This window comes from Pipistrellus hanaki, assembly GCF_964339955.1.
Source record: "Pipistrellus hanaki genome assembly, chromosome: 4".
NCBI classification, from domain to species: domain Eukaryota; kingdom Metazoa; phylum Chordata; class Mammalia; order Chiroptera; family Vespertilionidae; genus Pipistrellus; species Pipistrellus hanaki.
The window spans coordinates 99,914,263-100,158,055 of NC_140506.1; the positions used below are offsets into that span (position 1 = coordinate 99,914,263).

General features: G+C 48.4%; 2 protein-coding genes and 1 pseudogene across 6 annotated transcripts; 2 read left to right on the forward strand and 1 right to left on the reverse strand.

Moving 5' to 3' along the window:
• Nucleotides 1-71,423: 71,423 nt before the first annotated feature.
• On the forward strand, nucleotides 71,424-75,312 carry LOC311622056 (ubiquitin carboxyl-terminal hydrolase isozyme L1-like; annotated as a pseudogene). Its single transcript has one exon. The product of its transcript is annotated as a ubiquitin carboxyl-terminal hydrolase isozyme L1-like (transcript).
• An 18,313-nt stretch (nucleotides 75,313-93,625) lies between these two features.
• Nucleotides 93,626-166,789, reverse strand: USP31 (ubiquitin specific peptidase 31). Of its 3 annotated transcripts, XM_084882700.1 has the most exons (16): nucleotides 166,106-166,789; nucleotides 134,335-134,472; nucleotides 132,878-132,966; nucleotides 132,696-132,788; nucleotides 132,079-132,214; nucleotides 129,782-129,926; nucleotides 120,744-120,921; nucleotides 118,195-118,306; nucleotides 117,615-117,709; nucleotides 114,822-114,899; nucleotides 114,157-114,286; nucleotides 109,896-110,015; nucleotides 106,962-107,187; nucleotides 105,277-105,435; nucleotides 103,475-103,627; nucleotides 93,626-100,619 (listed from the first exon to the last, which is right to left on the reverse strand). In XM_084882700.1, exons 1-16 carry the CDS (start codon nucleotides 166,676-166,678, stop codon nucleotides 99,076-99,078), a joined length of 3,969 nt encoding a protein of 1,322 aa, XP_084738826.1. In that variant the 5' UTR covers nucleotides 166,679-166,789; the 3' UTR covers nucleotides 93,626-99,075. The 3 variants fall into 3 exon arrangements, with proteins under 3 accessions (XP_084738826.1, XP_084738827.1, XP_084738828.1); XM_084882701.1 differs by lacking the exons at nucleotides 117,615-117,709; nucleotides 118,195-118,306; XM_084882702.1 differs by lacking the exons at nucleotides 129,782-129,926; nucleotides 132,079-132,214; nucleotides 132,696-132,788; nucleotides 132,878-132,966; nucleotides 134,335-134,472 and having other exon boundaries at nucleotides 166,106-166,735.
• Nucleotides 166,790-166,800: 11 nt separating this feature from the next.
• Nucleotides 166,801-222,559, forward strand: SCNN1G (sodium channel epithelial 1 subunit gamma). Of its 2 annotated transcripts, none has more exons than XM_084882732.1 (13): nucleotides 166,801-166,933; nucleotides 198,930-199,287; nucleotides 201,221-201,530; nucleotides 203,215-203,405; nucleotides 205,287-205,390; nucleotides 207,837-208,000; nucleotides 216,041-216,139; nucleotides 217,663-217,780; nucleotides 218,292-218,370; nucleotides 218,529-218,586; nucleotides 218,778-218,839; nucleotides 220,723-220,798; nucleotides 221,075-222,559. In XM_084882732.1, exons 2-13 carry the CDS (start codon nucleotides 198,971-198,973, stop codon nucleotides 221,453-221,455), a joined length of 1,959 nt encoding a protein of 652 aa, XP_084738858.1. In that variant the 5' UTR covers nucleotides 166,801-166,933; nucleotides 198,930-198,970; the 3' UTR covers nucleotides 221,456-222,559. The 2 variants fall into 2 exon arrangements, with proteins under 2 accessions (XP_084738858.1, XP_084738857.1); XM_084882731.1 differs by lacking the exon at nucleotides 166,801-166,933 and adding an exon at nucleotides 194,989-195,071.
• The last annotated feature ends 21,234 nt before the right edge of the window (nucleotides 222,560-243,793 follow it).

Sequence of the window (243,793 nt, forward strand, 5' to 3'; positions counted from 1 at the left end):
CACCAGGTTAGGAAAGATTTCTACCATTATTTCTTCAAACAGGTTCTCTATCCCTTATTCAGTTTCTTCAACTTCTGGGACTTCTATGATGTGGCTATCATTACACTTCATGTTGTCCCATAGCTCCCTTAAACTGTCCTTTTTTTATTGTTTTATCTTTTTGGTTCCTGATTGAGTCATTTTTTTCTACTTTGTCTTCTAATTTGCTGATCCTATCCTAAGACTCCTTTAATCTGCTTTTTATTCCTTCCAATGTATTCTTTATTGCTGCTATCATTCTTCATTTCTGACTGGTCATTTTTCATAGCTTCTATATATTTTCTCATGCTGTTGAGCATCCTCGTCTGAGATTTCTTATCTGATAAATTTTGTATCTCCATTTCATTTGGCTCTTCTTCTTTCATTTGAGGCTTGTTTTTTATCTCCTCATTTTTGCTGTCTGTTTGAGTTTGTTTCTGTGTATTATGGTAGATCTGCTATGACTTCCAGTCTTTTTTGGAGGACCTCTGATGCAGGACAATGTTAGATGCTGTTTGTAACTGGCCCTGGTACCCTGATTGGCACTATCAGCAATCTGCAGCTTATGGATCACTCTGCTGAGGCATTTGGACAGGACCAAGGTGAGCACCAAGATCTGCTTTTCCTAGCCCAGGGTCCAAAGGCAGATCAGACAAAGACTCAAAGCACCTGGAGATCTGCCTCTATAGACAAGCTGATTATTATTCTCAGTCTCTTAATGAGCTTTATGCTGGATCCTGTAACAAGACATAAACTCCACAGGGTGGGATGAGAGGCTTGCCAACACTATGGGCCAATTGCTTCCCCACCCCCAACCCCTGGCAAAACCTGTCTGATGGTTAAGGTCTGCCTAAGAAAGTCCTTGGAAGTATGGGAGAATGCCTTAACACATGAATTCCAGTGACTATTCTCTGAGTTCTATCCTAAGAGCCCCCTACCCTGGATTCTCCTTACACAGCATTAGTCTACTCTGCTGGAGCCCAAGGTGAGTGTCTGCACTAAATTTTGTGTGTTGGTCCTTTAAGAGGGTGCCTGCATTTGTAGCCATCTCTTCCTGGCAGACAGCAACCCTGCTGCTTTTCACAACCAGATGTTATGTGACACCTTTCTCAGTTCTGGTGCTCTGGGCTGGAGAGCCTAGCTTGGGATTTAGACCCCTAAGTTCTTAATGGAAACCCTTCACAGCTGATACATCCCTCCAGAATTTCAGCTGCTGCTCATGGGAGGTCGGCCAGCCCTCTCGCACCTCCACATGAGCAGTCTCTATGCAGTCTCCACTCTCCATCCTTGGTTTTCAGGGTTCTCTCCAACCAGTCTTATGTTGATTATTCAGGAAGGATTTTAGTTTTAATTCCAGTTTGGTCTTGGTAGAATGTCACTGAAGCTTCTGCTCAATTCACCACTATCTTGGAATCCTCTCTCACTCAGTTCTTAGCCCACCAAAAATAAATATAGAGTGGATATGAATTTCTTTTCAAAAGTTAAGAATGGTCAGATCTCAGCTCACACTTCAGACTTCCCTAAAATCTCTCAAAAAAAGCAGCATCAGCCTTGGCATCCCCTGTACCTCTTGTTAAGTGTCCCCAGACTAAACACTAGTGGCAGAGGCTTTGGTTCACAGCTTGGCCCCTCCAGGGCACCCCCAAGCCCAGCATAAGTAGCAAGAAGCTACTTATTAATCTTTATTGATTTCTCTGTAGCTCAATCCAAGTGGCCCTGAGCAGAACACAGGCTGTGGCTCACCTTGCCCTCACCTTGCTCATGGGGGGACCAGAGCCAAGACACTCAGTGGACAGGTTCAGACCACATCAAAACAATACCTAACCACAGTGACACATGTAAGGCACAGACTCAGTAGGCACCAGAGCTCCCAGAAGTAAATCCTGCTCTATAGGGTAGGCCCCTACACAGCTGATCCTTTATGGTTGTCAGTGGTCTCAGCCAGCCCTTGCAGCCAATCATGTTGGAGATAAATCCCTCCCATTAACATGCCAACAGCAATCAAGTTTCAAGTACAACAGGAGGGTGTACAGAGTCCACATGGGGTGAGGGGCACAAATGGAGTGCCCAGCTTGGGTGATAGGGGAAGCTGTGCCACTGGATCCTACAGACCACCAAGTACATTAGGCCACTCCACCAAGCCCAGGGGACATAGCAACTCTTCTTAAAACATAGAGAAAAACACAAGAAGGCTGCCAAAGTGAGGAGACAAAGAAACATGTCCAAATGAAAAAAAAGAACAAAACTCCAGTAAAAGAACTAAACAAAATAGAGATAAGCAAACTACTAGAGGTAAAAAAAAAAAATCTATTTATATGGATGCTCAATGAACTTAGGGGAAGAGTAATTGAACTTAGAGAGAACTTACACAGCATAAAAAAAGGACATGAAAACAAAACCATAAAAAGAATCTGTCAGAAATGAAGAATATACTAACTAAAACTAATAATGTATAGCTGATCAATAGTATAGTAGATGAAACAGAGAAACAAATTAGTGATTTACAGTATAAAGAAGCAGAAAATACCCAATCAGAAAAGCAAAAATGAAAAAAGAATACAAAACAATAAAGACAGTGTAAGGAGCCTCTGGGACAACTTCAAGTGTACCAACATCTGCATTATGAGAGTGCCAGAGGGAAAAGAGAGAGCAAGAAATTGAAAACCTATTTGAAAAAAATAATAACAGGAAACTTCCCTAACCTGGTGAGGGAAACAGATATATAAGTCCAGGAAGCACAGAATCCCAAATAAAATTACCCCAAAGAGGCCCACATCAAAACACATTGTAATTAAAATGCCAAGTGTTAAGACAAAGAGTGAATCTTAAAAGCAGCAAGAGAAAAGCAGCTAGTTACCTATAAGGGAGTTCCCATAAGACTGTCATCTGATTTTTCAACAGAAACTTTGCAAGACAGAGACATTAACAATAAAAATTCAAAGTGGTGAATAGCAAGAGCCTACAATCAAGATTAAACTACCCAGCAATGCTATCATTTAGAATCAAAGGACAGATAAAAAGCTTCCCAGACAAGAAAAAGCTAAAAGAGCCCATCACCACCAAATCAGTATTACATGAAATGTTTGGGTGTCTTCTTTAAGAAGAGGGTGAGGTTTGAGAGATTAAATATGAAAAACAAAATGGCAATAAATACATATTTACCAACAATTGAATCTAAACAAAAAAGAAGAGAACAGAAACAGACTAATAGATACAGAGAACATTATGATGGTTGCCAGATGGGAGGAGGTTTGGGAAGATCAAGGTGAAGGGATTAAGAAGTACAAATTGGTTGTTACTGCAATTGAAAAATATATAAATTATTTAAATTTTTTAAAAGGTCCATCTCTTTATTTTCCATAAGAAACCTAATTTTCCCTTCTGAGCCTCCTGGTGCTAGCAGGAACCTCCACCTTGGTTACTCAGGGCCTCCCACCAATCAACCCAAGCTACATTGTGAAGGGTCTTACACAGCCAAGGCCTGGGGCCCAGGAGCTTCAGTCATCAGCTTCCCCTGAGAGTTCTGCCTTCCCACCTGGGTACTGTCTTCAGCTCTGAGTTCCCTCTGCTGCTTCCACCTCTGTGCACCACGGGGCTACAGGGCTATGTGGCCAGGCTGGGAACACCGTCCCTACAGTCTGTCTAAGGGCACACCATGTACCCATTTCCCCTGGGTGGTTCTGCATTCCCACTGTTCCGAGGACCCACTAGCCTCTGTCCTTCTCCCCAACCCTGGGGGTATGTCTTTTCCTGAGTTTGAGAGAAGCACCTCCCTCTCCTTCTTCTTCTTCTTTTTTTTTTTTTCTTTTAATATATTTTATTGATTTCTTACAGAGAGGAAGGGAGAGAGATAGAGAGCTAGAAACATCGATGAGAGAGAAACATCGACCAGTTGCCTCTTGCACACCCCCTACCGGGGATGTGCCTGCAACCAATGTACATGCCCTTGACCGGAATCGAACCTGGGACCTTTTAGTCCGCAGACCGACGCTCTACCGCTGAGCCAAACCGGTTTCGGCCTCCCTCTCCTTCTTGAGTCTTCCAACCCACTCTGATCCTCTCACAAACCTAGCCTCAATATCTTTGGGTTTTTAGCAACAAGAGAAATCTCAGGGAATACTTCTGTCTTCATCCCTGACAATTCCTCCCCTGAGGCAATCCAACCTGCCACCTGCCTGCCCTGAGAAAAAAAAAGGAGAAAGTGCAAATTAACATTTCATAACACTATCAGAACACCAGCCTTTAAGAAAGTCTGCCTACGTGGTAAACCCTGTCCTTACAGGAGCACACCTATACACTCAGAGAGCTGATGGTCTGTTGAACCAGACCTTGAATACTCACTTGCCTACCTGCTTCTTGCTGGATCAGCCGTCCATGTTGGAGTGTATGAGGGAGGAGAAAGGTGGAAGAGTTTTCGGAACAGGATAGGGCTGGGCAGGATCCCTCATGGGCTGACCTCATCCTGTAGTTCCCACAAAACTCTCTCTTGAATTTCAGTGACCCTCTGAAGGATAAAATCACCGTCCTGTGGGTACCTATGATGTGACAATGTGAGGCCAGAGCCAATCTTGGCATCCATTCAGTCACTCCACAAAGTCAGTGGTTGCCTGCTCTGCACCAGCGCCTGGGAGTGTTTCAAGTATTCATTCATTCCCCAATCTTCACTGATCTTCTCAAATGCTTGTTCTGTGCCAGGCACTGTTCCAGGCTCTAGGGACACAACAGCAGAGGGGAGATAGCCATGAAAGCTATAAAGTGGAAATAATACGTTATAGGGAAAGACATAAAGATAAACAAGTAAGCAAATAAAGTAATGACAGAAAATGTGATGGAGAATGATGGGGTCTCTGTTTTACATAGGCTGGCCAGGGAAGGTCCCCTAATGAGGCTACCTTGAGTGGAGATAAGAATGACAGGATGATGGAAGAACAGCGTGCACTGAGAGGGAGAAGCAGCGGGGTAGTGCTGGGTGTGCTGGTGTGGCCGAGCATGAGTCGCAAGGACAAGAGGGCTGGAGCTGAAGCCAAAAGACAGGAAAGGGCCAGACCCATGGAGCCACTAATGACAGCAGGAATTCTAACTGTGTTCCAAGTGCCATGAGGAGCCCTTGGAGAGTTTTAATCAGGCAAGCACATGAGTCATATCAAAATGATCTTTCAGGCTCAAGTGTGCAGAATGGATCATTCTAGATAGATGAGTATTCATGCTCCCTAGTTGCCTGCTTGGGAGGGAAGTGATAATAAATGGAATCCTCATCCAACATCCCATTGACACCAGCCTGTGATGGGATGCTTACTTCCAAGATGGTCCAACACACCTTCCCTCAAATTAGACCACCAATTTACACTATACACAAGAATAAACTCAAAATGCAAGTTGTGAAACCTTAGAAATTCTAGAAGAAAATATGGGCAGTAAAATCTGACATTTATCTTAGCAATATGTGTACTGATACATCTCCTGGGGCAAAGGGAATAAATAAACAAATGGGACTACATCAAACTATAAAGCTTCTGCACAGCAAAAGAAACCATCAATAAAATGAAAAAGGAACTCACTGAATGGGAGACATATTTTTTCCAATGATGCATCTGATAAGGAGTTAATTTCCATATATATAAAGAATTTATATAACTCAACACCAAGAAGACAAATAACCCATCTTGTCCAGTGTGGCTCACTTGGTTTGGCATCAAAAGGTTGCCAGTTCAATTCCTGGTCAAGTCACATGCCCGGGTTGTGGGCTGGATCCCCAATTGGGGGAAAGGAGGCTGCAGGAGGTAGCTGAACTGTTTCACTCTCACATTGATGTTTCCCAATCTGCCTACCTCTCTCTCTCTCTCTCTCTCTCTCTCTCTCTCTCTCTCTCTCTCTTTCTCCTCTCTCAATAATAATAATAATAATAATAATAATTATTATTATAATTTAAAAAAAGAAGACAGACAACCCATTTTAAAAATAGGCAAGGGACTCAAATAGACACTTCTCCAAAGAGGACAGATGGCCAATAGACATATGAAAAAAAAATGCTCAACGTCACTGATCATCAGAGAGATGCAGATTAAAACCACAATGAGATATCACCTCATGCCTGTCAGAATTTATCATCAATGAATCAACACATGGAGAGAATCCAAGATGGCAGCATAGGAAACACCTAACTGCAGCCTCACACAACAATTTCAATAAAATACAACTAAAATACAAAATGGACATTGCCCAGAACTACAGGAAAGTCAACTGACTGGAATTTCTACAACGAGAAGGAAAGAGAAAACCAGAAGGAAAATCAGAGGAGCTGTAAAGCCTAAGGTACAGAGACACGTTGCACACACGCGCACGTGGAGAGGACGGAGCTGGAGAGGAGGGGGAGGCTGAGTGCCTGGCTGGCATTCCCTAGCAGAAAGGAGATAAAAGCTCTGGACTGTGCTGAACCCCAGATCCAACAGCACTGAACCCCAGTTCTGGGCATAACCTAGTGGGAAGGAGACAAAAGCTCCAGACCGCTCTGAACCCCACTTCCAACCCCACTTCCAACTGAACTGAACCCCAGTTCCAGGCTCATTGGGGGAGAGCCTAGACTGTTTGGTAGCATGCGAAACTCGAGGGCACCTTACTCTCAGAGGTGCTTGCAACAAGTACTGAAGGACCCTGAGGAATACTGAAACTCAGGAGCCTCATAGGGCGTGGCTGACAGAAGCCAAGGCTGTAGGCTCCACCCTGAAACTCCGCCCCATCCAAGCTGAACACAGAGACTTTTAAGGCTACCAATTCAGGGAAGCTGTGAAAATGCTGAGATAATGAAACAGATTACAAACGAAACAAATGGAGGACAAAAAACGACTGGATATAGAGTTCAAAACCATGCTTACAAGGTTTTTCAAGAATTTCCTAGAAAAGGCTGATAAAATAAATGAGACCTATGAGGAAATGAAAAGGGATCAACTAGAAATAATAAGGGATCAACAAGAAATAAAGAATACATTGTCTGAAATAAAAAATATTATACAGCCGAAACCGTTTTGGCTCAGCGGTAGAGCGTCGATCTGCGGACTGAAAGGTCCCGGGTTCGATTCCGATCAAGGGCATGTACATTGGTTGTGGGCACATCCCTGGTGGGGGGTGTGCAGGAGGCGGCTGGTCGATGTTTCTCTCTCATCAATGTTTCGAGCTCTCTATCTCTCTCCCTTCCTCTCTGTAAAAAATCAATAAAATATATTTAAAAAAATATATTATACAGAGTCCTAAAAACAGAATGGAAGATCGCAAGAATCAAGTCAAAGATTTGGAACATAAAGAGCCAGAAGATACTCCTCCGCAGAAGCAAGAAGACAAGAGAATCCAAAAAGTTGAAGATGATGTAAAAAACCTCTGGGACAACTTCAAGCAAACCAACATCAGAATTATGGGGGTCCCAGAAGAACAGAGAGAGCAAGATACCGAAAACATACTGAAAGAAATAGTGACAGAAAACTTCCTCCACCTGGTGAAAGAATTAGACCTACAAGTCCAGGAAGCTCACAGAACCCCAAACAAAAGGAATCCAAAGAGGACCACACCAAGACACATCATAATTAAAATTCCAAGAGCAAAAGACAAAGAGAGAATATTAAAAGCAGCAAGAGAAAAGCAGGTAGTTACCTATAAAGGAGAACCCATACGATTGTCAGCTGATTTCTCAACAGAAACCATACAGGCCAGACGGGAATGGCAAGAAATATTCAAGGTGATGAATAGCAGGAACCTACAGCCAAAAATAATCTACCCAGCAAAGCTATCACTCAGAATCAAAGGCCAGATAAAGAGCTTCACTAATAATAAAAAAAAAAGCTAAAGGAGTCCATCACCACCAAACCAGAATTATAAGAATTGCTGAAGGGGGTTCTTTTGGAAGAGAAAGAAAATAAAGATAAAAATTATGAACAAATACATAACCATCAACAAGTGAATTTAAAAACCAAGGGAATTAAAAAACCTGATGAACAATATTAACTGGTGAATATAATAGAATCAGAGGTATGGAAGGGGAGTGGACTGACAGTTCTTGGGGAAAAGGGGAGTGGGATGTGTGGATAGAGACTGAACACAAACTGTGCATCTATGGATGAGGACAATGAAGGGTGGGGAAAGGGCAGAGGGTGGGGTGGGAACCTGGTGGAGGGGAGCAATGGAGGGAGAAAAAAATATGAGGAACATTTGTAATAATATGAACAATAAAGATTTATTTTAAAAAATAAAAATATGAACGATAATATGGCAATAAATACATATCTATCAATACTTAAATTTAAAAATCAAAATAGAATCTAATGAACAAAATAAACTGATGAATAAAATAGAAAAAATAAATAAATAAATCAACACATGACAAGTGCTGGTGAGGATGTGGAGATAAGGGAACCTTGTGCACTGCTGGTGGGAATGTAGACTGGTACAGCCATTATGGAAAATAGTATGGAGTGTCCTCAAAAAACTAAATATGGAACTGCCATTTGATCCCACCTCTGGAAATATATCGTAAGAAACCTGAAACACTAATTTGTTCATTGCAACATTATTTTCAATAGCCAAGATCTGGAAACAGCCTAAGTACCCATCAGTAGGTTAGTGGATAAAAAAGCTGTGACTCATTTACACAATGGAATACTACTCAGCCATAAAAAAAGAAAAATAAAAAGAAAGAAAGAAAGAAAGAAATCTTACCTTTTGTGACTGCATGGATAACCTTGAAATTTTTTTTAAGGGATTTATTTTATTTTATTATTTTTAAAAATATATTTTATTGATTTTTTACAGAGAGGAAGGGAGAGGGATAGAGAGCTAGAAACATTGATGAGAGAGAAACATTGACCAGCTGCCTCTTGCACACCCCCTACTGGGGATGTGCCCACAACCAAGGTACATGTCCTTGACCGGAATCGAACTCAGGACCTTCCAGTCTGCAGGCTGATGCTCTACCCACTGAGCCAAACCGATTCCGGCTAGCCTTGAGATTATTATGCTAAGTTAAGTAAACCAGTCAGAGAAAGACAAATATCATATGCTCTCATTTATATGTGGAATATAAAAAACAAAATAGAAATGGAGGCATGGATAAATAGAACAGATAGACTGCTATCAGAGGGAAGGGGGTTAGGGGACTGGATGAAAGAAGGTGAAGGGATATATATATGTGTGTATATATGTGTGAATATATATGTGTGTGTATATATATATATATATATATATATCCTACATAATAAAGGCATAATATGCAAATTAACCATCACTCCACCACACCTACAAGTCACGCCCACCAGCCATGCTCACCAGCCCATCAGAGCGAGTACTATGCAAATAAACCCAACCAAGAGGGCTACAGCCATAGAGAGCAGGAGGGAGGCTTGGGTTTCCCAGGCAACAGAAGCAGCCAAATTTTCCACCTGCCCTAGCCATCCTAGGCCTCCACTCAAGGCTACAAAGTTTTGATTGTAGAAGGTAAACAAATCCAAACAGAAATGGCGGCAGCCACGGAGCAAGCAGAGGCTACAAAGTTTCAATTGTAGAAGGTAAATAAATTCCAGATACCAGGGGGTGTGGCTGGCCTGCAAACCACCACAGGCCCCTCGCCCAGGCTGCCCCATGCCCCAAGGGAACTCCCACCCTGATCCAGGACACCCTTCAGAGCAAACTAGCTGGCCCCCACCCATGCACCAGGCCTCTATCCTATCTAATAAAAGCATAATGTGAAGATTGACCATCACTCCAACACACAAGATGACTGCCCCCATGTGGTCAAAGATCCTGCCCCAAAGTGGACACAAGATGGCCACTACAAGATGGCCAGCAGGGGAGGGCAGATGGGAGGGACCAGGCCTGCAAGGGAGGGCAGTTGGGGGTGATCAACCCTGCAGGGGAGGGCAGGTAGGGGTGACCAGGCCAGCAGAGGAAGAAAGTTGTGGGCAAACAGGCTGGCAGGAGAGCAGTTAGACATCAATCAGGCTGTCAGGGGAGTGGTTATGGGGTGATCAGGCTGGCAGGCAGAAGTGGTTAGGGGCAATCAGCAAGGCAGGCAGGCGAGCAGTTGAGAGCCAGCAGTCCTGGATTGGGAGAGGGAGTGTGGGAGGGGCACAAGCATTTAGCCACAGCAGGCTGGGAGTGAACTGAATAAACCAAACCCATAAGAACACATCAACTTGAGGAAGCTACGTTAGCAATTCCACTTTGCAGGCGAGGAGACTGAGGCCATTTCCCCAGAGTCACAGTCAGTATGAGGAAAGCTTGTTGAGTCCAGGGCTGATCTGGCAATCACTCTCTTATCGAGACGGCCACCAAACTAGACACCAGGCCGGGAGGCGGTCAGTGGGGGCTGCGTGGGCCACAGCCTCACTTCAGACCCTGGACCCACTCCATGGCTGCCAGCCCCACCGATACACTCCCCGCAGCTCCGGGCCTCCTGGGAGCAAGGCTGCAGCCCCTGGAGGACCATGCGGCTGGTCTGGGTGGCCCCGCCTGCCCGCCAGCAGTGCAGGCCTGTTGGCCTGACACACTCCCCCCTCCGCCCACCCTCGGCAGGGCCCCAGCAGCGCAAGGGAGAGCTCTCTATGCCCGTTGCTCTCTGCAGCTGCTCTGCCCAGAGCTGCCATTGACCTGGTGCTCAGAGGTCACAGGAGGGCCTGCTGCCTGCCCGCCCCTCCGCCACGGAGCCTTTTGGCCACTGCAAGATCCATTTCTAAAGGGCCATTTGGTGAGTCACAGCGCTGCTTTCACAGGGGGGAGGGGCGGGGGCAGGGGTGGGGGCGGGTAAGCAGTGGCAGCCAAGGTCCCGCCAGCCCTGGAGCCCCGTTTCCAGCCCCGTCAGGCTGTAAACCCCAGAACCTCTACTCCCTCCTCACCTTCCCAGTCATTCCAGGAGCCAGCTGCTCCTGGCCCCGCTGTGCAGATGGGAGCAAGATGCCTCCATCCTCTCTGAGCCTGTTCACAAAGACCACCTGCAGCTCACCCTGACCGCCTCGGGGCACCTTTGTGGGGGGCGGGGGCGGCTCCGATGATCTTCACGCCATTTCTCCGGCTGAGGGGCAGCTAAGCAGGCGACTTCCTCAAATGAATTTGAAGCCGGTAAGCGGCAAAGCCCGCCCTGTAATCGGGACACACACGTGGAAGTTGCGGGAACACGCACATGCGCCAGCTCGGCTGCTTCCTTCCCGGGCCGGCGGCCCCTCCAGCCTCCCGCCCCTGGCCGCCGGGTCAGCCACCGCCGCCTGCAGGCATACTTGCTCACTGCTTCTTTGGGGCCCTTGACTTCATTCATTCACTCACTCACTCACTCACTCACTCACTCACTCACAAACGTGGTGCCTGCTGCAGACACCATGACCTCTGGTCTGTGCCAGGAGCAGGGAACGGGGCTGGGCACTGGCACCTTGGTGCGTGGAGGAGACAGACCTTCCCGGGCAGAAGAGGGAGGCAGCGGAGGGCGCGGGTCTGGGGGAGGAGGGTCCTCCCGCTCCAGGGGAGGGACAGGGGGGAGGGTCCTCCCGCTCCAGGGGAGGGACGGGGGGGGGGAGGGTCCTCCCGCTCCAGGGGAGGGACAGAGGGAGGAGGGTCCTCCCGCTCCAGGGGAGGGACAGAGGGAGGAGGGTCCTTCTGCTCCAGGGGAGGGACAGGGGCGGAGACAGGCAGCGGGCCCTCAGGCACAGCCGGCGCCGGGGATGGCGCTGGCTTCCGTGCTTTCCTCCCGCCCCGCCCTGGGGGTTTGGGGGGCCCTTCAGGAGGAGCGCCGCCTCTCCATGGAGTCCGACAGCTGGGCAGCTCCACCACTGTCCCCTCTGGAGCTGTCAGTACCCCCAGGCCCCTCTGCAGTAAGCACGCCGAGGGTCCCCACTGCACAGACCACCCTTCCCCCGCGCCGCCTCCCCCTCTGCACGGCGGCTGTTCTTCAAAAAGCGCCTTCTGCTCACCTACCTTGCGTCCTCGCTCTGGGGCGTGGGCTAAGCCCGGCAAGGCGACGCCCTGTGCACTTGCCCCGCCAGTTGTGCCCCTGCGTGTGCCTGATCCATTAGTTTCTCACGCCACCGAGAGACGGGAGCCCTCCGCGGCACACCGCCACTCCCTCTGCCCCCGGGGAGGCACCCCTGGACAGTGGTGGGATGAATGAATGTTCCAACACTTCAATGACTTTGTGCCCGCTTGTCTGGAAATCTTTTCTGCAAATTTTTATAATTTACTAGTAAATATGTCTGGTAGCAATGTGTCAGTGTGTCTCACAATCCCCGAATACCTTTATGAATTAAGTATCTTGAAAAATACGAGAGAGTGGAATTCAATACAATCCTGAACCTCCTCCTTCCTGTCACAATGCCAGTGCTTTCTCAGACAGCAGAGGACGGGCTGCATACTGATCTGGTTGGGCTCAGGCACCCACAGTGCAAACAAAAACTCCAGACACAAGTAATCAAAAGGGATGAGCTTGGTAAATCCTGTACAAAATGCTGCAGGTCTGAACATATTTATTGGGAGAAACATACACATTAAAAAAAGGTTATGCATCAGAAGGGAGAGAAAAAAGACACAAGAATTAAAATGGTACACATTTAGAAAATGTTTCAAAAACTTAAATGAAGTAAAAACTCCCTTAGGCAAATGGAAGAAAATACCCTGGTTGTGTATGCACACGGCAGCAGGATGAGCTGCACCAGACAGACAGCTGCTATCGTCAGCAGGGTCAGCTTTCATGATGATAATGACCTTCAAAGCTCATGCTTAACATGCAAGGGTTCCTTCTCACTCACCCCGCACTCCAGCGCAGGATGCCTGAGGCTCTCTCCACGCGCCTTCACACCAGTGTCCTGAGCTCTGTCTAGTCTCTCCTACCGGTCCTCGATGTCCTGACCCCCATATAATATCAGGGGCGCCCGTCGAGGCCAAGACCCCAGGGATCACGTGGCCCTCTAGGTTCCTGACACCAAGTAACAGTGAGCCGACACCGGAGGTTGTGCTGTGAACTTAGCAGGGTCAGCCCAAACTCAGACACATCAACACACATCAACACACACACACACACACACACACACACACACACGCGCTAGTATTGGGGGTTGACTAGCTGAAAGCCCAAAGGTCTCCACTGTCCTCCGGGCCAGGCCATTAGCAGAGTGGTGATTACTGGTCAGTCAGAGTCCCAGAAACCTCGGCACCCAGGGTCCATGTCTTGCAAGGAGGACTGCTGACCCAGCTGGGGACAGCACAGCGGGGATAATGAACGGCCACCAACCAGGCCCCCAAGTGGTCGGCATGGCTCACGTGCAGGAGGGCAAGGAGCAAGTGTCTCTGTCCTTAGTGTCACTCCTACCCTCCTCACAGAGTCTCCTTTCAGCTGCACGTGGTAGAGTAGCTGGTGGTCTCCGAGCTCCGCCCTCGAGGTCCACACCAGAACAGGTGGTTGCGTCCTCAGAGATGTGTAGCCATCGGTATCGCCTGACCCTGTGAGTTGCTTCCTTTTGCTGGGAGCCCCGGATGTGGCTGCCGGCCCAGACTTCTGTGTGTTCAGATCATCGGATTCAAATACAAGTCGGACTTGGTCGTGCCAGCTGCTCTGCACAGCCAGGATCAGGCTGACGCACAGCCTCCGTGTGGAGTATTACTGTGATGGAGTAATGAACCCGGACAACCAAGGAGTCCGGGCTGCCTGTCATACTTGAGCCAATGAAGCAGGGACAGGGTTGAGTCACATGAGCGTTCACTCTGATCCTGCCTGCGGTACAGGAGAGCAGCAGGTCATCCACAGACATCTGCTCTGCCCCCGCCAGAAGCCGGCTGCTTATGTTGGGCAGACAGACAAGACTGTGTGGGGCAGTAGGAATTGCAGGCAGGGAAAGTGGGCATGGGATAGTCATTCCAGGCCGTAAGTCATGCAGGCTGGGGGCGTCACAGAGACGCACCCCAGGACCAGATTACAGGTAATGGGGGTGGGGTGTGAAGAGCAAGTGCCTCCAGGACTAGGCACCACGAGGTTTAAGTCTTTCCAAAGTGACAGGCAGTTCTGGGAAGGAGGACGGACTGCATTCCAATGTGAGCCCCCATGTCCCCTAGGCTCACGTTCGATTGATGGGAGCAAACCCCTCTGTGGTGCCTGCAGTCCTCAGGGCAGCGATGTCTCACTTTCCAAAAGGAGGCGTCACAGAACAGTGTCCCTCAGGCAAACTGGGTCTAGATAAATGGCCCAATCGCCCTCCTTCCCCCAGCCTGTAAGCGCCTTCTGTCCTTTAGATCGCAGGGTGTTGTATAAGGTGCGTGACACCCCTGAGGGGCTGGTCCCCTGGGGTCTGCATGGTCCCCACAGCGACCTTGGTGTCTGGGAAGAAGGAGCACTTGGAGCACAGTGATTTCATCTCAGCGGGAAGTTGTGTCTGGATCATCTCACACTACCGGACCTTTCCTCACTCCTTACGCAAGGTGCATGCAGCCCAAACGCCTCACACACCAGCGGCGCCAGCACTACTGAAGTGGAGTTTTCTCTTACAAAAACAAGAAGCCTTGAGACAAGGTCCAGGACTGCTCTGGCAACTCCGTGCTTATCGCGGACCCAGAACCCTTCTATCCTGATGTCCCACTGTCCTTAGTCCGCCCCTATGCAGAGGCGGCTGCCTGTGCATAGCCACTGTGTCCATACCATACGCTAATGCAGAAGGACAGAGGAAGGAGGACGTGCCCCTGTCCTCTAAGGACCCTTCCTAGGAACTACACGTTCCCCTGCCGTTTCACTGACCATGCTTCCCTGTGGGAGAGAACGGAAGGTGGTCTTTCATTCCAAGCGGCAGTGAGCCCCAAGGATACCAGGAGCGGAATGGGCCTCTGGCACTCTCTGCCGCACAGCTCTTGCCTTCCTGCTGCATTCCTCCGCGTTGGCATCTCTACCTTCTCCCACCCCCCACCATTGCCCATGGGTGCTGCCCTCACCTGCTGGTCGGCCTTCAGGCCACGACTTCTGGCTCCTGGGGACTGGCTTCTTCCCTCCTCCTTCACCTCCAGATCATCTCCCCGCTTCCTGCTCTCCTCGCTCAGAGGTGATGTTGCGCCACATCCAGCAAAAGATATGATTTGCTTGGCTCATCAAGGGTTGCTCTTATGGTTTTTAAATTAATGCATTTCTAACATTTACATCAAACTAAAAGGTTTCTGCACAACAAAAGAAGTGAAGAGGCAACCTACATACAGAGTGGAGGAAATGTTTGCAAACCACCCATCAGATAAGGGGTTAATATCCCAAATGTGTAAGGGTCTCCTACAACTCATTAGCAAAAAGATTAAAAACTGGCAGGTGACCTGGACAGACACTTTTCTAAAGAAGACATACACCTAGCCAACATGTGCATGAAAAGGTGCTCAGCATCACTCATCATCAAAGAAAAACAAATCGAAGCCACAATAGATATCACCTCACACCTGTTGGAGTGGCTAGCCTCAAAAGAAGAACGTGTGTGCTGGTGACGATGTGGAGAAAAGGACCCTCATGCACTGAGAGCAGAAATGTAAATTGGTGCGACCACTATGGCAAATAGTACGGAGGTCCCTCAAACATCTGATATAGAACTATCATATGACCCACCAACCCCCCTTCTGGAATATATCCTAAGGAAATGAAGTCACCATCTGGACGAGATACCTGTGCCTCTATGTTCACTGCAGCGTTACTCATAACAGCCAAGACTAGGAAATAAGCTAAATATCTGTCCACAGATGAATGGGTTTAAAGAATGTGCACAGTGGAATATTAGTCAGCCATAAAAAGGAAGAAATCCTATCATTTGCAAAATGAATCTTGAGGGCATTGTGCCAAGTGAAATAAGTCAGAGAAGACAAATATTGCATGATGTCACTGACATGTGGAATCTGAAACAAAATACAAACTTACAGAAGCAGAGAGCAAAATGTGACCAGGGTGCGGGAAGTGGGAAGGTATGGTCACAGGGCACAAACTCCAAAGCTACCGGTAAGCCCTCGGAGCCTGAGGCTCAACATGGCAGCTATTGTCGACAAGACTGTATTATATACTTTGAGAGAAGGTCTTAAATCTTCTCACCACACACTGAGACAATTGTAATTATGCAGTTGATGAGTGTGCTAACTAACCTTATTGTGATAATCATTTTGTAATATATACGTGTATTAAATACTCGCGTTGTGCACCTTAAACTCACACAAAGTTATATGTGAACTAGAGGCCCAGTACATGAAATTCATGCACAGGTAGGGTCCCTAGGCCTTGCCAGAAATCAGGGCCAATCAGGGCCTTCCAGCTGATGCCCAGGGCTTTCCTTCCCCCCTGCCTACTGCTGGTAACAGCAGCACAGGTCTTCCCTCATTCTGCACCGCCCCCTGGTGTTCAGCATGCATTAAGGAGAGTGATTGAACTCCCAGTCTCCCAGTCGAACTCCCAAGGGGATACTTTGCATATTAGCTATATATATATATATATATATATATATATATATATATATATATACACACACACACACACATACACACACACACACACACACACACACACACACATACTAGAGGCTGCACAAAATTCATGCAGGGGAGGTGTCTCTCAGCTCAACCTGCACCATCTCACAATCCAGGACCCCTCGGGTAGGGTCTCTAGGCTTGGACAGCGATCAGGGCCTCTCGGGGCTTTCCTTCCCCAGCTACTGGCAGCCACCCCGCCTCAACCCCCTTCCCCACTGCTGGCCGTCTGTGCACACTGCCCCCCCCCCCCCACCGCTGGTCCCCTCCCTCCGTGGGCGTCAGGGCGTCAGGGGTGGGATGCAATCACTCGGCTGGCCTGGCCTCCCTCTGCGGGTGATCGCTGGCTGGCCCACATACCCGCCATAGCACTGCTGGCCAGTGCCTGGGCCTCCCTCGCAGGGTGATCGCTGGCCCCACACCCGCCACAGCACTGCTGGCCAGAGCCTGGGCCTCCCTCGCAGGGTGATCGCTGGCCCCACACCCGCCACAGCACTGCTGGCCAGAGCCTGGGCCTCCCTCTGCGGGCAATTGTGGGGCAATAACAGGGCCCCGACCAATAGCATCGCACCCACTTTGCCTGGCCTGGCGCCAGTGCATTCACAGCGCGCTCATCCGGAAGGTCGTCCAGATGGTCATTCTGCGGTTGGCTCACTCCGTCCATTTGCATGTTATGCTTTTATTATCATAGATCTTTTATTATCTCAATGAAACTGGGGGAAATATTAGAAATCAGGCTCCTTCACATGGGAACCCATCTTCCTGGCTGCTCTCACAAGCCTGGTGGATCCGGCCCAGGCAGCTGAGCTGAGCTGAGCAGTCCTCCCCGGAGGTGACGTGCCAGCTCCCTACACGTCAGTGCTGGTTTCCAGCATCTGTGCCCCTCCTGCTCCCAGAGCCGTTTCCATGTGGCCTGGATTCTGCTGGGTTCCATGCTGTGGGCCTGGGGGAGTTACTTACTCTCCACACTCTAACTCATCTGGGTGTTTGTTTGTTTTTATTTGAGTGAGAGAGAAACATCAATGTGAGAAAGAAACAGCGATCAGCTGTTTCCCGCACGTGCCCGACCGGGACTGAACCCGCAAACTGGGATTGTGCCCCAACTGGGAATGGAACCTGCACCTCGGAGTGCCAGGACAACGGTCCCACCGACCGAGCCACACTCGCAAAAAGCATTAGAAGGCACAATAACATCACAAACCCTGACGGGGGTGAGGGGGCGTCCACTGAGAACACAACATCACTCCTATTCTCCCCGAATGCGTAATGGAACATTTTGATTTAATCATGAGAAAACATCAGGTGGAAAGACAGAGTGACTGACCAGTGCTCATCAAAAGTGTCAAGATTATGAAAGACAGGGGCCTGGACGAAATTCCAGGCACAGCCACTAAACGCGGTGGGTCCTGGGCAGGCAAAGGGCCGTAGGGCCACGCTGTGGATGGTGGGGTCTGTGGTTCCTTAGCAGAACTGTCCCAGGGTTAACTTCCTGGTTTTGAGAATGGGACTATGGTAATGTGAGGTGCGAACATCAGGGGAAGCTGAGTGAAAGGATACAGGACTCCCCACACCGTTTCCCAACTTTTCTGTGAACCTAATTTTATTTTAAAATGAGAAGTTATAAAAATATTTATCTCATGGGGCATGGTGTGGTCAAAAGAGGTCACATGGTCCAGAAAGTGCAGCTGTTGTCCTGTCCAGCACAGGGGCTGCCTCCTGAAGCTCGAAGGAAGGGCTTAACTATGGTTCCGCCAGAGAAAAAGAAAACTTTCTTTAAATGCACAGTGTGCTCCCAAGGCGCTGTGAAAAGGGTGCCAGGATCCTCGCCTGAGACAGGCCAGCCAGATGGAAAGGGCTTCTGGTTCACACCCCTGAGCACCCCTGCTGCTCTCGCCCCCGGGCTTCCAGCGGGACTCCCCACCCCCCAGTGCCCACCCACCCACCCGCTTCCAGAGGGACTCCCCACCCCCCAGCACCCACCCACCCGCTTCCAGAGGGACTCCCCACCCCCCAGAGCCCACCCACCCGCTTCCAGAGGGACCCCACCCCCCAGCACCCACCCACCCACCTGCTTCCAGAGGGACTCCCCACCCCCCAGCACCCACCCACCCACCTGCTTCCAGAGGGACTCCCCACCCCCCAGCACCCACCCACCCGCTTCCAGAGGGACTCCCCACCCCCCAGCGCCCACCCACCCACCCGCTTCCAGAGGGACTCCCCACCCCCCAGCACCCACCCACCCACCCGCTTCCAGAGAGACTCCCCACCCCCCAGCACCCACCCACCCGCTTCCAGAGGGACTCCCCACCCCCCAGCGCCCACCCACCCACCCGCTTCCAGAGGGACTCCCCACCCCCCAGCACCCACCCACCCACCCGCTTCCAGAGGGACTCCCCACCCCCAGCACCCACCCACCCGCTTCCAGAGGGACTCCCCACCCCCCAGCACCCACCCACCCGCTTCCACCCCCGCCTCCCCACCCCCCAGCACCCACCCACCCACCCTCTTCCAGAGGGACTCCTCACTCCCCCAGCGCCCGCCCACCCACCTGCCTCCAGCCTCCTGGCGTGTGCTGCCCAGCCAGGGCTGCCTCTGCGGGTTTCTGCTCCCACACTTGGATTTCATTAGCCAGTCTAATGGGACTAGCCCAGCGTGGCAATGAATCAGGCTTCTCCCAGCTCCGAGCCTGCTCACTGCTTCTCCCTGAGAGAGAGCAGCCCTCAGCCCTCTCTCCTAGGGCAGGGAGCCCTGCCTACAAGCTTTCCCAGCTCCGAGTCCCCAGGCTCTGCGCACCCAGTTACTTGGGGGGGTAGGGGAGGCGGGGGTGCTGTGGGAGTGGGTGGTGACACGGCCCCTCTGGATTTGAAAATCCTGTGAATTTTCAAAACGGGCTAGAGATCTGGATTTTTAAATAAAATCGCCCAGTTTTTAAGTGCTGGCAACCAATTCAATGTCTAAACAAATGGGCTTCACCTGGGCTGTGGGGTGTCTAGGGCCTGAAAGGATTTCAGGCCATCCCAGGCCTTTCTCTCCCCCTGCCCTGCCTCCTCCATGGCGGCAGAGCCTCCCAAGCATGTCCTGGCCGGGCGGTGCAGGGGGACAGGCAGTGAGGGCCCATCGTCCCTGCCTCTGAGGTGACGGGAGGACCGGCAGGTCATCCTCCCACATCTGGTTCACTGGCGATTCCTTCCAACTGATACCGAATTTTTGACTGGAACCCGGATTCTTTGTCCACCGGAATTGAAGAATGAGTCCACGGACAGAAAGTGGTACAGCAAAGGTGGAGACTTATTGAAGAACAAGTACAGACTCCAACATGAGGAGAGGAAAAGAGCCCCACAGAATGGACTCCCACGTAGGGAGGGAGAAGAGTGCCACTGGGTTCCCTTTCCCTATGGATTATAGAGGCTGCAGGTCCTGGTGCCTGATATCCCTCTGATTGGTCACTGTTCCCTTACACTGGTTACTATAGTAACTCCTGGGCTCAAAGGTTAAACCTCACATGGGATTTGTGAGGTTCTCCCCCCTCCTCCCTTATTGTTTTCCTGTTCCCTTCGGGCTTTCTTCCTCTCCTGAATGAAGGGCTTCCTTCTCTTTATTCTGTAAATGTGACCTTTCTTGGCCACTTCCAGTTCCCTTGTCTAATGGAAAGACACCCGTTGCTGCCTCCTTGTCTTATGGAGATGTAACTGCCAGGCTTCCTTGTGTTGTGGAGATGTACCTTCTCCCAGTCTGTGTGTTTTCCATGGACCCCAACTCTAAAGAGCCTGCCGATGTCCCCCCAAATTCCTGCTCCACAGCCATCCCAGCACCACCCTTGGGGAGGAATTCTGAGCACATGCTCAGTAGCAGCAATGCTGTGATGGCCGCCTCTGACGCAGGTAGGTGGGAGGGTTGAGGTTGGGGACTGCCACCCACCAGCCCTGGCTCCCAGTTGGAGGAGGGAAGCCAGCAGTGCCTGTGTCAGGGGAGCAGCTAAAGCCATTTTCCCAGTGGTCCCTGCGAGGGGGACCATGGGTGTGTTCTTTTCTTTGAGGGCATTTCATCCATGTGATTATTTCACTAAACTTGTTCCACCCACTGGACTTGAGCCACATGGGAATAAGAAATGAGTCTGGTTTGACTCCCTGTAATGTCTTTGGTGCCCAGCAGAGGCCCTGGCACATAGTAGTTGTTTAGTGACCACTAAATGAATGGAGGAGGCACTGTGTCCTTCCCGTCAATTCCTCCTACCCTTGGTCCAGGCAGAACCTCTGCAGATCTCCATCCATGTGACATGTGTAGCAACCATAAATCGGGAACTTTATTACTGTTAGCTCTCTGTAAATAGAAATCCTTGGTAATCTGTGAACCTACTGTTTCACCTTCAGAGAGCCAACTTCCAAATACCTATAGCAAAACATCTATACTAATAAAAGTCTAATATGCTAATTAGACCAGATAGACCAGATGTCTTCTGGACGTCCATCTGGAAAAAGCCACAGTGGCAGGGGCTGAGACAGAGGCAGTTGGGGCCAGCAGGCCAGCAGGGGAAAGCAGTAATGGTGATGTGAAAGAAAAAAAGCCACATGCTAACCTGACAAGCTCAGGGAAGGCCTGCGTGGCAGTCTTGCAAACCTAGAGACCTAAGATAACCACAAAAGATGGTTTGAAAATTAAATATCTAACAGGTTATAGTAGGTAGTCATGTCCCAGATATTTTCCCAGACAAAGATCAACTTTGATCTTTTTACTGAGCCCATTTGCCTTTTTGCCTCTAAGATAACATATCTGTGAGATGTCTGGGTAACTTGTAACTTCCCTTTTTCCGGAGCCCCTGGGGAACAACCAAATGTGGTGGGCGCCAGGACTGATGCCTCAAATTCCTTCTTTATCATGTTAATTGTTCCTGCACTCACCTGAGTACACGTCCATCATTTTACTTTTTATCCAATCCCAGGAGTTTCCCACCACTTTGCTTTCTCCCGCCTCCTTACTCCATCACCAATGAATTTCATGTAACCCACCTATGTCTCTCCTTTGATTTCGGTGTATAAATAGAGAAATGTAACTCTCCATTCTTTGGAGCATTATCTCAATCCGTTGAGGTTTTGCTTCCCGGCAATTGTCGACAGTTTTGGCTCAAATAAACTCATTAAAAAAATTCTTTACAGGTTTCAATGGTTTTTTTCATTAACAGTGATCAGGCTGGCAGAGGAGAGCAGTTAAGGGCAATCAGGTCAACAGGGGAGAGCAGTTAGGGGCATCAAGCAGGCAGAGGCAGTTAGGGGCAATCAGGCAGGCAGGGAAGCAGTTAGGGGCATCAGGTAGGTAGGCAAGTGGTTAGGGGCAATCAGGCAGACCAGGAAAGTGGTTAGGGGTGATCAGGCAGGCGGGCAGGTGACCAGTTAGGAGCCAGTGATCCTGGATTGTGAGAAGGATGTCCAACTGCTGGTTTAGGCCCAGTCACTGCAGGATTGGCCTAAATTGACAGTTGACATTCCCTGAGGGGTCCCAGATTACAGAGAGTACAGGCCAGGCTGAGGGACCCTCCAACCCCCTGTGCACAAATTTTGTGCACCAGGCCTCTAGTCCTATATAATAAAAGGCTAATATGCAAATTGTCCCCTCGGGAGTACCACTGGGAGACTGGGAGTTCAATCACTCTCTATGATGTGCACTGACCACCAAGGGGTGTCAGGGAACATGGCAGGTGACCAATGGCAGCAGAGTGCTGAGGGAGCAAGGGAAGGAGGGAGGGGGGGGGAGAGACAGGGAATCTGATTACCAACCAGGCCGAGGGACCCTACTTATGCATGAATTTTGTGCACTGGGCCTCTAATTAGGTATAAAAGTGAGGAACTCTGTAAATATTCTTTCAATATTTTTATCTGTGTGTCTGTGTATTTCAAAATCTTATCTTTCATATAACCACATATTATAACTATCTTCCTGGAATAATAAATATGTTTCTGTAAACTTATTTTAAACAACCACATTGAATTTCATTGTATGAATGTACCATATTTCTTATTGATGAGCATTAAGATTGTTTCAAATTTTTTATATTATACATTAATTGATGGTAAACATTCTTGTCCAGAAAAGCTTGCCCATAGCTCTGATTATTTTATTTATATTGTAAATTTATTTATTTATATTTTTGATGATAAACTACCTGGTCAAATAGTATGCTAATTTTGACATACAAATTACATTACCTAAATATTGTGCCAAGTTTTCACATATTGTGGCATTTCCCACCCCCTAGTTCACAGTGAATTTAAAGCTATATTATGGGGCAAGACACCTAAACAGTCATCTGAGGTATCAATGGAAGCATTGCATGTCACTGAACATTGTATTCACCAAAATTCCTCTCAAATGAGGTTCTTATGCAGTTGAAGAAATATGCTGAGACATTCATAAAGGAGAAGTGGGGCCCCACACGAGGCTTACTTGAGGAACAAATAGATGTTCTCTGAGGAGAGTGGGTCCACATAATGACTGGATGTTATTTTGCTTAATGGAGCATGCAAGTTCAAGGTCAGAGCTGAATTGTTTCAGCATAGCTAAAGAGGCTGAAGACTACTGTCAATGGTGCTTCTTTTCCACTCCTTCTCACACAGCACTCAGCCACTCTGATTTTTAACTCCTGAGCACGCAAATGTTTAATGAATGTCGGTTTTAATCATGTTGAGTACTTTGCATTAACTGGAAGGATAAACTGGTAACTGATAAAAGCAAGCTGAAGAACAATATATTTTGTATTTTCCACTTTTTTAAAGGGAACCTATATAAACACTTATATGTTTCCATATGTTTATATAAGCAAAAGAAAATATGGAATATACAACCTTTTAATGATGCCTATTAGGAATATTAGTTTGTAGAGGGGAAGATCAGATTGTTTATTATAGTTTAAACTCGTGCAGAATGGGCCTTCCTTACCCTGGCTGCCGGCACAGCCTTTGCTTCGGCCTGGAGCTGCCTTTCTGCCTTCCCTTTGCCCAGAGCCGCCTTTCTGGTTTCCCACACTGCCCAGAGGCCTGGAGCAGCTGGGTCAGTGTGAAATGCCCCCAGCCGCTGGCTACCTGTGTATGCAAATTAGCCCAACATCTTTGTTGGGTTAATTTGCATACCCAGTCCTGATTGGCTGGTGGGCGTCACAAAGGTACGGTCAATTTGCATATTTTATTAGTGTAGATGCTTAAATTACATCAATTGTTTGAATTGTTTCAACAAGCACATACAACTTACCTAATTTAAGTATTTAGTTTTTTAAATTCGATTTGAAGAAGCACCAAGTGGTAGCATGCTCAGAAGAGGCCACCACTCAGACCATCTCTGACTAATACTACCCTTGAAAACCTTTGCTTAAAAACTTGGCAGTATAAATACTGATGGTCTGGAAATATAACCGGCATCCTTTTGCCCTTGACCATATAGGATTATATTTAGTATTTTTATTCTGATTTAATGCAGATGTTGTTTCAAAATAGAAATTCTTATAGAAAGGAATCTGCCAGCAGATGGCCTTTGGAACCAGACTGCAGCTCCTCCCTGGGTCTCCAGCTGATGGCTTGGAGTTTGAACTTGCACCTCCACAAACGAACCAATTCATTGAAAGAAATATCTCCTTCTCTTTCCCCCTCTCTCCCACCCTCCCTCTCTCCTTCCCTCACATCCCACCCCCACTCTTCCCTGCTCCTCTCACCCTGTCCAGTACAGGGACTGAAAGATGAGTGAGGCAGGTCTTTAGGGGTAACAGTCTCAGGAATTGGGGTGAGCCTGGGCTGGCTGGGGGCAGAGGAGCAAATCAGATTTCCACTCCCCTTGGGAGGAAATGCATGGTAGGGAGTCCCCATGGCTCTACAAGCGGCCATGGGAAGAAATGTTGAACCTAGCACCCATCACCCCCACCCCAACCTCAAGGGTGAGAAGTCAGCAGAGATACAGCAACAGGGCCCCCAGGGGGCAATAGTGAAGGGACCACTGGACAAGCAGGGCTGGGAGGCCTGGAGCTCAGGGACTCCCTGGCATCCTCTGCAGGATGTAATTTTGATGAAGAGACAAACAAGGGGCCGAAACCGGTTTGGCTCAATGGATAGAGCGTCGGCTTTGGGACTGAAGGGTCCCGGGTTTGATTCCGGTCAAGGGCATGTACCTTGGTTGCGGGCATATCCCCAGTAGGGGGTGTGCAAGAGGCAGCTGATCAATGACTCTCTCTCATCGATGTTTCTAACTCTCTATCTCTCTCCCTTCCTCTCTGTACAAAATCAATAAAATATATTTTTTTTAAAATTGATGTTGCCTTTCATTTCCATTCTCTTTTAAATGATTTCTATCCACAGTTGAGCTTTTAGGAAAGAGTTGTTATAGTTTCAATAGATGAATAAATAAATAAATAAATAAATAAATAAATGTTTCAGAGATTATTTTTGATTAGAAATAGTTTTATTGTATGAGAAAATCACCCAGAATTCTACCATCTTTCCAATCATTGGTGCATATGGTTACTTCCTGGTTTTCCTTTCAAAAAATCATATTACCTATTTTATCTTAAAAGCCACTTTCCTGCCTAGATATTGTGTGTGTGATTATCGGGACCTCTTGCTACTCTTCAGGGCTGTGTACTTTGGGGGCCATAGCTCATGTGAACATGAGAGTGTTTGATAGGCACAGGTCAGATTGTGTCGGGGTCTCTCTCCTCCCTCGGGTGAGACAAACAGAGGACCTGCCACACGTACGAGTTTATCTTCTGAAACAGCCGCCTGTCAGCTTGAAGACACCAGAAAGAAGGCACCTCGTGCCTCCCACCCGGGACCTGCCTCATCCCAAAACTGACCCCAGTTCCATCCTAAACCAACCGGGCAAGTCACACCACGTCCTCGGAGCCTGCTTTTCCCATCTGTCCATGGCCCTGGCCGGCAAGGCGGCGGGAGCTGTGGACAAGCCGGCACACGGAGCACTTGGCGCAGAGCCGAGCCGGCCCCTCCTCCCCAGACTCACAGCAGCAGTCCAGGCCCTGCTCCTCTGCAGCTTCCTGTGGCCCCGCCTCTCTGTCCTTGAAGCCCGAGGTGCCCGGGAGAGGAAGCCAGTGCCTGTGCGTCCCGGCTGTTTGCTGTGCCAGGAAGCGCCCGGACTCATGACCGCTGCCAGGGCTGCAGCGGCAATCACTGTCCGCTCCCTATAACTGGCTCCGTGGCAATGCCCCTTCAGGAAGGCATGTCTGTGTCCAAGCGATCCCAGTCCTCCCCGGGCACCGGACTGCTAATGAGGCCACGGCCCTGCCCACCACTCCTGGGAGCTCTCAGCGCCTGTGCCCCCTGAGCTAGCCCGGCTCACAGGCCCCGCCCCGGGGCCTCTCCAGGAAAAGACCTGCTTCTCTCCAGAAGGCCGCCTGTAGAGGGCCTCCGGGGCAGCCTCCCTCTCTGCTCTTCTCCCCTCAGCTCCTGCTCCCCAGACTCCACTCTGGTCCCAGGCAGCATCGATTAGGAAACCAGCAGAGACTTCCGGCCACCTCCCTCTGCCTTTCCTCTGGGAGCCGCAGCGCTGCCTGGAGGCACCTGGCTTCATGGCTAACGTCTGCAATTAGGACAGCGTGCACAGCGCAATTTCAGCCCACAAATTAGGGTGCAAGAAACTGAGCTTTCTGGATGACTCTATAGCTGACCTTTACTGGTCTCCCCAGCCTCGTTTCCGATGGGTTTCTGGATGGGTGGGACTCCTTACTCTGGGGGCAGAGGGCCAAGGGCCAGAGGGTCTGGTCCTTAGTCAGTGCCACTGCCCGTGCTGGCACCTTCCCACACCGGGGCCTCCTGTCTCACTGTCCTCCGCTGTCCGTGCCCATTCTCCTGGGATCTGCCCGTTCTCCTGGCAGTCACCTGCTTGGTCATCCCGCTGTTCCCAAACCCTTCTCCCCAAACAGCGCCCACTCACATGCTTGCCTGCTGTCCTGGTCCTCCTCTGAGCGCTAGAAGCCATTGACTCCATGGCCGAGGAGGGACAGCGAATCCCTGGTTAAAACCTGAAATAATGATCCTCCCACGTGATCCCAAGTGAAAGCGGCAGGTGGTTAGGCGTGGCCAAGGGCCACCAGGAAGACCTCACCATTTGGGAAGCATCTGTAAGTGTCGTTTTGGACACAACCTGCTCCTGGAGGGAACGAGATGGGTTGGTGCCTGTCCTAGGAGAGCCTGTGAGGAAGGTAAACCAACCACTGCCTCAGACCCAAACAGCAGCTCTGCTCTGCTCTACGGGGTCTGGACTGGGACACACTGCCATTGCCCGGCGCTGCCGCAGAGGTTCTGAATTCAATTTCCCTCCGCCTCACGGTGGCGCTTGGCGAGGGCACGCCTCACAGACCTCCGCTGGCCACTGTGTCTGCACAAGGACTGCTGCACCAGGGCTGAGCACCGGGAGGGATGCGCTCCAGGGCAATGTGGGCGCCATGTCCAGGCGTTCTTGCCTCTGGGTGAGGACGGGGCCGTCGCTTTGGCAGCAGATCTCCCCATATGGGAGCTAGGGGCACACCAACATCGCTGCCGATGGGCAGGACTCCCGCGCCTGCTCCGTGGACGTGGTGCCCGAGGGGTCCAAAGAAGCAAGCCTTTCGCAGCAGTCTAAGCACACAGAAGCTCTCTCATTAGACGCACACAGTACGCGACACTCGGCTTCCTCAGACACCAATACAGCCGCCCGATCCAGATACAGCTGAGCCTCGCCGTCAGGCCACGGGTCATCCCAACACTCAGCCGCGTGGCTGCCTTGGGAGGCCTGTCATGTCACCCTTGGGGCCTGGGTGGTGGACTCACTGGCTTGTCTGTCTTTAGTCCTCACACTGTGATATGGTCACCCCCACCCCCAGCCCCAGGAGCAGATCCAGGCGCAGGCAATAAGAAGTGAGGCACGGGAGGCCCAATTGGGTGCATCGGTGGGGATTACACCCTCTGTGGGCTCCCAGAGCTGAGTTCCCGCCATAGTCCTCATTTGCATTTGATTCAAAATGAGATAACAAAAGACTAAAAATACAGCCTGAGGCATAGTAGGTGCTCAGTTACGGCTGGCTGGGCAAAAATGTTAGGCAGTATCAGATAGTGGCATGAACTTTAGAGTCAATTCCTTTTGTTCTCAGCCCAGCTCTGATGTTCGCATGCTATGTGACCTTGACCTAATTACTCGGCTCAGTTTCTCTGCTTTGACGGGGATAAGAATAGTCACGGCAGCCACTGGATTGTTGTGGACAGCACTACCTTACAGGAAGAATGTGTTAGCTAATTTTATTTAGCTGACAATGATGGTATGCTGATGACAATGACCTTGGGAACCTTTGAGCCCCACTTGTCCTGCAAAACGCTAGCCCTCTTCCCAGATGCTGGGGAGACAGTTCCCTAATTGGCGGGGTCGGCCTCTGAGGTGCACTGAAGATGGGCACAATGCCTTTGGCACACACCCCTGCCAGGAGGAGTGGGCTCCAGGCCCCTGCTCTTGACTGTGGGATGCTCGTAGTGACGTGCCCGACCCTCCGGGCACTGCCGGCAGGGTCCTTCACCCAGGGCTCTCAGCAGGGGCTCCCGGACTGAACCACCGGGCTAAAGCATGGGGAATGCTGACGGCTCCGGTCTCCAACCGCTCCAGCACACCCTGAGACTCCTCACGTGTGTCAGCTTCTGTGGTCATTACTCGCAGGGAGAGTGGTGACGATATATTCTTTTGTGCCCGCTGCACTTGTGCGGAACACTCTCTGCATAGCAGGCCCATTTTGAGACTTTTTAAAATATAAACTCACTTAATGCTTAAACACTAAATTATACGATCGACTTTTATCCTCATTTTACAGGTGAGGAAACTAAGGCACACGGAGGTTAAGGAACTGTTCTTAGGTTGAACAATTAAGAGGTGAGGCTGAAATTTCAACCTAAGTAAATGTGCACATAACGGTGCCCGTTAGTCAGCGTGTGCTATGCCGCAAACCACCCAGAAACAGCCAGCCTGGCACACACGGACTGTTTCTCCAATTGTGTGAGTCAGCGGCCGGCTGGCGGCTGGTCCTCCTGGTCTGGGCCAGTCAGCTGATCACCGTGCTCCAGGCTCCGCACAGAGGTCCTGCACGGACAAGGAAACACAGAGGGAGGCGCCCAGTGAGAAAGAGCCTGGGGGTTTCTGCTTGTATGATGTTTGCCAATGTCCTATTGGCCAGAGCAAGTTACAGGGCCAGTGCAGAGTCCGTGTGGGACCCCAGGTCCTGGCCTTTGGGAGGGAAATAATTAAAGCCGATGTTTACAACCTCCACAATAGTCTTAGACCTGAACCACTCACTAACCTGCCTCTCAGGCTTCCAGTGGAGCCCAGAGCAAGAACAGCCAAGAAACCTGACAGCCCACGTCATCCCCGCTGTCCCAGTGCCCCACCCAATCGCAGCCCACCGGGGTGCAGAGAGAGCTGACTGCGTGTCCGGCGAAGGAAGAGGAAGTGGACTGACTGTGAGCCCGGGAGTCTGAGTTCAGTGACCTGAGCGGCTGTGGGGCCTGGGCGGCTCCCCTCACCCCCCGGGCCTCAGGGATGTGCTGTATTCCGTTCAGCAGCCCCATAGCTCAGTGACCGTTTATGCTGCTCCCTCTCTGCCGGGTGCAGGGTTGGACAGCGCAGACACTGTGAGAACAGGCCTCCCTCACCCTGAGCATTTAGCACAATGAAACCCAATAACCTCAGCAATGAGCATGTCACTGCAGACGGAGGCACGTGCTCAGGGGACAAAAGCCCGGTTCTCTGAACAATTAGCTTCAAGACATATGGTGTAGCCCAAGCATGTCAAACTCATTTATATGAGGCTGCAAGTTTGCCATGCTTGGTGCAGCCCACTGGGGGCCTGAGGGGATGAAAGAAGGTGTCCTTCCATGGAGGACAGCGGGGGCAGCTACCTGGAGGGCCAGGGAAATGACCTGGGATCAGTGACTGGGAGACAGCTGCCCACAGGTCCCTGCACGCCCTGAGGCAGAGGTCCTGACGCCTGTGTCAGGGCCAGCTTTCCAGGCACTCCCACTGCCACAGCCTGAAGACAGGCGCGGCCTCTCGGGGGCAGTAGGCAAGAGGGTCACCGCCCAGTATAAAGCGCCCAGGCTCCTCTCCTGTAACACAGCCACCGCGTACAGAGCCCCCTGGCCCAGCTCGCCCAGTGGGAAAGGGGCTCAGAAAACCAGAGACAAGACGGGGCTCTGGGCTCGGCTGCCAGGAGCAGGAAGCAGTGTGCCGAGCCGGTGCCGGGTCTGCTGCCAGCATCGGTGAGCTGCTAACGGGTCAGCCAGGCTTGGACCCTCCTCCCTTCTTGGACTGTGGCCTTTCCCACAATCATCCTAAGAGCTGAGGGCCTCCTTCCCAAATCTGACTCAAACTGACGCCGGAGGATGGAGCAGAAAGGAGGGACAGGGTGGCCACAGAGCACCAGGCAAAGAGCCGCCTGGCGAAGGCGTGGGGTTGACGGAGAGCACGTGTTAGCAAGGGGGTGCAGAGGGCTGGAGGAGGACGTGGAGAGAGGGAAGCGCAGGCCTGGACAGCTCCCAGTCACTGTCCCAGCCAAGGGAGCCAGGATAGCTGAAGGGCATGAGGGGCAGGCTGGACTCACAGCCCCTTCAGGGAGCTTCTGAGCCCTCTGTCTTAGCCTCCAGAGGCTGTCTCACCACTGCGCTCCCCTCTGGCTCCTGTGCCTGTGTGTACCCCAGCATTCCCCAGAAAATAGCTGGGGTTGCAGCACAGGTTGGCATAGCAACCAATGAGATGACTGTTCCCACCGGCTCTGACGGTCGGGCTAGCCCTACGTGTGTTCGGACAGGCACAGGGCACTGGGTGGGGAAGCGGCGAAGTCAGCCTCCTCTGGCTGAGGGCTGGACAGTTCCAGGAGGTAGTTTCTTCGGGGAGACAGTTCCCTAACAGTCCTTCTGGGCCTGACAATCACTGCTGGTCTGATCCAGCCGGAGAGGCGAGGCAGCCTCAGCCCTGGAGCCCCCAATGGAGGTGAGAAAGGTCACGCCTGGGCTGGGGGGGCTGAGCCCTCTTGTGAGTGCCCAGGAGGTGCTGGGCCTGAGCCGCCGCAGCCGGACGCCACCCACCAGCGCATGACTGCCTCACGCTCATTCACGCTGCGCCTGTTCCGTCAGAGGGACCAGCTCCTCGGGGCGCCATGAGGATGAAGTGAGGGTACATCTGTGGTGGTTAGGTGGTGTGGCGTACTGGATGGGCTCAGCAAGTGAGAGCGTGTGCTCCACGCCTGTCACCCACAGACTCCATCTCCCCGGCAGGCTGTGCGCAGCCCCAAACACCAAAGTCACCAGGCACTTATTCAGAGAAACTTCGTCTCCTGGGAAAACCTGCCACACAGAGTGCAGGAGCTCACGGCCAGCTCTGCCGATGGCTCGCAGTACTTACAAATGGTCCTTCCCAGCTCCATGCAGCCCGGCCCCTCCCACAATTATCCCTGGGGGCCGGGCTCTTCCAGGGGGAGGCCCCTGCCACGCCTCGGGACAGGAGCAAAAGGAACCTTCGCTTTAAGCCACTCAGTGCTGAGGCCTCCTTCCTCAGGGCCCGGCAGCTGACATCGGACACACACACGGCCCCCTGGGCCAGGGACAGCTGTTCGCTGGTTCACACGGGTCCCCGCTCAGAGTCCCCGCCCGCCCGCCCGCCCCCTCGCCCCCTCCCCGCCTCTCCTGGTGGTAAGAGCCACCTGGGGACGAGGCTGGGAACTGAGGTGCACAGCGGCCAGCTGCGAGTGACCTACAACGCGGCCAGTTCCTGCGGCGGCCGGGGAGTGAGCAGCAGCCCACAGCCGGGGCCGGCGGCCAGGACTCCGTCAATCGCTTCCCTAATGCTGGCCCCTTCCGGTTCAGGACCTAGCAGGAAGCCACATGCGTCTCCCGGCCCGGCCAGGAGGCCCAGGCCCTGCCCACGGCTCCCACCCGCACACCTGGCTCCTCCTTTCGTCACGGCACCGCGGCCCACGCCCACAGGCCCCGTCTCTGCCCAGCACAGCGCCCAGCAGCTCTGCACCAGCAGCCTTTGCCGCTCACTGGCGGCCTTCAGTTATTTCTGTGGAATTCATAGAGGTAATGGGAACCGGATTCTCACCCTGGGGAAGTTGGAGAACACCATGCGGGTCCCCGGGCGCAGCACCACCCCCTGGAGCCTGTTGGAAGCGCAGCACTCGGCTCGCCCCAAAGGGCCGGAGTCAGACCCGCGGAGTGCGCACACCACGTGTGAAAGGCGTGGCCGGGAGCGTGGATCCTGGGCAGCTGGGCCGCCCTGGGGGCGCAGAATGCAGAGTCCGTCCGTACGTACCCAGCGGACTGGGGGGCTTGGGCACCACTGGTCCTGAAGGCGCCTGGGGGATCCTCGCTCTAACGGTGCTCAGAACGAGGACCAAACGTGAGTGCATGTCAGTCATCGGGAGAGCTCGCCGGTGCCAGAGCCCGGAGACCTGGGTGTGGTGAGAATGACGGGGGGTGGGTGGGGGGGAGGGGGCGTGCCGAGTGTTGTGGGGTCAAACCCTGGGTTCAAAATAAGACCACCGGAGGCTGATGACTTATTAAAAAAAGCAGGCAAAGATTTACTGAAATATCTGGCCAGGACAGCCGCAAGAGCACCACACGCAGGCGGATTCCACAGGACCGCACTGCTTCAGGGGCAGGTAGTTCTTTTTAAAGGTTCTGGGAAGGAAAACCCCTATTTTGCAACAAACTGTTGTTTGGAATTTTCTGCTGTTCTTCCTAGACAAAATGTTGCTGTCTGACCTTATAGGCCAGAGACCAGATATGCCCACAATCTCAATAGCATGCCAGCTGCGCTTTTTCAATTGGATAGAACTGGATTGTTTTCAAGGCCAGCATCAAGATAACCACTAAGTGCACATAGGGCTGGCTCTTTAAAAATAATTTTAAAAAAGGAAGTTCTGCCTGTAACCTTGCTTAGAATTTGAATTCATCCTCCCTAAGCCCATCCTGCGATAAACAAAGCAAGTCTCTCCAAACTCTCCCCCTGCACCGTCCGACGCTCGGGAACTCTGCAACAGTTCAAACCACAGGAATTTTCCTTTGTTCTAAATTCTAAATCCTAAAGACTATATTCTAAAACCTGGGGTCAGCCCGCAGGGGCGTTCCCAGTCACATCCTGCTGGACACTGGAAGGTGGCCCTATCTTGCAGAAGCAGAACTCAGTGGTTAATCTCCAAAGGTTACGGTCCCAGGCACGGGAAAATTGCCTTAGCAGGTTTAAAATTCAAACAGCAGTTTTTACCAAAGTATGGTTGCCACTATATTTCACTGAGAAGCCCTGCGAGCGCGGACCGGGGAAGCCACCCATGCAGCTCTCTCCCCTGCCCGGCCGCCTCGCCGCCCACAGCGCCGCCGCCAGCACCGAAGCGCGAGGAGCCAAGAGCATCAGGGGCGGATCCCGGGCAGGGCGCGCGCCTGTGTGCATGAGCACGTGTTCTAATACGCACGGGGACTAGCTTTAAAGCTTTGAATCCATTGCCAGCGTTTTTTTATTGATTTCAGAGAGGAATAGAAAAGAGAGAGAAACATCAATGATGAGAGGGAATCATTGATCGGCTGCCTCCTGCAGGTCCCACCCTGGGGATTGAGCCCACAACTCAGGGAATTGAACTGTGACCTCCTTGTTCATAGGTCAATGCTTAACCACTGAGCCACATCAGCTGGGCCATCACCATCATTTTTAAAAGGAGATTTTACATAGAAATCTAGATTTCTGGATCCTCCTGGAAAATCAGGACCCCTCTCAACGTAAGCACCTTGCAGAATAAGCAGTCTCTGCTTTTGACCTTGGGCTGTCACGTTCTCAGAGGTACCACACCTATGATTTATGTAACCTCTCTAAGCCCCAGTGAACTCTCCTACACAGTGAGGGTAACAATGCCTAATCTAGAGGGCTGTTTGAGGGCTGAGGTAAATAGAGTTTATAAATCAGTATCCTGGCCCCTGGGGAGGGGGAAGGGCCCCGCAGGGAGCACTGAGTACTGCTAACAGTCTCTCCATGTCTGTGTTGGTGCGAGAGCCCCGCACTGTCCGGCATCACAGTGCTCATGATTCCCTGCCTTCCAACCTCAAACAAGAGAGAGCCCCCTATTGAATGAACAGCTTTAGGCAAAGCTCTTAACTTGCTAAGCTCATGTTTTCATCTGTGAAATTGGATCATAGTAGCATGCACTCCTCAGAGCTGTGGGAAGTTTAAATGACTGTAATGCGCCCGTCACAGCTCCCAGCTCCCAATACACTCAGGTTTTGACTCCTCGAAGCAGGGTCGCCACCCAGTGGTATAGGACAGTAACTGCAGGCTCTACAGGCCATAAGAGAAAAGAATGGCCAAAATACGGCTGCATGGGAGGACTCAGACATCACATTTGACAGTGGGAAGCGAATTCAGAAAGAGGTCTGGCCACTCAGTGAGCTTAGGAATTTCCACAGGTCCATTTCTGGACCAGTCTGTGCCATCGCCATGACAACCCTGGCTTGCCGTGGTGTCTCCTCTTGACGGTGGCCAGTTGGACTCTGGACTGAGCTGCTTGGTCCAGGCGTGGCCCCTGGGGATGTGGCTGTTGCTGGCCCACGGGCTCGGTGAGTTGTCCAGTGTGTCCCCACTGTTTGGCTGTTGGCTGCTGTGCATGGTTGGGTCCTGCTTTGGCCAGGACCACGCTCTCTCCCTCGGCAGCGGCCCCGCTGCCCTGGAGACCTTCGGAACCCCAGGTTTGAGCACCGGGGGAAGGCTGGGTGTGTGGCGCGGCTTGGTGCGGGGCCCTCTCTGTGGGCGCGTTTCACATGCCACTGCACCGGGAGGACCTGCGAGCCCAGGCTGCCTGAGGGAGCCACAGCCCAGGCAGGGACCCGGAGGGACCCGGGTCTGGTGGCGCTGCGCGGAGGCTGCGTCTCATTGGGCGTTGTGTCCACATATTTATCCGAGGACAACCCCCCGTACTGCCCCAGTAGAAACCTTTCTGGTAAGTACCCAGGCTGGCAGGGGCTCCCAGCCCTGACCAGACTGCTCTCCCGGCTGCCCCTCACCTGGAGCCACGGGGAGACTTGAGACAGTTTATTAAAAACGAATCGCCCTTTGACTACCTCAGCAGATGGTGTCTCAGGAATGGCCAGGCGTGCAATTCCCAGGCGGGAGTCAGTCTGGCCACAAAGCTTCTTCCACCCCACGAGGGCATTAGCAGCCCTGAAATCAGTAAACAGCTGCCAGCCCCAAGCAAGGGCCACAGCCCCGGCCAGGTCCGCCAGTGGCACAGGAGCGGAGGGGAGCGCAGTGGTTCGAGCACATTCCCCCCTCCTTTGTGGGCACCTGTGCACAGGAGGTGCCTCATTCTCTCTGTCTCTGTCTCTGTGTGTCCGTCCCTCACTCCGCATCTCTCTGTCTCTCTGTCTCTCACATACTGGTGAGCATGTGCGATGAAAATGGTGTCTGAGACAGTCAGCCAAGGAGAGAATGTTGCATGAGCAAGAAACTAGACCCAAATCTGGGCCAAAGTTCAGGAAGTATATTAAGTTATCATTGAGAGGCAGTAACAACAGGATATAATTGTCTATTTGCCAGGGGAAAAATCCTTCTCAAAGTAGAGAAATCAACCCATATGTTTAACTTTGTCTTTGTAAAAAAAAATTTTAATAAAATAAAACCTCTTACAGAAATATACAGAGACGGGCAAAAGATTTCATTTATAAAAAATAAATATCTGCACCAAATATGTTCATTATATATTGTTAAGAAAAGAAATGAAATAAAACAACATAGAACTTGCATTTCTAATAAATCAATAGATTCAATATCCTGGGGAAAAATCTCTAACACAAAACACATAGAAAATTTTTAAAAATAAATATATGAGCTAACATGCAAATAACAGAAATTGCCAGATGCGAAAAAATGAAGTGAGGCCTGACACTCAGTGTGGAAAAGGGGCATTGAGGCTTCATGGGCTTGGGGACATTTGCCTATCTCAGTGACCAGAGGTTCTTGAAGTATATTACAGATTTTAACAGGTGCGCGGGGACAAATGGCCTCAGTCCTAGACCTACCCATGGTGGGAAAGGACTATACCGTGGTGAAAACTTCGACTAGAGAATAATTCACCCACTGGCAATGAGGTAAGCCTAAGGACTCCATTGTACCCCGTCTGGAATCTGAAAGGAAAACAGTGTTTCCCTGAGAATTCATACCAAGGAATTATTCTCAAGTACATTTGGGGTTTAAATTCTGCTCCCCACATGGTCTGGAAAACCCAAGACAAAAATTAGTAGAGTGATACCAGAGTGCCCAGGAGAAGAGAATGTCAATTCTCTCTAGAGAATTCTCTCCAGCCTCCTAGGAATCCACAGAAAGCACCTCACTAAACATTAGCTCACTAACCAAAACTAAAAAAAATCTGAATAAATAAGCCACCATGAATGAAAATAAGCAAAAAAAAAGCACACTAAACAACAGAATTAGACCCCCATGAATTTCATAACATAGAATTGTCAAATTCAGAATACAAAAATATGTATTGTTTAAAAATAAAAAATAAAATATGATTCAGAAAGAGCCTGAATCAAATAAAATATGATTCAGAAAGAGCAAGAATGAAGAATAAACAAATATCACTTTAGAAAATAAAAAAAGAACTTAAGCAAAAAACTCAATGAACAGAAGATTAAAACGTAGAATGAGAAAATGATGACATAGAAAAGAGATCTGTGAGGAAAGGCAGTTTGGGTTCCCACCACAGACACCATCCGGACCCCCACTCAGTGAGGCAAAAGCCAGCAGGACACCACGCACCTGCAGCTGACACTGCGAGGCCAGCTCCACGGGGGAAGGGAGCACAGCTCAGAGCAGGGACCATCAAGGTGTGAGACTCAAAGCAGTCCCACCTCTGGGCTCAGGAGCCCCAGAACATTGGACTACTCGGGGCTTCAGCCTCTCACACCTCAATCAGGGGGTCCGGGCCCAGAAAGGGACAGTGACTCACAGTCACCTGCACTAGAGGAGCTCCCAGGAGTTCCAGGACAGACAGGACAAGGACCCGATTCAACAACATCACAGAGAAATCCAGCAAGCCACACAAAGAGCAAACCCGAAACACCTGTAAACAGCTGGCACGACAACATTGGGGTTGAACCACGCTGGCAGCAAGTCAGAGGGGAGATCCTCCCCACAAACAGGACATCAGCAATCAAGCCCCATTACCACGGGAGAGCCCAAACAATACACAAGGGGCTCCTAAAGCATCCAGCTCAGGAAATCAAAGAGACTGCACCACTGGACCCTCAAGACACTGTCTACATAAGGCCATCCCACAAAGACTGGGAGGGATAGCAGTTCTATCTAATATATAGAAACAAATATAGAGAGACAGCTAAAATAGGGAGACAAAGAAACAATCCCAAAATGAGGGAAAAGAATGAATCTTAAAAAAATAATTAAATGAGATGGAGCAAGCAACCTATTAGATATACTAAGGAACTTAGTGCAAATTACAACAGCATGAAAAGGGAAATAGAGACCATGAACTAGAACAGACAGAAATGAAGAATGATATATCTGACATCAAGACCACACTGGAAGGTATTAAAAGTAGACTGGATGAAACAGAGAATTGAATCAGCAATTTGGAAGACAAGGTAGAGATAAATACCCAATTAGAGCAGAAAATAGAAAAAATAATAAAAAAGCAGTAATACCAGTAATTACAGGAATACCAGAAGGGAAAGAGTGTGAACAAGAAACAGAACCTGTTTAAAGAAAATATGATGGAAAACTTTCCCAACCTGGTGAAGGAAAATGTCACATAAGTTCAGGAGGCACAGAGAGTCCCCAGTCAAGAGGAACCCAAAGAGACGCACACCTAGACATATCATAATCAAATGGAAATGGTTAAAGACAAAGAAAGAATCTTAAAGGCAGCAAGAGAGACAGAGAATTACCTACAAAGGAGGTCCCATTAGAATATCAGCTGACTTCTCAATAGGAACACTTCAGGCCAGAAGGGAGTGGCATGAATTAATCAAAGTAAGGGCCTAAATCGAAGACTACTGTATCCAACAATGCTATCATCTAAAATTGAAGATGAAATAAAAAGCTTTTCAGATAAAAAAAAAAAAATGTTAAAGGAGTATATTACCACCAAGCCAGCAATGCAAGAAATGTTAAAGGGACTACTTCAAAAAGAAGAAAAGGAGAGAGAGAGAATCATAGCCATAAAGTAAATAAAAATGGTGATAAATAAATACCTATCAATAATAACCTTAAATATAAATGGATTAAATACTCCAGTCGAAAGACATAGGATGATTGAATGGGTAAGAAAACATGACCCATATATGTGCTGTCTATAAGAGACCTACCTCAGTCAGAACAAAAGACACACAAACTGAGAGTGAAGGAATGGAAAAATATATTCCATGCAAATGGAAAGGGAAAAAAGCTGGGGTAGCAATACTCATATCAGAAAAAAAAGAAATAGACTTGAAAACAAAGGCCATACAAGAGACAAAGAAACCACTTCATAATGCTAAATGAAATGATTCAACAAGAAAATATATCCCTTCTAAACATAAATGCACTCAATATAGGAGCAACCAAATACATTTAAAAAAAAAACAAACAACACAACTTTTAATGGATTTTAAGGGAGAGATTGACAACAATAGTCAGAGTATGGAATTTCAACACCCCACTGATATCACTGGATATATTTTCTAGACAAAAAAAATATATAACAAGGAAACAGAGGCCTTATATGACACTAGATCAGATGAGTCTAACCAATACTTACAGAATATTTTACCACAAAGCATCAGAATATACATTCTTCTCACGTGCATTTCAAAGGTAGACAACATGTTAGGACACAAAATTCGAGAAGATTGATATAATTCCAAACATCTTCTCTGGTTACAATGGCATAAAGTTAGAAATCAACAATTAACAAAATACTCAAAAATACTCAAATATATGAAGGCTAAATAGCATGTTACCAAACAATTAATGGGTTACCAATGAGATCAAGCAAGAAATTTAAAAATTCCTGGAAACAAATGATAATGAACACACAACTACTCAAAACCTATGTGACATGGCAAAAGCTGTCCTGAAAAGGAAGTTCATAGCACTGCAGGCCTACCTCAAGAAACAAGAAAAAGGACTAATAAACTACATAATCCTAAACTAAATGAATTATAAAGAGAACAGCAAGAAAAGCCAAGAGGAAGTAGAAGGAAGGAAATAATAAAGATGAAAGTGGAATTAAATGACATAAAGACTAAAAACATAGTACAAATGATCAATGAATCCAAGAGCTGGTTCTTTGAAAAGATAAACAAGATTGATGATCCTCTTGCCAAACTCACCAAGAAGCAAAGAGAGAGGATCCAAATAAATAAAATCAGAAATGAAAGAGGAAATATAACTATGGACACTGCAGAAATACAAAGGATTATAAGCAAATACAATGAACAATTATATGCCAACAAACAGACAATTTGGGTGAAATGGGCAAATTCCTAAAAACATACAATCTTCCAGAACTCAATCAGGAAGAATCAGAAAATCTGACCAGGCCAATAACAATTGATGAAATTGAAGCAGTAATTTTAAAACTTCCAGCAATAAAATTCCTAGACTGGATGGGTTTACAGATGAATTCTTTCAAACATTCAAAGAAGAATGAATCACTATCCTCCTCAAGCTATTCCAAAAAATTCAAGGGAAGAAACACTTTCAAGATATTTTTATGAAGTAGTATTATCCTAATTCCAAAACCAGATAAAGACACTACAAAGAAAGAGAATTGTAGACCACTATCCCTGATGAACACAAATGCTAAAATCCTCAACAAAGTATTAGTAAATTGGATCCAGCAATATATTAAAAGATCATACATCATGATCAAGTGGGATTAATCCGGAAATGCAAGGCTGGTACAATATACACAAATCAATAAATGTGATATATCACATAAACAAATTGAAAGATAAAAAAAACACAGATGATCATATCAATAAATACAGAAAAAGCATTCAACAAAATCAAGCACCCTTTTTTTGATAAAAACTCTCAGTAAAGTGGGAATAGAAGGGTCATACCTCAACATAATAAAGGCCATATATGACAAACCTACAGCAAACATAATACTCAATGTGCAAAAACTAAGTGTTTCCCTTAAGAACAGGAATAAAACAAGGATGTCCACCTTTACCACTCTTGTTTAACATAGTATTGGAAGTGCTAACCACAGCAATCAGACAAGAAGAGATAAAAGACATTCAAATTGGAAAGGAGGAAATAAAACCGTCATTATTCACAGGTGACATGATATTTTACATAGACAACCTTAAAGACTTCTCTAGGAAACTACTATACTTAATAAATGAATTTGGCAACATAGCAATATACAAAAGCAACATCCACAATTGGTGGCATTTTTATACACCAATAATAAACTCTCAGAAAAATAAACTTAAATAGACAATTCCATTACCTTTGCAACAACAACAAAAAGATACCTAGGAATAAACTTAACCAAATAGGTAAAAGACTTATACTTGGAAAACTATAGGACATCGTATACAGGAAAATACAAACAAATGGAAGCAAACAAATACCATGTTCATGGATTGAAAGAATTAACATAATTAAAATGTCTATACTACCCAAAGTAATCTGTAGATTCAACACAATCCCTATTAACATATCAATGGCATACTTCACAAAGCTAAAACAAATGCTCCAAAAATGTATACGGAACATAAAAGATCCTGAATAGCTGCAGCAATCTTGAGAAAGAAGAATAAAGTAGGAGGGATCACAAAACCAGATATCAAACTATACTACAAAGCCATTCTTAACAAAAAGCTTAGTACTGGCATAAGAACAGACCTATAGACTAATGAGTCAGAGTATAGACCCCAGAAATTGACCCACACCATAATGGTCAAATAATATTTGACAAAGAAGGCAAGAACATAGAATATAGTAAAGACAGTCTCTTCAACAAATGGTGCTGGGAAAACTGGACAGACACATACAAAAAGACGAAACTAGACCAACAACTTACACCATATATAAGAATAAACTCAAGGTGGATAAAAGACTTAAATGTAAGGCATGAAACCATAAAAATCTTACAAGAGAATATAGGCAGTAAAATCTTAGATATCTCATGTAGCAATATGTTTATGGATACATCTCCTAAGGCAATGGTTGGCAAACCAAGGCTCATGAGCCACGTGCAACTCTTTGACCCCTTGAGTGTGGCTCTTCCACAAAATACCACGGCCTGGGTGAATCTATTTTAAAGAAGTGGCATTAGAAGAAGTTTAAGTTTTAAAAATTTGGCTCTCAAAAGAAATTTCAATCGTTGTTGTTGAATGGAGAAGAGACCACCCAAGAGGCAGAGACCCCTACCCGGGAAACAACTCCAACTAGCCAATTGCAGAGTCAAATAACAAACTTTATTGCAGATTCGAATCTGGGCTGCCGCCGCGGCAACGGCGCGGGCCAGGAGCAGCAGCAGCCGTTACAAAGCAGCCTCCTTTTAAGTACTCTTCAAACAAGCACATTCCAAACAAGGGGGGGTGGTGGTCCACGGGGCTGAAGCTGACTGGTTTCTATATTGCTTAACCTTGTGGTTGCATGTATCGGCCAGATGGCCTAATCTCCCTTCTTGGTTTGTTCTGCTATCTTAGCCTTGACTAACCCAGACTGTTGATTTGGCCTTCAGCCTTGACTAACCCAGACTGTTGATTTGGCCTTCAGGTCCAGGAGGGGGAGGGAGTAGCAACTTTCTACCCTCCAGGCAAGGTCAGTTATTTTCCATTCCTCAGTTGTACTGTTGATATTTGGTTCTGTTGACTAATGAGTTTGCTGACCACTATCCTAAGGCAAAGGAAACTAAGGAGAAAATTAAAAAATTGGACTACATCAAAATAAAAAGCTTCTGCAGAGAAAAAAAAGAAAACACATCAAAATGAAAAGGAAGCCCACTGAATGAGAGAACATATTTGCCAATGATACATCTGATAAGATGTTAATATCTAAAATATATCAAGTACTCATACAACTCAACCAAAGGAAGATAATCCAATTAAAAAATGGGCAGAACACCTGAATAGACATTTCACCAATGGCCAAGAAGCATATGAAAAAATGCTCAAAGTCACTAACCATCAGAGAAATGCAAATTAAAATAATGAAATATCACCTCAGACCTGTCAGAATGGCTATCATCAAAAAAATAACAAGTGCTGGTGAGGATGTGGAGAAAAGGGAACACTAGTTCACTAGTTCAACTGGTAGGAATGCAGACTGGTGCAGCCACTATGGAAAGCAGTATGGAGTTTCCTCAAAAAATTAAAAATGGAACTTCTGTTTTACCCAGCGATCCCACTTCTGGGAATATATCCTAAAATCCCAAAAACACCAATCAGAAAGAATATATGCACCCCTATGTTCATAGCAGCATTATTTACAGTAGCTAACATTTGGAAACAGCCCAACTGCCCATCAATAGATGAATGGATTAAAAAGCTGTGGGACATTTACACTATGGAATACTGCGCAGCTATAAAAAAGAAGGATCTCTTACCCTTCGGGACAGCACAGATGAACTTGGAAAATATTATGCTAAGTGAAATAAGCCAAACTGAGAAAGAGAAGTATCACATGATCTTACTTATTTGTGGAATTTAATGACAAAGTGAATTGACCAACAAAATAAGACCTGAAGCATGGAGGCATGGAACGGACTGACACACCTCGGTGTGGGGTTGGGGGGATAAGAAGAGATAAACCAAAGAACACATATACTTACTAGTATATGCATATCCCATGGATACAGGCAATAGAGTAGTGAAGAACTGGGGGGAAGGGGGGGAGTGGAGTAGTGGTTTGGAGGGAGGAGAGAAAGGGGGAGAAAATGGGAGATATCTGTAATACTATAAACAATAAAAATATATTCATTAAAAAAGGAAAATTGATCTGAAAAACCACCCAGAATACTGCACAGAGAAATAAAAGGATGAATAGTTGAGAAACTTATTCTAGAACATACTATAATTATATTTTCAGAAGGAACAGGAGCTGTGAGGTGATATAAGCAAGATGGTGGATAGGAAGTCCCAGCCCCCACAGAAATATGGATTCTGACAACCATACATGGACAGGAATATCTCTCTGGGAACCCAGGAGTCCAGTGGAGAGATTCCAGCACCCTATTCAAGCAACAACAACAACAAAAATCCCAAAACAGATGTATTAAAGAGGAAACGAGGGAGAGTTTCTCTTTACCTGCACCATCCCTTCCCTGGGACAGCACAGCTTGGTGCCAGGACAAGCCCCTGCCCAGCAACTTCCCCCATGGTGGAGAGTGAGAGCAGAGCAGTGCCTGCTTTCCCCAGCCTTTGCCTCCCCGACCCAGTACCTCCTGGGGAAAATAAAGAGGCCATTGCAAAATGGAGAAAAGGCACAACCCTTGAAAAGAAGGAAGTAGAAGAATGAGGAAAAGAAGTCCTTGAAGAAATGATTGAAAATTATTTATTTGTTTATTTATTTATTTATTTATTTATTTATTTAAATAAGTATTTTTATTTAATAAGCATGCATATGCAAAAAAAAAAAATTTTTAATCCACACCACAGTGAAACTGAATAATATTCAAACTAGCCTCCCTACTCCCCACCAGAAAGAAAGACCTTAAAAACATCCAAAAGAATCGAAATTTGAGTAGCAGACTAATCAATGGCAGCAATGGAACCTTGTAGACAATAGAATGAGATCTCAATGGACTGAAAGAAAATAACTTCAACTTAGAATTGTATACCTAGCTAAACTATCATTCTCACATAAGAGCTAAACAATGCTATTAAGACCAATAAAATAGCCGGGACCAGTTTGGCTCAATGGATAGAGCATCGGCTTGGGGACTGAAGGGTCCCGGGTTCGATTCCGGTCAAGGGCATGTACCTTGGTGGCGGGCATATCCCCAGTGGGGGGTGTGCTAGTGGCAGCTGATCGATGACTCTCTCTCATGGATGTTTCTAACTCTCTATCTCTCTCCCTTCCTCTCTGTACAAAATCAATAAAATATATTTAAAAAAAAAAAAAGACCAATAAAATAAAATGATGTCTTCACCAAGGAATTAATAAAGGAAGTATTTCATGAAAAAGAAAAAAACAGTGAATCTAAGAAGAAAGGTCTAAAATGCACAAAGAAATATACACACAAGCAGGTCTATGGATTTGGTGGCACTACATAAGTGTGGTCAGAATCATAACAGCATAAGGCATCTCAACGGTGTCCTAAAGCAAGATGGTCAGGTGGTCCTTTGAAGATGCTAAAATGTGCAGAGGCTCCTGCTCTGAAACATACCTGTCCAGAAAATCTTTTGCAGCCAGAACTTTAGAAAAACTTTTCTGATGGATGCTCCACAGTTACTCCACTGCCTCAGGGTACTATTTGCTCAGAATGAATTCAATCCACAATTTATCCTTCCTCATAGTTATAGAGCTATTTATTTTCCAGATAATCCTTCAAATCCATATGCCAGCTTTCTACCCAACTCATGAAAATTCTAGATAAAACAGCCTGATGCATCATGTAAGTAACAAGTGTATTAAAGGCAATTATATTAACACAACATTTCCTTTGCCAAGAGAAAAATGAGACTGTTGGAAGCTTCTGGTAGTTTTTCTCACTACTCTTTGATTCCATGGATAGGATTTTCTAAAATCTAGGAATTTCAGCTAAATCTTCAGGCATTAAGTATCTAAAATATCTGTATCTTCATTTCACTATAAAATAAAAATTAAAAACATTAAAAAACAGAAAATAAGAGTAGTTGGGGGCAAGTCAAATCTTCATTTTTTTATCCAAGTCCCCTAATTAGACCTTGGTAGCCTGATCAATTGCTTCTCCATAAATCGCAACCATACCGTTCTTCCACAGCAGATAGGAAGGCAAGCACATGGTCATATGCTGAGAGCGTGGTTTTATTATCCTGAAGGTTTATGTACGTGGACCTCATGAGACAAGTAACTCTGGTACTTAACTGCAATCATAAAAATGTAGATCGATATCTGTCTTATAAAAAGTACAGTTATTGTCTTTGGTACACAGTCCTCAAATTTGTTTGATCAATACTAAATACCAAGTTAACGCTGTTGGGTATCTGTGTAAATTTTGCTGCTAACCTGACCCCACAGGCTCATTGGAAGACAGAGTTGTCTATATCAAATGTCCTGTGGCAGCATGACTGAGGTTCCTGACCCAGGCAGAAATGACAGTCCATCAGGTTCATGACGGCAAGAAACAGCGTGTAAACACTGTCGCTGCACAGTGTCGGGGACTGGGATACAAAACCAAAGGAATACCCAAAGCGGCTCTGCACCACGCTGACATGTGAAGCCATCCTGTAACTAGACTTCTGCCAAAGGGCGTGGACTTTGGAAGTAGCATGAAGACACTCGTGTCAAAAAGCATTGGTTATATTTAATGCAACATATAAAGGTAACTGTGCTAACTTTAAAATCATACTGATCTCTACTAAGGAAAAAAATCTCATTTTTTGGAAGAAGAAAAGTCAAACTCAAAGGAAAATAAAAGGAAGAAAATAACTGGAGCTCTCAAACCTCATTTCTCTCCTGGTGCTTGATATTTGTTTCATCTCTGAAAATGTGCTTGCCCCTTTTTGCCATATGCAAACTCCTATCCATCTCTTAAGACCCAAATCAGGCACAAGTTCTGTGAAATACTTCTAACTCCTCCATACTTACACTGTGCCTTTCGTACTAGAATATTTCAGTTTTTACCATTTTTTAAAATAAATCTTTATTGTTCAGATTATTACAAATGTGTTCCTCTTTCTACCCTCCCCCCCCCCCCCCGCTCCATTGCTCCCCTCCACCAGGTTCCCAACCCACCCTCTGTCCTTTCCCCATCCCCCATTGTCCTCATACATTGGTGCACAGTTTTTGTTCAGTCTCTTCCCGCACCCCCCTCTCCCCGTTTCCCCAAGAATTGTCAGTCCACTCCCCTTCTATACCTCTGATTCTATTATATTCACCAGTTAATATTGTTCATCAGATTTTTTAATTCCCTTGGTTTTTAGATTCACTTGTTGATAGTTACATATTTGTTGTTCATAATTTTTATCTATATCTTCTTCCTCTTCCTAAATAACCCCCTTCAGCAATTCATATAATTCTGGTTTAGCGGTGATGAGCACCGTTAGCTTTTTTTTTATTTGTGAAGCTCTTTATCTATCCTTCGGTTCTGAGTGATAGCTTTGCTGGGTAGAGTATTTTTGGCTGTAGGTTCTTGCTATTCATCCCTTGAATATTTCTTGCCATTCCTGTCTGGCCTGCATGGTTTCTGTTGAGAAATCAGCTGACAATCGTATGGGTGCTCCTTAATAGGTAACTACCTGCTTTTCTCTTGCTGCTTTTAATATTCTCTCTTTGTCTTTTGCTCTTGGAATTTTAATTATGATGTGTCTTGGATTCCTTTTGTTTGGGGCTCTGCGGGCTTCCTGGACTTGTAAGTCTATTTCTTTCCCCTTGTAAGTCTATTTCTTTTCTGTCACTATTTCTTCCAGTATTCTTTCGGTATCTTGCTCTCTCTCTTCTTCTGGAATCCCCATAATTCTGATGTTAATTCTGATGCTTTAAATTGTTCCAGAGGTTTCTTACACTATCTTCAACTTTCTGGATTCTCTTATCTTCTCGCTTCTGCAGAGGAGTGTCCTCTGGCTCTTTGTGTTCTAAATCTTTGACTTGATTTTTGCGATCTTCCAGTCTGCTTTTAGGACTTTGTATAATATTTCTTATTTCAGACAATGTTTTCTTCATTTCTAGTTGATCCCTTATTATTTCTAGTTGCTCCTTTTTCATATCCTCATAAGTCTCATTTATTTTATCCGCCTTTTTTAGGATATTGTTGAATAACCTTATAACTGTAGTTTTTAACTCAATGTCCAATCTTTTCTTTTCCTCCATCTCCTTCCTTTGTGTCCTTCCTCTTGTCTGCATTTTAGTTGTTTCCCTGATTTGATGGAATAGCTTTGTGTGCTAGGTGTTCTGGTAGAGCCCAGTAGCACAGCCTTCCCAGTTACCTGCTGGTGGACAGTCTTGGTGTAGCCCTTTGTGGGCTGTGTGTGCAGTCTTGTTGTTAAGCCTTGCTTATTGTTGGTATCACTGGAAAGCATTGATCTCCAAGCCAATTGGCTGTGAGGATCAGCAGTGTCTCAGCTAGGAGGGCTTCTGTACTCCGCTTGGATAGGGCAGGGTCTCAGGGTGGCGCAGACAATCTTTGGTTCCCTGTCAGTCTTGCCTTAGAAAAGTCCTGTTCCCGGAGAGTTTCAGAAGATTGGTTGCAGGCTCGTGCACCTCTTTGGTAAAGGCGCAGACAAGCTTTGGATTCCGGCCAGTCCCTCCTTAGAGAAAGCCAGCCCCTGGGAGAGCTTCTGTGCTCAGCCACAGATGGGGCGGAGTCTCGGGTTGGTACAGACAAACTTTGTTTTCCCATCAGCTCCTCCCCAAGTCCCGCAGTAATGGCCTCTGGCTTCACACACCTCCGAGAGATCTCTGCCCACTGCCTGACAGTCTGGGCTCTCCCTGTCTGGGGCTGTCTATCGGAGCAATAGGCTGATTCTGTTTTCCTCTCGAACAAGAATGCCAGCCAAGCATTAGCTGTCCTCCCTCTCCCGGCGCCGGGAGAAAGCTAGCGCCTTTTCGTGCACACAGTTTTCCGTACCTTCACAGTTCCTGAGGTTCAGCGTACCTTCTCTCTCCTTCCCAGATGGCAGAGCCTCCTCTCATCTAGCCGTTCAGCACTTCAGGGCAATGCCTCCCCTATTTTCCAGTTCTAAATTCAAATTTGTTGTGGTAGGTTGCATTCAGGTGTCTACCCTATGCCGCCATCTTGGTTTCTCCCTTTACCATTGTTTTTATACATATTTCTCCATCAGTAGACTGTGAACTTGCTAAGGACAAGAACTGGTTTGGTTTTTATCTTTGTATCTCCAACCCCAGCAACAGCATCTGGCATACAGTATTATTCACCACATTTATTATTCACCACAGAAGTCCGCGGCTGTGTGAATGCTGGCTGCAGCAGCTCACAGCCTCTCCCCCTCCTCCCCACCCCCCGAAGGCACTGCCCTCTACCTTCCATACCTCTCCAGGGGACAGCCTTAGGCGATGACTGGCTGGGGTGGGGTTAAGGAGCCTTGTCTTAACAAGGACGTGTCTGAGGAGCCATCCCAATTCCCCTGGATCAGCCCAGGTCTCTCCTGCAACTCCATCGTGGTTCAAGTCCTCCCTCCACCCACTCCTCTCCTCTAGCCTCTCCCTGGCGCCGCACCCAGCACCACACCCCAATCTCCTACATGCACATCTCTGCTCAGTCTGCTGCCTTGAAACTCAACCTATGAGCAGTTACAAAGGGCAAATGAACGTATTCAAACTGGAACATCTGGACATTTATTCAACCAATGTTTATTGAGTGCTTATGCTGACTGGGCATTGTCCAGGGCGTGGGGCTGTGAGAGCTGGCAAGATAGGTCTGGGCACTGTTCTCAGTGCGGAGTGCCAAGAGGAAAGGAAGTGTGTCAGCTAGCAATACGATGGCAGGTGAAAGGGACAGGCTGCGTGGGCCTCCCAAACGTGGAGGCTACTGCCCGGGCAGAGGGGGAAGAGGCAAGGCCCTGGGGTAGGAATGAGCTGGGGGGAGCAGAATGCAGACTGAGGGGACAGAATGGGAGTGGGCATGGGGGAAGGTGGGGTGCAGATCACGTGCAGCCTTGAAGATGAGTCCCTTGAATTTAACGCTAAGGAAGACGAAGAGGCGTTGGGTTTAACGCTGTGGGAAGATGTCCTAGTTGCTGGGCAGGAAGGACAGAGGTAGGAAGTCCCATCACAATGCGGTAGGAAGCAATGGTGGCCTGGGCTGAGGAGGTGGCAGATGAGCCAGAATTGGAGACTCTGGGCAAATACTAAAGCCAGACCGCAGGATGAGCTGGTGTCCTGCTGGGTGTGGGCGAGAAAAGTGGAGGCCAGGATGACACTCCATCTGGGGCTTCAGCAACAAATGGGCAGGGGTGCCAGGGACTAGAAGAGAAGACCAATGAGCAGGCACTACTCGGACAGACGCCAGATGGAACGCATTTGGCTGCGGAAACAGTGAAGCCGCCGAGACAGGGAAGTTGGGCACGAGCCTGAGAACCTGCTGCGAGGCTGGTGCATGCAGTTGGCCATGTGGAAGCTGTGGGCTGGGATGGAGGGCGGGAGGAGTCACCGACAGGTCAAGGAACGCGGACACAAAGTCAGGGTTGGAGAGGATGGTCACCGAGTCGGTGTTGGGCATTTCAGGTCGGAGGTGACTGAGTGGCCTGCTGCAAAGTACGGTTGGCAATTAAAAGCTCTTGCCCGGCCGGCGTGGCTCAGTGGCTGATGACCTATCAACCAGGAGGTCATGATTCGATTCCCGACCAGGGCTCAATCCCCAGTGTGGGTGTGCAGGAGGCAGCCAATCAATGATTCTCTCTGGTCATTGATGTTCCTATCTCTCTCTCCCTCTTCCTTCCTCTCTGAAGTCAGTATATATATATATATATATATATATATATATATATATATATATATATATATATATATATATATATAATTTATTTTAAAGCTCATACCTGGCGTTCCAGAGAGGCGCGGCCCAGGCCTGGCACTGAGGCTGTGGGTGCCCTCACCGGTCCACCCGCTCATAGGCAGAGCCTCCTGCACCTCCAGAGTCTGAGTCCCGTGGCTGAGAGCAGTCCTCGGGGACCAGGCCCTCCCACCCAGCCTCACCTCTTCTGCTTTACTCTTTCCCTCCCACACGCCGAGGCTGGGGGTCAGCACAGGTGTTCTATGGCAGACGCCCCCACAGCTGGAGAGTTCATCAGTGACACCCCAGCCCGGAGATTCTGGCTCGGAGGTGTGAGGTGGGGCCCCAGAATCTGCTTCTGACAAGCCCCAGCCGCTGCCTCGGGCTGCGGGCCACGCTGAGGCGCCCTGCCTCAAGGCATCTTGGGGTGCAGTGCTGACTCCTGCAGGCAGGCCTCTGGAGCTGGACACGATAATAAAATATCAGCCAATATTGACAAGCGCTCGCTATGGGCTGCTCACTGCCCAATGTTTCCTGTGTGCTATCTCCTTCATCCTGAAGCAACGGTCTGACCACTCGCCCCGTGAATTCTCAGAGGGGCTGAGGATCTTGCCAAGGTCACGGGCTCTGGCAGCCTGAGGTTCGACGCTGGCTGGCCTCCCTCTGTCTGCAGCCCTGACCATGCTCACTGCCTGCTGGTGGCGCGTGCCCGGAGCCCGATGTGGGAGGCCTGCGGCCTCAGGGTGGCCCCAAGGCCCGACGGCTCTCCCCCCACTGGCACAGCGCCACTTTAGCCATAGTCCTCCAGGGGCAGCAGGAGTCCTGCTTTGCTCATGAAGGAAGTGTAAAAGGAACTGGAAGCAGCTGCAGTCACACCTCACAGTGAAGACAACGTCACAGCCACACCCCGAATGTGGCCTACGCTCCAGGGAGAGTCTGGCACTCCGTGTGATTCCTCACGCGTGACCCTGCCGGGAAAGGAGAGCCACGCATTCAGGAGTGCAACCTCAACCCCTCGGCTTGGGGCGAGGGGCAGGAAAGCAGTAGAAACCCTCACCTGTTGCACCTGGGCCTCTGCCTGCCTGGTACCCATCCCAGCTCACCAGCCCTCGGTCCTTCTAAAGCGGAGTGGGGCAGCCACTCCGGTACCAGCACCCCGGAAGGCTCAGGGCCAAGGTGCCCAGTGCCAGCAGGACATGCCCCCCACCCCCCAACCACTGCTACCTATGGGCCCCAACGCCATCGGGCCAGACTCGGAGCCCGGACTTCATCAGAGCTGCTGAGAGCAAGATGCCTGCCTCTTGGCCTGGAGGCTGCGTGGACTGGCCAGAGCGGACCAGGCCCAGGAGCCGGAGCCATACAGCTCCCATCCACCGGGGTGCGGGGAGGGACATGCCTTCCTAGCCACGCGCGCAGCCAGCAAACGCCGCTGCCACAGAGGAGACAGGGGGTAGCTCAGCCTCCTGTGAACGGTGGTTCTGAGGTTCTGGGTCCACCCAAACCTGAAGCCAAACAGATGCATGAGTCAGTGCCCTCTTTCTGTTGAAACCAATTTGAGTTAAATTTCTGTCCCTCGCAAATGAAAGACTACAAACAATGCCCCGTGTCCCTTTTCCTCCTTCCAGTCTGCCCTCACACAGAAGCCAGCACGATGTTCAGCAAGCGGACGGTACATCTCCAGAACTGCTGCGGTCACAGCCGATTTGTAGAGCCCGTGTGACGGGCACCGGGAGCTCTGGGGCCGATGTAGCCTGAGGCTCCCCAACAGCCTCGCCGAGGCGACACGTTCCTGGCCCAGCCCTGCGGGGAGCGGTATATTTAGCCTTGCTGTCTCCCCTCATTTGAGGAGCTTCAGCACCCAGGAGCGTTTGCAGACATTGTCTTTATTAAGGTGGGGAGAGAGGGAGCTGTGTCAGTCTCAGTGACCCAGATCAGAGGCAGTGACCTTGCTAGGCTGTGAAGGTCACTGTGAGTCTGTGCGTCTCACAGTAACGGGGGGGGGGGGGGGGGGCACCAGAAATACGGGGTCACCCTGTTTCCTGACTGGTTCGTCCATTTATTCTGTGAATGTGCAGGAGCCAGGCTCAGGGAACCCAGGAGTGAACAGACAGCGCCTTCCCTTCACAGAGCTGGTTTCCGTGAACTTACAGAGGACAAAGCGACACGGAAATTAACGGGCAAATCCAGACCCTGAGGGCCGTGAGGAAAAAACACAAAGACCTGGTCAGGGAGGCCCGATCGGGGGAGAGGGGGAAGGGAGGGCCTCGCGTGGGGCTCTGAGTGAGATGCCGCTAAAGCCAGGCGGGGAAGGAAGCCGGCCTGAGGACACGGGAGTGTTTCCCGGATAAGGGCTGGCACTGCCAGAGCCGAGAGGCGAGGAGGAGCTCGGCCCGCGGCCGCGCGTGGGGCGCGGAGACCGCAGTGGACGATGCGGTAGAGACGGGAGCAGGGGCCATCGTGCTGGGCCCGTGTAGCCATGGAAATGAGGACTTGTAAAGGAGTGACAGCTCTGATTTCTGTGTTTGTGCTCTGGCTGCTGAGGACGAAATGCTTGGGCAGTGGCAGGACAGAAACAAGGAAGGCCGGCGCTGTGCCCGGAGTCTGGGCCGGAGACGGTGTGCCAGGCCCACGGCGGGCGCAGGCTCCGGGATGGCCGGCCTGGGGCTCCTGCGGCAGAGGACACGGTGGTGAATTGTAAGTGAGGAGAGAGTTAAAACCAACTCCCAGGCTTGGGGCTCAGTGAGGCACCGAACCTCAACTGACCAGGCCGGGGAGTGTAGGGCTCCATTTTGGAAAAATTGCATCTGTGATGTCGGCTGGTGAATACCGAAGTGAGGCAGAGAGAAGGGCAGAGGAAGGAGGCTAGGGCGAGGTGGGAACATCTGAAATACTGTCCGAGAGAAATCAACAGCTTAAGGAGGCCTGTGAGGAGGCTTCTGGGAGCACATGCACCTGCCGGAGAGGTGTGGCCGTGGCTGGGGAGGTGTGGCTGTGGCTGGACAGGTGTGGCCGTGGCTGGGGAGGTGTGGCTGTGGCTGGACAGGTGTGGCCGTGGCTGGGGAGGTCTGGCCGTGGCTGGAGAGGTGTGGATGTGGCTGGAGAGGTGTGGCCGTGGCTGGGGAGGTGTGGCTGTGTCTGGACAGGTGTGGCCGTGGCTGGGGAGGTGTGGCCGTGGCTGGAGAGGTGTGGCCGTGGCATGGAGTGAAGCAGGCAGCGGGCGTGTGCCTTTCTCCTGGAGCAGTCATTTGCCCAGGGACACGCTGGTGGTTTGGTCCAACCAACACTGAGATTTTCCTGGGTGAGTAGATGAAGGGGCGTGAGGGACATCTGATGACAGGGTGTGGTGGGTAATCTGCGCTGGGGAAGACAGATTGGGAGGACGCTGAAGGGGCTGGATGAAAACCTAGTTAGCTCCGTGGACTGAGCTGCTCTGCCCAGCGTGGCAGCTCCGGCCACGTGTGGCTACCGAGCACGGGGGACGTGGCTGGTCTGAGATGTGCTATAAGCATAAGGATTTCAAAGACAGTGTGAAAAAAAACATAAAATATCTCATTGATGGCTTCTACATTCATTACAATAATAAAATTTTGGACCCATTAGGTTAAATAAGTATATTACTAAAGTTAATTTTAGGCGGAGCTTAAAGATGGCGACCGAACAGATGGACTTGTTCTGACCCCGGTCCCAAAACAGATAGAAACAACATCTGAGTCGCTCAGGGAATGTTGATTAGCAGCTAAGGGGCAGCGGATCACTCTAGGAAGGTAAGGAAGTGTCCACTGGACAGGTTTTCCTGACCAAGCGGCCAGCACTCCCGACTTCTCCCGGAGCTCTGGGCTCGGCGCAAAGGCGGCGCCACCCTACCAGGAAGGGAGCAGCTTCTCTGAGGCCTGGAGAACCCACAGCCGAGGAGTCCATCGAGCACCTGTGGCGCCCCGATCGGAGCAAGCCCGTGGATTCAAGGAAGCTCTTCAACCACCCACAGAAAGGTCAGAGTTTGAGTGGCTAGGCTGAGAGCTCAGGCTGCGGTAGCCCCATTGCTCCCGCGAGGCCCCGCCCCCAGTGCGGCCCTGAGCGCTGAGGCCCCAGAGCGCCGCGAGGCCCCGCCCCCAGTACGGCCTGGAAAGCCGCGGCCCCGCCTATATTGTAGCCCAGGAGAGCTGCGAGGGCCCGCCCCCAGAGAGAAAGAAGGCCAGAGCAACCAAAGACTGGGAGGTCAAACCGGTAACACTGACACCTAAGGGCTGAAGTACAAACTGCCTTTTTTTTTTTTTTTTTTTTTTTTTTTCTTTTTTCTTTTTCTTTTTCTTTTAATTAATCAAAAATAAATGGACACAAATAACTAAGATATAGCCTACCTAAAATTAAGGACTACCTTACAAAACTGAGGTGCAGTGGAATGCTGGGAACTGCAAGACTCTCTGGTCCAAGAACCAGGCATACCAAATACAATAACAGAGGAAGTGATTGAACATTACTGGACAATTTTATGCTAATTTTACTATTCTTTATTTTATTTTCATTTTTTACATTTTTTATTTAATTTTCATTTTTTACATCTTTTACTTCAGAAACGATTTTTTTTCTTTTTTCCTTACTTGATTTTACCTTTTCAATTATTACATTTTTCAATCTCTATCATCACTATTACTACTGCTATTTTGCAATTTTTTTTTCTTTTCCTCTCCAGTACCATTTTACTTCGTCTTTATTTTACATTGGGAGTAACCTTCATTCTATTTTAATCTCTACTATAGCATCATTCAACCCTATCTCAATTCGACCTTTACCCCATCACTCTCTTACTAAACTTTAACCTTTTAGTCTCCAGTTTATCCTATCCCTTTCCGGCTTTAGTTTTTCCTCTATTCTTTCTGTATACCCCCTGCTAAAGCTCTCACTATACTCATAGACCTAAGTTCCAACCCCTGATACAAGTGTATAAATACCACTCTCTGCACTATATTAACTAGTTAAAAAAAAAAACAAAAAAAAAAAAACGGTTCTACTTTCTATCCTTTTCTCATTGTTTGAGTGAAGGTTGATTATTGTGAATATTTATGCTTTTCGGTGAAATTGTTATGCTTATTCCTGTGTTGTTATTGTTGCTTTGTATTTTTTTTTAAATCCAATGTTTTTTGTTTGTTTCTTTGACTTCTGTATATCATAACCTTACTTAATAATAGTGGATATTGTATTGTAGTTTGTATTAATCTCCAAGTATTGTTACTGGCATTGGCTGGGCTCAGTGGTTGATCTATGGCAATTTTCTCCACATATATATAGTTTGTTTCCCATTTTTTTAGTTTGCTTCTTTTCTCTCTCTCTCTCTCTCTCTCTCTCCCTCTCTCTCTCTCTCTCCCTCTCTCTTCTTTTTCTCCCTGTTTTCCAACTTCATTTTGTCATTACTTTATTTCTTCTTTGACTTTTTTCTTTATTTTATTTTTACCTTCCTTCCTTCCTTCTCTCCTATACCCTAATTTGCCTATCGCTAGGGGTTACCTTTATTAGAGGTTATTAATATTGTAAATACATTCCTGTTAAGTGCCTCTCATGTTGTACCTGGTAGTGTTGTATTTTGCACCTATAAATTAACGCAAGAGAAAGAACACCACATAACCAGACATCCTGAAAAGAGATACCATGGGAAGACAAAGAAACACCCCACAAATGAAAGAAAAGCAGGCATCACCAGAAAAGGAAGTAAACGAGCCAGAGGCAAGCAGCCTACCAGAGCAAGAGTTCAGAATAATGATTATAGGTTGGCTAAAAAGAATGGAAGAGAAATTTGACAATAACCAAGAAGAAATGAGGAAGAACCATCAGGAATTGAGGAAGAACCAAGAAGAAATGAAAAATGACATCGCTACCATGAAGAACTCAATAGAAAGCATCAAGAGTAGACTAGATGAAGCGGAGGACCGCATCAGTGAGCTAGAAGACAAGATGGAAAAAAATACCCAATTAGAGCAGCTTCTAGAAAAAAAGATTAAAAAGCAGGAGGAGAGCCTACGGGAGCTTTGGGACATTACAAAACAAAATAATATTCGAATAATAGGGGTTCCAGAAGGAAAGGAAACTGAGGTAGACGTGGAAAAAGTATTTCAAGAAATAATGACAGAAAACTTTCCTGAGATAGAGAAGAAAAAACCCACACAAATCCAAGATGCTCGCAGAGTCCCAAGCAAAATGAATCCCAGAAGACAGACGCCAAGGCACATTATAATTAAAGTGGCAAACAACAACGACAAAGTAAGAATCTTAAAAGCAGCCAGAGAGAGACAGAAAGTTACTTACAAAGGAACCCCCATCAGACTAGCAACTGATTTCTCAACAGAAACATATCAGGCCAGAAGAGAATGGGATGAAATATACAAAGTCATGCAAAGGAAGGGTTTGAATCCAAGAATACTGTACCCAGCAAGACTATCAATCAAAATTGAAGGGGAAATCAGGAGCTTCACAGACAAAAAAAGACTGAAGGAATTTATCTCCACCAAACCAGCAATGCAAGAAATGCTAAAGGGTCTACTGTAAAAATAAAGAAATAGGAATTGAAGAAGGAACATGGGTATAGAATAAAAATGCCATCAAATGAGTACCTATCAATAATAACCTTAAATGTAAATGGATTAAATGCTCCAATCAAAAGACATAGGGTGTCAGATTGGATAAGAAAACAAGACCCTTACATCTGTTGCCTACAAGAAACCCACCTCAGAAAAAAAGATGCACACAGACTGAGGGTGAAGGGATGGAAAAAAGTTTTCCAGGCAAATGGAAAGGAAAGAAAAGCTGGGGTAGCAATACTTATATCTGACAAATTAGATCTCAGAGTGAAGGACATAACAAGAGATAATGAAGGCCACTTCATAATACTAAAGGGAACAATCCAACAAGAAGAAATAACCCTGGTAAATATATATGCACCCAATACAGGAGCACCCAAATACATAAAAAAACTGCTGGAGGACATTAAGGGAGAGATTAATAGCAATACAATCATAGTAGGAGATTTTAATACCCCACTGTCACCCTTCGACAAATCATCTAAACAAAAAATCAGCAAAGAAATATCAATCCTAAACGACTCACTAGACCAGATGGAATTAATTGACATCTTTAGAACATTCCACCCCAAAGCCACAGAATATACATTCTTCTCAAGTGCACATGGGACATTCTCAAAGATAGACCACATTTTGGGACATAGGCAAAGTCTCTTCAAATTCAAGAAGATAGAAATCATATCAAGCATCTTCTCAGATCATAGTGGCATAAAACTGGAAATTAATTACAATAAAAATAATCCAAAGAAATCAAACACATGGAGACTAAACAACATGCTATTAAACAAGGACTGGGTTACCAGAGAAATCAAGGAAGAAATTAAAAACATCCTGGCAACAAATGACAATGAAAACACAACAATCCAAAATCTATGGGACACAGCAAAAGCAGTTTTGAGAGGGAAGTTCATATCCTTACAAGCCTATTGCAAAAAACTAGAAAAAATGGTAACAGATGAACTAACTCTACAACTCAAAGAGTTAGAAAAAGAGCAACAAGAAAAGCCCAGTGTAAGCAGAAGGAAGGAAATAACAAAAATCAGAGCACAGATAAATGACATAGAGACCAAAGAAACAATACATAAGATCAACAAAACCAAGAGCTGGTTCTTCGAAAGGATAAACAAGATTGATGGACCTCTAGCCAGGCTAACCAAGAAACAAAGAGAGAGGACCCAAATAAACAAAATCAGAAATGAAAGAGGTGAAATAACAACAGACCCCACCGAAATACAACAGATTGTTACAAAATACTACGAACAACTCTACTCCAACAAACTAAACAACAAGGAGGAAATGGACATATTCCTAGAAAAATACAAACTGCCAAAACTCAATCAGGAAGACTCTAAAAATCTCAATAGACCAGTGACGTGGGAAGAAATTGAAACAGTCATCAAAAAGCTTCCAGCAAACAAAAGCCCAGGGCCAGATGGCTTCACAGGAGAGTTTTACCAAACATTCAAGGAAGAACTAAAACCTATCCTCCTCAGACTATTCCAAAAAATCCAAGAGGAAGTAACACTTCCAAACTCCTTCTATGAAGCCAGCATCACCCTAATACCAAAACCAGATAAAGACAACTCAATGAAAGAGAATTACAGGCCAATATCCCTCATGAACATAGATGCCAAAATCCTCAACAAAATTCTAGCAAATCGACTCCAGAAGAACATCACAAAGATCGTACACCATGACCAAGTAGGATTTATTCCAGGAATGCAAGGATGGTACAATATCCACAAATCAATAAACGTGATACATCACATAAACAAATTGAAAGATAAAAATCATATAGTCATATCAATTGACGCAGAAAAAGCATTTGACAAAATCCAACACCCTTTCCTGTTAAAAACTCTTAAAAAGGTGGGAGTACAAGGATCATACCTCAACATAATAAAAGCTATATATGATAAACCCACAGCCAACATTATACTCAATGGGCAAAAACTAAAACCATTCCCTCTAAGAACAGGAACAAGACAGGGATGCCCACTCTCGCCACTCCTGTTTGACATAGTACTGGAAGTACTAGCCATTGCAATTAGACAAGAGGAGGAAATAAAAGGCATCCGAATTGGAAAAGAAGAAGTAAAGTTATCCTTATTTGCAGATGACATGATATTGTACATAAAAAACCCAAAAGACTCCATTAAAAAACTAATTGACTTAATAAATGAATTTGGCAACGTAGCAGGATATAAAATTAATGCCAAGAAATCCATGGCATTTCTATACACCAACAGTGAAACTACAGAAACAGAGGCTAAAAAAGCAATTCCATTCACCATCGCACCAAAAAAATTAAGATACCTAGGAATAAATTTAACTAAAGAAATAAAGGACCTATTTGCGGAAAACTACACGACACTGAAAAAAGAGATAGAGGAAGATGTAAGGAGATGGAAGAACATACCATGTTCATGGATTGGTAGAATCAACATCATCAAAATGTCCATACTTCCTAAAGCAATCTATAGGTTCAATGCACTCCCCATTAAAATACCAACGACATATTTCACTGACCTAGAAAGAACTCTCCAAAAGTTCATTTGGAACAATAAAAGACCCCGAATAGCCACAGCAATTCTGAGAAAGAAGAGTAAAGTAGGAGGGATCTCAATACCAGACTTCAAACTATATTACAAAGCCACTGTTCTCAAAACAGCCTGGTACTGGCACAAGAACAGACAAATAGATCAATGGAATAGAATTGAGAACCCAGATATCAACCCAAATCACTATGCTCAATTAATATTTGACAAAGGAGGCATGAATATACAATGGAGTCAAGACAGTCTCTTCAATAAATGGTGTTGGGAAAATTGGACAGACACATGCAAAAGTATGAAACTAGATCACCAACTTACACCATTCACAAAGATAAACTCAAAATGGATACAGGACTTAAACATCAGACGGGAAACCATAAAAATACTAGAAGCATCCACAGGTAGCAAAATCTCAGACGTATGCCAAAATAACTTCTTCACTGATACTGCCCCTAGGGCAATGGAAGCTAAAGAGAAAATAAACAAATGGGACTACTTCAAAATAAAAAGCTTTTTTACAGCAAAAGAAACCATCAATAAAACAACAAGAAAGCCCACGGTGTGGGAGATCATATTTGCAAATATTACCACTGATAAAGGTTTAATCTCCAACATTTAAAGACAGCTTATACAACTAAATAAAAGGAAGATGAATGATCCAATTAAAAAATGGGCAATGGACCTAAACAGAATATTTTCAAAAGAAGACAGAAGGAAGGCCAAAAGGCACATGAAAACATGCTCAAAGTCACTAATTATCCGAGAGGTGCAAATCAAAACAACAATGCGGTACCATCTCACACCTGTCAGAATGGCCAACATCAACAAATCAACAAACGACAAGTGTTGGCGAGGTTGCGGAGAAAAAGGAACCCTCGTGCACTGCTGGTGGGAATGCAGACTGGTGCAACCACTGTGGAGAACAGTGTGGAGTTTCCTCAAAAAACTGAAAATGGAACTCCCATTTGACCCAGTAATCCCACTTCTAGGAATATATCCCAAGAAACTAGAAACACCAATCAGAAAGGATATATGCACCCCTATGTTCATAGCAGCACAATCTACAACAGCCAGAATTTGGAAACAGCCTAGGTGCCCGTCAGCAGATGATTGGATCCAAAAACTATGGTACATCTACACAATGGAATACTATGCTGCCATAAAGAAGAAGGAATTCTCATCATTTGCAGCAACCTGGATGGAATTGGAGAGCATCATGCTGAGTGAAATAAGCCAATCAATGAAAGAGAAACACCACATGACCTCACACATCGGTGGATGATAAAGATCTTTATAAACTGATGAACCAAGAGACAGATATAGAGAAAGTAAAGCAACAGGCAGACTGTCAAATTACAGTGGGGAGGGTAGGGATATCAGGGGGAGATAATAGATCAACCGAAGGACTTGTATAAATGCATATAAGTACAACCAATGGACATAAAACTATGGGGAGGGAGGGGATGTGTGGGAGGGAGGGAGGGGGGCAATAAAAAAAAACACAAGAAAATATGTAAAAATAAATAAATAAATAAATAATAAAAAAATAATAATAAAAAAAAATAAAAAAAAATAAAAAAGAAAATAAAGTTAATTTTAACTCCTTATATTACATTTCTTTCGGTGACCAGCAGACAATTGTGGACGACGGAAGTGCTGGCACTGCGATCATTGGACGGGGCGGGCGGGAGGGCTCGCCGGCTGCGGGTGCGAGTGGAGGCGGCGCAGCCGGAGAAGGAGCCTTGAGACCGGAGGCTCCACATTCAGACTTCAGGCCACACGGTCACCGCCAACAGCAAAGTCCTGGGGAGTGTGAGGGGGGCCTGGTGTGTGTGCAGAGGGCGAGGGGCGGGGAAACCAAGGGTCGGGTGAGTTACCTGTACACACGCTGGCCCCATGGAGAATGCTGGGAGCGGGTGGGAACGAAGGAGGCAACACTAGTTAGGTATGGAGGCTGGTGATGGGGGGAGGGGGAGGGAGGGGGAAGGAGGGGAGAGCGGGGGAGAGGCCGTGCGGAGCAGCAGCTGGTTCTGTAATTTAAGGACTTCCCGCGAATGACCTGGGGAATGAAAGGGAAAGTCTTTTTGGAAATGGCAAGGGGAGCCCTGGGGTGAGAGAGAAAAGTGAACCATAAACTTGGGGAGGCTCACAGAAGCCTAGGGGAGCCTCTGGGTTTAGCTAAAGTAAGAAAGGGAAGGAATGTTTGGAGAAGCGGCTGAGACCGGCTGTCCGCTCCGCTAGCAGAATTCCGGAGGACGCGGAGGAAATGTCTGGGAGGGCGGGGAGGCGCGGGTCCCGCCGGGATGGAGAAAGCACTGGGTGATGACAGGTGCCCAGAGCGCCTGGGCTTCCGGGCCAGGGCCGCCATCGGCTCCAGGAAGCAAGTGGGAGATCAGCTGACATCACCGTTCTGAACACTTAGCATTACGGTTTGGAAGCCAAGTGACCGTCTTCAGGCACCTGCCATCCTCATTGGCCTGGGAGATGTTTTAAAGCAACCCTGATGCGGAATGATAGAAAAGAATGTCAGCATAATGAGAGAGACCAGGCCTGGTTGGAACTCAGTGCTGTTGCTTGTGAAGAGGCTTTGGCACGGGCTTTTGATTGAACTGGATCAAAGAGGAGAGATATTGGCGACAATGAGCGGACTGTCTGCAGTGGCCGGCGGCGACGTGGATGAGGGTGCTGGGGGCGAACGTGCTGCCCAGGAGCGCGGGCTCCGCAGAGACTGCGTGCCGTGCTAATGGCCCGTGCGGAGGAGGGCACGCCGACAGGCAGCAGGAGGAATCGCTCTGACTGGTTAGTGAGCCCCTGAGCGGGGAGCTTGCACGGGGTGTTACTGTCATCTTGGCACACGTCTGTGAGGTCATTTTTATAATGAGCTTATATTACCTTTGTAAACAGGAAAGATACGTATTGTACATTTTAAAACTACAAATTCTGGAACAAAAATATACTTATATACTTAGCCTTTCCGAAGGATCTGAGGCTTGTGCAGGGTTGGCAACATTTACAGATAGTAAGCATTTGGGGTTCTGTGGGCCACAGTCTCTGTGGGCAGCTGCACAGCTGTGCCATCGGAGCACAAAAACCGCCAGAGACACCTGAGGCTCAGCCAGCAGCCTGCATGCCAGCACCGTCACTCACAGCGACAGCAGCCCCCGGCCTGCCCACGGGCATCGTTTGCCAACCCCGGAACACTGCTCAGCAGAGTGAAACTCCAGCCAGTGGAAGAGAAGCAGAAGACAGGCCTTCTCTGGTCTTCACCCTGTAAGAGTAATTTACCGTAATTCTGGGTGCAATGTGCACCATATGTTAAAATGTGTAAAGAGAAAGACAATAAAAAGCCAGGCAGAGAAAGGAAGCAGCTTCAGACAACCTGGACTGGCAGGTGCAGAGACTCCCGTCAGAGCGCCCTGAGGTCAAGGTGAAGGGGAAAGCCTGAGCACTTTCAGACCTCCCCCAGCAGGTAAGAGAAGCACTCTATCCTAGCAGGAGAAACGGCCTTTCCCCCCTTCTGGAGCCTGAAGAACCTTTTCCAGTTGGTCTTTATTTAGGTGGGGCAACCAGCTCATCTCACTTTCTCCTGACTTCACGCGTTTCACACTGAAAGTCTCCTGTCTCAGGAAACCACTCTGTTCCAGACTTAAAACTGAACGTCCTGCATCCCAAGAACCTCCTAGTTCTGGGCAAACTGGAATGAAGGGCCCCCTGATTACTTAGGGGTGCTGGGCAAGTGATTCAGGAGGTGAAGTCTCAGTGGAGGTGTTTACAAAAAGCACTCCGCTCATTGGACACACGTCCCTTTCTTGTATCAGCAAAAGTAATGGCCAACACATCGTTTGTGCAGCACCTGAATATTTATTGAACGCCTACCATGTAGTACACCCTGAAGACACAAAGGTAAACAAATACTGACCTCGCCTGCCCAGAGTCAGGCAGTTGGTGCCAGGAAATAAACAGTGGCCTGAGATGGCGAGACCAGGAAGAGGAAGGGAAAACACTGGATTCTGGAGGAGCGATGGCTGAGTTGAACCAGGTGCTTCTAACATGCATGGTGGAGAGGGCAACCTGATTGTCCCCAAGGTCACGGTGGAAGAGGAGGAAGCAGGGGAGCCCTCAGGAGGAGACACAGGTGCCCTCCACTGATATCTTAAAGTCAATTCTGACACAGAGCTCCAGGATAGGACCCCGAGACGCAGAGGCCACTTGCAATCTCAGAATTTTCCTCAGTTAAGATGGTGATGGAGGGAGGGCAGCTCTACTGAAGGTCACAAACGGAAGCCTGTGGCCTGGTCCTGGCCATAAACACCTGCACATATGTCACCTCTTCAGAGGTCCTTACATTTTTGAAAATTTCTTAAATTGTAAAACTCTGATATGGTTCATAAAATCATCTGAATTAATTAAAAGTCAGAAGATCTGATGATTTGTCCCAATGGTACCATCACTGGTGACTCGTGTAGCAGGTCCCCATGGCCAGTGTGCTAGGACCCTCCCTCTCCTTGTTACCCCCTGACACTGAAGCCACTCCAGCCACCATTCCCATCACGTCTGCCCTATTAAGTTGCTCACATATAGACTACCTCACTTACGTTAATCTCCTGCTCGGACAGCATTCTACTCAAGTTAGTGACTCTGAGACCAAGCTAATGAGCTAAGACTTGCAGCATCTTGGGGATCCATGGGACTCAAAGAGAACTCGGGATTTGTGGCAGAAGTGGTGCTCATGAGACCAGGCTGAACATCTTTAAGCTGTAACCTCACAAGGTGATGATAACACTTCACCTCACCCCTACGTCAATCTACACCCTTCCTGTCATTCTAGCCCGAGTCTCTCTTACTGACCCCCATACTTCTCCTTGAAGAACCCCGTCACCTTTAACATGTGCTACCCCACCAGGCCTCATCTCCACAAGGGCACAGACTGTCTCTGCTCTGTCCTCTGCTGATCTATCCTAGAGCTACAGGCTCTCAATATATACGGCTGGATGGGCAAATAAAATGTCCATCCTTCAACCAAGATTAATCATGCTTCTAGTTCTTAATTCTACCCACTCCGAGCATCCTTGAACCCTTTACCATAGTGTGGGGGCAGTGCCTTTCCCCAAACCCAACAAAAGGATTACTTTTCTACCCTCTGAGGAAAAATGATGGTTAGACATTCTAAGATTCAAGGGACTATCGATGCGGCAGGCTGGATGCTACGAGAGCGCCAGTGATCCCAAGCTTGCAACAAGAATGCAAAATCATATCACCTGATGCAGAAAAAGAGACTTTACGATGTAATTAAGGTTCCTTTTCAGTTGACTGAGTTCATTTGTTTTAAAAACTATTAACTGGTGAGCCTGGTATAATCCTATGAGCCCTTTAAGAGTTGCGCATTGTCTCAAGCTGGTCGGGTAAATCAGAGTTATTCCAAGGATGAGAAAGCTTCAGTGTGGCATTTCTGGCTCTGACTGTGAAGGGCTTTGAGAGTGGAGTGGCCAACAGCCAGGCAGGGAATGGGGACTTGGGTCCTACAACCACAAGGAACTGAACTCTGCCAAAACCCGTAATGCGTCTAGAAGTGATTTCTTCTCCAGATGAGAGCCCAGCCCAGCTGGCGCCTGTTTTAGCACCGGGGGACCTGAAACAGAGAACCCAGCTGAGCCCACCCTGACCGCTGAGCCAGAGCTGTGAGGTGATAAACGGGTGCTGTTTAGCCACCAAGTCTGTGGTCATTGGGCACACAACAATAGAAAACCAACCCCACAGTTACCACCAGCAGCTCTGTGGATAGGTAAGGAGACACGGAGGACTGAGAGACCCCGAGAGCAAGGAGAAGACTCAGCCAGGGTGTGCTTGCTCCAGAGCTGCTGCTGCTCATGGTGGGGCCCCCTTCCCCAAGGATGACTGAGGATTCCCTTTGGAGCCCTCTCCCCGCGACATAGCCCGAGCCCATTGCAGAGCAGCCCCAGGAGGAGGACTGGGAGAAGGGCCTGGGAGCAGACGTCGTTAGAGGGGAGGGTACCCCAGCGGGGAGGGGGCCCCTGAGATCGGTGACAAGTCAGGAAGGAGCCTGGATGCCAGCTAACTCCCAGGGGCTCTGCTCACAGAGCTTAACACTCCACACAGGAGCTACATAACCTGAATGCCCCCGGGCCTCCCCGCCGTGGGGCACAAATGAGGCCACATCAGCATTATTTCTCATAATTTGCTTGCTCAGGCCCCTTCCTCTGGACAATATCGGTTAGGTTGCAGAATAAGTTGCTGAAACAGAAAGACTTAAATACACAGCAGTTCAAGCAGAATCATTTATGTCTCTCTCATGTGACCATCCATGTGACTCTTAGTATGGGAGCCCTCAAAGCAGGGCCAGAGACAGGGTTTGGGTGACAGTCATTATTTGACAGGTGATTTCAGGAAGAGTGGAGAAGCAGGAGAGAAATAGGGGAAGCGGAAAAGATAACACTGTGTGCTGTTGACTGGTTGCTGCTGGGGGTCACAGGGACGCAGGCCCCCTTGGACAATAGGAGTGACTGTCCTTCTGAAGAGCAGAGCCTGGGACCCAGGTCCTGGAAGGCTTGCCTCCCCTGCCTGCCCGAGCTGAGGCGGAAAGCACAGAGAGGGCAGGTGCTTGAGGTGGGACACTGCCCACATGATGAGAAGTGCCCACCATGCTGCTGCTGAAATCGAACGAGGGCCCAGGGATGTGGCCTGGACATGCCATCTGTCTTCTCTGGAAATGAACTCTCAGCATGCTCCCATCAGAGTGACCTTGCCCTCATGCAACCCACGCATGCACATGAACCAGAACCCTGGGCCTGGGCCCCATCTCAGCAGAGACACAGCCCTGACCACTCACACAAGTTATCCATCCATTCACATGTCTGTCTTCTGGAGACTAAGTTCATCAAAGCATTGCCTAATTATCAATAAATGTTATCTATTATTAATTACTAGAGACCTGGTGCACAAAATTGGTGCTCAGGATGGGGGTGTCCCTCAGCCCAACCTGCACTCTCTCCAATCTGGGACCCCTTGGGGGATGTCCAACTGCCTGTTTAGGCCCAATCCGTGGCCAGTTGGACATCCCTTTCACAATCCAGGACTGCTGGCTCCCAACAGCTTGCCTGCCCACCTTCCTAATTTCCCCTAACCGCTTCTGCTGTCAGCCTGATCACTTCCTTAACCACTCCCCTGCCAGCCCAATGGTCCCCAACTGTCCTCCCCTAAAACCCCAGTCAACCCCAAATGCCCTCCTTACATATTCCCTCTTTATTACATAGTGGGGTTTTGTGTTTTTTTTGTGGTTGTTTGTGTGTGTGTGTGTGTGTGTGTGTGTGTGTGTGTATGTATGTTTTAGCATATTGGACAGTCCTAAAAGGTTTGGCTCAGTGGTTAGAGCGTTGGCCTGCAGACTCAAGGGTCCCAGGTTCGATTCCCATCAAGGGCATGTACCTTGGTTGGGGGCACATACCCAGTGGGGAGTGTGCAAGAGGCAGCTGATTGATGTTTCTCTCTCACAGATGTTTCTAGCTCTCTATCCCTTTCCCTTCCTCTCTGTAAAAAAAAAAAAAAAAAAAAAATCAATAAAATATATATTTTTAAAAGAAACATTTAAAATTTTTCCATATCTGCCTGGCTGGTGTGACTCAATGGTTGAGACCCCAGGCTGCCACCACTGGAAGGAGATCGCACCCTGGCCAGGCTGAGACCTCAGCCCAGGCTGCCTCCTGGGCCAAGGGATCATGTGGCTTGGGTGCAAGGCCCTGCCAGACTGAGACCCCAGCCCAAGCTGTTGCTGCGGCTAGGGGATCGTGTGGTGGGGGTGCATGGCGCCAGCCCAGGATGCTGCGGCTGGCCTGAAGATTCACTGCCAGCCTGAGATCCCAGCCCAGGCTGTGGCCGCTAGCCAGGATCGCGCCTGGCACTGGCGCCTCCCAGCCAGACACCCCAGGCTGCTGCCACTGGGCAGGGATCGCTGTATAGGGGGCAGGTGCCTCCCAGCTAAACACCCTGGACTTCTGCCACTGGCGGATTTGAGGACTCCAACGGGGCTAAGAGGACTGGGCGCCGCCATCTTGTGTCTATGGGCACCGCCATTTTTGTCGCAGAGTGATGGTTAACTTGCATATTACTCTTTTATTAGATAGGATTATTATTATTATTGGCTTGAGGATTTATGAGCAGTGCCTGACTCCTATGAAGCAGGCTGTGTCCTAAATAAAAAAGAACTAATATGCAAATGGTCATCACGCCTTCACATCATCATGCCCTCATGCCTTAACTGCTCAGACTGGTTGCCCATAACTGCCCCCCACTGCTGGGGAGAGGAGAATGGGGACCAGCCAGGCTGCGGCCCGGGAGAGGGACAAGTTGCCCACCCCATGGCCCTAGGCACCAGCGGCTGCGCCTGTGCCTGCAGCTCGGCCTGGGAGGACAAGCTGCACACCCTGTGGTCCTGGGTGCCAGCACCTGCACCTGTGGCCCAGGAGAGGGACAAGCCTCCCTCCCCCACGGTCCTGGGCACTAGCGTCTGCCCTGCAGCTGAGGCCAGCCTGGATGAAGCTGGCCTGGGTCCTGGGTGCTTGCGGCCCGCCAGAGGGAGGGAAGCCTGGGTCCCAGGTATAGGATGAGGCAGAGGTGATTAGGGCAGATCAGGCTATCAGGGGAGCAGTTAGGGATGATCAGGCAGGCAGAGGGGTTAGGGGTGATCAGGCAGACAGGCAGATCAGTGATCCCAGATTGTGAGAGGCAGTCAGACATCCCCTGAGGGGTCCCAGATTGGAGAGGGTGCAGACTGGGCTGAGGGACCCCTGCCCTCTGTGCATGAATATCATGCACCAGGCCTCTAGTCCTATATAATAAAGAGGTAATATGCAAATTGACCATCATGCCATCACAATGAGGCTGCCTATGACCAGGCTGGCAGAGGGGTTAGTGAAGGACAATCAAATGACTAAACAAGCAGGCTATGTGGGGCAATCAGGTGGGCGGGGGGACAAGGCCAGAAAAGCAGGGGGTGCAGTTAGGGGCAACCAGACCAACAAAGGGGACAACCAAGCTGGCCAGTAAGGGGTGACCAGGCTGGGGTGGGGGTAGTTAGGAGCTAACAGGCTGGCAGGGAGGGGGCACTTAGGGTGACCTGGCCAGCAGTGGGGGGCAGTTAGGGGCAACCAGGACAGCAGGGGATGCAGTTATGGGCAATCAGGTGGGCATGCAGAGACAGTGAGGGGTAATCAGGTGGGGGGAGGCAGTTGGGGAGGGGTTATGAAGGCAGGCAGGTAAGTGTTTAGGAGCCAGTGGTCCAGAATTGTGAGAAGGATGTCCAACTGCTGGTTTAGACAGTCGGACATCCCCCAAGGGGTCCCAGATTGGAGAGGGTACAGGCTGGGCTGAGGGGACCCCCCCACTTGCACAAATTTTGTGCAACAGGCCTCTAGTGTAATATAAAAGCTACTATTACTTGGGGCCACAATGGCTGTTATTAAATGCATTAAGCAAGTATGGCTGCCACTCTCCTAGGGTGATCACTGGTGCATGTGTTTCACCCTCAGATGATTGTGACTATAGCATGGGGCTCCCTCGGGAAGCACCAGGAAGATGCTCCAGGCTGAGAGGGCCCTGCAGGAAGTCACACCAAAGCCAGCGCTCCAGCCCCGTCTGCCTCCCGGCCCCAGCAGGACACTGGAGAGAGCAGCTCTGCAGTCCCTGTGGCCAAGGCCCTCAACTGCTGCCCAGATGGGAAGGCCTGGGCAGCAGGGACCAGTAGGGCCTCGAGGACACGAGCACGGGTCAGGAGCTGCCAAGCCCTGGGACGAGTGGTGGCAGCATGGCTAGCCTTTAGGGCCCTGCAAAGGAGCTGGCTGGGGTGGGGGGGGGAGGGGCGGCCAAGTGCGGGAGCCCCACTGGGCCTGGAAGGCTGCCTGCCAGGCCCCCGGCAGACAAAGCGCAGAGAAGGAGCTCATTAGCCCTTCCAGAGCGTTAGCACCTGGTCCACGGCCACAGCCTCTGGGGCCGGACTGCAGCCTCGGGCTGGTCCCCGCAGGGCCTCGTCTCAGGAAGGTGGTAAAGCCGCTCTCTGGGCAGAGGAGTCTAGCAGGGAGCTATTGCGACGTGTGCCCGTGCGTGTTATGCGTTGGTGTTGTTTTTCTTTGGGAATCTTAGTGGCAGGCCTGGAGCACCAGACTCTTTTCAGTGCGTAAAGCCTTTAAACCGGCCCTCAGCACTGCACGCTCCCCTGCCCATCTTATCAAACGCACCACCTGTGAAAACGCCACTTGTGTTGCCCATAAATGTTTTTAACTTTCCTCCAAAGTTTAAAGCCTGCATCAGGTAAGTCTCGGTCTTTATTTGAGGACATTTTACTGGGTGGGTGTGGTTCGGTAAAGTGCGGGTTCCCGGGTGCGGCGACCTGGCAGAGCTGAGGAGCGCCAGGCTCACGGCTCCTGGGTGTCCGCAGGCCAGAGGAGGGGCTCGAGCGCCATGGCTGCTCCAGGCCCGTGTCCTCTGAATATTCTAAGCAGCATCAAAAACCCCTACGTGAGGATTCAGAAGATGCTGTCCAAGACGGAGCAGCAGTGGACGTCTGCTTTGTGTCCTGACAGCACACCTCCCCGCCTGCAGCCCGCGGGCACCGTGTGGCCAGGTGTGCTGCACAAGAGGGGATGGAACCCGGGAAGGACTGATTATTGTCGCCCTGGGACAAGGTGCCTCCTGGGGCCTGTGAGTCTCAGAAGATCACCCCTGGAGACCAGCTTGGAGCGAGTCTCGATACCTGGAAATAGTAAACGCCCTCAATTCACCACCCAGCAGGTGGCACAGCCCAGAACCTAAGTGAGCCCAATACACAGGAAAACGGGGTCTGAGCCACGTCACCAGCCACTCACTTAAGCACTGTGGCTGCTAAGATGTGCGCATCTCCTCTCTCAGCGCCTCCTCCCTGCAGGCACCTGAGTCTCAGAGCTTTGGAGCCCAAAGGCCCACCAGTGAAGTATGGAAGGAAGTCCCGTGGAGCCTGTGGTCCCGGCTCAGAGGAAGCCCGGGCAGCCTTCAGGGACACCCCAGCTCCCAGGGGGAGGACGGGCAGACGGAGGCAGATCCAGGCACACACAGCTGGGCCCAACCCAGAGCAACACCAGAGACCGGAGTGGGCGGGCTGACGGCTGCACGCCCTCCGCTGGGACAGCCCTGCACAGCAGCTGCCTCACAAGATCCTCCAGGTTTGCTAAGACGATCCCAAAGTCTAGATCTTGAAACCAAGCATCCTTACTTTTCAGTGATGCAAACAATCCCACCTTTCAGAAGCTGCAGGAAAGTGTCTGCAGACCACCCGCTCGCTCTTCCCTTTGTGGAGGGCCTGGGCCCAGGACTGCAGGGTGCGGAGCTGCCAGAAGCCTCGTTCTGTAACCCGAGGGACGGGAGCTCAGCACTTGGGCCCAGGAGCCTCTTGATCAGAGAGGAGTATCTCAACAGAAGGGCGGCCTGATACTCCAGGTCCTGAAGACCAGCCAGCCAGAGGGTAACACTCCCTCCCCCCCCCCACCCCCCCCCCCACCCCGCCCCCCAGGCTGTCTTCCCGCTCCGGCCTGGTTTGGGCCTGGGGCTGGTCTGGTCCGGTGCAGGAAAACTAGCCCAGCCCCAGCAGGAAGAGGAGCACAGGGTGGGGCACAGGGAGGGGCACAGGGTGGAGTGAGGTGTGGAGTGAGCATCTCCTTTCTGCCCTCCAGAATCCATTCCTTCCCTGGCAGAGCCTCCCAGCTTTGGTGAAGGGGTGGGGGTGGGGTTGATAGGCTGCTTCCCTCTTAAGACACAGCCACCCTCTGCCCCTCCTTGCACTGGGCTCGGGACACTCACAGAGGGAAGCTCAGCTTGGAATCCTCCACCATCTGGAGAGGGCCAGTCTCTGCACGGACCCCATGTGGAGGAGGCTGGGATGGGGTCAGGTGGAGGAGGCACGTAGCAAGGGGCCCATGCCCTGGCTCTCTGATCCACAGGCCCCAGTGTTGGACTCTTTGGTTGCAAATAATAGAAATGGTATTCAACCTTCCTAATCACCAAAACAGTGAATATATTGCTTCACACACCTAAGAAGTCCATGAGTCTGGATGTGTTAGTTAAGAATATAGAGAGATGACATAGACATAGATTGGATATAGATATAGATATAGATATAGATATAGATATAGATATAGATATAGATATAGATATAGATATAGATATAGATATAGATATAGATATAGATATAGATATAGATGTATGCATATATTATATTAGATATGGCTATAAATATAACATAGACATACACACAGTATGGACTATAGATGACAGATAGGTGCAGGTGTCGGTATAGGCACAGATGCTCAATCTGCATCACCAGGTTTCGCCTCTTCCTCCATCCCTCGCCTCTGACTTCCTTTATGTTCACTTCATTCTCAGACACACTGTCTCTAAGTCGCGGGGAAATGGTGCTCAATTTCTGTCTCAATGGTCCTTTCGGACCTGAAGAGTCTTTTTCTCGGTGTCCGTGGTGAGTCCTCAAAGAGGACTGCTCCAGGGCACACACGCCTGGCTCTGTGTGGAGGACTCGCAGGCCCAGTCTTGAGTGTGGGCAGGAGGAGGCCCTTTGGATCACTTTCTGCAGGTGGATGGAGAGAGGAGGGGGTGATCCCAGAAATAAAGAGCGTCTGTTTCTATCAGACGGGAGGGGACACAGAGTGGAGGACGGAGCCCAAGACTCTGGACCCGATGGCCCAGGGTATGAACTTGGGCAAGTGCCTGCCTCTTGCCTCTGTGCTCTCTCCATCCATTTCTCTCACTGACATTTTTTTAAAACTCTTATTTTAAGAAATTACAGATACGGTACATATGTGTGTAGGCTTGGTGACGCTGTCACAGTCAGTCAAGCTCCCTCAGCACAGAACCCCTGTGCTATTCTCCAGCCACAGCCCCGTACCCCACAGCTCCAGGATGTATGTCCCCATCTCTGCCTCTCCCCTCCCCGCCACAATCCCACCCCCACCCCTGCTCCATCTTGGCTTTGGCTTCCAAGGAGTTCCCAAGCGCCACCGCCGCTGAGCCCTGTGGGCAGCACCAGGCTGGGGGGCCAGCGGAACTTGGGGAGCGTGGCTGGAATTAGAGGTCAATTAAAACAAAACGCCCGTTTTAACGCGGAGGTCCTGCTTATATTCATGTCCCTTTTTCATAAATGAGGAGGCAAATGGAACGTGTTCATTTGTATGTTTATGTGTGGGGGGGGGGGGGGCGGGGTATGAGGAAAGCAAGGGTTTTTGAAATGGTTACCGAGGCTGTTTGTCTCCGGCGGCGGCCTCGCTCACCTGTGGTCCAGGAAGATGCAGCTCAAACCCATGGAGGTCAACCCCGAGATGCTGAACACAGTGCTGGCCCGGCTGGGGGTGGCCGGCCAGTGGCGCTTCGTGGACGTGCTGGGGCTGGAGGACGCGCCGCGCTCGGTGCCCGCGCCCGCCTGTGCGCTGCTGCTGTTCCGCTCACCAACCAGCATGAGAACTTCAGGAAAAAACAGATCGAAGAACTTAAGGGACGAGACGTCAGCCCTAAGGTGTACTTCAGGAGGCAGACCATTGGGAACTCCTGTGGCACCATCGGACTTATACACTCCGTGGCCAACAATCAAGACAAACTGGAATTTGAGGATGGGTCAGTCCTGAAACAGTTTCGTTCTGAAACGGAGAAGTTGTCACCCGATGACAGAGCAAAGTGCTTTGAAAGGAATGAGGCCATTCAGACAGCCATGACGCTGTGGCCCGGGAAGGCCGGTGTCAGGTAGATGACAAAGAGAACTTTCACTTCATTCTGTTCAACAATGTGGACGGCCACCTCTGAACTGGCTGGACGCATGCCGTTCCCGGTGAACCACGGCTCCAGTGCAGAGGACTCACCGCTGCAGGGTGCTGCCAAGGTCTGCCGAGAATCACCGAGCGTGAGCAGGGGAGGTCCGCTTCTCTGCCGCGGCCCTCTGCAAGGCAGCCGGAGTCCTGTGGGAAGGAACTGCTCTTCTCCCCTCCGCCCTTCACTATCGAAGTGCACCCCTACCAGTGTAGTCTGAAAATGCTTGTGTTGTAGACAACAGCTGTTCTCCTTTGGTTCTGTAGCTGTATGCCCTCTTGATCACACCCAAGCGCTAGCTGAGTTCAGCTGTCGGTTGAGGAGTCTGATGTAAGCTTCAGATGGCAAAGCATTTCCCCATTATATGTCCTTCACTATATAATGCTTTAAATGGCTGCTTTGTTTTGTGTCTGTAAAGGCCTTGGATGTGGTTTCAGTTGTTTTTCCTTAAAAGGAATAAAACTTTTCTCTGGAAAAAGAAAAAAAAAGAAAAAAGAAATGGTCACCGAGTTTAAAACAGAAATTTGAAGTGTCCCGGGGAGAAAACATGTGGCCTGCTGACCTGCCAGATGCCAGCGGCTCCGGGGCAGCTGCCATCAGCATTAGCCTCGGGGGCATGCGGCCTGATGTCACCTGTCCCGCCTCGGGGTGGGCACCTCGGGTTGGCCCCACCGCCTAGCCGTGCATGGCCTTGGCCGCAATGAGCACCTTCTCTGTGCCTCTACTTCCCCGTTAGTAACGCGAAGGCAATAAAACTACACTCGGGTGCTTTAAAGATTCCAGTGAACAGTGTCGCCAGGACCACGCACGGTGCCAGCCAGGCGTGCCCTGTTGGTCCTCCTACTTGCCCAGTGGACCTGGGGCCCAGCGCGCGACCCCAGAGGGCTCAGCTTCCAGAGGCAGCCCTGGGGCGCCTTTTATTAGGACTCGAAGCCTGTTCTCTCCCAGGCACTCGGTGGTGGGTTCAGCACCGTGGACAGCAGCCAGCCAGCCCAGCCCGCTACCGCCCCAGCTGCCATGGGGCTCCATTCGCTGGAGGCACTTGGGCCCCTTCCTGGCAGCTCCCGCTCACAGACTCCTGTGAACTGTGTGGGCTTGGTGTGAGGCTGACGCTGGGTGCTGGCCTTCCTCGGGGGAGCGGGGAGAGGGGAAGCATTTGCTTCCAAGTTCAAATCTCTCTTCTCCAGTTCAGGGCAGGATTTCTCAGAAGAAATCCCCAGTTTCCTTTGGGGCTGCTGTCTGCAGGCGCAGCGCTGGGGTAGGAAGGGTGAGGCAACGGTTACCAGGGAGAAGGATTGGGAGCCCAGGACTGTGGGAACCCAGGACTGTGTAGCCTTGGTGGAAAACTGAAGGAATTTTTGAGAAGAGACAAAGGGGAGAGTACATAGCACAGAGCCAGAGAGCCAAGTCCAGAATGAAGCAAGTGCCGTGAACGGACTGCGCTGGTTCGATAAGGCGCAGGACTGGGGAGTGGGCACCAGCATGGCCTTTGCAGGGCTGCACGGAGCTGGGCCAGCTGGTGGACACAGAAGATGGAGCACCAAGGGGACAGAGACCTCAGCAAGCGAAGCCCACGTGGCTAGCTTCCTTCCCTCCTTCCTAGACCTTTCCTGGGACACTGAGCAATTCCAGCAAAGATGGGGATGCTGGGGGGGTTTCCAAGAAGGGGTGTTCCCGCCTCCTTTCTCATGTTCCTCATCATCCACAGACCAGAGTCCTGATGAGCAAGACAGAGCGAAACTGGCCCAGGGAAAAGTCCAGCTGAACATGCACACGGGAGAGGACCAGAGCAGCTCAGCTGAGTGAGTGAGTGAGGGGAGGCGGTAGAAGAGAGGAGGAGGCAGAAGACAATACCACACACAAAACCCTCTGCCTTGCAGCGATCAGCACCTGCTAGTCCCCGCACAGCCTGGCTCCTGCGAACACCTCTGTCCCCAAGCACCAAGCTGTCCTTGGAACCAGACCCAGCTTCCCGCGGAGGGGGGAGGCTCAGAGACACCAGCAAACAGCTGGCAGAAGTCCCTCCTCCCCTAGCCGAGCACCTTTTCAGCAAGGCCAGCTCACAAGACCCCCCTCCTCTGCGCACGGCTCAGACCGCCTGCAGGAATCTCTGGCACTCAAGTTGCCAAGGAGTCCAGCCACATTTTACCTGGCCCGGCTCTGAGTGGACAGGTGGGGCTGCAGGCCGGGGGGGGGGGGTGCTCAGAGGGAACCCCTCACCCCGCTGGATGCCTGCCCAGGCCTCTGTCTCTGCTGCTGCCGCCGGAGCCGGACTGGGTGGCATGTGAGGAAGGCTTCTCATTTCCCTCCACAGAGCGGTCCGACAGCGTGGGCCTGGGGCCAGTATCCCCTGAGGGCGTCTCAGAAATGCAGGTTGTCCGGCTCCGCACCAGACCCGCCAAAACAAAGCACCGAGGACGGCCCACAGCCCGGGTCCTGATGCCCGGCATCGGCGAGCCCTGTGTTCGGAGGCACAGGGAGAGGACGAGGGTCCTGCTGTCACCCCGTCGTGGGCCCCGGATCAGCCCGTTTTCCTTCCAGCAGTGAGGTGTTTGTGCGGGACATTCTCCCAGATCACCTTCACGGACCCACACAGGCTTCCTGAGGGCGCATTCCTCACAGGTTTGCAGGACACAGGCGTGCACATCCACACGCCGGGAGAGGTGCCCGGGCCTCTGACAGCCTGCAGCTCTCCGCCACGCTCCCTCCCACCACAGGTGAGGGGACACACGTGCCCTGCAGCCTCTCCAGCTCAAATTAAGCATTCTCCGTGTTTTCATTTTCTTTCCAGATCTGAGCGGTGCAAGTGGCATTGTGTTTGACTTGCATTTCTTTAAGAGTGACTTTGCGCATCTTTTGGATGTGTATTAGCATTTTAGCATGGGGCTTTTGGGGCTCTCTCTGTGTCCGGCAATCAGCATGCATGACTGTGTAATAAGATAAAAAGAAGAAAAATGCTGCCCCTCTCTTTTCTGCAGATTGCTTTGCAGTGTCATGAAGGGGCCGGATGGAGGCCTGGGGTTAGGGCAGGGTGACCGGGTGTGGGGTCTGCAGGGAAGGGGTGGTCCGGGATGTGGGACTCCCGGTGCTAAACCTGTGGGAGTCCCAAGCAAACTGCAGTGAGTGGCCACGGGGCTGAGTGGTTTGCTCAGGGCAGCACACAGCGGTCAGCAGGCAGCACACAGCAGGGCAGCACACAGTGGGCAGCACACAGCGGGCAGCACACAGCAGGCAGCACATAGCAGGGAAGCACACAGTGGGCAGCACACAGTGGGCAGCACACAGCAGGCAGCACACAGCAGGGCAACACACAGTAGGGCAGCACACAGCAGGGCAGCACACAGTAGGGCAGCACACAGCAGGGCAGTGGCAGCGGGCAGGGGCTCCTCCCTCAGGCGCCTCTCAGGGAGAACAGGGAGCTGCCAGAGGACCTGTCGCCCTCTCCCAACTGGACAGGAGGCTCCTTCTGCTCATTTACCTCTTAACCCATTTCTCTCGGGCAGAGTCGGAAGCTGGTCAGATGGAGGGCGCTGCCATCGGGGAGGGGGCGGGGTTGGGGGTGGGGGACCACACAGGGCCAAACCCACCCCGTGGTTTCCGCAGGAGAAGGTAGTAGAAAGACTGGGCTTCGGGGTGGACAGACGTGAGCTCTGAGGGCCCAGTCCAAGCCCTGACAGCGGCTTCACGCTGGAAACCGCTGACCCGCCGTGTTCTCTGTTCTGGACGGGACCAGCGGTGCCTGTCACAGCAGAATGCTTCCGGCGCGAGGCGGGCGTGAGGAGAAGGCACAGAGGGTCGGTTATTCTCTCTCTTATGACGCTACATGACACACGCCAATCAGAGAGAGAAGTGACACATGTGGACTCTAATGAACAAACTAAGCTGATGAACAAACAGGCCCAGAGGCATGGATGCTGGAGCAGACTGACAGAACTCAGAGCGGGGGGTGGGGGGTGGGGGTGGGAGAGATAACCAAAGAGCACATATGCACAACCCATGGGCACAGAGCACAGTGTGGCTGGGGCTGTGTCTACCCAAGGGGCACATTTTGCAAATCCATACCCTGGCCCGCATTACTCCAGAGCTGCCGTGCCCCCCCCCCCCACACACACACACAACCCATCTTTCCCGCGCCTCCCAGCAGCCCCAAGGGGCTTACCCGAGCAGGTCACCTGAGCAGCAAGCTCCTGTTCACGGGGAATCACAGGTTATTTGCAAAACAGGAAGCTGCCTCGATGCTGCCCGAGGTCCCTGTGAATCACCGCTGGAGGCCAGTGGCTGCCAGGAGGAGGTCGCGGGCTGACAGAGCCTCAGACGGGCGCTCCGGACAAGCTTTGCCCACAGGCCAAGGTTCCGTGCTCGATGCTGGGCCGACCTGGGCGCTGGCAGGCTGTGGTGTGCAGAGTGTCTTCGGGCAGAAAATCGGCGTTCCCAGCCTCAGTGAAGAGAAGATGATGGCTAAGTGTTCGGTTCACTTCTATCCCTGCACGCACCCAACCCAAGGGAGAGGGAGCGGGATATATTCTGGGATTATTTCAACTCATTTAAATTTCAAAAAACACAACTGAGCAGCAGCGAAATGCAGAGAGAACTGGGGGTAAGTGGGTGCAGGGGTGTGACACCACAGAACCAGCCAAAAGATGCTGTGGACCAGAGAAAACCAGAGTGAGCATTCGACTGGCAAGCTGCCCACCTACCAGACAGGCCACGGCCGGAGACAAGCCCGTTCTGGGGAGCAATGGAGGTCTCCCCCTCCATTTCAGCGGTTCCTGACTGGCACTCCCAGGGGGACGGGGATGCACCCCAGGAGCGCTGAGGTGGCAAACAGTGGGCTGGTCGGTGCGCAGGCTGCACAGACACGCTCCCCTGCCCAGGCGCAGGCTCTCGTCAGTCACGCAGGCCCCGGGGAGCAGCCCTCGTGCTGCCAGAGGCGGCACCTGCCCAGCGCACACCCCCCTCACCCAGGCCACCCGGGCCCCACACATTCACACACCGTCCGGCTCAAAGCCACAGGCGCCCTGCCAGCCCCAGGCCTCCCAGCCCCGGTGGTGTCCGCCCCACTCCTCAGGAGGGGCCACAGCCCTGCGGCCTGTGTGGCCTTCAGGCCTCGGCGCTGCAGCGAGGCCCTGCCTCCCACGGCTAGAAGGAGCCCGTGGACGCTCCTCGCTGGGAGCCAGGGGAGAGCAGGGTTTGCTGGGAGCTTGTGCCGTCCGGACTGCGCAGGGGCTGGAGCCTGGGTGTGGCTGTTCCCCTCGGAGCGTCATGGACGACAGACCACGGCTTTCCACATCTTACAGGCTTGATGGTTGTCACCCAGCAGCCCCTGCTCGGACACTGCACTCAGGACCTGGGAGAGAGGAAGGCCCCAGGCCGCGGGCTGCCGAGTTCCGGACAGCCTGGTGTGGCCCGTGCTCCGGCCTTGGCTTTCACATCAGCCCCGAGTGTATTAGGCTGCAGTGGTGGCCAGACCCTGGCAGGTGACTTACTGCTCTGAGGGGACTCACCCGGACCGAGGTTAGTAGGTAAGCCATCATTTCAAAGTATTCGTTTACAATGAGAAATGCAATTGTTTGCCCAAGCCCAATGGCCAGCACATTCTTTGCTAGAGAGAAAGCTGCCTGGGAGGACAAATGAGAATCAAAGTTTGCCAATTAAAAATAAAACTAAAAAAATAAATAAATAAACAAATAAGTAAAACTGGCCTGGCCAGTGTGGCTCAGTTGTTTGGGTGTCATCCTGTGCCCCAAAAGGTCTCCGGTTTGATACCCGGTCAGGGCACAAGCTCAGGCAGGCTGTGGGCTCCACTCTCATATCAATATTTCTCTCTTTCTCTCGCCCTCCCTTCCTCTCTCTCTAAAAATCAATTTTAAAATATTTTTTTTAAATAAGTTAAACTGGACAAGTGAGTTGGATCACCTCACATGTGGTGTCCAGACAAGTCTGGCCAGGACCAGGCCTCGGGCTTCTCCTCCAGCTGCGAGCCAGCGCGTCTGGAGAGGACAGCCCCAGGCAAGCACCTGTGCTGACGGCTTCCGAGGGAGCCTACCCCTTCGTCTGCATCTACTCTGAGGCAAGCCAGTCCTCTCCCTGTCCTCCCAAGTCTGCTGCTTGATGGCGGGCTTGTGGAAGCCTCAGAGCTGCGCCACTCCAGTCCCCTCGGAGACACAGCTGCCGGGTGAGTGACTGACAGCCTCCCCGCAGCCTCTTCAGCGTCCCCTGGCCCATGACCGAGCCAGGCGGCGGTCCGAGGGCCTGGCCATTCCCGCCAATGCCGCCTCCTGCCTGGGAAGCCAACACTCGCCCTGGGCTCAGAGCCCTCCCAGGTCTGCAGTGTGGTCTCCTGGCTCCTCTGAGCCCCCTGCCTCCCACCTGCAGCCCCGCCCTCTGGCATGCAGCGGCCGCTCCTGGCCAACCTGCTGCTCTCCAACTGCCTGCAGCTCCCTGGAGCCTGGCCCGCCACCTGCTCTAGTCAGAGACCAGCAAGTGGTGGTGGTGGTGGTGGTGTGGCCGTCCTGGCTGTGGCCTGCTTCCCTGAGGACAGTGCCATTGCACCCAGCCACCTGTAGGTTCTGCCTTAGCTGCGGCTGCTGTTGCATCTGTCAGGCAGCTGGACAGAGAGCTACGAAGCCCACCCTGGTGTTTGCTATCTGGCCCTTTGCAGAAAAGCGTGCCCGTCTCTGCCCAGACACTGCATTCTGATGCCAGCCAAGGCCTCTGCCCAGGCTGGCCCCACGCGCCTCGACACCCCCTCTGGCCCCACTCGATGCGCTGCTCTCCGCCCCCGGGAGCCCCTGAGTAGGTGAGGGAACACAGCGCAGGTGCCGAGCGGAAGACGGGCAACATCAAGGCCAGGGTCGGCCTCAACAACAGGCCCGGGCGCCGCCTCCCGCTGGCCTCTGCCTTCGTGTGGAAGGCACCATGCCCGATGTGACTGAGCGGGGCGGACCTTACAAGCTTTGACCTTGACAGTAAAAACCAGGAGGCAAGGATGCGAGGTCCCCTTCTGCGGAGACCCCCTCAAACACCCACCGCCTTTGGGAACAGTGCTCCGACTTCCCTGTGGGAACGGCCCGCCCCCTCCTAACAGGGCTTCGGGGCTCCAGGCTGGGCCTGTGACCGCACCTGCCCATGGGCGCCTCCCGGGCACGGAGGCGGCAAGGGAAAAGCCACCGGGTCTTCTGTTCCTCTCTTCCCGTGGCTGAGGGCCACCGAGCGGGTCTGGGTGCGGCCGCTCCGAGGAGAGCAGGCCAGGCTGAGGGTCGGGGTTCCTGTGGGCGTCAGTGCAGCTCCTGGGTGTGCAGTTCCATGAGCCGTCAGGGTCCCCATTTTGCTGAACCCCGATTGGAGTGGGATTTGCTGTCACTTGCAACCCCAGAGGCCTGACTTACAGGAGGACTACCCTCAGACCCTGTCCTCCTGGGAGGGGCAGGGGAGGGGCCTGAGGGGCTCTGCTGGCTGCGGACCGGCCTCCACACGTGGGGGACGGGGCGGGGGTGCCTCCATCCCAAAGCCCCGGCTGGGACGGAGGTGCTGGAGCAGGAATTCTTCCTGCTGCAGTGAAGCAACTCCGTCATGAAAAGGTCGGAGGTTATTTCCAAAACCTCAATGCGGAGGGGTTAGACATACTCAGTCTCACGAGGCGCCTCCCTGCAGACAGACTCTCGTGTTGCTCCTCAGACACGGGGGCGAGTGAGGCGCTGCGCTGGGCGGTGCACCTGCTCCGCCAGCGGCTCCGCGCCCCCGCCGCCTCTGCGCCTGGATGGAATGCACCGCGAAGCCACGGTTTGCATCTCCGTTCCTTGTTAGGTCCTGTAATGGCTCCTATGGACCGGCAGCTTGAACGGCTGAGGCTGACGGTGACGGAACATCGGTGTGCGCTGGCCTGAGTGTCAGCCTGAGGGCTGTGTCCTCCCAGCAGCCTCGGGACGCGCTGTCACAGGGAGCGCCCGCGGACTCTGCTCCGGCTCCGGCGTCCGCGGCTGGCCCAGCGGCGGGGAGAGCGCCCCCTGGAGGGCGCCCCGGGGACTACAGGTCCCCGGCGAGGAAGAAGGCTGAAAGGTGAGCGGGGTGCCCGTTCCTGCAGGTTCCAGGGTCCAGGCCGCGCAGGGGTCTTCAAACTACGGCCCGTGGGCCACATGCGGCCCGCAGAGGAGTCTGATCCGGCCCGCCAGGTTTTTTGGGCTCCAGGGGAAGCTGTGGTCCCGCGCCTCCCGCCCCTCCCGCCAGCGGCACGTCCAGGCACTTGTCAGGCCTGCAGGTGCCTCTTCCTGGTCTCCTGCTTCTCCCACTTTCCCACGACCCCCCCCTTCCCCAGCTCCGACCCTCCATGGCTCAGAAGAAACAGGGCTCTGGCCATGGCCTCCACCCGCTGTTCCCTCCGACCTCCCCTCCCAGGACCTCCCTCCCTCTCTCCCTCCCTCCCTCCCTCCTCGGCCTGTGTCTCACCGGCTTCGTCTGTAGGGCTCACCTGTCCTTCCAACCTCGGATCTCTCCTTCATGCCTTCGTTCTAATGTCCCCTCTCAGAGGGCCCTCTAACCACCCCATTTAAATCCGCAACCACCACCCCTCCCACCTCCCATCTCTGTCTCATTTATCTCCGGCTCACATGGCAGTTCACCCGCTTATTCTGTTTATTGTTCTCTCCCTGCTTCGTGGAATGTCCGCTCCAGGAGGGCAAGGATTTTTCTGTTGGTGTCACTGCTGAGTCCCCAGGATCTAGGAAGAAGCCCAGCACCGAGTGGGCGTTCACATAAATGTTTCTGGGTGGACGAGCCAGCGAATGAGTGTCGGACACGTGCACAGTGAAGGCGCGTCAGGTCCTTCCTGGCCGTCCCCCAGCGGTGGCCTGTGCCCCAGTACCTTGCCTTTCGGGGTCCGGGCATCGGACAAGTCTTCCATGGAAAATGGGTGCAGAGTGAGCTCAGGTGAGCCCCGTCTTCCAGGCACAGCAGCTGCCCCTCGCCTGGCAAAGGGGGAGAGGAGGGCCCTGGTCCCAGGCACCAGCAGGGCAGGCTGCTCCCTGAGGCATCAGAAGTGAGGGGCAGTTCAGTGAGTGGCTGAAGCATCGCTGTGACACCCACAGTTTGTCAGCACTCAGCAATCCTGGGCCTGATTTCGGAGAACCTTCTGAAAGAGAAGGAGAGAAGGTGGTGGGACAGTCAAGACTAACCCCGTGGATAGGACATTAACATGGAAGGGCAGAGTCCTGAGGTGCAGGGAGCTGGGGCCCCAGACGTGGCCAAGACCTTGGGGTAATAGGGGTGTGGACCCACTGCTTCCCAAACTTCTCTACCAGCGTCCTCGGATCGGTGGCATAGACTCGACCCACGAGCCAGGCCAGCCACAAGGAGTTCAGTTTTGCATCAAAGAAGCCACCCGGGCCGTCCAGCCAGCAGGTGGCCAGCCACCCCCTCCACCGGGCACCCCAGCAGCGCCACACGAGGAGCGGGCGGGACAGCTGCCAGTGCCCATCACCTTGGCCACACAGCCCAGGACCGTGGGGTGTCATGAGGCCAATCTCCGGGACCGAAAGGACCGAGAACGTCCCTCTCCGCCGGCCCTCGGAAGGGGCTCCGCACTGTCCCGTTCGCTCGGTCCGGGGTCCCAAACTTTTGCAAAAAAATAATTTTTTTTCACAAGCCTTCACATTTGAGAACTCATTCAGCTCCATCTAGCATTTATTTAGTCATCACGTTTTCAAGGCATGCACATGTTGCTAGTTGTGTCAAACGCCACCAGAAACGTCCCTGTGTGTGCTGCCCTTTGCCACCCTCTCCACTGAGTTCCTACATTCCCACCTGCTCCGAACGGCCCGCTTTCCTGAGAACTGTCTTGTCAAAGTTCTGGTTCCTCATTCAATTAATCCACCCCACTGACTTTTTCCTAGTGATTAATGAGTGTTCTTGTCTTTATTAATTTCCTCCCCTCACTTTTATTTTGCTAATCAATTTTCCAGCTTCTTGTCTTGAATTTTTAATAATATTATTCTCAATCTTTCAACATTTAAGCATATTTATTTTAATAAGAACTTTACAGTATGGATTTTACAAAGAATTACAATAGTAATGGCTCAATGTGTGTTTTCGTACAGGGGTCTCAGCATCTTAAATGTCTAAATAGCTTACCTTTTCAGTATTGACTTCAACTTATACAATAATTATTTTTATTTTGTTTTATTTCCAAGTGGCTATCATTTATCTTAATTTAGGCATCCTCTTGCTATTGAAGCAATAAGGAAATATGGTTTGTTAAATTTTAATCTGGGGGATTTGTTGTAGATATTTTCAAATTATATCCTCAACCAAGGATATTTTTCCATTGATTTTCAGAGAGAGTGGAATGGAGGGGGGAGGAAGAAAGAGAGAGGGGGGAGAGAGATAGAAATGTTGATGTGAGAGAGGCACATTGATTGGTTGCCTGCCACACTCATTCTGATGAGAGCCGGGAGTCAAACCTGCAACATAGGTGCATGCCCTTGATCGGAATCGAACCTGTGACCCTGTGGTGCACAGGTGCCACTCTAACTACTGAGCAACACTGGCCAGGGCTGCGGTGGATTTTTTAACTTGGTACATACATTGCATCAGTCCAGGTAGGTTAGGCTGCAATAACAAACAGCCAGAAAGAACATCTCTGTGTTTAAATAACAAACAGTCCTTGCTCACTACATGGTGTAATGGGTAACTGGGCATCCACTCCCAGCCAGGCAGCGACCCCATTGGCAGCTTCACCTTGACACATGTTCCATCGTCACAGAGGCAGAGAAGAGACAGCCCGGCTCACCCTCCTCTGCACCCATTTCATTGGCCAAAGGTCATTCAGATGCCCGAGTTCAACAGCACATGAGCACTGAACATTGTGAGTAAACATTCTACTGCACCCACTCAACAGGTGTTTGAAAGAACTGTGGAGATACTGCCTACTCGAGAGCAAAGACTGGTGCAGACATTGGGACTGTGCCAGATAGTGTGGCTGCCCTGCCTTCCAGTCCCACTTCCAGAGGTGGCCTGTGACCCACACAGAAGTGGAATTCCAGGAAAGCTTGTGCTGCCCTGTCTCCTTCCTTCTTTCTCTTTGTCAAGAGGTCAAGCATGTCTCAGAAATATTTGCCTTGACGATGTTGAGCATCTGAAACAAAAACAGCAGCTACCAACTTCCAGATTTCTCATATGAAGAAAAAAAAAAATACTCATCCTATATAATATTGTAAAAGCCTAATATGCTAAGTGTCCAGTCATCCGGTCAGCCATTCAACCAATCAAAGCATAATATGCTAATGATATGCTAAGTCCACTCAACCACTTACTATGCTGTGCAATGACCACCAGGGGGCAGACTCTCACGAGCCACAGTTTGTCAACCACTGTCCTAGGTGACATTACAGGAGGAGCATCTTTTGTTCTGATATTTGCTATCGGACCCCAATTCCTGACACAAAGTTCTTAAATCCCCTGGAAGTCCTGGGTGATGGCAGTGTCTTTCATTCTAATGTGGTGACTGGTGACCAGAAAGACCAGGCTGTGGTTAGAAGCTGGGAACTGTCATCCCACTCCCCCCACCATCCTCCAGAAGGCGAGAGAGCTGGGAAGGGGAACTAATGATGGTGAGGAAGCCTCTATACAACCCCAATAGTATGGGCTTCAGGCAAACACATCCCTGGTGACTCCCTCAACTCCGAAGGAACGGAAGCACTGAGGACCCCCCAGACCTCACCCATGTGTCTCTTCATCTGGCTGCTTGTCGGTACCCTTTACCATACCCTTTAATTAATAAACTGGTGAACACAAGTAAGGGTTTCCCTGAGTTGGTGAGCTGCTCTAGCAAATAATCAAATCCGGTGGGGAGGTCATGGGGACCTCTGATTTATAGCCAAGTCGAAGTTGTAAGTAGCCAGGGGACCACTTGTGACTGGAATCTAAAGGAGGTGGCAGTCTCATGGGACTGGTCCCTTCACCTGTGGGGCCTTCCCTAACTCCAGTTAGTGTCAGAATTGAATCAAATTGTAGGACATCCAGCTGGTGTCACAGAGAACTGTTTGGTGTGGGGGGGAAACAGGACAAACAAGAAAGCCCCTACACATGTGGTGTCAGTTTTTGAGAAGCTGGCTGTTGTTTTGATAAAAGCACTCAGCGATATTATTATTATTATTATTATTATTATTATTTTAAATATATTTTATTGATTTTTCACAGAGAGGAAGAGAGAGGGATAGAGAGTTAGAAACATCAATGAGAGAGAATCATCAATCAGCTGCCTCTTGCACACCCCCCACTGGGGATGTGCCTGCAACCAAGGTACATGCCTTTGACCGGAATCGAACCCGGGACCTTTCAGTCTGCAGGCCGACGCTCTATCCACTGAGCCAAACCGGTCCCGGCTGATAGTGATATTATTGACAGCGATATTATCTGTAATAATAAAAGCATAATATGCTCATTAGACTGGACGGCCTAACAGCAGAAGAACCATCTGGATGACCTAGCCCCTTGCACAAATTTTGTTACTGGGCCTCTAGTTGTAGATAATTTGGGAAGTACTGCCATCTTAACAAGATTACCTACAATCCATGAGCATGGGCTATCTTTATAGTTATCTAAATTTCCTTTAATTTACTTCCATAGTGTTCTATAGATTTAGTGTACAAATCTTGCATCTGTTGTTAAGTTTATTGCTGAATGCTTTATTCTTTGGATGCTGTTGTAAATGAATGTTTTCTTAATTTTATTCCCAGGCTGCTCATTTACTATTGTACAGAAATACAATTGATTTTTATATTGATCTTATACCCTGCAACTTTACTGAACTCATTTACCAATTCTAGTAGTTTTTTAATTGAATTCCTTCATTTTTTCCATACCGTAGAGCCATCACCTGGAAACAGATATGTAATCCTCTGCAATGTGGGCGCCTTTTATTTCATTTCTAGCCTAATTGCCCTGCCTAGAACTTCCAGCACAACGTTGATAAGTGGTGAGAGCAGACACCCTTCTTATTCCTGATCTTAGGGGAAAAAAGCACTCAGTCTTTCACCATTAAGTATGTTAAGTATGTTAGCTCTAGTTTCTTGAGTGTTTTTATAATGAAGAAAGTTGAATGGTGTCAAATACATTTTGTGCATCTATTGCAATAATCATGTGGATTTTGTCCTTTATTCCACTCATAAATTAAATTAATTAACTTGTGTTCAACCAGACTTACCTGGCTGGGATCCCTCTTGGTCGTGGTGTGTAATCCATTGTGTATATTGCTGGATTTGGTTTACCAGTTCTGTGAGGATTTTTTTGCCTTTATTTATGAGATATTGGTATGTAGTTTCCTTTTCTTGTGCTGTGTTTGTTTTGTTTTGTTATCAGGGTAATACTAGCCTCAGAATGAGCTGGAAAGTATTCCTTCTTCAGTTTTCTGGAAGAGAATGATGTTCTTCTTTAAATATTGGTAGAATTCACCAGTGAAGTCCTGAGCAGAATGTGTACTCTGCTGGTGCTGGCTGCAGTGGCCAGCAGGTTCTGTTAGGTCTAACTCCCTCACAGTGTTTTGTGTAAGTCTGTTTGCTGATTAATCTTCTCTCTAGTTGTTCTCTGTATCACTCAAAGTGGATATTGAATTCTCCAACACATATTGTGGAATTATCTATTTCTCCTTCAATTTCTCCATTTCTGTTTCATGTATTTGGGGGTCTATTGTTTGGTAATTGTTACCAGTATATCTCTTTGATGTATCAATCCTCTTATCGTTACAAAATACCCCTCCTGGTTTTTGTTTTTTTTTGTTTTTTTTTTTATGTGTGTTTATTTGAAATGCTATTTTGGGTGATACTAGAATAGCCACTCCCGCCTCCTTATGGTACCTGGCTGCATGCTATTTCTTTTATACCCTTTTACTGCCAACCAACTTCTCTCTTTGAGTCTTAAAATAAATAGCATATGGTGGGACCTTGTTTTCAAATTCAGTCTGACAATCTCTGCCTTGATTGGAATGTCTAATCTGTTCACATTTAATGTTATGGATATAGTTGGAACTACTGAGTTTCATGGATACTATGTTTGTTCAGTTCCTTATTTTGAATTTCTTCATTTTGCTGGAAAACTGCTTCAAGTAAATTTCTTATAACTATATATGGATGGTATCGTTTCTGAGTTCTTGAATGTCTAAAATTATTTGTTTCTTATCCTCATGTAACAATAGTTTGGGAATATATAAAGTTCTGGGGTCACAACCATTTTTCTTCAGAACTCTGTAAACTCTTACCTATTGCCTTCTAATATTTAGGGGAGCAATCTACATTACCTATTTTTCCTTTAAAAAAAAATATATATTTTATTGATTTTGTACAGAGAGGAAGAGAGAGAGATAGAGAGTTAGAAACATCGATGAGAGAGAGTCATCGATCTGCTGCCTCCTGCACACCCCCTACTGGGGATATGCCTGCAAGCAACGTACATGCCCTTGACCGGAATCGAACCCGGGACCTTTCGGTCTCCAAGCCGACGCTCTATCCATTGAGCCAAACCGGTTTCGGCTATTTTTCCTTTTTAATAATCATATTTTTATCTTATTTTAATATTTTCTTTTTATACTTAGAATTTATAAAAATCCACAAAATATGTCCCAATGAAGATCTTTTTTTTCAATTAACCTTGAGTCTTTTTGACATAAAAAATTAAGTATTCAGGTCAAGTAAACTTTCTTCCACTCCATTTATTTCATTATGTGTTTCTGGGACTCATTTTATATGAATATTGAATCATTTAATTTAACTTCATATCTCTTGTCTTTTATAATTTTTGTTTCTAGTTCTAAAGGACCTTTTTTTTTTTTAGATTAAAAAGGGTTCATTTAAAATGAGAAAATAAACCATGGATCAGACATTTTGAAAAAACTTATAATTACCAAAAATATCCCAAATCCAGGCGGTGGGCCGGGGGGGGGGGGGGGGAGAATATTTTAATTGACTAATCACCTGGCATACCTCTGTAAAATGTTTTCCTGCATTTTTGGCTGCAAATATTTTGATAGTCCCTGTTTTTTTGTTTGTTTGTTTGTTTGTTTATCTGTTTGGTGTGTGTGTGTGTGTGTGTGTGTGTATGTGTGTGTTTTAAGAACTACTTGAAGAAGAACAAGCTCATTAAAGGAAATTTAGGGGGAAAGTAGAAACACAAGCAGAAAGCACAAATACACAGATCGTTCTATCACCCATACACACAATACAGGCAAAACATTACTAGTGTTTTAGAACTGCTATTTGGCCTTTTAGAATATAAAGACAAGAAGTAGCAGGCATATTTTAATATTTCACAAACAAAAAAATATTAAGATTGAAGGTAAGCAACAAACATGGGGGAAAACAAGCTTGAAAAGCAAATCCTTACAACAGCAGTTCATTTTCATCCTGCAAAACGTCTCACCTCGGTTATATATACCGTAGGTCCTTGGGTTACGTCGGAGATCCCTTCCTACAGCTCGAAGTAATGTGATTTTTGCCATAAGTCAGAACCCATCTACATAAGCCCCTACGTCACTCACATGGAGCACATACACATACCTGTAATGTGTGTATGAAGTGAAAAAAAATTTTTTAAAAAGAACAATTCCTGACCTTTGCCTGTGGTAAATAAATAAAAAGCATAAAGCACATATGTACACACGTCGAAATGACGGAACTTTTTTTGAATAAATAAATGGGAGATGGCGATGTAACCCGAGGACTGCCTGTAGCTATAAATACAATATACTAGAGGCCCGGTGCACAAAACTCGTGTATGGGTAAGGTCCCTAGGCCTGGCCAGTGGTCAGGGCCAATCAGGGCCTTCCGGCTGCCAACCAGGGGCTTCCTTTGACCCGCACCGTCCCTTGGTGGTCAGCACACATCATAGCACGTGACTGAACTCTCAGTCTCCTGGTGGAACTCCCGAGGGGACACTATTAGCTTTTTATATATATAGATATAATAGCATCTAAGCATCTCCATTCAAAATGTTATAATCAACAACTTTGTGTGATATGGCTGATGACATGCATTATTTAGTTTAAGAAGCTACACATATAGTTAATGATTTAAATGTTTATAAAGAAAAGCTTTGCAATAAGAAACTAAAAGTACATGTTAGAAATAAGCAAGCTCTCAAAACACACAAGATTCTTTATGAGAATTATCTTACTAGGAAAAATATAAGACCAATTCCATCTTTCAAGAGACCAGATAAGCCCTAGCCAGTTTGTCTCAGGGGATAGATATCTGCTTATGGACCAAAGGGTTTGGGTTTGGTTCTGGTCAAGGGCTTGTACCTCAGTTGCAGGCTCCTCCCTGGACTGCCTGGGCCCTGGTTGGGGTGCGTGCAAGAGGCAACCAATCTATGTGTTTCTCTCACATCAATATTTCTCTCTGTCTTTCCCTCTCTCTTCCATTCTGTCTAAAATTAAATGGAAAAATATCCTAGGTGAGAAGAGAGAGAGAGAGAGAGAGAGAGAGAGAGAGAGAGAGAGAGAGAGAGAGAGAGAGAGACCAAAGAAAAATGGGAACAAAGTGAAATTCTAGCAGATGGTGGTAACATCTAATCTTATCTGAAGGTAAAACAAGTGTGACAGGCCCTTCTTGGTAGACTTTGCTCCAGCTTTGTGGCGCTGTTGAGGCCATCCATGTTGTCGCACCTGAGGCTTTACAGCTCAGAAAAACGAGTGTTGGCACTCAAGACTTGGTCTTTGATTCCAAGGACATTGTTTTTTCTCGTGGCTATTGTTTGAGCTCCTGTGACAGCCAGCTCTGTGGGAGGGCTCAGGACTGACGCGCCTGGTCAGTCTGTAAGTCTGGCTTCTGTCCGTTCCTTTCAGGTGGCACTGAGCTCTCCCCTGCTGCCTACGACCTCTGTGCTTCCGTGTCCTCGTCTCCAGACATGGACCGGCAGCGCCGATGTCAGAGGATGGCTGTCACTCCCCCAGCGTGTTCCCTGCAGGCCCGGTGGGAAGCCCCAGGACACCGGCCGGGTCGCCTCCTTCACAACAAGCTTACACATCATTCTCGAGAGAGAGAGCAGAGGCTTAGGCATTTGTCTGACATGGAGACTTCTGAGTCTGGGTACTTCAAGCCTATTTCTCCACATGCCCTCGCACTCTCGGCACCGGGAACCCTGGGCTGTGTCCACAGTGTGACCCTCCCCCAGCCTGGACCTTCCTTTTGGGATGAGTTAGCACAACTGTTAGGAAGATCATCCCGGGTAACAACTCACATTCCCACCAGCCAGTGAATGGAGAACAAAATGGCATATCCAGTCCTAAAAAGAAATCAAGTACTGATTCGTGCTACAAGAGGGACAGACCTAGAAAACATTATACGAGATGGGAAAAGCCAACACAAAAGGTACACATATTACCTGATTCCATTTATATAAAATACCCAGAATAAGCAAATTCAGAGGCAGAAAATAGATTAGGAGGGGATTAGATTAGGAGCTGGCTCTATGTGTGGGGGTGGGGTGTTTGAGGAGTTTCTAGATAAAGACTTTTTAATTCACTCATCTAACTATGAGATCCAATATTTATTCAATCATGTTTTGTATCTCCAAAGATGCCTCGGGCTTCGATGGTAATCTCCTTGCAGAGCACACGCTTTTGCTATTCCTCTGCCTTATCCCCTAAATCTCACCACAGAGATTGGCTTCACACGCGCACCAGCTCCGATTCTCAGCCGTCCCTCCTTCTCTCTGATGAGTTTCTTCGTGTGTCTGAAGACTTTTCTCAGGAATGAGGTAAAGACAGGTCAATGCCAGTAACCAAGAGTGAGCGTCATTAACGACTAGTGGCGTCCCTGAGCCTGGCCTGCGGGAATTGGGCCGGATGTCGGATGTCCGATCATCCTGTCTAATTAGCATATTACCCTATTGTTAGTATAGATTCCCCGAGTTGATGGGTTGATCATTAGATTGCTTGTCATCTAACTGACCCTCAGGAGCAGTTAGACAGTGTGTAGAGTGTCATCTTACGTCTGTGAAAACCCTTCTATGTTGTAGCTGCTCCAGCCCCCTTATCTTTCAACCTCCTCTGCAATTGGCTACCTCAGAGGGACTGACAGAGCCCTCACTCCGCCCCTGCAGGCAGCACTAAGCTCAGGACCACTCCCTGTTCTGCACTCACTGGTCCTTGTCTCAGTCCTCATTGGCCCTACAGACCCTATGGCAGGGGTCCTAAACTTTTTAAAGTGGGGGCCAGATCATGGTCCCTTAGAGAGCTGAGGGCCGGACTATATGAACTACTAATTCCTACTGTAACACCTCGGCTGCGCTCACTGCCCAAAAAACCTGGCGGGCCGGATCAGACTCCTCTGCGGGCCGCATGTGGCCCGCGGGCCGTAGTTTGAAGACCCCTGTTGGGGTTCAGGGAGATGGGATGAGGGGGAGTCCTTTTACCGCTCTCTGGCCAACGTCTACTCAGGCTCATGGCCAACTGGTCACCCAGCTGTGGCCACAGCCTCTTCTGCCTCGGGGTGGGAGGGGACAAACGGCAGACACATGGCCAGCTGCGCACAGACAGGTTCTGCCCGCCCACAGGGCAGGGCGAGGCCGAAGGGCAGCTCTGGAGAAGGCGGTGGGGGAGCAGGCGGGGCTGTCGGCTGGGAAGCAGCATGCGCCCCCGCCGCCCCCGCCCCCCCGCACCCCTGGGACCAGCATTTGAGCACAGCAGCGTCTTCCGGACCTGAGCAGCCGCCCTCCAGGAGCTCCCTCCTCTGTCCACCCAACGCAGCCTCAGCCCTTCCAGGGACGGACCCAGGCTCCCACAAGCTCCTCGCAGGGACCCAATGGCCCCATATCGTTGCCATGGTGATGGTGCTAAGGCTCAAACTGGTCTTCACTCTCTCCAAAATGAAAATGCCACCTGGCAAGCTGCTCAGTGGTTAGAGCATTGACCCACAGACTGAAAGGTTTGATTCCAGGTCCGGGTACCTACCTTGGTTGCAGGCTTGATTCCCAGTGGGAGGTAACCAATTGATGTGTCTCTCTCACATTGATATTTCTCTCCGTCTCTCCCCCTCCCTTCCACTCTTTCTAAAAATCTTGGGAAAATATCCTTGGGTGAGATTTAACAACAACAAACAACAGCAATTAAAATGTTTCCTGGTTTCTCATTTGCTTCAAGACAAATGCAGTTGGTCACAAAAGGTCCCTCTAGACGAGGCCTCTGCCAGCCCCTGCGCCTCCTGCCCTGTGCTGAGCCTGGCATGGCCACACCCTCCAGCGCAGGCAGGTCTTTCCCTCCAGGACAGGAAGCACTCACAACAGTCAAGTGACGACCCAAGCAAACCCATTACCCCAGCTCGGCCGGCGTGGCTCAGCGGTGGAGCATTAATCTATGCACCAGGTCACAGCTGGATTCCGTCAGAGCACATGCCCAGGTTGTGGGCTTGATTCCCAGTTGGGGGCATGTAGGAGGCAGCTGATCAGTGAGTCTCTCATCACTGATGCTTCTATTGCTCCCTCTCCCTTCCTCTCTGAAGTCAATAAAAATACATTGAAAGAAAATTCGTTAATCCAGGTGGTACATGTTTACTAAGTAGTTAACTAATGGTGCCTCAGCACTCTGAGGGAACAGAGAGGTGAACACCCACCCCCTGGGGGCATGCCGGGCCCCGTTGGCCTTTGGCACCCGTGGGTTACACCAACCAGTGAATCAAAAATACTTGAAAGTTACAATGTTGCTGACATATATGCAGTTAGGCCTACAAAGAGCATATTGGTGCCCATACTGAACATGTAGACTTTGTGACTATTCCCTAAACAGTACAGCAAACAACTAGAAACACAGCATTACGCTGTATTGGGAATTATAGGCTTTCTAGAGATGGTTTAAAGTACATGGGAGCATGTGTGTAGATTGTATGTCATTTCATATGAGAAACTTGAGCATCTGCAGTTGTGGTGTCTCGGGACAGGCTTTCTGGGCACGGGAAGTGGGCTGGGACGGCAATGCCTTGAGGGGGACGGGGAGTGGCCGGCAGGAGCACTGAAAAGTAAGAATGTGCCTCTGGGTGTAGTCAGACCACACTTGGGCACAGGGCATTGCTAAATGAGGAGCCTGGACTTCCATTCTGAGTGGGGCAGAAAAGGGCCCCCGCCCGCCAGGCCCTCTCTGAAGGAAGGAGGCCGACACCCAGCACTGGCCCTGAGGCCCAGGAGCTGCAGTGCCCGCCCTGCAGAGGTCTGACAGCAATGCCCTTCACCCAGTCCTCCCACCTCCTTTAGGAAAAACGGAGCCATTAGCCCAGGGTGCCATCCCTGAAGGCTCTGGAGAAGAGGGCGCTGGGCCGCGGTCACCGCAGGAGGCAGACCCTGCGGCTCTGGGAGAGGGTGGCCTCGCCTCCCTGCGTAGAGAACATTGTCCGGGATGGGCGGCATGGCGAGGACCAGACCCAATCAAGGCTGAATCTAGAAGGTTCCACAGGAGGTAGCCCCAGCGCACCGAGGCAGGCTATCTATGAGGTGACTGGCACAGGGCTGCAAAAAGGGAACCAAAGGCCCCCCACCCCCACCCCCCGACCCGAGAGGAGAGCAGAGAGCCGCCGTCCCAGTGAGGAGGGCGCTGGCCGGGACAGCCGCAGCAATCCTGAGGGCCAGCCCGGCTTCTCCTGGAACCTGTCAGGAGGTGTGGTCACTCGGGTATTTAGAGTAACCCTCCGAATTCTGTGGAAACAGAACGTTCCGCATATACTTGCTTAGCTATTCAACCTGTGTATTTTATGGCATCAAACTTCCGCATGGTAAAGCTTCTCGCAGTCCGTGGACTGCATTGGTGAACTCCTTAATGAAACCTAAAGCAAAATCCTCCCGCTTACAACCCGTGTGTGGTGCTGCGCGCTGGGCTTTAAGACACGAGGCCACTCGCCGTCCTGGGTGAGAAGCCTCCCCGCCCCACCCCAGGCCGCAATGCCAGCGACCTGCACGCTTCCGGGGACACGGATGCTGCACTCGGCTGGCAGCTAACTGCTCCGGCCAAGCCCGCCGCGCCCGCCACGGGAGAGCGGCCCCCTGTGGCCACAAGAGGTATGGCATCCTCAGCAGGGAGTCCGGCCCCCGGGGAGGACGGAGCTGGGAATTCCAGAACAGAACAGTGCAGAGCAAAGCTATGAGGGGCCAGAGGGCCCAGAAAGGGAAGGTCCCTTGCCGCCGTCTCCTCCCATCGCAGAGTGCGGCAGGAGGGAAGAACAGGAAGCTGGAGAGTCCGCTGGGCCCGGATTACAATGTGGAGTTGTCTGGAGCAGGTGGAGTTACCCGGGGAGACATGGATGCTAATCCTTGACTGTAAAAGTTAAAAAGCATGGATGTGACTTTTTGTTTTAAAAATTTACAGAGTATCTGCACGCAACTTACTTTCTTCACTTAACAGTACAATTTTAAGACATTTTGTATATATCAGTGTGGTACCGATATGTTTCATTTCCAAGGCTAATCAACACCAAAAAATGCAGTTTGGCAAGGGGGAGAAAGTAGTATGACTTGAAGGGCATCGTGTAATAAATTTATTGTATTTTGTTACATTTTCCACTTTTCCCTTAATTCCAACTGTATGCAATATAATCAACTGCTGTTCCAGAAATAACTTTTTAAACATAAAAATATAAATTCTGCTTCTCAAAAGTGCATACACTTTGAATAGTAAGACACACAGATAAATAACGAAGTCAGCGGCACATCTCATGCACTTGTTCTAAAATAACTTAAAAGGAATGACACACGTCTCGGCCTCAGGAAGACCCTCCCTCCCAGGACTGCACGGCTAAGGAAACAGCACAGAGCATGCGTGCGTGGACAATACCGAGCCCCCGGGAGTCTGTGCCGGCAGCTTCCGGGACAGGCCGCAGCCCGTGTGCAGCGGGGCGGCCGGGAGGGACAGAGCCGTGACGGGGAGCTCAGGGCAGCCCGGGGCGGGAGGCAGAGGGACGCCTGGCCTCTCCCAGGCAGAGTAGCACCTAGGGAACTCCCGTCTCTTCCTCCCGGCCAGCAGGCCTCACTGCCCCGCCTCGCCAGGGAGCCCGCCAGCCTGTGTGGAAACACAAACCCCAGGGAACGAATGTTTCTTTCTCCCAGCGGCAATGGTGAGATGAGCCCCCCGGGCACATAGGGACTGCTCTGAGGTCCTTGGCACGCACTCGGCTCACCAGATTAAGCTCCATCCCACTGGCTTCCATCGGTAATGTATGCAGCCAAACTTTTGGATGAGCATTAGCTGATTTATTAAAATTATATGAAAAAATACCAATGAGGGTTACAAAAGATTCCAAATAAAAATGCTTCACATTCATTTTTTAATTTAAAAATACTTCCTGAAATTACATTCTAGACAAGTAGAGAATGAGCTAAACAAGGTATTTGGAAGCAGCCTAGGGTTTGCTGTTACAATTATTACAAAGAAACCATCATTCTACCAAAATCCGGGAGTCCGCCCTGGCTCTCAGCATGGCTCAACTCCGCACTCAGACACACCTGAAGCTTCAATCCACTCAGTCATTCCTGGGCCAGACCACACTGACTGCACACAGTGTGCGAGGGGGAGGGGCGGGCTTTAAAAGTCCCCTAGACAACACCGGCTGTCCAAATCCAGAAGAGGCTCAGAAAATCCGGCGTCTGTGTGAGAGGCGGAGAGCCTCCCTGATCTACTATGGATCTCACTGCCCGCAAACCCGGAAGCGCCAGGTTAAAACGAATGTGAGATGATCTAGAACTGACCCACCCTCTGATGCCACCACGATCCCACTGACCACTGCTTTCCGTAACAGCAGCTCCAAGTCTCTAAAAAAGCATTTTAAACTGTTAGCACTGCTAGAAGCCACGTTCTCTCCTTGTGACCACAGGAGATCCCTAGAGGATATAAACAATTAAAATCTATAGAAAATGGCAGGTTATTTTTAGAACATTCCTATACTTTACGAAAGTCTTTAAGCTAAATACAGTATATAAACCAGTGTGTTCACCATCCCCACCCATTCCTGCTTGCAAATACTTACAGTCTTGCCAATGATCAAAAAGGTTGGCCAAGAGAAACACATGCAAAGCAAAACAGGAGACCAAATTCACGCTCTTCTACCCCGATTAAACCACACTGAATAAATATAAATTCGAAAATAGAGCTCCATAATCTAAGAGTTGCCTTTAAAAAAGCGTAGTGGACCTTGTCTATGAGCGGCTTTGCATAGGTAGTAAGAGCATGCGTTCTGGGTGAGCTGCAGGCCATGCAGACTGTCCTGTCCCATGGGGGAAGCATGACTGCTCAGGCTGCATGTGCAGCTGCAGACACACCTCTGGGCACTGAGCGAAGGCAGTGAGACTGACTATTCAACCAAAACAAAAGCTTAGCGTTTACCCCAAAATACTCCCGCAGGCTTAGCGACAATGCACCCTTTATGAACTTAGACAGCCTGCACAGGAACAGCTACCTTTTGTGTTAACCACAGGCACTGGCTGGTCAGCAATTTTTGCTCTTTTCTATTTCAAATGATTCAAAGTTCAACCCACCTCACAGAATGTTTTATAGAAACTGTGCTTGTCACTTAATACTATTTTAAAATTCCAACCCAGGAACACTAATTATCTTTGCATCCGCCAATTAGAACTCCAGAAAACAGTAACGTCAGCTGCTCAGTAATTTTATGAGAATGAAAGGTGTCAATCTACTTGAAACACAGGTTTATTTTATGTAAATGAGCTCTGCTCACTGCTTTCATCAGCTCCATTTTCCTAAAGGCTGCCACTGCCGTCCTTCACATGCTGTTGCTGTGTAACCCCCCACTCCCCCCGCCTCACCCCCTCCCCACAAAATCCCACATCCATCCCATACCAGCGCCGGCGGCCGCGTGTTCCCGTCCTCAGCACGGACACGGCTGTCTGGAAAGCGGACGCAGAGGGGCGCGTCTCGGAGGTGAAGGAGGGCACTTTGGTGTCCAGAACACACTTGCTCCAGAGGACTTGGCGAGTCAGCAGACCCGTTCGCTCTGGCACTCGCTGAGGCTCCGATCGATCAGCTGCGCTCCGCGGCCACAGAGACTGCTGGAGCGGCAGCTGGCCTGCACTGCAGAGCAGGCCCTCCGCCGATGTGTCAGAACGAACGGGTAACGATGGAAGCATGACTAAAGGAGCTGAGGGCAGCCTCAGATTACAAGTCTTCACCAAAACACAAATACTCCTATCGGTCCAGCATGGTGTTCCTTTCAGGCTGCTTTTCGGGAGAAAACACAGAGGTAGGAGATGGTCTTGCATGACATGAGCCGAACAGCCTCCGCTTGGGGAGGGACTGCGAAGTAAAGGCCCAGGACTCAGGGATGTGGTGGCCTCAGTGTCTGGGGTGTTCCCTGGAAAGAAATCCAAATGCAGTGTTTCCTAAGTGGACAAACAGGAGACCAACTCCGTGGTTGGTGGTTATTCTGTGCTCACCAGGAAATGAGTGCTCGGATGAGGCCAGAAACCCAGGCCCACAATCCTTAATAGATGATCTCCAAGCCCACACACACGTCTGCTCATTGCGTCCGACGTCACCGGGGAAAAAACAAAACCAACACCAAGCCCCTAACCTACCAAAGACCTGAACTGAACCACGTAACCATTTCTCACACTTTACACCTCCAGGAGCACCTGCCAACTTCCGGGCAAGACAGCCTTCTCGGTGGCTTAGTGTTTGTACCTGGAGATCAGGGATGAACTTTTCATTGCTTAAGGACAGAAATGTAACAGCTTAGAGATGCCTAGACAATGCCGTAATATTTCCTGATTTTTTCCATTTAAATCTGAAACGAGGACTAAATTCATAAGCATACAATTTTATAAATACTGAAATTTTTATTTTTAGATCTCATGGAAAATTAAAGGAGTTTGTAGTGTGCTTTTTTTTAAGACACTAAACCAAATGGAAAATCCATTCCTGAAGCACTCAAGAATAAAAATATTTACCAACTTTCCATTCATGCTTAAATCATTATTGCCCCAAAAGGTGTTCATAAAACCTGTTATGTAGCCAAACTATAATTCTAACACTTTGCAGAGATACAGATTTCAATGCCATTAGCCTGCGAGAGAAAGGAGGCTCCAATCGGACGAACACTGAGTTCCCGATACTGGCGATCCCACGTTTGTGATACAGAAAACCAGTGCCAAACAGACCGGTATTCCACGTGCGGTCGGAAGCGAGAATCCGGCAGCTGGGCATTGGCAGTCGAGGCTCTGGAGCCACAGGACAGGGCGCGGGGCAGAAACACGTGCTCAGGAAATGTCGGGGAGCACTACGGCAACTTCCACAAGCGGAGTCTCAGATATCGCAAGGGTCTAAAATTCCAGCTACCCTCAACAAAAATGGCCTCCAGACTTGTGAGTTACCTGCTAATGCTCAAATTAGCAGCAAAATAAAGTTAACTAACCTACTGGAAACATTTCCCAAGAGGTATTCATGGAAAAACAACAAAAGGCAGTGCAGAATTCACAGCCGTGTGTGGTCACCACACACACAGCAGGATTGAGGGAGATTACATGTGGGTCCAAGTGCCAGGAGTTCAGGAAGAACTTGAAGAACCTGTGAGCTTTTGGAAGTTAGTATGGAAGAGCATATAAACATAGCATGCTATATTTCATGGCAAAGTGACAAATGCTATTCAAATAGAATGAGAACCAAGACTCTCTTGACATTTAGGTAAAGGAGGAAAAAAACTAAAACTTGCCAGGATACCTCCCAGAAAGCTTGGAAACCAGGTATCTTGCTTACCTGTGAGATGTCTGAGGTTCTCTGTCTAACCAGGAAATGCAATTGGATGGACAGGGCCCGATGGAACATGTGCGGACCCCGCCGAGTTCTGGTGAGGGATTCAATCTTACCCACGAAGAAGTGAGTGAATTCCTGGAGAGCAGTCACTGAGCCCGACAGGCAGGATCAGAAACGTGTATGTAATACTTGGTTACATGTCACTTCACTACCACTGACTTCCGGCCTGAGCCACTTCTTTCCTCTTCTTAACTGACCCGACTGTGGAGCCGGGGACACGGAGCTCCCAGCGTCTACAGGAAGGCAATACCGAGGAGGACAATGGGAGAGAGTCATGTGTGCAGTGAGAATCCTTTTTCTTTTCCCAGGAATCTTTAAAAGATTCCTCTACTGCATGACTACTCTTCAAACTCCCAATGGCTTCCACTAGCAAATTTAGAAGGGAAAAACTTAACGATGAGTAACTGGTTTTCTGAATACCCAATGTGCCGCATCTTGGGACCCACACCTTTGCCGATGTGACAGCAGTGAAAGACCACTTCTACCTCTAAGTGTCCATGTGTGGCAGGAGGAGGAATGACAGTCACTGACAGGCCACCTTCTTCTCTAGTCCTTTTCTGGATACACACCCTCCTAGCCTGGCTGAGTATATACCTGAGAAACATTAGTGTTAAAATATTGCCCTTGACAAAGTGCAGGAAGCAACCGTTTTCTCTCGGTTTGTCTCATTGTTAGTGTCACAGTTTTTAGAACTCCTGGTGCCACATGACAGTCCCCTTCGGGACAAGCCCTGCTCAGCTGAACCCCAGGTCAAATAATTCATCCTTCTACAGAGCACAGTAACGACAGCTTGACTGGTCCCAGGTTCCAAACCCTAGGTCCAACGAGTCATTAGATTTCTCTAAAAGAAATATGTACAACTGCTAAAGGGACTGTCCGGGGTATCCTCTGTAATTTTTCCAGTTAGCTCAGTATTGATGCTTTGCCTATGGCTGTTATTTGGTTCAATGGCAGAATAAGGCGACGCTTTTAACAATTTGCAATTGAATTCCACACACACGCACACGCACACACGCACACACATGCATGCACGCAAGCACACACATCAGGCACATGACCCAAAAAATACAAAACAAAAGCATAGAGGGCTTTGGTGGGGGAGGGAGGGGTCTAAATAAATAAACGCGTCACAGGTGGCTGGAGCGCAGCGAGTCACTGAGGCTTCGGAGGCGGCCGTGCAGAGGCTGGCATGCTCGAAGGTAACCTTTGGGAGGACCTCTCGGAGGACTGCCTGCCCCGAGGAGAGGAGAGTGCTCCGGAGTCTAGAGGGGAAGACTTGGACTTGCGACTGGCCAGCAGAGAATGTCTAGCAGAAGCAGGGTCCCTGGAGACAAGCTGCTCTTTCCCCGCGGAACTGGCATTTGGCTGCTGGGAGCCCGGAGGCCGGTGCCCTTTCTCTGCCTTGTCCTCCCCGGCGTTCTTACAGGCCGACTTGGCAGAGCTCCCCCCGGCCTTCTTGGAGAGCAAGGTGGTCTTGCCGAGGTCAGCAGACCGCCGGGTGTCCTTCTGCCTCAAGGCTGACTTGAAGAAGGACAGCCCCTTCTCATCCGACTTGCTGTCCCTCTTCAGACCAGCCTTCACACTCGCATTGGGGGAGCGCAGGCTGGCCATGGAGGAGCTCCTGACCTGCTTCCCATCCCCCCGGCCCTCCCCGGCCCGGGCCTGGCTCACCTGAGGGGAGCTGGGCTTGGAGCCGGAGGGGACCCCGGCCCGGTCAGAGACCAGGCTTTGTCTGGAGCCCTCTCTGCTAAGGCTCCGATCCGAAGTCCTGCCCTTCCCGGGGGCGAGGGGGCCCCTCGTGGCAGGGCCCGAGGCTTTTTTGGCAGAGGTGGAGGAAGCAGTGCAAGTGAGGGAAGAAGCCGACTTCAGCTTCTGGGGCGAAGGAGAGGCCACCGAGTCCTGGGCTCTGGGGGAGGACTCCTTCCTGGGAGGGGCGGGGGCCCTGGAAGACTCCGCTTTGCTTCTGGAGCGGGAGGGCTTCACAGAAACTTTGGCAGCAACCGGAGAGGAAGGGGAGGTGCTGGACTGAGATGACCCCCGGCTGGCCAAGACGGACCTCCCCTTCCGCAAGCTTCTGTCTGGCTCAGACGCACCTTTGCAGCTGGGGGAACTCCTGGTTGTGCTCTCTGGTTTCTTGGTGAGGGAGCCTGGCTGGCTTGGGGGTTTCACCTCTTTGACGGGAGAGCTGTCTACAGAATCGCTCTGGTCCACGTAAGCTATCTGGTTATTGTTATCAAATGGATCAGAGACGGAGGGCAGGCGAGCCCCTTGTGCTGAGTGTTGGCTCTGGGTGTCTGCCACACCGGAGTTCAATCTGCGGGCCTCCGGCTCGTCTCTGCACACGCCTTCCATGACAGCCAGCGGGGCCCGGCCTGCAGCCTTGTGCTCCCGTCGACTGGGAGCGCCGCCCAGGTCCTGGGAACTGCTGGAAAGGCTCCTCAAGCTACCAAAGCAAGAGACGGAGGCCTTGTCATCCACTGCCTCCCCGATCTTCTCCAAGGTGGAGGCAGAGGCGTGAACCGGAGAGTCCCCTGAGAAGCGGGAAGGAGAGCTGGAGCGCATCTGCAGCTTGGCCGACAGGGACCAAGAAGGTCTGATGCAGTTTTCATGGACGGCCAAGGGGCTGGTGACAGAAGACCTGGATGACAGGCTCTGGCGCTGGACACTCCTCACGAACGGTCGCGTCGAGAAACCTCCTGCATGCACAAAGGGAACATCATTAAGCTAAACAGCAACGAGGCCGGGAGCACCTACCGGGAAAGGAAGGCGAGCATCTGGGACGACAGGAGCATGGCGCTCAGAGCAGCACATCTGGGGTCAAGGAGTAGTGAGGCCAGTTCCCTCCCTTAGCTACCCAACAGGTGCATTCTAATTCAGGGACCGGCAAACTGTCTCTGCCTGCCTGCTCTCCACCAGGGATCAGCACTGTTTTCCTGTACAGGCCCAGCCAGGAACCACTTTAGGTTTTGTGGACCCCATCTCATGAAAGTAGCCATGGTTGAAACATCAACAAATGGGGATGGCTGTGTTCCAATGGAACCTTATCTTATCGAATCCTTCTAATAAAGAGGGAATATGCTAATTGACCCTCAGACCGTTGCAAAGATGGTGGCGTCCACAGCCACAAGATGGCAGTGCCTAGTCCCCTCAGTCCCACCGGGGCACCTGCCCCCAGAGTTCCCCAGTCCCCTCAGCCCCGCAGCTGCCTAGGGCTGGCCCGAGGTGCAGGCAAGCCTCAGCTGGTGGCTGCCCAGCCACCCAGGGCCGCCCAAGGCTTGCGCTGCCAGCAGTGGCAGCAGCGGAGGTGTGATGGGGTGTAGCCTTCCCTTGATCGCTGGGTCGCCTCCCGCCCCTGAGAGCTCCCAGACTGTGAGGGGGCAGGCCAGGCTGAGGGACCCCCACTCCACAGCATGCATTTTTATGCACCGGGCCTCTAGTGAGAATAAAATCAAATCTTTAAAAAGCCCTGTGCCCAGTGCGGTATCTGGCACTCCACGGATGCACAATAAATGCGAAGGGCTGAGTCAGCTTAGCTCACTAAGGATTTCTGGGATGCACAGAAGGCAGTCTTTGCCCCAGAGCGAACACCAGAGCTGCAGCTCTAGCTCACATGCAATGCCACATGCAGGTGCCTGTACTTGTTAAACTATGAAAGCAGACCCACACAAAGAACTAAAGAGACAATATACTCCTACCATGAGTGACTTAGAACTTATTTAAAAATATTCATAACTAGAATAATATAAATCTAAAGAGCCCAGCCAGTGTGGTTCAGTGGTTGAGCATTGACCTATTAACCAGGAGGTCACAGTTCAATTCCCAGTCAGGGCACATGTCTGGGTTATAGGCTCGATCCCCAGTGTGGGGCATACAGGAGGCAGCTGATCAATGGTACTTTCTCATTGATGTTCTATCTCTCCCTCTCCCTTTCTCTCTGAAACCAATAAATATATTTAAAAATAAAAAAATAAAATAAAAAACTTCCAGCCCTTGAAGAAAAAAATGGTGGCCGAATAGGCAGACGTGTCCTGTGCCCTGTCCCAGAGCAGACAGAAGAAGCAACTAAATTAAATAACATCCACCCAGATTGGTAAATTGGACACAGTTAGTGAGACAATTCATAACTGGGAAGGGATGCCTGGAGAACGGGGATCTGGGCTGGAGAGAGATGTGCGACCACCTGCCAAGAAGGTCAGAAGAAAGCTGCAGGGCACCAAGTCTGCATACCTTGGGGACAGGCGTAACATCCAAGTGTGGGAGGGAGGTCCACAGGCTGCTGGCGGCTGGAGATTCTAGATCTAAGCCCACAGCTGTGAGAGGCTGCGCCCAGAAAGGTGGCCTGCAGAGCTGCCTGAGCCACGAAGTGCCAGGGGGGAGAGGAACTCATAGTCACGTGGTTGTTTTGCCTTTTATTTTATCTTCTTTTATTTGCTAAACCCAGTTCATAGGACTTTTCAATTACATTCACCAAGGCTGCTGTGCAGGTGTCGGTACAGATGTGTGGGGTCTGGGGAGGCTGTGGAGGAGAGTGGGTCAGGGAGAAGTGACAGGAATCCAGCACTGAGACTTTCCTGACCCTCCAAACTAAGCAGCCATTTTCTTCTGAAGGGCCAGCCCTCCCAGCAGCCTCAAGACAGCCAATACAGTCACACCCAACCTACACCTTGAGCTGCACAGAGGACACAAAGGAGCTAGAAAGGAGCTTAGCAGCCATAGCCCAGGACTCTTCCTATAGAAGCAGAGCAGCAACAAGCCCGAGCTGGCGGAGCTGATGCTGGGGGCACATCCCCAGGCTGGCACATCCTCCCAGCCCCCGCCTGGCCTCTATCCCGAGTCCTCAGAAGACCCATCACCACTGGAGGCAGTCACAGCTCTCACAGCGCTGGCGCAGTGAGGCTTGCTGGAAGGAAGGTGAGTCAGCGTCTCATTCAGAAGCTGAGCTCACTGTCTCCCTTCCCAGCACTCGCAGTGCTGGCTGCCTTGGTCCCAGCCACCTGGTCCCATCAGGGACGTGTGTGCTGCCACTACTCCACAGGTAAATGAAGGTAAAAAAGAGTTCCATTTTTATCAGATTTCCAAAGTTTTTATGTTGTGTTTATCTTCAGAATTCCCAAAAACTACTTCCATGGAGAGGCACCAGTCTCTGCACTAAACGCTCCTGACAAAGAACGCGCCAGTCCTCTCAGGGAAAGGGTGTGGCGGGGTGAGACGCCGGGCGGGCGGGAGCTCCCTGCTGGCCCGGCACAGGCGTGCTGCACTGAGGCCCCTCACCGCTGCCTGCAAGGTTCTAAAAAGCGCTTTGAAAAAACTGCATTCATTATTGTACAGAGTCAGGGCCCCAGCCTCCACGCCAGACCTTCAAAGTCGAAAATGATGAAAGAGAAGAAAGAAGTCCTAGGTCACGCCCCGTGCTCAGCAGGCGGCACTGACGACCAGACTCTGCCGCGCCACCCACAACCTTCCTGGACTTGGTTCCTAAACAGGAGGGACCGGTGCTGTCCCTGAGTTGCCTCTTGGAAGTCTGTCACCAAAACACAGAACACACACTCACCATCATCTTCACTCCTCTCCCCCGTCATCTCCACAGACTCGGACAGCGAGGCCAGGGAGGTCCGTCGGGAGGAAGCTGCCGAGGTGGCGCTGGCGGGCTTGCTCCCCGGGAGCCGGCTCACCCAGTGCTCGCACAGGGAGGAGCTCGTGGAGCCTGCAGAGAAGGGAGGGCCCCGCGGTCAGGCAGCACCGGGCCTGCACGGCACCCCTGCGCCCTGAGCACTGCGGGTCAGCGCGAGCTGCCAGACCCCGTGTGCTGCTCCGCAGCCCTGCCAAGCAGAGAGGGCACGGCTGCAGTGACCAATAACATGAGCACAGAACGGACAGTTCACAATGCACGCCCACGTTGCAAGGGCCGGCAACAGAACAGGCTACTGACAACCGCTCACGTTCATTCCTTCTGCGCACACTTACGAAGCGCTACACACAGTGCCTGCCTCACACTGACACACAGGAAGGAGAGAGAGCAGCCGTGCTGTTATTTCCTCTGCCTCGCTGTTTGTTGACTTTTAAAGTCATTTTCGCAGTATTAATATACAAACACAAACACAGGGCTCTGTGTCGATCTGTCCTGTGTCTCAGGGGAACGCCCTTAAATACACATGAGAGCAACAGCAACTGCTCTTAAGTTGAGGACATGAAGCAGCATGACAGTCAGTCTCAAGTAGCCCTCACGAGGGGGTCATTTCTGAGCACATCCCAGGAAGCACTGAGGAGTCAGAGCACTGGGAGCCCCACTTCTGTTAACGAGCGAGTGGCAGACAGATGGGTGCACTGGGGGGTGGGGTCTGACTCCAGCAGGGGCCACTGCTCAGGATGCCTCCTTTTAGCAGCTCCTACCTTAGCCCTTGCAAGCTTCAGGGGGAGCACAAACCCTAACCTGACCACATTCCCACCTCCCAGTCCCGTCTTATTCTCTTCAACTCAAACCCTGCACTAAGCAGCACCCACCCCTTATGTGTGAGCACTGATTCCTGCATTTATTAAAACAACAGACGAGACCCCTTCAAACTCAACTCAAGCCGTCTATTCTGCCTTAGCCTTCAACTCTTCCCCTAATAGAACAGGTCAACTTTAGTGGGGGGAGGAGAGCTATTTCCACAGCGTCTAATCCTTTACAAAAGGCTTTAAGATGTACCTGCCTAACCACGAGGTCAGCAAACTGCAGCTCGAGAGCCACGTGCGGCTCTTTAGCCCCCTGAGTGTGGCTCTTCCACAAAATACCACGGCCTGGGCGAGTCTATTTTGAAGAAGTGGCATTAGAAGAAGTTTAAGTTTAAAAGATTTGACTCTCAAAAGAAATCTCAATCATTGTACTGTTGATATTTGGCTCTGTTGACTAATGAGTTTGCCAACCACTGGACTAACCTGATGCATGCAAGGACCCCAACAGACACGCAGTGGTATTGCACCAGGATTATGGATGATAAATATGTGCTTGAACAGGACGTGCCCCAAGGTCACCAACCACAATGTGGCAAAGCCAAGTCTCCGTCCTACTTCCCAACCTCTCATCCCCTCTACTTTCAGAGTGCATGCCATGCTGCTTCGTAGCTCCCTTACCCCACGCGTGGTCCTCCCCAGCACTAGTTCCCCTCCCTGTGAACTCTGCTGGCTCACAGCTGCTCACACACGCCACCCTCATTTCCTTAACTGCAATCATTTTAGTTTCAAGATTAAATGCAAATGTGAGGATTAATCAGACCAAACTGACAGAGGCGGGACACCTCCTGGGAATTTCTGTGGACATTAATGACAATCTTCTGTTCTGGGAAAAACTGCCCAAGAATCGGGGGGCCTCACCTGCCACCGAGCTGTTGGCTGACCACGACGGGATCGCCGTCCGCCTCTGGTAGAAAAGGATGTAGGCCATCTGAGTGCAGACCTCATCTTCCGACAGCTGCTGCACGTCGCTGTCGTCGAAGCAGTACCACAGCCCGTCCACGGAGTTCTTACAGTAGGCTGCAAGGAGAGCCCGGTCAGCACCCGCACTGCACTGGCTGCCACGCCCACCGAGACCCTGTCTCTGGCTCATATAATTAACTCAAGACCTTCTAAAGGCTGCCTGTAGTGACAGAGAAAGAGGTGAAAAACCCAAAATCCGTATCACGCTCAGGCCAAATATTTCAAAAAATTCCAAAGAGATAAAGTTCTTTTTAATCTTAGGAAACAAAATATTTATTTAAACCAGTGGGTCTCTGGTGGGACCAAACCAGTGAGACAGTTCTACCCCGGAGACATGTGGATAGGTCTGAAGGCATTCTGACTGTGCCAGCCTGGGGAAGGGGCTCCTGGCCTCCGGTGGGAGGCAGGGGTGCCCAAGCATGGGATTGTCTGGCCAAACTGTCAGCAGTGCCCGGGGTGAGAGACCCTGAGGAAAGCATGTTGTAACAGCTGGGTGTTTATTAGAGACAGAAGATAACAGAACCAAAAGTAATGTTATTAATCATAACAGCAGCTAACACTTGCTTAGAACTGACCGTGCCACACATGCACGTCTTTCTGTGAGATCTGCTCTATGATGATTCCCATTTTAGAGGCTCAGAAAGATGAACCAGCTTGCCCAAGATCATGCCGCTGGTGAAGGGCAGGGCCCAGCTCATTGCAGAATTTTAAGTCCCTATCCAACACTGCTTCCCTCGGGGGTAGCATAAACCATGTCTCAGGGAAGTTCCTCGGTAGACGGAGACCATTTGAGCGCATGGATGTGTGCGGCCTTCTCCCAGTTCTGATTCTAAGCCTGAGAGAGCGATACGGAGCATTCAAGAGCCAGCAAGAACGGAAACTCAATGTTCCTGACATCCTGGAAGCATGTGACAAGCTTGATCCAGAGAAGTACCACACTTGTACAACACCTGTTTGTTGGATGGGATATAAGAGTGCTAGGATATTTAGCTGACCACATGGCCCCAAGGAGGGCACACAAGCCCTGAGGAGGCAGCCAGTGCCTTTCCCGAGCACGGCACCCCGAGGGATGAGACACCCCGTGAGAAGGGGTCCAGCAGACAGGCTGGAAGGACAGCAGAGTGAGAATCTGTGCTTGTAGGAAGGGAAGTCTTGTGCAGCTTGGATCTGGAACTAGCCGGGAGAACCATGAGCCATATACAGGGACGGGTCAGGACCAGGGCAACGGTCTGGTCCATGGCTGCTCTTCTGGAATGGAGCTGGGACGGCCAGGAGACGCCCGAGAGAAGGTGACAGAGAAACCTGGCACTGGCGTCAGTCTGTTTCCTTCAGATGATCTGTCCCCAGCCACCTGCACACATCACTCCCCAGTGCACCAGACGCCACGGATGGGCCTGCTCAGGAAAAGGAGGAGGGTTTTCACTTGTTTGCTCTCGGACAAAGAGCCAGAGGATGAAAACTGCCCTGGCAGTTGGCACACTGGCTACTGAAGGGCAGTGAGGCTCTAAGGCAGTGACCCTGTCACAAGCAAACACGCCTGGAGGCATCATCCGCACAGACACCCGGCCCCCCGCACTGCAGACCTGTGTAGTGCCCCCCTTGCATGGTGCCATGATGATTGCACACAGCATACAGGTCATAGACGTAGTCCTCAGGGTCCCTCCCGAGTCCATAAGGTCGTCGCCATGGAGACCAATGGGATGGCAAACTCCAGCTGCTCTGGCTTCTCTTAACCACATGTGGCGTCATGTCCAGGCCAGTCAAGGGGAACTTGACCATGTTCTGAAGTTTCACACGCCTGTCTCCTTCCTGTCACAAGAAGAAAGACAAATCCTGATGATACTTTCCCGCAAACAGGTGGCGAATGCGTTCAGTGTGGAACGTGGGCTCTAGCAGCTGCAGTGGCTTGAGTTACCTGTCTGATGTTCCCCAAGACACACACAAAACAGGGAAGCAGACGAGCTGTTTGGACTGTCTGGAGGAACAGGTTTTAAGATCACTAAAAATGGAACCAGCAATGAGCTACATATAAGGGGTAATGAGACTCGCTGATTCTCCACTTCTTACCTGATAGAGGGCTTTTAGGTTTTTGACTCACCAACTGACCATTTCAGGTGGTTCGTCCTGATACCTCTGTCACAAAAGCATGAGAGAGATGGAGTAATAACATATGGGAAAGACGAAGCCGGATGCTCAGCACAGACAGCCACTCACTGAGCACTGCTTTTTAAATTGTCTTCTGACCCACCCCTCCGGCAGTAGTGTGAAAAGTTAACACTGATTTGGCTTAATCTATTCGTTTAGTTGACAATCCTGGGTAATCTGTCTTTTCCACACATTCATAGGGAAATTCTGTGAAATCCAACTGTCAGCTGAATATTTTCTGAATGTTTCGTGTGTCTGTGGGAGCTTTAAAATATTAATCGGGCCTGGCTGGTGTGGCCCAGTGGTTGAGCATCGACCTATGCCGGGGTTGCAGGTTTGATGCCTAGTAGGGGACATGCAGGAGGCAGCCGATCAATGATTCTCATCATTGATGTTTCTATCTCTTCAGTCCTCTCTTTTCCTTTCTTACATCAATAAAAACATATTAAACTTTATTTAAAAAGATTAATTGGGTATGGATAATGGCTACCCCAAGGAGATATGGATCTATTAAGGGAAGAAATTTTTTCATAAGACAAAGGTAAGATGGGTCCTAGGTGATCAGGAAGCTCAAGCTAAAGATTTTAAACTTGGTTCTTAGTCAAGGGGGAAGTACTGAGGCTTTGAGGAGGTGATGTCCTCGGAGCTATAGGTGAAGAACTGTGTAAGTAGTGCATAAAACATGGTAGAAAAAGTCGTCTAAGTTAAGAAATCAGTTGAAGACACTGCAGCTCAGCTGGCATGGCTCAGTTGGTTGAATATCGGCCTGTGCACCAGGAAGTTGCGTGTTTGATTCCCGGTCAGAGCACATGCCCAGGTTGCCGGCTCAATCCCATCTCTAGATAGGGGCATGGAACATCAATGTTTCTATCTCCCTCTCCCTTCCTCTCTCTGAAATCAATAAAAATGTGTTTTGTTTTGTTTTTTTAAAGACATTGCAATTGCAACCAGCTAAAAAGTACCAAAAGTTTGAACTGGCAGGGTGACAGCAAGAATGGAGAACCCTGGCCTGGTGGCTCAGTTGGACGTCGTCACGTGCACTGAAAGGTTGCTGGTTCAATTCCTGGTCAGGGCGTGTGCCGTAGCTGTGGGCTCAATGCCTGGTAGGGGGCCTGCAGGAGGCAGCCAATCGATGCTTCATTTTCACATCAATATTTCTCTCTCTCTCCTCCCTTCCTCTCTCTAAAAATCCATTTTAAAAATCTTAAAAAGAAAAAAAAAAATGGGGAGCAGGGGACAGATGCAGGAGGCAGGGAGAGGCGAAACAAAGCAGAGAAGGTGACTGCTAGGGCCTAGATGAGAGGGGCTAGAGAGAAGAGTCAAAGACACGCTGTGGGTACTGTTCAGGGTGCTGGGAGGGTGATGCTGTGCCTTCAAAAGGCACAGAAAGCAAACTAAATTAGTCTGTGTGTGGGGGAAGAAACAGAGAAGGCTGGGTTCCCAACCCTCAACAGCTCCCCGCCTGCATACCCCAATGGGCGTGTGCAGTTGGGACACACAGCTGGCCCCCAAATCTGTGGGAAAGCCCCAGCCCCGGAGCCACGTGCAGGCCAAGTGGTCAGCAGCCCTAAGCCTCTTACCCTTCTCCCTGCCTCTCCAACTCCTCTGCCACGACTGAGCCCCAGCCATCAGCACCCCTCCCAGCCCTGAGGACTGCACTGCCCCTTCAGATCTCTGCCTTCATTCTTGTCACTTCTAAGCCCTTACAACCAGCCCCCCACGTCGTCCACCTCAGCTCGCACCTTTCTCTCCAACGCTCTGGTGCTCCAGCCAAACTGGCTGCGGCCAGCCTCTGGCATGGCCCTACTCCCCAGGGGGCGGGGCTCTGCACACCCTGCTCCCCTGCTGCCTACCCTAATCTCAGACACAAAGCTTCCTAGAGACAGGCCCACACCCTCTACGTGTACCTCCCGTGTAGCCCTCACACAGGGAGGCTGTCCCGGACCATCCTACCTCAGGACAGACAGCCGTTCTGGACACACTGACTCACAGAGCAATGTCACTCAGAGCAGATCTTCTTGGTATGTGTTTCTAACTCCTTTCCCCAACTGTACAACTGCCCTTGGGCACAGGATGCCCCCGTCATGCCTTCAGGGAGAAACACCCTCCTCCCGCCCCCAGAAAGGAGCTCTCCTTTTCTTTTTAATCCAAAGTACGGGATGCTCACCAAAACTGAAACAGTATTTACAGCCCTGTAGCAAATGCTCCAGAACCAAGTAGAATATCCACAGTCTGAACTAAATGTATAGGCTTTAAAGGGCCACAGGACACCCAACTCTGGAAAGAAACAAGGGTGCCCACAGGGCAGTGTCTGTAACAGACAGGAGCACAGGCCCCCGAGCACCGCAGCCCGCGTGGCCGGCCGTCCTCACCTGCCGGAACCTCTTCAGGTGGACGATGAGCACGTCCGGCAGGGTCCACAGGCTCAGCGTGATGCTCCCCTGCTGCAGCTGCTTGCAGTGCGGGCAGCGCCAGGCGTCGTCAGGGGCCAGCTGGAAGGAAGCGAGGGCACGACTGTGTGGGCGCGCTGCGCTCACTTCCCGGCCAGTGCCCGCAACGCAGGACCTGCCGGAACCTGTGCCCGAGGCACCACACCTGCCGGTGGGTTCTCTCAAAGGCCATGACTGTCTCGAGCAGCGGTGGGGACCCTTTCTCTGCCAAGGCCCATTGGGATACTTATGACATCATTCGAGTGACACACAAAATTATTAACTTAAAAACCAGCCTGCTGTATTTGGTAAACTTGCTAAATCTGGTAAAACATTTAATTAACTCACCCCTCATGCCTAGATAGGCCAGACCAAATGATGTCGCAGGCCTTCTACGGCACGGGGGCCAGGCGTCTCCACCCCTGCTCTAGGGGGTATGACCCAGAAGCACCTCAAACTCAGTGTATTCCCCAAACTCATCACCTTCCCATCAACATAGTCCCTTTCTCCTCCTTTCCTGTCTCAGCAAACACCAGGACACCCCCAAAGGCAGACCATGGGGGCTATCCCAAACCCTCAAACCCTTCCCTCTTCCTCCCGCTCCATGCCCACCTACAGTTATTCTCTCTGCCATCTCTCGTCCTGTCTCCTCCTCTACCCTGACCAACCCCACCTGAATTTGAAGTCCTCTTATTCTCTTACCTGGGCATCACCAACTCCTAAATGTTCTCTCTCCCCCAGCACTGACCTGCTCAACAATCCTCCCCTTCTGCTACATCAGGATCTTTGTAAATGTCATCTACACCTACATGTGTCATCTCTGCAGGCCAGGGGCTGACAGGTGAAAGATGCTTACACCCGCTCTGGAGATCAGAAGCTGCATCGGATCTGGGACCACATTCCGGGGAAGTAAGGGAGATCAGGGACTGGAAGGCTCTGCCCCGGAGAGTGCAGAAAGCAGCCAGGACAGAGGGTGGGAATGCCTCTTTTCAAGGGAAATACAAACGTTCAGAAACCAGCAGAGCCTGAGGATGCAGAGGCAGAAACCAGGGAAATCGGAAGCACTCCCTTTCACGGATACCAAAAAGGAGTGGTGAGGACCGAGGGCTGTCAGTGCCACGCCTGCGGAGAAATCAAGTGCAGACTGAGGCCTTCAGGAGCAGAGTGAGGAGTGTGGCCAGACAGAGGTGAGGGCTTGTGAGGAGAGAAAAGTGCTGGGACACTAACGTGCAGCGGGGCAGAAGGGTGAGGAGGGCTGGCAGGCCAGTGGGAAGGGAGCAGAGCAGAGGGAGAGCTTTCTCACAAGGAGAGTCATGTCTGCAGGAAGTCTGGGAGGTGAGCGCGTGTCAGAAGGTGAGACTGGAAGGGGCCTCCTCTGTCATCTGGTGAGTCCACATCGTGTGACACAGGAGCAGTCCACACGCGTGGCCACCCAGCCCCGTGCACAGGGAAGGAGCAGTTGCTGCGTTAATTTCTGACACATTACAAACAATACTCTGTAAGAGACTAAGAACAATGCCAGTCTCTAGCCCACCACTCTGACCCCTGTACTCTATCGAGCGGTAACTGCTGCTGAGAGCTCCCGCCCCGCACACCACACAGTGATTGGTTTAGCTCCTGCCGGCACGCAAGGGGGGCTCACTCAGCAGGAAGCTGTTCTAGCTTCAGACAATTCAAGTTCTTCCGTGATAAGATAGAATAATTCCCTGTAATTCCAATCTTTAAATTCTGTTTGTTTAGGTAAAATTAAGTCCATCTTCTCCTCTACAGGATGGTCCTTGAAGTGCCTGAGTCCTTCAGGCTCCTTCGTCAAAATACATCCTGCCACGTCTTGATTCCCAGCTGCGCCATCCTGGCCACTCACTCAGGCTGTGCCTGGTCTGCCGGTCTTAACAGGGAGCATGTGAAGTGATGGGAAGAGCGGGGCCAGCACTGTGAGTTCTGGACAATGTCTAACGCAGCCCTCACAGACACTGTGACCAATGTGAGCTTGCAGACAACCCACGTCCACAGTTCCTGTCACACTGCCCCCTGCTGGCCAGGCCACAGCCTCTCCTCTCCCATGCTGAGCTGTTATTTTTGGATCCAATGACTGAACTCCCCAGTGATCCCAGTGCATGCCGACTGCATGCTTTCCAGGTGCCAGGCTCCACGGCGGACACTCAGGATTACTCAAAAACCAGCACCGTCTCTCTCCTCACCCTGTGCTCCAGTCACACTGGCTTCCTTTCTGTTTCTCGCCATCCCAGTTCCTTCCTCACCATGACTTCCACTTTCTTTACTTCCTTGTTTGAGGACAGAAACACCGTCTTTCTTGACCTCCAGGACCTAGTGCAGTACCTAGCACACAGTATGTACTCAATAAACATTTACTGAGTGAATGAATCCCTATCTATATAATAAAGGGTAATGTGCAAATTGACCCTAACAGCAGAACGACTGGAACGACTGGTCACTATAACACACACTGACCACCAGGGACAGACACTCAGCATAGGGCCCGCCCGATGTCAGTGCACTCTCACAGCGGAGCTTCACTCAGCCACAAGCCGGGCTCAAAGCCGCGAGCACAGGGGTGGTGGCAGGAGCCTCTCCCATCTCCTCGCAGTGCCAAGGATGTCCGACTACGGCAGAGGGATGTCCGACTGCCAGCCTAGGCCCGATACCTCAGGGAGCAGGCCTAAACATTCCCTGAAGGTTCCTGGACTGTGAGAGGGCGCAGACCTGGCTGAGGGACCTGCCCCCTCGAGTGCACAAATTTTCATGCACCAGGCCTCTAGAGAAAATACATCCTGCTAGCTTGAACTCATCCTTCCCATCATTGAGACGTTCTGTAGAATACCAGTGTTGCCATCCAATAAGTCTGCTCATCTCTAAGGTTTGTGCCATTCTCAAACATCTTCCAAATCAATTTAAAAAAATCTGAACAGGGTAAGGTGCTATACAGAGTAGACAATCAACAGGTTGCAAAGCCAATGAACTATTTTATATAAGCTCTAAACTGAAAAAAAGGTCTTATGAAACTCATTATTAAAGGAACTAGCTATGGATAACTTGGGGGTAAAAAGGCTCAGTGAGAAGATGGAAAATATTTCAAATATTTAAAAGATAGACAAATATTTGGGACCAATTATTCTCAGAGAGAACACATGTGGTCACAGTGATATAGTCCAGGCTGACATGTCTCCCTCAGGGACCTCCAAAGAGGAAATGGTGCGTCTCCTATGGAGGCAAATGCTTCACAACTAAAGGCGTACAGACAGTGGCTAAAATTCAGGAGAGCCCAACCATCAGAGAGAAAGAAGTGTTCAAGTCCTCTTTCACCTGAAACTGCACAACTAGCTATGTACTCAGAGTGAACAGCAACCATCAGTAGTCAAAAGTCTGACCTGACCCTGGCCGGGAGCGTTATCCCAAAACACCAGGGTTGCAGGCTCCTTCCCAAGTCAGGACACAGACAAGAATCAACCAATGAATACATAAATACATGAAACAATAAATTCATGTCTCTCTCTCTCAAATCAGTTTTTTAAAAATTTAAATAAAAGTCTGATCCTAACATCATCTCAAGGTGAACTACAAGTGTTAAGTCAAAGTTTCTCAAGGTGCACAAACCTGAAGGTTTAAAAACCACACAGGCTTGAGCCCCATCCACAGAGACTTGTCTATCTGTCATCCTTAAATGCAAATATTTACCAAATCCCTACTATCTGCAAAGCACTGTGTTAAGTGGTCAAAAGAATTGCCCAAAAGGACTGTCTATATGTACACATCTGTCTATGTGTCTACTGAGCACATGAAACTAAGAAATTGAACTTGTAATTTTATTTAATTACTAGAGGCCAGCTGCATGAAATTCATGCAAAGGACTCCAACCCCACCACCACCATGGCGGCCGCCTCTGTGGCTTCGTCCAGAAGGACATCTGGTCTAATTAGCATATTATGTTTTTATTATTATAGATAATTAATTTAGATAGGTTCTCACACCTATGTTCTTAGTACCAAAAAGTTGACAATCACTGTTCCAGTTACTAAGGAAAATTATTTAAAACCTAACACTAAAGTACCCATACGTGTGCAGAACCTATGTACATGCAAAACGACTCGGGAGTTTCTGGGACACAATTTGTTTCTTTGTTGTCACTTTGCAATGCCACCATCCCTACCACCGCACCACCCAAGAAATGCTCCCCAGCTCTCACCCGTTCCTCTTTGGTGTAGAGTTGGAAACACTGGGATAAAGTGCAAGTTTGAGGCTGATGATGACGCTCCCGTTGCAGACGAACACTCTCTGCATCAGGGATATACTCGTCTTCAGTATTTACAAACAAGCTGCCATTGGGGGCAAAGCATTTATCAGCAACAGCTTGCAAAACTGACACAAAATACAATCACAGCTTCACAGCACAGATATAATTTCGTAAGCAAGAAGGTCAGTGTGTTAGAAAGCATTTCCCATGTTCCAAAGTATTTGTGAAACATTCTCTATAACATTATTTTCAAGAAGAAATAACTTGGAGTTGGTTTTTTGGGGGACTGGCCATGAACTGTGCTAATTAATCTATATAATCTTGTCCTTTGTAACTAAGGGCACAAGTTTATGGGCCTATAGTACAAATCAAAGTAATTGGCCCCACAATGAATAAACATACAAACACACACAAATGAATATATAGCTTCTATCTCATTAGCAGCAAACAAGAGAATGTATAGGAGAGAAATAATAAACTACTTAAAGAATTAGCAACACACCAGGCACTAAACAGTTAAAGAGAAATTTGGGTTTCAGCTATTTTGAAAGATCGAAGGCATGCTTTTAAAATAATTAAAACAATGACTCTATAAAAACGAAATAAAAAGTACTCACAAATCTTTTGTCTCCTTGTCCCATTCTACTACTAACTTCACATGAGCAGTGCCACCCGGTCCACACGATTTTAACGCCCTGCAGATAGAGAAAGGGAGGGGAGTCACATGTTATCTCTATTATAAAAACCCCGTGGCCGCAATGCTGTCATGACCAAACGCCAAAAGGCACCTGCTGAACGTCTTATTTCTTCATGGGAACACGTAAGTGTTGCTCTATTCAATTCTTATCTTTCAACAAAGGTCAACTTAAGTGCTTCTGAGAAGGAAAGGTTAAAGCAAGAAACTATTCTTCTCTCCGTCCACAACTGTCTTCAAGGTGGGCGGGGCTGTGTGTGTGAACGTGGGTGGGTGAGGCTGCGTGCGTGCATGCAGATGTGCGGGACTGCGTGCGTGCATGCGGGTGGGCAGGGCTGCATGTGCAGTGAGGCACAAGCAGGTAGGCTACTTGACGCAGGTGGGCAGGGACTTGATCCGGGGTCCCATGGCGAGCTGGGTCTTGCACAATTTCGTGTAGGGGGCTTCTAGTTTTCTAAATAAATGCTTTTACTTAATATGGTAATCCTATCTGAAATCTGAAATCATGTGATTTCTGAATATCTTCATCATCATTCCCCATCAGAAAAAGTTTCTAGTGAGACCATTATAATAACTTCGTATATAATAAGTAGGTTACAGTGGGACTAAAAAAACCCTTACATTAAAATGTCCAGTATAGAAATAGGGATTGGAAGAAATTTAGAATCCTGTTATAAAGCTATCCATAGTCACGCTTAGTCCAATTTCTCACCACCCAAATAGAGACAACAGTCTCTCTGGGGACCAAGTCTGCTCCTGCACCCCTTCCCCATAAACCGTGCCTGTCCTCGCACTCGGTCTGCGCCAACCTGACCTTCCACTAGGTCCTGCTCGAGTTCCACCTCCTTCCTTCATAAAGCCCCACTGAGTGCCTTGCCACATTCCACCTCCTGAGAAACTCAGGATTAATTGTCAACATTACTGCCCTAGCCGGTTTGGCTCAGTGAGTAAAACATAGTAGGTCTGAAGGGACCCAGGTTCGGTTCCAGCCAAGGGAACATGTCTGGGTTGTAGGCTTGATCCCCAGTAGGGGGGGTGCAGGAGGCAGTCAATCAATGATTCTCTCTCATCACTGATGTTTCTATCTCCCTCTCCCTTCCTCTCTGAAATCAATAAAAATAACTTTTAAAAGAAAAGTATGTACTTATAAAAAGGAATGTTCAGCTGAAGCCGGTTTGGCTCAGTGGTAGAGCGTCGGCCTGCGGACTGAAAGGTCCCAGGTTCGATTCCGGTCAAGGGCATGTACCTTGATTGCGGGCACATCCCCGGTGGGGGGTGTGCAAGAGGCAGCTGATCGATGTTTCTCTCTCATCGACGTTTCTAGCTCTCTAACTCTCTCCCTTCCTCTCTGTAAAAAATCAATAAAATATATTAAAAAAAAAAAAAAAAAAAGTAATGTTCAGAGAACACAAAGGAAGCCTCTACACACACACACACACACACACACACACACACACACACGCACACAGTCAATATTACTCATCTAATTTCCTTATGCTTTGCAATGTTTTGAGGCATTATCTAATCCATTAACTCTCATCTCTAAAACCAAACAGTGACTTGCCCCATCTGGTGTGGCTCAGTTGGTTGAATCACTGTCCCATACACCAAAAGGATAGTTTCTATTCCTAGTCAGGGCATGTGCAGGAGGCAACCAATTGATGTTTCTTTCTCTCTCTTTCTCTCTCTCTCTCTCTCTCCTTCCCTCCCTTCCTCTCTCGAAGATTAAAAAAAAAAAAAAAAAAAAAAAAAAAAAGATATTAAAATAACAAAACCAGCCGAAACCGGTTTGGCTCAGCAGTAGAGCGTCCGTCTGCGGACTGAAGAGTCCCAGGTTCGATTCCGGTCAAGGCATGAACGTTGGTTGCGGCACAGGGATGTGTAGGGGGCAGCTGGTCGATGTTTCTCTCTCATCGACGTTTCTAGCTCTCTGTCTCCCTTCCTCTCTATAAAAAAAATTAAAATAACAAAACCAAACAGTAACCTGCTTTCAAATAGAACAACGTTGTAGACTTTTTTGAAATACTGAAATGCAGGCACTACAACATTATTGAAAAAATCGTAATAAAAACAGTAACGTGGGTTTTTATATTTATGTGTCATATGTATCATTATTTAAATACAGCATGTTGTACTATAAGAAGTGTGTAGAACATACAGGGAAGGCACAGTGTAAGAACAATTTGATCACAGGAAAAGGATGGACAGAGGAAAGATACTGTCAACACATGCAAAGGCACATGAAGCTGTGCTGTGTGTCCAAGCAGCCGCAGCACCCCGCCCGCCACTGCTGAAGGGTTAGGATGGTGGGAGAGCAGCCAGCAGGCCTGACAGAGGAAGCAGTCACAACTCAAATGACACATGCCTGCACTGCGGAGCCTGGCTTTGTCTTTTACAACACAGGTCACCCTGCAAGGACAGCAAGGGGGAGAGCAGCACGATGAGAATTCTACTTTGGGAAACGTCAACCTTGGTGATTAAAGTGTCATTTATCTGTAGTCCTGGGATCTACAGCAATTTGCTTTCCTTAACATGAGTACTCCAGGCTTTCCCAAAAAGGATCCTGAAACATATCATATCCTAACATGCATCAAAAGTAAAATAAGGACTTAATTTCTAAATGAGCCCAAAGAACACATTTGTGTGGACGGTATACCAGACGTCACCAGAAGTTACACATGAGCGCTTGTGCAATTCTAGAAGGCGATGTTGTTACCTTTCCACCGTGGGGTGGCACAGCGGCTGCTCCTCCTGGGGCAGCAAGTACGTTATTCCCACCACGCTGACCACACGCAAGCTGAACGGACACACCTGCAGCGAACGGGGAGGAGAGTTAGGCTGGATTTCTCCAAGGGCATCAGTTTCACAGTGGGTCTTTCCAAACCAGGTCAGAGGGGAGTAAAATGCTCCTCCATAATGTTGTTAGGTTGCTGAGCTGCTCTAATGCACTTTCAATATGAGTTACCCAAATACAATTTACACATCAACATGTTATGCAAGACAGGTAATATGTGGCAGTCTTGGAACATTAACTTAATGCTAGTTTCCCACAGATACCTTAACACTGAAACCCTAACTTTGAAAATATACAGAGGGATGTTCTACAAAACCTGTCCGAGCTGATCACGTGCTAACCACGATCAGACAAACCTAAGAAAGGGAAGCGTGCAGTGGCAGTGCTTCACAGATGAGGCTCCTGAAGAGCCCTGAAGAAGCCTGGACTCTGAACTCCCTCAAAGGCCGTTTCCTCACTGGCACACATGCGTGCTGGCTGGAACCCCAGAGCACGTACACACCTGAATGCACACCGCGGGCCTCAGGAAGTACTTCATCTTCTCCAAGATCTCCTTCTGCAGCAGGTCCCAGGCTATTGTCTTCTCCAAGTGCAGCACAAAAGGCTGTCCAAACCTAACACACACAACCATTCAATTAAATTATAGCAATTCCTTTACGCTGTATTCCTCACTCATGATCCTTTTTTAAATACGTCTTTACTGACAGTAGAGAAAGGGAGAGGGAGAGGGAGGTAGAAACACCGATGAGAGAAACATTAATCGACTGTCTCCTACACAACCCCTACTGAGGATCAAGCCCACAACCCGGCCAAGACGGCCAAGTGTCCTGACCGGGAATCAAACCAGTGATTCCTTGGTTCCTGACCTTCTTAAATGGAATCACTATAGAATTGGTTTTAGGTCTGTTCTCAATATAAAACAAACAGGAAATTTAATATAATTCTCATTAAGTGGATGAAACAGTCAGAAGAGAAGCTGAGTTTTCTAAATGAAATTTAACAGCTCATACATCAAAATGGCTTCTGGGCGAGCATGAAGCTAGGATATTAGGAAGCAAGACACAAGATCAGTGGAGACGATGAGGAAAGAAGGCCGGAGTGGACGGCAGCCTGGAACGGCACAGGTCAAACAAGCAAGGGGTTAATGCCAGAGGAGCAGAGAGGAGGAGCAAGCCTGGCAGGCAGGCAGGTAGCCAGGGAAAGACATGTGGCCCTGCTGTGCCAGGCTGTCAGGTGTTGGAAAAGAGGAGCCGGTGCCTGGCTCTTGGCTATGGCTGCAGGCAACGTCACCGTCACTGAGGGAGTTTTAAACAAGGGTGCCCGAGTGCAGCCCCCCGAGATCCTGCTGCAGCCACTCTGGTGGATGGCTCAAGCACTGAGACTTTTTAGAAGTTCCTCAGTTCCCCAGGCGGTTCTAAAATACAGCCATGGTGAAGCACCAGGGGGCTGCCCTCATTCCCCAAGCTCCAGCCATTCACACCTACGTGCTTTGTGCCCTGACTGTGTCCAATTCCACATCCAGGTCTTTGTTCAGCCAAGTCCCTCAGCCTGGAAAGCCTTCCCAGCCTGCTCCTGGGCTAGCTCCCACTTGCCCTCGGCAAGACCCCGCAGAGGTGTCCTGCGGAAGCACCGGTCAGTTTGTTCCCTGTGCTCTCGCAGCACAGCACCAACGTACAGTGCCTGATCATTCCTGCCATCCACCATGCACTGCGAGCTATCTGGTGGAAGGAAATGGGGTTCGCTATCTTAGTAGCCTATAACATGGTAGATGCTGAGTGAGCAAGTGAGGAATCAGATAAACCCTGACTCAGGCCAAAGCAGAGGTGCTAAGATCACCAAGAAACCCTACTCCTAATAAAACGTTTATTCACAGTGACACAGAAACCAACCTATCTGCCTAAAGATGTCTGTGACGTGAAGTTACAAGCACATGTAAACCACCTGGCCTCATTTTCAATGACAATGTCTTCACTTCTATAACATCCCTTCCCTCCTGTCCCTTACACATGCCAAGTTCTTCTAGGCTCAGCATCTCTGTACTCCAAGTCCCCTCTCATGAGATCCTATTCCCCAGAGGGTCCCACAGCTCACCCTCTCCTCTCAGGCTCAGCTGCTGTAGGAGAGCCCTCCCCGACCCCCCTCCTTAACAGTGCCCCCAACCCCAGCACACTCTATCATCCCTGCCAGTTTCAAAGTGGGAAGGACTGAAGTTGGATGTGTTTACTTGCTTGTAGTCACTCTGTCCTAATTAGGATGTAAGCTCCTGGAAGGCAGACCTACCTGTCTGTCTGTCTGCTACGTAGCCCTGTGTTTAGAACAGTGACCAACACCCTGGCAACACTCAAGTATTTGTTAAATGAGCATCTAAAATACACAAGGCAACACATTTTGCATTTACATTATTCAGCATCTTTAAAAAAAGGATTTTATTCCAAAGCAACATTTTAAGAGGCTAATATAAATGCTACCTTACCAAGAGCAGAAACAAGTGCCTTGCTCCCTAAGCAGATCCACATCGTGCTAATCGCGCAGGTGACGTCACTACCGGGAGAAGGCTACTTTAAAAGGCAGCAGAAACCCCCGCAGAAGGAAGTTCTTACAGAGGGAACGGCCCTGAGAGATTTCCAACTCCCAGCTTCCTGGCTTATGCCACTGCACCAAGGGCGGCACGCACCACCTGCTTAGACGGAAACGCTGGAGGGCTAGGGGTGCAGGGAGAGAGCTCAGTCTGGAACCTAAGATTGGGATGTACATACCTTCCAAGTAATGTGTTAAGAATTTAAAGAAGAAAAAGAAAGCAGCTATTTATAGGTGTATAGGTCTGGGGCCACTAGAGGGGCTTGTGCTGGAAATAGACATATGACAGGAGCCTTTAAAAACTACCGTGAGCTGGAAGAGCCGTTCTCACTCAGATTCTATCATCCTAATTTTATATTCTCCCTCTCAGCCCCTCAGATCAGGTCACCTTATACACATACTCTTTCTGAACATCAGAATCAAAAATTAACTTCGAAAAGTAAGGATGCTTCGATGCCGGAAAAGCGTCTGCACCTCTTTCCCTGCTGCCCGGTGCAGGCGCGGTTGCACACCAGCAGGACGATCTTGTCGCCCTCTGCTCTCGTCACGGGCAGCTCCACCTTCCCCTGCTTTGCCGCTGCGTGTGCAGAAGACAGTCTGTGATGGGCCAAGCCAATGGTCAAATGGTTCAGATTGTTGTTTAAGTGAATTCCTGAAACAAAATAGAAAAAACTTACTTCATCTCTTTAAAATTCTTTTCATTCATTCATCACAAAGTACCTTACCCAATAGAGAAATTAAGAAGTTGTCATTATATAATTTAAACTGCATTTGAAAGAAGGAACAAATTCTACTCTGAGATGACTCCTCTCACCACTCAGATAATTTCTTCAGCGTCATTATTTAAGCTGGCCTACCGTCAGAAACTGAAAATTAAATCTCTTATCTCCAGTGACCATTAGGTCCCATGTAAGAAAGACAAGTCTGCAGAGATGATTCACCACAACAACGTGAAGTGTGGCCGTGCGTGCAACCAGCAACCAGATGAACTTTTTAAGAAGTAAAAGGAAAGGCTAATACAAGTGGGATGATCTTCAATATTCCAATGCTGCTTTTTCTCCCTGCTTTAAGGGCTAAACTTATAAGAAACTACATTTGCCCTGACCGGGTGGCTCAGCTGGATGCAGTGTCATCCCATGCACCAAAAAGGCTGAGGGTTTGGTTCCCAGTCAGGGCACATCCCTGGACTGGGGTTCCATCTCCAGTCAGGACGTCTATGGGAGGCAATAACTGATGTTTCTCTTTCATTTTGAGGTTTCTCTTTCTCTTTCCCATCCTCTCTAAAGTCAATAAAATAAAATTTAAAAACAAACAAACAAACAAAACATATCCTAGGGTGGAGATTAAGAAAACAAACTAATTTAACTAGATTCACAGCAACTACAGAACTTCAATACAATCACCTAAACTGTACCCACAACATTAACGTGAACGCAGGTATGTGTTTGGCAGGCCCTATACAGACTGCTAAAAGCAGAGCTGTCAATCAGAGGCACTAAGCAATTCAGCACCCAGCAACAGCCCTGAACTCAGTAGGAACTCAATAAATGCTTGACTAAATAATTGTTAATTTCCTTAATCCTTTGAAAGCCTAAGAAAATGATATTCCAACTGTATAATGAAGCCTACCACTATCTCAAGTATAGTAACATCTCCAGGAGGAGAATAAAATAAAAAGTATTTACACAAAAGTATTCATGGCAGAAATCTGGCAATAACCTACATATCCAATAATATGTGACTTGCTGAGCCTACAAAGATACATCAACATTGTAGCAATTTAAAATCATGAATACATAGTCCTGGCCAGATGGCTCAGCTGGTTGGCGGGTTGTCCTATACACCAAAAGGTTGCAGGTTCGATTCCTGGGAACACATACCTAGGTTGTGAGTTCAATCCCTGGTTGGGGGTATATACAGGAGGCAACTAATTGATGTTTCTTTCTCACATCGATTGTTTCTATCTCTCTTTTCTCTAAAAATCAATAAAAACATATTCGCAGGTGAGGATTAAAATGATGAATACATAGTTAAACCGACATAAATTCCAGATAAATTAACCTTTTAAAATAAAGAACACAAGAACTAGACTCGCCTATGACTCACTGGTTGAGCATCAACCCATGAAGTCACAGGTCAATTCCCAGACAGGGAACAGGCCTAGGTTTCTGGCTCAATCCCCAGTAGGCAGGGATCCAGCGTGCAGGAGGCAGCCAATCAATGATTCTCTCTCATCACTGATGTTTCCATCTCTCTCCCCCTCTCTCTTCCTCTCTGAAATCAATAAAAACAAAGAACAATAACTCAGGAATTAGAAATACAGAACCATTGAGTTTTCATTGAGCTATTAGAGGGAAAAATACTTTTTAATGCTGAACACCATGAAGAAATCACAAAAGAACAGCAGATTTCAGTTCCTAACCATTTTAAACTTTAGTGTAAGGAAGTACAAGTAATAGAAGTCTGAATCTGAGACAATGAATGGCCTCATTTCCCAGGCTTCTGGCAGAAGAGAGGCTGGGAAGACCTGTTCTTCTAAAAGTGATCAGGATTCCCAGTGCGATGAGGGGATACCCATCAACTGCAGAGGTCAGCTCTGCATTCACAGTGCAGGCCCCGTGATCACCAGCTGTGTGACTTCTCATCTAAGCCTCCTCCCTCATTTGTCAATTGGGAAAAGTAGCAGCCTCATACACACGGGACCCAACAGTATAAGGCTTTTACAATAAAGACCAACACATACTCACAAAGTGGTATATTCTTCCAACAAAGGCACTCTCTGGCGAGAATATGATAACCTTGAACCTCCCTATATTCACTTAAAACGAGAAACTTAGTGTAAGCCCTAATAATTGGGGAATGAAGGTGGATTCGGGGTAATATTCAGCAGAACAAACACTAACTAGACTGTATATTAAGAACTATACTCAGCTGCTGGGTACAGAAAGATGAAGCAAAATGTAGTCCCAACTGTAGAGAATTCACAGTATGGTGGGACAGACACAGGAGAAAACAGGTCATGGCCACACAACATTCTGGTCCAGAAGCTACGGGCTAGAGCAAGGGAGGGAGGAGTCGGTCTGCCGGCCAAGAGTGGAGGAAATGAGGAAAGACTCTGGACAGGTGATTTGGGTCTTTTTATTGTGATGCAATTTAAATACACAGAAGCACATGCATGAGAACACAAAAACTGGAAAACAGACAACAGAGCTCCTGGGTCAAAGAACAATGAATACTGAGATAACAGACTGCCTAGAAAATGATGTCAATAGTAGACCAGAGAAAACTGACTCCTAAAATGAGAGTGGAGAAAGCAGGCCAATCCAGTATATATAATTACCAAAAGATTCAGGAACTAGAGGCACCAGAAACCTCTAGAATTAGGGGGGTGAAAGAAAAGAGGTAGCAAAATAAGGACTTTTGACAAGGGCACCAAGACTATCCAAGGATAGTCTCTCCAACAAACAGTGCTAAGATAATGAATATTTACATGCAAAAGAATGGAACTGGACTCCTACCTCACACTATACACAAAAATTAACTCAAAATCGATCGAAGATATAAATGTAAGAGCTAAAACTATAAAAATTCTACAAGAAAAGACAAGGGTAAATCTCATGGACTTGGATTTGGCAATGGATTCTTACTTATGACACCAAAAAGCACAAGCAACAGCAATGACAAGATAAATCAAACTTCATCAAAATTAAGGACTTTTATACATCAAAAGGTACTATCCATTCAGAACACCTGAAATCTATTAGAACAGAAGGCCTACCACTAAGGATATAAAAAGAATCCACATCAAGACTCATAGGAGGGCTGGCGATACATAGCAGGCTGAGCCCAAGCCCACTGTAGTGGTTAAAAACTGGGAGGGTTCTCTTGGCTGTGGATCCACAGGAGCGAGGGATTCCAGTGCCAGGAAGAGAAGTCCCCATCATTTCTGGCAGTAAAGCCGGACTGTGGCTGAGTGAGAAGGAGGGCTGCTGAAGGGCCCCTCCACACGCTTAATCAGACTCATTCTGGCTTCAGAGCTGGGCCAACAGTTCGAAAAGCACCAGCAACATACGGGAAGGGACTGAAGTGTATGACATCACAGCAAGAGCTGGAGAGACAGTTTTCTCCCAGAAAGAAGTGCTGGCAGAGTCCATTGTTCCTTTTCTGAGCCCTCTCACACTGAGCACCTCCTCTGGGCACCTCCAAGTCCAGCACAAGGAGCAACCACCCGCAGATCACTCTGTAGCTCATGCAGGCTGGCCCTTGGCAGGCAGCAGGTAGTTGCTGACTTTGCAACTCCCAGGAGGCCTCAGAGACACGCAGTAGCCAGCTTCAGACCACACCAGATTACAACCCAATCACCAACACAAGCAACCCACATAAGCAGCAGACTCAGTTGGCACCAGAGCCCCAGTGAAGCAAGTTCTGCTCCCTGGGGTCAGCCCCTGCACAGCAGCTCCTCTGCTGTAGTTAGAGACATTCCTCACAGCTGACTGACTTTCCAATGATGTGTGAACAGCAATCAAAGCTCAACGACTACAGGAGGATGCACACCTGGAGCATCCAGCTCAGGTGACTGGAGAGGCTGTGTCAGTGGGCCCTACAGGACACCTCCTACATGAGGCCACTCTACCAGTTCCAGGGGATGTAGCAGCTCTACCTAATCTGCAGAAACAAACATGAGGAAGCAGCCAAAATGAGGAGACAAAGACACATGACACAAATGAAAAAAAAAGAGAAACAGGAGAAATCTCCAGGAATAAAGCTAAATGAAATGGTAGCAAGCAAATTACCTGATACAGAGTCCAAAGCAATGGTTACAAGGATGCTCAATGAACTTAGTGAGAACTTCAAATGCATAAATGAGGACATGGAAATCATGAAAAAGAACCTGTTAGAAATGAAGAATACACTAACTGAAATGAAGAACAAGTTACATGGAATTAACAGTACAGTAGATGAAGCAGATAATCAAATCAGAGTTTTGGAATATAAGGAACCAGAAAAAAACTCAATCAAAAGTGAAATGAATCTAAAAAAAATGAGGATGGTGTAAGAAGCCTCTGGGACAACTTTAAGTGTACCAACATTCACATCATGTGGTTGCTGGAATAAGAGACAGAGCAAGAAATTGAAAACTTATTTGAAAAAAAATGACAAAAAACTCCCCTAATCTGGTGAAGGAAATAGACATGTAAGTCCAAGAAGTGCAGCGTCCCAAATAAAATGAACCCAAAGAGGCCCATACAGGACACATCATAATTAAAATGTAAAAAGTTAAAGACAAAGAGAGAATCTTAAAAGCAGCAAGTGAAAAGCAGTTAATTACCTACAGGGGAGTGCCCATAAGACTATCAGCTGATTTATCAACAGAAACTTTGCAGGCAAGAAGGGAGTGACAAGAAATATTTAAAGTGATGAAAAGCAAGATTACCTTACCCAGCAAAGCTATCATTCAGAATCAAAGGACAAGTAAAGAGCTTCCCAGACAAAGAAAAGCTAAGTTCATCACCCCTAAAACAATATTAAATGAAATGTTAAAGGGTCTTCCTGTAGAAAAAGGAGAATAAAAAAAAATCAAATTTATTAATAAAATGGTAATAAGTACATGTCTATCAATAATTACTTTAAATGCAAATGAATTAAATACTCCAATTAAAAGACATACATTGACTGAATGGTTAACAAAACAAGACCCTTACATATGCTGTCTAAAACACTCACTTGAGATCGAAAGATACACACAAACTGAAAGTAAAGGGATAGAAAAAGATATTTCATAAAAATGGTAATAACAAACAAAAAAGCTTATGCCAGACAAAATAGACTTTAAAACAAAGGCTATAACAAGAGACAAAGAAGGATCCAACAAATCCACGTCTGAGTATTTATCCGAAGAAACCCAAAGGACTAAATTGAAAAGACATGTGCATCCCTATGTTCACAGCAGCACAAGACATGGAAGCAATCTAAGTATATCAGTACATGAACAGATAAAGAAGAGGTAGTATATACAGAATTGCTGGAAACCAAATCAGTTTCACTGAAAAAGAGATATTGACAGGAAGCCAGGAAGGCTGGTCAAAAACCTTAATTGCTCTTACCTTTAGTTGAGATTTTGTTAGCTGAAGCAGAATCTACCTTGTCTGTGAAAGTTTCTGTTATTTCCTGCCTAAGGGCTACATGTAAATTTCTGTTTATGTTGCTTAAGATGTGTTCCCCAAAGCCTCAATAAAAGGGGATGGCAGGGCCAGAGCAGTAGTAGTTCTCCCACTAGAGTTGGACTACCGCCTGGCCCCCCAAATCGCCAAATTGAATTTTTTCAAGTTTCTTTTCATTTGTGTGCGGCCCTTCTCCAGAACCTGAACCCTGAATTGGAACTCTTTCTACGCGGGCCGTGAAAGAGAGTCCTATACAGAATGCAATTCAGCCATAAAAAAGAATGAAATCTTGTCATTTGCAACAATATGAATGTACCTAGAGGTTACTGTGCTAAGTGAAATAAGGTAGACAGAGAAAGACAAATGCCAGATAATTTCACTTAAATGTGGAATTTAAAAAACAAAATAAACAAACAAGCAGAACAGGAAAAGGTTCATAAATACAGAGAACATCGTTGTCACATGAGAGAGGGGTTGAGGTGATGGGTGAAAAAGAGGAAGAGATTTAGAAATACAAACTGGTAGTTGCAGAACAGTCATGGGGATATAAAGTGCAGTATAGGGAATGTAGTCAATAATATTGTAATATGTATATATGTTGTCAGATGGGTATAGATTCATTGAGGTGATCACTTCATAAGTTATATAATGTCTAATCACAATGTCATACACCTGAAACTAATATATTATACATCAACTGCAACTTAAAAATAAAAATTTTCATGAAAAAGAAAAGACACTTATCAAAAAATAAAGTAAAAAGATAACCTACAGAATGGGGGAAATTTTTGCAATCAGATATCTGATAAGGGTCTAGTACCCAGCATACATAAGGAACTCTTACAACTCAACAACGAAAAGATAAACAACTCAATTTAAAAATAGAGAAGGGACTTGAACAGACATCTCTCTGAAGAGGATATATAACTGGCCAACAACCACATGAGAAGGTGACGAGCATCATATATCATTAGGAAAATGCAAATAAAAACTCCAATGAGGGGGCGGGCCGGAGCAAGGCTGCAGGGGCTGGAGGTCACATTCTGGCTGCTGGCACTACACAAGGAAGACCACATTCGGGGCAGCATTGCAGCCAGACCCCACACCAGGCTATCCCTGCCATTACCAGGTGGTCCTCAGGGACAGCATGCAGCTCCTGCGGCCGCCCCCCCCCCCGCCCCCCGCCCTCTACAGTACAGTACCACCACCCAAGGAGGTACCAGGATCATCTATGACCGGAAGTTCCTGACAGCGTGTCAGAATTCACCTGTGACCAAAACAATCCCATGGGACCTGCCCACTATTCGGGGGGGGTCACTAGCCCTGTAAGTGACGAGTCCCCCACAGAAGCCAGCCAGAACCACCTGTAAAACCCGCAGGTGGTGAAGAGTCACAGTTTGAGATAGACATTTAAAGGACCAGCCATCAGATCAAGCAATGACTCGGGCCTCTCTGGCCCTTCTCCAAAGAGTCACACTGCCAATTATCACCCTGGGCAGACAATGGGTGTGGGGTCAGCCACCCTAATCCTCTGCTCCCTTCAGTCAGGGCACCTGCTGCCCCTTACTCTTGGTGAACACCAGCAGACACCTCTTTATGCCTCCATTCATGCAGGAGCTGGCACCCCAAGGGGAGCGACTCTCAAGAGACACATCCTGCAGTCTGAGCCAGGAAGTGGGACTTGGAGGACCCCTTCTGAATGACCATTCTGCTCCCTTCCGCTGAGGGCACACCACCCATTTGCTAGGTTTGTGTGCTTGGGGAAGTTGCCCTCCCCTACTTCCTCAACAGAGGAAATAAAAGCCACCTTTGCCCTTGGGCAAAAACAAAAAAACACATATAATGAGAGCCGAAACCAGTTTGGCTCAGTGGATAGTGTGTCAGCCTGCGGACTGAAAGGTCCCAGGTTCGATTCCAGACAAGGGCATGTACCTTGGTTGCAGGCACATCCCCAGTAGGGGGTGTGCAAGAGGCAGCTGATTGATGATTCTCTCTCATCGATGTTTCTAACTCTCTATACCTCTCTCTTCCTCTCTGTAAAAAAATCAATAAATCTTAAAAATCAAACAAACAAACAAACAAAAAAACCCCACAAAATGAGATATTACTTCACACTCACTAGGATGGCCACAATAAAAAAACAGAAAATAAAAAATGTTGACAAGAATCAAAAGAAATTGTAACCCTCATCTATTTGTTGTGAGAAATAAAGACAATGTAGCTGCCATGGAAAACAGTTTGATAGTTCCTCAGAAAGTTAAAGAGAATTACCATATGCCCTGGCATTTCCACTTCTAGTTATATAACCCAAAAGAAATGAAAAGAGGTTATTAAAAAAAAATTTATACATGAATAGTCACAGCAGGACTACTTAATAATGGCCAAAAGATAGAAACAACCCAAATGTCTACTGACAGATAAATAGGCAAACAAAATGTGGTCCATACATGTAATGGAATAATATTAAGCCATAAAAAGGAATGAAGGACTGATACACACTGTAGCATGGATGAGCCTTGAAACAATGCTAAAGGACAGAAGTCTGTCACAAAAGGTGACATGCTCTATGATTCCATTCATGTCTAGATGAGGGGAATGTATCGAGACAGAAAGTGATTGCTTGGGGGGGGGGGGGAGAAAGGGATTCTTGGGGAGACAAGGGGAGATGGGGAAAGTTTAAAGCATGCAACATGTTTGTGTCAGATTTCTTAAAAGCAAGTATCAAGAGAAGGTTTCTACATTAAAGGTTTTAGAATTTAGAAACTGAGCATCAAGAGTTGGTAAGCACAATACAAAAAGAAATTTACAGCAATACATAAATAATTCGAGTAATAAGGTGGCAAAGGGTCCACAGAAGGGAGAAAACAGTCTCAGAAATGTTAGGAGTTCAGGTAATATCCTTGCCTAAAGCAGTAAGAACTGTCCTCTTCTAGGAAAATATGTTACCATAAAATTTATATCATTACTAGAGGCCTGGTGCATGAATTTCATACACCGGTAGGGTGCCTAGGCCTGGCCGAGGATCAGGGCCAATTGGAGCCTTCCAGCTGCTAACCAGGGCCTTCCTTCGCCGGCTGCCAACTGCTGGCTGGAGCCTTCCTTGGTTCCGCACCACCCCCTGGTGGTCAGCGCACATCATAGTGAGCGATCAAACTCCTGGTCTCCTGGTTGAACTCCCGAGGAGATAATTTGCATATTAGCCTTTTATATATAGATAGATATAAAAATGTGTTATGTGTATTTTACCACAATTTTAAAAATGATGCTATCATGTAACAGACATCTGAAAAGGCAGCAGTGGTTGACCCATACACCTATTATGTGGCATTATGGAAATATATGCTCATTTACCTCTCTGACTGAGAATTCCTTCAGGCCTGAATATTTCTGGAGTCTCAAAGGCAAAAATGGAGTCGCTTTCGTGGACTGTTTCCAGGTCATCTGTGTCACAAAAGGAACGGTGGAACCCGTCATAGTACATTTCTGTTAACACAATCTAAAAATGGGGAAAATGTAAATAACTGAATAAGTAGGAAGTCAATATGAATGGATCTCCAAATTCTCCATGAATTTCCCCAGACCATCAGGACCTAACTTGTGAGGCCTCTGACACATCACAGGGCCCACATTATTTTCCTTTAATAAGAGTATCTTGGAAGCACAGCATCTCGTCACTGAAGAGCAATGTATTTTATTCTCAGAATGTGGTGGCACTAAATCCAGAGTTCCTCTGAGTTCTGGTGGAGAAGAGACCAGGAGATGGTAGTTACCCCAGTTTCACAGGGGAAGAAACTAGAAAAGGCAGTGACCTGCCTGAGGTGATACAAATATTCAATCTCTGGCAATGACAGAGTCCACATCTGGCTCCAAGATTGACTCCTACATCATTAAACTTTCTTATTTCCAGATTAAAAAATGTCAAATAACCATCAATATTTGTATTAGGAAAAAATGTAAACCCACTCAAATGTCTAACAATAGGAGCTACTTAAATATATTATAGCCCTACTGGAATGATAAAGCTATTATAAAGAATGAGCTATAAATAACTGCATTAACATGAAAAAAAAATCTCCTAAGTAAATAAGAAGCAAGGTAACGAACAATGAGTTCATTTTTATAAAACAATAAATGTATACTCACAGGAAAAAAACAGAAATGAATTTACAGTATAAAATTAAAGTTGGTAACCCTAGTTCTTAGATACTTTATATGAGATACTTTTAAGTTTTGTTTCTGAAATGGTTGAGTTTGCACAGTAACTCAGAAAGACAAAAGATGGGTAAAACAATGGAGACATTCAGGGACTTGGTTACATGCTCAGCAGCACTGTCTAGTGGAAAAGCACTGCATTGGTTGGGCATGAGGAGGTTCCAGTCCCGGCCTGCCACCAATCAGCCCTGTGACCTTGAACAAGTCACATGGTTTTTCTGAGCCTCCTTCCAATGAAGGGTTCAGACTGGACCCCTTTGGTTTCCTTTACTAACACAAACATAATGAGTCTGTGAGGTGACAGGGGATGGTGGCAGTGTCCACAAACAGTCCAAGGAAAATACTCCTGGCATATGTTCTGTCCAGGACTTTAATGACCACATTGTTTTTCTGCAGGCGAACATGTACACATAAGTCACTTTCTCCAGCAAGAACAATGAGGTCAAAAAAACTTATAATTGTATCACTCATCCAAAGTGCATGCAAAAAGAACCAGACATTACTGAGAGCTTTAAAGAAACAACGAGATTTGCCTTGGACACACACCCAAGTCTCCCTCCCTCTCTGCCTTTCCCCTTATCTTGAAGAAAAAAAGCGAATCAATGTGCTCTTAAGTATAAGGAAAAATGTAAACACTTTATAAATGTACCAGTGCTGGGTCTATGAAAATGTGTGATATTTGCTTCTTAGGGCAACACTACTATTTGTTTTACTGTAATAACTTCCGAAATGAGGCTGTTGGCAGTCCAAGTACATAAGAGCTTTCCTATGAAAGTATGGAAGCTTCCAGAAGTGATCTACTCAGTCATTGAATCATCTTTCCTTAGTAAATCCTAATAGGGAATGTTTTTCCAAATAAACTCATAATAGTGAACTGAATAAAGAATGTATGCAAAAATATGTCATGCCACAAACAGGCCAATTAAAATACCAAAAATTTACCCAAAATGATAGGAATACACAAATTTCTTTTTCTTTCTAAATAAAGTAAGAGATGGGTCCAGCTCTAACCAGAGAACAAACAGAGCTGAGCATCTATATGCAGGAACTAGCCAGATACCCGATCTAATCACATGATGGCAAAGGGTTGTCAAGAGCCACTGCTCACGCTCTCTAAGCCTCTTTGGCTTTCAAATCCCACAGGGATGTTCTTCCCATATAAGCCTCCATCCAGATGATTAAGAGGGCTAAGTAATTATAAATAAAGTCACAGCTTTTCCTTTTAAAATTGTACTAGTACACACAATTTAAGAAACATGGAAAGGTTTTAAGTACAGTTTTCTTCTCTGAGTCTTAATTTTCCTTTTCCTCACCACAGAAGCAACTGGTTTGACATTTCTATCTAACCGTACTTGGCAGAGAACTGTTAAAAATCCCCGGAGGACAGAAAGCACCCTTCCGGGCTCCTTGTGCAGTCAGTGTTCGCAGGCGTATACCTGGTCAGTGGGGATCTTTGTTTCCAGAGACACTGCTTCCCGAAGTCTGGCGACAGTCCCAGACAGAGGCACGGCCACGCCAATCCGCATGCAGTGTGAACACTTTCCTTGATACACTACGGTGACATAGAGAGGCCTGTACAGATCAAAGTCACATCTTCTTATTAGTTGCTTATTTCAACTAAAATATAGAAGCAAAACACACCTGATTGGAAATCAACATAAAACTGAAGTTAACAATAATTAAGAGACCTCTGGAAAAGTAAGCTTCAAAAAACAAAAGTATAACATATCAATACTTGGAAGTCTTGAGAAACAGTTCAAATAAAGCAATTAACTAAAAGTGCAAGGTGAGGTTCTAGGGAATCTAAAAGGCACTCAACAGCCTTTCTCTTTCCCCATGCTGTGGATGATGACCAAGTGAACACACACACCTGTCGCATGCACCCTGCAATCTCAAACAGGCATGCATAAATTCCTGCAAGGTTTTAACAATGCTGGTAAGTAACATGTCATTAATCCCATTACTTGTCTAAATAAGTAAGCCTACAAGAGCCTACAGAGGAAAAGGAACACAGAGAAATGTGCCATTTTAATTTTATTAAATCTGTTCTTACCTTGTGTAGGGTAGAGGAATTGGCAAAGAAATGCAGAGGAAAGGGTCAAAAGTGTTGCTCTGCTTCTGACAATGAGGACATGTCAGGGAGGATCTTCAAAAAACAAAATGTAAGACAACCACATTACAATCACCTACAACCACATACGCAGGCAACATAAAGGAAATTTAATTTGCTCATACCTGTATTGGGCTTGAAAAAGTTCTTGTACAAAAGTGCTACAGACAGGAAAAGATGGTCCCTCAGGCATCATATCAGACTCTGATGGTGGCTTAAAAGAAGAAAGTACAATTTCACAGACTGAAAGTACCAATTATTGACTGAAGATGACCCTGAAAGTGGCACAAATGTCCCTGACTTCTTATTCAGCTATGCATCGGGTCCAGATGTTCCAGGGAAAGGTATCTGCTAAAGGAACCAGAACACAGCTGCCAGGACGTGGGTCACAGAACTCATCTCTTCACAGCCCTCCCACATCTCCGTCTCTCCAGCCCCTCCAGGCGGTTCCTCCAATCTCCCTCCAACTCTCAATGTCCTGCTCTAACCTCTGCCAGGAATTAATCCCGACCACGGAGTTCCTAGCATGTGTTAGCTGCTGATGTGGGTACTTAGTCACTCTACTTCTTTTCACTAACCTTTCCATGTCTCTCCACTAACAGTCACCAAGGACCTGCGGTTACATGCAGAGAGCACGGAAGAGGGCTTTAGGGTGCAAAAATAAGACACACTTCCTCTGAGTCTGGTAGGGGAGAGAGTCAGCTACAAGCATAGAGTTCTATGACAGAACAGTGTTCGGGCACAAAAGGACCTTGAATTGGAATAATTTAACAACTTACCGAAACAAGAAATTTAAATTTTGAGGTACTGAGCAGAATTACCAAAAACTTTAAAAGCTGCAAAAGAAAGGCAACTCTTTTTTTTCCTTTTAAATATTTTGTATTCATTTTTTTACAGAGAGGAAGGGAGAGGGATAGAGAGCTAGAAACATCGATGAGAGAGAATCATCGATCAGCTGCCTCTTGCACAGCCCCTACTGGGAATATGCCCGCAACCAAGGTACATGCCCCTTGACAGGAACTGAACCTGGGACCTTTCAGTCCGCAGGCTGACGCTCTATCCACTGAGCCAAACCGGTTTCGGCAAGAAAGGCAACTCTTTATCTTAATTACTTCCATTATAAAAATCATTTTACCCATCATAGTGAAGCTACATGCATAAAAATTGAGGATAAATCACTCTCAGTACGAATATTCTGGGGTTCAGTTCCTACACTTGTTCCTGTTTAACTATGTCCATTCCAGTGATCTAGGCTATGGGTCTCACTGGACTAGAAAGCAAGTGTTTACTTTAATAACAGTGTAGTGAGGTGGAACCACTTAATTTTAGTCTAAAGTTACTCATATAGGCAAACGTGTGCCCTCTCATTAGACTGTAAACTCCTGGACGGTGCCTTTGCACCTCAGGCTCCCAACACAGTAGCCAGTGTGAGAAATCCTCTAAGTGCCCATGAAACTTACCCTCCCCTGGAGCTCACTCAATGCCATCACAGTAACTAAGTGCAGACTGCAACAGCTCCTGAGAGGGTTGGGAGAAGGGACCCTGGGCCCTGCTCCCTGGCTGCTGGGCGGGGCACCCTCACCTTCACAGGAGGCTGGCCGCTCTGCTTCACTGCATGATTGAGGTCTTCGTGAACTCGGTCCAAAAGCCACAGCAGAAACTCCTGGGCATCGTGCTGGGAATTCCCCCGGTACTGCAGGGCATTCTTTGACACAATACTCTGGATAGACACATAAATCAGCACGAAGAGTGTGAGTCCCAGCTCTGTGATAAACTGCTCCACTTCCCAAAGAGGGAGGGATGCAAGCTCTCAGGGTGTTAGAGGACTCCCCCGGAAGAGCAATGTAAAAGCAGGTGCTAAAAACAACTAAAAAACAACAGAGAACAGGTGCTCGCTGTAAATTCACCCCCACGAACAGGCACCGAACACCTAAATGTGCCTATCCCACTTTTAGGAATACAGCTAAAGGAAACCAACATCATATATATTGAGTAAATAAATGGGAGGAAGAGACGAATCTTCCTTATAGAAGACTTCCAAATAATGTATTTCACTAATGCCCCTCCAGGAGTTGGACTTTGAGAATGGGCTTTGATAGTGTCCTGCTTTCAAAGACTCGGATATGGGAGCAGGTAGCCAGGGAAAGGCTAAGCTGAACTTAAGTAAGATCATGGGCTCTGGAGCATGTAGCCTTGGTCCAAATTCTGTCCTGCCTCTTACTATGTGGGAGGTCTGGGCTAACTTCCCTCCAAAGTGGAAAGGACAATGATTTAGTGTGATGGTTAAGTGAGAACGCATGCAAAACATTTCACATGTAAATGAGTAAAAGCACTCAAATTCTGACTATGAATATTGGACTTGTAAAGTAGGGAGACAACTACACAAAGCGAAAGCAGTTCAGACAAATGAAATGATGAGGCATGAGATAATGGGGGTCTGAGCTAAAGCATGAGGGCAGAAATGTGAGGCCAAATCTGAGATTTCGAAATTAAATACGTAGAATCAATAGAACTGGGTGAGTTAATGGATGTGGGAAGTGAGGAAGAAGGCATTAGTGCCACCCAGGTGTCTATCTGGATGATGCTCAACTGGCGGTACCTGCATCAAGACACAATAAAAAGGGAGAAGTCTGGGAAAGAGAGTGATGAGTTAGTTCCCTTTCAGATCCACTGCATTCGCAGCTCTGCAGAACCTCCACGTAGAAGTCTCTGGTAAACAAGTGAAAAATACAGATCTGGGCTCCATGGAAGTCTGTGCTAAGGACAAGATTTGGAAATCACCAGATGAGTGGTAGTTAAAACCATTGAGTATGTCTGATCACCCAGACATAATCATGAGATGGAGCCCAGAGGACAGCTACAATATATTTAGGGAAGACCAAAAAAGTCATCAAAGATGTGGCAAAAAAAATCAGGAGAATGGAGACCCCAAGAGTCAAGAGAAGAGAGCCAGGCAGAAAGTGATCAATAGTATTCAAAGTTGAAGGATGAAGTAAACCAAAGAAATAAAAGCTGTCCATTGTAGTTTTCCAATAAAGATCACGGTAACAGAAATTAAAAGGGGATAGATTTTTAATTTGATTATGAAAAGAAGCACCACAACTTGATGGTCAATTAGATGTCAATGAAACAAAGATAATTTACGAAGATTCAAATTTATGAAGGAAAAGCTCAGGACAAAAATGAGATCATATTGAGGTGTCATGGGCAAAACTTACTACTGATGAAGCGAGCAAGGAAAAGGGAGGGCCCTGAAGACAAACAAGGATGTCGCCTGGATGCCCTCTCAGACGCAGTACACAGAGGAGAGAGGCTATCCTCACCCCAGTTTCCTGGGGGGGGAGGGGGGGGGCGGGTTCCACCACAGGACAAAACCTCTACCCGAGTCAGGTGCCACCCAAATCACCAAGTCCAACTTTTTCTTTCTCAGCCCTCACCTTATTCAGTCTCCCTGTAGCAGTTTCTAATCTTGGTATCTTTCTTAATTTTGAAATGACTTGGTCTGTGGCCTTATGTTCTCATTTAGGAGAATCAAAACTAGAGCCATCGGTATGGACATTGCAAGAAGGTGAGCTACAAAAGAAAGAGAATTCCTAGTAAAGGAATGGATCAAGAAAAAACACCAGCACTAGCCACACTGACTCAGGATGGAAGAGAAACAAGTGACTGGTGGCGCTACCTTGCGGGAGACACCACATTTTCAGTGTCTGACTTAGGCGGACAATGATGCTGGAACAGCAGAAGACTGCAGCACTTTGGACACGTTATGTTTGAGGTACCTACAGGATCCCAAGTGAGGTTAAGTGTGGTGCTCAGGAAGACACCTGAGCTGGAAGTTAAATCAGAGAATCATATCCCTATCCTGTGAGCAGAGGCAATAACCCAGCCAGGGCAGAACCTTGAAGAATGCTAGCACAGAAGGTACAAGTCACAGAAAAGAAGCCAAAAAGATAAGAGAATGGCAGCACACAGACAGAGGGAGGGGAAACCTCCAGGGGATGAAAGCAACAAAGTCAACTACTGCAGGAAAGTCAAGACAGGCAGGGAGACAGGTCCTTTGAATGGCAAATGAAGAGGTTGCCTGCCTGTGCAATTTCAGTGGAGCAGACAGGGAGGGTGAAAGAAGACCACTCTTCATAGCCAAGAAGCTGAGTTTTGAAAGGAAGGAGAAAAGATGCTGTGACCCCCTAGAGGGGGACTGAGTGACACAGCAGAGGCACTTATAGGTGAGGGTAGAAGCTAACTGAAAAGAGACACCTGAAGAAAGGCGATGCTTTTTCTTTTTTTCTTTTTTTTTTTGTATTGGTTTTAAAGAGAGGAAAGAGAGAGAGAATAGGAGAGAAACTTCATTGTGAGAAACATCTACCAGTTGCCTACTTCCTGCACCCGCTCTGACCACGGATCCAAATCTGCAATCCAGGTTTGTGCCCTGACCAGGGATCGAGCATGCCACCTTTTGGTGTATGGGACAACTCGCCAACCAAGTGAGCCACCTGGCCAAGACAAGAAAGGTGATTCTTCAGTAAGCGGAGAAGGAAGGATTCAGAATAGGTAAACTGCCTTAAAAAGGAAGTGGGAGAGACAGAAACAGGTAAGAATATGTAATGGTTCGGAGAAGTTACAGACAGGAAGGTGGGGAAGTTTGATGTGTATTGTTTGTGGAGGAAGCAGAGGACAACTGGCAAGAGGAAGTCTTGGGTACAGCAAGGGTAGAAACAAGTATCTTGGCACACCGCTGGGTACACAAATGGCCAGAAGCATGACCAGCTTCTGTTGGGGACCCTCTCTCACTGTTTCCAATGAGGGAGCAGGGGAAGTCCTCAGCATCTGCATTCTAAGGAACAGATTAGCCTAACCTCAATGCTTCATTATATATCAGAGCAAATATTTATGGACAATGTCATCAAATTTCAGGGTGGAGTCAATATTAAGTTCTTTATCAGGCTTGCATTCAACTTGATTTATGCTTCCTGCCACTATCACTTCAACTCATCCAGCATTTACCCCAAATCACTATGTCCCAGGGGCTGTGCTAAAGCCGCTCAGCAAGATTCTTGTGGGGCACGATGAAACAGGCCACCGGCACTTCCACAGCCCTCTGCAACTGGGGCAGACTGCGCTGGGTCCACCTCACCCTCAGTCATCACATCACAAACTGCCGGCAAGGTCACAGGAGACCTCACTGCACACACAGACACAAAGGCTCCTCTTTCAGCGCCCAGTCCCCTCAGCCACACACACACACACACACACACACACACACACACACAGGGCAGCACGACAGGGCCCGCCCCCGGGCAGATGAGGCTGCTCCTTGTGCCTGCCCCAGTCCCCTCAGGTCCCCAGCCGGCCCTGGGCTCAGGTAACCAGAACAGGGGAAGCAGCAGAGGTGTGATGGGGCTGTCGCCTTCCTCACCTGAGGGCTCCTAGACTGAGAGAGGGCAGGCCAGGCTGAGGGAAGTCCCCCTCCAGTACATGGATTTTCATACACTGGGCTTCTAGTAATCTAATAACCAGCCTTAGTATGTTATAGGAGAAAGAAAAGTAATAGGGGTCAAAAAAAAAAACCAGGGAGACTGGGCGGTGTGGCTATGATTTAATGTCGTCCCAGGCACCAGGAGATCACCAGTTCAATCCCTGGTCAGGGCACGTGCCCAGGTTGCAGCTCGATCTCCCAGTAGGAGGTATGCAGGAGGGCAGCCGATTGATGCTTCTCTTCCTCTCCTTCTCCCTCTCCCTCTTTTAAAATCAATAAAAAATATATTTAATTTTTTTTTAAAAAGATAGTCACAAAATGTTGGATATGTTTTTATAAAAAAAAGAAAAAATGAGTTATTTCTGGTACAGAGTTCCTTAACCTTTATAGACACAGAGTAACTCAAATCAAGATATCCCTGCATCCAAGTTCTCATGACCCAAATTCGGGAACTAAACAGACATGGAAAACAAGAGCTATCTGACTGCTGTAAAACTAACTTTGAAGATTAAACAAACTTGTATGTACCACAAAGACATGGTGACAAATTCACTGCTTAGGATACAGACTAGGAAAAGGCATATATCTTGTCTAAAAGGGTTGAGAATGGATTACTCCAGTTAAATAAATTATAACTAAAAGTAGAAGTATGGTCAAGAGCATTAGAGCCGGGATAAAAGGATGAAATATAAAAAAAGAAATTACGACAGTGGTTCAGCGAGATGAACAAGGAGCCAAGACTTCCCAACAGACAATAAGCTATACAGGAACAAAACAGAGCAACAAGAAAAGACCCCCAAGTATGTGACAGTGGTCAGGAGTTCCCACTAGAAATGCAATAGGAACAGAGAGACTGGTCCTGAACACCTGAGTTCAAGTCTTCTTTCCACTTTTTACTTAGCATTTCTCTGAGCTTTGGCTATCTTTTCTGCAAAATGGTGATGGCAATATTTTTCTAAAAATATTATTGTGGCGCTTCAATCATAAAGCATCATAAATTCTAAAACTCTGTATGGCTGCTGTTACATAAATTTCAAAAGTCAAGAATAAAGAAAAGACATACCCTCTGGTGCTGTAGGCCACCATATTTGGAAAATCCCAAAGAGAAAGCAAAGGAAAAAATACCTAAGGCTTTGTCACCTGACTCTTGGTTACACATCAGAATCACCTGGGAAATTTTAAAAATAAAGCCATGTCCTGGCAGCAGATACAGGCCTATGGTGGGATCTGATCACCGCCCACTTTTTATCAAGTGTGATTTTTTTTTTAACAATTCACATGGGAAGCTAAGACGGAGAAGGAACATGGCCACACTGGAACAGCTTCTGCAGCTTCACTTCTAAAGCACTCACATTTAGGAGAGGCTCTTTCTACACTGCATTTTATTCATATCATCAGGAAATACAATATCCTATCTGCCTCCACCACTATACAATGATAGGGATATTTTCAATATCCCCTGCCCACACCTAACAAATGCAATGCTTGATACAAAGAGTAACAATTACAGTTAATAGTTGAGTACTTATAATGTATCAGGCATTATACTAATTGTTGATAGGTGTTATTTCCTATAAAATCAACCCCTTGAAAATTCCCTATGCTGTGTAATTATTATTACTAAAACGTTCGAACTCAGAGAAGTGAAGTAACTTGTCCAAAGTTACCATTATTCTTCAACCTCATCTTACGGAAACAGCCTTCAAACCATTCTGTCAATTCCCTTCCCTCATACAACTCAGGAGCACACAGGCCTTGGGGTTCTTCATTCTGAGTGTCAGTTCTCCATGCAGACATAAACCCGTGTAGGAAACTAAACTACAGTTGCACCAAGTCTGAGGCTTCTGGGAGTTTATTTGCTTTTAAACAAATCCTTGTTAATCGGTGTTCATTTTGTTGTAATTTGCATTTTCCCTACAACTGAAATATGGCCCAGAAACAAAAATGCCGTTTAGCTCACTGAGATGTTTAGCTCACTGAGATGTCGTTATCTGAGGCATAATGAGGAATGCAGACTATGTCAGAAGATCAAGTTGCAGCTTGTGAAGGTTTCTGTCCCGCCAGAGTGTCCTGGTTGCGGTTGTGACAGAAAGCCAACAAAAGACAAGGATCTGGCTGTGGAGAACGCGGCCTCCTCTCCTCAGCTAACGCAAGGGGAGTGACAGCTCTGCTGTGAGGAGGAGGTCTGTCCTGCCACAAGGGTGTCTTCTTTTGGGGCCTCTTGCTTTCCAACACAATCTAAGATTCTTCCAAAAATAATGCCTTTCTTTTGTTTTGTTTTTTGAGAAAGAAAAAATTTTGGCTAACAATCAGCACAATCTAAAAAGCTAACACTTAGTCCTGATGTAACTAAAAGGTAGAGTCATACAGTAAGTTTAATATGTTCAACAGTTAAAAGTCAAAAAAGAAAAACTAGAAAATTCATCTAAATATCTAAGAAATTATTATGTACTAGTGGCCCGGTGCACAGATCCGTACACATTGAAAGGACATGAATTAGGTGACGGGGGGAGCAGGACTGGGTGGGTCTGGGTGGGACTGGGCGAGACTGGATGGACATGCCCTGGAGCCAACCTCCCGTGGTCCCTGCCCAGGTCAGCTGTACCTGGGGTGGCACTGTGGCTCAAAGGGTGTCTGCAGAATGAGCAGGGTCCCTCCAGCAGGTGGGGTTCCTCAGCCTGGCCTGCAGGGATCAGGCTGAAACCAGCTCTCTGCAAAGCTGCTGTCGGACAGGCTGTGGAACACAAACGCAGGTGTGCGGGAAACCAGATTCAGGGCTGACAGTGCCCCAGCAACAACATAACCCACGGCCAAAGGTAGAAGCATTTGGCCCCAGCGGGCCCCCGGGAGAAACTGGGCTCCCTCTTCTCTGGTTTCGGGATGTGTCACCCGAGAACCACCGCTGCCAAATCACTGCAGCTCAGCAGCTCCTGCATTGAGCATCTGCCCTCTGGTGGTCAGTGAACGTCATAGCTACTGTTGGACGGACACTGAGCATATTAATATTAGCCTTTTATATATATACTAGGCACCTGTTGCAGGAATATTCCTGCAAGACTTCTGGCAGGCTTCCGCCCCGCCGCCGCCACCACCTCTCCCACCCCTCACCTCACCGTCTCCCTGGCTGTGCGTGCTGCCACCACCACTGCACATCTCGCCCCACCCTCCCACTCCACCACGCCCACCGCCCCCACGGCCATGTGTGCCACCACTGCACACCTCGCCCCACCCCGCACGTGCTGCCAGTGCTTTCCTTCCAGCAGCCACAACCGCCTTGCTTTCCACTTTCCCTCCCTCTTCCTGCTATGCTGTCTTCAGTCTTCACTCCCTCTCTCTGTGTATGCAAATTAACCGCCATCTTTGTTGGGTTGATTTGCATACTTGCTCTGATTGGCTGTTAGGTGTGGTTTGTGTAGCGAAGTGGGTGGTTAATTTGCATATTATTAGGTTAGATTAGAGGTCCAGTTCACAAAATTCATGTACGAAGGAGGGGGTGTCCCTCAGCCCAGCCTGCACCCTCTCCAATGTCTGACTGCCTAGAAATCCCTCTCACAATCCAGGACTGCTGGCTCCCAACCACTCACCTGCCTGACTCCCTGATTGCCCCTAACCACTTCTGCCTGCCAGCCTGATCACCCCCTAACCACTCCTCTGCCAGCCTGATCAGCGCCTAAGTAAGCCCATGCTGGCCCAATTGCCCCTAACTGCCCTCCCCTGCTATCCTGGTTGCCCCTAACTATCCTCTCCTGCTGGCCTGGTCACCCCTAACTGCCCTCCCTTGCCAGCCTGGTCGCCCCTAATTGCCCTTCCCTGCTGGCCTGGTTCCCCCAACTGCCATCCCCTGCAGGCCTGGGCCCCCACAACTGCCCTCCCCTGCTGGCCTGGTTGCCCTCAACTGCCCTCCCCTGCAGGATTGGTTCCCCCCAACTGCCCTCCCCTGCAGGCCTGGTCTCCCTTCCAACTGCCCTCCCCTGCCAGCCTGGTCACTCCTAATTGCTCTCCCCTGCTGGCCTGGTTGCCTCTAACTGCTCTCCCTTGCAGGCCTGGACCTTCCCAACTGCCCTCCCCTGCTGGCCATCTTTGTGTGTTGGAGTGATGTTCAATTTGTATATTACCTTTTTGGATAAATTCCTACTATGGAGTTTTATAGACATGAGAAAGTTAATTTAGAAAACATGAAGAAATAAATAATACAATAAAGTGAAAAAAAAGATACAAAATTATGTAAGAACATGATTTCAAACTTTTAAAATACATTTTAAATAACTCTTGTCTTGTATCTTTTTTAATACACACCAAAGCATTATCTTAGGTGTTATTATCTTAGAATGACAAGTGTTAGGTGATTCTTCTTCACGTGTTTCTGTATTTTGCACATTTTCTAAAATAAATTTGTTGATAACAATAACTAGGTGATACTTAAGAATAATCTGATTATAGCACACCTTGGAATTTTGGCAAGGAACCCCAATCATATGCACTAAGGATGGGGATAGCAAAAATTCATCCCAGTGAAATAGGCAGCACTCCACTGAGAATTTCTTTCTTCTCTGCTAGACAGACCTAGGGAGTCTGACACTACAGTTCTCTGCCCATGTTAATCCTAAACCCAAATCCTAAAGCCAAAAACAAGCTTTGGATCTTATCACTGGAGGGAAAATGTGACAGCATCAAAGAAAAATTAGGGGAAAATAGAGGGGAAAAGAAGAGTTTGTGCCTTTAAATATAATTGTATTTATTTATTTATTTATTTATTTTAATATATTTTATTGATTTTTTACAGAGAGAAAAGGAGAGAGATAGAGAGCTAGAAACATCGATGAAAGAGAAACATTGACCAGCTGCCTCCTACACATCCCCTACCGGGTATGTGCCCGCAACCAAGGTACATGCCCTTGACCGGAATCGAACCCGGGACCTTTCAGTCCATAGGCCGACGCTCTACCACTGAGCCAAACCAGTTTCGGCTAAATATGATTTTATTGATTTTAGAGAGAAAGGAAGGGAGAGGAATATAGAGATAGAAACATGGATGAAAAACATTTATTGGTTGCCTCCTGCACGCCTCCTCAACCAGGAATCCAATCAGTGACCTTCTGGTTCATGGATCAATGCTCAACCACTGAGCCAGACCAGCGGGCCAATCTATGTTCTTGATTAAGTGGCACTCCTCTTTGGGACAGAAGTGAAATGAAAATGATCCACCCATTTTTGAAGATGGCACATGGTGGGGAAGAAAAGGTGTAGAGAAGACAAGTAAGTATGTCTTCTATAATCAGTATGTGTGTGTAAACACACACACATGTGCAAAGAGGCAACAGAGTCTTGATTTTGAATCTATTGGTATTTGATGATAAACAACTCTAAAATGTTTTGACCAAACAGCTAATTTTATAAAGGGATCCAAATATTCTGGAAATAGCCTTGACTTAAAGCATACATAAATTATGAGTTCATAGTGCTACAAATCCAGAGTACTCTCAATAAAGTTTAACTGGCTGCAGATGCAAGGCCCAGTCCTGCCATACCCCTCTTCTCCACACCCAATGCTATGCATGTAAGCCGGACTGACTCCTAAGCCAGACACATAGTAGGCAGTCTCCAAATCCACCCTGGCCTCCGCCAGTTCACCCACCCTCACAAGAAACAGATCACATAAAAACAGGTGCAAGTCTCCAGCTAACGTGGCTTCAGGCTTTTCTTAGCAAAGAACAATTTAAAACCTTCCTAGCTTTGGCCTGGCCTGGCCTGCCCCAACATTGACCAATTCTAGCTAGTCTAGGCCTTGGTCATCTGCCTGTAGAATGTGAAGACTAAATGGAAGAGTGCATAAATACATAAAGAACAGAAAATTCTGTGTAATCAAAAATAGGGCAATTCCCTGAATTACTGAACTATTACTTTGTATACATGTACTTCTACTTTAAAGAACAGATAAAGCTGCCCTACCTCATTATCAACAAGGAAATGCAATTTAAAACAAAATGCGATTTTTCATTTATCAATGTAAAGATGCCTATTCTGCAACAGAGGGTACAATAGACATCCTTACACACTATTTATGGCACAATCCTGTAAAATAAGGTAACAAACACAACTTAAGAACCTTCAAAACAAGGCCTGGCTGAAATAGCTTAGTTGGAAGAGTGTTAGACTGAAGAACCTTCAAAACAGATAACCACTGACCCAGGAATTTCACTTCTATATATCCTACAAAATAGCCTAAAGTAATTGTAGTTATCTTACTGATTTTAATAACTCGTTTATGTCATGGATAATAACCATTTTCTGCTCATAAAAATGATAGCTTTATGTAAAATATACGTTCATGCAACCAGAAACCATCAAAACAGGTTATTATGCCACCAAACAATGATCTGAAGATTTTGTAAACTCCTCATAATACCATATGAAATAAAATCATATCATATACAGTTTGATTCCAATTATGTGGAAACACACAGATAAGGGATTTGGAAAGGCAAGAAAGTAATAAGCCAAACAATATTTACACATTTTCAATTCTCCTCTTTTAACTTATACATATTTTCCAAGTTTTCCACAATAATTTAAATAATATTCTTATCAAAATTGACGTTTTCTTACAATAAATTTTAGCAAAAGAAACCAGACACAAAGTATACATACTTCATGCAAACCAAAACCACAATGAAATACCATTTCATACCCGCTAGAGTGGCCATAATAAAAGACAGACAAAAACAAGTATTGTCAGGAATACAGAAACACTAGAAACCCTCATACAAAGCTGGTGAGGATGTAAAATGATACACTGTAGAAAATGGTTGGGCAGTTGCTCAACGTTAAAACATTGAGTTACCTACCATATGACCCAGCAATTCCACTCATAGGCAAATATACACAGGAGAAATGAAACATGGCCAAACAAAAATCTGTGCATGAATGTTCATACTTGAGCATTATTCATAACAACCAAAAAAGGAAACAAACCCAATATTTGTCAACATGTGAATGGATAACAAACTGTGGTATGTTCATATAATGAAATATTTTTCCACCATAAAAAGGAAGTATGACTCATGCTACAACTAATGAACCTTGAAAAAGTCATGCTAAGTGGAAGAAGCCAGATGCAAAAGGCCACATTTACATGATTCCATTTTTATGAAATGTCCAAACAGGTCAATCTAAAGAGACAAACTTGGGAGGAATGAGGAGTGACTGCAAATGAATATGGGGTTTCCTATGGGAATAATAAAAATGCTCTAAAATTGATTGTTGCACAACTATGAATATACCAAAAACCTTTGGGTTGTGCTCTTTAAATGAGTGCAGTATATGACATGTAAATTACACCTAAATAAGGCTGTTTTCAAAAAGAATATATACTGCATTATTTTACTCATAATAAAATTCAAGAAGTGGCAACAACAACAAAAAAATCAATGGTGTTAGAAGTCAGAGGAGTGGTTACCTTTTAGGGGAAGGGGCAAAAGAGGGAGCTTTTGGATGCTGCTGATGTCCCATTTTTTGATCAGGTTGATGTATTATCACTTTTTTTTAATAAATATATTTTATTGATTTTTTACAGAGAGGAAGAGGGAAGGATAAAGAGTTAGAAACATCGATGAGAGAGAATCATCGATCAGCTGCCTCCTGCACACCCCCAACTGAGGATGTGCCCACAACCAAGGTACATGACCTTGACTGAAATCGAACCCGGGACCTTTCAGTCCACAGGCCGACGCTCTATCCACTGAGCCAAACCAGTTTCAGCGATGTATTATCACTTTAGAAAAATCCATCAAGCTTATGCTTTTTATTCACTTAAAAGTTTAAAAAAACTAGTTGACTTCAGAAAGAAAAAACACTGAAGTTTCTTAACTTAGCCAGAGTCTCAGGCCCTAACTCAGTTTATTTAGTCTTATTTAGAGCTGATTATATTTATCTGGTTACTTAACTAAAGCCTAATAGAAACTGCAAAACACAGGAGTGAGACAGTAGAAGGTATAGGTTCCCAGGATAAAGCAGGAAGGACCATGAGGGAAGAGGGTAGGGGAGCAAGAGGAAGCATTATAAAGAGCAGGAATAAGAATTCAACTATATAGCAATTTATCAAGTCCTATACAGTCCCACTAGCCCCAAAGAAACAGCCACCTTACAGACCAAGAGCATATTAGACGATGCTCATGACAGTCTTAATCACCAAGGAAACAGTAAAGTGTGTCCAGCAACGCCTCCTAGGAAAGTGAGTGTATAAAATATGCTATCAAGCTACAAATCCAAAAGTCTAAATTTTAAAGACTTGATGTTCAAATACATAATTATCTGGGCCCAGTCGGTGTGGCTCATTGGTTGAATGCTGACCTGTGAACCATGAGGGCATGGTTCTATTCCATGCAGGAGGCAGTCAAGCAATGATTCTCATCATTGATGTTTCAATCTTTCCCTCTCCCTTCCTCTCTGAAATCAGTAAAAATATTAAAATAGTAATAATAATTATCTGGGAAGTAACTTCTAGTCCCCCAAAAGACCAGATGAACGGGTTATTGTAACTCAAAAAGGTCATACAATAACATAACAATGGCTCAGAACATACCATACTGAGAAGTCCCCAGGGAATCATCTAGCACTGTAACACTGGAGATTTAAATACCACTCCTTCAAAAACAGTCTACGATTCAACTGGTCAAAACAAGCGACACATGAATCAAAGGTGGGATACCGAATAGAGTGGCAAGGCCAGACCCAGAGAAGACTTGGAGTAGGAAAACATTTCTCCTCACAGATAGCCACAGTGGCCTCTTACAGGATCCTCCAGCTCTTCCTATTGGCATCCCCCGCTTTCCTTGCTCCTACAGGCTGGGTGTTAAACATTGCTAAAATGTTCCCATCACTTAGGCGTAAAGGAGCCAATGGTTATTGAATACCATGATCTGTGTGGCTGATGTTATATGGCAGGGAAAAGGAAAACAAGGTAACCAAGACTCGGTAACTAACTCAAGACACCAGTTGCACGAGATTCTGACTAAATTCCAAATTCATGGATTCACTAATTTTCCAAAGAAAAGTAGACGTGGACACTGACTGAGTCATCTTGGGATGCTGACAGCCCAAGGTCTGAGACAGAATCAGTAGTGTCAGGAAGTGGTGGGCAGCAGTTACAAGAGCCTAACTCTGCTTGACATCACAATGCAGCTCCTAGGGGAAGGACCAACAGGTCCCCAACCTAACTCACCCTTCTTCCCACTGCGTGGAAGGTAAAAAGCCACCCAGGCTCCTTCCCTCCTGCCAGCAGGGAACAAGGCTTCTCTCCTCTTCCTGCCCTTCCTGTCACTATTAAAATCCTAAAATCATTAACTAGTAGCTACTTCCCATGAGCTGTTGCTTTTAAAGGTACTACCTTTTTTAAAATATATTTTCTTATTTATTTCAGAGAGGAAGGGAGAGGAAGAGAGACAGAGAAACATCAATGAGGAAGAATCATTGATTGGCCACCTCCTGCACACTCACTAGTGGGGATCGAGCCCAACACCCAGGCATGTACGCTGACCAGAATCAAACCCGGGACCCTTCAGACCCCACTGACGCTCTACCACTAAGCCAAACCGGCCAGGCCTAAAGGTTCTATCTTTAATTTAGCTATCCTAGTTCATGATAACTTCCATGGAATCAAGGCTCTAAAAGAAGGGGGATGAGCCAAGCACCTGAACTGTCACAAGGGACTATATTATTAGGGTAAGATTAAGAACATTAAGTTAGTATCTATAATAATAAAAGTGTATTATGCAAATCGGCCAAACATCCAGATGTCCTTCCAGACCACCTTCCAGGGCTGCAGCTGTAGGACTGAGGTAGCCCTGCAGCTGCAAAGGCCTACTCTTTTTCTTTTTTTAAAAAAATTTATTTTATTGAGTTTTTACAGAGAAAAAGAGAGGGATAGAAAGCTAGAAACATTGATCAGCTGCCTCCTGCACACCCCCCACTGGGGATGTGCCCACAATCAAGGTACATGCCCTTGTCCGCAGACCGACGCTCTATCCACTGAGCAAAACCGGCTTTAGCAGCAAAGGCCTACTCTTGCATGAATTTCATCCATCAGGCTTCTAGTAGCTTTACAATTACACACTTGGATCACCTCGTTAGTCTTCCCCAGCTGTAGAGAGCTATGGACTTCAAAGAAAAAGCTGAATTTTCTTCCCTACTGTTTAAAAATAGTATTTCTCTGCCCTCATCATTGCTCAAAGTAAAGCAATACAAAAGTTAGTTCCCTGTTCATTCATTCACTAATAAACATGCATAGAGGACAGGAGCAGTTAGTTACTATGGAAAACAAAGAGAATCACAGAATTCAAGTTTTAAAGAAACACCTGTATCTTCATTTGCAAAACAGAAATAATAATATGTGTCTACCTTACACTGTTATCAGGAATAAATAAAATAATCCACTGTGCAAGACATACGGTAAGCACTCATGTAGCTACAGGAAAAAAGCAAGATGGAGAAAATTACATAGTGTGCTAGCATTTGTCTCAATAAAAGGGAAATACAATCACACACACAATATACAACCACAAATATATATACACACTCACATGTTTACTTATATTAAAACCAATGAAAGAATAAATCATAAAATTTAGGGAGAAAGGGGACAGAGTGTAGAAATCAGAGATAGAAACTAGACTTCTCTGAACAGATCTTGTTTTGTAAATTTGGCTCCAGGCCACATATTTGATTTTTTACATAATTATGCAATAGAATTAAATTTAAAAAAGCAACTCCTCAAAATCAAAAGCAAAAAGAAACAAATAGAATTAAATTTAAAAAATAAATTTACATATATATGCAGTCGGTAGTAAAGCCACACTTAGAATTATTCCTAGCAACTTTAAGACATAGTAATTTGACTATACAGTCTAGTAGGGTATATATTATATGAACAAAAACAAAAATAAATCTTAAATCTTTTCCAAGACTCACACTATTAGTGATACTACTACTGGGATTGTCATTCTGATACTTAGGAGTGCACTATAGGATAACGCAAATAAGAATTTACACTGGTGTTAACAGAATTTTCAGTATGAGAGAAAGGAAAAACAGGTAAGATCAATGATGTTAAATAAAAAACCTGATACTCTGAATTGGAATTATAAACATGAATTTATGATTAAGTGTATCTTTAAAAGAAATTATAATTCTCTTTCATTGTGTTGTCTTTATCTGGCTTTGGTATTAGGGTGATGCTGGTTTCATAGAATGAGCTTGGAAATGTTCCTTCCTCTTGAAATTTCTGAAATAGTCTGAGGAGGATAAGTGTTAGTTCTTCCTTGAATGTTTGGTAAAACTCCCCTATGAAGCCATCTGGCCCCAGGCTTTTGTTTGCTGGAAGTTTTTTGATGACTGCTTCAATTTCTTCCATGGTTATTGGCCTATTGAGATGTTTAGATACTTCCTGATTGAGTTTTGGAAAGTTGCATTTTTCTAGGAATATGTCCATTTCCTCCAGGTTGTCCAGTTTGTTGGAATAGAGTTTTTCATAGTATTTTTTAACAATCCTTTGTATTTCTGTGGATCTGTTGTTATTTCTCCTCTTTCATTTCTCATTTTGTTTATTTGGGTCCTCTCTCTCTGCTTCTTGGTGAGCCTGGCTAGAGGTTCATCAATTTTGTTTATCCTTTCAAAGAACCAGTTCTTGGTTTTGTTGATCTTTTGTATTTTTTGTTTGTTTCTTTGTTTTTTGTTGTTTTTTTGTTTTGTTTTGTGTGTGTGTGTGTGTGTGTGTGTGTGTGTGTGTGTTTGGGGGGGGGGGGGTCTTTATGTTGTTTATCTCCGCTCTTCATTATTTCCTTCCTTCTGCTTACAATGGGCTTTTCTTGTTATTCTCTTTCTAACTCTTTGAGTTGTAGGGTTAGGTAGTTTATTGCCATTGTTTCTTCGACAACACAATGAAAGAGAATTACAGGCCAATATCCTTCATGAACATAGATGCCAAAATCCTCAACATAATTCTAGCAAATCGGATCCAGCAGTACATCAGAAAGATCATACCCCATGATCAAGTAGGATTTATTCCAGGGATGCAAGGCTGGTACAATATCCGCAAATCAATAAACTTGATACATCACAAACAAATTGAGAGATAAAAATCACATAGTCATATCAATTGATGCAGAAAAAGCATTTGACAAAATCCAACACCCTTTCTTGATAAAAACTCTCAGCAAGGTGGGAATAGAAGAATCATACCTCAACATAATAAAAGCTATCTATATTAATAAAAGGGTAATATGTTAATGAGACCGGGAGACTAGACATCTTCCTACCTTCTTACCATCTGACTTCCTTCCAGACAAAGCCACAGTGGTGGGGGCCAAGGCAGAGGTGGTTAGGGGCAATCAGGCCAGCAGGGGAGGGCAGTTGGAGGCCATGAGGCAGGCAGAGGAGGGCAGTTGGGGGCCATCAGGCCGGCAGGGGAGTGGTTAGGCAGCGGTCAAGCCGGTAGGCAGGAAAGTGGTTAGGAGCCAACATCCTGGATTGTGAGAGGGATCCTGGGTTGGAGAGGGTGCAGGCCAGACTGAGGGACCCCCCTGTCCTCTAGGATATGATAAACCCACAGTCAACATCATACTCAATGGGCAAAAACTAAAAACCATTTCCCCTAAATATAGGAACAAGACAGGGATGCCCACTCTCACCACTCCTGTTCGACATAGTACTAGAAGTACTAGCCATTGCAATTATACAACAAGAAGAAATAAAAAGCATCTAAATTGGAAAAGAAGAAGTAAAACTGTCCTTATTTGCAGATGACATAATATTGTACATAAAAAGCCCCAAAGACTCCATCAAAAAACTATTAGACTTAATAAATGAATTCAGCAATGTAGCAAGATACAAAATTAACACCAAGAAATCTATGGCATTTCTAAGTACATCAATAATGAACTTACAGAAAGAGAGACTAATAAAACAATTCCATTTACCATTGCACCAAAAAAATTAAGATACCTAGGAATAAACTTAACTAAGGAGGTAAAAGACCTATAAGCAGAAAACTACAGGACACGGAAAAAAGTGATAGAGGAAGACATAATCAGATGGAAGAACATACCATGTTCGTGGATTGGTAGAATCAACATCATTAAAATGTCCATTCTACCCAAAGCAATCTATAGATTCAATGCACTCCCCCTTAAAATACCAACAGCATATTTCACAGACCTATAAAGAACTCTCCAAAAATTCATCTGGAATAAAAAAAGACCCTGAATAGCCACGGCAATCCTGAGAAAGAAGAACAAAGTAGGTGGGATCTCAATACCAGGTTTCAAGCTGTATTACAAAACCACTATTCTCAAAACAGCCTGGTACTGGCAGAAAAACAGACAAATAAACCAATGGAATAGAATAGATAACCCAGATATCAACCTAAACCACTATGCTAAATTAATATTTGACAAAAGAGGCATGAACATACAATGCAGTCAAAATAGTCTCTTCAATAAATGGTGTTGGGAAAATTGGACAGATACATGCAAAAAAAGAAAACCAAATCACCAACTTACATCGTACACAAAAATAAACTCAAAATGGATAAAGGCCTTAAACATAAGATGGGAAACCATAAAAACACTAGAGGAATCCACAAGCAGCAAAATCTCAGACATATGCTAAAGCAATTTCTTCACAGATACCACTCCTAGGGCAATGGAAACTAAAGAGAAAATAAACAAATGGGATACATCAAAATAAAAAGCTTTTGCGCAGCAAAAGAAACCATCAACAAAACAACAAGAACAAATATGGGAGAATATATTTGCAAATGTTATCACTGATAAAGGTTTAATCTCAAACATTTAAAGGAAACTCATACAATTTAATAAAAGGAAGATAAATGATCCAATAAAAAAAAAAATGGGCAACAGACCTAGAAACTTTTCAAAAGAAGACAGAAGGAAGGCCAAGAGACAAATGGAAACATGCTCAAAGTCACTAAATCATCCAAGAGATGCAAATCAAAACAACAATGCAGTACCATCTCACACCTGTCAGAATTTCTATCATCAACAAATGACAAGTGCTGGCGAGGATGTGGAGAAAAAGGAACCCTCGTGCACTGATGGTGGGAATGCAGACTGGTGCAGCCACTGTGGAGAACAGTATGGTGTTTCCTCAAAAAACTGAAAATGGAACTCCCATTTGATCCAGTAGTCCCACTCCTAGGAATATATCCCAAGAAACTAGAAACACCAATCAAAAAGGATATATGCACCCTTATGTTCATGCAGCACAATTCACCATAGCTAAGATTTGGAAACAGCCTAAGTGCCCATCAGCAGATGAGTGGATTAAAAAACTGTGGTACATCTACACAATGGAATACTGCGCTGCTATAAAAAAGAAGGAATTCTTACCATTTGCAGCAGCATCGATGGATCTGGAGAACATTATGTAAAGTGAAATAAGCCAGACTTATTTGAAAGAAAAATACCACATGATCTCACTCATTTATGGAAAATAAAGAACATTATAACCTGATGAACAAAAAGATAGATGCAGAGGCAGTAAAGCACCGAACAGATTGTCAAATTACAGCGGGAAAGGCTGGGGAGTGTTGGGGAGGAGGGGAAAGAGATCAATCGAAGGACTTGTATGCATGAACACAAGACACGGGAGAGGGGGAGGGTAAGATGAGGAAATGCAACAAGGAGCAGGGGAGGAAGGGGGGAGGAGGAGATATATGTACTACTATACATAATACTTTAAACAATAAATAATAAAAAGTAAAAGAAATTGTACATTTCCTAGCTCTGCCTATTTAGAAGACATGGAAACCACGTGCACCTTGGTGCCCAGCATGTGGCCTCTCAGTACCATTTGTCACCAAAAGGACCAGGACTCCTTAAAGAAATGTATACTTCCAGATCTGGGGCAAGAGACAGTAATATGAGCCTGAAACACCTAACTCCCATGAATTCTGGCCTAAAATCATAGACTACTAGTATTTATTATGGCAAATGGACTTGAGAGCCAAATTGTCCCACTGGCCAAAATGAGACAGTTTGAGCAACAAAAAGGTTAATAACTGAAACTGACTAAATAACATCAAATATGCATTTAAACCCATGACTTAGTATGGTTACAACAAAAATCTCACTAGCCACATTTGGAAATCAAGTTAATTATTTTGAAAAATAGAAAATTAAGGTGGGGCTCTGCCTGGTGTTGTTTAGTGGTTAGAGTGTTGGCGCTTGAACCAAAGGGTCATGAGTTCGATTCCCAATCAAGGGCACGTACCTATGCTGCAGGTTTGATCCCCAGCCCTAGTCAGGGCATGTGACATTTCTTTCTTTTTTTTAATTGACTTCAGAGAGGAAGGGAGAGGGAGAGAGAGAGATGGAAAAATCAATGATGAGAAAGAATCACTGATCGTCTGTCTCCTGCACGCCCCACACTGGGGATCGAGGCCACAACCTAGGCATTTGCCCTGACTGGGAATCGAATCATGACCTCCTGGTTCACAGGTCGATGCTCAACCATTGAGCCATGCTGGCTGGGCTCACATTGATGTCTGTGTCTCTCTCTCTCTCTCTCTCTCTCTCTCTCTCTCTCTCTCTCTCTCTCGTGCGCGTTCTCTTGCTCTCGCTCTCGCTCATGCTCTCTCCCCCTCCCTCCCTTTCACCTTCCCTAAAAATTAATGGAAAAAGATATCTTCAGGTGAGGGTTTTAAAAATAATAATTCTTATAAAAAGAAAATAAAGATGGGGGGAAAAATCAAGCATTTATTTTACCTTTCTTCTCCAAATTTACTTTGGGGTAATCAAATAATTGCCGGAGGCAAAAGTCTTATAGATGTGTTCTAGCTATTAAGTGAAGAAGGAATGTTAAAATTATAACATCCCAGTTCTGACCCTTAATGATCTAGGAATAATCATTACTAACATTACAAGAGACATGACCAGACAAGACTAGGCTTCCTGATAGAGGTTAATAACACTACCCACAAATTAGTTTTACAAAAAAATGGAGGTTAAAACACACACAAAACACACACCTTAACCATAAACCTCAATAATCCTCCACATCTAACTACTACTTTACAGGAAACACAGGGACATAAATTTGACTGAAACTACAACAGGCAAAATCAGACTATGGGAAGCTCCACAGCAGTGTTCTTCGAAGTATGATCCAGACAGATGGCCATCTGTGAACTTGTCACCTGTCTATGACGAAATAAGTACAGAAACTGACAGTAAACATAGAAACATTTAAAGCAAATAAATCATTTTATGTCTAATTAAATCTAACAGTTTTTTAAATGGCACTGATTTTATGTATGCATTATTTCATTTTCCTGGAAAAGCTGATATGCCAAGCTAAGAAATTTACACCATTTTGTATAGAAAAGAAAAGGTAAAGGCATTTTTCTTTTTAAGATAAAATGTTTTTATTGATTTTAGAGAGAAAGGGAGAAGGACAAAGAGATAGAAACATGGATGAGAGAGAAACGTCATGGATCCACTGCCTCCTGAACACACCTACTAGGGATCAAGCCTGTGACCCAGGCATGTGCCCTAATTGGGAATCGAACCAGTGACCTCTCAGCTCAACCAGCTGAGCAACACTGGCCAGGAGAGAAGAGGCATTTTTTGAGAAGAGAAATATAATTACAGGTAAACTTTAAGAAGATTATTTGGAAACAATAACACCTATCAAATGGAAGAAACAGAGTTTGGAAATGTCCTCAGGTGACCAGACTTAAAATGAGCAGCTTTGTTATCACCTACCATTTCTTGAATTGTTACTATGGGTGTGTTTTTATACTAAATCCTTACTTCTATCTTCTCATTTAATCTTCATAAAAAACCATGCAAGTTTGGAGTTCTGGCTCTGATACTTACCAGAACTAAATCCCAAAATCCTAGTTTTAAACATTGAATAACAATGCCTCTTTCACATGTCTAATGTGAAGGCTAAATGAAAAATTGTATATGAATATACACCATCAGTGATCTGGCTCCACACAAGTGGTATTTTCAGGTTTATGATTATTATTAAATCTCTCATGAGAATCAGACAGCTCAGCCTCACTCTTAAAGACAGAAAGACCAAGAGTAAAAGCAAAGAATTTATGGAGCTGGTGATGAGCTTACAAGAGTTCCTGACTGCAGAAGCAACCAGGGTATTTCCTGACCAATCCTGTGAAGCCTCCTAAAGCGTGAACTGTTGGTTTGTGGGCACTTTGTTTGCTGCCTTCCAATCTCAACAACCGGGGGGAAGAAGCAACAGATGTTCAGTGACTGGCCAGGGCATACAACCATGATTTCCAAGTAGAGGAAGATCACAAATGAAAGACAACACAGCCCATTTGTTCCACTGCAATTGCAACAATGTCATTTGTTAAACATAAAAGAGTATTTGAGGAACATCCAGTAAACGAGTAATTAGCTGAGCAAAACAGAATATTTTTGAAGGATAAAGCTACAGAGGACACAACTTGAAATTATTCAGTTTCGAATGATTTCTTTTCCACTACATATATAAAAGATTTTCTTGTGGAAATCATGAGTCATTGTTTTCCAGGTCTTTACTCTAGGAAACAGCTGTGGGGAATGACACAAACAGAGAACACTGCCCTATTTAGTAGCCCATCATTGTGACAAGTGTAGAGATGGGGACAGGAAAAATCCATCAAACCACACACCAATAACAAAACAAAAGTGGCAGAGTCAAACTAAAACTGTAAGCCACACAAAAGAAGATGTAAAACAACTAAGTCTGATTACTGTGTCTCTGTACCTGCAGAGATATTTCTATGTTTAAACCAGATCAGCTCCTTTGCACATGAGACACCATAAACTTAAATGATGTCCTTTGCACAGTTCCTGATACATGACAGACATTCAACAAACATAACTGAAAAGTTTTCCTAGGGCTCTTATATCAAACTAGTGGTCCAGTGCATGAAATTCGTGCACAGAGGGGGGGTTTCCACTCAGCCCAGTCTGCACCCTCTCCAAATGGGGATCCCTAGAGGTCCAATCCCAAACCAGCAGTCAGATATACCTCTCACAATCTGAGACTGCTGGCTCCTAACCACTCACCTGCCTGCCTGCCTGATCACCCCTAACTGTCTCTGCCTACCTCCCTGATTGCCCCTAACCCCTATGCTGCCTACCTGATCGCCTCAACCTCTTTGCCTGCCTAATCACCCCAACTACCCTCCCCTGCCTGCCTGATCTCACCCCCAACAGTCCTCCCCTGCCAACCTGATCTCACCCCTAACTGCTCTCCCCTGCCAGCTTGATCACCCCTAACTGCCCTCCCCTGCAGACCTGATCTCACCCCAACTGCTCTCCTGCCAGCCTAATCACCCCTTACTCTGTCTGCCTGATTACCCCTAACTTCCCTCCTCTGCTGGCCAATTTGGTTCTGATTGGTTGGTTTCTATGCCAGTCAGCTGTCTCTGGTACTATCTCCAGGCCTGATAAGAGAGGCAGGGCTGATCAGCAGCCCCCCACGGAGGCCGGCTGCTGGGAAAGCTGGCAGAGAAAGGGAGAGGCAACTCCTAAGCAACAGCTGCCACAGAGGCTGCAGATCAGACCCTTCCTGTCTCTTTGGGGCTCTCTCTGGGACTGATCCACAGCCCCCTTGTTAATCAGTGCTGGGTCACCATGTCCACTCCAGCGGCAGTCAGTGCTGGGTGGCCAAGGCAACCCAGCACTGACTGTAGGACTGACTTCCGGTGTTTGGTCGAGCCTTCAGCCAGTCATTACAGACCTTGGGTTTTTATATATTAGGATATTATGTGACCTGCCTAACCTTGAGCGTATGACCCACCTCCAAAACTGCTGTCCATTCTGTGCTTCTGGTCTTGAAAAATACCATCCATCCCAAGACACCCTGTTTCAAAATCTCAGTTACTTTCATCTCCTCCTTCAAATAAAAACCCCAATGAGGTTTCACTTCACATACAACAGGATGGCTATTAAACAAAACAAAACAAAACAAAACAAAACAAAACAAAACAAAAACAGAAGATAACAAGCATTAGCGAGGATGTGGAGGAATTGGAGCCTTCATGCATGGCCGTTGGGGATATAAAATCGTGCAGCCACTGTGGAAAACATCTGACAGTTTCTCAGAGTTAAACACAGAAGTAACACATGATACAAATGAACTGAAAACACAGATTCAAACCAATACTTGCATACCTACGTTCACAGCATCATTATTCTCAATGGCCAAAAAGCAGAAACAACCTACCAAATCCTGCAAAACACAGTCCAGGTAACACCTCTTTGGTCCCCCACATCCCTCCCATTCCTCAAGTGCTCTCCCCCTGCATTTGCACAGCACTTCATACACAATCTGTCAATCACAGCATCCTATCCTATGCAGCTATCTTTACCCATCAGTTTTCCCTTCTAGATCCCGACTTCCTTAAAGGCATGAACCATCTCACCCATCTTCACATCCCCAGTGCTTTGCAACACAAAGCCAGCACAGGAATCAATAAACTTGCTCAATAATTTTGTGCACTTAATAAATCCATATCATGTCTACAAAATACCAACCTGAATTTGATTCTTAATGGGTATAAACTGGCATTTCTGCTGCCCTACACTATATTCAGGGCTAAAAGCAGGGAGTCACACCATCACATAAACCAGGTTCCAGGACTCTGATTTCCTGGTTCCCCAGTCTCTCAGCCTGCCTCTTCAGCAGGTCCGCATCCTCTCCTGTCATCTTATTTTTAGGTCTCCCAACAGTCTGGCCTTGGGCTTCTGACTTTCACACTTATCATCTATATGCAGCTGAATCCAAGTCTACACAGCTAGTCCTAACTCGTGGCACATGCCCAATAGTCTAGTAAGACCTTCCTGGATATCCCAGGCCCCAACTCCACATGCTTAGATTAAATGCATGATCTTGAGAGAAATCAAGATGGCGGCATAGGGTAGACACCTGAACGCAGCCTACCAACAAATTTGAATTTAGAACTGGAAAACAGGGGAAACATCACCCTGAAGCACCGAGGAGGCTCTACCATCTGGGAAGGAGAGAGAAGGCACGCTGAACCTCAGGAACTGTGAAGGTGTGGAGAACTGTGCGCGCGAAAAGGCGGCTGCCTGACTTCGCTGCAGGCTTGCTTGTGGAGTGCGGAGAGGGCGGGCCGAGTTCACTACTGGCTCACTCCCTGCGCGGAGAGGGCAGACAGCTAATGCGCGGCTGGCTTTCTTGTTAGGGAGGAAAAGAGAACCACCCTATTGCTCTGATAGACGGCCCCAGACAGTAAGAGGCCAGACTGTCAGGCAGTGGGCAGAGATCTCTCGGAGATGTGTGAAGCGAACGGCCATTTCTGTGGGATTCAGAAACCAGACTCTCATAGGGAGGGGCTGAATAAAGTTTGTCTGCACCACCCCGAGACTTCGCCCCATCCAAGCAGAGCACAGAAGCCCTTCCAGTGGCTAGCTTTCTCATTCGCCGCAAATAGGGCTCTCCTAGGGAGGGACAGACAGGAATCCAAAGCTTGTCTGCGCCTATACCAAAGAGGTGCGTGCACCTACAACCAATCTTGCGGGATTCACCAAAGCTAGGCCGTGCCACCCCAAGACTCCGCCCCATCCAAGCGGAATACAGAAACCCTCCTAGCTAAGATACTTCTGATCCTCAAAGCCAATTGGCTTGGAGATCAACGCTTCACAGTGATACCAACAACAAGCAAGGCTTAACAACAAGACTGCACACACAGCCCACAAAGGGCTACACCAAGACTGTCCACCTCAGGTAACTCGGAGGCTGACCCACTGAACTATATAGGACACCTTAGCACACAAAGCCACCCTACCAACTCAGGGAAGCTGTGAAAATGCCGAGACAAGGAAACACATCACAAACAAAAGAAATGGAGGACAAGAAGTGACTGGATGTGGAGTTCAAAAACACGCTTATTAGGTTTTTCAAGAATTTCCTAGAAAAGGCCAATAAAATAAATGAGACCTATGAGGATATGAAAAGGGATCAACTAGAAATAAAGAATACATTGTCTGAAATAAAAAGTATTATACAGAGTCCTAAAAACAGAATGGAAGATTGCAAGAATCAAGTTAAAGATTTGAAACACAAAGAGCCAGAGGACACTCCTCCGCAGAAGCAAGAAGATAAGAGAATCCAGAAAGTTGAAGATAGTGTAAGAAACCTCTGGGACAATTTCAAACGAACCAACATCAGAATTATAGGGGTCCCAAAGAAGACAGAGAGCAAGATACCGAAAGAATACTGGAAGAAATAGTGACAGAAAACTTTCCCCACCTGGGGAGAGAATTAGACTTACAAGTCCAGGAAGAGCACAGAACCCCAAACAAAAGGAATCCAAAGAGGACCACACCAAGACACATCATAATTAAAATTCCAAGAGCAAAAGACAAAGAGAGAATATTAAAAGCAGCAAGAGAAAAGCAGGTAGTTACCTATAAAGGAGCACCTATATGATTGTCAGCTGATTTCTCAACAGAAACCATGCAGGCCAGACGGGAATGGCAAGAAATATTCAAGGTGATGAATATCAAGAACCTACAGCCAAAAATACTCTACCCAGCAAAGCCATCACTCAAAATCGAAGGCCAGATAAAGAGCTTCACAAATAAAAAAAAAAGCTAAAGGAGTTCATCACCACCAAACTAGAATTATATGAATTGCTGAAAGGGGTTCTTTAGGAAGAGGAAGAAGATATAGATAAAAATTATGATCAACAAATATGTAACTATCAACAAGTGAAACTAAAAGCCAAGGGAATTAAAAAACCTGATGAACAATATTAACTGGTGAATATAATAGAATCAGAGGTATGGAAGGGGAGTGGACTGACGATTCTCAGGGAAAAGGGGAGTGGGGGTGCGGGAAGAGACTGAACATAAACTGTGCACCTACGGATGAGGACAATGGGGGGTGGGGAAAGGGCAGAGGGTGGGGTGGAACCTGGTGGAGGGGGGAAAAATGAGGAACATTTGTAGTAATATGAACAATAAAGATTTATTTAAAAAAATAAATAAATATATGATCTTCTCTGCCCCTTGAGCTCCCCAAACCACTCCCCTGCCAGCTATCCATTGCCATCAGAGATACTCATTTTCCTCCCACACCCAAGTCTGAGACCTCGGTGATGCCTTACTCTCCATTTCTGGATTCCCTTTAATAATGTTATGATGTCCTCCAAATGTCTCTTGGATTCACCTTTTCCTCTTGCTTTAGCTCACCTCATACTTGTGATTGCTCTCTCCCCACATTTATTTTGTCCTCCATCTGATTCATATTTTTCTCACCATCAGACTCACTTTTTTAAAAGACTTTTTTTCCTCTAATCAATGTCTGCACAGCTCAAGAGCCTCAATTGAATCACTACCGATGGCAGCCTCAGGGCTAAATTATTGTGACAGACTTTCAAGGCCATCCATAATTTGCCTCCTCTCATCTCCTCAGACATCTACATTTATTTCTCTCCAAATCAATGGTTCTCAACCAAGGGTGATTTTGCCCCCCAGGAGACATTTGAAAATATCTGGAGACATTTTTTATTGTCATCAGTGATATGTGGAGAGGACAGGGACTCTAACAAACATCCTACAATGCCAGGACAGGCCCCCCTCCCCTCCTCCCCCCCCCCCCCCCCCCGCAACAAAAAAAATCGCCCAGCAATAATGTCAGATATGTCAACGGTGCCAAGGCTGGCACAACTCCAAATCAAGCCTCCACGGCAGACAGCCCAGTAGCTTCCATGACCATGTGCCAATGCTATCCCTCTACTCAGAATGTTTCCCCACCATCCTGAGACGACACCCCTCTTCTTAACTATCTAAGACTTATTTATCACCAAACCCCATTCAACGCATATTCCATGGCTTTAAGCACCACTGAGAAGTTGATGGCTCCCTACTTTTCTTTAGCTAGTTTCAATCTTCTGAACTCCAGACTGCCTACTAGACATCTCATGAATATCCTATTTTCAACACATCTGAAAATGAACTCCTGACCCCTAAAATTGCTGCTCAAGTAAGTACTGGTAACACTCAGTTGCTCAAGACAAACCACTGGGAGTTATTCTGGATGCATCCCTCTGTCTCAGTGTACCCCTCACCCCAGCAAGTCCTGTGGAGTCTACCTCTGCAGATAAATCTCAAATCCATCCACTTCTCCATCTCCGTCACCCCCACTTTTACTTCATCTATCACAGAAGCCCCTACCTGGTCTCCCTGATTCTGTTCTTTCCACTGTTCAGAATTTGAGTGGTCGTGTTTTAATGAGGGAAGAACAGAACTCTGTCCGAGTCCTGCAGCCATTCCCCACTGCCTTCAGAATAGAACCTAAACCCCCTATGTGCACTGAGAAGCCCTGTGGGACCGGCCTCGCCCACCTGCCCATCTCTCCCAGCCTCTGTCCTCCTTCCTCCCAAATGTACCAGGTGAGGGTGCAGGGGAAAGTCAGTCCTGAGATTGAGAGTATGAATGCATAGCCACCTGTGGAGAATGAGCCTATAAAAGTGTATGCATGTTCGTATGCACATTTAACCAGTCAGAAAGAACGGTCTTTAAGAAGACCTGCAGTGCCAAGGTATAAGCAGCAACGGCACACGTGTGGAGCAGCTGTGGCTGACATCTGTGTTCGCTGCCATTCAACACCACAACCTCCGAGAGGAAAATGCTACACGTTTCAGCATGTCCACCTGCCAGCTGACATTTTATGTTGAAACCTGTCCTCTCAGTGGTTGTACTAATAAGGCAACCAGACACAGGACTCGGCGTGAGTCTCAGCAATGCAGGGTGACAAAGTGGAAGTAAAAATTCTGGTTCTCTCCCTCGGCCTCCAGCCAGCAGGTGAAGCTCGGTCCCATCATCCAGAAAGGCGGGGGACTGCTCACACCCACCACGTCTCCTTCCAAGGCAAAGCCGTGATGATTTTGTTACCTCCTTGCTCCATCAGAGACTTGGAGCTTCACTAACTAAAGCGACAGCATTTGAAAGACAAGGGAACTGACCAGGAAGAGCCGTACTTTCTATTTATACTATCACAAATTTAAATGGGACCTATACAATTTCTTTTCTTTTTTTTCTATTTTCAAAGGAATTCAAGGGATACCTGAATACAGAGTACTTCTTAGAAACCACTATGAAATTGCAATGTACTAAACAGCTTCGTACAAACCAGGAAACATCTCTCAAAGGCCTGTAGCATGAGTCCATGAAAAAGCAAGTTGTGGCACCGAGCCAGTGTCAGCCATGCGAGCTTGTCTGCCACTCCTCAATTCTACATGTTGACTCTCTCTGTAACCCAGAACTCTCACTAATAAATAAGCAACACCAGGCACCAAAGTTCAAGGAAAACACCATGGGAGAGAAAATTCCATTACTTTTTGTTTTGCTGCAACTCTGGATGGAGTTCCCCCAGCTCTGTTATCAGATCACTGCATTCCAGTTGTTCTCTGGGAGCACGGTGTGAGTACGCTGCTAAAAACTTATTTTTCCTACTTGATCATCTATCTTTCTCTTCCTGCAAAGGGGCACTGAGAACTGGAAGCTAAAGAGCATCTCTAAGGACCTGAAGCATTTATGCCCGCCTCCTATTAATGTTGTGACAACTAAAATATGTCTCCAGATATCACCCATGATTTGGGGGTTCGGGGGGGGGGGGGGCGGAGGGAGTAGGCAAAAACACACTGGTTGAGAACCACCATAGCTTAATATCTGAGCAAGAGCACAGTATCTGCATAAAAAATAAAAAAATAATAATAAAAAATAAGGATCTAGGTGGCAGCTTTAAGTGTCTTAAAGCACACCCAGGTTGGACAGTCAACCATGGGAAATGAAAATCCAGCCTTAACCACCATTTAGCTCTTCCAACACAAAAAATCCATTTATCTGGTCAGCTTCTAAGCTCCAATTAATACGGTTAGAAAGTAAGAAAGAATTCTAAATTGAGAAATTTACAAAGCACATTCAAAGACATACTAAGTGCTTCTCCAGACCTCAAAATAAATTATTTCAAGATGGCAAACTGGTTTTAACTTCCCTGCCAAGTCCAATCACTGGGCAGTGGCTGCCTGGAGCCCCAAAGGGAGGCGGAATGTGGACCAGCAGGGCATGGTGATGAGTAGGCCTCACATCCACCTCCTTTGGTGTTCAGCTTTCTTAATGCTCAAATCACAGCCATTAAATGTGGCTGAATTAAAACATTCTGGAAAAATAGAAAGTAATCCACCAGGCTTACCAAACTGGGAGAAATAAAAGGAAAAGAAGAAGAAACCTGATCCTATCACTCTCCTACTTAAAAGTTGGCTCTGGATTTTCAACTTCCAGAGGATAACGTCTCAACCAGGGGAGCCTACAATGCGTTCACATCCTCCTTCTCCCAAACGTTCTGTACTCCCTCCATCTCCACGGTGTAACCCAGACACCAGATTGGTTAGAAATGCAGCACATCAAAGTGTGGAAACTGTGTCTTGGGAAACTGGCCAGGTTCCTGGACTCAGTTCTTCATGGGCAGGCAGTGTCTCCGCCAGGTGAAGGTGCGTTTGGGCAGCGGCCTCACTCATCTCCTCTATTAAAGCAGGAAAGCCCAAATGTCCACCCACACCTCCACGGCAGCCAGGAGTGAAGTGACATGGTTAGTCAATGAGATGTCAGCAGAAGCCTGCTGAGGGGCTTCTGGGAGAACTTTTCCCCCCTAAAGGCTTCCTGCCTTGCCTAGGTAGAAGTCAAGGTGACAAACACTAAGGACAAAAAGCCACTGAGAACTAAGGATAACAGAGTAGAAACCAGAAATGGTCTGGCTCCTAAATGGTTGGGTAAATCTTCAATAAATGGGAGGTGAAGGAGTGCAAAGTGAAACCTACTAAGGTTCAGAGATTACACTTTTCAAAAAAAAAAAAATAGGTCCTCTAAGAATCTGTTCAACTTTACGAAAGCATACCTACAAATCAGTCTTGGCATTTCTAGAATCACTGACCCATTTCTGTCCAGCTTTTTAGTGCATAAAAGAATGAACACAATCTCTTAAAAAGCAATGGAAATGTTCTCATACCAAATGCTGTTGAAATTTATTTTCACATTTGGAAAAAAAGGAGAAAATGAAACTTAAAACACTTGGCTCTGACCTTAAAAAGTTTGTAACTGCTGTGGCTTACAGGCAACTCTAAGGGAAATTAAAAAAGAAAAATACTTTTTTTTACAGTCGCTGGCTGGTTGTCATCCTCTCCTACTTACTTATTTTGAGATTTCTGACATGGACCTAATTTTTTCCAGTCCCTATACTAGTCAAGTATTTCCATTCAAATTTCCAAGATCAAACAGCAATCACCTTTTCTCTTTGAGAAACAGGGCAGAACAACATACACATAAATATAATGGAAGTAAAGTGTATTAAAAGGAGAGGGGCGCACCCTGGCAGCGCTGTTCCTCAGCAAGAAGGGAAGTCCTCAACCAAGCTCTGGCTCCTGGGACAGATTACCATTTTATATTTTAATCAAGTCATTCACTCTTATTTAAACAAAAGGATTTTTGAAAGAAACGTCATAGTATCAGTGAAAAGCCAGTACCACTTGCCATGAATACAAGACAAATGGGAAAAAAAGCCCAATGACATCACCTTACTACATTCCAGCTACTGTTGCCTACTAAAGCCTCTGAACTTGAAGCTTTTTCTCACTTTGTTTAAAAAAAAAAAAAAAAAAAGGTGGGGAGTGAGCAAGCAGTGTTAAAGCCAAGGCAACCGCCAGGCTGAGACTTTCTTTTGAGCGTGATCAGGACAGAAAGGGGGGGAAAAATAGGTTTCTCACTGTGTGGTTTCATTCTGGTTAATTTAATTCTATTTCCCACCTAAAAGGAATCCTCAGACAATCTCAAACCATCTTCTTTTTGCTGAGAATAAGAGCCCATTCATTCCCTCAGTGCCGCCTAAATGGTCCCACCTCACCTGGCTCAGCCCTCAGCTCCAACCCGCTCCCTGCGGGGCCCACGGGCCTTGTCTAGCCCACTGCCTGTACTTGTGCGGCCGGTGAGCTAAGAATGGTCTGTAAAAACGAAAACTTGCATTAAATCTGTGTTCGGGAGAATATCGGGAATGGCATACTGCTTTTCCCTGTGGCCTCCCACCCTAACTTTGAAAGGCAATTATTTCCCCTGCAGAAATAATCTCATTCTTCTCATTGGTGGACCTGGATTGCAAAGTGTACTCAACTTCACTGTTTTTATTTCAGTCAATTAAAAGCACCTACACGGCAGCCTGGATTTTGCGTCTTGGCCAGCAAAGCCTTCACAGGCCGCCGCCCCGCACCGCCCTCCCGCGTGGGCGCAGCTCCTCCGCCTCCAGGCCTTCCCGCCGCTCAGGCCTCAGGCGGTCCCAGACCCTCCGAGGGGTCGCCTACCCACGCCCGCCCGCTGGCAGTGGCGGCATCACCAGGTTCACCGTCTTCAAACCACCGACACGGCCCGTTAACTTATCAAGTCTTTTCCATCAAAGCAATCAGGGTGGCTACTCGCGATCTGTGCACCACGGGGCGCCCCCGCGGCGGCCGCCCTCCGCGCCGCTCCGGTGGGTGGGCAGCGAGCACGAAGCCCATCCTGGTAGCAGCTCTCAGCCTCCCCCCGCTCCGGCCCCGCACGGCGAGGGTGCAACGGGCGAGGCTGCCCGACCGGCGACCCCACCGTGCCGGACCCGGCTCGCCGGGCGCACACCCGCCGCCGCCGCCCGGCGGGCGGGACGCTCTGCACACACACGCGATGGAGGATGCGTCCCCCACTCCCTCTGCCCACCAACCGACCCACCTCCCGGACCCACCTCCCGGACCCGCCGGCCTGGGCCTGGAGGGGCCGCGGGCGGGGCCGGGGCCCACCTTGAAGTCGCGGCTGTGCTGCGGGGTGTACTCCAGCGTCCAGAGCGCGCGCACCAGGTGCGCCAGCTGCTCCGTGACCTCCCCCGCGGCGCCGGCGGGCTCGGGCGCGGGCGCGGGCGCGGGCCGGCCGGCGCGGTACTGGCCGAGCGCCAGGTACTCGGCGAAGAGCTCGGTGTTGCTGAGGCACTGCAGCGTGGCGTTCATGAAGCACGTGTTGCCGTGGTTGCGGAGCCCCGCCACGCCGGGCACCGGCTCGCAGGCGGGCGGCGCGGGCGGCGCGGGCGGCGGGCAGGGCGGCGGCGCGGGCGGCCCGGGCGGGAAGCAGCCGCGGAGGGCGCCGCGGTCCGGGCCGCCGCCCTCGGAGCTCAGGTGCGAGAGCGTGGACAGCGTCCTGAGGACGCGGCTCATGAAGCTGCCCACCGAGCGCGCCGACGACGGCGAGGGCGCGGCCGGCCCGGGCGCTCCGGCCCCCGCGCCGCCCGCGCGGCCGCTCCGGAACAGCCGCTTGCTGAAGGAGCGCTTCTCCTTCCCGCCCGCCGCCGGCCCGGGGCCGGGCGCCGTTACCTTGGACATGGCGGCGGCCGCCCACGCTCATCCCCGCGCCCGCCCTCCCGGCCCGCGGCCCCGCCACGGCCGCCGCCGCATCCCGCCGCGCCGGGCCGCCGCCGCACGCCTCCGAGCCGCCCAGAGCCGGCGGCGGCGGGAGCGCGCGCGGCCGGCCCAGCTGGGCCGCTCACGTGACCCGCCGCCGCCGCCGCCGCCCGGCGCTGAAGCCGCCGCCCCGCCATGTTGACTGAGGGAACGGAGTCGCCGCCCCCGGCCGCGGAGGTAACGGCGGCTCCGGCGCGGTCCCGGCGTGAAGCCTGGCGGGCCGTGTTGGTGTGGGCGGCCCCGGGGGCGGGGCGGCTCCGTGAGCGCCTCGGCCGGCGGGGTCTGCGGCGGGGCGGGAGCCGGGCCGCCGGGAGGGGAGATGGACGTGACCTGACCGCCCGCCGCCGCCTGGGGCCGCCGGCCGCTGTCTCTGGCGGCACTTAGGGTCGCAGCGGGAAGCGTCATCAGAACCCCTCCTCCTCAGCCAGCCCCCAAAGGCCGGCCGCACCGAGGGTCCCAGTCAGGGGCCCGTACTTGGGTTGCCCGTTCGATTCCCGGTTCGATTCCCGTCGTCCTTCCGGCGCCTGTGGGAGGATGAGGATTACAAATAATAAAGTCCCGCTGGAGTCAGCCATCATTCCCTCACTAAACACATAGTTCTTTTTTTTTTTTCATTATTTTTTTATTGATTATGGTATCATATAATTGTCCTCATCCCCCCATTTCCATCCCACCCCCCTCCCCCTGAAAACCCCCTCCCCTTCTTTGTCGGTGACCACCGGCTAGGCCCATATGCATGCACACTAGTCCTTTGGTGATCTCTCCCCCTTACCCCCACCCTCCCCTACCTTCCCTCTGAGGTTGGACAGTCTGATGGATGCTTCCCTGACTCCGGTCTGTTTCTGTTCATCAGTTTATGTTGTTCATTATTTCCCCTAGATGCGTGAGATCATGTGATACAAGGAATTCCCTTATAAGAACGGAAAATGAGACAAGCCATAATGGTTATGCTGAGAGGCAAATGAACCAGTCTGTAGTGAGTTCCTTTCTGGGCCAACAGTTCTTTTGAGTCCCAATTTCAATGTCAAACAGTTCTTACGTGTACATGTCAGCCATGGTATTTCAGATCTGGTTGGTGGCCAAACAGTGGTGATGCAGGTCCGACCCTCTCTGGTTTGGTCCTGGGCATCCTTCAGCGACACGCAGCTGCTGTCTGCTGGTATGGTGAGGCGAATCCAGCGTCTTCCATCTCTGGACTGCCTCTCTTCTGCCTTCATGGCTGGAGCACTCCTGTCAATTCCTCTCTGTTGCAGGAATCCACATGGTCTCAGAGTTGTTTTCTGAAAATATACAAACATATTTTCAACCAAAAGTTAATAAAGGAATCTTTTCTATAAATTTGACTTGGGATCCTTTTTCATTTTTTACCCAAATGATTTTCCTTTGGCTTGTTTTGACACCATGTGTGTTTTTCATGGGTGTCTTGCTGTTAGCATTACAAATGAAAGTTAATTTTCTAAAGTACAAATTTTCTAGATCTAATTTACTTACAGGCTATTTTCTCTTCCTCAGGGCGCATGTGGGAGACAAGCAGTCCATTTATCTCTCTAAGTGGATGTCTCTCTCTCTCCCTCCCTCCCTTCCACTCTCTCTAATCAATATCCGTATGAAGGCTACCTCACTAGGTGTCCACTATGAATCAAACGAGCCTCTGCTGCTGTGAGGAAGCCTGACCTTAGAGCAGGTGGCAGATTGTAAGCTCATTCCCTTACGGTAACGTTAGTTCTGTGACTGACAATCTAACCTTTCCCCCCTGCTTTGTAAGGTCACTTTTTAATCACACAGTAAACCTCACATATATTTAGGGCTTTTAAAAATTCTGTTCTGTCTCACTGCTGTGTGTCTATAATCCACAATAACATGGATTGAGAATATATTGCAGTGTTTGGTAGGGCCACACCTCCCAGTATTTTATTCACTGTTGGGTTGTTATCTCAGAATTCAATCCTTTGCAGGTATTTATTGATGTAGATTAATTTAGGTGAAATTGACATCATCATAATTTATTTTCCCTGAAAATAAAGTGTGTCTTTTAAAAATTATACAAACTTTTCATGTCCTGAGAACAGCATAGTTTCTTTCCATAGGTCTGTAACATTAATACATTGATTCCTATTTGTTGATAGTATAAATGGGATACTTTTATGCCATTATATTTTCAGTTGTTTGTCTCTAGGAGAAATTATTTTGTAATCAGCCACTTGATGTACTGTAGTTCTTTCTCCTAATTTCCTGTTGGTTCTCCTGTTTTTGTTTTTGTTTTTTGCATTCATGTCAGTGCATGAGGTAATAGCCTGGCCTCTTCCTTTATACTTTTTTTTTGTTTGTTTTAATATATTTTATTGATTTTACACAGAGAGGAATTGAGAGGGACAGAGAGTTGGAAACGTCGATGAGAGAGAAACACCGACCAGCTGCCTCTTGCACAGCCCCTACTGGGGATGTGCCCGCAACCAAGGTACATGCCCTTGACCGGAATCGAACCTGGGACCTTTCAGTCCGCAGGCCAACGCTCTACCACTGAGCCAAACCGGTCCAGGCCCTTTATACTTTTTATTCCTCATTCTCTCTCTCTCTCTCTCTCTCCCTCCCCCCCCTCTCTCTCTCCCTCTCTCTCTCTCTCTCTCTCTCTCTCTTCCTCTTTCTCTCTCTCTCTTTCTCTCTCTCTCTTCCTCTCTCTCTCTCTCTCTCTCTTCCTCTTTCTCTCTCTTCCTCTCTCTCTCTCTCTCTCTCTCTCTCTCTCTCTCTCTCTCTCTCTTATCTGAGTACCCTTCCAGAATTCAGTTAAGTAGTAGTCATGAGAGTGGGAAGGCTTGATTGTTCCTGACATTAATAGCAATGCTTCCAATGCTAGCAAGCTCGATGCCTGCTTTTGGTTTGAGATATATATTATTTATTGCATTAGAGTGGCATCCATTTGTTCCTCCTTCAGAAAGGGTTGTTATCAGAGATGGATCTGGAATTTTATCAAACGGACGTCAACAGAGATGAGCCCCGGCTTTTGGCTTTTCCTCTGGCCGGTATGCCCATCATAGATTCTTGGTAGCGAAGAGCATGAACTCCTTTGAACTAACTGAGGCAGAAAAGGAGTCCATTGGAAACACTTCTCAAAGCTCACAGAACTGTCAGAAAAGCTTCAGGTCAGACTGAGAGAACCCAGGAAGACAGCACCTCCGGAAAACGGCACATGAGAAGCTGGCGTGTGCTGCTGCCGCCAAGGCTGGCACGCCACTGCACCGCGCGCGGCAGCCGCCTGCTGGACTCGGCTCTGCTCTAGCACTGCGGCTCATCCTGAATAATTTTTGATGGAATGCTTGCTGCCACACCTTCCAATTCTAAGCCCCATGTATGTGGTTGGGCTGCATACTTGGTCTAGTCACCTGCTAGAAGGGAAGAAGGGAAGAGACCACATCTCCTACAGGGGGTAGGGGGCCTCCCATCTGCCTGGAGATCCCAAGAAGAAGGAGGAAGAGGAGGAGAAGGGGGAGGAGAAGGGGGAGGGGGGAGGAGGAGGAGCAGGAGGAGGAGGAGAAGGAGACTATTTAATGCTGGCAGTCAAAAATGACAACTATCCACTGCAAACTATTCATGTAGCGTGTGTCGTGTCATATTAATCGAATTGAATGTATTGCTTTATCTACTTGCTAGCATAGCATACAGAAATTTATGTCCTTTTTTGTTGTTGTTAATCCTCACTCAAGGATATTTTTTCCATTGGTTTTCTTTTAGAGAGAATGGAAGGGAGGGATAGAGAAACATTGATGAGATACATCGACTGGTTGCCTCCCACATGCACTGGAGATCAAGCCTGCAACAGAGGTATATGCCACTGACCAGAATCAAACCCACAACCCTTCAGTCCACAGGGCAACGCTCTAACCACTGAGCAGCCAGCCAGGGCAATTTATTTATTTTTTTATATAAGAAAGCCAGTTTGCAGTCTGTGTGCATGCTTACTGTCTTTGTCAGGTTTCAGTCTGCCAGGCTTTTTTTTTTTTTTTCTTTTTTTTCTGGCTGAAACAAAGTTTATTGGGAGATAGGCAGACTTCCTGCCGCAAGAGGGCAGCAGAAAGGGGGCCCAAAGCAGGTTACCCAGTTTGCCAGCTTTTTAAAAACAACTGGGAAGGATTCCTGTTATCTTTAGGCTCTGCAACAATTTAAATGTGCTTTCTGCTCTGGCCCTGTGGTTGTCGTCTGTACACCAATAGTAGCGGGTTCTATCCCTGGTCCAGACTCATATGGGAGGCAACTGATCAATGTTTCTCTCTCTCTCTCTCTCTCTCTCTCTCTCTCTCTCTCTCTCTCCTCCCCCCCACCCCCACTTCCTCTTTCTTTCTCTCTCTCTCAAATAATAAAAACATATCCTCAGGTAAGGATAAATAAATCAATGTGTTTTCAAAGTTTCTAATAATTCAAACAATGTACTCTCTCAATCTGGTAGAGCAGGCCATTCTTTAAAATATTTTGTAACTTTTATCCATTAATAGTGTTCTTTGTAAATTTCTTTCTCTTCTTGAATTAATTGTAGTCATTTTACCTTGCTAGGAAAACATTCATGTGTTCCAGTTTACTAGCAAAATCTTACGAAGAATTGTTGAGATTTCATTTCCTTTTTCAATTCAGGACCACAGAAATGAGTTAAATGTATTTCTTAATGTGTGACTCTGTTATCATTGGCGGATGGCGATGGTGTCCCCTGTCCACCAGTCATTTATCCTTTTCACAGGCGTTCACGAGGCCCCAGAATGCTGTGTGGCACTGTTGGTGTCCGAGCCAGACCCTATGTGCTTTGCTTCCAGTGGCTTCACCTGCGGCTATCTCCTTGCCTGCCTTGGGGCCACTGGCACTGCCTAACCCAACACAGAGAGCTGAAGGTGCCGGGCTGATGTCCTGGGGGCCTCTGGAGCTGGGTGCAGGAGTATGAGCCCAGCTTCTCTGCCTCCCGTCCTGGCAAAGCCTGAGGTATAGCTTACATCCCAGAGCTCCCTGCAGGCCAGGCCAAAGGCACTCTTTTCAGGACCTTGCCCCAAATGTCATCCTTTCTGCCTTTTGGTGGCCTGCTCTCCTCACCCCTAAGAGTTTCTCTAAGAGCTCTTCCTTAATAAATCACTTTCACATGAATTCTCATCTCAGAGTCTGCTTCTGGGGAACTGTTCTCAGCCAAAAATGTTTCCACTTAATCCCTGCCCTTAGAAGCTGGCATAGCATCTAATTAATTATACCATAACACTGGGCATTGTCAGAGAGCTAGCCTGTGAATATGAAGTTGATAACTCAGTCAGGAGGAGGAGCAAACACTTCACTGAGACAGTGTAAGTCAGTTTGGGTTTTTAAGAATGAGTAGGAGTGGGCCAGAAAAATAGTGTGGAGGTGGGTGTTACAAGCCTAGATAAAAATGGAGGAGGGGGGTACTCATAATTATAAATAACATGTGGTTCCTATGGTTTAGGAATTCAAACGGTGATGAGTGAACTTAGAAACCCAAACAGGTCTCAGAGAAATTACAACACAAGGGATAAATAAGGACTCGAATAAACAAGATGCTGCGCTTGCCTTGGCGTGCTGAGTGGGTCTAGAAGAGCGGAAATGAGTTTTCTAGGCCGAGAAGGGCGTGAGGGAAAATAATGGGTAATGGCACAGGGACATGGAAAGGCTTGATATGTTCAGGAAGCTCAAGTTCAAACTCAGAAATACATGCTAAGAAGAGCACATCCTTTTGGTTCATTTCCTTTTAAAAAACCTAGTTATGTACAAAACTAGTCTAGATACAAAACTAGTATGTTTTATAAACCTTTTTACCACTTGCTCATATCATTCCTTTTTTTTTGTTTTTTTTAATCCTCGTCTGAGGATATTTTTCCATTGAATTTTAGAGAGAGTGGAAGAGAGAAGGAAAGACAGAGAAATATCAATGTGAGAGAAACATATCAATTGGTTGCCTCTTGCATGAGCCCCAACTGGGGCCAAGAATGGGGAAGAGCCTACAACCAAGGTATGCCTTAGACTGGAATCGAACCCGGGACCCTTAGGTCCACAGGCCAATGCTCTATTCACTGAGCCAAACCATTTAGAGCTCTTTCTTTCCCTCTAAACACAGTGGAGCAGGCCGCTAGCCCAGAGCCTTCAGTAGGAACATCACTGGGGTAATTTGTGACTCATGTTCCACGTGCTCTGAGAGAACCCTGCCACTCACTCCCCATCAAGAGATCAAATCTAGGCGCCTCCCTTTTGAAATTTGGAGAGTTTTAGGACTGCCTCGGCTGATAGAACTCGGGAGACGTGGCACTACTGGACTGCTGAAGCCAGATCATAAGGGACAGTATACCTTCCATGTGGCTCTCAGGATAGTCACCCTGGGAACACAGCCACCACACTGTGACACAGCCTAGGCCACACTGAGAGGCACATTTGGAGAGAAACCAAGCCCGAGGCCCTGCCTGGGCTCAAGTTGACAACCAGCACCAACTGGCCAGCCATGAGAATGGGCAATCCTAGATGTGAGTCTCCAGCCCTCTCCCTCTCTCTAGTGCCCTGTAGAGCAGAGATGAGCCTTCCTTGCCAAAGCCCATCCATATCGCAAAATAAATTATGCTGTTTCAACCAATTAAGTTTTGGTGTGATCTGTTACTTAACAGTTAGATAAAAAACAAGTATCTAGATAGATCTTAGTTACATTTTTGTTTTCTCTATTAATTTTTACATCTTACCCCTTGGGTATGGGCTAGATTTAGTGATTCACTTCAAAGAACAAAGTGTGGGAAGGGACAAATAGTAACTTTGAAGTAGAAAGTCCTAGCAGACACCACCTTCACTGAGTGATCAAGGTCAACATCAGTGATAGGGCATGTTGATGTCATGACCCCTGTGTTTGTCAGAACCTAGTGTGTGTGTGTGTGTGTGTGTGTGTGTGTGTGTCTGTCTGTCTGTCTGCATGGAGATTTATTATAAGGAATTGACTTGCAAGATGATTATGGAAGCTGACAAGTCCCAAGGTTTCTAGTCAGTAAGCTGGAGACCCAGGGGAGCAAGGGCTAGCTCTAGTTCAAAGTCTCGCAGACTTGAGACCCAGGAAAAGCTCATGTTTCAGTTTGAGCCCAAAGTCAGGAAAAGACTATTGGCCAAGCTCCTGTAGTGAGGCAGGAGCAATTCAGGAGAGGGTCAACTTTTTGTTCTATTTGTGCCTTCAACTGACTGGACAAGGCCCACCAAATTGAGGAGAGCAATCAGCTTTACTCAACTATGGTTTAAACGTTAGCCTCATCCAGAAACAACCAAGGCTTCCGGTCAAAATGGCAACATAGGTAAACGCTGTACTGGCATCCTCTCACAACAGCTAAATTACATCTAAACTTCAGAATAGTCACCATTCAGAACTGCCAGAAATCTTGCTGAACAGAAGTCCTATAACTAAGTGTGTAAAGAAGAAGTCACATCGAGACTGCTAGGAGGGGCAGAAACTGAATCGGTCTAGCCCCACTGTTAGCAGACAGGGGCCTGGGCCTGAGTGGATCGTCTGGCTACGGCCAGCTGGTAGTGTGTGGACTCGACTTCATGAAGGAAAAATTTCACAACACAAGTCTAGGTGACTATGAGGGAACATTTATTAAAGCAGGGGGCAGCCCTACCCGGTTTGGCTCAGTGGATAGAGCAGCAGCCTGCCGACTGAAGGGTCCCGGGTTCAATTCTGGTCAAGGGCATATAGCTGGGTTGCAGGCTCAATTCCCAGTGGAGGGAGTGCAGGAGGCAGCTAAACAATGATTCACGCTAATCATTGATGTTTCTACCTCTCCCTCTCTGAAATCAATAAAAAAATTAAAAAATAATAAGTACAAAACGGGGCAGTAAAACAAGGAAAGGCTTATCACAGAAGAAGCAATAGGAGAGCCTAGGCTGGGCTGCCCTACCTCTCTGGGAAGTCAGAGAAAAGGGGTCTTGGGATCACGTTCAGGGGATTAGCCTGGGATGAGTTAATGCTGCTCATTGCTCCCCTGTTTGCAAGTCTCCTTGGGTCGCTTAGATTTTAGCAGATGCATGCATCTGGGAGAAGAAGAGGGGAGAGAATGGTGCAGGCTGCTCCCCAGAGGGGGAGCTTGTGCCAGCTTCTTTGTTTTGAGTGTTTTTAAAGGCTTGGAGTTTATGGGAGATCTCAGGGGAGGGTGTCAGCAGAATATTCATCATTTTCCAGGGTTGTTGTTTCCACTAATTGGTCAGTATCAGGGCAGGGGGTCCTGGTGTCATTGCAGCTGGTCCTGGTATCTCCCGCCTGGTTTTGCTGCTTTTTTGGGCCTGGAGCTGAAATACAACAGGGGCCTAGATGTTAGCTCTATGGCGGAGACCTGTATCTGCTGTAAATTGTGAGGCCAGTTTGTTCAGCTGTCTTAGTTTCCCTACTCCACCTGTCCTGGGTTATTTGCCTGTTTCACCAGACCCACATGTGGCAAATATAAATTGAAAGGGATGTCTTGGCTGAAGAGGTTCCCCCCTCCCCTAAGGAGCAAGGGGGTCCCAGCCCCATACCAGGCTCAACAGACCAGGGTTCCAATGCCAGGAAGAGAAGTCCATAACTTCTGGCTCTAAATTGAAGTAGAAATTATGCCCGAGTGAGATAAAGGGTTGCTGGAATCCTGGGCAGTTCCTCTTAAAGGGCCCACACACATACTTACTTGGATTCACTCACTCTGAGCCCCAGCACTGGGGCAGCAGCTTGACAGGTACCAGAGATATGGGGAGGAACTAACTCGTCTGGCAGCAGAGTGAGAACTGGAGGGGCAGCTTTCTCTCTGACAGAAGTGCTGACAGAGGCCATTGTTCCTTTTCCAAATCCTCCTCCCACAGAGCCAGCAAGCTGTGCCATATCTGAGACTCCATCAACCTGGCTATCAATGTTTGTCCTGCCCTGGTGGTTCCCTGGTCTTCCCCACCCAACTTGTGGTCCCACCCAAGCTGCTTCCAGTGGCTTTTCTATACAAATGGCCTGTCTTGGCTCATGCTTCAGACTTTCCTAAAATCTCTCAAACAAGCCTCAGCATGCCCCACACATCTCACTAAATGGCCCAGGGCCAACACAAATGGTAGCCAGCCTTGGCCTCTCCCAGGACCTCCAAGCAGAGCCCAAGTAGCAGCCATCTGAAGATCACTTTGTATCCATGCTGGTGGCCTTGTACAGGGCACAGGCTGTGACTGACCTTGGCCTACACATCCTGGGAGGCCCCAGAGCTAGTGTAGACAGTGGACAGCTTCAGACCATGTTAAAGTACCACCACTCAAACACCTCCACAAGCAACACACTTAAGGGGCAGATTCAGTGGACACCAGAGCCTCACTGAAGCAAGTACTGCTCTGTGGGGAGGGCTCCTGCACAGCTAATCCTCCATGGTGGTTGCAGCCAATGCTTGCAGCTGATCAGCCTGTGAATAAATTCCTCCCATTGACATACCAATAGCAACCAAGACTCAACTACAATAGGAGGGTGCACACAGCCCACACTGGGGCTAGGGTACAACTGGAGTGCCCAGCTTGGGTGACTGCAGAGGCTATGCCACTGCACCCTACAGGACACCTACTACATTAGGCTGCTCTACCAAGCCCAGGGGACATAGCCCTACCTAATACATAGATACAACCACAGGGAGGTCGCCAAAATGAGGAGACAAAGGAGCATGTCCCCAGTGAAAGAACAGAACAAAACTCCAGAGAAAGACCTAAACAAAATGGAGACACACAATCTACTATAGGCAGAGTTCAAAACACTGGTTATAATGATGCTCAATGAATTTAGGGTAATAATAGAGGGACTTAGTGAGAACTTCAACAGGACTAAAAAGGACATGAAAACCAGAAAAAAAGATCCAGTCATGATCCCCGGTAGGGGGTGTGCAGGGAGGCAGCCGATTAATGATTCTCTATCATCATTGATGTTTCTATTTCTCTCTCCCTCTCCCTTCCTCTCTGAAATGCGACCGTCACAACCAGAACAACTGAACAGGCTGCTTGGGGCGACTAAGCCAGCAGGGGAGTTAGTAAGGGATGACCAAACAACTGAGCAGTAGGCTGCATGGGGCAACCAGGCTGGAAGGGGGGAGGGGGCATTTAGGAGTGACTGAACAATCGAACAGCAGGCTGTGTGGAGTGACCAGGTCGGCAGGGGTGGCAGTTGGGGGCAACAAGGCCAGCAGAGGGCAGGCAGTGAGGGGCGACCAGTCCAGCAGAGAAGAGCAGTGAGAGGTGACCAGACTGGTGGGGGAGGGGGACAATTAGGAGTGACCAGGCCAGCAGGGGGGGGGCAGTTGGGGGTGACCCGGATAGCAGAGGGGGCAGTTAGAGGCAATCAGGCAGGCAGGCAGGTGAGCAGTTAGGGGTCAGTAATCCCAGATTATGAGAGGGATGTCCAACTGCTGGTGTAGGCCTGATCCTGGGGACATCCCCCAAGGGGTCCTGGATTGGAGAGGGTGCAGGCTGGCTGAGGAGACCTCCATGCACAAGTTTCGTGCACCGGGCCACTAGTATATGCATGCATATATATCTGACAGAATGACCAGTCGCTATGATGTGCACTGACCACTGTGGGCAGACAATGCAGGAGCTACCCGCTGGTGGTCAGTGTGCTCCCAAAGGGAAAGCTGGGCTCACAGATGGCAAGCACAGTGGCAGTGGCTGGAGCTTCTCCCACCTCTGCAGTAGCACTATAGATGTCCTTAGGGGAGCAGGCCTAAGCCATTAGTCAGGCCTGCAGGGGAGAGCAGTTAGGGGCAAAAAGGATGGCAGGGGAGCAGTTAGGCATCAATCAGGCTGTCAGGGGAGTGATTAAGGGTTGATCAGGCTGGCAGGCAGAAACTGTTAGGGGCAATCAGGAAGGCAGGTAGTTGAGCAGTTGGGAGTCAGCAGTCCTGGATTGTGAGAGGGATGTCCGACTGCCCATTTAGGATTGGGCCTAAATGGGCAATTGGACAACCCTCAAGAGGTCCCATATTGGAGAGGATGCAGGCTGGGCTTAGAGACACATCCCCAGTGCACAAATTTCGTGCACTGGGCCTCTAGTGTACAATAAAAGCTTAATATGCTAAGTGTCCAGTAATCTGGTTGGCCATTCAACCAATCAAACCACAATATGCTAATGATATGCTAAAGCTGCTCAACTGCTTGCTATGACATGCACTGACCACCAGGGGAAGATGCTCCAACCAGTAGGTGAGCTTACTGCTGGTTTCCAGTTGATTGGGACTGAGAAAGAGGGGCCAGACATGACCTGGAGACCTCCTGTGGTCCCTCCCCAGCTTGCCTGTGTCCCTCCTTGGCCCCAACCATTCACCGGTGTGGTTCCTTGGCCTGGACTGCACCCTCTCACAATCCAGGACCCCTTGGGGGATATCAGAGAGCTGGTTTCAGCTTTATCCCACAGGCCAGGCTGAGGGACCCCACTGCTGCACAAATTCATGCACCAGGCCTCTAATATATATATATATATATATATATATATATATATATATATATATATATATATATATATATATATTAGAGGCCTGGTGCATGAATTTTGTAATTTATTCTTCATTTCAGTTAGTGTAGCTTTCATTTCTGACTGGAAAGATATATATATATATATATATATATATATATATATATATATATATATCTTTCCAGTCAGAAATGAAAGCTACACTAACTGAAATGAAGAATAAATTACAAAATTACATGGAATTAACAAATTAACAGTAGATTAATCAAATCAGCCATTTGGAATATAAGGAAGCAAAAAAAAATCAAAACAGCAGAAAGAAAAACTAATAAAAAAAAAATTGAGGATAGTGTAAGGAGCCTCTGGACAACTTCAAGTGTACCAACATGGGGATGCCAGAAAAAGAAGAGAACAAGAAATTGAAATTTTATTTGAGAAAATAATGACAGAAAACTTCCCTAACCTGATGAAGGAAGCAGACATAAAAGTCCAGGAAGTGCAGAGTCCTGAACAAAATGAACCCAAAGAGGCTGACACCAAGACACATCATAATTAAAACAGAAAAGGTTAAAGATGAAGAGAGGATCTTAAAAGCATTAGGAGAAAAGCAGTTGGTTACCTAAAAGGAAGCTCCCATAAGACTATCAGCTAATTTCTCAACAGAAACTTTGCAGGCCAGAAGAAATATTCAAAGTGATGAAAAGCAAATTTATCATTTAGAATCTGAAGAAAGCTAGAGCTTCACAGACAAGAAAAAGCCAAAGGAGTTCACCACCACCAAACCAGTATTAAAATAATTGGTAAAGTGTCTTCTTTAAGGAGAAGAAGGAAAAAGAAATGATAAAAAAAAAAAGTTAACAATAAAATGGCAATAAATACATATCTATCAGAAATTTAATCTAAAAAACAAAATAAATTAAGAAGCAGAACAGAAATTGATTCACAGATACAGAGAACATTTTGAAGGTTTCCAGATGCACCGGCACTTGGGGGGATGGATGAAAAAGGTGAAGAGACTAAGAAGTACAAATTGGTTGTTACGGAATTGTTATGTGGATGTAAATTATGACATAGGGAATTAATAACTACATATGGTGTCAGATGGGTACAAGATTTATCAGGATGATCACTTAGTAAGTTCTGTAATGCCTAATCACTGGGGTGTATACCTGAAACAAATATAATAATGTACATCAACTGTCATTGAGAAATAAAAAATTACTTAAAGTAAAAGAAAAATAAGGCCAAGGCAGAGTCAAGACAGAAACAGAGAAGAATATCACAGTTGCACAGACACAATTCTTCCTGCAATTAGACAAAGGTAAATAAAGACACATTTTCCATCTTGATTCTACCCAACCTCCTCTAAAAAATAGAATATCCATTCTCACTTCATGAGACAATTTTACCACTATCATTCAAGCATTAGAACCACAAAAAATATTTTTATATTTTTCCAGGAGGGTTAATTTGCTTTTAAAATTTAAAGCTTAAAGCTCCTCACAGCTCTTTATTTTTATCTGCTATATGGGGTGCTGTCTGATTCATGAATTGTTAAATTAAGCCAATTAGAGTAACGTTTGATCAAATATCTGTGCTCCCTGTGACCCTGTCAAGTAAACACATAAAATTTAACATCAAACCCTAACACAATGAGATGAAGAGGCGCTTTACCTCTATTGTATTCTTTGTAAATCTATAACCCAGCTTAATCATGAAGAAAAAAAATCACATAAACCCAAATATAGAGACATTCTACAAAGTAACTGACCAATACTCTTCAAAATGGCCATGGTCAGAGAAAGACTGAGAACTACCGGAGTCCAGAGGTGACTAAGAAGACATTATGATTAAATGCAACATGGCACCCAGGGGTGAGCCCTAGCAAAGAAAAGATATTAGTAGAAAATCTGATGAAATACAAATAAAACCAAGACATTAATAATGTACCAAAGTTCGTTTCTTAGTTTTAACAATGCACCACAGTTGTGTAAGATGTTAACATCAGGGGAAACAGGGAAGGTTAAGAGCTCTGTACTATCTTTACAACTCTTCCTGTAAATCTGAAGTTTTCCTCTGTTCCATACAAAACCTTACTAAGATGAGAGTAAAAGAATAAAATGATATAAATCCATAAAAATAGAGATCATAACAGAAACTGGTTTGGCTCAGTGGATAGAGTGTCAGCCTGTGGACTGAAAGGTCCCAGGTTCAATTCCAGTCAGGGGCATATACATTGGTTGCGGGCACATCCCCGGTGGGGGGTGTGCACGAGGCGGCTGGTTGATGTTTCTCTCTCATCGACGTTTCTAGCTCTCTATCCCTCTCTCCTCCTCTCTATAAAAAATCAATAAAATATATTAAAAAAAAGTGATCATAGAAAAGAGAGCATGGTTGATGAGAGAACGTATAAGACAAGGTTCCATCTGGAAAACAGCTGCTCTGTACTGCGAGTAGGAAGGGCTTTCCCTTGGGGAGCTGAGGCTTATCCCACCACCGGGAGGCCGGGGCAGAGGGCAGGCAAGCCACTCTGCCAACCACAGCCTGTAGCACCAAAGTGAAGGAATCTCAGGAGCACCTCAGAAGCTCAATGGAAACCCAAGGGCAGGGCAGGTATAAGGTGAGGCTAGTTAGGCAGTCACCTTGGACATCGATTATAAGATGGCTCTCCAGAGAAACGGAGCCAATAGGAGATATGTATATGTATGGAGCTTTACTACAGGAAGTGGCTCACACAGTTATGGAGCCCTGGAAGTCTCACAGCCTTCCGTCTGCAAGCTGCCCTGGAAAGCTGGAGAGCCAGGAAAGCTGGAGGTGTCTCAGTCTGAGTCCAGAGACACCCATGTTCCAGGGCAGGAGAAGGAAAAATTAAATTCGCCCTTCGTCCACCGTTTTTTCTCTTCAGGCCTTCAGTGGATTGGATGACACACCCTCATTGGTGAGGGGATCTTTGTTTTGTTGTTGTTGTTGCTGTTTAATATATTTTATTGAATTTTTACAGAGAGGAAGGGAGAGGGATAGATAGCCAGAAACATTGATGAGAGAGAAACATCAACCAGCTGCCTGCTGCACACCCCTCACTGGGGATGTGCCTGCAACCAACGTACATGCCCTTGACTGGAATCGAACCTGGGACCCTTGAGTCCACAGGCCGATACACTATCCACTGAGCCAAACCAGCTAGGGCGGACCTTTGTGGATTTTGTTTTGTTTTTAAACTTAACGCAAAAAAAAAAAAAAAAAAAAAAAAAAAATTCATGATGAACAAAATATCAAAATTTCCAATGAAAACAGAATCTGAATCCTGCACTTACTCTCTTTATAGAACTCCTTGTAAGTTGAATATTGAAATGTCAATAAATTAATTCTCTAATTTCATAATTTTTTCTTTCCCATCTGTGTTCTTTTTAATTCTACTTTCTAGGAGATTTCTGAAGCATTATCATTTTTTAAAAATGTTTTTATTGATTTTTAGAGAAAGAGGAAGGGAGAGGGAGAGAGATAGAAAAATCGATGAGAGAGAAACATTGATCGGCTGCCTCCTGCATGCTCCCTACTGGGAATCAAGACTGAAACACAGGCATGTGCCCTTACTGGGAATCGAACTGTGACCTCCAGGTGCACAGAACAACAATTCACTGAGCCACACCATAAGACTGAAACATTATATTTTATTAATGCTTTTACTTAATTTAAAATTTCTTCTATTGAAATGTTATTTTCCAAAGCCATTTATATTCTTATTTTTAAAAATCATATTATTGTTTTATAGATGCAATAGTTTTCTCATCCCTTTGAGCATAAGTACAATTTTTAATAGTTTTCTTTAGCTCTCTACTTTGTCTCCATTTCTCCAAGAGCAGTAATTTTCACCAGGAAAACAATAGAAGAAAACGTCTAGGACTAGAGAATGTTTGTGTCTAGATTGATAGTATCCAGCATAATGTATTTGAAAGAGCTCCCCACTAAGACATAATTGGGAAAATTTATAACACCAAGAACATGTTTTTAAATCTTACTTGAATTGATAAGAAAAATATCTATAGACTAAGGGCTATAAGACATAGTATGAAGCCATTGTAAAGAATAAGATACCCCTTTATGGATTTACATGGAAAGATGACCATAATTTTTAATTAAGTGAAAAAAGACGATTGCAGAAAAAAATGTAAGTCCACATAGGTAATGTAGTTTTCTATATTTGTATAACAACTTTTAAGTCTGAAAGAACACACAAAATTGTTAAGAATGAGGTGGGATTTGTGTATGAGGTATGTGGTTATTAAGCAATATTTTCATTTTTTTCTGTAAAGTTTAATTTTTTTACAATGATTAATTTTTATAAAACAAAACTTAAGCACATTTTTTCAAAAGGGGGATAGTTGAGAAAACATTAATAGCTATTGAAATGGCAAACTCCCTCCTGCTCGTCTAAATTAATTATTTGCTAAGAGATGATTAAAAACATTGTGGATATCAATTAATTGTTGAGTAAGTTATTGAGCAAACCATAAAGCAACAGATCAACTTCATCAATAATGAATAAAAAAACAAGGAAATATATATATGTTATCTCAATGGACTTATATTGCTAATGATTTACTTATTTCCTAAACTTTTTATTATGAACATTTTTATTGATTTTACAGAGAGAGAGGAAGGGAGGGAGAGAGAGATGGGGGAAAGAAGCGTTCACTCATTGTATGTGCCCTGACTAAGGATCAAACCCACAACCTTGGCGTATCAGGACAATGCTTTAACCAACTGAGCTACCCCACCAGGACATGAAAAATTTCAAACATAGAAAAAAGCTGAAAGACTAGTGCATTAATCAGCCATTCTTTTTTTCTCCAGCACAGACCGAATTCCTGCCCTCATGGAACTTAAGCGTTCATGAATGTTAGCTTACTTTTATTTCCCCTCCAGAACCTGAACTTTCTGGTCCCTAATCTCGATCAGACTGGCTCCTCTCCCATTTGGAAAGCTCTAAGTCCTCTGAACTCTGTTCATGTTAGCTTAGCAGTTCCCACCTTCATCACTCACACCATTCCTAAGTCCAAGGAGACCATGGTACCTGTTCTGCATACCTAGAGACAGTTATTTAATTTGTGGGGTCCAGTGAAAAAGAAAATGCAGAATCTCTTGTTCATAAATTATTAAAAGTTTCAAGATGTGACATCAGAGCATTAAACATAGCACAAGACCCTTCTGAACATAGGACCTGATACAACCACTCAAGTCATGCTCCCATGAAACCAGCCCCCAGTGTATCATCAAAGATTGTAATATACCTGCCTTTTCACAGCCCATTCAACCCTCCAGCCTGCAGTTAGCTGGGCGTTTCCCTGCGTGAGACAACCTGTTTCTCCCTCTAGGGCCAGGGGAGCGAACCATAACCCAAACTGGAACTGGCTCTGTTATTGCACTCACTCATTTATTCATGAAATACACATTGAGCCCTTTGTATACCAGGCACTGTTCCATCCCTTGGGATAAAGTAATGAACAAAATAGGTAAAAATGCCTGCTTTTAAGGAGCTTACCTTCTAATGGGGAAAGACAGACAAGATAACAGTAACATGCACCATTTTGAAAATTGGTGCTATGAAAAACATAATAATGCAGGAGAAAGGAACAGAACATTGCTCTCAAGGTTGCAAGTTCAAATAGAGTGGTTGTGCAAGGGGGTGGTGTGCGTTCTGGAGCAAGTATGAATGTTAGATAAGCTTTGTCCAGGTATGAGTAAGAGTGCTGTTGGCTGTGAGTTCAATGTTAGTGAATCAATATCTATTAAATAAGGTGTCTTACACAGAAACACATTTTTTTAAAGTTAGACATTGAGCCCTGGCTGGTGTGGCTCAGTTGGGTGTCATCCCATTTTCTGTAGAGGCGCGTGCCTAGGAGAGGTATGCAGGAGGTAGCCAACTGATGTCTCAATCTCACTGTGTTGTCTCTCTTTCTACCTCTCTTTAAAAATCAATAAAAATATATAAACAAATAAAGAAAAGGTATGCATCAATCGGTTAATAAATACGTTGTGACCAGAGGCTCGCAGGGACCGAAGTCTGTATTAATCTTGGAGCAATGATTCGCTATTCCCTAACTCAGTGTTTATGGTGACTTTATAGAACATAGCCATTGCAAGCACAAGTATCAAGCATCAGCTGTACACTTCTAGGCAATCTGTTATATCTCTCTGCCAGCTGAATAACCTGGCTGTTGCATGTCACTTTCACTACTTCACCCTTATTTCTGTATCTATCTCCAAGCTGCAAGTGGCATTTTTTTCTTTTTTTTTTCTTTTTTTTAATATAATTTTTTTAATTTTTACAGAGAGGAAGGGAGAGAGATAGAGAGTCAGAAACATCAATGACAGAGAGTCATCAATCAGCTGCCTCTTGCACACCCCCCACTGGGGACGTGCCCATAACCAAGGTACATCCCTTGACCGGAATAGAACCCGGGACCCTTCAGTCCGCAGGCCGACGCTCTATCCACTGAGCCAAACTGGTCTCGGCTTTTTGTTTAAATTTAATAAATCTTTATTGTTCATATTATTGCAATTATTCCTCTCCCCCCCCCCCCATAACTCCCCTCCACCTGGTTCCCACCCCATCCTCTGCCCTCACCTCTCCCCACTGTCCTCATCCATAGATGTACGATTTTTGTCCAGTCTTTTTCCACACTCCCCACACCCCTTCCCCCTGAGAATTGTCAGTGCACTACCTTTCTATGCCTCTGATTCTATTATATTCACCAGTTGATTCTTTTCATCAGATTTTTAATTCACTTGCTTTTTAGATTCACTTGTTGATAAATACGTATTTATTGTTCATAATTTTTATCTTTACCTTTTTCTTCTTCTTCCTCTTCTTAAAGAGTACCTTTCAGCATTTCATATAATACTGGTTTGATGGTGATGAATTCCTTTAGCGTTTTCTTATCTTTGAAACTCTTTATCTGACCTTCAATTGCTTTGCTGGGTAGAGTAATCTTGGTTATAGGTTCTTGCTATTCATCACTTTGAATATTCCTTGCCACTTCCATTTGGCCTACATAGTTTCTGTTGAGAAATCAGCTGACAATTTTATGGGTGCTCCCCTGTAGGTAATTAACTGTTTTTCTCTTGCTGCTTTTAATATTCTCTTTGTCTTTTGCTCTTGGCATTTTAATTATGATGTGTCTTGGTGTGGTCTTCTTTGGATTCCTTTTGTTTGGAGTTCTGTGTACTTCCTGGACTTGCAATTCTATTTCTTTCATCAGATGGGGGAAGTTTTCAGTCATTATTTCTTCAAATAGTTTTTCAGTATCTTGCTCTCTCTCTTCTTCTGGAACCCCCATAATTCAGATATCGGTACGCTTGAAGTTGTCCCAGAGGCTCCTTACACTGTCTTCAAATCTTTGGGATTTTTTTTTTTCTTTTCCAATTGAGTGTTTTTTGCTTCTTTGTATTTCAAATCTTTGACTTGATTTTTGTGTTCCTCTAGTCTGCTATTAGGTCTCTGTATAATATTTTTTATTTCAGTCAGTGTATGTTTAATTTCTAGTTAGTCCTTTTTCATATCCTCAAGGGCCTCACTAAATTTATTGGCTTTTTCTAGGAAATTCTTGAAAACCATGGGTTTGAGATTTATATCCAGTCGTTTGTTTTCCTCCATTTCTTTTGTTTATGATCTGATTTTGTCTCCACGTTTTTGCTGCTTCCCTGAGTTGGAAAAGTAGCTTTATGTGCTAGGTGTCCTATATAGCCCAGTGGCTTAGCCTCCCCAGTTATGTGGGGTGGACACCCTTGGTGCACTCCTTTATGGACTGTGTGTACAGCCTTGTGGTTAAGTCTTGATTGTTGTTGGTATCACTGGGAGGAATTGACCTCCAGGCCAATTGGCTGTGAGGATCAGCTGTGTCTATGATGGGAGAACTTCTGTGCTGGAGACACCCTTATGAGACAAGACTTGCAAAATTGCAAAAGCCTCTATGCTCAGCTTGGATGGGGTGGAGTCTCAGGGCTGAGCAGACAGCCTTGGCATCCCGTCAGCCCTGCCCTATGAGGCCCCTGGGTCTCAGTGTCCCTCAGTAATCACTGCAGTCCTCTCTGCTCATACTCTCGCTCATGCCTCCAGACCTCTGCATTTCAAGGCTCCCCTGAGTTTCCACACTCATCTCTCCTCCCGACAGTACGGATCCCCCTATATGAGTCTGGATCCCCAGGGACTCACCCGAAACTGGGGTTCAGTGCAGTCAGAACTAGAGTTCAGCGCAGTCGGGAACTTCCGTCTTCCTCCCACTCAGCCCTTTGCAGCTCCTCTGAGTCTCCATGTGCCCCTCTCTTTCCTTCTAGTTGTAGAATTTCCACTCAACCAGCTTTCCTGTGCTTCTGCATGGTGTCCGTTCTGTCTTTTATTTATTTTTTATTTTTTAAAATATATTTTATTGATTTTTTACAGAGAGGAAGGGAGAGAGATAGAGAGCTAGAAACATCGATGAGAGAGGAACATCGACCAGCTGCCTCTTGTACACCCCCTACCGGGAATGTGCCCGCAACCAACGTACATGCCCCTGACCGGAATCGAACCTGGGACCTTTCAGTCCGCAGACCGACGTTCTACCATTGAGTCAAAAACGGTTTCGGCCCGTTCTGTCTTTTATTTTTTTTTATTTTTTATTTTTTCAACTTGCTTTACCAGTTTACTTAGGAAGCAATTTGCAGTTGCGTTCTGTCTTTTAGGTGTAGTCTTGAAATTGTTGTGTGAGGCAGCAGTTTAGGTGACCACCTATGCCACCATCTTGGTTTCTTGCAAGTGGCATTTTGTGGGACAGGAGCATCCCATTGCAGATTTCCTGCCTAAAGGGAGAACCTATGGACGCATCTGTGGTTGCTGTCCACGGTGCTGACCACAGAAAGCCAGCTTCTGGCAAAAGAAGCAGTACCAGAAAATTTATAAGCTAATTTAAGGATCCTGTCTCCTAGTCCCCAGGGATCAAAGAGAGTAGGATTCTAAAAAGACTGGCTTAATGAGCATGAATTAAGAGAGAGCCTTGACTTCATAATTCTAAAGCCTCAGGAATCCAGGAAAGATCCAAACTTGGGAGCAAGCTTACTCACTGGGTTCCCATACTAGGTCAATGCCATGCCACTGAGGCCTAAGCCCACTGGGCTAGTAGTTTAACCAAGTGTTTTCAGCCACTTGAGATCTCCTCTGACTCTCTAGAACACATGTGTCAAACACAAGGCCCGCGGGCCAAATCCAGCCCGCCAGGCCTTGCAATGTGGCCCGCACCGCGCTGTCATCACTGCACTCCGCTGTCAGTTTATGACATTGTCAGTTTATGACTGTTCAGTAAACCATTCGGCCCGCGATTTAGGCTGGATTTTAGATTTTGGCCCCTTCTCTGATTGAGTTCGACACCCCTACTCTAGAAGATTCAAGATCTTCTGCCACCTGTCATGACTGGGATCCCGAGTTCATGTCCATGACACTGAACTCTAAATCCCAGAAACTCCACAGAGGTATTACATAAAGTACAAGGAGTATAAATAAATTTTAGAAAAGTGATACCCCAGAGAAACCAAAGTAAGAGTGTTTTACTGAAACAACTACCAACTGCAAGCACCAAAGAAGGCAAAAGGAGGGACATTATAGAAGACTAGATGTTTTGCAAAGCAAATTTTCCTCTGGTTTTGCTTTGGGGGAATACCCCTTCCCACTCTCAGCACCTGTGTTTTGGGTGAAGCAGATTCTACTCAAAGGTGGAGCATGCAATCTAAACCTGGGCTGCTCAGAGCACTCCATTATGCTGATAATGGTGTTCAGTTAGGGCTGCAACATCCCTCAGGCCTGATTTGTACCATTCATAATTAATCCTACAATCTATGCTTGAACTACCAGTCCTGCTGGACTTAGCTATGGACATGTGAGGGCCAGAGCTAATACTGTCATCTTCGGACTGCACAGCACAGAGAATGGCATGAACTCTGAGAAAGTAGAGCCAGAACTTAAAGGCAGAGAAATCAGGTCCTGCTGACCTCTTTGGAATCCAGGTTTAAGCTGGGCACAAAGCCAACTCCCTGGAACATAAAATAATTTCTTCCATTCTTAAACCTAAGTTAGATCAGAGTTGTTTGTTTCTGATATTTTCAAGATATACTTCTAACTGAGTTACAAATAAGTATTATAAGTGGATTTTTTCAGATGATGAAGGCTAAAATGTAGGATGGGCAAGGGTCAAGTAAGTGTGATATCGAGCAGTGAAACCCCTTCTGAAACAACTGAAACATTGGCAAGAATTTTTATCTCTTAGCACAAATTCTGGCTAAACTCTCTCCAGGGGAAGGTTTTTATTGGCTGGCTTCAGAAGCATGCCCTTTCTGGAACCAACTATGGCCATAGAAAGAAATGTTGTGATTGGCGCTGAGAACGTGGTTCCTACAGAATCACATGGATGAAGAGTAGGGGAAGATGATTCCTCAAAGGAAAGAGTAGACTCCGTTGCCAGTAAAAAGTAAAGTGGATTTCATGCAGGAGATACAGATTCCATACAGAACTCTCCTGTGATAGTCATCTTGTGTGTACTTTCAATAAGCCCCCATCATCATAGGTTATCTGTGCATGTCTCTTGATCCTTAAAGAATCTTATTAATTAAAAAAATGTTTCTTGCCCAGCCAGCGTGGCTTAGTGGTTGAACATCAATCTATGAACCAGAAGGGCACAGTTCAATTCCTGGTCAGGGCATTGTCTGGGTTAGGGGCTCGATGCCCAGTAGAGGGCATGCAGGAGACAGCCAGTCAATGATTTTTCTCTCATCATTGATGTTTCTATGTCTCTCTCCCTCTCCCTTCCTCTCTGAGATCAATGTTTAAAATATTTTTAAAATGTTTCTTACATTAGGAAAATGATGCTATGTTTGTCAGAAGCGTGTGTGCCCTCTTGGAGAAAGAAAGTATCCTGGAAAGTAGATGTAACAAAAAACCAAGGACTTACAGAGAAGGCCACATTGAGACTGGTAGGAAATGGGGAGGTTTGAGAGGGCTGGCCCAGCTTTCTTAGGCAGCAGCTGAAGTTCTGGAGGGATATCTCAGCTGTGGGGGTTCCCCCTAAGAAATGTGGGGTCTAAACCCCAGGCCAGGCTCCCCCGCCCAGAGCACCAGAACCAGGAAAGGCACCTACATAACATCTGCCTGTGAAAAGCAGCAGGGTTTCTGTCCACCAGGGAGAGGTGGTGAGAAATATAGGAAGCCTCTTGAAGAGCCAATGCACAAAATTTTGTTTGCAGTTCCTCACTCTGGGGTTTGGCAGAGGGAGGGCAGAGCAGACGAAAGCTGATTGAGGAGAGTCAGGGTTTGGTGGCTCTGAGGAGGTCAGCTGCCAGGATCCCTGTGCTGAGTCATTCCCCCATGCTGCAGACGCCGTCTTAGAGCATTCCCTTCCAAGGAGCATCAGCCTGGGGGAAGCAATAGCCCACCCCCTTGGAAGCCCTGTCACCCCACTCTGTGGAGCTCACACCCTGCTGAGTACAGCCCCGGTCCCTTTAAGTGACAGCCTGCAGGCAGAAGAGGATCTCTGGGTGCTTTGAGATTTTTACTGGCCTTCCCTGGTCTCTGTGCTGGGAAAAGAAGACCTTGGTGCACAGCTAGGTTTTTCCCTCACATACCAGGCCCAGCAGAGTGAGCCATAGCTGTGGCTCTAGACAGACTGCCCTGGGTCAGTCACAGACATTGCCCAACATTGGCCTGCGCCAGAGTCACTCTGAAGAGGCCCAGAACCAATACTCCAGTGGCCATCCTCAGACAACTACAGGGCAGAGCCCAATTAGCTTCATAAGCAGCATATCCACAGGGAGATCTCAGTGGAGACCAAACCTGCTGAGGTGATTTCGCTTCATGTGATCAGGACCCACACAGCAGCCTGCATGCTCTGCTGGGGTGAGCCTCACTGTCAGCAAGCCTGAGCTGGATCCCACGCATGAAAAAGACAATGGCAATCAAGACTTACAACAGGCCGGGACCGGGTTGGCTCAGTGGATAGAGCGTCGGCCTGTGGACTGAAAGGTCCCAGGTTCGATTCCGGTCAAGGGCATGTACCTTGGTTGCGGGCACATCCCCAGTGGGGGGGGGGGGTGGTGCAAGAGGCAGCTGGTCGATGTTTCTCTCTCATCGATGTTTCTAATTCTCTGTCCCTCTCAATTCCTCTCTGTGTAAAATCAATAAAATATATTTAAAAAAAAAAAAAAAAAGACAACAGGAGGGCCCACACAATACGCACAGGGTCATTCTTAGAAAATATAACCAAATTTGCCTCTTTGATACTACAACAATTGACACTATTGCCCCTAGGTAAGATTATACACACAAATAGTATCCAGGTCACAGGGTCTGATTCATGAATGAGAACAAGCATGTCAAACTCACAGCCTGCGCAAGGAATTTTTGCAGCCCAGCTAATATAATGGTATGCAAGAAACGTTTTAATAAAAAATTTTAACTTAATTTTTACAATATCTTGTTATACATAACTAGAGGCCTGATGCATGAAGATTCATGCAAGAATAGGCTTTCCTTCCCCTGGCTGCTGGCACTGCCTTCACTCCAGTCTGGAGCCACCTTCCCGCCTTCCCACATTGCCCAGAGGCCCAGAGCTGCTGGGGCGGTGCACAACACCTGCATCCTCACCATGATGCAAGTGTCCTGCCCCACCCCTGGCCACTCAGCACCTGCATATGCAAATTAACCCGCAATCTTTGTCGGGTTAATTGCATACTCTCTCTTGATTGGCTGGTGGGCGTTGTGAAGGTATGGTCAATTTTGCATATTTCTCTTTTATTGGTGTATATTATTAATAATAAACTACAATGTTTGCTAATGACTGACTACTATAATCATATTGCATTCATTTCCCTTACATGTAGGTGCACCATTTCTCTCCACTAATACTAGCAGCAAATATTTTATTTATTTATTTATTTATTTATTTATTTATTTATTTATTTATTTATTTATTTTAAACATATTTTATTGATTTTTATAGAGAGGGAGGGAAAGGAATAGAGAGTTAGAAATATCGATGAGAGAGAAACATTGATCAGCTGCCTCCTGCACACCCACTACTGGGGATGTGCCCACAATCAAGTTACATGCCCTTGACCAGAATCAAACCTGGGACCCTTCGAACTGCAGGCCAACACTCTATCCACTGAGCCAAACCAGTTAAGGCTAGCAGCAAATATTTTAGCAGCTGATGGTCATGTCATTAGTCTTGGACTGACTTGTCTGGTGTGCGCAACAGGAAATATTTCGCTTTCAGAGAACAAGAAAAATAGGTTTCTTTGCATTATACTTATTAATTTGTGCAGTTGTTCAGTGTCTGGTAAGTTAATGTTCAAGATAAAATATTAATTTTTATTGAAATGTTCTATTATTTTATTTAATGATTATTAATTTATTTCAGCCCTTTGTATTCAACATTTCTTTATTGAAATAAACCTACGTTTCTACTAAAATAGAAGTTTTTTTTTTTTTTTGGGGGGGGGGCACATAAACTTACACCTTGTTGATTTGGCCTATGTTAGCCTTTGAATTTGACATGCTTAATTAGAATGAGCCCTGACCCAGTGTTTCATTCTTGGTTGGTTTGGTCATACACCAAAAGGTTGCAGGTTCGATCCCCAGTCAGGGTGCATATAGGAGGCAACCAATCAATGTTTCTCTCTCATATCGATGTTTCTCTCTGTCTCTCTCCCTTCCTCTTTCTCAAAATCAATAAGAGCATATCTTTGGTTAAGGATTAGAATAAATAATTTAGTATGAATAACTCTTTATCATGCTGCCACCCCTCTTGAGCCCAGCAAGTCATAGAAGACCTTGTTGATAACTTTTGGAATCTTTCTGTTTTATTACATAACTAGAGGCTCAGTGCACAAAATTCATGCATGGGTAGGGTCCCTAGTGGCTGCCAGCTGCTGGCTGGGGCCTCCCTTCCTGCAGTTGGCTGGCTGGCCCCACCCCCAAATGGGGTGGGGGTGGGCGATTGGGGGTGGAGCTGGCCGGGGGAAGGGGCCGCAGGCAGTTGGTGGACCGGCCCCGCCCTCTGGTTGAATTCCCAGTGGAGGGGACAGTTTGCATATTAGGCTTTTATTATATGGGACATCAATGTGAGCCTAGAAATTTGAGTTCCATTGAGGCCTCACCAAGATTTTATAACAAGCTGGAGGTCCTGTAGAGATAAATTGGTAAACTTTGGGTCCAGGATTACAGACAGTCACAGTTCCAATTCCCCTCTTCCCTTTTAGTAGAGCAGAGTCCTCACTGGTGTCATCTGGCAGAGAAAAACCTTTTCCAGGAAATTGGTAGATCCTTCATCTGGGACTGGATTTGGAATACACTCACTTTAAGGAATAGAAGATGGCAAACCCCCCCCCCCTCCCCCCCAATCCACGTAGGAAGATAGAATTTTTATCCTATTAGTTGGGACTCTTGGTTTCCAGTGAGAGAAACTGAATTTAACATATCTTAAGCACTATAGCAAATTTATTGGCTCATGTGACTAAAAATCCAGGAAGTAGACTCAGCTCTAGGTAGTACTGGTGCAAAGACATACATTTTATGGTCATAGCTGGAACCCTCTCCATCTCTCAGCTCTGCTTTTCTTTGGGTTGGCTTCACTCCCAAACCCCATGTGACAACCTCTTAATCATTTCTTTGTTTAGCTTTCACTAACGTGAGTCTATTTTTTACTTGAAACCAAAGAACTTTACCAAGGCAAATTCCAGTCCCAGAACTCCAGTAGCATCCGGGAAGAAGAAGCTGATGTTGAATGTTGGTGGTTTTAGCGTTCCCAGAAGCTGGCCCCTGCTGGTGGCATTTCCTAGGCTCGGAGCTCTTCTCTCCACAGCTTACAGGTGAGGCTGAGCCTGTCATTGGTCCCAATCATCCTGAGGTGCTTGGGTTTTTCAAGGCTTCTGTCTGAGTGATGTTGTGTCATTTATCAAGGCCACAGCAACGCTGCATGATGGGTGCCACTGGGAGTCCATTACACGATTTTGCTTATCTTGATTGGGTTTGATACAGGAAACAAAGGAGGAACTGTAGGGTTAGGAAGTATTGAAAAGATGGGAAACTTTGCGATTTTATTTTATTTTATTAAATATATTTTATTGATTTTTTACAGAGAGGAAGGGAGAGAGATAGAGAGCCAGAAATGTCGATGAGAGAGAAACATTGGACAGCCGCCTCTTGCACACCCCCTACCGGGGATGTGCCTGCAACCAATGTACATGCCCTTGACCAGAATCGAACCTGGGACCTTTCAGTCCACAGACCGACGCTCTACCACTGAGCCAAACCGGTTTCAGCAACTTTGCGATTTTAAATGGGTAGACTTGAAGGAGGCAAGAGGATGGTCTGTGTGATTATCTGAGTGTGTGTATGTGGAGAGAGAGGGATTTCAAAGAGAGTGAGCACCAGAAACAAGCCCGGAGGCAGGATGTGCCAGGTATGTTCGAGAACAACCCGAGGCCAATGAGGAAGAAGTGGCATGAGTCAGAGTACGAGTGGCAGCAGATAGCAGGGTCAGGTCACAAGGGCTTTTACTCTGAGTGAAGAACTCATTGAATAAGTGTAAACAGAGGAGTGATGCCCGAGCTGGTGTGGCTCAGTTGGGTGGAGTGCCATGCCATGCACCAGAGTCACCAGTTCAATTCCTAGTCAGGGCACATGTAGGAGGCACTTCCCTTTCTCTTTCTCTAAAATCAATAAAAACATATTCTTAGGTCTCTCTCACCCTTCCTCCCCCACTTCATTCTCCTGCTCCCTAAAAGTGCTTCCTCTAAGACTGTACTCCCAGTCCAGATATATTCTTGGCCACGTCTCTCTCCATGCCATTCACTACATGCTGAGCCCCTCGCCTAGGTCTCCAGCCCAGACTGCTGCACAAAGCTCCCTTTTCCATCTGTCTGTTATGTATTCCCATATGCCTTACTGATACTTGAAATAATGAGCTTTTCTTTAAATTGCCCTCCAGAAATGTGAACCACTTTGCACTCTCCAGGGCAATAGCACTTGTTACCCAAAGTGTGGTCCTCCAACCAGCAACAGAAGCATCTTCTGGGAAGTCAGAAATGCCGGTTTCCGGGCCCCATGCCTGCTAAATTAGAACCTGAATTTTAACATGACCCGCAGGTGATGAAATGCACAGGCGAGGCGGACAAGCTCTGAGCGAGAACAGACGCCTTCCCCTCTCGCTCCTGTTTCCTCTCCACTCAAAGGGCCTGCGCGCGAGGTGGCTCTATGGTCCTTCGCAGTTGCAATTTGTTAAGCTCATTTCTTGTAGATGCAAGCTGAGTCCCTATAAAAAGGCAGCTGACGAAATAGAGGGACGAGCGGTCTGGCTGAACAGCCCTGTTGCCAGCAGCTGGGCTCAGGTAGCCCGGTCAGGAGGAAGCCCTAGATAAGCCTGCTGGGTTTTCCTGGTGCTGGGCAGCCTGGCAGACCAGAGTGAGTGGCGCTGGGAAGTAACCAGGCGGCAGGAGGCGCTGCGATTAGCCTGGAGGCGGTGCGCACCGCACGCCCCAGAGGGGATGCAGGGCGCAGAATGGCCTCCGGGCGGCGGTAGGCACTGCGCTGTGCCCCCGGCGCAGAGCGGCCGCAGGGTGGCAGGCGGCGCACGCGTGGCGGCGGCAGCTCAGCCTCGCCGCCGGGGACACACCTGGGCAGGTGGGGGCGGGCCCGGGGCGGGCCTGGGGGCGGGGCCCGGCGAGGCTCACAAGAGCCCGCAGCGCGCAGCCCGGAGATGCTCGCGCTGTGCCCGGAGCAGAAAGCAGCTTGCGGATCGCGCACCTGCTCGCGCGGGAGCCTTGGGACCGAGGAAGGTGAGCAGCCGGGTCAGGTGGCACGGCTGCGGGGATCCAGGCGCCAGGGGATCCCTGGCTTCCTGGACGCCGTCCGCGCGCTGGGTGGCGGTGCCGGGCTGCCTCCGGGTGGCCGGGATGCTGACCGTCGGAGGTCAGTGGGGGTCCAGCTCCCTGGCGTCTGCCTGTGGTGGGGCCCGAAGATCACCGCTAACGAGAGGGGTCTCTGTGCCGCTCAGAGAGGGCGCCCGGGGTCCGGGGCGGCGCCTCGCCTCTCCCGGCACCTGCGCAGCCTCTTCCCCGCCCCGAGAGACGCGCAGACCTGACCGCGCCGCCTCTCTCCCTCTGTTGTGTCTTCTCAGCTGTGGTTGCAGAGAAGCAAACCCTTAGAGCAGGGTGTCAGTTCTCGCCGCGGGCTCAGCCCCGGCTGTCCATGGGCCGCAGGACAACGCCTGGTGGCTCTGCTCTGGGTGGGCAGGGGCTGCACAGCCCCCCCTCTCCCCAAAAAAGGAGCTGAGGCTCCAGTTCCCTCATTGGTATGTGGGTAGGCGAGGTCAGGAGTGGGCTGGAAGGCTGCAGTAGAGTCACCATCTTGAGCCAGGACCCTGGAATTTCAAGGAATCTTTCCTACCTTTTCGACCTTGGGCAGTTACCTCACCTCTGTGCACCTGTTTCCTGCCCAGTGGGCATAGTACTAGTAGTTTACATAATTATAGTGAGGATTCAAGATGTAATGTATGAAAGAGTTCAGTAGGGTGCCTGGGGGAAGATTACAGGATCAATAAATGGTGGCTGCTATTATTGTTTTTTATTATTATTATTATTATTATTATTTGAGGACTCCTGGATTCAAATCCCAACTCAGCCACTGTCTAGAGCAGTGATTCTCAACCTTTCTAATGCCACAACCCTTTAATACAGTTCCTCATGTTGTGGTGACCCCCAACCATAAAATTATTTTCATTGCTACTTCATAACTGTAATTTTGCTACTGTTATGAATCATAATGTAAATATCTGTGTTTTCAGATGGTCTTAGGCCACTCTGCTAGCGGTTCTCAACCTGTGGGTCGCCTAAGACCATCAGAAAACACAGATGTTTACATTACGATTCATTAAAAGAGCGAAATTATAGTTATGAAGTAGCAATGAAAATAATTTTATGGTTGGGGGCCACCACCACATGAGGAGCTGTATTAAAGGGTCGTGGCATTAGAAAGGTTGGAACCACTGGTCTAGGGTGACCTTGGGCAAGCCGCGGACCTGTGAGTGTGGGCGCCACTGTATGATGGGGGAATCAGGGTGCGCACTGGGAAGACGTGGACATGGAATGTGTGGCCACCGGTAAAGTGCTTAGAAGAGTGAGTGCTGTGTGTCAGGTACACGCTCTCCCATCCGGCACCCTATTTAACCCAGCAGTAGATGTAGAGCAGCTGCAGTCTTGTTTGCTGTGAAGTTGAGATGCTATTTGTGCAAACATCTATCTGTTTTGCGATGGGAACGGTGGGCTTCCTTCTTCCCTCGGTAGTGTCATTGACATTGGCAGGTGACCCCGGGCCCGGGCCAGTTCTGCGGAAGCTAATGGGACAGAAGAATCCCGGGCGCTGTCTTCAGTGAGAAGAAGGGCTGGAGACGGGAGCTTTCAGAACCACAGCTTCTGCTGAACACTGGCAGAGCCCAAAGCCTTTGAGGTGGCAGGAAAATGAACCCGTACCTAGGGACTTTTTTCTTTCAATTTTTATATCTAGGTTTTAAAAACGAACTGTTACTAACATTTTTGCCTTTGGATTGTAGTGAGAGAGGAGGTGGGGATAGGCAATATTTTATTAAATGCCAAAAAATAAATTCTATTCCTCTTGCCGAGAGTCTAAGAGCATCTTTCTGAGGGTCCGAGGTCTTCCTCCTCCCAGCGGGATCAGGTCTCAGGGGCGGGTTCAGTGTGGTCTGTCTGCCCTGCACCACCCCCCAGCACTCCAATTCCTTTACATCAAGCAGGTCCATTTCAAAGGCTAACACGGGCCAAATAAGCAAGCATTCGGCCTGTGGGCTGTGAGTTTGACATGCTTGCTTCACATCATAACCCTGAAGCCCTCTAGCATCATAAGTATGAATGCCTCCAAGTTTTGCCTTAGCTCTAAACTTTGGGCAATATCCCATGGGTTTAGTGGGGATAAGTAACTCGAGCCCAGAACCCTGCCGGAAGAATTTGAAGGGGAAACTAAGGTCCTTGTGGAAGACACAGGCCCAAGGGTCGCCTGGGACCACCCTGTATGTCCTGCCTCTGTCTCCTACGGCAGTCATGGGGGCGGCATCTCCACACACTGTCCTCCTTCACTCCAGTGGGAAGTGACCACATGACCTGCCCAGTGATGGGGAAGCAAACAGTTCAGAACCCCTTCTCCTTCCTTCTCACCTTAGCCCCAGGAGCTGCTAATTCACTGCCGTGGGTGGAGGCAGCACCCAGCACAACCCCAGCTCTCCGCAGGCATATGCCCTGGTTCTAACCCAGCTCCTCCACTCAACTGCCTGTGCGACCTTGTACAAGTTCCTCTTTTCCCCTCTGTAACACGGAGATAATAACAGTACCTGTAAACTTACCTAATGGGGTTGTTAAAACATGAGATGAGATATTCATATGTTTACTCGAGGCCTGATGCAAGAAATTCATGCTAGGGGCTCGGCTCTTGAAGCCCCGGCTTTGTCCTGAAGGTTTAGCTGTTCGGTCTAATTAGCATATTAGCTTTTTATTATATATAGGACCGTGGTCAGCAAACTGTGGCTCTCGAGCCACATGCGGCTCTCTGGCCCTGAGTGTGGCTCTTCCACAAAATGCCATGGCCTGGGCAAGTCTATTTTGAAGAAGTGGCGTTAGAAGAAGTTTAAGTTTAAAAAATTTGGCTCTCAATTGTTGTACTGTTGATATTTGGCTTTGTTGACTGAGTTTGCCAACCACTGATATAGGATATCAAGAAAGACTGTATGTATTTATGAGACTTATGAGACTATATATATTATAATCATGAGATGACTCTAGATACATGTATACACATATATTATATGTATTCATTTCTAAAAGGAATGTTATTTCACATCGTGGAGTTTCTGTAATTGAGATGCATCATGTACATTGATGAATGTGGTAATTTGCATTCCAACAAAATGCGGTAATTTGCACCCCCAAACAAAGCTGTTATTAAATCGGTTTGTGTTCTATCTTAGAATCAAGGAAATGTGGCACAGCCCCTGGCAGATATTAAGTGGCCAATAGTTGTAGCTATTGTTAAAATAGGAGCCTCGGAAACACTAGGAGCTGGACTGTAAAGGGAGGAAAGGAAGCCGAAACGAAACAGAAACTCTCCACTTCCAGTAAAGCAGCAGAGTGCTGGGAGGACCTGGCAGGCAGGGCTGAACACGATCTAAGGGGATGTCAGGAAGCTCTCTTGGGAGAGGTTATCTGTCAGAATCCGTGGCAGGTGCTTGCCCTGTGCCAGCCCCTGAGCTGGGCACCAGGGGGCAGGATGAGCTAGGACGGCTGCCCTCCCAGAGGCAACAAGGCGCAGGGGGCAATCCTAGAAAGCTCTGTAGGCGCTGCAGGGCTGACCGGCGGCCCGAGGGCTCCTGCCTGGAGCACCAGGTGAAAGTGCCTTCTCGCCTCCTGTGATCCGGGCGAACCCTCCCCGCCCCCACGCGCTGGGCCAGGGGTGCAGGAAGGGAAGGCAGCTCTCTGGCAGCTGTGGTGCCCCAAACACAAAATCCTGGACAGGGGCCAGGGCAGGCTGTCCAGCCACAGAGGGACAAAGGGAGGCGGCCAAGGGCACGTGGGCACCTCCAGGGACATGCCAGTGGGCGGCGGGGTGAGCTCACCTGCTTTTCTTCTCAGTCCCTCCAGCCTGACTGCCTTGTCCACGTGCCACCCTCGCCATGGCTCCTGGAGAGAAGATCAAAGCCAAAATCAAGAAGAACCTGCCTGTGAGGGGGCCTCAGGCGCCCACCATTAAGGAGCTGATGAGGTGGTACTGTCTGAAGACCAACACCCACGGCTGCCGCCGCATCGTGGTGTCCCGCGGCCGCCTCCGCCGCCTGCTCTGGATCCTCTTCACGCTGACGGCGGTGGCGCTCATTTTCTGGCAGTGTGCCCTCCTCGTGCTCTCCTTCTACACCGTCTCAGTCTCCATCAAAATCCACTTCCAGAAGCTGGATTTCCCTGCAGTCACCATCTGCAACATCAACCCTTACAAGTAAGAGGCAGGGGCGGGGGCCGGCATGGGGTCAGGCCCCCCTGAAGGGGTCCCTCGAGCCTGCGGACATGTGCTGTAGGCAAATTGCCCTCTCCCAGCCTCTAAATCTGTACCAGGTTTTCTGTACATCAGCTGCTTCTGAGGATGGGCTGGCTCAGGGAACACAGGGGGAGGCTGCAAGGATCAGTTTGGCTTGGAGGCTGAATCTGGGATGAATTATCCCACCTTAGACACACACACACACACACACACACACACACACACACACACACACACGCATACGCATGCACGCACATGGCTCAGCTTAGCCTTGTCTCCTGAGCTCTCCAAGCTCACGCCCTCACTCTCCCCAGATATGAGCTCATGGCTGACTCAGAAGTTGCACCCAGGTGACTTCCGGAAGCATCTCAGCTGCCCCAAATGCTCACCTGAGTGAACCCAGCCCACTATTTGAGGTCATTGGGCTCTGGGGAGAATCAGGCCTCGGTACTTGCTCTGTCCCCTGCCACAGACCCTGTTTTATTTTATTTATTTATTTTAATATATTATATTTTATTGACTCTTTTACAGAGAGGAAGGGAGAAGGATAAAGAGTTAGAAACATCGATGAGAGAGAAACATCAATCAACTGCCTCCTGCAAACCCCTTACTGGGTATGTGCCTGCAACCGAGGCGCATGCCCTTGACCAGAATTGAACCAGGGACCTTTCAGTCCGAAGGGCGAAGCTCTATCCACTGAGCTGAACCTGTTTCGGCTACAGGACCTGTTTTAAATGGGTCACTGGTGTCCTTGAGATTCTTAAAAACTGATCTGTGAGGCAGATCAGACTCCGGTAGAATTTGTCCGAGCAGGTGTGGGTTGGAGAGAAAGGGAGCAAGGCAGGAAGTCTCACAGGAGCTGCCTGGGCCAGAGTCATGTCTAAGACTCAGTCCCACCTCAAAGTCTTTCTTTTATTTTTTCTTTCTCTACCCCTTTCTAACTTTTTTTTCCTACTTCCCTCCTTCCTTCCTTTCTTTCTTTCTTTCTTTCTTTCTTTCTTTCTTTCTTTCTTTCTTTCTTTCTTCTGTTCATTATTTGTTACCTAATCATCTATAAATTGTGGTATAATATGGGGCATAGAACTGAGAACCCAAACACAGTCTTTGTCCTAATAGAATTGACATTGTACTAGAAGAGTGAAAAGCTAACAAATACAATTAACACTAATACAACTAAGAATAGTGACCATTAGTTCAATAGGCATAATAAACTCATTGACTCTGCCTACTAACCCCATGTTAGAGTTGGGGAAATGAGACATGGAAATGACTTGTCCAAGCTGACACAGCCAGAGCCAGGTTAGGGAACTGGAACCTAGGTGACTGGCTCAATTACTATGCACAGAACAAGGAGGAGGGGAGAGTGAAGGAGACTAGGATCACTTGGTACTGTGAAGGGTGGTGTCATGTTTCCGTCACTTGAGTCCTGTATCATTCTTCTGTGTTTTTGAGGTTGTCAAGGCAACAGTTACACCTCTTCCTTCCCAGCTCTGACTGGAGGAGAATCAGAGGGCAAGGGCAAGTGTGCCCAGTGGAAATGGAGCCTGCCCCCTGGGTACACCCCCCTTTACCAGTGGCCCGTTTATGGGAGGCACCTACAGTCACCACTCTGGAAATGCTGGTTGAGACAAACTCATCAACACACCCTGAGAGCAAGCAGACAGTGATGGCAGAGGTGAAGCCAGAGGTCACACAGGGTACACAGAAGCTGTCCCCACTCAGGCCAGTGGTCACTAGGGATGGGACAAATCGTAAAAGGCCTGGTCTCCTTGGCCAATGGCCAGGAGCAGTGGGCTCAAGGCTGGCACATGTGGAGGAAAGCAGCATGGAGAAGTGCCAGCCGTGTGCCAGAGGGGCTTCCGCTCTCCCTGACTCCCTCTCTCCACCTTGGCAGGTACAGCGCCGTGAGGCCCCTTCTAGCCGACTTGGAGCAGGAGACCAGAGCAGCCTTGAAGACCCTGTATGGCTTCTCAGAGATCGAGTCTCGGAAACGCCGAGAGGCAGAGCCCAGGAGTTCGGCGTGGGAGGGCACCCAGCCCAAGTTCCTCAACCTGATCCCACTGATGGTCTTCAATGAGGGTGAGACCAGCAAGGCCACAGACTTCCTCACGGGGCGGAAGCGCAAAGTCAGTGGGAGCATCATCCATAAGGCAGCGGACGTCATGCATGTCCAAGATTCCAAGGAGATGGTGGGATTCCAGCTGGTGAGTACCCGCTCGTGGTTTGGAGCATGGGGTGGGCTGCAGACAGTGGTCAGGGAGGTGTCTCCTTTGACATTAGCCCCACGGTCCCATGGGAGGAAACACTCAGGGTGAATGAGCTACAGACAACTGAAATGGATGCACTATCTTAAGCAGAAAGCAAATGTCTTAGGTGGTCAGTAGTTCACCTAAGGGCAGAAATTAGGGAAGATCCAGGGCTCTTGGTGACAAGAGTAATTTCGGATACTGCTGTTGGGCTAAATAAGCTTCAAGTAGTTTTAGTCTTTTTAATTCACCCATGAAGATGGTTTCACATCCCATCGTGGGATATCTGATTGGCTGAGCTTGGATCCCTTGCTGGCTCACAGAGGCGGGGACTTTGATGGACAGCCTCATGAGACTGTATCCACAGGGGGAACTGAAACTCCACCAAAGCAAAATAGGGGCACAGACACCAGAAAGAAGAAATAGAAGCAGAAACACCCAGTGTTCCCTGCATTGCTTGCCTTTGTGGGGGGTACACACCTGATCTCTTCTTCTTAGTCCTATTTGAGGGGCTCAAAAAAAAAAAAAAAGTAGCCATTTGCCAAAAATGAGATTCATTACCTACCTTTCTGGGCAAACTCCACCTCTACTGTCCTCTGCATGCCCCAGCCACCACTACAGGAGGAGAGCTACTTCCATACCTTCTAGCCTTGAGTGTTGATTGTGAGACCTCCTGACTCCAGTCCTAGGCCCTGAAGAAGTGGCCTTCTCTCTCAATCACTGAGACCTTTCAAAGTCTTCCTGGGCCCTTTCCTAAAATGCCCACTATGTTCTTGATTCCCAAATCAACCCTTTGGTGGCTGTCTCTTAGGAGAGTGTTTAAGCCCTGCATGATGAGGACATCTGGGTTGTACCACAATTTCCCTATAAAACTCTCATTATTGTATTTTTAATACATTTGTTTATTGATTTCAGAGAGAAAGGGGGGGAAGAGAGAGATAGAAACATCCATGATGAGAGAAAATCATTGATTGGCTGCCTCATGCATGCCTCCCCAATGGGGATCGAGCTCACAACTTGGGCATATGCCCTGACCAGGAATTGAACCATGACCTCCTGGTTCATAGGTCAACACTCAACCACTCAGCCTCGCCGGCCAGGCTTATATATTTTATTTTATTTTATTTATTTATTTATTTATTTATTTATTTATTTATTTATTTAATATATTACAGGCTTATATATTTTAAATGCTGCTCTTCCCAATGACCATATGAGGTGAGGAAGGATGATATTTTCGTCAATATTTTGTAGTGAAATGATGGATATATAGTGCCTTGCCCAAGATCCTGCAGAGAAGCAGTGTCAGAATCTGGGCTACAATTCAGAGATTTAGTCTGTGGAGCCAATAGGAACTCAGTAGTGATATTGGCTAAAGTCCTGATGTGTGGGATCCTGAAGGAGCTAGTTCTGCTTTTCACCTGGTAGGGAGTCATCCCTTCCTCACTGACTCCTTTCTTGGTCCTTGAGGCTTCAGGATAAAGTCTCTCAGCCCCCTGATGTAAGAAGCCCATTCCTTGCCCAGGGACCCCCTCCTGTTCCCCTGGCATCTGGTCTGGAGTCTGTTTCTCATCCTTCCAGTCCTGTTGCAGGCCAATACTGGGGCTGATGGCTTCAGGCTCAAGTCTCCTCTTATTCCCAGTGTTCGAACGGCACGTCCCACTGTGCTGTCTACACCTTCAGCTCGGGAGTCAATGCCATCCAGGAGTGGTACAAGCTGCACTACATGAACATCATGGCGCAGGTGCCTCTGGAGAAGAAAATCAACATGAGCTACTCTGCAGAGGAGCTGGTGGTTACCTGCTTCTTCGACGGGGTGTCCTGTGATGCCAGGTCAGTAGAGGAAGGCTGCTCTCTCAGCTCCGGGGCTGGTAGTTCTGAATGCTGGGCCCCTTGCATGCGCCTGCAGCTCAGCTTTAGGTCGAGGAAGGGAATGGTAGGCAGTCTTTTCATTGGCCCGCCCTTTGGAGAACAGCTACACAGGAGCTAGGCTTCAGACCAAGCATGTCAGACTACAAAGCTAACACAAGCCAAATAAGCAAGGTTAAAGTGTATGTGGGCAAGAATCACAAAAGCTTCAATTTTCATACAAACATAGATTTATTTCAATAGAGACATGCTGAATACAAAGGGCTGAAATAAGTGAGTAATCCTGTCTAATAAAGAGGTAATATGCAATTGACCAACACTCCAACACACAAATGGCCGCCCCCATGTGGTCAAAGATGGCTGCCCCAATGAGAATACAAGATGGCCACCATAAAATGGGGGAGGGCAGCCAGCAGGGGAGGGAAATTGGGAGGAACTTGTCTGAAAGGGAGGGCAGTAGGAGGCAATCAGGTTTGCAGGGAGGGTTAGTTGGTGGGGAGCCAGGCTTGCAGGGGAGGGAAGTTGTGGGGGGACCAGGCCCGTAGGGGAGAACAGTTGGGTGTGACCAGGCCTGCAGAGGAGAGCAGTTGCGGGGGGACCAGGCTGACAGGAGAGGGCAGTTAGGGGCAATCAGGCTGGCAGGAGAGTGGTTAGGGGGTGATCAGGCTTGCAGGCAGAAGCAGTTAGGAGCAATCAGGCAGATAGGCAGGAAGGCAGACACGTGAGCGGTTGGGAGCCAGCAGTCCTAGATTCTGAGAGGGATGTCCAATGCCCTCAAGGGGTCCCAGATTGGAGAGGGTGCAGGCTGGGCTGAGGGATTTTCATGCACCAGGCCTTTGGTCATTAACATAAAATAATAGAACATTTTAATAAATATTCATATTTTTTCTTTAACATTAACTTAGCAGACACTGAATAACTGCACAAATAGATAAACATAATGCAAATAAACCTATTTTTCTTGTTCTCTGGAAGCAAAGTATTTCCTGTTGCTCATACCAAACAAGTCAGTCCAAGACTAATGACATGGCATTCAGCTGCTAAATATTCACTGCTAGTATTAGTGAAGAGAAATGGTGCGCCTGTACGTAAGGCATGTAAGGGAAATGAATGCAACACGATGATAGTAATTAGTCATTAGTGAATGTTGTAGTTAGTTATTAATAATTATGTACAACAGGATATTGTAAAAACTAAGTTACAAAATTTTTATTAAGACGTTTCTTACATACATTATATTGGCTGGGCCGCAAAAATACGGTATTTGTTGTGGGCCGAGAGTTTGACATGCTTGCTCTAGAGTCAGTGAGGAGGGTTGGAGATGGTGCAGAGTCAAAATATCCTTAATCTCAGTAAAGTGCTCATAGAAGCAAACGTAGATGGCGGACATACAGCCTTGTCTATTGCCATCATGCATACCAATGATCAAGAGCCACTGATTTAGCATAGAGGAAGGGAAGGAAGGAGGAGGGAAGAAGAGAGAGAAGAAGGAGAGAGGAAGGAAGGGAGGAGGGAGGTCTGTGATCTTCTCTGAGGATCATGTCTTAGGACTGGGGATTAGGATAGAAAAACATCAATTGGCTGAGAACTTCAAGAATAAAGGACTTTTGGGGCAGGCATATGGCATACGAAATACCAAGTCAGGATAGAGACAGAGGCAAGCAGATTAAGAGGGAGAACAGAAAGCAGAGTGCAGGTCTTCATCAGCATGGTCAGCCTGAGGATAGGCCTGTGTGTCATTTCACAGGAAAGTTGGGAGAAGTGGGTCCTGAGTGTCCTCCATTGTTCATAAAAGTGTGAGCCACGTTAGCACTGCCCCTTCTCAGCCGTGTTCTTCCTCCGCAGGAACTTCACCCTCTTCCACCATCCGATGTATGGGAACTGCTACACCTTCAACAACAAGGAAAACGAGACTACCCTCAGCACCTCCATGGGGGGAAGCGAGTACGGTAAGACCTGCACCAGGAGATCCTGGCGGCAGCCAGTCGGGGGCGCTAGATCTCCCAGAAGTGCAGGAACTCCCATGGCCAGAAGCCAGGGCACTTTCCCTGCGGCGGTGTGTCTAGCATCGATGCTGGTCCCTTCTCTCCTGGTGTCTTTCCCTCTTTGACATCTCCTCTTTACCTTTGAGAGAGCAGTAGTGACACGGCTGGGGTTTCTTCTCTGGGAATCCACTCTGGTTTAAGCTCGGAGCTGGAGTGAGTAATGCTAGGCAGGCACTTCCAGATGGACTTAAACCAGATAGACTGAACAGGAGATTAGGGAGGCAAACACTTACCTTGATCTTGGCTAAAGTGACAGATACTGAAGCCAAAACCTAGCTCTGCCACTCACTGTGTACCGTGTACAAGTCACTGCACTCGTGCCAAGTGGGGACAATAGCAATGGCTCCGAGGGCAGACCAGTGAGCAGACAGCTGTGTGAAGCCTCAGGACAACACCTGGCACACTGGGTCAGCGGCCCGGGCTGCCATGACAAAGGATCACCGCCCAGGGGCCTCACGCGCTGACATTGTTCCTGACGGTTCTGGGTGGAGGTCCATGGTGAGGGTGCTGGCAGGTTCGGTTTGGGTGAGGCTTCTCTTCCTGGCTTGCAGGTCGGACACCTCATTGGGTCCTCGTGCAGCCTTTGCTCACACGGCCTTTCCTGTGCGTGCAGAGAGCTTGCAGGTGCCTCCTCCTCTTCTGTCAGGAGATGTGTCCTGTGGATCAGGCCCCACCCTATGGCCTCACTTAACCTTAATATCCGTCCCCTCTCCATGCAGTCACCCGGGGGTTAGGGTCTCCCCATAGGAATGTGGGAGAAGGGGACATGATCGAGTCTACAGCACACACGAAGCACCTTACGTCCAGCTGTGCTTGTCATCGCCGCTCTAACCGCATTGCGTGGTGCTGCTCTACCGAGACCGGTGTGCCGGCACCAGGGGGCTCGCTGCTACCCCCAGGGCTGTTGTCCACTGCTCTCCAGCGAGGTCTGGAGGGAGGCGGGGCTCAGCACACTGGCCGCTCCCCCACAAAGAGGAGCCTTGAAAGGGCTTGAGCAAACTGAGCAGGATGGTGCACAGCACACTCCGAGGAGGCCAGGGCTGCTCACGGAGGCACAGACCTCTCGGGTTCCGGCCTTTGTTGCTGCGCAGTCCGGGTCCTTGCTGAATGCAGGGCCCCGTGGCTCAGGGTGCCCGCTGCGGGCATAGCCTCCCACAGGCTGGCTCCGCTCCTGGGGGCCGTGGGAGGTCGAGCAAATCACTTCCCCACGCTGGGCTTCGTCCTTTATGAAAGAGCAACTCCCCAAGCTCTCTTCTTTCAGCCGTAGAGGCCCTGCTCCTTCACTCATTTACCAACCACCGCTCTGTGCCAGGCCCTCCCCGGTGCCAGGGACAAAGTGTTGGACGGGACAGACGCCTGCCTGCTTCCAGGGAACTTGCATTTCAGTAGAGAGACAGATAGCCAATGAGCAGACAAGCTCAGACGCCTCCCGGTTACCAATCCCTGCCGGCGCTGTGCCGGACACGCAGCAGAGGGGAGGAGGGAGGTGCTGGACCAGGATGCAGTTTGGTTTCAGCCCAGAGCGTCCGAAAGGTGGCTGTCTCCGAGTGTCCTGGGCGGGCAGAGCAGACTGAGGAGGAAAGGACTTGGTGTGTGCTAAAACAGAAAGGTGTGAGCTGGAGCTTCTGGGGGAGAGGAGAGCAGGCTGAGGAAGGGGTGTGGGGGGTAGGGGGGGCTGTGACACCAAACAACTGCCAGCCCAGCCAGGCCGGTGGGTTCTGTGGCATTCTGTCCAGTGAGGCCTTCTGTCCAGTGAGGTGTTACCGAGGAGTTTCAGATGCTGATCTTCCCTGACTTCTGTGATTGGATTTTTCTAGAGAGAGTGGAGGGGAGAGAGGAGGGGGAGAGAGAGACATCAATGGGTTGCCTCCCATACATGTGCCCTGACCAAGGCCAGGGATTGAGCCTGCACCGAGGTACATGCCCATGACACATGACCCTGCTGTCCCCAGGCCGACGTCCTAAACACTGAGCCAAACGAGCTCGAGCAAACTGATTCCTGGCTTTAAAAGGAGGGTCCCTCCTGCTGCTGGCGCAGAATAGACAGCTAGGCCAGCGGCCAGATCCTCGGCCGGCGCCCAGCTCTCCTCCGGGCCCCACACCCCGTGCTCAGCAGAGCTCCCCATCTGAGGGACCACGTGGAGGGCATGTCTTGGCCAGGGAGCCGTTTCTTGACGCGCAGCATGATTTTGAGTCCCTGCTTTGAGGCACCCCCCAAACCCCCCGCACCCCTGCGTAGCTTCCAGAGGAGCCCTGTCCACCTTCCACTTTGGTGAGGTCCCCACGCAGAGGCAGGCTGCCGGGGCACGCTCTCCAGCCTGTGACCACAACGAGCGCCTTGTCCTCCCAGGGCTGCAGGTCATCTTGTACATAAACGAAGAGGAGTATAACCCCTTCCTGGTGTCCTCCACCGGGGCTAAGGTGATTGTCCACCGGCAGGATGAATACCCCTTCATCGAGGACGTGGGCACGGAGATCGAGACGGCGATGGCCACCTCCATAGGGATGCACCTGGTAAGAGGACAGCCTGGTTCCTGTAGACTCGGCGAGAAGCACAGGTGCTTCCCGGGGAGCCAGTGAGGTGCAGCTTGTGGGAGAGAGTGTTGGTTTCAAAGGCAGCGTGGCCCTGTGTTCCCAGGGTTCACCCCTGGCTGTCCGCTGGTGACCGAAACCTGTCCTTGTCCCTCCTGTGCGAGGGAACAAGGACAGGATGCTGCTGGGGAAAGAGTGGAAGGAACCTGCCCTGTTCCAAAGACAGACACCAGCAATTATGCTGCCTGTGCTGGACACAGGCACCAGACGCTAGCTCCGTACCGCAGTAACGGGAACAGCAGGGCGACGCCTTCTTTTGTGGGCCATCTAGGACCTGGGAGGCGTGTGAGCCACTATTTAGAGGTTAATGGAAAGTCACTGGTCAGACTATTTAGCCCATCACACTTCCCAGTGCCACTTCATTTACCAAGAACCCCTTCTCCCTCAAGTCTCGGACCTTCTCTGACCCATGGGGTGCCGGGAGCCCTCACACCTGTCCATCTGCACTGCGGCTGCCATCCTGTGTCAGGCACGCTCAGTGGGAGCAGAGGGCCTGGGAAAAGAGTACTTCTTGTTTGCAGGCTGCATCTCTTATGCCAGTGCACCTCCTTCTCCCCTCTCTTCCCCCCTTCTCTTTCTGATAGAATGATCCTTATTTAAAAAATCATTTCTTTTACTGTTTACATTCAACATTACTTTATATTGGTTTCAGGAATACAGCACTGTGGCCAGACAGGGTACAATCACTCTTAAGAACATATTTAAAGGGAACGTACACACAAAGTAAGAAACCCACCCCATAGCCAGTATCTCGCTTCTACCCCTGGCCAACAGCCCCCTTCCTCTCAGGCTGCTTCTGAGTCTCGGCAGGGATGTCATCACCTTCTTCATGTATGTGCGCAGGCCAAGCATTTCTCCTTTTGTGTAAGTTCAAAATACTGTTATGCTTCATTTTCCACTTGACCCTATAGCGTGGCAGTGGTTCCTTATTAGCACACTCAGACCTGCCTCATCCTTCCTAAGGACCCAGCTGTTCCATTTGTGGAGGAGTTATTGAGCAACTCCCTCTTGGTAGACATTAGGTCCTTTCCAGGCACAGCTAAAAGCAGCGGTGTGGTGTGGTGTGGTGTGGTGTGGTGTGATGTGTATTTATCTGATTACTTCCTACAAGTGTAGCAAAGAGCATGTGTCTATGAAACCATCTACATGCTCACCAGCAATGTGTCAGAGTAGCTGGTTTCCCACGCTTTCACCAACATGGGTATGAACCAACTTTTCATCTTGGCTAATCTGTTAAGACAAAAATAGTATCTATTATAATTATCAGTTTAATTGACAATCCTTAGTGGCATTTTTATACCTTCTCTTATCTCCAACCTAATGTCCCAATTAAAGTCCTTAGCTTTCTTGCGTCACGAATTTGTCCTCCAGAGCAGTGATTTCCAAACCTGAGTTTGGAAACCTCAGATCTTCTGAGTCAGAGACTCTGAGAGACGAGCCCAAGGACAAGTATTTTTCCCAAGCCCCAGTGGTTATTCCAAGAACAGCCAACCCAGGAACCCAGCGTTAGGAGCCTGAGTAGCTCCACAAGAAAGGAGAAGCAAAGTGCGTCTCCCCAAACAAAAGCAAAGCTAGAACGCCACAAAAGGCTTAGCACAGCCATACCCGATGGCTTTATGTTGGCTTAGAAAGTGATGTGGTGGACATTGGGGCTGATCTGTCCACCCATTGCTTTTTCACTCAACAAGCATTTCTGAGCCCTTCTGTGTGCCAGACATTGGGACCATATCAGTGCGGAAGATGCTGTGCCTGTCCAGTTGGCACATAGGGTCCAGCAGAGAGGACCAGTAACAAACAAAAGATTACACAGGTGGTTAATTATAATCACCGCTGGAAGCCCCATGCACGAAATGCGTGCAAGGGGTTTGGCCCTGGCCCCCGCTTGCCGAGACTCTTTGTCAGGAAGGAAGGATATCCAGTCTAATTAGCATATTACTCCTTTATTATTATAGACTAGAGGCCTGGTGCATGAAATTCATGCACAGGGTGGGGAGAGGGGGAAGGGTGTCCTTGCACCCTCTCCAATCTGGGACCCCTGTAAGGATGTCTGACTGTTTGTTTATTGGACCTAAATGGGAAGTTGGGCATCCCTCTCACAATCCAGGACTGCTGACTCCCAACTGCTCACCTGCCTGCCTTCCTGATTGCCCCTAACTGCTTCTGCCTACCAACCTGATCACTCCCCTGCCAGCCTGTTTGCCCCTAACTGCTCTCCCCTGCAGGCCTGGTCCCTCCTAACTGCCCTCCCCTGCTGGCCTGAGCCCTCTCAACTGCTCTCCCCTGCTGGTCATCTTGTGGCAGCCATCTTGTGTCCACATGGGGGCAGCCATCTTGTGTGTTGGAGTGATGGTTAATTTGCATATTACTCTTTTATTAGATATGATAAGTGCTAAGAAGGACAAAGGCAGGACCCTTGGGAGCAGATCATGTGGATGCCTGACCGAGGGCTCTTTTTAATGGTGGGTTATTTAGGGAGTTCAAGGACTGCTTTCCTGAGGAAGTGATATTGAAGTTAGACAACAAAGATCATGAGCTGGAATGGTGATATTCCAGAGGACATTTGTGGGGCCACCACCTCATGGTGTCCCATCAAAAGGCAGCCCTGGACAAGAAATGCCATCAGATGGTGGCCTGCTGCTCTGAGGAGGCGAGTTATGTAAGGGCTGTGTTTCATCCACTGGGGGAAGTACGTTCTGACATGAGAAGTGTCCTATACCAACTTGGCTGTGTGAATGCTGATTGCCCAAGAATCAGATCTTGAACTGGGGCTTGAGAAGGCTGTGGCACCACTCAAGGAGCTGAGTCACTGATTCCTGATCACCAGCCAGTCACCAGATCAGCACAGTGAACATGCTGAGCCCACCCCTCCCCTGCCCCACAGTTTCACCTGCATGCTGGGAGGACCTGGCCTTGCAGCACATCCTTACCTTAACCACCCTCTCCTTGCCTTCTGCCGCTCACAGGATCTGCAGACTGGGGAGACATACAAGAACCAAGGAATTCTGCCCTCTGGTTTTTTTCTGCTCTGAGCTTAGAAATACCCACCACATTGTTAAGCAGATATTCTCTTTGCCAGTGGTGGGTAAACAAAGACATGGGTGGGTTTACTGCTATGCCTAATTTGAGATGTACAAAACCAAAGCCACAGAGCAGGGTCAGTCAGCTCTAGTTCTGATTTATGATCATTTACAACAAAAAAACAGGGATTAGACAGAGGTCAGTAGGGAGTCATTAAGAATAAGTCCAAACAAACCAGGCTTCCTTCCTTTCTTATCTATGTTTTTTTTGTTTGTTTGTTGGATGGGCATGTTAAGCTGGTAGACTCAGTAGTTGCTTAGGCGATGAGTTAACAAAATCTCCTTCATGCGCTGAGGGACTCTGTGTCCAAAGACTGCATTTTCAGAGATGAACACATCAGAACATCTACCTTAAAGGTCTTACTTTCATGAGCAAAGACAGCACACCTTTGCAAAGCAGTCCTTAGCTCTGCGGGAACAGGGACCTTCTCTGCCTTGTTTCCCAGGTGCCTGTCATCGAAGATAGCAGGTCCCAAGTAAATATTACTGATGGGTGGGTGGATGGAAGCGCAGACAGAACCTGTTGGTGAAGGCTTTCTAGATGAGGAAATTTTGAAGGACAAGTGTGGGTCAAGCACTGTCAGGGCAGGGTAACCCAGACAAAAGCCAGAGCAGTTACAACATGGTTGCAGAGAGGATTGCAAGCCAGGCAGTGAAACCTTCTGAAAAAGCACCTTGGCTGAGGGTAATCAGGAGCCTGGTGGCAGCTCATTTTCCGTAATTATAGAAAGGAATGATTAGTGTCTTAATGAAGGCAATGGCTGTGGGGATGAGCAGAAGTGAATAGATTTGAGAGCAACTGCAGAGCTTGCCAACCAAGGCCAGCCAGGAAGGGCCAGGCAAGTTAGATTGGTGTGTAGGTGCTGGCTTGGCAGCAGGCGGATGGAGGTGCCAGGCTGAGTTAGGGACTGCAAGAGGAGGGGTGAGTGGGGGAGAAGGTAACCACATCTCTCTGGGACATCCCCATGTCTGTGCCTTTGGAGAATTAGGTGGAAATGTCCCGTGAGTGATGCTCTTTGCAGGGGCCAGGGAAGCTGGGTGCTGTGGTGTCATTCTAGACTTGGAAGTAAATGCATCACCCGGGGCCCAAGGCAGAACACAGCTGTCAAAGGTCTGAGCAGAAAGAAAATGGGGAGGCTGAGGCAGAGACGTAGGAGCAGAAGCCAGAAAGGACTGGACTTAGATAAATCAAGGAACAACCTTTCAAGGAAGGTGTGAGCCAAGGGCCAAATGCAGTAGAGAGTCAAGCCAGATAGAGGGCAAAGGTGTTGTTCTCTGGGTTTGGCAACGAAGAGGTCACCGGGGTTCTTCGCCAGGGACATTCTGAGAGGAAGGAGCGGAACAGAAACCTGAGCACAAAGGGTTGAATCATGAATGGGAGACAAGGAAGCAGGCCAGGGTGGACTACTCCCCTGGGCTGTGGGGCGGCCCTGGGGCGGGGGACAGTTCACTGCCATTGTAAACCTGCTCTACATTTTCACCTTAAGCACATACACACTTCTTTTCACAGGTGTGTGCACAATAGGGACCAGTGCTCAGACCGCAGGGCCAGGCAACAGGGTTCAGACCCCAGCTGTGCACTTGACTGTGTGGTCTCTGTGCCTCAGTTACTTTGCCTGTAAAACAGGGATGAAATAACAGTGCGACTTCACAGGCTGGTGAGGACCAGTGCACGGATTTGCGTGAAGCACTGGAACAGGCGTGGCAGGTGGGAAGTGCCCTTCAGGACGACTTCCTCTGCAGGGTGTGCAGAGAGAGGCACAGGGAGGAGGAGCGGGGAGGCTTCTCTTGTCCGTTGTGATGGCCCTTCCTTCATGCGTGAGACTGGACACTGGCATGCACAGACTCTCATTCTCTGCATGTGTGGCAGATTTCTTCCCCTGTTAGTCTTCTCCAGGTGACTTTTTCACACACAAACACCAGATGTTTTCATGCTCAAATCTTTGTGTTAGTTGTCATGTTTATTGAGGATTTTCCCTCCTGGAGATCAAACACTGAGCTCAGTTTCCTTCCAGTTATTTTATTGCTTCATTTCATACTTCAACCCACTAGGATCTTTTTCTGCAGGAGGTGAAGTGGGGATATGATTTACTTCCTCCAAATAGTTAATTGTCCTCATCTCATCTATTGAGTAATTCTTTTCTTCTCCATCGTAAGCTTTTCAGACACAAATAACGTTTATCATTTATTGCTATATAAAAGCAAGACAAAAGGAAGAAGAGTTAAACAGCCATCATTCCATGCTGGGCATCCTGCTGTCACCCAGCTTTCCCTGGCACCTCATGTCCCTTTAAGGCAGGGGTCCTCAAACTTCTTAAAGTGGGGGCCAGATCACGGTCCCTCAGAGAGCTGGAGGGCCGGACTATATGAACTACTAATTCCTACTGTAACACCTCGGCTGCGCTCACTGCCCAAAAAACCTGGCGGGCCGGATCAGACTCCTCTGTGGGCCGCATGTGGCCCGCGGGCCGTAGTTTGAAGACCCCTGCTTTAAGGCATGAGGTAAGGGTTCCATGCAGCTGCCCTTCTCCCCAGGATTCCAGAAGGAAGCAGATAGGACTTGGCTTGATAAAGACGGGTCCTGTTTTTTACACACACACACACACTTAACACACCTACACACTTATGCATGCACACCTACATGCTCACACCCATACACGTGTATGCACAGGCATGTGTGCATACTCACAAAGACATGCACATAATTTGCACACATTCAGACACACATGTGCCCTGTCTCATTTTTGTGTCTCCCTAGGACACAACCACAGTGTTCCCTACCCCACACAGATCAGCAGGTCCGCAGATCTGACAGTGGAGTGTGGGAAAAGAGAAAGAGAAGAAGGGGGGGCCAAGTTCATCCATGGGGGCCTTTGAGAAGCTAAGACTCCGGCCTCTCTAAATGCCCATTGCCCTTGAGCTGTGGGAGCAGCCTGAATGCCCAGGCCCCGGGTTTAATAAGCGCATTGCAGAGTGAAGGACCATCGAGCACTCAGAAAGCATAAAGATCGCAAGATGGTATCTCACATCGTTTCCTGGAAAGGGCTGTGAGCTGGTTCTCCAAGTGGAGGGAGTCCAGCTCCGTGCTGTTTGCGCATGGCTGACCGAGTGGACAGACCCTCTCACCTCAGTGCCGGGCGGTGCCAGCCCCCAGGCTGGTAGAGCTCAGGCCTGTCGCCCTAGGCTCTCGGACAGGACAGCTGACACACCCTCAGGACTTGGGGGCTCCCAGGACATCTGCCCGTGGAGGCTGCTGCTGGGAGGAGCTGGGAGGGGCTGATCCAGGTGACCTCCAGGAGGCACTGCGCGGCCCCTCTGTGCACAGTGCCCGCCCCGCGCTGGCATGTGCTGGAGGCCGCGTCTGTTTGCTCCCCAGCGAGTAGAGGAATGAAGTCCCTCTGTACTGACCCGGAAAGACCCACCCTTTACTGTTAGCAAGAAGGTGGATTGCAGGGCGCAGGGAAGGGGGTGCATGTCTGCCTGCCTGTCTGAGATTAGGGGCGGGTCTGTTGCAGGGGGTCCCCAGGCAAGAGGAGAGACAGGTGGCCACTTTGCCGTTGTTTGCTTCTGCTGCTGAACGTTTTAAAAGGAACACTGTAGGTTGCCTTTGTGGGTACTTGCCACTAATTGAGGGAGACTATCAGGCTAGCAGATGAATTACAATACAAACAAAAAGAGAGTCCAGCCTTAGACCTCTTAATTCCTTCCCTACTCCCCACCCCCAAATCTCTTTCTCTCTAGCCAAGCTCTCTTCAAAGAAAAAAGAATGTTCTGCCCTCTTACAAATCTATCATCCACTTTCCCTTCATCCTCATTCTCAGAAGAAACCCCCCCCCACACTCACACACACTCACACACACACACACACACTCACACACACACACTCACACACACACACTCACACACACACACACACACTCATACACACACACTCACACACACACACTCACACACACACACTCACACACACACTCACACACACACACACACACACACACACACTCACACACTCACACACACACACTCTCACACACACACACACATATACTCACACACACACACACACTCACACACGCTCCCTCCCTCCCTGGTCCCTGGCTATTGGCGAGTCTCAATTTGTACTCCATTATTGTTCCTCCTTGGTTGGCTTGCCTGGATTGTTGATTTGCAGCGAGACCAGTAAGCTGAGCCAGACTTAGCAAACCACGATAAACTGCAGCCCCTGAGCAGCAGCGCTTGCGCCCCTCTGACCAGGCCTCATCCCGTGGCTTTGTCTGGGAAAGGCCATTTCAGGGCCAGAAGACACAAGGGTGGGACATAGGCCCTTCTCTGGGACGAGTCATGCAGCTGGCTGTCACTGCTCCTCGCCGCCATGCTGCCGGACGCTCCAGTGCTGGCTGCCACTCAGAGCCAGCGCGTTCCCTCTGACTGCACCGAGCACTTCGCCCGGCTGCGCAGCGGCCACGCTGGCCCCTCGCCCCACTGTGCCCTCTGCCTCATCTTCTCCCTCTGATCCTTGGCCTTCCAGCTCTTTCTTCCATCCCACGTAGAGCCAACACGTCCCTTTCGCAAAGACATCTCTTCCGATTCCCCCGCACCCCCAGGCTCTTGACCCATCTCATTGCTCACTACCCAATGGTCTTATTTATTGGCTGTGTGACCATCTGTCTGCCACTAGCATGTAAGCTCCACGAGCACAGGGAGCTCACCTGTTTGGTCACTGTTCATCCACACCGCCTAGAGTAGACCGCACTCAGTAGGCGCTCAGGGCCTAGAGTGGCACCGCACTCAGCAGGTGCTCAGTAAGTGGTTGTTAACGAAGGACTAAGGCTTTGCCGCTCCCAGGGGCTGTTAGCAGGGCTGACCATGGGTGCTGTGATTGTAGACGGAGTCCTTCAAGCTGGGCGAGCCGTACAGCCAGTGCACGGAGGATGGCAGCGACGTGCCCATCGACAACATCTACAACGCCGCCTACTCACTCCAGGTACGCGCCGCGCTGCAGGGGCACCCGCCCGCGGTGCCCGCCCACCAGGCAGGCAAAGTTATATATAGGCCGGGTGTGTCTGGGACCAGGAACTCCAGTGAGAGTCCTTGGGGTTCCTCCAAACACCTCAAGAACAACCGATGCTGGCTGGTTCCAGTCCCCCCAATCCGTCTGTAACCAGAGCTTACCTGATCCGCTGAGGTTTTCATGGAACACAGTGTACAGCCGAGAGAGGCCCACCTCCTAACGGGCCTGTGCGGGAGGCGCGGGAGGGAAGCGGTGTGGGCGGCACTCCCCGCCTGGCTTCCCCACCCGCCCCTCACTGGCCGCGGCCTTGGGCCAGTGCCATCCTCCACAGCAGAGGAGAGGTCGGACTGGATGTGGGGCTGCCCACCAGCACCCCCCCAAGCTGCACACCTGCTTTTTCTGGCCTGGATGGCGTTTAAGAGTCAGAGAATTTTACAAGAAAACCAAACCCCCAGGTTCTCCTGAAAGACAAGCCGGGGCTGCCCCTGCAGGAAGAGCAGTGGGCGGAGCTGCCACTGAGTGAGGCGTGTGTTCTGTGGTCCCCCCCAACCCCTGGCGTCGAACACGTCATGGGCCCAGCGTGTTTGAGTTTGCGGCCCTCGCGTGTGATCGTCTGTTAGGCCTTGTCCCACACTCTCAGAGTCCGCAGCCGCTGCCCACGGGGCCCAGAGAGGCGGTGGCATTCACGGTGGGAGGGAGGACGGTGCCAACCGCACTGGCCTCCGGCTCCGTCGGAGCTGAGCTGAGGGGCCGAGGCTCTCAGTGAAGGGGACTGATGGTCAGAGAACGTCTGCTGGTGAGAAACAGAAGTGCAGTCAAACTGCTTCAGTACCAAACAGTGAAAGGCTCCTTGGAAAGGCACCCTGGGTCGTATCCACTGAGAGGCCCGATGTACACACACTTTAGTGCATCACTCAGCCACGCCCACTGTGAGGGACCCAGCACCGGAGAGGTGAAGTCACGTGGCTGAGTCCCACAGCTGGGAAGTGGCGAGCATGGACTTGAACTCCGTCGTGTGCCTCGGAGCCCCCCTATCAGCTTTACTGTTACAAGCTTCACGGATGTTGTGCTGGCCTCGGACCCCGAGGATCCAGTGTGGCCTGGGCCTGAGATGGGAAAGGCGGGGACTGGGTGCCCCTGTGTCTCTTGGCATCTGCCTCAATGTTCCCACTGTCCTGCAGGGTGGTGCCCACATGATAGAAAACGGCCACCCCAAGCCCGCTCCCGCCAGCCTGGCCCCCCGGCGCTGCGTCTACACCTCCACACAGTTTCTAGCTTGGTCTCTGCGGTTAGGAAGCCCCGGCCCAATTGGCTGTGACCCGAGGGGCACATTTACGTGGTCTCCCAGGGCTACGGGAGGCTGACCCTCTGGATGAGGCATGTGCGGGGAGGGGGGGTATTAGAGGGGGGAGAAGAGGGAACTCCCAGGAGGGGGGTGTGCGCCCTGGCCTCCGCAGGCAGAGAGGTGAAGGAAATCACCGGGTCTCCTCTTTCAGATCTGCCTCCACTCGTGCTTCCAGACTAAGATGGTGGAGAAGTGTGGGTGTGCCCAGTACAGCCAGCCTCTGCCTCCTGCAGCCAACTACTGCAACTACCAGCAGCACCCCAACTGGAGTGAGTGAGCCCGCCCGCCCTGCAGCCCCAGAGCTGCGTCAGCCGCCTGGCACCAGCTTGTGCTCGGGTGCCCCGGCCTCCACTCCGGGGGCCTTTTTTCTGAGGGAGATAGTGGTAGAGAGTTTTACTCCTGCCATCCAGCCTGGTTTAACTGATACTTTCCAACTAAGGACCCAGTGCTACAGCCCAGCCTGTGCGGAGAGCTTGGCACCTGTGCCAACTCCAGGAGGCAAGAAGTACTGACAGTACCTTTCATAGAACAGCAAACTGAGGCTCAGGAAGGTTAAGCAACTGGCCCAAGGTCACACAGCGAGGGAGTAACAGCCCAAATCAAGGGCTGCTGACCACCACCCCACCCCCAGCTCATGTCCCGAACATCACAAAGCAGCTCTGCTTCTGGGAGTGGGTTTGTAGAGAATAGCAGGGAAGGTACAGGAGACCCTGAGGGCGCCCCACACACCCCCAGGCAGGACCCATGGCCGATGCTCACGCTGCCTCTGCCTGTCCTCAGTGTACTGCTACTACGAACTGCACCAGGCCTTTGTCCAGGAGCAGCTGGGCTGCCAGTCCGTGTGCCGGGAAGCCTGCAGGTGAGTGTGCCTGGGTGGGCCGGCAAGGCAGGAGCCAGCATGGGCGACCCCGGTAGGGGGGGCTGGCAGGGGTGGCCAGCAGGCGGGGAGCAGCAGGTGGTGGCCGGCAGGGGATGGGCTGGTGGGCCAGAAACACTCACTGTGCCTTCCGCCCTTAGCTTCAAGGAGTGGACCCTGACCGCCAGCCTGGCACAATGGCCATCTGTGGTCTCTGAGGTCAGTTCTTCCACCCCCTCTTCCTCTTGGAGCTCCTCAGCCTGGAGTTGACGCCTGGCTGTGTCCTCTGGCCCCAGGGGTGACACCAAGGGAGGCCTGGCCGGGGCTGGGGGCTGGGCTGAGTGCGGAGGGCAGAGGGGCTGGCCGGCCTCTCAGCTTTGCCCAGGCCACAACTCCTTTCTCCATCACAGAAATGGTTGCTGCGTGTTCTCACTTGGGACCAAGGCCAACAGATAAAAAAAAAGCTGAACAAGTAAGTTGACCTCCTCCCTGTTTCCTCTGCCTTGGACCCGGCCTCCTCACTCGCTTCCTCATTGCCAAACCTTCTCCTTTTCCCTCACTCACTCCTTTATTTGACAGATATTTATGAGCTTGGGCCATGAGCCAGGCCATGCGCTAGGCCTGGGGCTCTGAGTGCTTTGCCCACGACGCGCAGTAAAAATCCACTTTTCCACTGTGACCCATTGACTATACAACCAACAGTTCACAGACAGCACTTCTGCGCATGCACTGGGGCAGCTCTCAGAAGGCGAACCGAGCCCCCCTTACGCCCATTCCAATTGCCCCAAGCAGTTCTGAGCCATCAGTGCTCCTGTCAGGTGATAAACATTGTGACTATCTGTATGGATGCAATCCGACACTTTCTTTCTTTTTTTTTTTTTTTTTTAATATATTTATTGATTTTTTTTTACAGAGAGGAAGAGAGAGGGATAAGAGAGTTAGAAACATCCATGAGAAAGAATCATTGATCAGTTGCCTCTTGCACACCCCCTACTGGGGATGTGCCCGTAACCAAGGTACATGCCCTTGACTGGAATCGAACCTGGGACCCTTCAGTCTGCAGGCCAATGCTCTATCCACTGAGCCAAACCGGTTTCGGCGCAATCCGACACTTTCTATCTCATTTCACTTGGTCAGGCACTGGTCCTGACCCAGTGCATTTATCTCATGGTTCCTGATTTACCGTGATCTAGCTGGAAAAACTCTCCACTGAGCCCTGCACTTTTAATCCCATTGAATTTTCCTCATGAAGTTCATTTCCAAGGTTCTCTTAGCAAAACTCAGCCCAGGGGCCTCAGCAGATGGAGAGGGGGTGGGGCACAGCGTGGGGCTGCATGGGGACTGACTGCTCTGGGCTCTCCGTCCACAGTGCCCAGCACCAGCCAGGAGCCAGGCCAACCCCATCACGTCCTGAATGTTCTGTGCCAGGTGCTTTGTGAGTGCTGGGGCACCAGGATGACTGAGCAGACGTGACCCCTCCCCCAGGATGCTCCCAACCTAAAGATAGACGTGGGCCCAGTGAGTGCGCACTGCTAAGCCAGCATTGCACATCGCTGGCTCCCAAGGCTACATCAGCTCCGCAAAACCCATTGTTGCCAGCTTTTCCTGAAAAGTCAGAAGTTCTGGCAGCAGAACGCCTCCATTCTTGCTTAGCTCCAGAGAGCTTAGTGACAGCTGCCCTTTCGAAATAAGTGTGAACGTTCCAGCTTGTGTTGGCTCTAGCAGGAGGGGACTCAGCACAGCCATGAGAGCGTGGCCTTTGAAGTCAGCTCTCTGGGTGTGAACAAAGCTCTGCCAATTCCGAGCTGTGCTGTCTTGGGCAAGTTGCTTACCAATTCATTCTTAATTTCCACGTCTGTGAAGGGGGGGGGGGGGGGGGATTAAAACATCCTATTTCATAGGGTAAAGAATTAAATGAGTTAATTCACAGAAGGTTCTTGGAACCGTGCTTGCCAACACAGGAAGTATCCAATAAATACTAGCTGCTATAATGGTTATTGTCATAATGACCTTATAGAGCCTACCTTACTCATTTACATTCCTCCTGTCTCCTGAGGCCGCAGTCACATGGTCACAAACGTTCAAGGCTTACTGAAGAGCAAGGTGCTCTGGGCGTATAGCTGGCTGGCTGACTTAGGCGGCTGGAAAGTGGTCCTGAGTGACAGATGAGCTGAGCAGCCGGCCTGGCTGGATGTGCTCTGGGTGCAGAAGGCACTGTGGGCGTGGCCCTGAGACGCTGTGGAGCTCAGAGCCTGGCCCTGCGGGGGGCTGGGCGGCAGGGAGGCAGCCGTGCCCAAGAGCTGGTCACCTGGTGGAATGCAAAGGCACCCCACTCACCTATTGGAATTTCTACAGGACAGACTTGGCCAAACTCTTGATATTCTACAAAGACCTGAACCAGAGATCCATCATGGAGAGCCCTGCCAACAGTGTGAGTAGCTCCCTCCGGGACTGTCCTGGGTCTGCGAATGTGCCCGTCTGCCTGGCCTCGAGGAGCAGAGTCAGGCCATGGGGTTCGAGCCTGGGTTAGTGGGGACACCACAGGCCAGCCAGGTGGGCAGAGGAAGAGGGGACAGGAAGCCTGCCCACTTCTTCCTCCAGTCTGTTCAGGGTCAAGGCTAGCCAGTGGCTCTCCTGGGGACCAGGGTCCCTGCATGGCCGGCTCCGGCGGGCTTTGCCTGATGATGTGGCTCGGCCTCTCCTGCAGGTGGAGATGCTTCTGTCCAACTTCGGCGGCCAGCTGGGCCTGTGGATGAGCTGCTCCATCGTCTGCATCATTGAGATTATCGAGGTCTTCTTCATCGACTCTCTCTCCATCATTGCCCGCCAACAGTGGCAGAAGGCCAAGAAGTGGTGGGCCCAGAGGCAGGCACCCGCCTGTCCTGAGGCTCCCCGCAGCCTTCGGGGCCAGGACAACCCGGTCCTGGATATAGACGATGACCTGCCCACGTTCACCTCCGCTTTGCGCTTGCCGCCAGCCCCGGGGGCCCAGGTGCCTGGCACGCCGCCCCCCAGATACAATACCCTGCGCTTGGAGAGGGCCTTCTCCAACCAGCTCACCGACACCCAGGTGCCCGCTGAGTCCTGAGCAGAGCGAGGAGGAGAGGTCTAGCCAGGACCGCCAGCCTGGTCGGAGGACTTGGGCCTGTCTCCTGCACACAGAGGGGCCCTCTGCACCCCTTGGGGATTTTCAGACTGACTGGGAGTCTGCCTGGCGTGTGCAGGGAGCTGTGGGCCCGGCCAGCAGCACTCGGAGCCATCCCGCCAAGACAGGCCCTGCAGTGCTAACCCCGCCCGCGCTCCAGCCGGGGACGGGCCCGGGAAGGCTGCCTGGCAGGGTTCTTTGCCAGAATCTGAGAAACACGTCACAGCTCCCAGCCAGGCTGGGGCCCCAGGGTGTGAACTGAGGTCTGGGGGCTGACAACGCGGGCTGTGCCCAGCACGGAGGAAGCTCCAGCGGGCCTGGAGCTGCTGGTGAATGAACTGTTTTAGTCACTGACCTGGGATCCAGGGCTCCTCAGCCCTCAGGCAGGTCCTTGTAGGAGGGAGAGGGTGCAGGGGGGAGGCTGGGGATGTGAGAGGCGGTCTCTGGGAGCAGGAGGTGTGGCCTGCTCTGGGCAGCTAAGCCCCTTTCCCAGGCAGAGAGGAGCCCGCTAAAGGGCACTGCTGGCCATGCCTGTCCAGTGGAAGCCCAAGGCATAGAGGGTTGTATCCCGCAGGCTGCTCCTCCTCCAGGAAGACCCCGCACCACTCCCTCCCACAGCCCCGCCCTCACAGGACCCAGCTCCGGGATTAAGCGCGGGGTGGGTCGATATCAGCAGGAGAACAGGGTGCTGGGCTTTCCCGCTCTTACAGCGTTCAGTGTTGGGCTGCAAACTGTGACCCTGGTTTTGCCTGTCACCTAAGAATGGGTGTTTTATCCTCCACTTCTCTTAAAAAATATCAAAAGAAGAATGTTTTGTGATTCATGCAAATCTTACGAGCTTCCGATTTCAGTCCATGAATAAATGTCATTGGAACACAGCCATGCCTCTTTGCTTACAGGCTGTCCGCAGCTGTGTCTGCTACAAGCACAGCTGAGTGCAGCCACAGCGCCGAGGGTGCCCCGCCTGCACAGAAAAAGTCTCCCCGCCCCTGGGTTAGCACGGAAGGTGAGTATGACAATCCCATTTTATGGATGAAGAAACAGAGGCGCAGAGCTCGGACTAACTGCAGGCAGTGTGACCCCAGAGTCTGGCACGTGATCACATCATTTTGCATCCAATCAGTGTCTGTGCCTTTTGAGGGCGAGGCTCAAGTCAGTTCCGGTGGGAGGAGGGGAAAGCTGGACCCTGTGTTGAGGGGCTGAGGGAACTCCTGCAGCCACAGCCTGCGTGTCAGGACTGCTTCCCAAGCAAGGCTGGCGCTAATGGAGGCAGGAGTGTTAGTGAAAGGGCAGGGGCTGCGGGACCCTGCCTGGCCCAGGGACACCTGGTCCAAGCTCACCCAGCCTGTGGCGGCTGCAGCCATCCTGTTCCATGCGGTGGTTCCCAGGACCTGGGGGTTGGGGGGGCGGGGGGGACTGCGAGGAGGCCTGGCAGCCAGCGGGGGGGAAAAGGTCACCGTGACCCCAGGCTGTCTGAGCGCCCTGAGGAGTGGGCTCGGAAGCCAGGGCTGATGCAGGCAAGCATCAGGTTACAGAGGGCGCCAGCCTGGCTGCCATCCCTGCCAGGCTGGGTGGCTGCAGCCAGTGCAGACCGGGAACTTGCAGCGGATGCCTGCCTGCCTGGACGTTGCCCGGAGGAGCTTCCTCCTCTCCCCAGCACAGTCACGGCATGGCATCGGTGTGATGTCACCGCAGGAATGCCAGCGAGGAGGGGCTGCTGCTGGCTCTGTCCAAGGGGAGGCATGAGCACCTGGAGCCAGCAGCTGCCGTCTGTCCCCAGGACAGGTGCCATCAGACCCCGTGCTCCAGCCACTCCTTCCTGCCTGGCACCGACCTCGGGGCGTGTGCTCCTGCGAGGCCCAGTGCGGCCCTCTCCCCCCCTCTGCCCATGCCTCCAGGCCGGGTACACAGCCACCACCTTTGCTGCCCCGAGGAGCTGGAGCCCCCTCCACTACGCCGTTTCCGCCCCCGATAGATTCTGTGTCCCTTTGTCTGTCTTGCACTAAATGGTGAGCTCTGAGAGCAGGAAAGGTCTCTCTTTGCCCCAGACTGGGGCAGGACTGAGGAGGTGATGGCGTTCAGGGGCAGTTTATGGCGCTGATAAGAATAACAACGGCTGGCGTTTGTCACCATCCCTGTTTGCGGCTTCTGCTGAGCACCTCGCACACATCGGCTCTGGGACTGTCACACACAGGCATTCTCACAAACAAGGAAACTGAGGCCCAGAGAGTTCTAAGGGCCCCACCACTCGGGTGCGAACCACAGGCAGAGCCTATGGGAGCTCTCCCGAGAGGAAGTGCCCGGTCCTCTCCTGCCCAGCTGCAAGGCCCTCCGCGCCAAGATGGTGGGCGCAGGCGCAGGGAGAACCTCTTCACTCCCAGACCCCCGGACAGGCAGCCCCACGGCCAGGAGTCACTGTCTCCGAGGGACAGTGACTCCGTTTATAGGTTCTCACTCTCTGCACCTCTGTCCGCCCTGCTCCTGTGACTCCCTGCCCGGGCCCCTGAGTCCCAGACCCTGTGTCCCCACAGCCCCACAACATGTGCTGGCACAGACACCTCCACCTCAGCCCGGCCCGTGAGCTGCCCCGGGAGGAGACAGCCGGCAGAGGCGCTGACCGCTCCTGGCCGCACCGTGCAGACCCCGCGTTGGCGGGTGCGTGAGGCCACCGGAGGCCAGGCAGGAGGAGAGAGGCTGGAGCCCGGGCCCTGTGCCTCCGCAGCCTCTGCAGCAGGAGCCGGAGCCGGACACGAGGCTCGCCCCTCCGGCCCCGCTCGGTCTCTCCTGTCGCCGTGCAAAGCCATGGTGCTGCGCGGTAGACAGGCTGCAGGGCTCCATCGATAGAGTCCTCCCAGTGAGTCACCAGAGCACAGAGGTAGTTAGCATTGCCAGGGGTGAGGGAGAGGAGGAGGCCGAGTGGCTGCTCAGGGGCACGGGGTCTTGTCCGGGAGGAAGACGCGTTGGGACCAGAGGGAGGCGAGTGTATGAAATGCCACTCAACTGGACCCTTTAAAATGGCTAATTTTATGTTGCATGAATGTTTCCTCAATTAAAAAAAGTTAAAAAAATAAATTTGGTTAAAAAAAAAGTGTGAGTTGCTGAAACCGGTTTGGCTCAATGGATAGAGTGTCCGCTTGGGGACTGAAGGGACCCGGGTTCGATTCCGGTCAAGGGCATGTACCTTGGTTGCGGGCATATCCCCAGTAGGGGGTGTGCAAGAGGCAGCTGATCGATGACTCTCTCTCATTGATGTTTCTAGCTCTATATCTCTCTCCCTTCCTCTCTGTACAAAATCAATAAAATATATTAAAAAATATGAAAAAAAGTGTGAGTTGATAAAGAAAAATGAGAAATGAAACTAAAAAGACGAGCAAGATGCACCGATGTGGAGATCACGGGGGTGGGGGGTGCTCAGAGGCACCAGCCAGAGGGGGTGGCAAGTCAGCTCCCGCCTCCGGGGGGCACCCACTGGGCTTGCGTTCCTGCTTTTGACCCGCACATTTGTGTTTCTGCACTCCCCTAAAGAGCACGGTTTTGCACAATTTGAAAAGCCTCAGAAAAGAAAGAAAATGGTGAGTAGTGGTCACGTAAGGACCTGTACCCTAAAAGCAGTGGTGTTTCAGGAAACACGCAAGGGGCAAATGTCCCCTTGGCGGAGGCAGCCGAGCCCTCCCCCAGGGGGGCCCTGGGCGCCCACCAGCCAGGCGCCCACCAGCGCTGAGACAGGCCCGGCCCAGGTGCAGGTGCGGGCGGCCAGCAGGATTCCGGACGCGGGTTAATTGCAGGTGCTGGAAGCTGGGGGAGCGGGCGGGACCGGAGCTGACTGTCAACCGCCCCGCCCACCGGCAAGCGCAGGCGCCAACAGACTCTTATATGACACTTGTTTGCTGACTGACTGCATGCACTCAGAGATCTGACAGTTGCCTTTTGTTCTTTTTAAATAGCTCTACGAAATGTGCACATTTGTTTTCATAAAAGCAATAAATGTTCTGCTAGGAATCTTGTCTGCAAATGCCAAAAGCCTAACGCACATCGGAAGCCCCAGACATGTGTCCCCTCTCTTCCCACCCCACAAGAAGCAGGCTTCTCTCTCACCACGGTTCCCAAAACCAGCGTGACCCGGGCGTGCATGGACACACGTGGGCCACGGGCCTGGACCGAAGCACAAACACTGGGCGGTGAAAACTGCGGCTGCCAGGCCTGCGTGCGCTCTGTGTGCACGGGGCCGCATCTCGCCTGCGAGCCACCGGAGCCGCTGTCCTGCTGCCATCGGGAGAAGGAGGCGAGGGCGGCGGTCCGGAGACCTGCCACGGGAATGCGGACAGCGCATGCCCCACCAGCACTGAGACAGGGATTCGAGGAAGAACATGAGAAAGAGGAGAAAAGCAGAGGGAGCTTCGGGGAGACAGTGAGGCTGCTCTCCGAGGTGCCCGCCCATCTCCTGTGGCCATCCCACCGCTGGTCCCCACCGGCCCCAGGACAAACGTCCGCCTCCTTCAATGCCTCCTGTCACCCTTCCACCCACCACCACCATGTTTACCCACTCGTGTGGCCATTCACAAGCCCATCCACCATCTTTGCATCACCCATCCAATACTTATCTTCTAAACGCTAACTGGTTTTGCTCAGTGGATAGAGCATCAGCCTGTGGACTGAAGGGTACCGGGTTTGATTCCAGTCAAGGGCACATGCCTGGGTTGTGGCTTGATCCCTGGGGGGCAGGAGTGGGTGTGTGCAGGAGGCAGCCAATCAATGATTCTCTCATCATTGATGTTTCTGTCTCCCTCTCCCTTCCTCTCTGAAATCAATAAAAATACATGTAGCTGAAACTGGTTTGGTTCAGTGGACAGAGCGTTGGCCTGCGGACTGAAAGTTTCTGGGTTCGATTCCGGTCAAGGGCATGTACCTTGGTTGCGGGCACATCCCCAGTAGGGGGTGTGCAAGAGGCAGCTGATCGATGATTCTCTCTCATCGATGTTTCTAACTCTCTATCCTTCTCCCTTCCTCTCTTTAAAGAACCAATAAAATATATTAAAAATAAATAAATAAATAAATAAATAAATAAATACATGTAAAAAAGAAACAAACACAAACTCTGAAGTCAGACTACCTGGTCCCAGGACCTGGTTTAATCCAAGTCCCAACACTCTCAGCTGCTAGTTTTGGCCAAGCTGCTTAACAATCTGCCCCTCGGTTTTCTCCTCTGTAAAAGGAGGCTAAGAACTCCACTGCGTAAGCTTGGCTTTGAGGATAAAATGAAATAAGGCAAATACTGAAAGCTTGGCTAATAGTCTGACTCACAAAAGATCCTCGGCAAAGTGTTCTGCCTTAGGTTTCTGTGTTTTCATCACACTTGGGTTTGATTACCAGACATTAGCCCCGTAACTGACCGGCTGAGTGGGCCCTCAGCTACTCTTCCCTCTTTGCTGCCCGAGGCAGATTAGGGCTGCGGAGAACTGTGAGGAATCAAGGAAATGTCCTCCAGGACTTACTGATAAAAACAAATAAACAAAAACTACCGGGTCTTCGTTTTAAAAAAAGGCAGCTCAGACTTTGCAACTCCTAAAAGTCCTCAAGGCCTGGCCCTGACACCTGCTGTTGCTGATTAAACTTCCTGGCTGAGGGCTGGGTAAACGGGACCCCTGGGGGCCCCCATTTTAATGCGGGGCTGGGGGGGGGGACAGACAGGCACCAGCCCACCCTCACAGCTTTGATGGGTTGTTTGTGAAAACTGACCGGCTTATGGAAAACCTCCTCATCACTCTCCCTCCGAGCAGAGCGGCAGGGAAGGGAAGAGCCTCGGAGGCCACTGGCCGGATCTCCAGGGGAACACTGGATCTAGTCTCTGAGCCAAGGTGCGAGACTTTGAATAATGATCCAGGCCCTCACCAGTGATGGCACAGTTCATGCAAAAGGGGAGACTATTGTGGAGGAAGAGGGGTTCTATGAAAGTCACCTCACAGGTGATCTGATCATACATCCCTAACTGGGCAGGTCATGGTGGGTAGCCACACCCCTGACACACAGCTTCTTCAGTGAAAGGTTTACCTTTACTGTAAGCAGGCCCTGCCCCCGCTCTTGTACAGCTAGGCTAACGCAGCTTTGACGTCCCGGAGCAGTCCTCTTTCTCAGGTCCCTGGGAGGAGGAGCCACTCTCAGGAGAGCACATATTCTTGTTAACTATTCTGTAATCCCCACCTTGCTTTCTCCCACCCTCATGCCATCTTCCTTAGTACCCCCCTAATCCCGGACGCACAAAAGCAGCTTTGAAATCTCATTCTGGAAAGCATTTTCCTCAGAGTGTCGAGATCTTGCTTCCGGCATAGCCTCTCTTTCTCAAATACATTCTCATAAAACCTCTCTACAGATGTGGGCATTCTATGCAGACATGCTGGCTGCCCTGAGCAGGCCAGCTGGCTCCAGGAGCTCTGCACTGAGTGAAAGAGAGAAAAGAACAGGATCAGGGTTTGGCACGGAGCCTAAATCAAGGGTCATCTATGGCCAGAGGAGGGCCCAGCCCATAGTCAGAGTCAGGGGTCAATCTGTGGTCAGAATCAGGGTTCAGCCCAGGGCGCAGTCCGGGAGCAGGTCGCTGGTCCTGATAACCCTGCCTCCTTGCCCACAGGTGTTTCTCAGGGTGCACTTGACTTTCTCCTGCCACTTGACCTTTCTGCCACTTCCATGACATTTCTTACATGCTTCCTCTGAAGCTCCTGGCACAAGTTCACCAGTCCTGTTCATTCGTGCCCACCTCACCCACCCTCACCCCTGAAGACCTCAGCCCCGATGCCCTGTTTTGTTCTTGTATTTGTGCTTTTTTCATTGTGGCAGGTACCCAGCTCTCGATGGCTTTGGCAGATGAGAGGGAGGGGGGATATTTTCACTCCTGAAATGAAGCGATTGGATGCATGCAGCTCCAGGCACGGATGGACCTCGCTGTGCAGTCAGCCATTGGGGCTCCATCCATCCTGCTCCCCATTTCCATGATCTCCTTGCCTTTATGCTTAGACCACTTCTCTTATACAGCGGGAAGATGGTCTTCCCCCAGAGACCCTTCTTCCCCCAGCTTCCACAAATCAAACTCACCAGAGGAATCTGATTGGTCCTGCTTGGGTCACATGCCCAACTCTGAACCAATCACTGTGGCTGGAGGCTGGGGTATTCTTGCTGGCCGTTTTTGCATCTCATACCCATCCTGCTAAGGTTCTGCCCAAGTCACACGAATCCCCAAAGAATAGTGGCTGAGCAAGCAAGCATAGGTCCTAACCTGGAGCAAATTGAACTTGAACTGGGAATGACTCACTCAGTCATGGGACCTGCGTTCCTCCATTCCAGTCGCTTCTGTCTCCATTCCTCTGCAGCCACCCACTGGCAAGGCTACCTTTTGGATACAGATACCCCTCCCCTCCCTCCACCTTTCCTACTCTGTCCTCCCTCCACCCCGCTTCCTGACCCAATCCGAATCTCAGGACCTCCGTCTTCCCTAGGTTTCTAACTCATAGGCCCTCTTCCTTCCTTTCTTTCCCTCCTGGACCCTGTGTGTAAGCGTTCCAACCACACTGCCTCTCACACCACCATCGTCTCTCCCTCCCCCTGGCCAGTCCCTGTGGGTTTTCTCTCCTGCGGGCTCAGCAGTGGGGCAGGCACAGGTTTGTGCCATCGTACACATCTGTGGTAATGTCGGTGACGTCGCATGACGCTTCTCAAACTTCAATGTGCACGTGACTCACTCAGGGTCAGGTTTAAAATGTAGGTGCTGACTTCGTAGGTCTGGAGGGAGGTGTGAGGGTCTAAGAGTTCCCACGTGAAGCCGAAGCTGCTGAGCAGCCAGGTTTTAGCCATCCTCCCCTTCCGTGTGGCCCCAACTTCCCTGCAGGGAGAACCACTGGGCATTGTTAAGTATAAAGATGATCAGTCTCTTCTCATCGAGTAGGCATGGGCCAGAGACCCAGGCACTCCTTGATTCTAACACTTCTTTTTTTAAAAAATATATATATTTTATTAATTTTCTCAGAGAGGAAGGGAGAGGGACAGAAAGTTAGAAACATTGATGAGAGAGAGACAAGCCCTTGACCAGAATCGAACCCAGGACCTTTCAGTCTTGGGCCGACGCTCTGCCACATGTGTCAAACACAAGGCCCGCGGGCCAAATCCAGCCCGCCAGGCCTTGCAATGTGGCCCGCACCGCGCTGTCATCACTGCACTCCGCTGTCAGTTTATGACATTGTCAGTTTATGACTGTTCAGTAAACCATTCGGCCCGCGATTTAGGCTGGATTTTAGATTTTGGCCCCTTCTCTGATTGAGTTCGACACCCCTACGTGACTATCCGCTGAGCCAAACCGGTCTCGAGTGACTTTTAACGCCTGGATAACAGGGAAATACTTCTGCCTCCCGGTGGTTTGGTTGGATGACTCATTTTGGCTTCCAGGTCTTCCCTGTTATCCACAAGCTCCACATCTGGTTGGTGTGACTCTCCTGTCAGGACCTCTGGCTGTACCTCCTTTTCTTCCTTCTTTCCCATCCGTCTTGGAGAACCAGGCCCATCCCACCACCTTCCTCAGAGCCGTGTGCAGCGCCAGCTCCCCTCCTGCTGCCTTCGCCTCTGCCCCCTCCACCCCTGCATCTGCCTCCAGAGACTCTCCTGCCCCAAGGCCCCTCCCCGCTGAGGCCCGTCTTCCTCCTCCCTTCACTCCAAGCTGTTTATTTGTTTGGCCACTCTCTCTATAGTTTACATGCTATCATTTAAAAAGTGCCATTTAAAAGTCAGTGGACTTGATTTTTAAACTTTTAAAAATATCTTCTTATTTTGAAACCATTTTAGATTTATTTAGGCGAGTCCCAACAATAGAGCAGAGTTCTCGGACCCCCTTCATGCAGCCTCCCCTGTGGTCATGTCTCCCAGAACCAGGCACGTTGGTCCAAACCAAGAACCTGACACGCCGCGATGCCAGAAACTAAACTACCAACTTCATTCGATGTCACCAGTTTTTTCACTATTGCCCTAAAAGTGTATGTTTTTAATTGTACAGGTCTATCAATCGCTCCTTTAAAAATTAGAATGCACATCAAGGGCATCTTTAAAAATTGGAAAGTACAAATATAAAAAGAGAAAAAAAAAATCTTGGTCACCAAAACCACCATCCAGACACAACCACAGCTAGCATTTTGTTGTTCCTTCTGCGGTGCTTTACCCATGAAATCTATGTTTCACATAAATATGATCACCCTACCCCGTATATACTATATTATAAATAGCCTTAAGTTTTTAGTAATTATAACTCTAGATAATAATTTTTATATTAATAAATTGTTAATTTAACTTTTTAATTTGAATTTTTATTGTTGACACTATTACAGATGTCCCTCATTTCTCTGCCCTTTGCCCGCCTCCATCCAGCTCCCTTCCCCCGCCATCGCCACACTGTTGTCTGTGTCCCTGGGGTAGGCATGTATGTTCTTTCGCTAATCTCTGCACCCTCTTTATCCAGCCCCACCCCTCACACCCTGCCCCTCTGACATCTGTCAGTCTGTTTCATGTATCCACGCTCTGGTTCTATTTTGTTTATCAGTTTATTTCGTTCATTAGATTCCACATGTTAGTAAGCGCATATTCCATTGTGTAAAAATATCACAGCCTTTTATCCACTCCTCTCCTGATGGCACTTGGGCTGCTTCCAGGACTTTGCTATTGTACGTTGTGCTGCTATGAACACAGGGGAACATATATCCTTTCTGATGGGTGTTTCTGTTTTCTTAGGATATATTCCCAGAAGTGGGATCACTGGGACAAAAGGCAGTTCCACTTTTAATTTTTTGAGGAAACTCCATGCTGTTTTCTTTTTTTTAATAAGTCTGGGTTTGATTTGTTTTGTTTTGTTTTTAATATATTTTTATTGATTTCAGAGAGGAAGGGAGAGGGCTAGAGAGACAGGGACATTAATGATGAGAGAGAATAATTGATTGGCTGCCTCCTACACTCCCCACACTGGGGATCGAGCCCGCAACCTGGGCATGTGCCCTGACCAGGAATTGAACTGTGACCTCCTGGTTCATAGGTCAATGCTCAGCCACTGAGCCATGCCAGCTGGGCACTCCACCTTGTTTTGCACAGTGGCTGCACCAGTCTGCATTCCCACCAGCTGTGCACCAGGGCTCCTTTTTTCTCCACATCGTTGCCAGCACTTGCTGTTTATAGATTTGTTGATGGTAGCCATTCGGACAGGTGTGAAGTGACACCTCATTGTAGTTTTAATTTATATCTCCCTGATGACTGTGACCTTGATCATTTTTTTATATCTCTTGACCATCTGTATATCCTCTTTGGAGAAATGTCTGTTCAGGTCCTTTGCTCATTTTCTAATGAGATAGTTTGCCTTCTTGGTTTTGACTTGTTCTTTATATATTTTTTTCTTTATATATTTTGGAAATTAATCCCTTATTGGATGAATCATTGGCAAATATGTTCTTCTATGGAGTGGGTTCCCTTTGCATTTTGGTGGTTTCTTTTGCTGCGCAGAAGCTTTTTAGTTTGATGTAGTCCCAGCTCTTTATTTTCTCCCGTGTTTTCCTTGCCCTGAGAGATATATCGGCAAAAATATTGCTTCAAGAGATGTCTGATCTTTCATTGCCTATGTTTTGTTATAGGATTTTTAGGGTTTTGGACTTACATTGAAGTCTTATATCCATTTTGAGTTTATTCTTGTGTATAGTCTAAGTTGTTGGCCTAGTGGAATTTTTTGCATGTGCCTGTCCAGTTTTCCCAACACCATTTGTTGCAGAGACTATCTTTACTCCATTGTACAGTATGCTCTTGCCTCCTCTGTCAAATACTAATTGAGCATAAAGATGTGGGTCGATTTATGGGCTCTCTGTTGTGTTTCGCTTATCCAATATTCTTGTGCTTTGACTGCTGTGGCTTTGTAGTACAGTTTGATATCTGGTGTTGTGATTCCTCCAACTTTGTTCTTTCACAAGACTGCTGCAGCTATTCAGGGTCTTTTGGTTGTTGTTGTTCCATTTCATTTTACGTTTTTGATAGGTTCACATGGTTTAAAATTCAAAAGGTAGAAAAGGATATTTTGCCCAAATCACTCATTCTCATTTCCCACTCACCCAAACCCATCATCTCCCAAATTATTACATACATCAAAACATGTTAAAGGCTACAAGCAGGAGGCAGCTGATCAATGTTTCTCTCTCATCGATGTTTCTGACTCTATGTCCCTCTCCTTCCTCTCTATAAAAAAATCAATAAAATATATATTTTAAAAGGCTACAAACATGTTCTAGAATGGATAAGTTATTATTTTACTCAGTCAATCCCTTATTACTGGATATTTAGGGTGTTTCCTCTGCTTTACGTTATCTATGACACTTCCACTTAACAACCTTACACTGTTACCTCTGCCCAGTTTTTAATTATTTCCTTAGGGTAAATTCCTAGTGAGTGTTGACACTGTGGGGGGAAGGGGTCTTTTTATTTTAAATTTCTTTTTACAAAAATTACATACCACTTCCCTACACAGTCCACACAGTCTAACAGACATAACGATCAGGTGGTGGTGGTGTTTTAACCTGCATTTCTTTGTAACCAGAAATGTTGAGGCAAGTTTATTCGGTATAAATATTCGGTATAAATATTATAAATATAAATGTGTACAGGTGAATTTCCTCACTGCCTCCATTCTTCACTCCCCGCTGACTCTTGAACTCCTTATAATCTGGGGCCCAGCTCCACCCCTCCCAATCCAGATGCTCCAGCCCAGCCTGCCACACAAACACCCAACTGAACGGTCCCTTCCCTTCCTCACTCGTGCAGTTTCCCTTTGTCACTGAACATTGTAGATCAGGCCATCCATCCTTTTAAAAGACCATTTTTGTGGTTGTTAAACTAAGCTGTTTTTTTTTTTTTTTTTTTAAATCTAGCTTTGTTTAAGAATTCACAATTTTCTGTATCTAATTCGAGTTTGTCAAATATCCTAACCTATACTAGTTCCACCACTATACAAAGTGCCCAGTGCCTCTCTGCAGGCTCTCCCTTCCCTCCCCACTCCTCTGCACCAATAACTTGCTTTTATCTCTAGAGTTTTGTCTTTGCTCAAATTTTATGTAAGTGGAATCATATAGGACTTGGGATTTTGCTTCTGGATTCCTTCACTTCACGTAATGCTTTAAGCTTTATCACTGTTGTTGGGAATATCCTTCATTCTTCTTTACTTCGTTCCTTTACTCTGTTGTGTGGATATACCCGTTTATTTACTCATCCCCAGACTGATGGACTTTGGGTTGTTTCCGGTTTGGGGCTATTTTGAAAACAGCTGTTAAGAAATTCAAGTAGCCCAGCCTGTGTTGCTCAGTGGTTAAGAATCAATGTATGACTCTTAATAGGAGGTCACAGTTCAATTCCCAGTTGGGGCACATACCTGGGTTTCTGGCTTGGTCCCCAGTGAGGGACATGTAGGAGGCAGCCAATTGATGACTCTCTCATCATTGATGTTTCTATCTCTCTCTCCCTTCCTTTCCGAAATCAATAAAAATATATATATTTTTAAAAACAGAATATTCAAGTACAAGTCTTTCTGTTACCATAAGTGTTTTGTTTGTTTTATTTCTCTTGGGTAAATTTTTAGGAGTGAATTACTGGAACACTGTGGAGGTGCGTGTTTAACTTTGTAAGAGCCTGTTTTCCAAAGTGGCTCCGCCAGTGACAAATGGGAGTTCCGCTTGCCCCAATCTCACCAGCACCACAGTGATTGGTTAGAATCCCCTGGGGAGTTTGGAGGGAAGCTGGGGGAAGAGGGCCTCATTTCCTTTTTTATGAATGAGCTGTCAAAGCAATATAAGCATGGTGCACTTTGTACGCTGGTCTTTGTCATTTCAGCGATGCTGATAGACTGGAGGTGGCATTTCATTGTGATTTAGAGTGCATTCCCTAATGACAAATGAGTTGGAGCATCTTTTCCATGTGCCTGTTTGCTACTCGTATATCTTCTTTGATTAAATTTTTAATTTTAAAAAACTATGGTGACACACATTCATGGTTTTAAAATAATTCAAAAACTACAAGTGGGAGCCCTGGTCAGCTGGCTCAGTTGGGTGGAGCATCGTCCTGCAAACCAAAAGGTGTGGTTTCACTCCAGGTCAGGGCACATGCCCAGATTTTGGGTTTGATCCCTGATGGGGTGCATGCAGGAGGCAATGCATGGATCTCTCTCTCTCTCTCTCTCTCTCTCTCTCTCTCTCTCTCTCTCTCTCTCTCCCCTGGTTCCTGGTTTTGGCCTTATTTCTCTGATTTTCTTCCTTCTCCATCTTCTTTGCTAGCTTTCCTTCCTCCATTTTTCCTTCTTCAAATGGTGATTCTTCATGGTTTTCTCCACAGCTTTTGGCTCACTCTACTTCACACTTCTGGGCTATTCTGTTCTTGCCCTCAGCTGCCATTGTCCCCTCCTTATATACAATTCCAAGCTCTGGGAACTCTAAATCCACATTGTCAATTGCCTTCTAGAAATTTCTGCTTCAATGCCCATCAAACAACTAAGTCTATGTTCAAAACTGGACTTGGTCTTTTTCCCCCTTCAAAACTTCTCATCTTCCCAAAATGTCCATTGGTGGCACTGCATCTAACCAGGTAGTCAGACAACAACCCGAAGGTCATTTCACCCTGCCCCAATACATTTGTAGTGGGTGGTCAGATGGGCCAGCTGCAGAGGGTTGCCAGGGCGGAGAACACCGGGGGCCTAGCAACAGGCAAAGTAAGAGGGCTCGTACACCCCTACCCTTACCCCTTGGAGGTGACATCTAGGCCTCAGCTATGTTTCCGCTCCAAGCCCAGAACAACTGCAAAACCAGGCAGAGGGACACTGTGTCTGACGTGGGAACCAGCTGCAATGCTAATGACACACTCCCCGGCGCCAGCCAGTCAGTGGAGACCAGGACCCTAAGGAGACACAACAGGAAGGCTGCGGCTATGCTACCGGATCCTCCCGAGACAGCAGATGAATGAGCTCAGGATGGAAGACCCAAATGGGCTCTCTATGGAGCATAACCAGCCTTTCCCCACCGATCCCCTGGCGCATTCTCTCTGCTCTCTCTCTCTCCCTCTCTCTTTCTCCCTCCCCCCCGCCTCCTCTCTTTCTCTCTCCTCAAGGACCTTTCTTGCTGTAACTTGTTTCCTGAGCCTATTTATTCTATGGCTCACTTCTTCTGTCTCTATGACTTTCAAAACAAACTTTCTCCTCTGGTTTGAGTCTTGGCTCTGAATCCTTCCTTAGCCAGGACTCCAGGACTGAGGTTGCTGAGCCGAGGTTGACACCTGGTGCCACTTCCTGCCACTAACACCATCAGTCACCACGCCCTTAAATGTCGGGCAGCCTCCAAGAAAGTCGCTCCGATGCCTAAAACCAGAGCCTTGACCTTAGACTCTTCATTTGGGCTCCTTGCCCCCTGGGCCTGCACTGCTCTCCACATGGTCCCATGGTCGCTCTTTTATCTGATGTTTCCATGGCACTCAGCTCGCTCTTTTTGTCGTAGGGGATTGACTGTGGTCAGGAAGTTATTGGAAGTTGTGATGTTTACAAGAGTGATGGCAGCGCAAGACCTCCTCTGCAGACGCGGCCACGGGACGTTCGGGCGGCACAGTCACTGCTGCTCTAAGAGATGCTGAAGATAAACCTCCAAACTGGGCAAAGGCTCATCAGAATTCACACTGACGACAGTCTTACTCCATTCCTGACACTGCACTAACGCGTTGCTCATCGATCCTCACAATGGCCTGTGGCACCAGTACCGAGGGCCCTTCCTGTGGTTCAGCTATCCAGGCCATCCTCAGTCTAAAATATTAAATGGACGAGGCCAAAGTGGGGAGGGACTGTGGACTCGCTAGGTCATCTGGACACCAGACGGGCTGAGCCCCAAAATGACGCCAGCCCCAGGGACCGGGAGGCAGAGGATTTAAAGGACTCTGGGTGTGTGTTTTCTGGCCAGAGAATTCTCTGGGCAGGTCTGATCCTGGGAAGGCCCAGAGGGTCTTAGCAAATGGAATGTGGTCTAAGACAGTGGTTGGCAAACTCATTAGTCAGCAGAGCCAAATGCAAACAGTACAAAGATTGAAATTTCTTTTGAGAGCCAAATGTTTTTTGTTTTTTGTGGGGGTTTTTTTGGTTTTTGTTTTTTGTGTGTTTTTTTTTTTTACAGAGAGGAAGAGAGAGGTACAGAGAGTTAGAAACATTGATGAGAGAATCATCCATCAGCTGCCTCTTGCACACCCTTTACTGGGGATGTGCCTGCAACCAAGGTACATGCCCTTGACCAGAATCGAACCTGGGACCCTTCAGTCCACAGGCCGACACTCTATCCACTGAGCCAACCAGTTTCAGCAAGAGCCAAATGTTTTAAACTTAAACTTCTTCTAACTCTACTTCTTCAAAATAGACTCGCCCAGGCCGTGGTATTTTGTGGAAGAGCCACACTCAAGGGGCCAAAGAGCCGCATGTGGCTCTTGAGCAGCGGTTTGCCAACCACTGGTCTAAGCGAAAGGGAATGTCCCTTGTGAAGTGGCCTGATGGCCAGTTCCCAGGGGAGGGGTAGCGATTCCGTTATTTGGTTAAACCTAACAACCCCCATTTACACAAAAGGAAATGGAGGCTCCGAGAACTGAAGGAACTTTTTTTTTAATGCAAACTACGGGGGGCACGCACTGCACCGCACCCCAGCCCTGGCTCACGGAGCCCCTGGGAACGCAGACAGCTCGGCGGTTAGTGCGCCTCAGAGGGCTGCCCATGCCCGCCCTGGCTCACTGCCTGCCTGAGCCCTGAGAACAAGTTCCTGATGCCCCCGCAGGCTGTGCCCACCACAGGCCACCTCAGGGCACCAGCCCAGGTTAGGAGAGCTAGGCCCCCTCCACCCTCAGCCTGTCTTGTTCCCTGGATCTTTTCTGATCACCGGCCGCCCTCTGATCACCGGCCGCCCTCTGAGCCCGAGACAGTTTGGCTCAACAGATAGAGCATCAGCCTGCAGACTGAAGGGTTCTAGGTTTGATTCCTGGCCAGGGCACATGCCTGGGTTGCAGGCTCGATCTCTCATTACTGATGTTTCTATCTCCCTTTCCCTCTCCCTGCCTCTCTGAAATCAATAAAAATTAAAAAACAAAAAGACCGGTGCCCAGCTCTGAGTCTCATGTGTGGACTTGGCTCTCCATAAATACTTTTTGAGTGACTGAGCGGCACTGCCCGTGCTCTGCAGATGAGAGGAAGACAGATGAGTAAACAGAGTTAGAGGCCAGGTGGTGAGCTCTCGATGGGCACAACACGAGTTTCTAAGAACACAGCACAGGGTGTCTACGGAGGGAGGCTTCCCGGAACACTTCCTGGAGGAAGGGAGGGTCGTGCTGCGCCTGAGGCAGGCCTGGTTGGCCAAGGGAAGGAGGATGAGGCAGAGGAGAAGGAGGTTTTTCATAAGAGGAAAAGCCTCACCCCACAGACAGACAGCAGGGGAGGCTGCCACACAGCAGGCCAAAAACATCCAGGAGTTTCTGCAAGACACACTGAGCTTACGCGGATGGGAGGGAGGGATTGCCAAGCCACGATTCATTCCAGGTCAAGGGAGAAGCCCATTTACGGAGGAGATGGAAGGGACCAAAAGATTCCCGAGACCCCTACCAGCCCCACGGACAGCAGCTGGGGACAGCAGCAGTGCAGTGGGCGGGGACGAGCAGGAACAAAGCTTGATTCTGCTAAAGCTCCCACCAGGGTCTGCCCATCCCAAGAGATGTGTTAGGTCAAACAGGTCACTCCTGAGCATGGCCCAGTGAGACCAGCTGGGCTAGTTCCGTCCTCGGCTACCACAGACCTGACCGAAAAGGAGGCCATTGGCACCGAAGTGGAATCCACTAGAGCATCTGCCTGGGGCTGAGGCCCCTCCCTGTCGCCACAGGTTGCTGACTCTCAAGTAGGGCAAAGTGAAGGTACAGCAAACACACACTCTCCCGCCTCTTTGTCTGGGCCAAAATGTTTAAACAGCCTGTGTCACCCATCTTAACACCCAGCGCTGAGCAAACACCGGCCTCCTTCTCTGAGAATGAGCAAACAGGAGGATGACGGCATGCCGGGCTGCAGGCGGGAAGCGCCGGGCTGGGGGGGAGCACCCGTCCCGCAGGTGCACTCTCCGCCCAGAGCGCAGAGCGAAGGGCAAGGATTGCTGATGTGTAATCTTCATATTTAGAGGCTAGTAGTCGCTCAAACAATTTTTTAAATATTTTTATTGATTTCAGAGAGGAAGAGAGAGATTGAAACATCAGTGAGAATCATTGATCGGCTGCCTCCTGCACGCCCCCCACTGGGGACGGAGCCTGCAACTCAGGCATGTGCCCTTGACTGAAATCGAACCCGGGACCCCTCAGTCCCCAGGCCCACACTCTATCCACTGAGCCAAACCAAGTAGGGCTCTCAAACAATTCTTAAAAAGAAAATGTGCCCAGAACATAAAACTATTCAGGAGATAAAAAATGTGTTTCCTGAGGTTGAATAAAGCATGAAGGCAGTTAACAGAGATTAGATTGTCACCCAAAGGTGTTAAAGCTCAGAGAAATGATAAAGAAAAACGATAAGCAGCTGTGACGGGGGTGGTGGGACAGCTCAGCTGCCACGATCACCTCGGCCAGTTCTTTATAATAAATCTCTTTACGTACTTCTCTCTCGTGATTTCTGTCTCTCCAGAGAGCTGTGACTGACGCAATAGCACCATGACTCTTTTATGCGTCAAGAGTGCAATGGTGGCAAGGGACAGAAACCCAGTGCAAGTCAGCATGACCTGAAGGGGATTCACTGTTTTACGCAACTGAAACGTTCCCTCACACCATCCAGGCTTCACGCACGCCCTTAGCCAGAGGCTCCGATGGCCTCCCTGGCTGTCTCTCTCCCTCAGTCCTTCAGAAAGGCTCTCCATTCTGGTGGACAAAACGGACTCAAGCAATCCAGGAGGTGTATCTTGAAAGCTTAGCAACCCCAGGACAAAGAGGGAATCTCTCATCCCACGTGCTGGGGGGAGTCTGATTGGCCTAAGTTGTGTCACATCCATCCCCATTAAATTACAAAAATGCTACCAAACCATACAGATGTCAGTGTTTCTGGACTACAAAGTTGCAGTATCGATCCCCAGTAGGGAATGCAGGAGGCAGCCAATCAATGATTCTTTCTCATCATTGATCTCTCTCTCTCTCTCTCTCTCTCTCTCTCTCTCTCTTCCTTCCTCTCTGAAATCAATAAAAAAATATATATATTTTTAATTTGAGCACATTTTTTTTGACATTTCTTCCTTTGAAGCATGGAGACTAATTCCCTTAAATGTAAGCCAAACTTAGTGACTTCTTTCTAATGAATAGAATAAGGCAGAAGTGATGTTGTGGCTTCCAAAAACAACTATAGGAGACATGGCCGCCCCCTTCCGCCCTCTGGAATTGCTGTCTTGGGGGGCAGTCAGCTGCCACGTCGCAAGGACACTCAAGCAGCCCATGGAGAAGTCCCCTGGGGAGGGCCTCATGCCCCCAACAAGCAATCAGCACACACGTGGCAGCCAGGAGTGGCGCACTGAGGCACCTGCAACCTCAGCTGACATCGCGATCTTCCCTCTGTGAGCCGGAACCTCCCAGCTGAGCTACACTCACTTTCCTGGCTCATGTAAACTGTGGCGACAATACAAGTTTGTTCTCTTTTAACACTATTCAGTTTGGGGATAGCCCTGGCTGATGTTGCTCAGTAGTGTTAGCCCATGTGCTGAAGGGTCACAGGGTCAATCCCAGTCAAGGGCACATACCTGGGTTTCAGGTTCAATCCCTGGCCCTCGTTGGGGCACATGTAAGAGGCAACCAATCAATGTCTCTCTCACACCCATGTTTCTTTCTTTCTCTCTCTCTCTCTCTCTCTCTCTCTCTCTCTCTCTCTCTGTGTGTGTGTGTGTGTGTGTGTGTGTGTGTCTCTCTCTTCCCCCTCTTTCTCTAATAATCAATGGAAAAATCTCCTTGGGTGAGAATTAACCAAAAAAAAAAGCTTAGGTATAATCTGATATTTCACAATAGAAAGCCAATACATGTATCATTCCACATCATGAAAAGTCACTTAATTTGTGTTTTGTAGCTCTAGCCATATTGATACATGTAGACCAGGTTATTGTGAGTACCAGGACCACATTTTACTCAGCCATGCCCTCATCCTAGGCATCTAGATGGTTTCCGGTTTCCTGCCATTACAAACAATGCCACCATGAACAAGTGGCACATGCTTCCTTAGCATGTGAAAGAGCTTTGTAGACAAAGCACAACGGAATTCTCTTTGTAGACAACACACAACGGAATTCAGCTTGTTCTCTACAGCAAACATCTGAAGAGCACCTAGACGCCACCAGTGTCTACGGGTGCCCTCCCCCCTCCGCGAGAGCCTGGTATGTCAGGCTCCCAAACGTTGTGCCGCTCTGAAGAGTGAAAAGCATCTCACTGGCCTCAATTGGATTCCCCAGACGGTGAGCAGGCCGGCTCAGAGCTTCAGCTCGGAGCCTCGTACGGCCTGGCCGGGCCTCCCCGGGCTCGGGAAGCATCCCTGGGCCAAAGTCTTTAGCAACACTCACTGGACAGGAGCCTATCAGATGCCTCCCAGGGACTTACACCTCCCAAGGGATTTCCCATGACCGCCATTCCTTGGGCAAATTCTGCTCTTAGTAAAGGGCCTGCTGGAATACCTAGAAACTCCTCCACTGGCAGCCATTTTCAGGAAGGACATGGCTTCAGGCTGAGGTCTGGACTCGGTTCCAGTCCTGGGCCAGCTCTGCCCCTCCCTCCCTCAGGAAGTGTGGCAGCCTCAGGCTAAGGGCAGCAGCCAGCCAGGCGCTGAGCCAGAGTACAGGGTCTTCCTTAAAAAGGGCTCAAGAACTGCCCGCTGGAGGGTGGCCCAATGGGGCAAAGGGGAGGGGAAGCAGGAAGCACCAGCAAGCTTCCCAGCATGAGCTGCAGGCACCTGCCTGGCCCACATGCCCTGCTGTGCCCGGGGACCCGCCTCAGAGCCCCTCAGACTGGCCCCTCGCTAAACCTGGCCCACTGGCATGTTTTGATTGGCCATTTCATTGGAGAGAATTGCCAGAGTGTGAAAACTAAAAGAAAGGCTTCCTAGAGCACTCTGGCTTTTTTAAAAATATATTTTTTATTGATTTTTAGACCAAAAAGGAGAGAGGGAGAGAGACAGAGAGAGAAACATTGATGTGAGCACCAGACATTGATTGGCCGCTTTGTGCACACCCCCCCAGGCGGTGGACCCCACAACCCGGGCGTATGCCCGGACTGGGAATTGAACAGACAACCCTTCAGTGCACAAGCAGAAGCCCAACCAATTGAGCCACACCAGCCAGGATTTCTAGCTTAAAAAAAAAATTGGAAAATCTGACTTCATCGGCCCGCATTCCGGAGGGGCATTCAGCAGTTGGAGCTACTGGCTACTGTGACGGCCCCTTTAGAAGCAGCTTAGTGGTCCCTCCTACTTCCGGAGGCCCGGCCATCTCACGCCTTGTCACCCACCTGGGCCCGTTGGCCCCACCTGTGGGACCCCAGCGATGAACAGAAATTGCTGAGTAGCTGTCATGTACGCTGTCCTTTCCCGCGAACCAGGGGGCAGTTTGGAGACGGGGAGCAGGGCGAGGGAGCCTCCTGGCCCGCACCGGAGTGACACATCTGAGGGCCCGAGCAGGGCAGAGGGCAGGAAGGGGCCGCTTTGCCTAACCTCATACCAGGGTGGCCGTCACTTAAAATGTTCCTTTTCTTCATTGCGTGTAACCTGCCTGCAGAAGAGCGTACGTAGCATCAATACACAGAACACAGCGTGTGCCCAACGCCCAGAGCAGAAAGAGCCGCGCCGCTGGCTCAGGGTGAGGGCGCCCTGTGATGCCGGAGGCCGCAGTGTGCTTCCCGTCAGGGCACATGCTGGGTGGCCGACCAATGAGTGATCCTCTCTCATCACTGATGTTTCTAACTCTCCCTCTCCCTTCCCCTCTGAAATCAACTTCAAAAAATAAAAGTGAACAGATGAATAGAAAGGGAACATCACCAGCACCCGGAATTCCCCCTCATGCCCCCTTTCAGTCACCAACAACCCCTTCCCGTCGCCGCCCTTTCCTCGCCTGCATAGCTCCCATCCTGACTATCCTATTCTATATATAATATCCTATCCTATTCTATACTGTCCTATTCTATATATAATATCCTATCCTATTCTATACTGTCCTATTCTATATATAATATCCTATCCTATTCTATACTGTCCTATTCTATATATAATATCCTATCCTATTCTATACTGTCCTATTCTATATATAATATCCTATCCTATTCTATACTGTCCTATTCTATATATAATATCCTATCCTATTCTATACTGTCCTATTCTATATATAATATCCTATCCTATTCTATACTATCCTATTCTATATATAATATCCTATCCTATCCTATACTGTCCTATTCTATATATAATATCCTATCCTATTCTATACTGTCCTATTCTATATATAATATCCTATTCTATACTGTCCTGTTCTATATATAATATCCTATCCTATTCTATACTATCCTATTCTATATATAATATCCTATCCTATTCTATACTGTCCTATTCTATATATAATATCCTATCTTATTCTATACTATCCTATTCTATACTATAATATCCTATTCTATACTATCCTATTCTATACTATAATAAGCATGTATGTTAGCTTTACGATTCATATATGTTGTTGTGTGTGCTTGTAAGGGTTTATGCTCACCGTTGACGGCATTATGTGTATGAACACAGCATACTTGACTCATCCGCTCTGCATTAATGGGCTTCTCATAGCTTCTAGTTTGGGGTTGTTACACATGCTGCTGCTGTGAATATTCTAGTCCAAGACTCTTGTTACATACATAAGCACACACATGGATATTTATATGTATGTGCTTTCCTTTGCTGGGTATTTATTTGTATGAAAAACAAAGTTGCTGGGTCAGAGCATGCGTAAGTCCAGCTAAAGGGATTTGCACAGTGCCCCCAGCCAGCAGAGCCCGGGCGTTCCAGTGGCCCCATGTCCTCGTCAGCCCCTTGTATTGTCCACCTTCACTGTAGCCACCCAGTGGGTGTGTACCTAATGGTAACTGGTGGTTTCAATGGACATTTCTCTAATAACTAACGGTGGTGAGGGCATTTTCAAATGTTTGTAAGCCTTCTGCATACTGCCTTTTGTGGAAGAACTGAAGACAGGTGGATAG

Bases quoted from the DNA above. Each gene is read 5' to 3' on its own strand.
- USP31 (XM_084882700.1), bottom strand. From the start codon at position 166,678: ATGTCCAAGGTAACGGCGCCCGGCCCCGGGCCGGCGGCGGGCGGGAAG. The intron at 132,967-134,334 runs GTGAGGGTGCCC...TCTTCTTTTAAG, and splicing joins GCGGCCAGCCTCCTGTGAAG to CCACCATCAGAGTCTGATAT. The intron at 114,900-117,614 runs GTAACAACATCG...CTCTATCTGCAG, and splicing joins TGCCACCCCACGGTGGAAAG to GGCGTTAAAATCGTGTGGAC.
- SCNN1G (XM_084882732.1), top strand. From the start codon at position 198,971: ATGGCTCCTGGAGAGAAGATCAAAGCCAAAATCAAGAAGAACCTGCCT. The intron at 201,531-203,214 runs GTGAGTACCCGC...TCTTATTCCCAG, and splicing joins AGATGGTGGGATTCCAGCTG to TGTTCGAACGGCACGTCCCA. The intron at 205,391-207,836 runs GTAAGACCTGCA...TTGTCCTCCCAG, and splicing joins CATGGGGGGAAGCGAGTACG to GGCTGCAGGTCATCTTGTAC.